We start from the raw sequence: 288358 nt of genomic DNA on the forward strand, positions 1-288358 counted from the left end.
AGACACAGCAGTGAGTGAACTCAGACAGAGCTGACGTAAAGTGCGTGCATCTGTGTGTGTCTGAGTTTGCCTGTCTGTGAAGCAGTAAGGAGAAAAAAAGATGCAAAGAAGGATGGAAGACTGAGAAAAAAGAGGGAAGAAAAAGCAGGATGAACGAGGGTTTTAATACATCTAACCCAGGGTCTCATTAGCGAGCCTAATTGCTGTTCGTTAAAAGGGATTAAATGAAACAGTCCCCCTTGCCTGGGTCTTTTACAAAGTAAAACAAATGTGCTCCATGCTCAGAAGCACCTGCTCAGTCTTAGATGTTCTTTGACTAAAACTTAATACAGCATAATAAACACAACTGCTCTCCATGCCGTGTCTCCAATGCTTGAGTTCAGCCGCTGATTGAACTGCATGGAAACCCGCTGATGACGCACACAGAAAGGTACCATGGCCCGGCCTCTTTACACATGGACATCATGATTGCATCCGTTCACAATGTGTCCAACCTCCACAACAGTCCATTAACACTCAGATTAAACATACACAAAGGCTGTGTGCATGAGTAACAAGAGTGATGAGGAGGAGGTAAGTCGACTACTGTTCCTGTTCCTGGTTTAAAAGGAGCTGGAGAGCGTATCTCCTGCATTTTCTTTCCAAAGAGCTTTCATGTTTTTACAGGCTTCGTGTCAAATCCAGTTCAGCTCAGCTCACGGCTGTGTGGTTAAAGCAGGAAAGGAAAAGGGTGACACTGGTCATTGTAATGAGTACCTGCGTGATTTGTCGCACTAATCCATGTGAATATCCAAAATAGAAAATAGTAAAAGAGACTCTAACAAGAGGCTGTGACCACATCCCCTGGTTGTAAAAAGCTCCAGAATCCTGTCTCTGTGTTTTTAGGCACGGAGAACAAGGGACAAGTGCTTTTAAATGGGATTTAGCATGGCTGACTTGTGATGGACAAGAAGCATGATGACCTGTCGTATAACTTTCTTCTGAGGAACAGTTTATGGCATACATGTAGTACTTTGAAAGATACCTTTACTCTGGGTCACTGCTTATGAGGTTATCTTTTTATCTCACAGAAAACTGTGAGATCATTCAGTTATTGTAAGTAATTGCCTGTTTCATTGACTGTTTGAAAAGGCACAAGTACAAGAAGCCCACGGAAAATACGTTAGGTCATCCTCGCTCTGTAAAGAAAAAAAAAAAACAGAAGCAAAGACAGCAGTGCCAAAGAAAAGTGAACATAATAAATCATTCATAGCCTGAAGACTATCCCCACATTAACTGATCATTGTGCGATGTTACCAGGCAGCAGATACGGCTGCCGATAAAATATGTCAAATTTATGTTATTATATATATCAAGTTAGATGTATAATTCTCACTACAGGCAGATGAAAATTAATTAAAACAACCCATGCATTTCTTCTAAATGAGTCTCAGCAAACAGAACCTGATACTGCTGATTTTTTTTTTTTTTTTTGAAACAATATCATCGCTTGAGCTTCTTATGGACATAAACCTGCAATTGTGGTTTTCAAATACTGTGTACAGTATGTATTTCAAGTGGCAATCACTTAGTGCCAGTGCTTTCTTTGGAGTGGATGGATGCCTGTCAAATATAGAAGTAACACAAGATTTATGGCCATAGGGCTTTTAGGGGGAAACCAATGACAACGTCTTCATCTACACGACTTAAAACACATTTTGTTTATTTTGGTTGCAGTTCTGCACGGCGACACTTGGCTCCTGCTGCTAAATCATTGAGAAACATTACAAGAGCTTTTATGTATTTCCAGAAATGCTGAATGAGTGCAAGTGACCACAAAACATATCTTTGAGAAAATCATATCATCATAAACTTGAATATTCCCAGGCCCTGTAACTGTGCTGATGTGCATATCGTGTTTTCTTTAAATCTGCAGGTTGTCATTTCATTTTAAAATAGAAAACAAAATATGAAGCCATGCTAACAGCATAGATGTGATGAGCAGATTTAACCCTGACCACTAACACTAACCCCAACACTAACCCCAACACTAACCCCAACACTAACCCTTAACGCCTACCAGCACCTAGAGTACTATTACTAGCCCTACAATTTTCCTATAGATCAATTCATTATCAACTTACAACAGTGTGACCTATTATGATCTCTATTGTTACTTATTAATTCTTTTTTGACTTATCATTATTATTACACTATTATTGCCTGACTTCTAGTGTATAAAAAACAAACGTAGACTGCCTTGGTCACAGCTGGAAGAACCTATTGGGGTGGGCCAGAGCAAGAATTTGTTGGTGAGCCCCTGTAGAAAAGGTTCCTTTGAACAAAGACCAACTGCTCTGCTTGTTGATTGGTACTATAGATGAGAAACACCTAAGATCATCACCAATTACAGGTAAAGGCTATACTAAGAAAGATCGGGGAGCCTTCAGTTGCATTCTGGTCCAGCTAAAATGACATTCCCCGAATGGACATTTGTGTGTTTTGGCATTTAGCTTGTTCTCGAAAAAATTGTTCAACTGTATTTGGAAGAATCTGTGTCCAAACATGCATTTAACATTTGCTACAGAAACCAAGAATTCAGTGCCCTGTCCATAACAGGTGTGATTACTGCTTAAATTGATCTAACTAGATCAATATAATTTACTCCACAAGAGCCCCTCCAAGTTCTCATCAAGTACAGTACACACAAAGACCAAAAACCAACCACTGCTTCTACGCTGGAATAATGCCGCCTGCTCCCACATTTTCTATGTGTCAATTAGTTTGAAGCAATTTGATTGGACAACTTTATTTTGGAATATCACAATAAATAATAAAATGATCACAATAAAAGCTCTTGAAACTAGATTTTGTCAAAGGGGCCCTCTGCAAGATGAGGCTATAAGATGGTTGACATCACCCTCATTGTTCAGAGTCTCACAAACAGGGGGCCCTGAGGCAGTTGCCCACCTTGCCTTGCTTGGTTGATATCCCAGCCCTCGTCCTGGTGGCCTACAGGGGTCAAAGACCCTAACATTTCCTGTCACCTCCACTGTCTGCTGTCAATTTAAAGGCAAGAACTCCCCCCAAAATTACTTTAAAAAGGCAACTGTTAAATCTGTCTTTTGTCTGGTTCATGTGAAGATATGTTGGCCCCACCTTGACCTGATTACCAGATAAAGGACTCTAAATACCCTTGAGCTGGCAAGATCCGTTCTACTAGACTGATCGCGTTGCCTCCCCCTTCGCCTCGCCCTGAAGATAGCAGCTGGTTCTACTCTTTCAAGACATTCAGCACACTTAAATAAAAAGCACAGATCTTCCCTGTATTTCTTTCCTCCTCCCTTCACTTCCTTGCTCCTCTGTCTCTCTCGCTTCATCTCTAACAGTGTAATTATTATTTTGAAAGTGCGGTCTGAGAGGCCGTCCACGTTTGGCACTGCCTCACTCGCTAACGCTCGGAGAGCTCTAATACGATTTGACTTTCGCTTTATAACGTCTCCAGGAAGACATCAGGGGCCCTTTGTTCCTTCGTTCCCCTGTCTAAGGATGAAGGGAGAGCTGAGGTAGCAGCTGAGAACAGGAGAGGAGAGAGTGGGCAAGGCAAGAGGTAATAAATAGCAAGGAGGAAGGGGTGAAGAGCGAGTGGTAGGCCTGTTTTTGTAAACGGGGTGAAGAAGAACACGCGGATGAAAAGAGTTGACTGAGATGGAGATAGATGTTGAGTGGAAGATGGCAATGGAAAAGGTGGGGATGGGAAAAGAGAGTGAGAACAGACGAAGAGCGCAACTTGTTAAGTGTAGTGACAGGTGAATGAGAGAGGAGGTTGGCTGGGATGCCCCTGTCCTCCCATCATTAGAGGAGGTGCTGCTTGAGACCTTTATGTTGGTGCAGCTCCAGCATTGGTGCCGCCAAACCAATCAGCAAGAGAACGAGAGAAGAATATTTCTCCTTGGAAATAATGAGACATCCTTGTGAAAGGCATGCAAGAAAAGGAGACTTCCCTGTGAACAGACAAATAGAATTTAGAAAGGATTTTGCCTAGAGACGACTCTGTTGTTCATCACGTAATTTATTTTGAGAACAGAACCTTTGTCATTTCCCTTTATATTCTTGGTTTTCCTTTTATTTTTTCATTTATGCAATCTAATTAAAGTTAGTTTAAAATTCCATTTCTTCACCTTATTTTTCAAATTAACATTAGCAGTAGTAGTAGTGCAATAGTAGCGATGGTGGTATTCACACCACTATTACATTGATCTAAGGCAGCGGTTTCCAAATTTTTTGCTTGGGACACCTTATTTCAACACAATATCTACTTACAACCCCTTTTCACAGGTTGTAGGCCATTTAAATTGTGAGCACTTCAATTAAAGAGAAACCATCCATCCTCAAATTAAGGTTAAGTTGAATCAAATTTAGAGGCCTGAATAGGAAAAATTATACAGCGATTCACAAGAAAAAAGGAAATGTGTACTTAAAGGAATAGTTCGATATTTTGGGAAATACTCAATTCTTTTTTCAGACAAAAAAGGTGTTCTTGCTGACAGTTAGATGAGAAGATCGATATCACTTTTAAACTATTGCTTTAATTTCATACAGTAGACTTTCAAACTTTCTTTTTCTAGTCTCTTACTCCTTGTGGGAGTCCTGACCCCCAGCTTGGGAACAACTGATCTAGAGCATGTTTTGCCAATTGAAGAAAACAACAGAAAACAAAGGGGAACAAAAGGACGGAGGAAATGTAATTGTAATGTTATTAAGTCATTCCGCACAGTGCTAATGTGTGTATGTTTATATAGAGTATATCTATTTTACAAGGTGGTAGAAAACAAAATTCTGACACCAATTTATGTCAACAGTAAATGTTTTGTTTTGAGACGTGCTATGAAACCTGTGAAAAGTTGAGCACCAGTTGCACCATGCTGGATTCTGTAACATGCCTGACCATCACTTGGCTTTTTTCTTATAATCCTCAACCAACCCCATACTGAGCAATAACAGGCAGCCTCAGCAGGAGTACAGGTATGCAGTGAGATCAGCATCAGCTGGCTGCCAGGGTGGCCTGCAGTGTCATTACACATGACTGATGGCTATCAATAGTTGGTTGACCTATGAGGCATTCATGGAGAGATAAGTTTAGAATAGGCCATACATATCAAATATTGTGTTTGTTTTAGTTCTTTGGAGCTGACTGTATTACTGCATAGGAAGAGTATTTTACTAGGAAAAGCAAAAAAAAATTACTGGCAAACAGGAAAATGCATTAAACTCTAAAATAGCTAAGGTGCTCTAGTGTAATTAATCAGAGTCAAATAAAGACTGATGAAGTCCATTGCGACATTTGTTTGGTTTGAGTTCTTGCCAAGGAACTGCTGATCTCAAGTTCAAGATAACAGTATTTAGTTATTTAACTGATTTGTATTTTTTACTCAAGTTATTGACAGTACTATTAGCAGATAAAGTATAGGTAATAGCAAAAAAAAGTAAATTAAAAGTCACATAGTCTACAAGCAATTTGAGAATTACTTACATTGACACCATATTTTCAGGACCATTAAAAGCCTCGTACAACTCAACATTTTGGTTGACATATTTCCTTTCAGGCTTTAAGCAACAAGCTATTGCAGAAGAAGGAAGGACTATTCAACTAGTATAGCTTGAGCATCAACTAATATCATTATAACTTTTGGGCGAGTGACAAAAAAAAAGGTTATTGTTCCCAAACAGTAGCCTAAACAGCGTTCAAAGAAAAGGACAGCTGCACTCTGGGAGTATCCACTAGCCACTAAGATTTTTGGAAATACAATATGTTTCTCAATAGGTTTTCAACAAGCCATGGAAAAGTAGTCAATGTCTGTGCTGTTCCAACGCTAACAATGTAGTCTAATCACAAAGCTCGGAGGACTAATCAGTCTGTCTGCGGCCTGCGTGTGAGATCCGCTGCACAGGCCGGGGTTTGGATTTGGTTGGGTTCGGCCTCACGGCGGGAGCCTCTCTAGAGGGCTGCAGAGCAGTCACAGTGCCAGGCTGCCAGACTCTGGACCGTGGGCATTTCCTCCTTTCAGATGGCTTCAGTTAAAGGAGAGCTCCATTCTCTCAACTTCTGGCTGGCTGAACCAGCCCCTGTGGAGCATCACTCATTAGGGCCCGTTGTCTGCAGCCAAAACCTTAACTGCTCCCCAAGCCGCTGCAGCACCACTCCCCGCCATCAACACCTGCTAACACATGACACACAGGCTCCGGCTGACTGCTGGGAAGAACTCCCTTCTGCTCTGCCGCCTCTGGTTTTTGACTAACAAGGCCCCAAGCATCTCTTTCTTTTCCTGATGCCTTGCTTGTCAGATGCCCCTTTTGGCTGACACTTCTTTTTGACCTCATGCTGCATTTCCGCAAAGACGCCTTAGAGTTCCGAAAGTCATCACACTTGAGTGTAAAGCTGACTGTTATTAGTCAGCAAAGGAGAACCATTTTACGGTTTGTTTGTCTTATGGCCTTGCCACATGGTTTCTTTCATGTGAGTCACGACTGCTTTGACAGTTTAACGTGTTGTGGAACAGACCTTTTCACAGATCTGTCCTCCGTCCACCAGGTCTAGTCTGGACAGGGCCTGGTAGTCCAGTCTCCTGTCTGCTCAACACATAATATACTGGCATCCTCACTGGACCTATGGTTCTTTATTGGAAATTACGTCACCTCGTAAAGGGACATGACCCATTACAAAATCACACTGCTTCTTGTTATTCTTCCTCTCCAAAGACGAAAGTCTCTCTCTCTACTCTCATTTAGTCCCTTTAAATAATTTCGCCTTGATTTTTGTTTGTTTTTCCCATCCTTTGGGTCACGTGAGTCCCCATCATAGCTCCCAGGTGGGCAGGCAGGTCGTCAAGGCTGGACAAGTGCTTGATTAGAAACACAAGCACATGGTGAGTGTGTATGCAGCCACCTTGTGCTCTTCCTCATACCTAGCCATCCAAGAAAAGAGGGTGACAACATGTCAAAACATGGTGTGTTGAGTGTGTAGGTTCAGGGACCAGGCCTTGGCTTTTAGGTTGTGGGAACAAGAGGAGGGATACATCTGTGGTTGTCATGATCAGGGTCTAGCCCCCGTCAACTCCACACTGTGTTGATACAGAGATGCCAAGAGCTCCTAACATGTCACCATGTTTCCCAGAACATGGCAATAACAACGTGATGTCTACATGTCTGTTACAAGGCCTTTGCGTGCAGTGAGAACCCACATCAGTGAAAAGATATACATTCTATCAACCTCCAGGGTTTCATGGTAGTGCTTGTTACAGTCTTGAACACGGCTCATTGAGTGTACCACTGTTTTCTTAAATGTATAGATTCATACTGTGATGATATGTAGCCTTGTGGAATTACAGTTTAAGAAATCAAACTTATGTCTTAACATTTCTATGGGGAATCCGACATTTTCCTCTTATTAGCTCACATATGTCATCCAAACCCTTAAGACCACATATGTATTTAATATTATATCTGGCAATCAAGGCTATTGTGTAGAAGCCATAAAGTCTGCACACCTACAAAAAGGTTACAACAGACATCTGTTATGATACCAGATATCAGATATAGAATAAATCACAAAAAAATATTGATTTATATGAGTGATTTGGCAGAAATTAGAGTAGGATTAAGTAGAGGTGATATGATCTCATGTAACTGTAACTTACTGCAGAAGACAAAGTGTCAGAACACCTATGCCACAATTAATCACCAGTTGTTACTCTGTACATGTGTTGTTCTGACATTGTTGACGGTCTATATTGGGATCATTTATGAGTTATATCCTTCAATATATGAATAGTGACCTTGTAAAATCAGAGCAGTAATTCAGAATAAAAGGGTTTTTTCATCAAAATGACAAATATGCATATCACACTTACCTCGAGTGGTATCCAGCTATGCTAGTTTTGGTTTTATTTGTCCAGGTTTTGCAGTAGTTGCCTCTGTGGATTCTGCCACAGCATGTTCTGTGAATTATTCTGAGTAAAGGCCTTCGCTGTGTCACTTTCTGGTGACACAGCGAAGTTCATCTGTGGATCCTAGTGAAATAGATTTGCAAAGTGGGAGGGACCACTGGTTCTGGAATTATGTTTTTTTTCCATCATTTTGGCTTGGCGGATGCTCATGAGCCTTGCCCACTGTTGCTATGAGGAAGAAGCCAGTTAGAGACACAAATCAGAGTGGTCATCTTTTGTCCCAGTGACTCAACTGGGACAGTCTCATGCCAGACCAAACCATAGAAGTGCTGCAACTGTGAGTCACCAGACATTGTCTGTGTAGAAAATGAATGGGACTTTTACTTCCGGAACCAGGGGCACCCGAAATAGCTATTCCCACTTCAAAGCGTGGTTTTGTAGGGACTATTCAGGGCTAGTTGGTGAAATACCGCAGCTGGTGAGCTAATGGCTAACACGCTAGCCAGCTGAAGACACACTAGTGCTATCCTGTCACAATCATGGTCACAAAAGCTCTCTAATATAGCTAGCTTACTCATTATCCATTAGCATGTTCAGTAGCTTGGTTGCTAATGCTAACAAGCTCACATAGTTTATTCAAAAGATGTATTTGAATAAACTGTCTAAAAACATTGACTCCTGTCTCAAAATTCTACAAAACTAAAAACATCTTAGCTAAAACGCTAAGATGTTCTTAGTTTTATGTTTTTAGTAGGCTTCCTACATTTTGTTCTCTCCAGCTCTCTCTTCCCTCAAAGGTCAACACTGTCAATATGGTTTGCTATTGGTCAAGAGTGTGAATTTGTGTGTCAAAGTTCACCAAAGTTATATTGGACATGAAGGATTTGCATGACTTTATTTCACCCCTGAAAGCCAATCCGCATCACAAAATGCCAAGATGACCTCAAATATTGGATCGATCATTGAAAAAAAACCATTAACTGACCTCTCTGATCTCCCTTGATCTTTCTGAGGTCCTTTTTAAAGCTTCCAGTTGCAGAAGGCTGTCAGCTCATCTGAGGCCCTGTACAGAGAAATGAGCTTCTCAGGTATCTTGGAGGTCCTGGGCTCAGTCCCTGTGGTGTAGCTGCTGCCACATGGAGGTAACTTTAGCAGACTCAATATTAATGACCAGTGGCCAGGGCCTCCTTGTAATCCACTTACCGTCATTACACAGGGTCAGCATGGCTACTGCTGCTGGGCTCTCATACCCCAGCTGGACGCACGGCTACATTCCATTTGAGTGGTGTATAGTTGGACGATGGAGAAACACTGTTTTGCTACTTACATTTGCATGTGTTGGATTTTACAAAGCTGCACGAGTTGTTCAAATGACAGCACAGCTGGAACTCTATCAGGGCAATAAAGAATATTTTAAAAATGCTACAAAGCAATCAAAACAGACACATTTGGAAAGCAAGTGATATTGTTGACTTTCTCTGGCACTCACACACCCTAACTAGGGGAAATCGTGCAATGTGGCTGACTTGTGGATGTGGAGACTTGCACTAATTTGTAGCACACACAAGGAAGGTCCTGACCTCCAGAGCACTCTAACTTTAAAGATGACAGTTGAGAGTCTGTGTAATTAAAACTGCTTCGATAGAGGCCAACAAGGCTCAGGGGAAGGCCACAGTGAAAGTTTAAGAAAATACAGGTGGACAGCTCCATACTCCCCTAACATAGTCAATGCCTTTGTACAACCTCAGCCCCTGTACCCTGCTTTAGCTCCACATGTGTCAGATGAATTTTCAGTGCTGTGGACCCTCCAGGTGAACTTTTACCCCTTGGTCTTATTTTCAAACACACACACAAAGTCAAGTTAACCTGTGCAGCCCCAGTATATACATACGCCACCATGCATTAATGACCAAATGTGCTACGGCTATTAGACTGAGCATGTTGTTATGATTGCCATACATTCTCATCAGGGTGAAAAGGTGTTCTCCGGCCAGAGAGGAATGAAGGGCATCCCCTGTTCTCTTCTCACTCCCCACCCTCCAGTTCTTCAAGTCCTGTAATTGAGAAATACAGCTCAAGGTAACATGCCCTGAAGACCTTTGCCTACAGACATGAGGTAATGGTGAGGCTAATTAGGCTGAGGAGACAGGGTGGGCGGAAGCTCCTGGCCCAAAGCCCCATTAGTCTACAGTAGAGTCTCCCTATGGTCAAGGGCATTTACCCGGGGATGAGGAAAACAGAGCGGCATCTCTGGCTGGCTCCTATGGTAAAGCCATGGTGATGGGCTGAGTCACCACATGAAAGGCTGGATAGTAGAACGCTGGAGGAAGAGAAGTGAGTGAAAGAGAGGCTCATTCAAGAAAAAGATGAGAAATCTCAGCAGGAGTCTGGGTCCCCCTCCTTCTTACCCTGCCCACCCTCTTCTGATGCTCATGATGTACAATTTGTCATGTTACAAAAGCAGGGCTTATCACATTGAGCTCCCTTCAGGATATTGGCCCTGATACTGTAATTTTAAGCTAGTAAATCAAAATGATTGCAGCATATATTGTAATGCGAGACAGAGACATTTTGTTTAATGGTTTCCGAAATGCGTAAGGGGGACGTTGTAGGAACCCCTATGACATGTCGCTGGGCCCGGGACAGGACAGGCTTTCTGACTTTTCCACAGCTTAATCCCCCCTGTTCATCTGTTTAGCCCACTTCTCTTCCTGCCTCCACCCTGCTTGTCTGGCTCTGGCCCTAACCTCCTAAACAATGGGTTTAGTTAATGCACGGATTTATGGACATGAAAATAAATACATCAAAAGGGCAAGAAAGAGAGCGATTCATGAGACCTTACAGCAATGCAACAGGGGCAACATTAATCTCTGGGATCTAAGATAAAAGCTGAATTTTACTTACTATAAATCCTCAGATTCCGAAGGCGTTCTGTTGAACTATTACAGTCAACAGAATGAAAGGGGAATATATAAAGACCTGCTCTTTGATTTGGTGAGTGCCAGTATCGATGTCTGAGCTGGGGAAGCCATCGCTGGGCCTTTACTCACACGGCAGCTGGTGTTTTAAGGGATGACAGAAAGAGATGAATAAAGAGGAAGAAGGAGATTTGTTATCTTAAATCAGTCAGGGACTGCAAGCAGACTTTTATAGAACTATATTGAGATTTATGAAGGCGTCTCTTTCTTTGCTACTACTTAGTGTAGGGCAATGCCATTTACTGTTCTGCCTCTTCATAGTATACACAGACCCTAATGCACACATGTAGTACCTTTCAGTGTTACATCATTACTCATCTAAAGTACCTTGGCATATGTGGTTGATTCCTGGCCCTTCATTATCTGTGTTGTGGGAATCTGGGAACACGTGTTTCTGTCCTCCTCAGTCAAAGCAAATAAAACACAGGATCCGGGCTGACGCAACATGCTTATCACTCCGACAGCAGCGTGGGCTACTCAAGGCGCAAGTTGATGACTCGTCAAAAAATGGAGACACAAAACCGTATGTCCGTCACCGCCTCTGATGATGCCTTGTTGGACTCTGGTCGTTTGTAACAGAAACATCCTTGGAGTTCAGGGAACATCACTCCCTTGCTGGGCAATTGGAGTGCTATCAAAACATAGCCCTACACCCTTGACACTTCCAGTCAGACACAGTCAAATAAACACATGGAAAAACCTACAACGAATGAGATAGTAGGTGAATAAAGACATGAACTCCGGTAAAATGAGTGGAACCGAAGAGTGAAATGAGAGCTCAGAGGGAAAAGATTCTATGATTCCGGATATGGAGAAGGTGGCACCAGCCATCTGGCTCCGTCAAGTCTGACATGGGGTCACCTTTACCCATGAGATTCTGGGGTATAAGGCCCTGAGCGTTGGTCAGCTGTGGGCATTATGATGTGAGAGGAAATGGGGTCAATTCACACTCACTTAGAACGTCTATCTACGTCTGTCACTGCCATTGAATTCCCACAACAGCAGAACACTCCGGGACAACGCAGGGTGGTGTTCATCTTGTGTTAAACATGGATCATTGAGCTTGATGGCTTTTGGAAGGAAAAACCTTGCTCACTCACCTACTCACTCACTCACTCAGCTTGCTTTAACTCAGAGGGCATAATGGGACAGTGCCATGTTTCTGTACGTAAAGCCAGCAGCCTTTGAGTCTCCCCCCGTCACTCTGTTATCCTAATTAGGAAGAAAGACAGAGTGACAGAAAGACATAAAGAGTGAGCTGTGGAATAGCTGGTTCCTCCCCTCAGCCTGAGTGCCATTACCTCCTCCTGACCTTCCCTGCCACCTCCTCCTCACTGCGTCCTTATCCGCCTTGGCTGTAAAACTCCCCTCCCCTGCTACACACAGCCATCAAAGTGAGCACTGTGGAAAAGAGGAAATGTGAAGGTTAGGCGACCTGATTTGGACCGGTGAGGGAATTTTTTGGAACTTCATCAAGCGGAGGCCTGCTGAATCCTCTGGTGGGTTGCTGGCTGGAGGCTGGACTTCTCAAGAGCCCCCTTTTACCACCCCCACTGACTCCACCCGTCCCCACAACCACTGTTTTCAAAGGTCCAGAGACATCTGAGTTAGTAATTTGGCCCGTTGCTGTAGCAGGACACTGGGGTTTAATTGGGCTGCACTGCTCTGGAGGTTTAAGCAGGCCAGTTCCTTAAATCTTGTTTTGATCCAAGGATTCTACAAAATCTGTTTTTAGGAGCTCAGAATCCACCTGGATGTCCAGGTAACAAGTAAGTACAGATTTAGTTCAGTCCTGTGGTGTACCTATGATGACAAATTGTTTGTGAACAAGGTTTCATGAACACGAAGTGTGTGAAAATTTGCATTGACAGTGCCAAAATTAATAGTTAACTTTTTTTTTGTAAGAATGCAGTTTTTAGGGATTTTTCTGACATTCAAACTTTATTGCAAAGGTTGAAAAGTCGGCTACTAGTTAGCTACTAGTAACCTAATACTACAACTTCAAATTCATTAATTGAGGTGGGAAATTATTTTGATATTGTCTAAATCAAATACATATGAATGGCTCATAGGTGAGAAAAACAGCCAGTGACTGGGATTTACTTCTCTCTAGTGCTGCCATTTACAAGATGAAAGGTGACAGCTCTGTTTACCCAACTGTGCACTCCAGAGTGAACCGCTGTGGGGCAGCTGAAAGATGTTTCTGGAAGGTTTTTCTCAAAAATTCAAACTGAGCAAAACTAGACGTGAATGGCACTCAAGGGCACGAATCCCAGAAACACTGGAATATTTTTCTCATACCGTTCCACCTCTCACATCACTGTTCTCAATCTTTGCCCAGTTGAAGACACGAATAACAGATGTAAATTAAATTAAATTCTACACAGTGGAAATACAAGTTTAGTTGTATTTTCTTTAATATAAAATGTAGCAGTTATCAAGAATATGTAAATTCATACAACTTGCCTAATAAACAGCGATTCATTTACAGCAAGAAATTAAAAATATTCTCTGGCGACTGTACAAATCTGAGTTTCATCAATAAAAGACATGGCAGAGGCATAAGATATGAAGAGCAGAACAAATAAAGTAATATATAAAAGGGGAACATAATGTGGTACTAAAATGAATAAAAATCTAGGGCAAAGTATAGGGGTGAGATTACAGTATGTGTCTTTAACAAGTGAGTTATCATTACTGAACAGCATAAAGCCTCAAATCCCCTTTTGCAAATGGAAAGGTAAAATAAATGCACAGGAAGAGTTTTTGGGCAATGCAACCTGAGCTGGACATGTAGCTAGTTTATGAGAGAATGACTACATTCATTCAGTTGATGATTTGTATGGTGACCAATTGTTTAGTAGCATAGTTAAAAGAATAATTAACATTTTTGGAAATATGCTTATTTGCTATCTTGTTAAGAGTTTGATGAGAAGATTGATACCACTTTAATATCTGTACAGTAAATATAAAGCTACCACCAGCAGTCGGTTAGCTTGGCTTAGCCAAGACTGGAAACAAGGGGAAACTAGCTAGCTGGATTTTGCTTCCATCAAAATCCATGCATTTAATGCATTTTAAATCCATTTTTATTCCACATATTCCTCTTCCTTGACAAAACCTGATGTCTGATTGCCCAAAATGAAACTTGACCTCCAACAGTCAAAAGCTTTGGGTGTCTTATACTAGTGGTGGCTAATGTTCACACCCCCAGATTTTTTCATTTTCAAACTCTTCAGCCCCGAGCAATGCTGACTCAAGTGACATCACTTGAGGCAACTTCTTTCTGGAGCCACAAAAGGCTTCATACAACTTATTTCATATAGGCAGTATTCCCCAACATAAACAGATTTTGATGTATAAAATCGGCGCAGTTCCCCTTTAAGCCTGAAGCTAGAGCCAGGGAATGATTAGCTTAGCTTAGTAGAAAGACTGGAAACTGGGACGAACACCTAGTCTGGCTCTCTCCAAAGTTCACACACCTACATGCACCTCTTAAGTTCATTAATTAACACATCATATTTTTATTTAATCCAACAGAAATGTAAAAATGACATGTTCATAAAACCGCTACTTAACATGTTCTGGTAGACGTATTTGTGAACTTTGGACAGAGCCAGGCTAGTTGTCTCCCACTGCTTCCAGTCAACTGTATGCTAAGCTGAGCAAAGCGAATCTCCTCCCTGCGCCAGCTCCATAATTAACATATAGATAGAGGATGGTATCGATCTTCTTTTCTAAATCTGATTCACTACATTAGCAGCAGAAAACCAATGATTCACAAGAGTTGCAATAATGTTAATGATAATCATGATTAATGACTAGCTGCTTTGAAAATTAATATATCGCTATAAATATCGCTATCATAGAAAAAAAAGTACTGAGTAAAAAATGAGCAAGTTAGACCAGGAACTGGAGACACTTAGCAATAAAGTCATGATGCTCATAAAGTCAGGAGCAACTACTTAGCATTTTCTCTTGACTTTAAATCCTGGAAGTGTGGTATGGACCCTCTATATTAGCAGCCTAGCTGAAGCCATTTTTATGTGAATAAAAATAAAGACTCCACCCTAATAAAACACAATTGTGAACATTTTCTTCTAGCGGACAGCCAAAAGTGTCTAGTTCTGGGACTTTAAATGGCAAAGCTGTTATGCTGGGCACCTTCGTATGAAGGGTGGCTTTTCAAAATGCTCCTAAATGGAATATATAACACCTAAATAAAATGGCTCTCTATGTGCTTTGTAGGGGGAAAACTAGACTAGGATGATGAAATCAAAACACTTGACTGCAAAAAGAAACGCATCTAGTGGAAAAATCTGTCAGAGGTGGCTACAGTTGAGATCAGGTTGCTCTGAAAGTTAAGATATGTATATAAAAGGTATGCAAAAAAACCAACTGGAAGATATTAGAAAATATATTAATTTCTTTTAAATAAAATTATACTTATTGCCCTTTCTTGAGAGTGTACCTGACAATGTTTTGTTTGGATGTTGGAGTAACAGTCATGGAAGCAATTTAGAAGCACAGAAATACAGTAAGACAGAAGGCAAATATGTTTTCTTTCCCCCCCTTTTCTCCTTAGAGGTTGTGTTCTTTTATAGACATGTGCATGTAAGTTGTCCACCAAGAAGAAATATGTAAATCCCTTTGGTTTCTAATGGTCTAATGTTATAAACACACTAAAGAGAGAGTTCTGGTTGGCGGGGTTGCTGATGTGCTGGCAGGGCTGCTGCTGCTGTGATGGTCCAGGCTCGTTCCACATTCTGGTTTGGACCAAAGAGCTCCAACTTATGACACAGAATAAGACCTAGATCAATGTCCAAGGGCCATATCCTGGACAGATGCCCTTAGCCTCAACGCAGAGTAGTGTCAGATCTGGTCAGACCTGGAAATCCATATCCAGATGGCAGCTGAGGTCTAAATTCAACCTGACTCCAGGCAAAAGCACATTTTTAGCTTTGTGCAGCTCAGGTATGGTGACATGGCAGTCTGGCGCAGCTTTGTTATATTCCCGTCATCCCCCCGACACCAGTCACAGCAGACATAGAAAGATAAAAACCTGCATATTTCGTCGAAGCCCTTCCCTTTTCTCCTTTTACAGTCTGTGTGGGTCTCAGGAGTGAGTCCAGCTGATGGGAACCCACTGAGTCTCCGTCTCTACTTTCTTTAGAGCCAACCGCAGCTCGCTGAAGGTCGCGGCAAGGTCATCGTTAACTATGACCCTCTCAAACAGATGACTATATTGAGTCTCCATCATCTGGGCAGTTCTCTCCATCTCCTGAAAGTCCTCCTCCTGCAGTGGAAGTGAAAACAGAGAGGAAAGAAGAGGATGGAGGTGAAAAAGGCGACGAGTGGTGAAACATAAACAAACCAAGAGAGGCAGAACAGTTCATTCCAGGCTGCCTATCTGCTGCAAAGAGAAAACACTGGCCACAGTAAACAAGAGGAGAGATAAATTCACATACTGTAAACACAAATTACATGGCATTGAACACGCAAATTAACATAGAGAGGCCTGTACAGAGCCCGTTATAACCTCCCAAAGACATGGTACCCACACATGAACCCGGGCACAGACCACACACTAAAACCTCCCCATACAAGAACTTGACCTCAAGGAATTTTCCATCATTTGCTCCACTGAATGCACACGGTTATCCAATTCACTAAAAAAATAAAATATCCTCAAAATAAGCAAAGGACAAAACAACCATAATTTACAAAAGACAGACATGTAAAACATTCATTTTCGCCAGTCTGGATTTTATATGTACGATGGGGAAATGACAGTTTGTGGACAGTACTGTTCCACTGAGAGCTAAGGCTGTGTGGACCTGCTTCACAGCCCACTAAATCTACTGTTGACAGTGAAGTGGCAAAAATGAACATAGTGCAGATTGAGTTTTTGGCCTGTGAACATTTCTCAAAGGCTCTCAAGGCAATCTTAAAGTTTCATGTGTACCTGCATGGGCAGAGCCTTGATTTTGACTTTAAGATCAATGACTCATGACTTAACTTGGACTTTAGGCTTTTGACTTGGAAAGATTTCATATCCTCACAAAACCCAAAGATTAAAATGTGTGTCATTTTCCTGACAGCATCTAATCACAATGCATTTTCATTAAAGACTCAGATTTAAAGGCTCGGTACAGATATTACAACTAATTCTAATTAGTCTTATCATTTACTTTTAAATGTTATAAAGCTTGTCTGACAATAATTCATACACATTTTAAAAATAATTTGTTGTTGTTTGTAATTTGTTATTATAATGGCATTAGATTTGATGAAGGGTGGATAATGGTGTGTTTTATGGCTTGAAACAAAGTTAAGCGCTTGGTCTTTACTCAGGGCTTCATGGTCAAGGAGACTTGTGACTCACTTGTCCCATATCTGAGCAGATCAGATTAGATCTGTTTTTATATAATATGAACAATTATACTGGCAAATCATCAATATATAAATAAAATAATATAAATATTAGTTTTTCATGGCTGCAGCATTTCTGATCTTACATGCTACAATTAGTGAATACAAAGAAAGCTACTAAGAGTCAACGTGGCTATAGTAACTAACCTAAATTACTTTGAACGGTTGGATTTTATTTTCATTTTCAGTCAGGCATAAGAGCACTAACCTTTAATGTATTAGTAACATTGTCTTAGGCATATATGAAGAAATCTAAGAACTCTTTGAAAACACTTCGCGTTACACATGATGATTTGCTGAATTTTGAATTGTGGCTCAGTTGTAATTATGTTTACATTAGTAGGCAAAGTGTAAAACTATACACTAGATGATTTATCAGATTATCCTGCTTGCTATTGGTACCTCATTGATATGTAAACCTTGCAGCTTGGAGATATGCAGAAACCTCTGCAAACTGGGCTTGAATTTGTTTTGGGGCCTTTTGTTTAAATTACATTATATTTGATCTATTAAGTGGTTGTGGTCATGAGTTAGCACACACCATACTATGGCAGTTCCTGTGCACTTTAGGTAGTGAGAATCTGTTAAAAAAAGAATGTTGTCCTTATCAGGACAAGCTGAGGGAACTACATAAAATCGTTGGATGCTGACTTGGAGTTTTGAACAGAGGTCTACCCGAGGGACACACAGTCTTTCCAAGTCACCATGCAAATTAGCTGTCCAGTGGAAAAAATAAAATCACGTGCTAACTGTGAGGAGCAACCAACTAACTTTTTACCAACTATTTTTTTATCAGGTTGGGAGTAAATATTACCTATGTGGGACTCCTGTATTCATAGATAGAGTATTCTCAAACAGTGCAGGTATCTCTCCATGGTGGTCTCTCTGAGGCTTTCTGGTCTCAGCTGTGTGGGTCCTGGCTCATACTGCCCTCTGTGCAACAACAGGGCTAAAGTAGCTGCACTGATTTAGCCTCATGTTTTTACTGGGAACACTCAACTTTAGATTTCTGGACAGATATGGTTTTATAGTGACCCCCTTTGCCAAACACACAATTATAAATACACACAGATGCACATTTATGCCCAGAAACTCAAACACACACACACACACACACATGCACACACATACACACACATGCTTCCACACCCACAAACATGCAGGATCAAGCTGAATGTGTGCATATGATGTGTACGCACATAAACACGGCCTCGTTAAAATTTAAAACTCCTAAACGGCTCCGTTTTTAGAGACGCTTCTTCCAGCCAGGAGTTACTTCAGAATGTTTCTGGTGGTTTTCCGCTTCATAATGGATTAGCTGCGCAGCTAAATATAAACACTCACTCGCTGTGACACTTAGAAAAAGCTCTGTCTGCTTTTTTTCTTTTCTTTTGCCTGTCTGTCTAGCGTGCATCTACCTTACAGGCGGTTACAGAAACCGACCCGCACCATCTCATGCTCTATTGTCTTTTATTGTGAGGGAGGAAGATGTGATGGTTTTATCAGCCCACGTCTCAGAGGATGACAGGAAGAGGATGGGGTGAGACTAAAAGACGACTCACGGAGGGCAGGTTTGTTAGCCTGTGAAGGAATCTGTTCCACTGTGGGACTATATTCTCTGATCTGGATGGAAACCCCCGCAGGACTTCCACTGTTGGACAAGGACTAACAGATGACCACTGTCTCAAACGCCAGGAAGACAACCTCTCTGACCTGTCCTGGCAACTAAATGAACCTGGGAGACTTTGTGCTGTTTTGTGGCTGTGTGATTTTTCCATGTCCACGGGCGAGTCTCTGAGTCTGTCTCTAGTTAGGCCATTCCAGGTAAAAGAACATTAATCACAGCAAGAGGCTGCTTAAGGGACAGCGAGCTGGGTAGAGAGATGGAAAGAAAATCAAAAAAACTGCAAGAGAAAATAATAAGATAGATGTATGATGAAATAAAAGGGGCAGAAAGATGAATATAATGAAGGTAAAAGAGGTAAATGGAAAGTTGGGCAGGGAGGAGTGAGCGGATACTCTCTGGCATCCAGTGATCCATGCTGGATCACTCTCCTCAGAGGGCAGTTTGAGCTGATGCCACTTGTGGAGGGCCAAACTCGAGGAGGAAAGCACTGGGGACTCATTTATCCCCACTGCCATTAGATTGGTTAATTTCCACATGAAATGATGTAGCGTCTTGTGCCTGTTTTAGTACTTTGTCCAAGCACAGATAAATGGCAGTTTTCATTGCACAATATTAGGCTATTGATTCACAGCCTGGTTTTACCACTGTTTGTCTATGCTTCATACACGGCATTTTTTCATCAATGTTATGTTCTTATGGCTTGTATTTTTATGGTTTTATTTATAGTGATTTAACTGTAAGTTTTACTGTAAACCCTGTCTAGAAGGTAGATTCCCCTTATGGGACAATAAATCTTTTCAACACTTTAGTGTCACAAAAAAGTAGCCTCAGCCTCAGGTATCATCACACACAATGTCCTCAGCAAATCTGCATTTATCTCTCTATATGAAGCAAGGAATCTCTGTCTATCTGTCTGTCTGTATGTATGTTTGTCCTTCGCATATTTCGAGAACCATTCATCTGATCTATTTCATACCTGGTAGGTATATCGCTGGGGACTCAAGGAAGTACAGTGTTGAGTGTGAAGTTGTTTGGATGAGTGGTTCTCAAGAAATATATAAAAATACATCATAAACCTCTGCCTCTTCTTCTGCACGTCAACAAGTGGAAATATGGACAGCACCACTCTGCCATTGCAACCCACATTGTGGTCAGAGGTGGGATTACATCTGTAGTGTTACTTAAGCTAGACTTACGCTCTGCTATTAAACTGTGTACTGTGAATGAAACTTGGCATGTACATTCAGGACTCAGGCACGTTCAGAAATATACAAAAATACCTCATAAACAACGATTTGCTTCTCTTCTGCCCGTGGAGTCAACGAGCGGAAATGTGGTCAGTGCCGTAACCCTGAAAACCAAGGGCTAAGCTCCACTATCGAACTGTGTATTGTGAACGAAACTTGGCAGGTACGTTCAAGACTTACTACAGGATGTCTCAGACACGTTTTGAACAGGCGCTGCAGTTGATCTAACTAAAAAGCAAGGAATCTCCGTCTGTCTGTATGTGTGAGTGTCCTTCACGAATCTGGAGAATCATTCGTCTGATCGACTTCACGCTCAGTGAGTGTATTGCTGGGGACCCAAGGATGTGCAGTATCAAATTTGGTGCAATTTAGACACACAACACGCCTAATATTAATAAACTTTGAGTGGGACAAAGGCATGTGCCCCACTCAGATAAACTGCCAGAGAGAGAAGAACGAGCGCAGACAGGAGAAAAAACAGAGGCAGAGGCATTAAAACTAGCCAATACGAGCACAGAAATGTTTGAGTGGCAGCAGAATCAACCAATGGAAGACCATGAACTGTTTCTACAGTTCAACCTCTGTTTAGTCTCACTGGTGAAGTTTCTGTCTGGATTTAAGCCATTTAATTCATTAGTTCATTATCGTTTTAATTGATACGTTTGTCAGTTGATACATAGAAATGCTGTTCTCAAGAAATAAGAAGCAATCGGGCTGTTCCGAACAGGCACATTTTGAATGGAGACTGCACTAGTTGATCCTACTTTAACACACCTGTCCTCTGTATTAAAACAAGCATAAATAACTGAACAGATATGGTCCAGCAAAAACTTTCATTAATCATGAGAAATGAAATCAGTTGTCAGAGATCAATTTTAGTCATCCTCTTGCACTATGATGATGTGTCTACATCTATTCTGAATCATTTCCAGCTTAAACAATGGGGCTAAAGTCAGACTGCTCTGCAGAAACAATGAGACGACTGTTCCTCAGCCTTTATCATTAGACCAGACATGTCTAAGAGAGAAATACAGCTGGTGGTGAATCCAATACGTCTGAGACAACTCACCCAACAACAGCTTCTATTTCAGAGCTTTTAACAGCAAACCTGCAGTGACTTACGTGCTGTCACTGTACATGAACATTTACACAGAACCTGGTTTGTTACCTGGCTGAAATATGCCTCCCTGTCACACTGTTTTATAGAGGTGTATTTGTTTTACTTGAGAGAATACCAGAAGCTAATAAAGGGATAGAGTAATAAAAGCAACAGCAATGGATTGTTAGCAATCATCCTGTTTCTGACAACTAAAGCTCATTGTTTTCAGGACCCCCACTGAGGAATTGAGGAGCAGGCAGAGGCAAAATTATATATCATTGGGCAAATAATGCAAGCTGACTTTGTGTCTGTCTAATGGCTTTAAAAGTTTGACTGGGAAGTAAAATATCCTCAGGATGTTCTGAGTTAGAGCCAACTTCAGCTGTGGCCTTGCTGCATGCTGTGTGTGAGGCTGAAACCAGGAATCAGCTTGTGCATGTAATAATAGGATGGTGATAAGATAGAGGAGATATAATTTTACGCAACACTTTAAGGGTAGCAGTGTTGCACTGCTGTTAGGGGTTGCCACAGAGGTTTTAGTGTCTCATTATGGTCTGTATAAAGGTTTATGCGCTGTTTTAATGTTCCGTGAAATCATATCAGTACTTCTTAGTGTAATACAATTACTGTTGAGGGATCAATCAACGAATAGAGATGCCTTGAGTAGAGTTTTTCATACATCCAGTCCACCCACATTCAGTTTCTAGTACCCCAGACTCCATCTAAGACCTGAGGTGGGTCCGGTCAGGTCCAAATTATATTCTGTCTAACTAGGTCAGAAAGGGTCCCATTGCATTGAAATGGGTCTTGATCTGTAGGGCATCATAATCACATGATTTAGGTTTATTTGACACAATGCAGAGTAAATGACATGCATTGCTGCTCTTTTTAAAGGTGGCTGCTTGTTAACTGGTGGAGCATCATGCTGCTCTCAGTGTCTCTCACTATTTGAGTTAAACCGCATTTTTGATCAGGTCTAACTATCTTTGGGTCTATTTGGATTGTGTCTCACTGTCGCATCCTTCAAAAAAATGTATCCACATCATTGCCAGAAACAGCAATCACAATGATACAGATCAGTGCAGGAGCTACTTTTGATTGGTTAATAAGCTCAAATTAATGTTTAATTACCGTAAATATACAGCTGATCAGGAGTGATTGGTTACTTCCTGGTTTTTTTCTACTAGCTCACCAAATTCCTGTTTGTTTCTGCTTGTAGGTATATACCAGTGGGGCTATTAGTTATGCAGTGAAAGGAAGATTTATTTCACAGGATGAGAGGAAAGGTTTGATGACGTTAATAGTTGGACATTTGGTGCAGCATGTCTTCACCGCTGAAGATGCACTATTTATCATCAAAGTTTTCTGGGAAATTCGTTTCATGGGGTCTTTAAGATGCTTACCATTCTGACAGTGATGAATCACTGAGGGAACTACTTTTTTTAAAATAGCAAAGCTTAAAAGGTTTAAATCATTGGACAGAGCATGCAACTTTACAACTTTATAAAATGTCAGTATTGTTATTACCACTGTCAAGTTATTCTCTTGTTTTTCAGGTATTTTTCACCTGATAAAACCTTGGTGGAAAGACAGGTAATGTCTTTATGTCAACTAAGATTATAAATGTGGCACATTTTGGCTAACGTTTTTAACCAGAGTTGGGGGTTTAAGGACAGTAGAGAGGCAAGTAGGCAGGAGATGTAAAAATATTAGGTAAATGTAGCATTTTAGTTGTCTATCCATGTTCTTTGCATATGTTCTCAATAAAGAAATATATAAAACAATATTGCCCATCATGAACCCATCGCCTCCTGCACAGCTCCCTTGACTGTTTTCAAGGCGCTAGCTTGTGATTAGTCTGTCTCCATCTCTTTCACAGCTCTGTCTTTTTCTCAGCTTCCCTCTCTACCTTTCACACCTCCTGGCTTCCTATCAGTCTGTGTTTCTGACCGGGAACTTGGCTTTCATGCTGCCAGTTGCGAGCGAGACACGCGAGCAAGTGAGCAAGCACCAGGCCTGATGGGGCTGGGAAAACCATCATGCAAGCCCCCCTCTTCCCCACTCGTCAAATTCACAGCGGCACCGAACACCGGCTAATTGGTTTCATCTGTATCCCCGCTGGGCCAGGATAAAGGTGTGTAAGGGATGACCTCATCACTCACACACACATACTGTACACACGGAGTCCAGATAGTGTTTCTGTTATTTCTTGTGCTGTTAATCTGTTAGGTGTAAAGCCATGTGTTTCGACAGCACAACACCATCCAAGTGTGTTCACAAGCTATATGCTTCAAAAGTGAGTGATCTTCCTGCAATATCCAAACAGTCATGGCATACATGGAAACATACTAAATAACTATATATCACTATGTTCGACTATGTTGGGACACCCTTTGTATCTGCTGTATGTTTAGGATACCTCTGTATCATTACTTGCTGTAAACCCTATTTGCTGTATCCTGTTATTTTCTACTGTAATGATCCAATTTCCTCACATGGATCATTAAGTTTTCATCTAACATAATCTAATCTGGATCAAATTTACAAATATCTAGTTTGGGAGCACTGGCTGGGGTTTCAGATGAGTGTTAGAGTGTTACTTACGCAAAGTATGTTAAATTGATTTCCTGTAATTGTCTAAATCAAGGCAAGCCTGACCCATCTGGTACTCAAAGCAATTTATCTCAAGTCTAAACAACATATTATGCTGGTCAATGTCTGATTTTGACTTTTGTATGAGAAAATAAAAGCCTTCCTTCCCCTCTAGGTGCACTCTTCACTCACCGTGAATGGCTTAGCGGATCCCTTGTCGTCCTTGCCTGATATGACTTTGGCGCCCCTTCTGGTCTCCCTCAGTCTCTCGATTGCTGGAGGCTTCACAAACACCACGAAGGGTTTAAACTCTGCCGTCCGCAGGTGCTTTAGCGTCTGAAGAAAGACAAAGGGGTGTTACCATCTAGCAACCAAAGAGCAACCAGAGCCACTGATTTAATGTATGGGTGGCCAATCCTGCCTGTATGGTAAATGTGCTTCTTTTGGAAGACACATTTCTGTCTACATCTGCATGGCTTCTTGTCTCTTCTTTATGTTGACAACTGCACAAGAAAACACCAATCTGGTCTCCCAGAGAGGTAGAACAGAGGTCAAAGTTGGTTAGTGGTGGCGTCAGGCCTCAGGCCCTCCTCTGGCTCTGGCACCGCGATCAAGGCTTCTCACTGTGTTAATAGGTAGTGAGTTTGAACCCACAACTGATAGGAAGGTGGATAAAAACCAAAAGGAGGGGCAGGAGAGGAACCACTGGAAACCATTCATTGCTGCTTTCATCAGCTGCTCAGCAGACAGTATCAGTCAGCAATAACATGCTTTGACACTGCCACTGATCTGATCCATGAGTCATGCTGGAGAATGGGCTCATGCTGGAGGTAGGGGGGATGACTATTAGCTTACACAACATCACAAAAGTATGCCAAAAACAAAAAAGCACATAAGTAAATGTACATTCATCCACATGAGCTTCCACAGACTCTTTCTCATACACTTGAGCCGAGGGCTCTATGGCTAGCTCCCACTGCTGCTCAGGCCAGGGTGGTTTGAGAACATGCCAGGCTAATCTACATAATGGTGTATTTGTGCCTCATGTGTGTCATTATCCACTGGGCAAAAACAAACAGAGAAGATCTCGTGGGGCAGAGGCTGGACGATACAGGCCTGGCCTTGGATAATGGGAAATCATGCTCAGAGGGTATGTTGGGGCTCAGCGACAAGCTGGCCATTTGTGTAGAGTCTGATCGACACCACCCAAGACACATAAGCCAAAGAGGAAATCTTCAAATAGAGGAAATTAGCGGTAATTGCTCCCTCAAAATGCCCCCTTTAAAACCCGCTTTGGTAACCCAGTAAGCAGCCAAGACCTCAGGAAAGCCAGAGAAGAGAGATCTTCCGAGATAGGTGGGGAGAGAGGTGCCAAAAGGCTTAAAATACAAGGAGATGACGACAAGAAAGAATGGGATGCCGAGGAAGGGTTTGTGTCACTCACATGAGGCTGGACATCCAATAGGCACACTTTGTTCTTGGAGAGGACAGAGCGTATTGAGTCTAGACTTGTCCCGTAGTAATTCCCTTTGTACTCGCCATACTCGATGAATCTGAGAGGTGAGATTGAAAGAGAGAAGTTGGGAGATGAGAAGATTGTTGAGAACACCTCAAAAATTATTCTGTGCAGAAATTAGCATCTAATACAAGACTGATATCCCCTGAGAGTAACATTAGAATCTCGCCCTAATCTGGTCAACTGTGTCAGCACACTCCTGAGATCCATTTTAGAAATAATGATATATAAAAACCCAACAAATCCACAGAGACAGGAGGATTACTCTGTCAACCACTGACAGATCTGAAGATAGCATTCTTTAGCAGAACTTAAAAACCAGACGTTTTGGCCGGGCTTGTTTTTATATAATCTCCTACGTTACCCTTTCAATCAGTAACACCTGTTTGTTCCAGAGAGACCACAAAGCCCCTGAATGCCAAAACCTTCCCTCCTTAATCCATGAGGATTTTAGCCCAGCAAGCAACTGGGTGCAAGCAAACAAACACTTTTCCACCAGATAATCTTCCCTCTTTCACACCAATCAGCTGTCACAAAAAAAAAAGAGAAAGCCACCAGTGTATTTTTAGCTGAAAACAAGGAGGGGAAAAAAGGCAGAGAGCGGAGTAACGACGTGGAAAGAATTTCAAGCTAATAGGACGGTGAGGTATGCTCACAGTCTGTTCATGACGAGTGTCGGACAGAATGACTGCCTCAGTGTGACTGATGCCATGTAAAAAGAAAGTTTTATGGTAATTGCCAATGTAAGAAAGTTTTACTCAGCTTTTTTTTTTTTTTTTTTTTTTAAAGGGAGGCTTAAGTCTCTAAAAAAACCCTCATATTCGGTTATGGGAAATTCATTTAAAAGCTTACAGTAGCCTGTGTTTAAAAACTCACACCTTGCAGCATTCTGTACTGTTTGTTGTTAAAGGGGAAGGTATATAGATTACAGTAAAGCATGCCAGTGGAGGTTTGGCTATATTGAGAGTATGGATTGTTGCCATTTTGACACAGAACAGGGCTTCCCTTGGGAAAGTTGTTCAAGCTAAACACATGTTGTTGTGGCCCCAATTCAGAGACCTTTTATTTAGCGTTTCTGTGCAGAGCGCATTGTTTCTGCTGCATGCAATGAGGCATAACGCAAACAAGTTCATCTCACTCCTCGTTTACTTTGCTGCCTTGTAATTTCAGCGTCGAGTGTCCCACGCATGCACCCCACATCACAGCTCTGTCACTCACCCCTCCGACTCCCTGAAAAACATTGCATGCCTTGACCTACACCACAACATGGCCTAAATATACAGCCCCCCTTTCCCTTCTCCTCTCTGCATGCTCTGACACTCTATATGCACTCACCGCCACAGGCTTCCCTCTATGTCATATGTGCTCTATGTGTGTGTTTGCGTGCGTAAATGTTTTGCATGTGCACCCTACAGTATATCTTTTTTCCCCCCTTCCAGCTCGTGTGAGACCAACAGAAAGGCATCAATCATTCTTATGACTATTACAACTTGCATTTCAATTTGTTGGCCACAAATGTCAAGGCGGGCCGCGGTGTGGCTGGATTCAGAGAGCGCGCCTAAGGAAAGGAGGAAGCAGAGACAGGAGACCTTGGGGCCACTGTCTGGAGATCTGTTACCAACGTAGGGCCCGGCCCTGTCAACACCAGCTCACAGTCGGTTACAGAGACACACAGACGACAGCAGGGAGGCTGTGTTTGAATAGTGGCAGCAAGTAGTGGAGCAGTCAGACTGCTGCTCTCACTGCTATGCTGCCTCTAGTGGTTTAGAGATATAGATAGATTCTGTTGTTTTCACCAGTGTGAGTGTTGTCAAATCTCAGTAGAGGTTTACACATAAAACTGAAATACCAGAAACTACATCATACTAATAAACATTGAATACATGTGGCTGGAATCATTTCATGTTTTGTAATATGATTAGTGCTGAAACAATTACTCCATTAAAAGATTAGTTGATCAACATTTCAACAACAGATCAACATGTCATAGTGCAAATGTGTTGTTTTACTCTATTTTTCTCTGTTGTAATTGGAATATCTTTTGTTTTTGGACTTTTGGTCAGAGGAAAAACATGTGCCCTTAGGCTCTAAGACATTATGATGCCCATTATTCACAATTTTCTGACATTTTCTAGACTAAACAAGTGCCTGATTCATCAGAAAAATGCAAACATTTTTTGTTGGGAGGAAGTGGGGCACAATGCCCCTTATTACTCCTTTGTATAAAAATGTGGGAGTTACATTACTAATAGATTATTTGCATTTAAAGAAACCAACCTCATGACCATGATGGAGGCAGTGTAGCTGACAATGTTTGCACTGCAAAAATATCTCTATCTCACCAAGTAACTTGTATCTATTATCGAGTCCTAAATGTTTGATTTCTTTGCAAAAGTGAAAAAAAAATTGCAAGTGCAGTTAGATTATTTCAACGTGTTTCAAAACTAACAAATTACATTTGAATCTAGATACCCCTAAAACAAGTTTATTTATTTTGGGAACAGACAGAAATGATCAGGCACTTGTTTTAAGTAAAAAAAACAAAGAAAGGAATCAATAATAGATACAGTAAAAATACTCAAGAAGATGGAGATTTTTGTAAAGTGGGAGAATAAACACAGCACTTGGAAGAAGAACTGTGCAACCCGATTTTCATTTATTTCAACTTCTTTCAACTCTGTGTCTTATTGGAAATGTATTGTTCATATAGTGTACCAAGATTTGGGGCTTTTAAAGATACATGTTCTTGTTAGGATTATCTGTAGTCCACTGTGAAGTTAGAAACTGAAGGTTGTACAGTGTGTTAGGTCTGTTTTCCTTCTCTATTTATACCAGATACAGTCGTGCCTACTTGTTGTTGTGGATATCCGTCTCAAAGAGATGTTTGGAGATGAAGTGGTACTCCACGCCGTCGCTCTCCTGGCTCCTCTTGGCCCGACTGGTGTCTGAGAAAGAGAGAGAGAGAGTGAAGACAGAGAGAGAAGGAGTGATTACCTCAAACCCAGACTGTCTGACTCACTGTTGGGGTAGAAACCATCTGAACTGAGCCCCTTATTAACATCGCTGGAAGTCTGAAACACAGCACGCTGGGCCATGCCAACCCTTGTATATATTATTGTGTAATTGCACTATAAAATACACAACCTGCAGCACTAAACTCAGACACTTAACTGACATGCAGCAGAGCTTTACTGTGTCTTATTAAATTTGTCTCTTGTAATGTGGCTGCAGTGCCCGTAGAAACAGAAGCCATAGCATTAGCCGCCAGTGTTAGCCGCTGCAAGGCAATTGAGTTTGGGAGCTCTAATTAACATGAAGTCCCTACATTTACTTGGCCATAAACCATAAAGCCTCTCTGTAAAGTGGGCGGTGGGGGCGGCACGTGGAGGGAACGTGAGCAGGCAGCAGTGGTGAATTTGTAAGGGTCAAAGGGTCGACTCACACTCTGACTCATCTCAGGAGTGCTTCAAAGGTCAGAGGGGAGAGGTATGCACCCATCAGACACTCTGAACAGCTCCAAAACAAACTATTAAACTTTTATCACCTGCGACTCAAAATTGTCAAGTTCTACTTTACTCTCCTCTGAGTTTTTCTTCTTTCGTCAGCATGTGTTGAGGCTGTGCCCTTGCAGTGGACCGGGGCCTTTCCTCTACATGGTCCACACTGATCTACAGGGTTCATGGAAAACCAATGGTGTGATTTATACAATGTGTCACTCGCTTGAGAAGAAAAGACAGCCGTAAATTCAACCACGTTGGAGAAGACACTGAAGAAGATCAATGACTTTCTGTCATCAGCCCCAGACAACAGTAGTAGGAAACACACAAGGAGAAGGCCAGAACAGCCTTGTCATAAGATAACATATACTTAGTATGCCTCATATTTAGAAATGTGTAAGACACATTGCCAAACAGCCTCTTGGTAATTTGACCATCGCCGTCCACCATGCGTTATTTTGGCATCTGTTTTGTGGCACAGAAAATAATTACAGTGCAACAAAAGAATGTGCATCCGTTCATTCCCCAATTCATGGAAAATATCAGTAAGCTTGGATTGGAATCAAAATGTTTAACCCCCAACTCTAATGGCCTATTGCAATGCTCCTTGTGTTCCTTAGACGGCTGGTTTACATTTTACAGCGACAAGCAGGAGGGAAAAAAAACCCTGAATCTTAACCGGGGCCACAAGCCGGTGGTCTCCCAAACTCCGGTTTTCAAATTAACAAAAAAGGGTAACGCTTTTGGGCTTAATCTGAAACAACAGCAAGTGTTAAACACATCCATGTGTCCATTGGCAGCAATCAAACATTCAGAAAGAGGGAGACTAGATCTCAATGAGAGCCAAGACTTGTGGCATATGTCTTCTATATGGGTCAGAATCTGACTGTCTGGCCTCTATTAAATACAGCATCACAGGTCACATTTGAAAACAATTAACAGGCCTTGTGGAAAAAAAGGCCCCACCGATGGGATTTTAATACCAGGGACATTTCAAGCGTCAGACTTCGGCTGGGACATATCCATTATGCCACAGGCCATGTAACAAACATGGCAATTAATATCAGCAGTCCTCATATTTCCTCAAACTCTTGTCGCAGTTTTCCTCCAAGCCCCAGATGGTAACTACGCAATTACTAGTGCCATTGCCCTGCTTAAATGTATAAATCAAAAAGATTTATTTGTCCCAACATGTTGGCTGTGGGACATTCCAGAACTGCAAAAAACTAAAAAATGCTGGCAAGGCTTGGAGAGCCAGTCGTTTGCAGCAGAGCTGGATGGTGTTCAGAATTATGGCAAGCTGTCATTTGGTCCTTAAAAGGAGAGAAAGGGAGGAGGCAGCACAGGAAAAAGACAGAAAGAAAGTGAGAAGTAAACTGAGAAAGAAAGGAGAGGTGGTAGCTTGGTGCCAACTTGTGAAGCAGTGGAATGGCATTTCTTCAGGAGGTAGAAAAACGCAGTTTCCTCCATCATTCAGAGCTTGTCAGGCAGACAGTGAAAAGCTGACAATTACACAGGAGGAGAACCAAGCGCATGGGCCTTGAGAGGACCAGCCACACTGCCTGAGAGCTGCCCTGGGTGTCACTCACTGCCACAGTTACTCTGTGTGTGTGTGTGTGTGTGTGTGTGTGTGTGTGTGTGTGTGTGTGTGTGTGTGTGTGTGTGTGTGTGTGTGTCTCCAGACGGGACTTTCATCACTCAAACAGTACAAGCACTCTAACACAATGTGAAAACTTAACTGAAACAAGTAAGGTAAACATCCTTCACCTAAAGTGATTACTTTGATTTGTTGCTAAGCAGTCACAGGGTGTACCAGGGAGCTCTGTACTCGCAATTTAATCTGGTATCTTAAGGCTTACATTTCTGCACTTCTTGGGTGTAAATGGATTCAGAAGAGTAAAGAGGGAGGCAATATGTCCCCATGACAACACAGTTTAGTAGTGTCAGTTAATTAATGTTTATGGAGGGTCCTTCCTCCAGAGATCAGCAGCTCATCAACAGGTGACTTAAACATATAAACTGAAAGTTCTGTAGATTTAGTTTATTAGTTATTATTCAAGATGTTTACAGCTCTTGGTACATCAGTTATACCGAGAGCTCATTTACAGTCAGAATTGTTCGTTTTTACCAAGAGAACAATTGCTCCACTTACGGAATACAGAACATAAAGCTTGTTTCTATACCAACATTTTTACCTTTTTCTTCAGCAAAAAGAAACCAGATTTAAAAATGTCTATAAAATTTAGAATAAAAGTATAAACTGGCAAATTGTAGTTTGGTGGTTTAATATCATTCCCTGACTAACTTTACATTATTTAAAAGTAGAAACTCTTCTTTTGTGCTGTAAATGTTATGCAAAATGTATCCCAAATAAATTTTGTAGGACAACCATGCAGTATAATTTAAAATCTTTTTCATTGTAGTTTAATATCTTGTTTTTCAGGATCACCATATTAGCTGGTGCAATTAAGCTGGTGCAAATGCAGCATGAGGGGGAAGCCGTGTGTCTTCATTCCCTTTAAAAGCTATTTGTCAATAAATAGCAGAACTGAAACAGTGGTCTGGTAAAAGGCTCACGGGGGACATGATGTATAAAACATACATTCACAAATACACACAGACAAACACACAGATAAGAAAGAAGAAAAACATAGAGAGGAAAGGTTTGAAAGACAAATTGAATCTACTGAGAGATGCTCAGTTAATGTTGGATTTGACCTGACCTCAGTAAGTAGAATAGAGTGAACTTACGTGGGATGGTGACGCTGAAGTGTTGGGGGTCAGAGATCAACAGTTTCCTCTTAAGCTCATTCAAACCAACTCCGGTGGGTCCTGCACAATCACAAAAGCATTATGAAAAGGATGTGATGTTGTTACTGGGAATGAAATTGTGCAGACATTTTGACATCAGAGTAAGAAAAGCATAGGTGTAATTAAAAAGAATTAGAGCAACACTTTTAACAGATCATGCAATATCAAAATCATCAATATTATCAATGAATTAAAAGGTGCACTCCATTGATTTAGTATTGCACTTTCATAAAGTTGGAGGACTCAAAAGAGTCAAAAAAGAGACTCAAAAAAGAAGAGAAAAAAATTAATTGAAGTTGCAGAGACCGGCATATTCTGACTTCTATCTTCTAGTACGGGTCAAGCTCCAAAAACACAGGATCCTACATGCAACTCGATAGTGCCTCTCAGTCTCTCCTTGTCTAGTAAATACCCACGGATTTTAAACTCCATGCTCCCAATTTATAATGCAGACTTTCAGTTTCAAATCTGAAGCCTTCAAGCCCAAGAGAATATGACATCATCAGAGTTTCAGACTTCAGAAAAGTTCAGAAGACATTACACAATTATTTATTTTCACAGACTGGGTCGTGCGCCTCGTAATGAGTAAATTTGAGTGAATTTGATGTGTTCAAACGCTGGAGTGCCCGTTTACACAAAATTAAATCATGCATTCAACTTTTCTCAGCTTTTCTGTTACAATGACCATGTTTAGATTACTTGTGTCGTTTGTTTGTTCTTGAAGAAAGTGAGAAATTCAGTGGTTATTTTTTTTCATAATATTATGAACCCAATTTACCACGGTGTGAAATTAATTTCATACACTATTAAAACACAATCAACCCAGTAGAAGCCTTTCAGGCACAGAGAATTGATTAAGGCTTTTAATGTGATGAAACAGCAGGAATTCTACAGTTACAGTCGTCTCTCATTGCAGTTTGGCAGAATAATAAAACTCTAATATATAGTAGGTATACAGTGAAGGTAAAGATGAGTGGGAGAGGAGAAGGCAGGAGAGACTAGTGACTATTAGTGCAACTGTGACTACAAAAGATGAGATTTAATAGCCAGCCAGCATTTGGAGATGTCAAATTTAATCAAACTGAGCAAATTAATTTAATTTTAATATTAAGAAAAACAAAAAATATGGCAGTTTGGAAACTATTTTGAACAGATATCACAAACATATATTCCTATTTTATTTTTTCAAATGCAGCTAGCACAGATTAAAAAAATGTATTTTTTATTCTTGGAACCTGACTTTGGTTTGGTGGAAGTATCTTTTACTTGGGAGACATTCTCCAGTGTTTTGGTGGTTGTTACCAGGGTGCTACATCATCCTAATTTGAACCAACTGGCATCAGTGTCTTCTAACAGACTGGTTTTGGAGTTACAAGTGCACGGCTGGGCCTTTCAGTGTTTTAGCACAGCTCTGCAGTGTGTGGACAGTTAGAGACAGAGCTTGATCTGGGCTCGAGATTCTTCGCATGCCTAACGTTCTGGGCAGGCACTACAATCGCATCAAATCCTATTGGAAATTCATTTCTCCAGGCAAATGTGTTTAGCAGGTCGCTCCTCTAAAACAAACGGACAATGAGTTCACTCAGCGATGCGGATTAGGTGGAAAGACAGGGAGAGGGATAAAGAGAGAGAGAAAAAAAAATGTTGAAAAACACAAGCTCTGTATTTTTTAGAGAAAGAGTGCCCCTGTTTCCTCTCATGCTATCTGCGCTGTTCGTCTACATTTCATGTGGTGTGAAGCAGGACAGATTTGTGATCCACAACCTGATAAATAGGTGTGGACAACAAGGCCCTTTTAAGCATAATCTCTGAACACTGGCAGCCTTTGCAGACAGACAAATTCACACCCCACGCTTTCCCTTTCCCTCTGCACCCAGCAACACATGGTTTGGGTCCTATTGTGCGACTGCTGTAAGTGATAAAACCTGTTTCCTCAGTGCACTCACACACTGTACTGTGAATTCAAAAAGTGAAAAAAAAAAAAAGAAAATAGAGAAAAATACCCCGATTCTCTTTGGGCCGTCGGCACGAGGCATTCTGTGGTTGCCGTCTCACATAAACAAGCACATGGCCAAGCAATGACAGCAATCAATCTTAACTGGGCAGAGTTTTTCAGTAAGGGGGAAAAAAAAGTCACAGAACCTGGGGGTTGAGGGCTCGGGTGATTTATTAAGATGAGGAAATGGAGTTCATTTTGAATTTGTTTCGGGAGCGCGCGAGGAATGCAGCTGTGCTGTTTGAACAAGGCTGTGGATCAATGTTGTTGTAGGTGCTGAAGGTGGCAGACCGTGGTAATAGAGGCTCTTTTATGAGCCCTATCACAGTGGTGCAGACAGGAACCTCCACACAAGCTTGTTTGCTTGAATCTGAGTGTGGATATCAGGGCCCGTGCACATGGGACCGACAGAGCCATTTGTGCTACTCTCGGTATGACTAACGGCCCCACTTCTGCATGCTCATAAAACCATTTTCACCTTGTACATCGCTCCCTTGCTTGCCACTTGCGATATCAATGATGCATGGCAGAAGGCCTTCTTCAGAATACCTCAGACGGCGATTAAAGCTCATTCCAGCTGTACCACCGCCTGCCAAGGGGGCCCAACAGGCCCACCACCAGGTCTTTTACAAGCAGAAGCAGTGCCCTGTGCTCCCGTTCCACCGTCTGACCTTAAATACGCCACCTCTTTGTGCATTGTTTGTTTTTAACAATGCCCTAATACAACAGCAACATTATAAATCTGAACACCACAATAAAAAGCGGCATAACTCTTCCAACTTTTCTGGACTAAGCTGCGTATTTACATTGTGTTTATGTGTTTTTCTCTCCCTCCGTCGGACTCTCTCGCTGGCCCTCTCGTGGTACTTCTGGCCTTGCAGATTGCTGTGCCAGTAAAAGTGTCAGACTTCATTACCACACTCATTAGATACGCCGCCTTTAATATCGCAAGCTTAATAACTTCCAGGCCAAAAGCAGAGCACATCGCATGCAGCTTGCGCCGAGAGGCTGAGGCCAGGCCCGACAAGGCCCGGCTCCGGGCCCCCGAGCCTCGACCCAACCTCAAACCTCCCAGCCTGCCACACATCCAGAGCAGGGAGTATTATAACACTACTCACAGCACTGGCTTCGCTGCTACCACATTTAAAAGACGACAGTGGTGCAATGTAGGAACCACAGATCATTTACAATGCACTGCTACTTCGTTTTCAACAGGGCAAAGTCTTAAAATAGAGTTCCAATTTTATATATTTGGATCACACATAAATATCCACTTAAGCATCAGTGTATTTGAAATATGTTAGGGCTAAACCTCAACATAAAAACTTTCAATTCATCAAAATCTTAGTTCAGTGTGTCAAGTTACAAGGAAATGTGGAAATCAACACACCATTTTGTCAGGTTAAATAATCAGATTTCTTTCAAAACCAGCAGCGGTTTAGTCAAACTATGCATACAGTATATAAAAATATATTTTCATTGGCTGTCTGATTTTAACTGTACAAAAACCCAGATAAGCATCTTGATCTTTGAAACGGATCTCAGACTCTGCACTCCATTTAAATGCAGGAGTTGAGCAGCGGGGTCATTCATTAGTGGGTACTGCTGACCTGAGTGACCACATGAATGAAAAAGTGCCTTGAGGCATTCCTAAAAAGCTTTTGGGAGAAGGGAGATGTTTGATATGAAAATAGTTGGGGGGGGGGGGGGGGGGGGGGGGGGGGGGTGTCGTGCTGGAGCAGAGTGGAAAAAGTGCAGGGCTGAGAGCAAGTCAGGGACGGAGGGTTGTGTCCGTTTGTGTCTGGAAGTCCTACATTACATGCCAACTTTACCTCTGCTTGGGGAAGTTGCATGAAAATTTGCAGCCAGGAATCTAAACAATACAAGCTGCTTTTATGGATTAAATAAAAGGGCAGATACTATAGCTAAAAAGCAATTTCCTCAAGTGATACATTAAGGAATGAAGTGTCTGACCCCTGACTAAAAGGAGTTAGAGAGAAAAGATTTCTAATAAGAAAAATCAAGAGTCTCTGGGGAGAAGAGGGAGCAGAGAAGCAGGCAGAGAAACATAAAGCAGATCTTTCCTTGGCCCTCCGCTTCATTACGTGTGAAATTGTCCATAGGTTGTCCTCCAAATTATGGAAGTTAATTGAAAATATTTACATTAGTATGACGGGTAGGAGAAGTTCAGAATCCTTTGTGTAAGGCTGTGACATGCTGGCAGCAAAATGGGTTTGCTAATTAGCAACATGCCTGATGAAGTCCATGCTCTGTGTGGTGTATTTAAGTGAGCCAAGGCCTAGTCAATCAGGCTTGGAGCACAACTCTGGAGAGAGCATGCGTAAGATTAAAAAAAAAAAAAAGAAAAGAAAAAGAGTGTACCCTTGTTGCCAGTGGTGTTCATTTCTAGATTAACCTCACGAATGTTTAAAAACTGCTGTCAGGACATCTAAAATAGAAGATGAAGACTGGAACAGATTTGAGTTCTCATTCCTTGAGTGCATCTCTTGCCTTGATGAATGGAAATCGATTGGAAGGAATCACACTGAAAATTTTGGGAATGTTTTGTTCCATCTGTGCCTGGGACATTCCTGTCATTTTTTGTTACAAGTAACAAACCTAAAAAGGAAAATGTGGAAAAGGCTAGAGCTCACTGATGGTACAGTTGGTCCTGAGAAAGATTTAAGTCTTTACTGTTGCACCTGGCTTAGAATATTGTTCCACTGGCAACACTCGTCCTCCAACCACAAATACAGAATGAGAAACCACTAAATTCATTTCAAGACCTTGGCACGTTATAAAGCTCTTTGGAGGGCTTTGTAACACCCGCTCCTCGAGGCAAGTGTTAACAATTCCATCGGCTAGAAAAATTGAAAGGACATTGAGAGTGAGGCGCCTTAAATGAAAGTATTAAATACGACTGATTAATATGAGGTCTGCTCTGTCGATTCCACTGAGTGCTAAAAGTCTAAATGAATGGCCCAGGATGACTGCGGGTGAGTCCCCGCTTTGGGAGGCTCATTTCTGGGCTGGGGGTCATGGGAGGGCAAGGCCAGGCCACCCGGGACTTCTGGAGCTGCAAAACTCTGAGTCACAGTCGTTTCTGTGAGCGGTATGTGTCACCATAAAGGGAGGAGAGGATTTTTATTAAAATCTATGGCGTCCATGGTGCCAAGTTTAACAGCACTTGACTCAAAAACAGTGCAATGTGTGAGGTAAGCAGTGATATCAGAGTGTCATTTTTTTGATAAAGTGTTCGGGCGTCCAGCTCGCTACTCACCCACTAGGATCACCAGCCTGTGTTTAGCTCCACTCTGCCTGCGGTACATGGTGACCTCTTCGTACGTGGGCACGTCAGCCATATCATACATTTCGCTCTTCTTACACTCGTACATGGACTTGTTGGTCTTCTTGTCTCTCCTGCTGAGACGGAAGCTTCTCCTGAACCCAGCTGGAGGTTCAGGATGAAACAAAAAAGGAAGGGAGAGGAGACAGAAAGAAAGAAACGCATTAATCTACAAGATACAAAAAGAAAAATATGTTTGTGTCTGTGTGTATGTCTATGAGGGTGTTGAAATTCCAATGCAACTGTATGTACATATAGGACCGCAGCTGTGCACTTCGATTTATGGTCATTTCAGTGTCTTGGCAAACACCTCCACAGCTCAATGTCCAATACCTCATATTGCATTGTGCAGTTCAGTTTTATGACAGCTATCTTTGCTGTAGGTGAAAAAACGACAACGCAGCACGCAGCCAAACAGTTTCCCTGAATATTGCACTAAAACGCTTGATTCAGATTTTCCCCTGGTGACATGTAATGGGTTTTAATTTTCTTCTCGTATGCATACACACATCTCTTGAAGACTGTGGTGAGGTTTTAGGGCTTTTTACATTTGTGAAAAGCTACACAAAACATTACTAGATGTTTTCTCAGCGGCTGTATTTCCTTTTTAATCAAGCTAAGAGTGACTCACCCTTGTTTTATATTTGTCTGGTACCTTTGGAATCTTGTGACTTCAGAAGCCAGATTTCTGCTGAGAGTTCATAATGAGAAGCGAAAGAAACAAGATATTCTTTCAATATAATTCACTGTTACAGCATGTGAATTTAGTGCTAGTTTGTTAACGATTGTTCACATAACTGTCAGGCTATGATTTGCAATTCATTCAGGTTACAATCTCAGATATTAGTGAGGTCTGTGTGTGCAACGCCTATGTATGTGTGTGTCATTTAGTGTTCTTTGGTTGGCTGGCTGCCTTGTCCTGTGCGTGTGGGTCACTTTACATCATCTCTGATTGGTTTATGGTGTGCGCTATGTCCTCAGATTGCCGCTACAAAGGCTTCTTAATATACCAATCCAAGAGTAAGTACGCCTTGATCTTATGATCTACAACAGTATCAAAAAGAATATTTTCCCCCTAATTTGAGGACCACAGTTTCATATTTATGACAGATGTTGCTTAAACCTAAAAAGTAGTAAATCTCCAGAACCCAGGATGTCCACTATTCTATTTCTGTGTTTGCTCATGGGTTGTTTTCAGCCTTCTCGTTCATTATTTCAGTTTTTAATCAATAATTAATGAACTCAGAAATATGATGCAAGAAGATGTAAGATTAAAGTAGCATGAAAATTATGGACTGAGAGGAAAATCAGGAGTTGAAACAATCCCTGATACCCACCCCCTTAATATTTTCCACAACATTTTCAAACCACTGTGGGGCTGTGCAGACATGCAGCAAAGAGAAAAGAGTCTGCATTCTTCTCGGCTTGTTCTTTTCCAAACAGTCCCTTAATAAGGGATGGAGCTATGGACCTATGCTGAGTAACAAATGAAACACACTGTAAGTCACTGGAGCAGAAGAATAATGTTTTTGCATGAGCCTGTGTATACGAGTATCCACACGCGCCAGTGTACTGAATATAGTATTACACTGAACATTTAGGGCAGACTTTGTTCCACTGTGGGCAAGTTGTGGCTAACGTTGTCTGTGCCATTTCTCCTGTGGTTAATCTACTCATTCAGCACCCCCCCTCCCCCCACCGAGGGAGCATTACCTCCGCCACACAGTGGAAAACATACACCGCTCATCTGCATTTCTCCTGTAGAGAAATCAAACTGCAACCAATATCCACAAGGTTTGACATCATTAGAATAAACATTAAGACTACAATCTTAATGATATCCTGTTGAAAACGAGCGGTCAATTTTCTGAAAGTTCATCCCCGAAAACCCCACTTTGGTCAGTCATTTATCCCAATGTAAACACACAACTGGCTAATTAGGCTTAACTAATACTATAAAAGTCATTAATTCTATCTGTCTTGGGGTCTGACAAGCTGCCACCTCATTGGCTCGGGGTAAGGCAAACCTCTAGGTAGACAGGTGCACAGGGTTTTGTTACAAGTCTCAACAGTTAATATAAATTGCCATCCCTCAGCTGAGGGGGGGGGGGCTAAGTAATCTTGTGCCCCTCAAAATCACTTAAACCCTCCTAGACAGCTCTATCCAAATAATGGAGAGAATTCTCTTCTTTTCCCTGAGCGCTGCCTGAGGGTAAATAAATTAAAGCCTCATGCAGTGGTGAGCAGTACCATCCCTCACCTTCAGTACTGATGGAGAATGACAGAAGGATGGAAATTAATTAGATCCAGAATTAAGAAATGATTCAGGCTCTGTTGAAACAAAGGAAGCTGGCCTGTTTGGCATAAAAAGCATCAGTTATGTTGGAAAACCAACATGTTTGTCACAAGATGATCCAAGTATAAAGGTTACTGTTAGAAAAGGAATGTATGATATGTGCAGCACAAAGATCCAATATCTTTTTAATAGTGTGACAGGTCAAATCAAATTTGTTGACAATAGTTCTGCTTTGAATTTGCCTGGAATGAGAACTGAGTAGTGGCAGTGTACTGATGTGTTTTTCTGCAAAAGAGCGTTGTGTGTCTTGGGGTATGGAGTTAAAGTTTCCTTGCTTAAGTCCCCGACCCACCCACACACGCACCTCCTAATGGTGTGCACCAGGCCGTGACTGGGTAATCGCCAGAACTGCAACTGAAAACTTGCGTGTACGCATGCGCACACTTTTTCACTTGCTCTCCCTCTCACACAAACACACACACAGACACTTCAATTGAAAGCTTTTTCAGTAAAACAGAAACATGAAAAAAGTGGAGGAAAAAAAGATGAGCATATTTGATGCAGTGTAAACACAAGCAGTGACTATGCACACACACACACATACACACACACACACACACACACACAGACATGAACACACAATTGCTTGGAAGTCGCCAGTAGTCCTGCAAGCCCATTTTCCAGTGTGATAATATCTTACAGCCACGTAGGAAATTCAGCATGTGCGTAAAGAAAGCGCCTGGAGGCCTCTGCAAACTGTGAATACAAACTGCCCACTCGGACACTAACATCCTGTGAAATGCTACTACCCCACACCTGTAAAAGAAATGGCCACAACTGTAAAAGAAAAAAAAAAAAAAAGGTCAGGGCAATAAGACAAATGTTCCTAGAAAAATTTAAAAAAAAAACAAAACAGATGACTCAAAAAGACTCAAGTCATGCATTTGCCAATGCGTGTCTGAAAGAGGAGAAGCCTGAGAACAATACAAGCATCAGGTCTTCCAGACGTCACGCGTAGGCGATCAGCGCGATGACAACACAGAGAAGAAAGAAAAAAGACTGCCATTTTCCCTCCAATCAAACTTCATTTTGTGTAGAGGGGGGAGAGAGAAAAGTGCAGTGAAGCTAAGAGGAAAAGGCTCATAGTGAAACCACCTGTTGCAAGGCCCCAGCGCAGTGAGGGCCGACGTGTAGGCCTAACTACAGGAGACTCTGCTGACAGCTCCAGTGCCATCCTGGCTCTGCCGCAGGGGGCCCTCTCTCCTCAAGACTAATGGAGACGACATCTATGGAATTAACCAGGCATGGCAGCTGGGGATTAAGTGAGCATTGCACTCTCGGCTCGATGCCGCACGCTGCGGTTTAACGCTGTAACACTTAGTCCCGTTCGTGGGCACCAAATGTGGGAAGCATTACCGGCTCTCTCGGCCTCATTATGCGTGCCCATTACTGGCTTGCTTGGAAGGGATGAGGAAGGCGCATGGTAGGCAACTAGCGAGGAGGAGTACGCTTTCCACACTGTCAGCCATTATTACCCCAACAGTGAATAAAAGGAAGTGTGTTGCTGGTCATAATGACAAAAATACAAAAGCCTGGGGTTGACGGAAGAACTGCTCTGCTTGATTTATCACCAATTTGCTTTTCTTGCATAATACAGGGAAACATGCTAGACTTTCATGGCCAAATATGCTTGGATTTCTGGAGTTTTGACATTACTGTGAAGACAGATGTCGAACGGTGTCACTGTGGGCCAACATCATGGACTGTAAAATGCAGCTGGAGGATTCAAGAAGGAAGAGGAGGATAGGAATCAGGAAAGGAGAGGAATCAGAAGAGGATTGGAATTAGGAGAGGAAAGGAATCTGAAGAGGACGGTAGAGGAATCCGGAAAGGAGAGGAATCAGGAGAGGAGAGTAATCAGGAAAAGACAGGAGAGGAGTCAGGAGAGGGATCACTAGAGGAGAGGAATCGGAAAAGCAATCGCGAGACGAATCGGAAGAGGAGAGGAGAGGAGAGGAGAGGAAAGAAGAGGAGGATGCTGGACGGATAGCAAGGGAAAAGAAGGAAGTTGACATATCCAGACTGAGAAGTGTGTGTCCTTCAAATACTCCCATCTCTCTCCTACAAATGCTAACAGGCATCTGTGAAAATGGTTATAGTTCAGTCATAAAGTGTGCTCCGTGGCTGATGTTAGGATATTTGATTGTATGAAGTGTCTAACTGTTTCTGGTACAAGATCTCAGCAGCATACACATATAGTATGTGACCCAACGTTTAGGGATGTTAACAAGCAAATATCAGTTTAACTGCAGCTGAACTGATGTACGTCACTCTTCTCCCAATGAAACACAATGGAAGGAAAAGAGAAAGTTTGTTGGTGTGACATTTGAAGTATGTACGTGTAACAGTCCACGGTGGTGAACTCATTAGAGTAATATCTGGGGAGAACACATTCTGGGAGTAGTTTCCACTGCCCCCGCACAAAGCATTTGGAAAGTGGTACCCAACCCAATTGTTACAGGCTTATACGGTGGAATAGTGCTCTAGACCTTTGGCTGCAAGAGGTCCATTTGTGTCGAGTGCTATTTGTTTTTCCCCTCCGTCTTATCCCACAGCTCTTTGGGCTCAGGAATGTCTCGTCTCAAAACGATGCCTGATGCCTTATGTGTTGGCAAAAAAAAAAAAAAAACACTCACACACGCACACAGAAGTACTTCTGCTTCTACTGGAGTCCTTGAAGCCGCTATCAACATGCCAAAAGGGGCCTCTAAGTGCCAAGAGTACTGAGGCTAAATGCCTGCTTTCCTGTTTGTCTCATCAGTCTGATGTTCAGACAGAGAAGATGCTCTACAACAAAGCCACGGTGAAGGAAATTCCATGTCTCTTTTCCAACTCTTTAAACAACTGGAATGGTTGGTTGCTAAAGCTGATAAAAGCACACCTGTCAAGCCAGTGCATATACCTTGCTCTGATTTTATCCAAATGTTGGATATCCATTAAAATGCATATCACTGCAATCTTATAAAGTGAAGTTCCTCTCTGTTTGGACTCAGATTGGGGAAAAACACACTAATCCAGTGTATTGGCTCCTCTATATCCACAACTATTGAACCTGCAACCTGATGAACTCATCTCATTTTGGAACTGGAGCGTTTTTTATTTCAGTTTATAACACTTCTCCACTTTTTTCCATAACTTGGATGTAATTGGATTGTGAGGGGCTGATGGATATCCCAGCCCCCATTTGTTCAGCTTTAACTGATTTGGAGCTTCATGCTTGCCCACCACCCATCCATCTTTCCTTCTGTATATTCAGAGTGTGACTTCTGGTATTTTTGGGGATTATGATAGAGATGTGAAACGTCACTGTGTCTTGGCTTCCATATGACAGTGCAGGTGTATAGAATGTCTGGTTAAAGAGCTCTAATGGATAGCAGGAAAGACATATAATCTCTGAGTGCATCTTCTTGAAATGCACACTGGGTGTCAAGCCCACTCTTTGTTGGACGCAAATTGAAGTCTCCAAGCAGTGCTTTCTAGAAAGGCCTGATGGGAAGGCACCATGGGACACAGTTTTCCTCCTCCTATGTTGGGCTTCATTCTCTGGTCTGCTGGCTCTAAAATCAAGCAGCATCTCTAGGCGCAGGAATCTGCTCGCCCCCGAGTAGTGCTCGAGGATCGCTTTTGGCAATGGTCGCTACAGACGTTGCATCACTGAGAGAGGCATGAAGAGAAAACAAACCAAAAACTAAGGACAACAACAGCCTACCCCCTCCCACCGCCTCCTTTATTTCCCCCATGCAACCTCAGTAGCATTGCAAAAGCATCTGTAAGTTCTAGGATTTCAAACTGTTAGGGACGGGCCAACTCTAAATCATACAACCACATCCAACAGGCTGAAAAGCCATGCAGCAAGTACTCTCATAGAGAAGATGTTATTATAACTCACAATTTTTTTCTCTCCTCCTCCTGAGGTTCTCTCATTTCAGTTAAACCTCGTTCTGGGCTGCTGGAGTCAAGAAATTCTGCTAACCCGCTAGAGTGCTGGATGTTGTTTGGGTACTGAGGAGGAAAAGGAGAGGCTGAGGTCATTGACCTCATGGAGGAGGCAGGGTGACAGTGAGGGCAAGCCTGAAGGGGACAGAGAGGAGTGGAAAAACGGACTGGTGTTTGGCATAGTTCAGCACTGGGAAGTGACCCTGATTGAGCTTGGCAGACATGGCTCAAACTTAGTATTTATAAACTTGCGTGTGCACTGGATATCCTGTGAAATCTGGAGTCTAAATGGTGTAGTGTGCAAGGAGATTTCTGAGGCCAGTTCACCTCTTGACCTTGACATCTGAATATAGACAGAAGGGGAGAGAGAAAGAGAAAGAGATGGACGTACAGAGGAGTTGTGTATGAGCCAGCTAGAACGGCCTGTGGTCCTGCAGAGGGACGATACCTTATGATTTGTCGGGAAAATGACAGTGGTAATAAAAACATGATGGGGGAACATTTTCTGTACAAGACAGAGAATTGGAAGCAGCTCTCTGGAAAGGGTTGCAGAACCAAAGCGGGCCACGGTAATTGTCATTAAGTCTGACCGGGACCACATCAACGAAGCCGGCCCTCGGCCGGACCTCCAGAACAAAGCATGGAAAACAAGCCGTCCTTTTAACCCAAATCCATCCAGAACCATTCTCAAAGATGTCTTCAGACCCACAGCAGAGACAGAACAGGATAACTACTACATTCTGCAAATCCATCACATGATCTGCCAATACACTCATGCTGTCAGCAAGGGAGCAGAAATAGCACGCTGTAGGCTAGTGTACCACTACAGAACTACTCTTTGTGTTTTAACATGGGAATCAAAGTTGAATCAGTTACACCAAAATCACTCTGGGCTTTAAAAAATATACCCAGTACATTATGAAAAACATGTAACTATTTCTCAGTGCAACAAAGCACAGACTATTAACAGATGGTCTATGAAGGAAGGGTTAAAGGTCAAGGAAGGATAAATGGAGAGGTAACATGTCTAACACAGTCTTGGCCACTGTCTTCACAGTTAATGCATCGATGAACCAGCCACGTCGGGAGGGAGGAGGACAAAAGGAGGAGAAGAAGACAACATCTCTCACCTAGGTGGAATCCGCTACTATAGTCAGCGTCCTCTGGTGATGAGAAGAGAAAGAAAGGAAAAGCCAGAAGAGAGGCACAACATCATGTTAAAAGAGAATAGTCAGAGATGAAAGCACAGGCACCTAACCCTCTAAACCGTATACTGGAAAGATGAAGCTAAATGTAAAAGGACAAATCTGTAGAAATACACATAAAACATACATATACAGTACAAAAGACAAATCAGATTTGTTTTTGGTGTTATTTGTGTTCATGGAGAATCAGTTAATTATATTTGACTTTGTCCAAAGTCATAGCCATTGATGTAGTGGCACTGATGTTAAAGAAAAGGCTTCCTTCTTTAATTTTCTCTGAACAAGTCCCATTGACTACTTAAAAACAACATCCTGCAAATAAAGATTAGAATACACTGAATTTAGTTTTACTCTCCACTACATCCTTGGCCATTGCTTTGGATGTTCTTTGGAAGTCCATTAATAATTCAGTATTATGAGTACATTTGGCAGACATAAGATTACTTGAGGTGTACATGTGAAAGGATGATTCTCCAGAAGATGTCCACTCTAATGAAAATGACAAGTCAGATGGTGAAAGATGAGGCTTTAGACAATGCAAGAGCCAATGATCTGCTAATTCTCTGCAGTTTTTAGAGGAGAAATTGACAATGACATCTGAAGTTCCCCTTTAAGATATATTAGCTTTGACATGAGAAGACAGGCCAGATGAAAACAGGAAGGGTGGAGAGCAGAGGAGAGAGGTAGACCTTCCCTTACACACAAATATTATGAGGGGGAACCAGTCACAAATGGTTTTACAGTTTGCGTGTTGCGTCACTATCAGCAAGTGACCCATCAGTAAAGTCCTATCCAATGGGGGATTTCAAACGAGAAGTACCTTCAATTTCCTCAGCTGTGAGAAGCAGCAAAAGCAGCAAGGAATGGAATCGAGTCAAAGTTAGAGAAAGTGTTGGATTACAAAAAAGGACGTTGAGAGATGAGATGAGACAATAAGAAGACACCTACCAAACTCTACAGCCACATCATCTTAGAAAAGCAAAAGAAAAGACAAACAAATGACAAAAAAAAGAGTTAAAATCTTAATTGCCAATATAAAACATCCTAAATTAAACTCTAGTCTAAGTTGCTTTGTGTTTCTGTTATACTGTACACTAGTACACAATATTATGACAATTAAAACATTGTGAGTTGAGTCATTTTTCACACAAAATTGAAACTATTTCATTTTGTAATGTTTGTGAAAAGTGCTCAGCTCCACTACTATGCAAATACATCTATCAGTCTACTTGTATCACTTTTGTCTAAGTAAAATTACTATATTAGTTTGAAAAAAAAGAAAAAAGGCTACACTTAGTAAGGTCCACTTACTAGCTTTTTCAAAACCTTTCACCTGCATCTCACTCTCTTCAGCAGCAGATCAAGTTCAGGGTTTTGATTGATCTCATCACATGTATGACCACCATTTATCAGGTAACCAAAGTTCTACATTTACAGTAGGTCAGGTGGTGGTAACGGAGCCATCTCAATGACAACTAAACACATTCCATCTGCTGGTGAAGACCATGAGATGCAGCCGAAAGCAGAAAAAAAAAAATCAGTAACTGCACCTTGAGTTAAGATTTTTTTTCTTTTTGTCAAACTGCTATTTCCACTTTCAAGAAGGAATTTTCACGCTCTATTAAATTCATGCTAAATGTTTCTACTGTTTCTGTTTTGATAGAGACATTTATAGACATCGTTACCTAGTGACACACAGTCTGTGGTACATGTCTGTGGTGCATCCACTGTGACTTCACAGAGAGAAAGATATTTAGATTCAAAAGCCTCAAAAGGGCTACGAAAAATTGGTTCATACCAAAATATTAAAGTGACGGGCATGTGTTATATATTGAAGCATTTCATTTTCATTTAAGCTAACTTTTGAAATGACTCCAGATGTTTAAAAGTACCATCCAAACAGCTTTAAGATGATAGTTTTAAAATGGTAGCTGAGGCAGAATCTGTGTGTATGTGTGTGTGTGTATGTTTAGTTTAAGATGCCCTGAACATTTGGAGTCACTTATAGATGCTTCCTCCCCTTCACGTGTTCCCATTTTGGCCAAACAGGGTTAAATAAAAACATAAAGAACACCATCTACCACAGTATGGGGCTTGCCTTACAGTACCGTGTTCATTTCCCAGAGCACACCGCAGCTCAGGGAGATGTTGCGTCACAGCCGGAGCTAATGACTAGCCAAAACAGCAGTCAGGACTGATCACTGCAAAGGTTGTTTCATGCTAGAAAAACGTCAGGCCTGAGAGCGGTGATTGTTTTGAAGTGTGGAGCCAAACGTGTCTGCCTTTATCTGACATCTTGTTTCACATGTTAGTGTTCACGGCAATGTTCCTACTGATGTTGCCCTCCTCCCATTTTAACGTGACATTATAAGTTGAACCAGCACCTAAAACACATTTTGGGAAGGATGAGAGGTAATTGGAGGGGGAAGACAGAGGGGAACATGAAAGAGGAAAAAACAAGGACAATATGAGAATGATAAAGGTATCTAAGATCCTTCCAAGTGCTGCCATTACTACACTCTGGAAGGCTTTCATCTGGTGCCTATCTGCCATAGGAATGGTTCGCGTTGCTTAATGGCCTCGTATTGCAGCCTTGTACACCAACATTCCTATTCTAATGAAACACCATGCGATAACACTGTAGAATGTAAATCGACAGGACTCGACCTATCTGAGAACCCTTAAAAGGTGGATGTGTACCCTTTGAGTTTCTCAGAGTGCATTTCACCCGCCTGCCCAAAGAAACATTTTGAGAGCAGTGAGAATAAGCTGAAGTCATGCTTCTGATGTGAGTATACTGTATGTGGACAGCCAGGCCTGCAGTGATGGTGGCAGCCAAGCCTATCATTTAGTGAGCACAGGGAGCCATGGCCGCCCGGATTGCGGCCACAGACTTTCTCAGACATTCTCAGCGTGCAGTCAACCAGTCTACCATCAGCCAGCTAACCAGCCTGACTGGATACATCATGGCCGACTCCCCCCCCGGTAAGGGATGCACGCTTAGGGGTATATCACATGTCGTCCACATACCAAAGAGTCACCACAGAGGATGACAGAAAGGGTGAGATGAGGGTAGTGCTGGAATGAAGGGAAAGGATAGATGGCAAACAGAGAATGATGAGTGGATAGTTTGTTAAAGGATAATTCCTGCTTATTTCAACTTGGTTTTATTTTCATAGTTTTGGCTGATGCGTTGTACTCATCAATGTAATTTTTAAGATTTGGAAACATGACAACATCTCAACTAAGTCTAAAGGGGAAAGAAACATGAGCAGTCTGACAATCAGACAGGTTGTAAACAAGTTAAAAGTTTAGCCAGATTATCTAAAGCAATTTATTTGAATGTAAAACCAAAAGAAAGTACACTCAAAATGTTGGTTATAATCCCTCATTGGACAAGAAAGTTGGTCTGTAAACTGTGATGGATGTTTACAAGAGACTGTTTCAGTAATAATTTTACCGCTTGTCCTCGTTTTCTCTTCCAAATAGGTTTGGCTAACCTGGGAGACGGTGACACTTATTGGTTGTTTGTTGGACTTTTAAGTTGGGAACTTGAGTGATTTTAGACAACCCTTTAGATAAGCATAAAATTGTTGATATCTTTGCTTTTTACATGCCGTATGGGGCTTTTTGGATTACACCTGGTTTTGGAGTTGCGTGGCTTATACTGTAAGCATGGTCGACCATCCAGCAGTTTGTCAGTGCTGCAAGACTGCTAGATAATCTCTAAGCTATCCCCTTACGAGGGAGGAAGAGACAAAGGAATGACCCCTAGTCAGCACCCTGTAAATAGGTCTGAGTTATGGGCTGATGTCACCCTCACAGCCAGCCAGCATACAGATGGCCTTCTCCTTGAACAAACTGGACGCTGTCACTTTCTCTCTTGTTCGCTATATCTCTCTCTTTTTTAAACAACCAACATGAGACCAGTGGAATTTTCCAGATGACACAGAATGAGATCTTTGTCATGCATCTTTTGGCCTTCAAACGTAGAGATGATTATTCAAAGTCCGGATAAGGAAGTGAATGAAAGACAGAGGAGAGCTGGTCTGCATTAGGAGGCTGACTTTATATATTATAAAATGTTAACAGTAACTCTGCGTTGCTATACTGACAATCAACCAATATGCAGGGACTTTTAAAGTGAGGGGAAAAAATAACAACTTGATCTATAAAACTTTAAGGGTGGTCTCTGAACAGGTTGTCTGGGCCTAACCTTTGAGAACATAATGGAACTTTTCCCCTGCACCCATTGCGCTTCCAAATCTACTCCCCTGCCTGTAAGCGTTTAAGTTGAAAAATGAAATGGACGGATAAATCGAACACAGGGCCGGGTTCAGGGCCACTTAAGACCAATCTCGGGCGCCATTTCGAAATGGTTCAGTCGTTCAACTGGAGAGGCAGTGGGAGAAAGAGGGATAGCTCTGTAATGCATAGGGAGAGATGTAGAAAGACCCCAAGGTGAGCGATAAGTGTGTCCACGTGTTTGGCAGACTGCAAACCAAACCAAACAATCAGACAGCAGAGAGGTTTGCATGTCAGACAGAGGAACAGACATGCTGTAAGAAAGCCCAGAGAGCCGTCAGGATGTTCAGAGAGAGCAGATGGGGAGGCTGGAGGAGAGCCAGCTATCAATGGAAGGGAGCTGGGGGGGTAAAAAAGAGAGGAGGCAGGTAGGCCATGTTGACACTATAAATGTAAAATAGCTGATCTAACCCCTGTAGCCGATTAATAATTGGCTTAAACAGGGCATCTGATGGCACTTAAAACATCAGTTTCATAACAGACGAATCCTTCTCAAAAAGAAGCAAGAGCAACAGTGAGGAAAGGGATTATTTATATCTTGCAAATGTTAGGCGTAAATGGACACGGTTAAGCAATGCGCGCCGCAGCCCCTCGCCAACACCAATATTGTTCCAGCCGACGGAGTTCCCGGACTGGAAAGAGAGAGAGAGAGAGAGAGAGAGAGAGAGAGAGAGAGAGAAAGAGAGAGAGAGAGAGAGAGAAAGGGACCCCCTCCTCAATCACCACCTCTGTCCTCCGCTTGGTAACAGTGGGGTCTCCACGGTATCCTTCAATTAGGTTGTAGTTTATGGCCCCGGGGCCCAGCCAGGCCGGCCTTGTGCGGGGCCAGGATCCAAGCTTTGTCTCCCTCCATCTCTCCTGACCCAGCCACCACTGCTCCACAGGGCCACATCTGCTACTGAATGTGACCCCTCCACTGTTTCCCTCTCCATCTATTCCTCCCTCCATCCATCCATAACCCCACTTTATATTTCTGCATCTCCTCTTTTCAGTTTGGAGTTTCTTTTACTCCCTTCACTTTTACTCATACAACTCATTTCTTACACTCCGACTGGATCCAACATTTTTCTCTAATTGAGTTTTTTTTTGTTGTTTTTTTTTTTTGAACGCCGGTAAAATGTGTGTGTGTGTGTGCGTCTCACAGTGAACAGAGAGTGAACTGTTATCATTCCCCAGTTATTCATCAAGTCCTGAGAGGGCCATGTCAAGGGACTTCCTACTACTGCTGCTGCACACACAAGGCAAGTGCACACACACAACTAATCCTTACGGTATGTATGACATTAGGAAGAAAGCATTGCTCGAGCTCAAAAGGAGACTTATGTTCCTTTGGTAGGGGCCGCAAAGGACTCTACAACATTTTACACCTGCCCTCTGTGCATAGACAGGGGGGTTACAAATCCCATAAGTCATAAGAGGAACTGGGCCATTAAAATGAAATAGTAAGGGAACAGTACAGCACTGTCTGTCGAAAACTTTTTAGCAGGCTATTTTTGGCCATCCTGCACCATGTATGCCAGTATGTGGTTGAACATAACCAGGAAATGACAACATCCATAATTCACCCGAGGGCTTGAATCTGAAGTAAAAGAGCCTAATGCTAAGTTTAGAGGTGGTCAGCGTAGCTCTGTTGGTTATTTCAGAGCTACATATTGAAAGAGTCACATTACATTAAGGGCTCACCGCCATGTTGAGGGAAACAAGTAGTCAAATGGACATGTCCGTCTCAAAGTGGTAATCTACAGTGAAAAATATGGGCAATAAGAACTAGGTTTAGGTTCAGCAGGGTCGTTGTGAGACCAGAGCAAACCTATAAAACCATTTCTGCTGAGAGTTCATGTGTTTGGTATATGCAGAATGCATGGAGGGAGTCAATCTGTGCATTGCAGAGGACAACCTGTGTGCACTCATTAGGGTAAAAAATCTGGCTATGCACATGAGGATAAGTGTGACTGACAGGAGGCAGAGAGATAAAGCAAAGTGAGTAAGTCCTGCAGGGAGGCAGTAATAGCTCTTCTGAGCGACCACACTTGAAGGGAGAGACATGATAATTGTTTAATATGGGGATAACAGTGCACATTTTCCGAAAGTTTCTCCAGGAGGGTATTCATAGATTTACACTCGTTCGTACACATGAAAAGTGACAGAAATAGTTGTGTAACAAATGAAAAGAACTTGAGAGAGAAGTTCAAACCCTGCTTACTTTCTCAACTCTGCACACCTGGCGTGAATGTCGGATTGTGGGTTTTGGAAAGTACAGAAATTGTTGGATGCCCTGATGCAGACATCGGCACTTCTATTAGGAGTACATAGAGCCTTAAGTGTTCACTTTTTTTAAGACATTTGTTGTCCATCAAATAAGTGATGTCAGTAAACTGCAGACAAAAGTCTATGTGGGTCCAGCTGGCCCAGATTTTCTATAAGACCTGCAGCAGTTATTGGCAGTGTGGGTTCTTCTTCCATGCTTACAGGGAGGCACACACAGTCATATTGCAAGTTATTATGCAAGCTGGATAGCCTTCTGTTAGTGCACTGGAGCTCACCATATACAAACCAAATTGCTATGTGGCAGCTGTTTGTAAATCATAATTTATGTATTTGTCATTCTGAAGCATCATGCCAGTGAATTTCTTACAGAGCTTTCTAGTCAGGTGCGGCAGAGAGTCCAAACAGTTGTGGTGTACACAGCAGCCAGAGCAGGTGGGAGCTAATGTCAAGAGGCCAGGGTTGTATAGACTTCTACTGCTCACTTCACAAACCTACATCTCTTACTGGTGAGAGTGAAGAAGGTGAAGGCTGAAGGTTGTTAAATGCTGTTCCTGTTCCCGTGGATCAGTTGCTGGCTTCTTTTTGAGAGCAGTTTCATATTTGATTTGAATGATTAATCACTTCTTAAGTGTTGACAACAGTTCGTATCAGTGACCATAAAAGACACAAGCAAATCCGAGGTCCCGAATTTTCAACTTTCAATTTGGCATTTCAATTTAATCTTTTTAAATGTAATCTGTAACCAGTAGCATCATAAATCATAAAACAGTGGCCTTGGTCATTCTAATCTTGACAATAAAGTCCATTGACCCTTACTGACACCATTAGATCACCTACTGTTTGGAATTGCCTTTTACTATAGAGATGTCTTTCATTTTCACTGTATTGGTGCGAATATAAACCCATTTTCTTTTCCTCAGCCTAAAACCAAAGTATATATGCCATCCCTAATAATATTTGCAGCAGCGTTTTTCTTGTATAATCTGGTTTATGTCTTTTGTATTAATTATGAGGCACACAGCAATCTTTGATTTATAAGGGCAATTTAGCTATAATCCCCCCCATTTCCTGATCGCCTGCAACCGGGCTTGTCATAGCACATTTCTGCTATGGCCTGGCAAGATTGGCCAGGGTTAGGGTTAGGGTTGGGGTTACTTTACAGGCTCACAAATTAAGGTACATAAATGTGTTCCACAGAGCAGCACTGAGCCTCTATCACATCTGTGAGTCTAGTATCAGATCATTAATCTATCATTAGACTCTCTGAGATGTGGAGAGGTGAGTAGGAAGGGTAGGCTGGCTGGTGTTTTGGCTGGAAGGTGTGAAGGCTCGGAGAGTTTTTCCAGAGGGCAAACCTCCTCTTTCCTCCCATTAAAGCCCCTGCATGACTTAGACCACATCAACACATGGAAAGACAGAGGGGGACAGAGGCAAGAGAATCTGGCAAGAGAAGGAAAGAGAGACTGAGAGAGTGAAACATGGAGCAGACGGGAAAATAAGGAGGAAGGTAAATCCAGACACAACACTTCCTCTGATGACAGGCGTGAAGCAGTGCAACCGTACAGCAGCGAGCGGTGGCCTCAGAATGCAGAGATGAGTATGAATCATTCAGCAGTTGTCCTGGTTAAGATCTTTGACTTTCACTGTTTGTTAGCTACTATGTCTTCGCCTGTATCACCTTTCCCAAGCCCACACACCTGTTGCACTGGGTTGTTGTGTCCTGGTTTGTAAGGACCTATTACAGCTGATAATATGTGCTTACATGATCGTCGGCTAGATGCCCTCTGGATTGGGAGAGTTGCAACAGGTCGTCGCAGTGCGAATCTCCTGGATGAAGAGAGAGGAGAATAAAGAAAGAGAGGAAAAGAGAAAGGTACAATAAAACCATCAGTTTTCATGACCGCATGGGGAATAATAAACACTCCCTGCAAAGCTAGAGAGAAACCACTCTTCAATATCCACCAGCTTCATTCTTTCAGAGTGCGGTGAAAGAAAAGAAGGGAGATGAAGGAGTGCAGAAGTGAAGGAAAAACATAACACTTGCTGTTGACACAACTTAAGGTTTAAATCTGAATGTTTGTGAAATGAGTGCTGTTCTCTTCTTTTGCTCTCCTCCCTCCCTCTTTTATGTGTGTCTATTTTTCCTCCTCGGGTGCTCTTGGATGATGCCAAGAAACTGCCCCAGCCTCCCGAGCTCTGTGTTGCACATCAAGTGCGGCCGTCCGAGCGCACACTGATGTGCGATTTTCCATCCACTTGCCGTCCAAAGTGGATCGGTACCAGCGCTATCATTTTCTGTCATTACTCATTTCGGGCCAGACATTGTGCGGAAATCCAGACTATTTTGGCAGTGTGGAGTAAGAAAAAAAATTAGAAAGGGGGGGGAGAGAAAGAGAAAAAGAGGGTGAAACTTCTGTGACTGTGACAACTGTAAAGACAGTTGGGCAAGCATTGGTAAGAAGCAAAGGTAGACAGGAAAGGTTGTTCTAGTTGGGGTTGTGCCTTACCTCTCCTGGAACTGTTTGGACGGGATTAAGCCGGCACGGGGATTGGCTTCCCCCTCATGTTTGGCTTGCCACCAGGTTGCATCATCTTGGCTCATGATCTGAAGAATGGAGCCCTTCTTGAAGGCCAGTCCAGCCTCCTTACACGGGATGGCTTTGTCGTCTTTTGGATCGTAGTCAAAGAGTGCCCTCACAAACACCTGGACATAGAGGAGAGGAGGGGATGGGAAGAAAACAAAGAGCTGGTTTGAGGGCACAGCAGGACAAAGCAACAGTTCACTGTAAATTACCTTTCCCTCCATTGCATGGAGTGTGAACTCTAAATCATTGTTATCACGGCAAACACGGAAAGTGCATCACCAGCGCTCAGGGTGATTATTCTAGAAAGGTCAGCGCAATCACAAATTGAAACCTGCGACTTCTGGCCAAGTTAGTATCTCCATGTTGCTCCATCAACACTTAAGATGGACTAAGCCTTGTCACAGTCTTCCAAGTGTGGTGAGATTTAACATCTCGTGAGTCAGACTCCAGCTGGAAGTGCTTTGTTCCACCCGCTGACTTTCTCTAATTCTTAACAAAAACTAATATCAGTAATCTTTCCACACTATGGAACAAACCAATGCCGAAAAAAAAAAAGGTTGTTTTCTTTCTTTAAGGAGTTGCTCTAATTCGCTTTGGCATTGGGGGTGGGACACACCTCATCAACACAAAGGAGGTTGGACCTTGTAGTGGAAAAATCTCTGACATCTTTTCCTGTTGGGGGCGGCAAGCTGCAACCTAAAGCACCTTGCTGCGTCTTCTGTCCAAATTGAGTGCTGTCATGATGAGTTATCACTCCTGAGATACCTCAGTACATGTGGAAAAAGAGAGAGGGAAGAAAAGTGTACATGTGTGAGAGAGAGAAAACGTTGGAGAGGGAGGGAGAGATTAAATTTTTCGATGTCTTACTGATTTAAGGAGTGCTTTGTGCCATGTAGTGAAATTATGTTTCAGACAGAGATGTTTTGTTTGGGTCATAACTGCTGCTTTGGCTGCTAAACTCACCATCAGAACACACTCATACATCTACATGCTAAGATCTCCTGGTTTTTTTTTCCCCTTGGATACAATTTTTGGCCCTTATATGTTCAGCCACTTAGCTGCCCTTTGATGCATCTACACTACCTGATGTAAGCGTGTAGGCTATTATCATGAAGGAGTGGCTGAGTGTTTGGCACTTGCAGACAATTTTTTAGATGGATTCCTTAAACAGCCTGACAGATTCAACCATTACATGATGACGAAGGATGTAAGTGGCCCACCCTGTCCTGTGCGCCTCTGTTACACATGCAGGGTGGGCTGAATTGTGAGTAATGATAAACCACCTTCGACCCTGGAGCTTAAAACTGGGGACTGAATCCAGCCTCTGTCTGCTACTGATAGATGAGCCTGTGAGAAATGGTGTATCAACACCCCAGTGGGTGAGAATGATGGTATGCTGGTTGGAGTGACAGTTAAACCACCCTCAAAATGGATGGCTACAACTGCTGCAATGCACATGAATGAAGATAATCTTGTCCAACACATGGCTAAGTATCAAACCTTAATACTTTTTTGGTACCAACAGAAATGTGTCAGCAGTGCAGAGTAAACTGTCAAATACAGTAAGCTAGCTGAATGTATGATCAGATTTGTAGTCTTTTTTACTCACTATTTGATCAGACAGTTTCGGATTGGAATCATAGTTCTTTCCAATTTTATATTGTATTTAATTTAAGGGAAGTTCTTGTACAGCTGCTTGTGTAAAGACAAGATTTAAAGAGTAATTTAACACTAAATCCACTTTTGTGTGTTAGTGAATTATATGTGCAGTTGCTTTTATTATACTATGATTCTGGTCCCAGTTTCTGGCGTTCATGGTAACAGGTGATACAGTATTTGCCTTTTTCCAAAGAAAATGAATTGAGTAATGATGTCCTGTAGACCACAAAAAATTAGGGTTGAGTACCAAACTCAGTACTTTCAAGGCTATTACCAAGTACTACCAAGTACATTACGTATTAGATCATGTTAGATCAATCGGTGCCAAATTTCGGTACCTTGAGAGCGGGTTGTGTTGTGAATTAAAATAAATATTGATACGATTCCTTATGAGCCTTTTGAAAAATCCCTCCAAGTTTGCCCCTAAAATTGATCTCCCGTGTTCCTGTTTGTACTTTCAGATAGCAGCCTCAGTGTTTCCCCTACCATTCCCTTGTAGGGGCAGCCCGCCCTGCCAATGAGACCCCCTGTCCCTCCTGAAAGATAAAAATTGGCTACTATTGTTTATGTTATTTACCTAATTTATGTGCACTTGTTTCATTTCAGCTCAGTGTACAAAATACACCGATACGAAGAAGTGCCTTACTGCGCACGTCTATGACAACAATCTTTTTCACAGCTCACAGTGCCTTAGCTGAACGAACAAAACAAAACTATGCTGAGAGTTTCTACTGCATTTGGTGTAACTTATGGTCGCACTAGCTTCTCTGTGTTTGTGTTTGACTGAGGGCGGGCCTCAGTTCCTACACAGACACAGGCACAGGCACAGACACAGACACGGACACGGACACAGACACGGACACGGAGCGGAGCAGAGGAGAGACAGCCAGCAGTGGACACAGTGAACCAAGTGAAGTGAAGATAACAAGTTATTCAAGTCGACGACAAGTAAAAAGCCAATAAGAGTAATCTATCTAACCACCTGTTCAACAAGCATAAACATGTGGAAAAGCAATATTTTCATCTGCTTTGTCCACAGTCTCCTGGTATGTTTTACACAGCCACGGCACACTGGTCAGGCTAACAGCTAATTGTAATGAATAAGCTAAAACCAAAGCTGTCTGTGTGTAGTTTAACTCTTTATCTTAGTTTGTCATGTATATTAAAACTAGCCAAATTCTCATAAAATTAACAACTGGCTGATACAGCAGCCCCCCCTCCCTCTACCAGCAGTACCTGCAGCAGTAAATCACATTAGCAGCAGAGGGAGGGAGGACAGAGGACAGGATGATTGACTGATACTGACTGATGTCTGTGTTCTTCATTCTTTCTAAACTTCACTCAGTATTTTGATGTCAGGAATATTATTTATTTTACTGACATGTTAGATTTCTTCCCAGTGAGATATTATTGAGTTTATATAGTGACTTTGCTGTTGTAAACATTACTGTTGCTGCTCTAATCCTGTTCTTAATTTATTCTTTTTTTAAATAATAATTTAAAAAAACAATTCTTAAGTAAGATAGAGTTAAAATTCTAACAATACCCACCCCTACAGCTGGCTATTGGCTACATCCTGACTATGGGAGAAAATCGCTGTTCAAAGCCCTTCACTCTGAGCCTTGTTTTACCAATGCTATTTTGTTGCTATTATTTTTCAAGGTGCACAGTGCGATCCCTCACAGAAATGCAAAGGATAACTTCAGGTCAGGATATACTTCATCAGTGAGCATATTTGTTTCACGTTTCTTCTTGCTAATTTCTGAAAAAAAAGTACAACCTGTGTTGTTGTTTTAATAAATATTGTAATGATAATAGTCAAAAATTATGTGAAAATGCTGACCCGTGACAACACAGTAGTTTCATGGGGGCCTACCTCGCCCCCCCCCGAAAAAAAAACCCTGGGGAAACACTGAGCCTTATTTTACTGTTTCCTGATTGCTGTCAGCTGTATCGGAGCTGAGTTGAGTAACTCCTGATGAAAACGTTCCTTGCTGCTGCTTCATATTAAAAGCTTTCCACTGACAAACTAACAGAAGGCTTTTATTGTGAAGAACTTAAAGGAAATGAAATGTGTTTATTGCTGAGTTAGTGGAGCTTATTTAGCGGTGCTATTCTTCAATAAAAACCAGTTGACGCAACAAGGTCTGGGGATATTTGGAGCTTTCAGTTCAGCAGATCAGTTTGAATTGCTGCAGTGTGGACAGTACAAGCAACAACCACAGTGAGATGTTTGATTAATAGATGGTTGAGCTGCAGATGACAGGCTCCTAGTGCAATTTCGGCAAACAGCACATCTCCAACAGGTAGCCTAAACAACTTATTTTACCTCGTTATTATGTTAATATTATTTTATTTTTTATTATTGTTTATTTTACCTTATGCAACAAAATGTTCTAAACAAATAACAAAGTTGAGAAGTTTGGACTTATTTTTTACAACTGAAATTACATTTTTGTTATTACAGAGAGAGTTAAGTACTGAAAAAAGGTACCATTGGGTACCAGTATCAGGTCAAATGTGAATGCTACCCAACCCTACAAAAAATCTGAGCTCTTCACCCCTAAAGCATAAGGTAATGTCACATTCAGTGGTAGTAATACCGGTTTTGGGCAGGTTACTTGAAAAATCATCAATTACTCATTACATATTACTAACAGAGAAAGGAATTACATGTCTTTACTTAATACTCATCAGCAAAAGTTCAATCCCTTGCTCTTCATGTCCACATGCTGATGTGTCCTTAAGCAAGACTATTAACCTAAATTTTCACTCAGTGGTTACACCAGTGCATAGCATTGTAGCTCAGTCATTGGTATGTAAGTGTATGTGAATGGTTGAATGAGAGGCATCTTGTAAAATACTGTAAAGAACCAACCTCTTCCACTCCCCGAGGACGCCAGTAACATTACTTTCTTTCAGAGGCAGGCTCAGTTTTAAAGCTACAGTGAAGATACAAGTATCATATGAAACTAAATGACCTAAGGAATCTATTGGTACCAACTAGGGCTGGGTGATGAAACGATCTTGATGCAGGGTCGTAATAAAAAATTATGTTGATTACGATGATAAACTTGGGACATTTTTAACTCAGTATGGATAGATCTAACAGCCTATCACACAGCAGAAATATACGTGACAACAGCCAGTCAGTCTGCAGTTTTTGGCATGCATGTCAAAGTGCATGCCCATTTCCTACCGCAAAGCTTGTTTGAGCTACTGGTGAAGAAAGTGAATGTCCTCTGGAAAAGAGGGAAAAATGAATGCAACCGAGGGGCATGAAAGCCATATGATACTGTAGGACCCTCAGATTAGCCTCTATGTCTGAGTCTGTCCCCAGGTAAACATTGAACCCAGGCTGGCGAGGAGGGAGAAATCCTGCCACATCTGCCGATGAGGCTACACTAGTGCTAACATTAGCAGGGCTACAGCTGCACTTCTGGTTACGTCTAAAATAACTCTAGTCGATGAAGCTCACACTTCTCTCTAGTAGAGACATTCTGTCTGCAACGGCGGAACAGTGATTGCTTTCACAAGGCTGCTTTTGACTGTGGATTCACAAAGCTAATTGCTAAGCTAAGCTAAGCACAGAGCTAAGTAAACAGAGTAGCAACATAAGGCTACCCACTAACACTAGTGTAATTTCATAAAGAAAACTAGCGAATCTATGTGAACTAAGCAAGGAAAATAAAGTTATCAGGAAGATAAATGAAGAGGTTTTATATATATACACAGTAGTGTCCAAAAGTCTGAGACCACCAAAGTCCTTTCCCATTCACTTGAATGGGACAGTGATAAGTAATATAAATAAAGATGTAGCATAATGGCTGGTTTATAATTTTGCACTTTTTACTCAAATTTCTACCTCTAAAACTGAGAGAAAGGAATTTGATGTGATAGTAGTCACAGCTTTTAGTTTTATTTGGGGGGGTAAATAATGCTCCAAAGTAAGGCAAACTAGAGACTCAGGGCATTCAAAGGAAGCGTCAGTATTTGATGACCTGGGAACGAGAATGATGTGGAGCCTTCATGGTGCATTCATGTGCACCTCATAAACTCTGAAATCTACACTGGTTTGCCATACAAAGTGTGAGCCTTCATGGCACATTCAAGCGCACCTCATAAACTCGGAAATCTATATTCGAATGGCCACAAGTGTTGTTTAAAACAGGAAAAGTGTTTTAATAATCTCATAGCAAAGAAAAACTATAGATTCCATAAATTCCAATCTTCAAAATTCCTTGAAATAATCAAATCAAATTGTTAGCAGCAGTTGTTATCAGCAAACCACAGTATATTCGTGTGCAAGTCTCAAGGTATCTCTGTGATGATTCTCCATGTTGTTTTACTGCTTCACACGATTTGACAGAAAAAGGTGTCCATAAATTTTTAATTTTATGGACCAATCATATATATGTATACCAAGATGAAAAACAAAAATTGAGACAAATGACGGTGTTTATTTTGTAGGCCTGGGATGACATGCTTATCTCCTGATTCGATACTATCATGATACTTGGGTGCCGATTCGATTCGGAATCTATTCTTGATTGAATGAAGGGGGCATTAGTTTCAGTATCTTGCTCCAGTATACTGTGTGCCAAACTACTGAGTACTGGTGTCCTTAGTACACTGGAATACAATATGAAACATAACTGGAAGATAATATAAATGGTTCGCAGCCTTTTTATATTTTAAAAAGTTAACTGCATTAATTAATAAATTGATTAATTTGAAAGCATCTTACAGTCTCCTGCCTGTATGAGAATAACAAACTGAGGGGGAGGCGGAGTGCTCCACTGTGTTGTTATTAATGTCATGTGTCCAGCAGTGGGGAGCAGCCTCTCTGCTGCACCGTTAGCTCCAGGGAAAGCCATCGTTATACAAGACTGTGAGCGGGCGCAGGGTTTTTGAGGTGAAACAGACTGAGCACTGAGTTATTTTCCTCACCTCGGAGTTGGTTTAAGTTGTTTAAGCCCTGCAGTGTGTGTTGGTCAGCGGGTCTTGTTTGTTACTGCTGATCGCTGCTCTGCTAATGTTAGTCTCTGAGTGATGGCATAGAACGTATTCACAATATACTTTACCTTCGTCTCACATAGGTAATTATTTAGTCATTAAATCAAAAAATGCTTGCAACCGCTGCCTTTTTTGAAGAATTACAAGATTTTGTATACTCTAGCGTGTTGAGTTCCGCCTTTTTCATTCTGTCAACATCATATGCCGGAATTTTCAACAAAGGCAGTGGCCAGTAATGTAAAAGCCTTTGAGTTAGATAGGCAGAGAAAACCCTGCAAATGTATTATTTATGAATTAAGATGGCTAAAACGCATCTAGTGTAGGCAGTCAGGGGAAAAGAAAGCAGGATATGATATGACAGAGCTTTGATGGCCCAGGGGACGATAGTGTCAGTAGCTGTAGGGTGACCAGGAGGTCAAGGGTGTGTGTTATGGTTTGAATATGTATTTTAAATATGTGAAGGGAGCCTGTTCAAGCTAAAACTAGGTTTTAAGTTGGTTCTAAGATTATCATTTTGGTATTATACTGAAACTTAGGGAATGCATCTGCACTCGTACTTATTTTCAAATGATTACATGCCCTAGTCTTACAAAGGGCCATTTTTATAGCTACCCCTTTTCCTTGTAAATACATCATTTCCTCACCGCAGCTCAAAAACAATGTTCTGCATCCAACAAAAAGGTATCATGCTGGACCAGAGAAGCTTTCTCTGTTTTTTAAGTCGATGAGTGTAACACAATCAACATAACGTTTAAGCCAGGATAGGATCTACCTTTGGCTCCTTGGTTGCCGCCTCCTCCTTGATGCCGGGAACAACTTTAAAGGTAATGGCCCCTTGTGACTGAGCCTGAATATGGGGAGAGACAAGATAGATATTATAGGTTAGGTACAGATGGAGAAGGTGGAAACAGCAGTCATCTGCTCTGCAAATATCTCACAAAGCACCTAATCCAATGAAAGTCTCATAATGCAAAGCACTGTTTGATTTTTCAACAATGGAAGGGTTATTAGGATTGGATGACTCTGTTTGGCAGGGACAGAGTGTGTGTGAGGGGGGAAAAAGGAGGAGTGTTGAGAGCAATCATCTGTTCCGGAGGCCTTTGTGTCTAAGAAGGCCTCCAGAGTTTAAGAGACTCTCTCTTTCCTCTCAAGTCGTCTCCCCTGGCAGAGTGCAGGCCCATGACAGAACTCATTTGAGGCCTGTGGCGGAGCCTGCTTGGATGAACTACATAGCATCAATCTCATCCAGGGGGGACGGTGTGGCTCAATGCATGTGGTCTAAAGGCCAGGAAAGACTTGTAGAGAAAGGCCAGTGTTCGGTTTTCAGCGCAAGGATGGGAGGCACTGGGTCCTGGATGAGTTAGGGATAGTTTTTGCCATCACAAACAAGGAATGTTATTTTTGCCAAGGGAGTGGAGCTGAAACACGGGAGAGAACCTTGGACAGCACACACACACACACACACACACACACACACACACACACACACACACACACACACACACACACACAAACAGATGAGGCTTACCAGAATACGAATGATTTCCTCTGGTTTCTTGTCATCCACAGGGATTCCATTAACCTCTTTCAGTTCATCCCCAACATGAATCAGTCCTACCACACAAAAAAACACACACACATACACACACACACAAAGTTTGCATATCTAAAATCAATCTCTATTTAAAAAATATTAAAATTTTAAAATGTTGTAATAATAATTTTCTTGTGATATAACCTGAAAGTCCTAATATAAGTGAGCTACTGTGTAAAAGTCCAGCGCTCACAAAGCCTGAAGATGTGTACAGTACACCAGATTAATGTTTATCGTCATGGTGGCATTTGAGATTGGAAAAGAATCAAAACATTATTGTCGACACATGTGGAAATTTGCCTTTGGCTTCACTGTGGAAGAGCTGAAAAACAGACTGGACACAATGAATACAAAATCAAACAGAAAACATGTGGACAACATTGCATTGCTTCTCAGTGAACTTGTCATTCGTGGTCATATTTAAAAAGTGGAAAGGTATAATTTATGGCAGAGAACTGGTAGATGCCTTCTTTGACACCATGCATACATGGTTGAATCCACGTAAGACAGAAAAAAAAGAGGTGGAACTGACCGCTTCTGTCCGCTGCCCCTCCTCTCATGATCCGGGCCACAAGGATGGCTCCTGTGTGTTCGTCACGCCTTATTGTTGCTCCCTACAAAAGGAATCAAAGAGGAGAATTACCAATTGGTTGTATTGCACTATATTCCCAGTCTGCTTAAAGTTGCACTGTTCAAATGTATAATGGAACAAAATGACAGTAGGAGGCATCTGATCAAATTTCACCTCTGAAAATAGAAATCATGCATGGGGAGTCCTTAAAGGCATACATGATGTTCAGTGTTACCAAAATGGCTGATTTATTGTGAATACCTGAATACGTCTTCTTCTGACATTAACTGATAGTGAAATTTTTCTTTGAATGGCAAATAGAGCAAATCTATGATGTCTTGTTAAGGGTAATGGACAGTTATTTTTACATACAAAATGACTGCATAGTGTAGCTAAAAACACTCAGTTCAGTTTAAACACTATACATTTAATTCAAAATAGGGAATTAGGACCTTTCTTCTGTGATCTGAGAGGCTGGGTAGATTTGTTTGTTATTTATAGTCTGAATCACTCAGTCACTGCAGAAGTAGATACTTTATAAAAAAAAAACTACCCTAAAACAGAGAGGGATGAGGGGCAAGGTACTGTAGAGGGTAATAGACAAACACACAATACACAATCACACAAAGTCATTCAAGCTCTCCCTACCCTCCTTTATGGGCTTGGTGTTCAGTCAGAAAGGCACATGGAGAAGAGTGTAGTGTTTCAATATTTATTTGAAATGATAGTGTTCAGCAGTGATACATTTACCAGTAAACCCAAATTGCCTTTTCCCTTTACGATAAAGCAATGTGCTCAATGGATGCCAACCTGTCACAGCCCCCCCCAACAAACACCATTTAAGCAGCAGCCTAGCTGGGATTTAGGATCAAGGAGGACAGAACACTGCAACCCAATGTGCGATGTCATCCTCACTTGGGCTGGACAACCTGAACCAGACGGATGCGCAGTCTAGTCGACACATAGTTTGATGCGGCTGCAACTCATCCTTCCACCCATTCCTACCTGCTATTCCCATCATCCCCAAAAACTGTTTTTATTTCTGGTACAAAAAAAGGAATGGGCTTGGAGCCTTCCTCACCCCGCTCAGCAGCCGTGCTTTATTTCAACTGTCCTTAGCCATTGCCGCCCAGGTTGACCGCTGATGTGCAACAACAGCTCACCATGTGTCACGCCTCTCCGGTTTATATCATTCTCTGGCTTACCTTCCTCCAACAGGCCCAAAGTAGTTCTGGCTGCTTCCATCAATGAGAAGCGCAGGAGGAGATATCAAAAAACCCTGCTCTTTAAAGACCAAAGGAGCCTCTGTTTTGTGCCACTTTGGCGATGCCATTAGCATGTCATCTTGGTTGTTTTCATGACCTATTCACACCTAATGGTTTTCCTCCTAGATAATGGTTTCCTCAAGGTCTTTGGGGTAGGTGTGGAGATGAAAACGGGGAAAGACATCAGGATAAGACAGTGGTAGGGTCTGCAGAGAGTTGTGGACCTAATAGAATAATTGGACTAATTAAAGAAACTTGAGAGGTTGTAGTAGGAGAGAAATCAGTGGAGCAGGTCAGCAAGAGGGGAAAGCATTGTCAGACCCTGGTATCAGGGTTACATATAACCCCTCAGTGTGACTTAAAGCAGCTGTCTGTGATGCAATGGCCCCCAGACAGACAGAGAGGCCTTTTTGTGTGTGTGTCTGAAAGAATAGAGCGCTACAGGGAAAGAGACGGACTGTGACAGACAACAGGGTGAGATGAGAAGTCTGCAGGAAATCTCACAGGAGTATTCAGACATGTGGTCATTAACTTTTTCTTTCTACTTCTTTTTCTTTCTGTCTATCCTTCTTTTGCGAACTGGCTGATGGCCAGTGGTATGATGGATGTTTTTATTGTGTCCCCTGGGGTCTCTGGTGGCTGGTGGCAGTCTAAAGGCTAACTAAACAGCAGAGAGGCAGCCTTGGACTCAGAGTCTGTAACGACAATAGGCTGTCTGCACAAACTCCACAGACGTACTCTACACCACACGTCTATAGCCATCTATGGAATCTGCTCCCATATGGTGTGTGGATATACAGTGGGTTCCAAACGCCTGAGACCAAATTGAAAATCAACTTATCAGAGGCTCATTCAAGTAACTCAACTTGCAGCCACTATTCACCTGTTATAAATATGGCTGTGCCTTTAGTTTCCAGCAGATCATTGCTTATTAAGTAGCATTGTGATAGTGGGAAACATGGCATCAGAACTAAGTTAAAGTGTCAAAAGTCAAATTGTTATTTTAAGCAAAGAGGGACTTTCTCAGCATCAAATCATGGCTAGACTAAAGGTTTCTAAGGGGCAGTGTATAGAACTCTAAAACGCTTTGCAGGAACTGGATCAGTTTTATCCAAAGCACAATCAAGCAGACCAAAAGTATCCACATCATCATGGATCAATACATCAAGCTTAGTTCCCTGAGAGATAAAAAAGCAACTTCATCACAGATACAGAATTTGCTAAATAAAGAACACAAGACTCCAATCAGCAAAAGTATTGTCAAAGAAGCAGTGTTGTAGTACTCGAGTCAAGGACTCGACTCAGGTAATGGGGACTTGATTCGGACTCCACTCGGACTCTTCTTTGCTAACTCCAACACTGGGGACTCGACTACAACACTGCAAAGAAGACTGTGTTGTAGTGGTCTCAGAGGACGAGTAGCAGTTTCTAAACCACTTCTCAGGAGGGGAAACAAGGCCAAACGCATGGGGTGGGCTAAGAAATACCAGCATTTCACAGTGGATGACTGGAAAAAATCCCATCCACTGGTGAATCCAAGTTTGAGATTTATGGCAGTAACAGAAGGGTGTATGTAAGGAGACAAACAGGAGAGAGAATGATATCGCCCTGTATCAAACTGACACTGAAACATAGTGGTCAGAATATTCAAGTCTGCGGGTTTTTTGCTTACTCTGGAGTTGGACACCTGCACTAAATTGACTACATCCTGACCAAGGAGAAGTACCATGCCACTCTTCAGAGACACCCTCTGGCTTGCATCTTTGTGGAGAAGGATTCATACTACAGCATGATAATGACCCCAAACAGACCTCAAAGCTTGCAAGAACTACTTGAAGACCAAAGAAGTCAAAGGAGTCCTGACTGTCATGGACTTTCCTCCACAGTCACCTGACCTCAACCCCATTGAACATTTATGGGAGCACTTGAAGACTAAGAAAGACAAGCACTTGACATCACAAGAAGCTCTGTCAAACATTGTCAAGTCATGCTGGGATAACATGGGTGTTAATGGTCTTTGGGTGACAGCTCCCTGTACCATTATGTTTTGCTGTAGGGTAGTCTCCTCTATCAATTAGGGCTGGTCAACACGTCATCCATCTCCTCTGGAGGGATTCCCCTCTGGTCAACGCCTCTGGACCGCCGACCTGTGTTTGTGCCGCAGCTTTCCCCGTCTTCGGCTAGTCCTTTTCTTTTCGTTGCTGGTTCCAGCAACCAATCACCAGCCTGTCCGGACTGTCACCCAAGATGATAAACTCGTTTCGTGCAAATACCAGGGGCTGCTGTGATTTAGACTGAGCAGTCTGCCTCTGTGCCTCTCTGTTGTGATGTTAACCTGTGTGATAGTCAACCCTGCAGCTAACTTAGGTTTTCCGTGTGTGTAATTTGGTAGGCTATGTTAACTAGTTTGAAGCACTTGTTTAGCGGCCTTGGGATCTGAGCAGTAAGTTTACCCTTGTTTGTTTTTTTCCACACATTTATTATTTCGGCACCATACCTACAAGTCTGTCACAGACAAGACTGTCTACTGGAACACTAGGCCCTAGGGGTGGTTGCTAGTCTGTGTTTTTATTTCCGCAGGTAGAAGCAGTGCAGCCGGACAGGTTTTTATTTTGTTTCTTTCAGCTGTTTTCAGGAGTAGTGAGTCAGTGGGGATCTGTTGGGTTAGGAAGCATATGTTTGCTTCTGTTTGTTTCGCTGACTTGGCGCCATCCGCAGCCATCTTCCTTTGTTGCTCGCCTCTGTTGTTTCAGGTGTTCAATGCTCGACTCCATTTCTGTTAATTGTTTTGTCTTTAACTATTTAGCAATAAGCTTTTAATTTTTATTGCTGGTACACTAAACAATAAATGGCAGTGCTTGCCTGATCGCATCAGTGTTGTGTTGCTTCCGTTATCCCAAGACACCTGCAGGGTTGTAACATGGGTCATCAGGTTTTGCACAAACTTGTGGAGTCCGTGCCAGCTCAAGTGCATGCTGTCAAAAAGCAAAAGGGGACATACCGAATACTAAGATATTCTGAAATTCATGTACATTTTTCAAAGATTCAACTTTTCAGTTAAATTGCTAAGCTGATATTATCATTTGTAATGAAAAAATAGTATCAGATTTTTGGACCCCACTGTATATGTTTTTTTGACACATATGGCTTAAATCACATGTTGAAACCCTGATGCCATTTAGAAACACCGCTTTTACGACTTTTATTGCAAGTGGCAATGGTGATTATAGAGCTGCACATTTAGCATGCAAACACGACCAGTTTGGGTCATGAACCCAATTCTCCAGGCAGTGAGTAGACCATTTTATCCCCATTCAAACCATCATACTTTATGTGTTTTTACACTAGTACAGAAACAAACTTGGGTATCAGTGGACAAATTTAACAACTCATTTTCTTTTTACATCTCACTGACTCTCTACAAGGAGCTATTTGAAGCTGCAGTCATTTTACAGCCTGCTGTCATTTTAAAGCCTTTATACTTGCGATTTTCATCTGACCCACTGCCCTCCAACGTGATGGGATCACATAGGCCAGCCAAGCCAGCAGCAAGGGAGTTGAGGATTTATGAAGGGAGGGGGAACCTCCCTTCATAATCTGGCAAGCCCCAGTCTGAACTCAGAACTAGTACGGTAGCCAAATGAGCTCTGTCTGATAAGGAAAGCTGAGAGAAGCCAAAACGCTCCAGTGGCAACACGATCTAGCCAGCCTGGAGGATAAGTGAAAGACCAGAGGACTCAGGACTGAGAAGTTGACTGAAAGGGAGGTGAAGGAGGCAGAGAGTAGGTGAACGAGTGGGGGTTGGGGTTGACAATAAGTGTGGGTGTGAGTGAGTGACTTAATGAGTGAATGAGTAAGAAGGAAATATAAATGAAAGGGATATGATGAGAGATCAAGAGAGAAGGTAAGAATTAAAGACTGTGAGAGGGACTGAGAGCCACAAAGAAACAGAAAGGGATACCTTTCCTCCCTGTAACTACTATTCAACTCCTTAACCATCACATTATGTAGAATAAAATACAGTTTTACCTATAACAAGTTAAATTCCTGGCTATTACACTCAGTTTTCAAATGCTAGAAACAAAAAAACGTAAAAGTGTACTGAAGACTAGGAAAATTATTTCACCCCATTGGCAGATTTATACCACCTTCTTATAAGAAGAAATATATGACACACAATACCAGTCAAAGGTTTGGACACACCCTCCCATTCTCTTGAATGAGAAAGCATGCCCAAACTTTTGACTGGTACTCTACCTCATAACAACACTAAGATTTTTGTATTCTTTGCATCTTGTAATCTTTGCTATTTGAGGTAGAAAACGGAAGAGTAATACAAAAGTAGAAGCAGAAAGGGATGGGACAATCCAATAACTGCTCAGTACTGAAACAAACACACCTGAGGAAAGCAGGGTTTCAGTTCACAGCAGCGAAGGTACTCCGGCCGTCTGCAGGTAGCAAATGGTGAGATGGCAAAATGTAATCAACAACCCCTCACATATTTCTGTTTTTCTCTCGCCATTTCCAAGCTCTCTACGACCCCAATTTTTCCCGATCCTTGATTATGTCCGAGCGCACTAAACTTCCCCCTCCACCTCATTACAAGCTACAGTCAGCCTTCATTCTCTCAATCCCCCAGGGGTACATCAGCCTCTCCTGGAGGCCTGACGAATGCCTTGGAAGCACTGAGAGGCAGCTGGAATGAAGGGGGCAAATCCAACCTCTTGAACTCAGCATCAACTTCCCCTGCGCCTCGATACCCTGTGGGTGCTATCATCAGCATCCAGCCATGCATGGCTACTAATGAGGAGTCCCTGCTCTGTTAAACAAATACATAAACAGTCAGGCTAGAACCTAAATAAGCTGCAAGATGTGCGTGTGGGGGCATATATAAGGAAGAAACAAGGCAGGTAAAGACTCTTGAGCACCAAGATGGGCTTCCTGGTATAGCAGCTAAACATTAGCATGAACTGATGGCTAGGTTTACACTGAGCCTTCAACGCCTGTTGGCACATGGAAGCCATTTCAGGCTATTCCTTGTGCATGGAAACAGTGCAGGAAGTCAGAAGGGGAATGTCTACGTCTGTCAAAGCACATGCACGCATGAGTGACAGCATGTGTAGGTGTGTTTTTGTGTGCATGCAAGCGTGTCTGCGTGTGTGTTTCTGAGAGCGCTGCCGTGGGTTTCTACCTGAAGTCAGGCCAAACATGCCCAAGAGAAACCTCAAAAGACTGGATGATTGATGCTGGACAGTCACTAAGCCTGATGAATGGGCTACGCTATGTTAGCAATTAGAGACAAGGCGCCACTTAACCATCAAGTGGCTCGACTCTGCTATTTGCATGGAAAAAGATAGCATGGTGTGCACACAAGATGGTGAAAACACTTTTTTTAACGTTGTTAGGGACTGATTCTCCCTTCCTGTTGTCAACCATTGCTGCAGTTTGCCCGTTAGATGAGCATAAAAATAGACTCCAAAGAGCAAGTCTCTCCAGAAATTAAATGTTGGAGGACAGAAAGAGAAATGCCCAGAAATCCACAGTCAAAAATAGAGATGAGAGGGGGGTCATCTTGGACTGAGGAGGGCCTTCTAGCTGTGGTCAATTAGTCATCAGTAAGGCGATCCAAAGCCTCCACTCCTAACGTGATCAGCTCCATATGCAGCTGCTGGTCCCAGCTCTATTCCTCCATTTCTAACACATAAATGCCTCTGACTGTTATTGTTGGGCTGGCTTGAACACAACGGCTTAGTCTTCACTGTGTGATGAGGAGAACTGGAGCGACGCTTGTCCATATCAAGCCATCACCCCTCCCAGCGCATGCACTGGAACACACATGCTGACATGGCAGCCACATTAAGTATGTGATGACAAATGGCTCACACCTCATACAGTGCAGACAAAAAAAATCGAATAGGGACTGAACTTTGGATCTGCTCATGTATGAGAGTGTATGTTTATTAGAGGGAATGGAATGGAGGCAATATTGTCCAGGGAACTGTCAGTGCACGGTAGTGCCCTGAAACTACAGCAGATAAGAGGAGTAAGACAAGCTGAATTTTGGATGTCTCGTTAGGTTAGCTTGGCTGGGATTGGACAAAATGAACGTCTGGCAAGCTAAATCTTTACAGGGCAATTAGAGTGCCCTCTGGCTGATAGACTGGATGGATGGCTGGATGACATGATGGAAGCTGGCTTGTACTCCGGTTGTATGGATGACGAGAGGGCTGGCCAGTTGTCTTGGCCTGGCTCATCACACGTCTCAGGGTCTGGGGCAGGCTATGTGTGGCCTGTCTAGAAAGTACCACAGTGGAACAGAAGGATCCTAGGATCTTCTTACCTCAGCCACGGCCACAACCAAAGCCACTCCACAATTCCTAACCCGCCAGGGAAAACAAGCACGGGGCTCCATTTCAAACCCACGGCCCTCGGTCCGTAACGACCACTCAAAACATCGCCCTGTGAACCGAACCGAACGCCGTGGCATTTGACAAACATTATTTCTCCCTCCAAATTGAGAGCGACAAGGGAAAACAAACGAGAGCAGCCTGGGCAAAGAGGCCGACGTGTTTTGACATGATGTCACTTAACAGCAAAAGTGTAACGGCGACAATAAACTCCTGCTGACTGCTGTGTTGACTGCTATGTTTAGAGGTATAAATACAAGTGTAGTGGAAACACATGCTGGTGTTCTTCACACCAGATGTTGACCATGGAAAAACCAAATACAAAGTGGGAATGGGCCTCCTGGACATTAAAATACAATTACCTCCAATCATATCTGGTGTTGGAGTGTGTCACTTCATCTTACCTCACTGAGATGGCATAGTGCCCCCCACACATAACACACATGACTGCTCCACACACTGAGCCAAGCATATTTATGAGTTCTTACATACTTCCTCAAATGCTACAGACTCCAGTTCTGCTCAGAAAAAGTAAAATCATGTAATATTAGTGTATTTGGTCATGATCAGAAAATCCATTTACTGTTATGGTCACCTATAAAGATTAATACAGTGCTGTAAAGAATTAGCAGGAGCACAGATGAAAACCTACATTATTGTTGCAAAAGAGGGAGAAAAGAGAAAGAAGCTGGAAAGCAGTGAAAGGTACTTGAGGTTTTATGTCAAATGATTTTTCTAGTTGATACAACAGAGCTGCCGCTGCAGGGCCAATCCCCTCTGGGTGACCTGTTGCATGCCTTTCCACCTGTTTTATTAAATCACTTGTGATTGCAACTAATAAAAGCTACTCACCCCCACCCTACCTCTCTCATACCTAGTCTCCCTCTTGCACTAAACCAGGCTCTGGTTTCCCTTTTTATTTCCTTAACCCTGGTCTTGACCTCCCGGTCGTAATTAACAAGTATACTGAGAAAAAGGAAAATTGCGGGTCATTATTATGATAATTATGGGGAGCACGATGGATTCCAGGAGAAGCTGCCAGGTAATGTAATGCAGAGGGCCTTGTGACGGGACGGCTTACCTTCATTTGTCTTCCTCCACCCCCTCTTTAAACCTTAATGTTAGAGCAAGTCATTACCCAGTTGCTATGAAAACATACTTAGCAGCCCACCTCAGTATTTCAGACAGGTGCTGGTGAATTTGAGTGTGTGAATCTATGTGAATCACCAAGTGTGTCTATTTGTTTCCATACTGTCCCCATGAATCACCATGTAGACTGAGCGGAATCGCCATCTCTTTGCTAGAAGCTGGACAGTGCCAGATATTTAGTCATTATGTACCGTATGTGTGTGTGTGTGTGTGTGTATGTCTGTCTTGTCTGAGAGCCCTGCATGAGCTGTATGAGCGCATACAAAGAGACAGTTGTGTAGCGGAGAGAGGTCCATCTCTGCTCTGGGATTGTTTAGTGTTTTCTCTGCCGTTATCCCTGGTAAAGAAAACAGCACTTTCACATGTCACTTCTCATTTCCAAAGTGGGCTGGGAAGTGAGGCCGCTAAGGAGCGCCCGGCCTGACGGGCAACAATGCCCACATTCAGCCGCCGAGCTTTCTGGCTCTCGGAATGGCAAGCGGAAAAGAGCAAGAGCGCCGGGATGTGTGTCTACGTTTATGATTACACATGATGGGAGGAAGACGTTTTATTTAAGAGGGCCGTGAGATTAGGATCTGGGAAATGCCTCAGATGTGGCTTTGGAAGCCGTGCATGTTTTCACATTCACAACTCAACAGGCTGCAAGGGTGGTGTAATAGCCTCTGGACTGAGTGTAGTACAAGCACACATACGACCCAACACAGAGGAGGCTTTCCCAGGTCTGCTTTATGCAATATTGGATTTTTTAAATAATGTGTGCATGAATGTGATGATATACCTTAATCTATAAGGTATGTTATTACTGGATTAGCCAAAAGCACACATTCCTATCTAGTTATGTATACAAAAACTGTTTCTCAATTGATTTTCCCCAAAAAATATATTATACATTTAATATTACATTTATATAAACTATTTTGAATAGAAAGATTCCCCATGATAATCTGTTATAGACTTGATAATGATAGAAATGATAAATGCAATTTTAGTCTCAATATGTTTCTAGTTTTTGGCATTTTGCCTTTATTAGGTCATGACAGTAGAGATACGGACAGGAATCATAACCTGACGTGCAAGATGGTTTGTTACACAGAACCATCTGAGAAGTCGTCCATGGAAACTTGGCAAATGATTGGCTGAACCATCTGTCTATCATCGTCTATCACTGTCTTACCTTGCGAGGCAGCTGGATTCACGATGCTGATTGGTCCGAACCACCGGTGGTTCGGACACAAGTGCAATTCTCGCATGATCTTGTGATGTCATGATCTCACATATCCAGCTGCCTCTCAAGGTAACAGGAAACATGGGGATAGAGAGAGCTCTGACATGCCACACAGGTCCCCAGCTGGAATCAAAATGGCTATTTTGCAAGTATATGGTATGTGTCTAAACCACGAACCCCATCCACTTGTTACTTTTTAAACTTTTTTTTATAAAAGGCATTTTACTCTGAGTGTCAAATAAAATGCTGTCAATCTCCTGCATTTATAGGATATACCAAATATCAGTGCATTTTAAAACACATTCATACGGAAACATACAAAGTAAAGTAGTGTTTTTGATTATACTGTATAAAACTAAGGAAATATACAATATTAAGGGAACTGAGGCCCTTTTATGTTCACACATTCAGCACATGTAGATGGACACACACTCTACTACACCCACACATAAAGCACACATAAATAAGCTTCACACACACACAAGTGAGCCAGTCAACACCAGCAGTGCTCTCCACTTGTCCTCATGTTTTCGAGTATAGTGCTCCATCTTCCTTTGCAGTGCTCCCAAGACACTGTGGCCTAATCCATCAAGTGAAAGATGTATTGCTTTTAAAGCACATGGGTCTATCTGTAAAACACTAACATGTGTGCTGTCTGCTCTAATCTCATTAGCTGCTCCATTAATTCCCAGCCAGTGTCATTACTTTCCCCTTGCTTTCCACATTCTGATGTAAACAGACAATAGAAAAGTCACTTTTTAAAAAAAAACACATAGATCTATTCAGTCTCCTCCTTTGATAACTGTCTCAATCAAGAGATTCTCTCCATGGTTTTCAGCAATGTTGGGGTTTATTCACTGTGTAAATCCGCCTTTGTATACATTCACACCGGCACAGTTTAAATACGTAATGATGTGGATGGTATTTAGACTCGATTGAGAAGGACACTGTCTGCAAATTTGAATGAATGTGTTTGTGAGGGCTTCCAGACAAATGGAATCAGAGTAGCCGCAATCCGACCGTCCTAATTGTGTCAGAGAGGAGTGGAGGCCCACTCGCTGCAGATGAGAAAAGCATGGCATGTCAAATTGCCAATAGCTCATTCCAGTGACTGCCATTCACGGAAAACTAAGTCCGTCACAAACCGAATCGATCACAAGACTTTCCTGTCTCGTCGCAATGATCAACTCCCTTATTAAGTAAAGAAAATCCACCGACATCAATCATGTACTTGGAGCTTTTACAATAATAATGTTGGACATGTCATCTACATCTGTATGTGCAGCGACTACTATAGCTCTGAAGTCAAACCGGTGCTATTTGTGGGTCTATAATGAGAAGTCCAGCCGATCCACTGGTATCCAGTGGCTGAGGCGGCTGGGTGGCCGGGCCCAGTAGTGGTATAGCTGTATTGATTGGTGCTAGCTGGTGCCAGGCAGGATGCTATGTAGGTTGGCATATGCAATGGATGGCACAGACCCTGCAGTCTACAGTTTCCATTTAGTTGCACCCAATGACACCCAGTCATAATGGGAAAACCAATCCTCTGTATGCAACAACACAGAGCAAGGAGGAAAAAGGAAGAAGAAGAAGAGGAGGAGGAGAGCGATAGAGCCTGACATTGATCCTGTCACATTCCTGGCAACAGGGGTTTTATGGCTGCTAATGATGCCTAACAACCTGGGATGGAAGAATCAAGGGAGAGAAGGATGGATGGAGTGTCAACTTTGTACTGGTAATGATAATTTTGCGCAAATGCACAACAGGAATGTGATATAATCTACAACTCTGAACAACAGGTGTCCACATAGACATGACAGAGAAGAGGAGAAGGTACAACTCTTCACTTGAAGGACAGTGGCATGTATTATATGTAAGTAGAAATCTCATAAAAGCATTAATACCGTAACACATAAAATGTGTTACCGAAAGCTTAAATAAATAAGAATGACAAGAGAAAGTGGACCTGATAGCAAAACCAGATGAAAGAAATGAATTAAAGAGTGGGAGCGAGCGAGACACTGAGAAAGGGAAAGATGGTGTGCTAGCAGGAAAACAATTTAAGATGAACTGAGTGGGAGAAATGAATGAACGGCATTCCGACAGCGATGAGAACAGGCACCGACTGAGTGCCACAGAGAGAGCCGGCAAGTGATGTATAAAACGAACGCGAAAACAGCGGGGCATACGCAGCGAGCATCTCCAAGTCTGCTATTTACATCTGCGTCACAGGGCTTCGAGAACATCCAAATGAGAGGAACAGAGCCGGCCACAGCAGGCTTGTCAGCCTCTAATGTTCTCACATCATACCGATGGTCACCCTGAGCAGCTGTGGTGTGCCCGCCTGTGGGCGTTCAAAGTCCTCTTTTGCTACTTAACATATTTTGTGTGTGTGAGAATTTGAATTTTCCAGGATGCTTTGGGGTGACACTGTGGCGCTTGCAGTACAAATAAATGTCAATTAGCAAGTTCTTTAGCCTGTAATTCTTACAATAATCATTAAAAATAGTCAGAATATGTAGTAAAAATACAGCAGTGTCAAGGAAATTACACTTAATTAAAGGAAATGGCTGATTTGAGATTTCAACAACAACAACAACAAAAACAAAAAAACACTATATGACTTTTTAAGGTGGATTTTTGCAGTGCATGTTTTATGCCTCTCTAGAGCCTCCAAGCTCCAGGGTCTTTTTGTTTTTGGCTGGGGGACGTGAATTGTGTAACACCAGTGCATTCTGGCTTCTTCCAGCTTTTGTCTACAGTTCTCCTATTAGTCAGTCTGCACTCAAGCCCTTTATCACTAGAGGCAAACTACACCAGTATATCAGCAACACCCGCCACATACTCAGCCCTGACGCAATCCCCGTAACACTCAAATTTAGACCCCCACCAAAACTGTTCTGAAACCTTATCCAAAATAACACATTCTTTCAATAAAGAGACATGGCCGAGCTAATGTTTCTGTATGCGCGCACATGTTTATGCCGCTCTCCAAAACCAATTATTTCATTGTCCCGGCACTCGAGCTAATAAATCAGCCGGTTTGGGAGAGCAGCGGGAGAGCAGGGAGTACAACACAGAAAGGGGGAAGAAGAAGAAGAAGAAGAGGGAGGCTGAACTGGAAGATAGTTTCACTGAAATGTGGCATGAAGTCACGCTCTGAGAAATGATAGCAATAAATCAGAGCTACTGAATACAATCCACTCAACTAATCACAATTAACTTAATGGATGAGTCATAAGGAAAGGGGGTCTGCGTGCTAACTACAGCCCAGTACGGAACTATAGATTGAGACAAAGGCAGATGGTGAAAGAGAGAGAAAACGAGAAAGAAAATAAAAGAGAGCAAAGTAAGGAGAGACGAAAAGGAAATTAGATATGTACAGCCCTGTTGTTATGATGTCAAGTTTGAGAATTTCAGGCTGATTATATGAAATTGTGAGTTAAAGGGCACATCCAAATCAATTTGGTGCGGCAGTGAATGAGGATCCTGCACAATTAGAGGGTTTTTTTTATTGGTTGGGGGAATGGCCGTGACTTCACCATGAGCATCTGACCTGCTGTCTGTTTCCTTAATGTACGATCGAACCGTTCATTAGGGTCAGTTTCCCTTTAAAGACATATAGGATGACAATTCCTGCCATGTCCAAGGGCCAGATGTGGAGATGGGTAAAAGCAGAACCGTAACATTTACTGTCAAATTAGAGGGTCACAAAAACAGGGCAGCTTCACCTTCACAAATGACGAGTAACAGAACCGTTTAGTAAGGACTATTAGGGCCATTTCATAAAAAGTACAACATTTTAACATATATCAATGCCATGTCAGCAAATTCATACAAATTAAAGAACTGTTTTTCTGACAATTTGATTTCAACATTGTTGTTGTGTTAAAACTCATAATAACCAAGAGACGTCTGTATTAATTTTTTTATTGCTGCTATTCATGCACAGTATTGTGTTCAAAACAAACAACTGTGTCAAAGAGTTGTATTAGAAGCAGGAAAGTGGGCACAGAGAAGAACATTAGGGCGGAAGGTTATCGACAGCCTGAAGAGTGTCACGGTGGGCATGCACATTATTGATCTCTGTTGGTGCTCACGCAACCCTTAAAGTTAAAATGCTATTCAAACCATGTTTGCAGTGGAGGAGGGGACCTCGAAAAAGAGAAATACACGATGCAAAAAGGCAGGCAGGAGAAAAGACAAAAAACGTGAAAGCGTTGTGGAGTCCCTGGCCCCGCTCACATAACACACAGAGAGAGATATGCTCACAGGTTTCACTTCTTTCTGCTGCAGTCTTATTTGAAGAAAAATGGTGCTGACTTGGTGTGAAAGGTTACTGTGAGTAAAAATGACAAATTACCGACCATAAATTATTTTCAGACTTGACTTACAGACTGTGAAAAAGCCTTTAGCTACACAGTAGTACATGTATATAGTATCTGTTGTAGAAGTCCTACTTTTTTCCGTAAAGTTAGTCCCACAGGAACTATTTGATAAATTCAGATCTTACTCTCTTGGTGGACTGTATACTATATAGGCTGGACGTTCTAATTTTTCAGTGTCGTCGACAGAGAACAGCTATAGGCTCTGATCAAAAGGTGTGTGACTGTAAATGAGAAGATAGAAGATGAAGGCATAGAGTCAGTTATTTAAGGCAAGTACAGTTCCAAGAACTAGGCTGCTAGGAGGCCAGGGTTGAGTCTCTTGCACTAACATCTGTGCTGACTGAAGGTGCTCTTTTGTTTATGCTGTCGTACAAATATAGCACCGATGCACATGTCATTTAGTCCTTTAGTATTCATTGTTCTGTCATCGCACACACAGAAAAAGAAAAAATATACAACCGGCTGTCCCACAGAATCATCCTACTGTTGTCCACACCACGGTCAAGCCTTAAATTATAGCCACAGGAGATTATGGGCAGAGGTTGTGCCCTGTGGGTCCTTTGGACAGTGAGAGGGCAGTTAAGATTTAGAGGAGTGAAACCGCTTCTCAGCAATGAGTTGAAATGAGCTTCCTATTATTCCTACATGTAAGACGTTATTGTATGGTTTTCTCACCAAAATGTAGCTATACATTTGCAACCAATCATCACCGCTATGGGATTGACAGATTCGGTGGCTGTTGCTATTACCTTTACGAATGAAATGTTATTTTTGGAAGTTATCATGACTTGATTCCCAGCTACAACTCTAAATTTGTAGCCTTTTGTCCATCAAAGCATGATGTGGGGAGTGAATATACGTAATTAAGTGGTAAAAAACAATTCTCAAAGGGCTGCCAGTGCAAAAATATTGTGGGTATACTGATCACACATTGTATTTTTAGAAAAACAATAAATGATACTTTCTCTCTAATTTTTTTTTTATAAAACTGACCTAGTGGTGACCCATAACTGAACACTGGAGGAACAGCAACTTCTCTATTTAGATATAGTCACTTTGAATCACACAATGACCAGTTTGTACCCTTAACCTATAAACTACAACTGAGCCACTTGAGCACTACAAAAATATATTCTACATAATTAGCACCTTCAATATTGTGCAATAATACACAATACCACACATCATAAATGTGTGTTTCAGGTGTTCTCAGGAGCCAAATCACTTAGACAAAAAAGAATAAAGTCGCGTAATGGAATAACACCAGCTAGATGATTAAGCTGACCGGGACGGGTGTAAATCACATTATGGTTTCAGGGAATGTGATCCAACATCAGACTCAGGAGAGGCCGGAGCAGGAAGCACCCGCGACAATGTGTGTTGTGAGAGAGAGCGAGAATTCCTCCAAGCCACATTATTACGTTCAGCAGCTCTACGGAATATGCAACAGGCAGGAACCCAAAAATGGCTTAGGTGTGTTCTGCTTTCCCCAGGGTGTGGTGAGAGGAGTGCGCCGGCCTGGAGCCAAGATGGTGGTCAGGGTGAAAACCACAAAGTGAAAATAGAGGCGGCCCGGGCCAGGCCATGTCCGGCACAGATCAAAGAGAGGCGGGGCCTCAGCACACAACAAAGTGCTATGATGACAGATGGAGGTCTCTGACAGGCCATCGAGGACTTGAGTAGTGGAGTGTTTATGTGTCGCAGGACACTGAGGTCAGTCAAGAGAATCAAGGGATCACAACAAAAGCAAAACAGAGATAATCATACAAGAGAGTTGAAAAATTAAAAGGTATGAAACCAGCACCAATTAGGTTTGGTGGGGTTGCAGAGGCCCATTCCCAAATGTGCCTGACCAGCTGACATAGGCAGGGGAATGCAAGGAATGGCAGTTATCGGATAATGCAGACAGACACCCAGGATGTCGAGGGGTGGAGTGAAAATGAGAAGGCTGGCCAAGATGTCGCTGCTGTACAGTTGGGGCCCGAGGTTGAGACAGACAGAGTGGTTGTTGACGTCTGAGACAATGTCTGAAGAGCACGGACATGAGAGGCATGTTACAATGAGAGAGCAACACTGACCAGGATAGAAAAGGAAGCCGTTCGCAGACACCGAGCCTAGACTGGCTGAAAATACCCATGGCCAAGAGCAGGGTAATTGTGGTTGGTTTTGGTGTGCTTACAACTTCAAGGTTGTGGGTTGGATTCCCACAGGCAAGTACCTCGAAAGCATGTATGGTATTGGCTTGACTCGTGGTGCGGATACTGCTTTAATAAAAAAAGGGATTCAGAAATGCAGAGATTAGTGAGCAAAACCTAGATAACAGGATTTTCTTGACATAAAGATCGTAGCCATAAATAAAAAAGAACCTGATGATAAATTTATGTAGGGGAGAAATGTTTTTCTTTACTTCCAAAACCACATCTTGCAATCTTCTGGGAGTTTCTGAAAACCATTATGTACAAATTAATCAAATACATAATTTCTTAAGATTAGGACTTACAAGAGGCTCCTTGTTTTTAACCAGTCTTATGATCTTCACTGAATCCTCGTCGTCGTCAATGTCTTCTGGCAGTGGAGGTAGTTCAGGGTCATAATTTTTCTGGGCAACTGTGTCGTGGACCGACAGGAGGCTCTAGAAAAAGGAGAGAGATATAAAGAGGGGAGGAAAGAAACAATAAGCAAGGGTTATCAGTCAAACCAAAAAAGGCCTTAACCTTACCGTAGTCTAATTAGAAAAATAATGCATGCTATTAAGAGTTCAATCTATCATTTTTCCTTTATGCAGGAAAGAGAAAAGGCAGAGACTGTAGGGAGGATGGTTATGAATTGGGGTGTCTCCCTGAAATGCTGGCTGATGGATTTGAAAGCATTCAGGCCAGTAACTCGTAGCTACATGCGTTAATTGTCATTAGGTCCGTGCTCTCCCTCCATACATCTCTCTGATTAAAGGCAACCAGCCCCCGCCCTGGACCATTGCTCACAAGGGATAGTGAGCAGAAGTGGGGGGGGGGGGGGGCAACTTTGGCCAATGTTTCCAGTACTGATGCTTTCCAGTTCAAGGTGGTGAACATTCGGAGAAGCAATGTTTTGCGATGTTCGGCGGTAGGCTCAAAGTAATGAAGTTCTCAGCCGCCTCAGATATTTCACACATTCACGAGCAGACATAAAAAAGGAGATGGGACGCAGACAAGAATGATGCCATTGAGACATTCATTTTTCAAACTATTTAACGACTCCATGTCCGGACCAAGATGCAGCTGGACGCGTGCTGCTTTTTCCGTGGTTGAGGAGGGGAGAGAAAGTGAGAAAAACATCTTCCACCCCATGTGCCAGACAAAAGTAGAGAGAGAGAAGGAGAGAGACAGAGAGAAGGATATGGTGAGAAGAGGAGCAGTGTGTTTTATGACATGGGAGCATGCTGCAGTACAGCGTTCAAGATGTTGCTAACTGGGAGCAGATGAGAGGAGGAGACACAACTGAAGCTCTGTGGCTGGGATCCACTGAGAGACAAGCTGACCAGCATACATGCGCACACACACTTTATTTTGTTTACTAGTGAGGACTTGGCTCTATTTATTCCCTTTGTTCTGACTGTAACCTTAAAGGATCATTCCAGTTTATTACTTAGGCCTTATTCTTATAGTTTTCACCATCATTACTCTTGTGACTTAGGGGTTTAGGGTGCTGACCGCGACCTGCAAGGACCCCGGTTCGAGTCCGGCCAGGGATCTTTGTCGCATGTCATTAACCATCCCCTGATTTCCTGTCATTTTTCTACTGTCCAATCTGTAACAAAGGCAAAAATTGCCTTTATCTGCTACTCATGTAGTTAATTGCTTAGATCTGAGAACATGGTAACATCATTAAAAAAAAAAAAAAAAAATCAGTTGAGGCAAGAAATACGGGCAGTCAGACATTCATATAGGTTTTTCTTGTAGTGTTGGACTTTGTTATAGTAATATCGCAGTGTTCCCAGAACTCAGCAGTTAACGTGAACACAATGTTATCATATCCGATAGAAGCGATAGCCAAAGCTACAAAAGTAAGATCCAAGGTGCAATAAAACAGATAAAAAAAACCACAAACCTTAAGCCTAATTCCAACTCGTACCCTAAACCTACAGTAGATACTAATCCTAAATAAAGTTCTAACTCTAAACTAATTAACTGAAGAAATGCAGACAAGACAATTGACTCTAATTCCTATATATCTCACATTTAATTCTGCATTTTTCTCTTTCTCTTCTCCCCAAATTTCCTGTTTTCGTGGTCCTCCTGTCCAACCTCCTCTCAAATACCATTAATCCTCTCTATTCTTGTTTGCTCTTCAGTTTTATCTTTCATGCATTTTCCCCAAAATCTGCCCAGCATCAGTTTGTTCATTTTCTAAGAACAGACCCAACAGTGTGCTTCAGGCTTTCATCTGCACAGTACATAAACACACAAGTTGTGTTGTATTGTATGTCTGGGGATGCTGTCATTATGGTATTGAAATATTCTCTTGGAACACAGTGGAAACCAAAACTGTTTGCAGATGAGAACGATAAAAGCACACTGAATAGGACTGGGATCCCAAACCTGTGCTTGATATAACATATAAATTGTGTTCATAGCGCCGTGTCAAGGCATGGATGAAGAGTTTGCAGTTGCAGTTTCCACAATGTTGTGATGTGATCAGTAATGTTACATTTCTAAGACTCTGAGCACCACATGTGAACATACATGACTTTATATCAGAGCTATAGCTGGTGAATGGAAACAGCGCTCCATTCAAAGCTGAGTAAAATATCACAGGACAAGTATTTACAGAAGAATGACTTTGTAGCCACTATTTCTTTTTCTGTTTCTGTTTCTGTCTTTCCCTTCTTCTTCTCTGTTTTTTCACCCTCAGGGGGTATGAGAAAACCAATTCTAATTTGGCGTTGTATCGGATTCCCAGAGTTTTCTGAAAACATCCTTTGGTGAAAGCTGGCCAGTGCCGTAACAGCGAACCTGGAGGAGAGGGAAGCATTTTGAGTTTGAGGTTGGATACATGTGGTGTTGTGGCTCTCTTAATGGTGTTTGACTGTCAGTCATAGCACCTGATCTGTGTCATGACAACATGTGGGTCTGCCAGGCATCCATCACCCCCTCAGCAGGGTAGGACACCCATGAAGTCCTGGTGCCCGAGAAGCAGAATTACAGTGCTCCGCTGCTGCTGTGCAGCCTTACAGATTAGAAGAGTGCTGAAACAATTAGTCGAATAATCGGTTAGTTATTCCACAGAAAATTACATAGATAATTTTGATAATCAAATCAATTTTTGCTTTTGATAAACAAAAATGCCTCTTAAATGTGAGGATTTACATTTCTTTATTTTGTGTCATATTAAAATTATAGTAACATTATTAAAATGTTGGATTTTGTACCGTTAGTTTAGAAATTTGAACATTACTTGGAATCTGGAAAACTGTGTCGGGCATATTTTCCTATTTTCTGGCATTTAATAGATGTTTAATTACAATTATGTGAAATTTGAATAATCTCATTGGGAAATCTGGATGTTGCAGAAGTTAATAATAGGATACAACAAAGAAAAAAAATTCCAGTGCTCTGTCTCCATGAACACATTCCCTTTTCATGCTCACCTCAACCTTTCCTCCACTAACCTGCCAGTTGCCGTTTCCTCTAAACTCTATCCATCCTGACCTGTTAGTGTCCTTTCATCGATGGCACTTCCTTAAATCTGGCATTGCTCCCCACTGCCACATCCTCCCCCATGGCCGTGCCTAACAACCCGTAACAGAGCCACAGCTAATTCCTTGTAAAAACGTTCTAGGAAGTAGCAGTAACAGCTGTATGCTAATAGATAGCACATGGTACATGGCCTGGCTGGTGACCATTGACATGGGAGCACAACTACACAGGTACAGATATGTTTAACACACACACAGAGGGGTCTCTGTATGGAAGCTTTCTTCCTGGGTTTATATGAGTCAGTGGGTCTTGTTATGCCTCGGTGTTGGTGGATTAGCTGCTTAATCAAATCTAGAGTTATATCCTTGTGTAAGCTCGGCCCTGCAGCTGAGGCCTGAAGAGAGACGCAGGGAGAGAAAGAGTGAGAGACGGAAAGAAAGATGAAGGGAAGCGAAACCACCCTTGTTTTCCAGGCATCCCGTCCTTTCTCGGTTCGTGTGTTTGTGTTCATTAGGCATAATAGGGATCCTAGAAAAACAGATCACTGAGCTTGACTAAATAAACCTGCTCCTACATTCCTGGCATTGGCCTCTCATTAAAGCCCCCGGCCCTGTCACCGGCCTGCTCGTTTTTCAGCTGGCGGCGCTGGATCGGTGCTGGGTAGCTGCTTTCCCCGGGGCGGGAGGGACCCTGCCGTGAGCGTTCTGCCCCGGAGGTGCTGCTGTAGGCGAGCTCAGATACGACACTAACGCCCACCCTCTCTGAGCCTTGAATCTCAGCATGCACCGCTCGGAGTCAAACACACTCTTGCATGAGTGCATACACACGCCTACCTCCACACACACACACACACACACCGGCGGAAACAGGCGGCCATCATAATTGGCACTTTCATCACTGTCAATATTAGTCTTTCTGAGGGGGGTTAATATGGGTGAAAGTTGTTTTTTCATGTGCAAATCGTAAAAAAGAAAGTTGAAGGCGGAGAAGGAAAGCAAGAAAGAGAAAGGAAGAGAAAGAGAGTGGGGAGTTTTAAAGAGCCTGATTTATATCCCCACCCTAGGAATGGATCATTTCAGCCATAATTAAGAGTGATACAATTACTATCGTACAGAGACGCCATTCAAAGGCAGCAGCCATCTGCTTGTGTTTTACACCCCCGGCCCTGTGATTTACACTGGGGCTGGCTGGTACGGTATCAAGTGCCCTGGAGGACAGATGGAGACAGAAAGAGAGCAATGTTTTAATACTTCATTCTTGAAGCCCACATGCTGCCTATGGTTTGAGACGCAATGTCAGGAAAATGCCAAAAGCCTCCATGCCTCAGTATGTTACAGTTAAAGCTCTCCCTCCAAACCAAGATGCTGGAACTAATCTATTGTTGACCAAGTGTTCCCAATGAAGCCAGCAGGAGCGCTTAGCCTGGTGGTTTTAAGCCCAGACGCTTGAAACCTGCTGATAGACTCAACACTCGAGAGTAGAGGTCATCATGCTGAGGGGTGGAGAGGGATGGTGGGAAACGGTGTATGTGCGTGTGAACACATATAGATGTCAATCACTCAACTTGACAGCACCAGGTATGATACTTTCCTTCTTAACCTGATGGGAACTTACAGATATCCGAGAGAGTTGTTTCCTTTTTTCTTACTTATTTCAAAAGGATCTCACAGGTCAACACAAAACACAGAATGCAGCTCAACCCAGCCACTTTCATTTTATATCAAAAAAATGGTGAGTGCAGCTTTTATTGCCTGAGACAATCCCTGATGAAGATATAAGTGTCAAACAAATGAAGACATGTTTGTTGTAGCCCTTATTCAGAGATAAGATCTCCTTCCTTGGCTTCAGCTCTTGTGCTCTTGACATTGCTGTCTGCTGAGGTGCACTGGCCAGTAGTAGAGGAAGCAGTAGCTGAATATTTTCCATTGTTTGGTGTGGAATTATTTGGCTGACCTTGTTCTGCACTCAGCTGAGGTCGACAGAGCGGCGTGTGGAGGTGGTGGGAAAACAGAGAGATAGCAGTGAATGGAGAAAGCAAATAGACAAAGGGTGAAAACAAGTTAATATTGGTGAGGGTCTTCCACAGTAGACAAAACTGAAGTTAGAGAGAGGAATTTGTACCGATGTGGAGGTGATATTGTTTTCACTGGACTAGTCAAATAGCCACAACAGCTTATTTAGAGCTTATAACCTCACACACCCTCGAGCACACTTCTGCATCGCTGCAGCGAGGTGAGAAGTTAAAGCACTGGAGGTCAGCAAAAACAAGCTGCTGTTTCTGTCAGTTTTTAATTTCAATAAGTATGATCAGCTGGGGTTGGAATAAGGACTTTCAGATTGACTCTGGGGCTGGAGAGTTGCCGGTGGTAGTTGCAGGGGCCGTAACATTTGTTAGGTGAGAACAGAAAAAGTGCAGACACTCCACGAAAATGGCAGTGACCTAAATATTCCAATCTGGTTGTTTACATCAAAGACATTTTGGCAAATATCTGATTCTTATTAGATTTATTTCCACATTTGAAAGTGAAAACATCACTCTATTCTATAAACTTAGCGGGAATAGGAGAATTTTTCACACTTTTTAACACTTTCACCTTACTATGATGTACAGTAAACATTGGAATTTAAGCTACGCAGCCCTTACCTTCCACCAGATCCATCTCTAAAAGCACATAGATGAGAGGGCAGGATATTTTATTGGAGCATGTGTATGAATGTGTGTGTGTGTGTACACCTGGCCCTCAGTCCTGTCTCTTGCCTTCACCTCTTCTCACCTCATCCGTTGAAGGTGCTGAGCTTCCTGATCGATGACTTTCACGAGCTCTGTGTTTTGATGGATCGACCTTTGCCACGCCAAATACCTTCACTGTAAGCGTAATTAAAATAATAAACGCGGCATTTCTGACACAGGCATGCTTCATGGCGAGCGCGGCGATCGTTTGCCGGTGCATTTCACTTCGGGGTTGACAGAGACAAAGGAGATTACATCGTAAACAAAGCTGTGATAGATTTCCATCATTTGTCTTTGGGCTGAGTGGCTGCGTGAGTGCGTGCTGGAGTGTGTATCCACCTTCGTGTGTCTATGTGAGATTGTGTGTGCTGTTTAAGTGTGTGGACTCAATTATACGTGACCCCATTTTCTCATGACTTTCTGTATGTGAGTGACTGTATTATGTGTAGTTCTTTAAATCATTACATCACTAGTATAGACAACCAAATATATACACAATGATCTGACTTCTTACCCTGATCCTTTTGGGAACCACTGTTTCTTCACACTTGACACTGAGAGGTATTGAATATTTGTGTGCACTGTAAGTGTGTGTGTGTGTGTGTGTGTGTGTGTGTATTGTGCCGGGGGAGGACTTCATACTGAGCTGTTGTTTCTGGCAGAGCCCAAATAAGCATGACAACAGTGCATTAAGAAAGGAGGCTGTCCAGCTCTCCTTCCATTCCACCATCATACAGGCAGTACTGTCTGGCTGAGACACCTGGAGGGCCTGATGGATGGCCCCAGTTAGCTCTTGAAAATAAAAATGTGTAAATTTATTCTGTAGCTGTCTGTGTCTGGCTAACAAGGCCAGTGGCCGCAGCCAAGAGGACAAGAAAGAAGAAGAAAAAAAAAAAAAAAAAAAGCAAGGTCTGGATCTGACCGCCTTGTTATTTTGTGTACAGCATGATACTCGCGCCACTTCAATGCCAGAACTGCACACACGGCAAAGATCTGTGCTATTTGTGGGATGACATGATGAGGATTTTTTCACAAATAGTGTGGTCCACTACAAATAGGATACGGGGTTGTAGATCAACACTTACAGAATAAAAAAATAAGCCTGTATTGAATAAAATCTTTTAATAGGAACCAAACTCACCTTCACGTGGGCTTTGGCCAGTATTTTGAGAAGTTCTTTGATTTCTCCGTTGGCTGATTTCCCTTGTAGCTCCTCAGACAACTAAAGAGGGGAAGAAACAGAGACACTATGAATGCCTTCAAAGCCACTCAAAAAGAGTGCGCTGTTATCCGCTTTTAAACGATTATGGCGTCTCGCCCCTCTCTATGACGACCTTGAATGTGGCCAGTTGGAACAACTATAAAAGATCATACATAACCTGCTCTTAAGGGCCTTCCTTACTCAAGGGCACCTCAGTGGTTGTAATGAATGAAGGGCAAGTGCTGCTGTTCCACTTTCCCCAAGATTTACTTTGCCAGGGGACTGAATCACCACCACTGCATAAAGGTTATCAAAAAGTCAAATTCATTCTTCTGTTCTACAAAACCTGCACAAAATGTTAATTTTCAGTCATTTAGTAGCTGGTACAGTCAAGGCAATTGGAATAAATTTGCTACTAAATTCAAATAAATTAATTTGTAATGCAATAAAAATCATCTTGTGCAGTAACTGACATGTTTTCCAAGCCTTATTTTAAACTATTGGACAAATTTTATATCTTGTGATGATCAACAGTACTAATCTAATCAAAAGTACTGTACCCAGTAGGGGAGTGTGTAACATCAGAGTAACCCATCAAAGCTTGTGGAAAAGTACAGTTGTATACCCAAAGGCACACACTGTGCTTGTACTCTCAGGTGGCCTCAAGCAAACTGATATTATGCTAAATTGGGTGCATCTTCGTGGGAGGCAAGGTCACACCTTGTCATGGGGCCTAAAATTCGCAGTTTTTGACACCTTTGTTTCGATTAAATTTACTGTTCAGTAGGATCATTTTTCAATGAAAATCTCAGGAACAAAAGAAAACAGTCCACTCCTCTTGGAAACAGTGGGGGCTCTGAGAGCATGTCGGAGCATTAGGACTGAGCTGGGCTGAATTCATGATAAATGTGTGGTAGCTCTGAGACAAGTGACTCTGCTTCTAAAGCCCAGGCCACGCTCCTCTGGCTGCCCCCTGATTTATGGATGATCCTCCTGGACGGGGTGTGAGTGTGGAGAGGCGAGCCGTCGCACACAAAGACCTGCCTGTACTGAGCTGGGATCAGGAGCTGATGTCGAGAACACAACCAGCACCAGAGGAAATCACAGACTGGGGTGTCTAGATGTGTGTATAGGTAGTATAGAGGGTATGTACGTGAACTGTATCACAGGTGCAGCAGTTTCGCCTTTGACAATTCTTACAAAGTATAAAGCAGAGAATCCTCTTAACTTCTTTGTTATATGTGAACAATGTCAACACCATAATGATCCATGTGTCCTTAAATAGCTCCGTTCAGTTATCATCACTTTAATATAAGCTTTATTCCAAGAATATTGTGAAAATATTAGAAAATGAGAAATTGAAGGAACATAATTTATGCTTAATAACCATGAACTATGTAAAGTCTGGTAGTTATTTTATAAAATACAGATAACATTTTAAATTTTTTTGGCTAGAAATGGCAAAAATAATGATAAAAAAAACCTTGACATGAAAAATGAGGGAAAATAAGTTAACATTGTTTTGGACTACCAGGCTTTACTTTCTTTCTTTCTCTTTCCCTCTTCTGTTCCTTACCCTTAGTTTCTCCTTTTGCTTCTACCTGTAAAATCAAGTGTCTAAGGATAGAAGGTGTTGTTTTTCACACAGATTGTAAAGCCCCCTGGGAGAAATTTTTGATTCTGTTGCTTGACTTGATAAGATAAGAAAAAGAAAAAACAATATAAAACAATAGAAAATCAGATGGATACAGACAGACAGACAGATATAAATCACTTCACAGTGGTTGAAAATAGACCAGGTTACCTGGAACATTTCCTATAGTGAGCCAAGACTGATAAATCTACAAATCAAATAATAAGAATATCCAAACATTTTTAACAAAAAGGTGAATTCTCTAATTCTCTTCTCAGGGCGCAACTTAACCCTTAAACATCCACTGTGTTTGTTAAAACTCTATGAAGCAGCAGCAAAGAAGAATAAAGAGACACATGTAACTTTTTTGGTGCCTCTGTTGTCATCACATAACAGATAAGCTGAACAGGGAAATCTCCCCAAAATGCAGTGTTCTCCTGTGTGTGTGATGCTCAGGCAGATGATGACAGAGGTTGGAAAAACATATAGTTTGTTTGACTAACGACTCCTGGGGTGCGGGAATAAGGCACCAGAGGTGAGGCGGAGGTAAAGGCAGGGGGCTGAGGGTTATATTGGGGTTAGGGAGGATGCTATGTCACTTTACCCAAAGACAGGAACATGTGCTTTTGGCTGGGGGGGGGGGGTCTTTTCATTATTTCCATTAGTTTTGACCCCCCAAAGGGAGACAGACCACACTAATGAATAGCCATAGTGGTCAAGGTTACTCCAGCTGAACCTCATTCAACCCTGCATTACTTCACTTTATCAAATATACAACAAATCCAATCTGAAAGAGAAAGGTCAGAGGGAGACGGAGGAAGTAAGAAAAGGAGAAGGTGGAGAGGAGATGAAGACAGAAAAACAAAGAGAGCACACATGATCAAAGAAAAGTAAAGGGGAGAAAAACAGAGGAAGTTGAGAAAGGTAGAGATGGAAGAGGAGTCGGGGTCAGGGTCTTTAGTGAGGGAACATCTCCAGCTCTGATACAGCGTCATCCATCATTTCATCGCTAAGCTGTTTACAGCGAGGGAGGGAAGAAAAGCGAGACAAAGAACTGTAAATTTCCAGTCCCTCATATTGTCCTATTAAAGCACCTTGTCCCATAACTCAGCGTGGAGGACAGATGGGACATGTCTGACAATGCGCTCGGCTCTCTACCTTCATGCTGCCCCGTTCGAATCACATTTTCCATCCTCAGACCTTCAGAGAAAGTGAGGGAGGGGGCAAAAAATGATGCTGGTCTCCTCTGAGACCGAGCGTATTTCATTTGTTAAATGTCATGGCAGGCACGCCAGTGTTTAGATAAGTTTGATCCCAGCATGTCAGTTTATAGCTCACTGCTGGGCTCACTACTTTGATATATAGCTGCCAATACATCAAGCTGACCTCTTTCTTTTTTTTTGTTTTGTTTTTTTTTTATAAAAGAGTTTATTAAAAATGGTATTAAAAATACAGATTTTTTATTAAAAAAATCTGGTTTCAGCCAGTCAGCGTCATCTATTTCATATGATGGATGAAATGTTCTTTGGCTTGATTTGTTGTGTAAGTGATCATTAATACACTGGTTGCCTACAGTAAGCGTTAAACCTGAATTCATTCCCACAGAGCATTTTGATTAGATTTTACACAGTTATGCATGAAGATGTTTTCCTATTATTATATTTTTATGGGTTGCAATAAAAGTTTTAAAGTCTTATGGTCTAAATACTGGCTTTCACACCATTACAAAAAAAAATCAAATTTAAAAAAAGGAAATAATGAATGCATGAAATCTTCTCATGCAAATAATCAATTCAAAGAGTTATCAGGAGGAAATAGTTTCTAAAAGTGACTTAAATCCAGATGTATTTATTTATGAGTTCACTTTATGGGTTCGTTCTTAAAAAAAAATGTATGTTTGGAGCTAAAATGTAACATGTAAATGCTGAAGTTATCGTATTTTAAGTATTTACTGCATCAGCTTTTCCAACAGTTCACAGAGACATTCTAGCCAAGGTTTACAGGTCACTTATTGAATCAATACTCTGATAAGTTGTGTATATACATGTAATATATGTGAGCCCTATGTAAAGTCATGTAAAAACCATGTATATATAAACGATGGACAAATGAAGTTAGACGATAGGAAACAAAAGCTGCACAAGACCTCTAAATCTGTGACTAACAATGTTAAAAGTTCACATTCTTTCAAGAGTTTTACTTTAATAGGTGATATATCGGTGGCTGATATATTAGCTACTGATAAACGATAAAATTAAATGATTGATAGTGTTTCTGAATGCTGATACTGCAATTTTAGATATTAATTACACCAGACTGTGGAGTCTTTTCTTCCTCTCTCATTGTGAAATAACACTGCATCAATTGAAAAAGTTTGTCTCCTTCATTTTGGCATTTGCAAGATTAATGTTCTCAATATCAGCCACAACAAACAGACAATTATCAGTTGTTATTATTGGCCCCGAAATTTCATATAGGTGCATCTTTATTCAATAGAGTATCTATCCTGTATGAACTTATTATTATTATCTCTGTCCAACTGCAACTATGTCCTGTTTTGTCTCATTTACATTATGAAGACACTGAATGTAGCAAATACTTGTGGAACCACAACGTGCTGTAAATAAAAATTAACAATGAAGAGACACCTGACATGACTTGACAAGCCAGCTCTCTCTCTCTCTCTCTCTCTCTCTCTCTCTCTGTTTGTCTGACTCTTTCACATTAGCAGTTGTAGATGTACTTGTGGACCAGTGCTCTCTGATGGCACCAAGTGGTCTTTCCATGTAACGGCAGGTCTATGGGTGAGAATAAAGGTGTTGGGAAGTTGGCCAGAGGAGGAGAAGGGCACAAGTCTGCCACCAGGACATAGAGTTAAAGTTCAAACACTGGACACTGATGTGGAACAGTGAGCTGGCATTCCACATATGATGTGGTGTGTTTATGTTTTTCGACAGGATTGATCCAGACTGATCGGATCGACAGACTGGAACTTACACTGAGCCAGTTCACGTGTGAGGCTGTTTTGTCCATTTTGATTAATGTAATGTGGTATTTTACAATGAGGCAAGACTGCTTCTATTTCAGTCTTAATGAGCGCTGGAGAGAAACTGTGTGTGTGCAGTAAAGAACGTGTATGTCCATCCATAAAAGTGTGTGTGCAGTCACCCACCGACATGTCTTTATATGCATCGATTGTGTTTCAGGTTGGCGGTGCAGGTTTGCTTGAGCAGTGGCAGTCACCTGCTGTGTGTGCTAGACAGTGCAGCCAGGGGCAGACAGAGGTTAAAGTGTCATTTTATGTTAGGCAATAAATTAAGCCTCCATTACCCGAAACCTAAGCCCGAAATGAATTTCATCTAACTGTAGATCTCTCTCCCCTTGCACTTCAGTCCTAAGCTACCACTTCAATAGTGTTCATTTGGAGTGGCGACACGGGTGAAAAACAATCCACTTTAAAAATACACTGCAACGCTCCGAGTTGGGAGTTTTTCCTTTTTTTTTCCCCAGCCAAGGAAAGGAGACTCAAGATTGCGGTGTGCTGTGAGACGCTTTGATACACCATCTCTGGGCTTTATCCCGATACTTGATAATCCCGGAGAGACGCTTTGCGGGGCATTTACCAGGAAGCATAAATTTGAAAGTCTGTAATTTAACAAGAAGAATAAGAAAGAAAATCTGTAAGGGGGAGGGAAGATGAAGGCTGATAGTTGGGTGTCTCTCGAACAGACTATGGCTTCTTGCCACAAACCTGGGGAGGCAGAGCACAGACTACAGAAAGAGAAACAGAAGCGATCTCTCCCACTCTGTTGGCTGCTTGAATTTGTTGGTATTCTTGTTATAGTGTTATCTGGTTAGGTGTTCCTTGCCAGGAGTAAAAGTAGGGTAAGACAAACACACAGACAAAAAAGGAGCAATAAAATTTTTATTTGAGAATATTGTCCCTACAGATGCATGGCACGGCCATCGTAGGTTGGTTGAGGGTTTGGGACTACTGTCATCTATACTGGTGTGTGGATGGAATATTCTGGCTCCCACACCGAAACTTGTGGCTTGTAAGGTCAGGAAAACCGCTCTAGACCACAAGACGGCCCTTTCATTCGTGACAGTCTCAGGACACTCTGGACTCCTTCTTCCGTGGTCCTTACCCCGACCGACTGTAAGAATTTCAGCCCCTCTTTCTCTCGTCTTTCCTTTGACTCAGTACTAATTAGGATGATGTATGGCTGCGGGCTCTTTAGAAGGGGTGGAATAGTCGGAGGCACTTTGATTACAATAAACAGAGCTGGGGATTTCAAACAAAACCACACACCAGTAAAAGGGCTTTTCCTCCTCTCAGTTCACCGTGCCAGGCTGGTTCTTGGGTTTACACAGGTGTGTGTGTTTGTGTGTGTGTGTGTGTGTGTGTGTACACGCACATGTGAATGTGAGCGGGGCATGCTTTTGTGCGCACGTCGCTTTCAATAAATATTGCAAATGAACAAAACGGTAACAAATGTCAGGACACTGGACATTTACTCAGTAAATCAGACTAAATATCTTTCACAGCTTGACGAGAGCGGCAGGGCCAGTGGAAGAAAATCATCATCATCAGTGCAGTCATCAGTGGTCCTGATGGTGCCATTATTGTCTGCATAGCGGCAGACGTGACGTGTTATTAACAGGTTAACTACTGAGAAGGAACTTCACGCCACACATGACGCTGCTATGATGCTTCCTGAATCTAAATATTTCATGTGTTTGCAGTTGGTCTGCTGCTGTCATCTGTCAAAGCGTGACCATCTGTCTTCAGCTTTCCCTTTTGAATTGGTGGCCTTTTTCTATCCGGTTTCTGCCTTAAGAAAATGATCGGTCTCCGTCCTTGCAGAGCTGGGTTTTCGATTTCGTGGTGTATGGCTAGACGTTTGGGGCAGAAAGCGGGCAGCAGGGTTGGCGGTGTATAGTAGGGACAGTGTAGTGTTACTGTAACAGAGAGAGAGTATAGAAAACCAAACCGAGAAACAGACAGTTCAGAGTTCGTTCCAGGGCAAGAGGTGAAAGAGGACAAACATTGTCAAGGCTACTGCACGCTACTGGAAAGTGTGTGGACTGCATGTATCAATGACTGTGTTTATGTGTGTGTTATAGACATAATAAAAAGTGATGAAGAGACATTTGGCACTTGTGATCTGAAGATCTGATCTGCGAAATCAACCTACCGGCTTACACTAAGTCTCTCTGGATTTGAGTCAAATCAATCACATTGCTTGGTTTTCAAATACAAACACAGAGAAAAGACAACGTGTGCGTAGGTGGGTGACAAATTGAAGGAAAAACCTGAATAAATGAGCGGAGAGACATAACGAATGCAAATGCTTCCTTGATGAATGGTTTAATAATGTGAATCATATGCTATGGCCTTCACAAGTCACCATATCAACCTAACTGAACACCTATGAGAGACTGAAGTGTTAGACAGCACCATCATCAACACCAAATGAGGAAATATCTTTTAGAAGAATGCTGTTCATCGCTTCGGTATTCTCTGCCAAGAAGCACTGAAGCTGTTTTGGAGGTGCAAGGAGGCCCAACATCTTACTATGACACTTTGGATTGTTTTTTCCTTTGGCCTGTCAGTCATCAGTACGTGCAACAAAATAAGAACTTACTTCATGCGCCAGAGCTGCTGTGTTGTCCAACACGGGGACGGGTTTGCTCTCTTCATAGTGCTGCAGCCGTTCGTGGATCTGAAAGGACAGATTGTGTTCATCAGCGAGTGAAGAGAGAGAAAGAGGGTCAAACGTATGGCTGCGGGGGCCACGGTAGTGAGGCCTCCCTGAGCAAACACACACGTGTGAGTGAGAACATACACAAAGTGTGGACAAATGAGCTCACATGCACGGCAACACGCAGACATGTATGAAAACATGTACAAGCTCCGTCCGCACCGTCTTAAGACTCGTACACACTCGGAGTAGATCAAAAAGACAAGCAATCACACTTGCAAACACCCACAGGACACACACACACACACTCACATAACTTCACACAAGACTCATTCGACTGAGCACAACAGAGGGCTTCTAAGTATTTCAGCTCGCTCAGCCACTGTACAAACAATCCAGTTTTCCACTATGCATTTGATATGCCCTAGTGGTCTGGTGAGGATTCCAAATCATTTCAACAGTCTACTTAAATTGGCTAAACATTTCCTTATCAGCCTCAACACTGCCACTGCACAATGTAGAGAGACAAAGCTGTATCTCTGGAGAGTTACTAAAATGGAAAGTAGGGCGGCTCATGTGTAACGTTTACTCATTTACACGCACAAAAACACATCATCACTCAAAAACTGATATGTGGAGCAGAGATGGAATAATTTATACACACTGGCGCACGCTTGCGCCCACGCACACGCAGTTATATACACAGTCACACACTCATACTCCAGCACACGCACACACACAGAAACACAAAAAAACACTACAGCCATCCCGTTTGTGATTTAAGAGCAGCTGTGCAGGAATGCGTTGACAGCCTACAGGCTGCTGTCAGGTCCCATCAGAGAACAGGCAGGGACGACTATCCTCCCATCAGCCACTATTGAGTCTCTCCGCAGCCCAGCATGGCGAAGGGGAGCTAGGCCATGGATCTGACTGATAGCTGGGCCCTGGGCCTGGAGCTCCAGCTGGATGTCCCAGAAAGCATTCCAGCACGATGGTGGAACAGAAGGCCCTCTGGCTGAAGAGAGAGTGACAGAGAAGCCTGTGGGCCAGCTCAGTATCTGCAGGGCCAAATCCACACATGTGGGTGCATACACACACACACACACGCACGCACATACACATACACACACACACACACAGATGGAGCAGTGACAATTTGCGACATAAAATTCCTCAGTAGGACAGAAAGCAACAAGAAAAGCAGTTTGTTTGCTGTCACATTATGAGCAGCTACAGATGCTGTATACAATTAAAACATCTGTTTGAAGATAGTTAAACATATTTTTTTCTCCTGACAGCACAACTTTTTTTTTTTTGTAGCTAGACAACATTCTACAGTAGCAGCATTTACTGCTGAGTGTTAGTCAGGCTGAGGTGAATGCTGCGAGATGACACAATCACATGGTGGAATGTGAAGTTGGAATCATGACATTCCCATTGGAAATGAAATTTTGAGAGGTTTGATTAGCAAAAACACATATAACATATGTGGATGAGTTCATTTGAATCTTTTGAAGTTGTCATCTGTCTTCTATAATCACCAGAGAAAACTGGAATCTGATACCCAAAACATCAGACCATTAACAACACAATACAAATGCACTAATGTCAGCATTCCGAAGGCACTAAAACGACTTTCTGTTGAGAAAAATGCAACACAACTATGTGTTAAATATCTTTGCATATGTATGCCCCTTCTCAGCCAATCAAAACTCTAGTTTGACTGTTGGCCTTAAACAGGTACAACCATTACAACTCAACTTATCCACATGTCTCCCCTGATAAATCATGGCCTGTTAGGACTGTGTGTTGGCCAAAAGAGCAGCCATGTTTCAAGGTCAGCTTAGAGGTTCAAATCCCTGTGTAAAGCCTACATTACTCGGCTATAAAACATGGTGCATTAGGCGTGTCGTGGAGGTAATCTGTTGAAGGCCTAATGGAGGCAGATGGTTGCTCAACTCAGCTGTAGAGCAAAAAAAAAAATCTGGGACTTGAGGACCCCAGAACAGGACGGCTGGGATGTTAAGTTAGACAAATGGTGGCAAAAAGAGGACGCAGTAGATTTTCAATGGCCTGGAGTGGAGCAGGAACTAGTAATGAGGCTACAGACAGAGATAAAAATTAGTACAAGCTTGGAGCAGCGCTAACATAAGCCTGAGCGGACTCCGATGTTTAAGTGGTGCTGAGCTAAACTGCTGTCACTGTGTTCCATGTTTCATGGCATCAAATTTAAGACTGCCACTGTAGGGCAATTCCCGGAAATTTTTATCCTCATCTGTTTAATTTCACATAGCCATGTCATATTTGAACAGTTACTCTCCACTGTTCATGAAGTCCCAACAACTCCACCCTGTGCTCTGACTCCTCTGTCTGTTCTTCTACAGTATACGGCCGTAAAAGGACAGGCAGGCAGCTCCGGTTACTTCATCTGTCCTGATCATCTTTGTAAGAAAACAGATGAAATAAATGAGGGAGGTTGCCAGTGTCTTCAGCGCTCCAACATACCACAGTCCTAGTGACATCTGCTTAGGTAGTTGTTGCTCCACCACCTCGGCTTACTTAGTTACTGTGGAATTTTTCTCCACTGCTCTGTGAGCAAACGCGAGATTGAAATGCTTTTATTTACAGTTCAGGACACTTTCCAAGTGCCTGTCCATGACGCAGTAATGTATTTTAAAGCCATTACCCCGCTTTTTGCATAGCACGTTCTCTGTCCCCTTGGTGAGGCAGCAGTGCTCCTGGCAAAGGGCAGAAGTGGCCTGGTGGAATTAAAAAAAAAACAAAAAACAGTGAGAGACAGTGTGCTACAGCCAAAGAGGGCTTAGCTCAAACCAGAACACCACTACAGGACACACAACCGAATCAAAGACGGGGATTCTGAAGCTCCTCCAATTAGGCTTGCTGCAGTAGTCGGAGTTACCGGTATTACATGGTGTTAGGGCATACACGATTATATTACTTGGCCACTGTCGTTTTGCTTTTTTTTTTTATAGAAATAAAACCCATTCAGTTCATTTTCATGTATCAGCACCCACGTTCATCAACTAAAAAAACTCTAATTTGTAAAATACGAAGTGTGTTATCAATACTTAGATGGACGCTACAATTATAAACTTTAAGTCTCTACTCAGTGACCATCTGCAGCAGCAGCAGAGTCACAGCACAGAGTAGCGGAGTGAGACGTCTGTCCTCCCTCCTGCTCTCTGATGTAAACACACGTGGCTGTTAGCGAGCAGCTGCCCTCATGTCTCCCCAGGTCTCGGTGCTCGTTTTCGGCAGAAACGCTCCTGCTCTCTGTCTGCTCAGCCTGCTCTCGGTGTGTCTCTCTCCAGATGGCAGGCATGCCATCTGGATGCTCCGGTTCTGGTTCTAAGTGGGGTTTGTCCTCTGGCTCGTGCCTGTGTCTGAAGCCCACCGTCACTAACTTCTCAGTAAGGGGAAGATCTAAAGATCTAAAGATCTAAAAATCGTTGAAGATCAAAGTAAGCGCTCTACAGATATTGAGCGTCATCAACAAATATCTTATTTTGTAAAATGTCCGGCATAACTGTAACACCAGTGTTGTCACAAGTTTATTAACTGGTGGGAAAATTTGCTCACCGTGGCATCCCTACCTCCAATGAGAAATGTAGTGGTACTTCTATGTAAAATAAGGCTGAAGAGTCGGGATCAAATGCTCCAAACTCAGGGAGGAAAGCTCCCCAAAGTACAGGCTCAGGAAAGATGAATGAATATGCACCTTCACTGAAAGCTTCAAGAAAACATGCCACAAAGAAGCAGTGTGTGTCTCCTCTCCACACAGGCCTCAGACTAAGTTATGTTTGCTTCCAGAAATACCCCGCGGGCTTAAAATACACACAACACACGAGGAGAAAAAAATATGAGGAAAAACACTAACACGAGTATGAACTGATATGAAAAATTTCCAATGAGAATGGACTGGAACAAAAACATAACATCCATCTTCATCTTCTCTAGACAAGAGCTCGAACCACTGTGAAGGATCACTGTTAAGGTTAAGGGTCAGACCACTCAGAGACCTTTCCAGGAACCTTTAGTGATTAAATTCAGTAGTTTTTTATATTCTCTTCATGATAAAAGTGCATGCAACAGTAAGAAGAACAATGACAGTCTTGAGTATTGATTGTCATTGTGTAAGTATAGAGGAGGGAAAAAAAGCCTGACTACAAACACTAATCCAGACACACTTGAGCAAGCAAAGTCTGGCACAGAAAGGAGGAGAGAGCGTGCAAGAGACTGAAAGCTTGATAGATGGAGAGGTGTGCTGATGGAAGGAGAAAGAGAGGTCTGGAGATCACAGGGCTGGATAGTGTTTCTGTTTCTGAGTCCTGCAAGGAGGCTCAAGGCCTCTGGTTAATGTCCACTGCCCAGAAAACTTCATGTCAGATGGGTTAGGGTTGACAATCTTTCTCCCGCTCCTGTTTCTATATCTACCCACCGGAGCGGATCCAGTATCAGGCCTCCGTTAATCCACCCGGGTCCGATCTCTTGTTCTGATCCAGAACACCTTGTCAAGGCACTGTGGCCTGGTAGACTAGACCAGGTTGGGGAGACAGGGAAGGAGGATTACAGACGTACATGCAGGGTTGTAACTGAAATAGCTGTGAGATGATATGTTTACTCAAGAAGCAGAAGGAGGAAAAGTTGAGATTTTGCTTTTTCTCCTGTCACAGTGGGTCAGTTTACAAAGTTTGGGGTTTGGCCCTGGCATAATGACATCAGGTCCTGGACATTGTGCTGTGGTTGGTGAAAAATCCTGCAGATGACAGTACCATTCTCCATCCGTCTTTTGAGGGTACAATAGGCCAGTGTTGCTAAATAAACTTACAAAAAAATTGATTCAACCCCCCTGTCATCACGGAGCAGATACTGCATTAGAATGACAGTATCCAGTCAACATCGCCCCTGCTGGTTACAATAAATACCAGAGACTGGTTTTATAGCTCTCAAACAGCTGTGCCAATCATAATGAAGCATGACAACAATCTGCATAAATGGATTAAAATAGTTTATTTTACATTTTAAGCATTATTCCATCATTCCTGTGCATTTGCTCGAAGTAAGACGCCAGCAAAGTGACGTGCCAGAAACAGACGTGGTTCTGAGGCGTCCGTCATCAGCATAACGTCTACGATCCAATTACCACCAAAATACTTTCAACATCTTTTTCACAGCCTCATTTGAATGAGCCTCCCATCTTATTGTGCCTCTTCTCTGTGCACCATGCACGCTGCGCTCAGCCCCAAAATACCACACAGATGGGAAAAGTGAATTACAAGGTCACAAAAATATTTGCACTGGTTGTTGCACTGCCACAAAATAGGGCCCTGAGACTGTGACAAAACTCTTCACTCTTCTGTAATCCTTCATTGTCCAGGCCAGTTAAATCTCGTCCTGGACTGGGATCCTGACCCACAAAAGTGCATTGAGGGACTTGATGACATTATCATCAATTGTCATCAACTGCTTAATGGACCAACATGCAAAATAATTTGTTTGGTGTATACTCATGTTGTTGAGCAAATACTTCAAACACACACATTACCCTCACCTTTCCTTGACCAAGACCCCATACGGAGGGGTCTGGTGCCTGAGTTTCTCTGTCGTTTACTGTGGAAAAGGCCTGGAGAATGTGACAGCTAATTAAGAACTAGCAATAGATCCAATGGACGGGAGTGAGAGGGAGACCAGGGCAGCTGGCCAAGTGTTGAAGACAGCCATATCATTTAGACACGGGATACAATTCCTCCAGGAGCTCTTGGGAAAAGGAGCAGAGAGGCCCCCGATACAACTTCATAGATGCCATGTATTCTGTAAAGCCAGGACAGTGCACGACACGACACACTTGTGTACACATCTTGAGACAAAGTTTGTGTTTAAGCCTCGAAATGCACACAGACCAAAGACATCACCAGCAAATAACAAAGGGGAGTGACATATATTAATCAACAAACTCATTCATGTGATATATAGCTGCTTTAGGGTTAGGAAGCAGGGTTATGAACAACTGAGGGCATTAAGCCAGGACAAATGCATCTGACTTACTGAATTAGATTGATTTGAGTACTTTTGAGGCAGTCAATTCAACATATAAATTTGTTCAGACTATCTTTAAAAGCTCCAGGTGAGCCCATGATGTCTTCAGGCAGTTCTTGAGTCATAGGGGAGCCATAAATACACTATATGGCACAGTGAACCTAATTTTCCATATTCTGTGTATTGCTCCTATGCTCCTATTAAGATTGGCTTTGTATCGCGTAGACCTTCTGGTTTCACTTTGAGTCCTTTTTTTCCTAAGCAATACAAAATCGGGGTCAACCAAAGTGACCTGGAATAATGGTTGTGGGATCATAGAGAATTTCCTTGATTACCAATACAGACGTTTGACTGATAGAATGGGGACTGGTGGATCTGTAGGCCTCTCCTCATTTTCACTGTCGCCCCAGTGCTCTAGACATGGTTCAAGCAATGAGTTTTAAGGTTATTGAGTAGTCAACAGGACAGTCTGCAGCTCATCTGCTCTACTACACTAAGTACAGTAAGACTTTCTCTCCACCTTTCTCCTGTCCCTGTTACAACCTTTGGCTTCATCCACGTCGTCTAGCTCTTCTGGCTGAATTTGGAGGCACTTGCTTGTGGACATTGAGCATGATCTTTAGACTTCGTGCTGTAGTCAACTATTAAACTCCTATGAAAATATTTGGAAGGTAGCCTAAGTGCAGAGTATTGCATTGCAAGGAAGGGGATTTATTTTGGATTCAAGTGAAGTTTTTAAACCATAAATAACCACCCGGCTTGTGTCAGAAAGAATATTTTCATGCAACAAATGGCAAGTTGATTCGCTGTAACCAAAGCCTGTAAGTATGAATAAAGTTTTTTTAATTTACAATCACTACAATACCAAAGTGCCAAGCTTCCTCGAAGGGAATACAAGAATCAACAGTTAAAAAACTCAGCTGCTCATGAAGGATGGAGGCTTCCTTCTCCAAAGCAGCCTGTAGGTATTTGCTTAACTCCCAACGAGGGATCCTGTACCCCCAAAATAATTAATACAGACCTCAAGTGCAACCAGTGTACAGGACGTGCTGACCACAGACAGTTCGAATGGATCTCTGAGGTAGTATAGGTTTTCAGGCTGAGTCCTTCACCAGAGACGATTAGCCAGGTTTTATTGCTGTGTACAGGGTGTGGGGCTTAAACAACTCACTGAGAGCTATTGCAGCTGGGTGAGAGGTCCTTTGTGTGATCTTCCCTGGTAATGGGGATGGTGGCGGGGGGGGCAAGGTATGTTCTGAGGTGTGGAAAGGATAAGTGTCAGTACAAGTCTATGGTTGCTGTCATGGAGTACTGTTGATGGGCATTACAGGGTGAGTCATAAAACTTGGAGGGCTACCTAGAGCCTGATCCAGTAATTCATTGGATACCAAGTCTCAACTAATACAGTCCAGTCTGTCTGAAAATGAGCTCATTCATCAAAAATAGCTGAAACTTTCCACTTGGGTACAAGTGTCAGCTGCAGCACCTTTACATGTCATTAAAAGGACTGTAGCACCGAAGAACAAACTGGCAAGCCCACATCAATATTGCTGTGTAACAACGACGCAAGTGCCAAGCCTATTAGCAACTTACAGGAGCAGAATTTAAAGGAAAACTGACTGACCACAAAATGAGGGATCTCGGGGCCTGGCTAAAGTCCTGCTGACAGAAACTTGGTCTTAAAGGAGAGCCCCACCTGAGGCAGGTGGAAATTGAATATTGTATTATATTTCCTGTGGCTTTTTGCGGAGCGGGAACTTGGCAGCGGAACAGTGAGTGTGGTGGAATTTATAGAAAGCACACTTGATTAACTCCCTTTAATTGAAAAGAGGGGAACTGTCTGCGTCGTTTTAGCCATGCTAGCTATACACGCCAGCGTTCACATTTCATGTCAGCTCCGATGTTGCACCGATGAAAAGTCTGCAAAATGAGACAAACTTGTGAGCTCCGAGCCCTGCTGAAAGATTATATTAGAAAATATTTGTTTCATCTCTGTGACATAATCGGATTAGGAGGGACATGAGAGACTGTCCCAACCATCTGATGAGGGCAGGTGAGGAAAGACAGAAAGAAAATAAGTCTGGTTTAAGTCTTCATGTAGGTCTGAATGCTCTCCTCTTTCTTGTCTCTCTTTCTGTCTCTGACACCTCCTCCTCTGGTCCTTCTCTCTTTCTCCAGACAGATTGACCAGTAACTGATGATCTATAATTACCCAGGTGAGGCCTGAGCATTTCCATATGAGCAACCTGGGTTTCCGAGTCTGTCAGATTAACATGATGTGTGTGTTTTCTTTCTGCTGTTTAGCTTTTCCCAAAGTATCCCATTCACAGCCTTGCGAAATAAAAGGTGGAATCTGTTGAGCTTCGGTGGTAGGGCTTTAGAGGAGGGGGACAATTAAGGTTTTATTAATGGTGTGCCACTGACGTTAGCCATGTTCACCTGAATGTTGCGTCTGAATGCCGGACGCTGCTGTAAGCTGAGATGGTTGTTCTGTACTTCTGTGTGTTTTAAATTCTGCCCGTCTGTCCACTTGGCTCACTAGCTGACAGGCTGGCTCACGTCTCAGTACCAAGTAGAAAGCAGAGGAAACACACAGTTCTGCTTGTCTGGAGTGGGACTCTCCACTTACGCCTCCATGCTAACGATAAGAGACGCTAAAAGCAGCTCAGTTTCTCTCAGTTGAATAAAAAATGAAAATGAGAGAATAGGTAGAAGAGGCTTGTTTTGGTGTAAAGACAACATGCTTTGATGTTACACTAATGTATTTGATCATTTCTCGGCTGCAAGGACAGCATCTTACCTTTGGTTTAGTACTGGTGGTATACATTCTGCTACAGAAGCTGTACTGAATTGGGTCACATTAGCGCAAAGACCTTGACTGATGCTTATGGAATTGCACTGACATGGGCCCCAAAGTGAGAGCCACTCAGTATCTTGCTGGCTCATGAACAAAGTAAGGTATTTACATTTCGTAACAGGATTTAGGGAGTTGATTTTACCATTTAACCCTTCTTTCATGCATAGACACACACATCTGACATGTCAGATTTTGACAATCACGAGGCTCAATAAGTTCAGCTCAGTTAAACTCAGTAAGCATTCTTTTGCAAGCAGTTTGAAAAAAAGAAAGGATGGAGAAGGGGAAAACTAAAGAAATATCCTCCTTTTTACCATTGGTACAGTTGGTATTGCAGAAACACCCTGTTCCTGTTTATCCATCCATCCATTCATCCATCCATCTTTCACGGGTACGAGGCTAAACAAAGTAACCCTATCACTCCTTCTCCTTTGCTACTTTCTCATCTCGGGGGATCTCAAGGTGTTCCTAGGTCAGACGGGAGATATAATCCCTAGTGTTCTGGGTCTGCCCCGAGGTGTCCTCCTGGTTGGACGTGCCTAAAATACCCTTACAAATAGGCATCTGATCAAGATGATTCAAAATCAACTGGCTCCTCTCAATGCAAAGGATCAGTGGCCCTAGTTCATCACATTATCTCTAGAGGTGAGCGCAAACACACTGCAAGGAACTTTTGCTTGCTTGTATCAGCAAACTAATTATTTGGGTCACTACCCAAAGCTCAAAGATTGATAGGTAAATTTAGAACTTCCCTTTCCCACCTAGGCAGTCCAGTACAATGCCCAATTTTCTGCCAACACTGCAACTATCTGCTTGCTGAGCTTGTGGTCCATCTTACGCTCAATGTTTTTCGACATGGCTTTTTGACTTTTCTTTTCAGAGGCAAATTATCTTGTTAATTATATAAAGCTACATTTTTCTTGGTGCAAAGCTTTTTCTACTCCTAGTAAATACCCTGTGAGGAAATGGCATCCTTGACTGAACAGCACTGACATTTTCTCCCCATTGAGTTCCTCTTGAAAGATTAGCTAGGTATAATCATGGGTGGTTAGAGGGCTAGGTGAAGTCTGGGAGCTCCACCCATATGCATGGCAATGTATAACAGAAACATAATGCCACCTTCATTAGCATCATTCTATCTGTCCTACATTATGCAGTGTTTTCTTTGGGGCCGGCGAGAATGAGAGCCCGAACATGCACAGGCTCTGCCCATCATTATCCATGTTCAAGATGCCTTATTCTTTGGCCATCCATAACAACCCAGGCATCAAATGAAACCCTTCTGGTTTCCTCCAGTCCCGACATCAGGGTTCTACTTCAGCGTCTGAGGTATGCCATAATTCAGCCACTTTAACACGCTCACATTAGCGCGTTACAACCCTGGATCCTGAACAAACATGCTTACACAGAAAAGATTTCTTTAAAGGGAGGGGATGAAAATTATGTCGATTTTTCTCTCTCAATCGTCTCTGTGACATAATGATTCTGGCTGGAGAGAAAGAGAGACCACCAAAGGGGGGAAATATATCATGCCAGCACATGAAAACAGTGTTGGGCATTCTTTCAAAATGGAGATAATATACAGATGATACGGAGGAAGAAGTTTACTCAGTAAATTGACTTATGAAGCATTCTCACTTACACCAATAAACAGGAGGAAGAAGTAAAGCAGGTGTCACATATATTTACTGGTTGAATGGTGACTGATGGAAAGCTGATTTACAGTACAAAAAACCCTCCTGTTTCCTTTCAAATAACAGGAGATGGAGAAGAGGATTGGCTGCAGATTGAAGAGAATCCTGAGTGAAGATGAGGTTAGGGCAGACAGACTGAATGTGTTACATTCATTACCTCTGTCTGTCTGCTAGCATATAAAGATATCAAGTTTGCTCATCTTCTCCTCAAACTCCGCAGCTATCTGGTTTAATAGGCAGCGAGCGGACCGCAGGCCCATTCACACTGGCAGGGGGGGGGGGGAGTTAGAAGATCTGGGTGGGTAGACTGTTGGAATGACAATAAACTTAGTGATGTATGAATGAGACTGGAAGGAAGGAGGTTGAATAAAGTTGTACTGAACAAAGGTGCAAGTGTGTGTTTTTATGTGAACTGTAGTCGGCGCAGAGGTGGGGGTCGGGGGAGAGAGGGTTCAGATTCTGTCTCGTCCCAGAAGAGGAAGGATTTTACTGTTCAGGATATTTCAGATCGAGTGTTAAAACCTGATAACTTTCTGTTATTCTTTCATATATTATTTTCCTTTATTATGAAGATTTAAAAATCATAACGACTTGATATCCTCTATGACCACCTAAATGTTCCTTTACTTTCCTCCCATGTCGGAATTTAATTTCTCTAAACACATGAAGAAGACTTTGCGGCTATTGTGGTGAGATTGCTAGTAGTTAAATTTTAATATTTATGATTATAGAACTGTCACTCCTTCAATTACATGATGTGACTTTAACTGCATACTGTTTAAAGAACACAAGATTTACAAAAACATGATCTTCTACAGTGCAGGAAATAAAAATTGCTAACTGAAATGCCTTAACTCTGATGGATATGAATTTGCACTTTAACAACCACAGTGCTCTGGCAATAGAGCCATAAGCATGAAAAATCCATCTAAACAAAACTTCAAAACGCAACTATGAGAAAAGAAAGATGTGGGGGGTTTTTTTGTCTTACCTTGACCAGTGAGTGGAGGCTCCTCTCCCCAAACATGTCCTGGAGGAAGGTGTTGTCCTCAGGGCGGCTGACATGGGGCTGCAGCTGGGAGGGCAGAGCCGCCAGCAGCTCATACAGACCTACATAGGGGGAAAGGGAAACAAAGGGTCAGCGTGGGAGTGGGAGGTATAAGTGTATGTATGCACCATCACATATGAATGTACATACATACCACTTTAAAAATATATAAATGCACTGACGTTCTGTACGTGTGCAGGCGTACATACTGTATATGTATGTTGTTTTTATGTATGGCTGCTCTTATTGTTTCTTTCTCTCCCTCAGATGTGCCAATCCACACAAACATATACACGCAAACTAGCACTGGCAGCAAGAGGAAACATTAAGGCAATAAAGCATTTCCCCTCAGCCTCTACTTCCTGCGTTTGTTCCAGCCTTTCCTGTTGTTGGAGAAGCACTGTTGTCCCAAATCAGGAACAACCTTAAAAACTCAATGTCAGTTCCACTTTTTCATCAGTTGAAAAGTTCAATATGAACTTTCTTTCTTTCTTTTTTTTTTTTTTTTTTTTTTTGACTAAACAGATGGCACACATGCCTCGGGAGGCTTTCCATCCACACATCATCCCTGCCTATAAACAATCAACTTCTGGAGTAAAGTGCACATGTGTTTGCTAAACAGAAGTTTTCGAAAGATGACAGACTCAGGATAAATTGCCTATGTGGCTGCTGTGTTGGGTATGTCAGTATTTTCTTTTTTTTTTTTTTTTTACTATCGTGAACCTAAAATGAAACTGAACTGTTCTGAAATGACCTTATGCGCTGGGTTGATGTATCTCCAGGGCGCATGCAGAGTGAGAGTTTGGGGTCCTCATGTTGGTGTTTCATACTTTATTTAAATGTTTTTACATGTCCTTTCCTTTCTTAAATTAATTGTTTGAGTGTCATTATGACTGAGTGATCTTAGTGCTGATAATAACGAAAAATGGATCTTCTTCATTCTGCCGCTTTGTGGATTTTGTTCAATATACTGCTTGCCTGCAATATCAAAGGGGCTGTCTAACAGGCTAGGACACAGTACACCAGAGATGTGCTGCTGCAACTGAACTTTGCGAGTTTAGCTCGTGTGACAGATATCACATTACAGTTACCGAACTTTATTCTGAAAGATTCACATGAAACCAGTGCTACAACAAGGGACAAGAAGAGGAAGCTGGGTAAGCGAGGAGGCGTCAGACTATGCTTGAGGAAACAGCAGCTAACCCGGATTCATCTGCCCTCGCTGATCAAGGGGAACATCCAGTTCCTGAGGAACAGAGTGGATGAACTCCAAGGAAATGTTCGTTTTCAGAAGGACTTCAGAGACTGCTGCGTCATGGCCTTCACTGAGACATGGCTCACTGAGCGCAACCACGACGTCGGCCAGTTCATTGATAATTTTGGAGCTCCGTTCTGTCAGCACGGAAACGCTGAAGTGACGAGGAAAACTCAAGGTGGCGGGGTATGTTTATATTTTAACAAGCGATACTGTAGCTCTATGACTGTCAGTGAACACCTTTGTACGCCAGATATCGAACTTTTATCTGTATTATTGCGTCCTTTCTACCTGCCCCGCGAGTTACCACAACTTTTTATAACAACAGTGTATATCCACCTGAAGAAAAACGCCACCTCTGCCTCCAGCATTGATGTAGTGCAAAAACTAAAATCGATTTCACCTGATGCACCAAACATCATGTTGGCTGTTTTTAAGCATGTCTCTCTTAAATACACTTACAAACTTTTACTAATGTCTGTCCAACCAGACGGGATAAGACATTAGATCTTTGATATGGGTCAGTAAAAGATGCTTATAAATCACTCCCACGACCCCCACTGGGCTCTGCGGATCATAACTGTGTGCATCTACTGCCCATATATAAAACAGTTTTAAAGAGAGAGAGAAAGCACAGACAAAGGACATAAAAGACTGGACAGAAGAATCTGTGCTCTGCCTGCAGGAATGTTATGACTGCACTGACTGGGACATGTTTAAACAGTCTTGTGGTGATTATTTGGACAAACTTGTTGATGTAACATGCTCATATGCTGCCTTTTGTAGGGACATGATCATTCCTTGTAAGCCAGTTAAAATTCACCCTAACAACAAATCATAGGTGACCAAATCCGTTAAGTCTAGCATACAGAAAAAGAAACTTGTTTTTAAGCAGGGAGTAGCCTCTGATCTGCATATAGCTACCTAGGAGCTGAAAATAGAAACTTTAAAAGAAAAACAGAATTATAAATCTGAACTAGAGAACAAGATGGCTGCAAACAAGCTTGGCTCAGCCTGGTCTAGCACGCAAACTATAGCAGGCCTCCGGAATCCAAAGAACAGCAGTCATGTCACTTTGGATGGCTTCAATTCAGATACTGAGTTTGCTAATGTTCTTGATCGTTTTTATATTAATTTTGACACTTTCGATTTTAGTAATGAAATTCAGGAACTGAGTCACAAACTTGAAGACAGTCAGCACTTAAATAGAGCGAAAGGATGTTGAAGAGGCATTCCTTTAGGTAAGAGTGAGTAAGAGTCATGAATCTGACAACATCTGTGGTCGTTTGCTTAAATCCTGTGCAAAAGAATGAGTCCTGTATTCCACTACATTTTTTTTAATGTCTTTACAGGCACAGCATGTACTTACAGTCTGGAAGGATGCTGCGGTGTGATGCTGTTTCCAAATCCAGTTGGGACTCTTAATTATTTTAGACCGGTTGCTCTCACATCAATTTTAATGAAAACCTTTGGAAAGGTTAGAAATCTTAAGGAAAAGTGAGCATGCACTTGATCCCATGCAGTTTGCTTACAGGCCACACAGAAGTGTAGAGGATGCCTCAGTCACTTTGTTTAACTTACTTTTTAAACACTTGGGGGGAAATGGGTCTCGTGCTAGACTTTTATTTGTTGATCGTTCCTCTGCTTTTTAACACACTTCAACCCCATATTTTAACCAGAAGGCTTTTAGAAACTATTTGACTTAAGTAACAATCTTGTGGACTGGATTCTTGACTTTCTAACTAATAAGACACAAAGAGTGAGGGGAAATGGAATTCTGTCTGAGCAAGTTTGCTCCTCCACTGCTTCCCCTAAAGGATGTGTGCTTTCACACCCACTATTTATCCTCTACACAAATATGTGTCAGAGCAAGTGTGACCATTTAAAGTATGCAGATGAATCTGTTATTGTTAGTCTGCTCCAAGACAATGAGACTAGCGACAGCCCAGTGATCGACGACTTCGCCAAATGATGTGAGGTGTCCTAATTTCAGCTAAACATAAAACCAAAGACATAATCATTGATTTTTGAAGACATGCCCATTCACATGAAGTCATATCCGTTAAGGGCCAGACAGTGGAATGTGTGCAATCCTACAAATATCTTGGGACAACTACTGACTCCAAACTGAACTTGGAAGCAAATCGTTAAGCCGTGTGCAAAAAGGGGCACCAGCGTTTGCTTTGTTTGAGGAAACTGTCCTATTTCCACATTGACGTAACTATGATGACCTTATTCTATCATGCTTTTATTGAATTGATTTTATCTTTTTTCTTTGCTGTCATGGTTTGGAAACCTATCTTTAATGAGCAGAAGTTCTCTAAATCAAGTTGTTAATGGTTTAGTAGACTGATTGGTGAGTCACAGCGTCCCTGTAAACCAGACAGTTATAGCAGATAACCAGCTTGATTTTAAAAGGATGACTCCCACCCTTTGCACAGTGAATTTCAGCTTCTTCCTTCTGGATGGAGGTTTATAGTCCCAAGGTGTAGAACACAGCATTATAAAAATAGCTTTGTTCCAGCAGCCATCACTTAGATGAACAAGACGTAGCAACACTGCACAGATGCATTTTACTTCATTTATTCTAGTGGCTATTTATTTTAGTGGTTTTTATTATTATTTTTCTCTTTTTAAGTCCTAATTATTGGAGCCTTGAGCACTTTTATCATGTCTGTCTATTGTCTCTGTTTGTAAAATGTGTGTCAAGATGGACGCCTTGTGTGTGAACTAAATCGACCAACGGGCACAAATAAAGTAACCTGAACTTGAACCTAAAAGAACTGAATTTAAAGGTAAGTGAAGTGAACAGGCTTGGCTGTGTACCAGGTGATGTCATGAGCTCACAAGGACAGCGGACTTTTGCATTTATCCAGGCCTGTATGGCCCAAATACAGGCCATCTCCATAGCATAACCACAATTTGTTGGTGACAGTGAGTGAAACAGGGCGCGTGGATCGGCGGTCCCATAGCTGAATCTGAATCCTCTCAGAACGACGCATTCTGAAATCCGTAAGGCCTTTCGGGGTTTACTAACCCTGCTTATAAAAGTAATGAATATTTCAAATTCAATTTAAAGAGAACCAGACTGGGGAGCTGATGGTTTCAAGATTAAGCAGAGGGGAGGTGAAGCACTCAGTGACAGAGCACAAAACCAGCGAGTGAGTGGGGTTCCTTCCAAACACAACAGAGTCTTGGAGCACAACTGATGGCGAGTAGTAGCAGATACTTGTTTGTTGCTCAGTTCTGGTATTCAGCGTGGCCATCGTCCACTAAACTGGGGGATACATTGAAGGTCAGGTCCATACAGAGTGTAGTCATTCTAGCTGGGTTATATGCATCAAAGACCTCTTCACTAATGCACCAGAAAAAGGCCCCCCCAGATTCAAGCTCCTCAAACACAACCACACAGTGCTTGAAACCCTTTGAACTAACACTGATCATGTGAAGGAACTCTAAACACATTCACAGCGGAGCCATCGAAACGTCAAAACAAACTGGAGCAGCTTGGCTACCTCTCTGAGAGTGTCTTTCATCAGAAGACAGAGCGAAAGAGAGGAAGGAGGGAGAAAAAAAAAAAAAAAAGCACACCCGATGCAAGAGTAATTCATAGCTGAAAATGATTGATTTAAAACAATAGTTGACGGCGCTGGCTGGATGAATGACTGACTGACTGAGCTGGCGGGCTGGCCGACTGGGTTAAAGCAAGTGTGTGCTGGCAGCTAAGGCCATTTGGCGGAAGAGCCATAGCTGACTAACTCAGCTCATGTCATGCGCTGCTGCTGCTGCTGCTGCTGCTGCTGCTGCTGGGCAGTCAGATAGATGGAGTGTCATCTGCCACTCTCAAACCTCTGCTTTCCATTTGGAGGTGATTTGGGGGTCGGGTCTCAGAGATCTTTGAGCAGACACACAGGATATATCAAGATGATATCCCTGTTCTTCAGCTCACGACACAGATTCTGTGTAGTGTTGGCGCCTCATACCTCACTGTTACAAAAGGTTCTGTGGTAAAGAAAGGAGTACAACAAAGGAGAGGAAAGGCCACTGAACAAGAGAGGTTTTACACACAACACATGTGCGCCAGCCACCCCCGTGGTTTTACTCAAGCTTGGTGTGTGATATTGTCCCTGGTATGTGATCATCTGATGCCTGGTTCTGGGGTCCTCATCACCAGAATCCTTGCTTTCTAGCTAACACAGGCCTGCCTGAGGGCAGCTGGCCCCCTCAGTCATACGCAACTTGGAACTCCCAACTGAACATCTCACATAATATATTAAAAAAAAGATTTAAAGGAACATGGGATTAGGTGGAGGGGTGTAGGAAGGGCAGGGAGAGTGGGGGGGAAGAGATATGGTAATGTCATTACTATTGGCAGTGAAATGCTGATAGAGGGGAATGAGGGGAATGAGGAAAATAAGGAGAGAGTCCCAAAGCATTATTCTCCCCATGTGTGAAGTCTCCCCTCCTGTCTACACTCCCAGTTATTCAAGACTTTATTCCTTCTGACAACAATTCCTCCCTGTCCTTGCTGAGAGAACCTAAATAGGCTGTGCGGTATGTGCCAATGGCACATTATGGGAAACATATCAACTGCATTAGCTGATCAGAAATAATAACAATGTGGGACAAGAAGATAAAAGACACGCTGCCACTGTGTTCACCTTCTGGGGTCACTGTGTCAGGCTGAACCCTGTGACCTTGAGAAAACCCAGTTTCAAACAACAACAGAAAGAGCTGTGGAGGAGCCAAGAGCTAAACAAGGACTTTGCAAAGCTGAAATTAAATATAAGAATGTATGGGTGGACAAGCAATGAGAAGAAATGGATACAGAAAGAGAGAGGGGGGAAATGAGCCAAAAAACAACCGCAGTGGTGGTAAAAATCACTGTATGTGGACACTATAAAAAGTGGAGAGACAAATAAATCCAGGGCCAGATGTATAGACACACGTATAGATGTGCAACATCAGAGACCATGTCCTGCACAGACAGAGAGAGACAAAATGAGAGAGGGGGGACAAAGAAGAAAGAAAGCAAGGTTGCGCCAACTCTTCACCACTAAAGGGTGGACACACTTGTTTCTTGCAGGGCTGGTCTGGGTTCATTTGATTTGTTTTGGCTAGACTATTCTGGACCCTCTCGTGTGGCGGCTGTGTGTAGCGGACCTGGCAATGTCTTGTAGTGGACCACTACGTTCTGTTGTGGCTAGCGCTGGACCAGCCTAGCCCAGAGGTCCTGAAGACCAGCGTGATGTTGCACAGGATGGCCGAAAGAGTTTTCAGAGAAATTGGAGAGGCCAGGGCCTCCGAAACTTCCCGTACAGAGGAAGTGACCACTTTAAGTGCCAAACAGCACTTCCCCTCTCACGCCCACACCTCCACAGCGGTTAGAGAAAATAACAGTGTTTTTCACAGATCCCTTTTATGTAAAACACACAAAAAAAAATCCCAGACAATGAAATGCATTAAACATGATACGCATCAAATTGCTAGTCGCATAGGTCAATGACCTCAGGGGTTTTTCTAGAGCACTGACGAGGAAATTACAGGGACTAATCTAACAACACAGAGTTTGCATGGTTGTAAAATAACTCTCACCATGACATTGTAACTTTAACTGTGTTTACTTACACACCACACTAGGGGTATACTGACTGCTGGGAGACAAATTTATCAGTCTGTCCATAACTTTACATGTTGGACCGTGCAGCATGGGTGCTGACGGACGCTACGTCCATCTTGTAACTAAAGTACATACAGAAAGACAAACTGTCTGTCTGTCTGGTGAAAATGAACTTGTTCGAATACAGGAAATGAACACTGGGTTTGGACTCCATTTCCTCCCCCTGCATTTTCTCCCAGGTGCTGAATGAGTTATTGACCTCCCTCATATATCTTTCAGGAATATATAGAGAGCACGATGTTCGTGAGGATCGCCAGACAGCAGAGGGAGAGAAATGTGACAACATATGGGAGTTTGCTAAGCAGTTCAGTATTTCAAACATTGCCTTGTGATCATGCTTGAGGGCCATCTGTGGAGAAAAAATGGTGGCAGACACGGGTGGCAGCAAGAGAAGCAGCTGCAGACTGTGTATCCTACTTCAATGTGTATTTACTGTTCCCGTGCAATGCCTGGATAACCTGCAGCTGTAACACAGGAATTTCCCAATTTGCTCTCTGTCTGTTTGCCTGCCTGCCTGCCTGCCTGCCTGCCTGCCTGCCTGCCTATCTCTTATTCACTCAAGGCCTGATTTTCCTCCTTATTCTCCGTCCGAGAGAGAATGAAAGTATGCTTCAAGAATTGCAAAGGAAGACAGGAAGACAGGGAGCAAAGAGGAGAATGCAAGAATCTGTGACACAACATCTGAGTTTAGACATGAATCACATCTGATGTCAGCATATGCGCAGACAGAAGAAGAATGATGACACTAAAGACAAAGATGAGAGGGAACAGAATGAAAGGACAGAAGACTAATGGCTCTCTGCAACAACAAGAAATAACAGTTACAGTCATAATGATTCCTGCACTTATGCAAACACATTTTTGTCCGAGGGGAGAAACTCTAGACAGACAGTGGGTGGGAAGATGGATTTAACGAGAGTCAGGTGCCAAACAAAAGGAGAAGTGGTTTAGGCCGCTTGTTCACAGCCATCGCAGGACAGGACAGAATATGTCATCTGCTCACTGTCCCGAGCAGTTTCTGTTCTGTCCTGGAGACTGCCAATGCCTGACTTTCCTTTTAATAGCTCGCAGGAGCATGGAATAGCAGGGGCTGCATTGGTTGTCTGGATTAAGTGACCATTTGACCTTTGTGGCTTCACCTACCAGACATACAATTATATAATATTACACGATATATCAGATGAGCAGAAGCTTTGATCTTCAAACATAACTTACAATGAGTCCAGCAGTGTTCTACTTGGGGATATGACAGTGGTAGACCGTGGAGAGAGGTAATATATAATGCTGGCCCAACAACCTAACAGCGGGGGTCTGTGCTCCGTTCAAGCCCACAAGCCTCCCATTACTAGCTCCAAAGACCAAACCACTTCTCCACATTAAAAAAAGGTCAGGGGACTGAGCCCTCCAATATAATCTTCAATGATATTTCGATGTCACGGTCTCTGAATAGCTCCATCGTTTGGGGTGGAAAAAAAAAGGGTGAGTGGCTTTTGCAAAATGTTAGTTAGGGCTCCACAGCATGGAAAAATGACTTCAGCAAGTACAGTGGGCCAGTCCAGGTGCAATCAACCGTCACTCCAATCATATATCGACTGTTTCACTACCGCAGGCTGAACTCTGGATGGATGTCATTTCAGGGCCTACAAAGAATCTGTGGCCCTTGCTGAGATCATGCTTAATTCAGGCGAGCGAAAAGAATCCAGGTTGCGAGACCTTATCAAAGCTGAATTTCAGAGCCAGGACGGGACAAGCTTTTCAGAAGGGATTTACTTTATTTCACCTAATTTTCAACCTCGCCAGTGAATATCACGTAGTAAGTGCCTCACTCTTCCTCTGCTCTATGCTTCGTCACACCTTTACTCTTCAAAGGGCTGTCAGCACATTGAAAACAGAGCTCAGGACAAAAGTACAAGTCTAATCAACATAATTGAAGGCATATATTCTGCAGGATCCGTCAGCCACCTGTAGAGCCAGTGGTGTTTTGCAACTTCAGCAGTTTTAAAAAGTCACAAGTGAGGCTTGAGAAGAGGCACCTGCAACAGCGCTGGAATGAAGCAACTGAAAGGGAACTTGGTATCTTGTCCAAGTCTGAGCAGTTAAACTGTCCTCCTACCCCACTTCCCGAAAACTCGCAAATGATATATAATGTAAGGAAAGATCGAGAGGGAGAGAAATTAAACATGGAGAAAAGATGAAAGGTTAGAAGTATCTGGGAAGAGAATAAGATGATGACAGAGACGGTATCATGGATAAAGACAGATATATGAGATGTGGAGGATGGAGAATATAGCGCAGTGCCAGTCAAGTGTTTGTTGGATGCCGGGATGGAAGGTCCTGGAGTCTGTGGGAAGGCTGCGTTTGGCAGCGGCCATCCAGAACTTCTCTTTCCCCAGATGGAGATGAAAGGCTGCTGTTTGGCCCAGTCCGAGCCGGCTGAGTTTAGATTCACTCTAACATGGTAGACAAAACACAGAAGCCACAACAAGCCGGCCAGATCCAAATGACCTGCCACCTCTGCTTACTGTGGCAATGGAACAGCAGCAGACTTTCTGGCAGAGGCCGGCATGTTCTATCCAAAGCTGTGGCCAGCTCTTTATTTCGAGCAAATCTTCCAGGGATATCAGAGGCGCACAAGCCAACACCACCTGAAATGGTTTCATTTTGATCATACATTAATAGCAGCACTTATGAAAATTTGTGCTATAAATTTACACTCTAAATCTTTCCCTGTCTCAGTCTCAAAGTTGCAAGCGATTACTCAACATCCCATTGCCTGGTTGTCAAACAGAGCACATGGTCTGTAAAGCTGTTTTCAGGTTCTTTCTAATGCAAGTGAGCATGTCCTACCAGCCAATGACCGATTTAGTACCCTGTGTGCTTTGGCAGGAAACAGTGGAGGATGTCATCCTACCTCAACAAAAAGAGAAAGAATTCTTCGTATTCAAACAAATAAGTCATCATTCCTCTCTCTCAGTCGCACTTACTCGATTTCTTTCTTTTACATCTGCTTCCTTTGACTGTGTTTTTATTTTTTTATTTTTTGCTAAAATGATGTGGAAATTTTAGTTCTGATGTAACTGGAAACAGGGAGCGTTTCCAGTGGCAACAAATCCTTGTGTTTCGGTACTGTATCACTGCAGCACGGAGCCGGCTATCGGCCAGGGACCACGACAAATGGCTGCAAGCTCCCAAAGGAACCGCCACCCCCACCCCCCTAGCACCGGTGAAGTCCTCCCCCAACCTTCCCCAGCATCTCCCACGAGTCAAAACCGGCCAAGGCCAGATGCTCAGGATTCTTGACATCAGGATGGAAAAATTTACTGTTAACCTTGACAGAGAAAAAAACAATATGGCCATATTCTTATCATATCACTCATATTATTCAGAGACGTGTGCTTCTGTGTATGCATTTGTCCTATACAAGAGTACGTGTATGTGGAAGCAATATTGCAGTGAAGTCACAGAGTGTTTCACCATAGGAATATCTGCATCTCATTACTCAGTATCATTAAAGAGCCATCACTTTCTCCAAAAGGGGGTGATTGGAGAGAATAAGATGGCTGGAATCGCTCATGTATCGCTCATGCACAAACATGCACACAAGCACACATGCAGTCCAGTAAGTTATTAGTGGATCTGGTAAAAGCGTTGTCCCATCGAAAGATTTCCATGTGTAGTCTTTCATGCGAGTGTCGCCCACCTCCTCCACAGCTGTGCAGGGCTGAACCACCCTTATCTTTTAATGCTGTGCGGGGGCTGTAAACCTTGATAGAACATGCAGGTACAGCTTGGAATAACATAGTTAACTTTAATAGGGTTAATAAAAGGGCATCGGGTCTTTAGAAGTGCCTGTTTGAGAGTGTGCGTGCACGGTCTTGAGCTGGTCTCGGGTGTACAGTTTAAGGGGCACCATGCAGTGACAGTAACTGCACACTGGAGAGGGCTTGTCAGCAAGCTGTTGACCTGGCAGTGGTATTGGGCAGGGCAGTCAGTTAACACCACCTGATTTCTATAGCGCACCATGATCACGTCAGCTTCCACACCAATTAGTGTCTCCTTTGCTGAATCAAGCAGATGGAGCAAGAGAGGTACCTGCCACGTTTCTATATACTTTATTAAATTCATCACGTAAACATCTGCTATGTTCTGGGAGAGTTTAGTTCATTAAAATGAATATAAGCTTTCTGAGGAAATTAGCCAGTCATAAGCAGAAATTATAGCCCCATTGAAACAGGATTTTTGAAGTTGCTAACGAGCTAGCTATCTGAGCTAAATATTTTTGATAAGTGTTCGTTTTATTTTTTATGATTTATGACCAGAGTACATACTGAGCAGGACATATTTCCAGTTGAAAAATAAACTTGTAAGAGCTCTCTGGTGGACGACTTACGCATTGGCGTAACTTTAAATTACCTAGAACATATCTTATGTCTATGTATATGTGGATACCAATATATCTACAATAAACTACCATCGGTCGATATATCAACCCAGCCAGTTTGTCAGTCGGGCTCGACTCATCTGAAACATTTAAAACTAGAGATAGCAAGGCATCGCCTACTACTGTGAGGAAAATTTAAGTCAGGCTGTTCATTCCGAAGTCTCCAGCTCTCAATCACAAATATCGCTCCGTTCTACCTCTCCCCCACAACTGAGCCACTCTACCACGAAAGCTCAATCACATAACTCCAAAAGCAGGGAGGAAATGGGGCTACAAGGAGCAAACACCCACTCTCGCTCCAGGAGGCTCACTGACCTCTGAATGGTATAAACCAGATGCTGCGTGTCTGATGCTGTTTTCTGATGGGAGATCAGAGACATTAGGAGCAACAGGGAGCTCCTCATCTGCAGAATGTGAGCTGCTTTTACTGTACAACTCTGATCAAGTGATGAGGGAGAGTTATTAACTGACTCAGAGAGAGAGAGAGAAATGTTCATATACAGTTTGTGGTACTGAATGCAGCGGACAGTAAATTTAATTCTCACTGATTTAAAAAAAAGAGAGTAATGACAAACTTTGCTATGGGAAAATCATATTCTATGCGTTTTATTTTTAAATGAAGTTAAATTGAATTTTTTAAATTTCAATTCAATTTAACCTCATTTTTATACCAGTGCTAGTGTGTCTCTGTACAAGTTAATGAATTTCTTTGGCATGGAGGCAGCAGTTTGACATTGACGCTGACTGGACATCCTATGACGATTTAAGGGTTGGAAGAGATTCTTGGTAAGCCACAATATAAATGCAGCAAAACAGGCACCCACACAGTGTAAAAAAAAAAAAAAAAACCTACTTACTTAACCTTGCAGCTAATGGAGTTCTGTAAGGAGATAAATGGTGTGTAGCAGACAGAGCAGTGGGCTGGGTTTGTCTGCCTGATGATCCCTGAGTGGGAGCTGAAATAAACTGGGATGAGGCGAGCCAAACTGAGCGGAGGCGGAGCAGTTATCTGTCCCTGACTGAGCCCACAACAAAACTCCATCACGGCTGAGCAGGAGGAGAAATGACTAAACAGCAGCTGTCTGGAGGAGAGACGAGACCTGGAGAGCAGCTGCATAGCTTTGTTGGGGTGCAGGGGGGTTACAGGGGAGTTTTCAGGTTAATCTAAGCAGAGGTTTGACTTATTGCCTTATCGTCCCTGCGGAGCATGCTGCCCATTATATGAAAAGTGAAGTGTTTGCACAATTAAAAGCTAATTCTCTGTCTCTTCTTGGCCACCTTGTTAGAATGTGAATTAATGTGTGTTTGCATATTAGATCCCAAGAATAGCAGCCAGCAAAATGTCACATAACAGTGTCCTAGAGCGTTGGGCAGGAGTGGGATACATTAAGATAAAATGTTTCAAACATAAATTGCTATCAGCTAAAACCCTGTCATTAATCTGCTTCTAAAGCATTTATGAAAAACCGAAAAGTCGCACAGCGAAATGAGCCCACCGTAACTCAATCACCAGGACAGCTTCTCCAGCACTCCCCATGGCCACATTCTAAGGCCAGTTTTCCAACATTTTATTGTTTTTCAAGTTTATTTTCTCACTATCTGGTTTCATTTATTAGCCTCTAATTCATACAGAGGCCGGTTGTTTATTTGGGCTGAGACTGAGAGACAGAGAGAGAGAGACAGAGAGAGTGAGAGAAAGAGAGGAGAGAGAGAGAGAGAGGTGGTATGATCTTACATGCACCCTCCATTTGTCTGCCCACGTGTTTGCTCTCCAAACACTCCGATAATGAACATTTTAATAATGTCTACATACACACACATACACAGTTACACATTCTCCTGCCCAAATGTGGTGATGAAATAAGAGAGCTGCTACAAAAGAATAGTTATATTAATGATAATATTTTCCCCATTATGTTAAAAGCCTAAGCACGGTACTTCATCTTGTCTGTGTTTGTGTGTGTGGTGAGGCTGGTGTTGAAGGGTCTGCAGATGGCAGGGCTGCTAAAGAAAAGAAGCTAAGGTACTGGCAAGATGCTGCAATGTCTCTGTAATTATTGGCAGCCACTTCATGTGGAGGAGGTATTATTCATCTCTGTGGATTTATGCTAGCCTGTCGAGGTGTCGCTACCTACATGCCAAATCTCCAGAACTACGTAGAGGATCCCGCTGGGGTTGATGTGCACGTCCTTTCAAATGAAACTACATGTAAAGCCGTTTCAAATTCAAATCCTCTTCTGTAAATAAAGAATGCAAAAATGATAACTTTAAGATTCAAGAGTCACAGACTGTCTTAGGTTAGAGGCTCACAAACAACATAAAAAAATACACCCGTGAAAGACTCATAAAATTACACACACACAAACAGTTCCATAAATTAATAAGAGCAGGTGTACACATGCATTAAAAAGTAGTGACAGTCTGTTTGGTTTTGTTTAAGATGAATATTGCAGTGGGAATGAAAGTAAGTTGTTTTTTTGGTCTGAGGTGCTCTGAAGTGGCTGTCTGACGGGAGTAGCTGAAAGGAGTGGTGAAGGGGGTACGAAGGGTCCTTCGTGATGGAGTCTGCTTTTCTTTTTACTGCGTGACTGTATAAGGTCTGAGAGTTGGGTTTGAGTGGTGCCGGTGATTTTGGCTGCGTGCTCGATGATTCTTGTGAGTTTTTTTCTTGCTTTTCTCTGTGAGGAAGTTTTACCAGGATGCGATGTTGAATGTGATGACTGATTTGATGAGGGACTGGTAAACTGCTGTTAAAATGTCCTGTCTGACATTAAAACCCGTTGGACGTTCTTGAAGACCCTGTCCACATGCTGTGTGAAGGACAGGTGGGGGTTGATCTCAGTCCCCAGGTACTTATAGATCTCGACCTGTTCCACCACCTGCCCCTCCAGCCTGAGTGGTCCAGAGAGAGGATGAGGGGTGTCAGGTGCCCGGCGCCCCCCGCAACACAGCTCTTTGGTCTTACTGATGTTCCAGTTATATAATGAACCTATCACCAGCCTTCAATATTCAGTAGATAACTGGTGGAAATAATGGCAGATTTTTTTCTTTTCGAGTCTGTAATTTAGATGATTTTGGAACTTGGATCCCCTCAAAAGACAGGGAGACCCTACTGTCCCCAATACAAAGTAGTTTAATAATGTGGTACTTTCTTTATGGGTTGTTGTTCATCTACTGTAAGCTGCTCAACATGGAAAATAATGAATTTAATTAAGCATTCGTCATTTTCAACATAACTCCTGTATTTAATCAATAATTATCTAATGTCCTGTTCGTAATTACTACTGATCCTATGTTTTATGTGTCACTTTGTTTTGCTGACGTCTCTTCAGATGTTCACGATTCCTTGATTTGGGGTTTTTTTTCAGCTTCGACATGTATTCCAATCTTTAGGTTATACAACACAGCCACAGTGACAAAATCAAATATTATTATCACAATACTTTTGATCAAATATGTTATTTTAAGTGTGATGGATGACTGTTGGTGCTTTCAGAAGACATCAGAAACTTTTGAGAAATGGTGTATAATGTGTATATGGGGGCAAAACATGTTGCCACCTTAATGTTCACTTATTTCATTGAACTAGAACACTCAAAATTAAGAAAATTGTTTCACTTAACTATAATACAAATTTCAAAATGACACTGACAAATCATCCAATTTTATTCCAGTATTAAAATAGTTCAATAATAGTATTAGACTATATATCAGTCTGCAATTATATATTCTATTTATTATATTATTCAAAGCTGTAGTCTCAAGCGCCATCTGATCTGAACGAGGACAGATGTAACTAAGAGTATTAACTGTGAATATAAATGTGACAAATTTTCCGTAATCCTAACAGGGGTTTATCCCTTAAATCTACAGCATTACAATGCTACCAAGTGGAATACTGCCACTAGTATTCTCTGTAAACTCTGGTACGCTGCCGGGTAGTCCCAGTGCCAGGCCAGCCACAAGTATTAGTGACTTCACCAGGCCTGGAGATCAGCGACCTGAAGTTTATCCATAATGTTCATCATGTTTCACCTGCACACACAACTTCACAGGACCATCAAGGAGGAAGCAGAGGAGATGGGCCGGAGGAGTCTTTACGTGTTTTATTTGGAAACCTGAGTCTGTGCCGGTAATTGCCCAAAATGACTCTAATCGTAATTGACGGTCTGGCTTTCTACTTTGTCTGCACAAATTTCCAGTACGACGGGGGCTACAGTAACTCTGTTAAAAGTCTGGACGCAGAAACGCACACACTCTTTATCCATCAGAGCGGGACTTAATGTCTGTCCTTCTTTTGTCCTTTTGCTATCCTGTGCATGTTGGGTTAAGGTCCTCCGCATGTGTCTGAGAGATGATGTAGCTGGCCATTAAGCCAGACTGAGAGGAGGATAGTGTTCCTGAGGGGAGAGGTGATGATTTCTGGCAGCTGTGTCAGCGTTGACAAGCTTGACATGTTCCTCACTCTGACATCACACACTCATCCACACATACACACACACACACTCCTCATAACAGGAGAGAAGGAAAGGCGGAGAGGGGGAGTACATTATATGTAATTTTTACGCTATTTTACACTGTACTGAACTGTAAATTTGCAATAGTGTGTTTTTCATTTTGCAGGGCACAAAATTAAGTGAAAATGGACTTTGGTTTATTTTCCAAACAGTTTTAGACGGTCCACTCCACTGAAGAAAAAGCAACCTTTGACGAGTTAAGAGTGACTCATTTCCAATCTGAAATTTAATTTAGGTACCACTTATAGTGGTTGGCACACCATCAGCCTATGCTAGCACTTAGTGAAATATATATATATATATATATTCATTTCAAGGCTGGGATCACATAAGTGCTTCTGTTTGTGAACTGATTATGGACAGAAAAATGTGAATCAAAGCCGTGAAATAATTTTGTAATTATGGTTGCATTTCCGAGGTTTCGTCTCATTATGTATTGCAGGAAACAGATTATGCTCCTGGCCAAGGGGTCTGTACCTGGCTCGTGGCCGGCTCCGGTGGCCAGGGCAGGCATGGCTCCTGCCGGCTGTTTCCTGGTTCCCCTCAGGCTGTGGAAAATGGCAGCGGGGCGTCAGAGTAGTGAGCTCCTCAGCAGCTCTCCCCAGGGTCCAGCTGAATCTGAGGACGGGTTTTATGCCATGGAGCCCTGCAGGAGAACAAGATTTTAGAGCCTACTTGTCAGATGGCAGAATGGCCGCATGCACGTGTGTGTGTCTGTTTGAGTGTGTGTTATAGGATCTCATAGCTATCCGTTGCCATGGATATGCATATCTACCATACTAGAGTTTAATTTTAGGGGTGATATGGCTCTTCTTTTTCCAAGAATTTAATAAAATCTTGAAAAATCTTTATTTGATATATTGCCTGGCCCCACTAGCAAACATATGGATTTGTGTGTATGTGAGCCAACGATTGACAGTGAACGACTCACTGAGTGTGTGTGCTTATGTGTGTGTGTTGACAGTACGTTCACAGTTGACTCTGGGGGTTTTCCACCCAACACTCCTTTCCTAAGCTGCTGAGCATCCTGCTTTGTACGTGAGCCAACGTCACCTCGACTGGCGCCCATAAATACAGGTACACAAATGCAATACACACACATACACACACACACACACACACACACACACAACTATCCCACACTTTGCTCAGCATCCAGCGGAAACAAGGGAAACTTTATCCACTGAGGAGAAAGTAAGCAAGCAACTGCAACAGACCTGTGAAAAATCAAACAGGCGTGGAAAAGCATCGCTTCGTAAATAATGGCGCTCAACTGGAAAGCCAGATAGAGCAGGAACAGGAAGAAAGAGGACGTAGAAGACAAATAAAAAGTCAGTGGCTCATTGAAATCTACATCTGCAGTGGATGAACATGTGCGGACACACACAGTAGCATGCAATAAACTCCTGAACCACAACGGTGGGAAAACAGGTAGCATGTATTAATTTAGACGAGAAAGCCTGGTAGACGCAAGTGTAAAGCAGAGCTGTAGACTTGAGACTCGAGTCAGACTTAAGGCATAAAAGGAAGACTTGAGATTTAATTTAAACTTGACTGGATTTGAGACATGACTTGCCTTGACTCTGTATAAACCTGATTTTGAAACTTTTATCAAGTCTTTAGTTAAGTTATGAGTCCCAAGAGATGTAAAAAATGTAAAAGAAACAACCCCAAAACTGGATTATGTCTGCTGTGATGTAGCCTGCAAAGTAAGTGTGAGGTTTTGTGAATGAATGCATCTTTGCGTTTGTTTCATCCTCCAAGGGGATCATGTACTGGTCTTGTTGAACACCCTAGCAGGTGCTGTTACTGCAGTGCATAAAGTGAGATGAAATCTGTGTATGAGTAGTTGAGGGATCTCAGTGGACGCCTCAGTGCTCAACCACCCTTCCTTGGCTTTGACTCAGTCACAGACAATCTCATTGAACCTTAAACAGCCTCCCACCTCTTCCGCATGTATTCTACATTTATCACAACATGTTTCAAAAGGCCACAAGAAACATAAACAGGTCCCTGGGTCCAGCTAGTTCACTGCCAGCAGCATGAATGCTTCATCGAAAAAAGGGAGAATGGAAAACACTTAGGTGTGAGCCTTCGAATCATTACAGCATGCAGTTTAATGATCCATTGTATGTCAGCTCCCATGTGTCATGGCCCAATCAAACTCAGTTACCTAAATTGTAGGGCCTTGGGGTTCTATTAGAAGTTCACGTCACTGGAAGAAAATGCTCAAAATAAACACCAGCAGTGAGATAAGCTTCATTATGTGTCTCCCATGTTGATAACTGTTGTAAAACTGTCTCGATGAACTCCAGAAAATGTCTGGAGAATTAGGTCTGGACATTTCAGACATGTGGCAGACATCAAGAGACTGTCCGCATCAGACGCGTTCTCACTTACTGGAAACACTATGTTTGGTTTAGGCTAGGGGTGGCATCTGGGTAGAGTGAGCAGGAGGCAGGACATGACGCAAAAAGTATGCATGGTCACATAGCTGTATTGTAATTTGGTCATAAACAAGTGAGTCTTTTTCCATTGAATTTGTCTGATGATTTCAGCGTTGGCCCATACCGACGGAAGTTCCCGAATCTTGTCATCTTTCCAGTTAGACATTTTCGTTGTTGTCTTCATGTAAATGACCCTTCTTCTTCACCCTTAGATGTTTGTATTCTTCCGGTTTCGTGGCATTTGCATGATAGAAACGTCGTCAACACGCCCACTCGCTCGTTGCGAATTCTCCGGAAGATGACCTGCTGTATTCACACATGGGCTCAATCGGACACGGACTTCGTAGTGGGGAGCTGGCGGGGTAAAGTCTGTTTAATGTCCGGATCAACTGATTTGGACATTTGCATTCTTACACACAACTCCTCCGGGTAATGTCAAGAGAACTTCAGAGTTGCAGTGCATGTGTGAAAGGGGCTTGGGTCACAGTGTGCTATAGCTGACTCAGAACTACTTGGCCGGAAATGGGGACAGCCAAGACACCTGCTCCCTTCCAGCTCATTGGGACCCCCGTCAATGGTTAGGCGGTTGTCGGCCACACACATACACTTGAAGTCACACATTTGAAATGCAGAGAGGCTGAAAAACTGGACCGGAAATTCATTACAAATGTGTTTTCTGTAAAGAATCGCTCACTCAGCCCCCGCAGTGACAGCTGCACAGGACTGACTATATCCTGGCGTTTGGCCCTGTGTGTGTGTACAAACACACGCAGAGGTCGAGGCTCAATCAGCCAAGACGACAGCCCACGTAGCAAAATGCTACCACGCCTGTCTGACATACTGTGATGTGAACTCACCTCAGGGCCCAGCAGACCCCAGGTGGAGGCTTGTGGAAAAAACATCTAGACAATACAGTCCAGAAGATGCCTGAGTGAGCAGGTAAGCAAGACACTGAGAGCATATCAGCACAAGAATATTTTTCTTCTGGATTGAGATGTACAAAATATGGTGCATTCATCAAAACGCACTTAAGAAAGGATCGATTTTCCAACAAGAGGAGATCTGGGAGATGAATTCAAATCCCTGCCACTGTGTCACGCCAGCACCAATTTGTAGGCCAGATTTGTTGGTCGTTTGCATGAGCATAAAGTACAGACCAAAAACCTGATGAAATTGGAGTTCAGCGCTGTTCAACCCTGTGTATACTTCCATAAAATAGGTTAAAAGGACCAGCAGAGAAGGGTAGTGGCGCCTCAAGCCATGACCACAAAATCTCTCCAGCAGGCCCATTTGAACAGGGGACTGAACCTAACAGCCACTGAGCTCACGCCAAGGGAACTGACCCATGCTAAATCAGTTCAGTGTTTCACAGAGCACGGTTTTGTCATAAGGCTTTGTGATTGGAACGACAGACTTAAGAAAAGACAAGGGAAGGAGGAATGAAGGGGGGGGTTGCATTACTCTGAAGGTATGCCCTAATATCAGTCGTTTGCCTTTTGTTGCATCCAAAGGGGAATGACCACATATTCCCCAATCTGAGGAAGCGTCCATCTTTCCATTCAGGGAGCTTTCAGAGGCCCAGGAAGCATGTCGCAGAGCCGGGAACACCTGGGACTTTTTACAAGGCCCAAAAGGACCATAATAGACAGAGTTAAAGAAACATTCTCCACTGTCAGATGCTCTAACCGTTTCTGTTCAGATCACACAATATCAGTTAGTCATGAGGGTAGTAAAGGGACACTTCGCCATGTGGACAAGAGATGGAATACACTTAATTGCAATGAGATGTTCCCCCCTCTACCCTTGTGCAGTCTGACATCTTTAAATGGTTCTACCACCATCTAGTGGGAACTTTCACTACTGCAGGGAGAAGTCAACCTGAAAACCCAGCTGGGACACAAACTAAAGCATGTCTCCCTAACAAAGACCTGTATGTATGTATGTATGTCAGGAGACCCTGTCTGTGTCTGCTTAGTCTTGTTCAGTGTGTGAAATTTAAGGTCCGATCAGTATTTAAAGAGAAAATAACTCAGGGTGATGGATGGATGGATAGATGGAAGGATGGAAAGAAGGAGGTATAGAAAACCATTATTCTTCTTCTCTTTTCAAAAACAAGCCTGTCCGTCCAGCCAAGGGGGAGCACGGGTGGAACTGTCTGACTCTCAGCTGGATGTTGATGAAGTTAGTGAGAAGAATAACAAAGTCAGGAGATGAATGACTGACAGTGAAAAACACTGCAAAACGTGTCATTTGTATGAGTCTGTCAACAGTTTGAAAGTATGCTATGAGCTTATAACTTTGTATCAGTTTTACTATTCAATCTTTTGTTCTTGCTTTCCTCCCGAGAGTGGATTGGACTGTGGAAAGATCACCGTTCAAAGGAATCAGCCAAAAGGCAACAAGATCCTCATCGGGCAAGGAAACGAGGAGAATAACATGTCATGCTCCGAAGCATTCACTGGGTTCACGGGGTGGAATGGTTCTGTATTCGTACTGAGTCCATCTGGGCCAGGACAGAAGTGCTACAACAGGACAAAGCAGAGGTCAGCTCTGCCATTCAACTGCAGTAAAACCTCCCCAGGGTGCTGTTGGATTTTTCTGTCCTGATTCGTCCCACATCAAATGACGGGAAGGCCAGCCACTGGCCAAGGATTTTACCGGGCCACCATGAATTATATTGATTCTCTTCATCACATGACAGACGCCCATCCAAAGGCACCCCTGTCACACCTGCTCTGGTTACAGCTCAAAGGACCAGTTTGCTGCAAAGCTATCCACCAGCTTCGACGTCTGCAGAGTCGATCCATTCTGATCAGTTTATCTATGCTGACCCTTGGTCAGATGATAGATGATCTATTTGGCAGGCCGTGTGACACCTGCTCAGGTTACCAAATCTGTCCAGTCTGCTTCAACATTGTGAGGCTTTGTTCCCGCACTTATCTCAGTCTTGGGTAAAATAAAGGAGATCAGGTTTTATCATCTACTGTGCTGCTGCTTTTGTCTTCATGAATCTCTCCTATCTTGACCTGTTGCAAGAAGCTACTTTGCTCTCTCAATTTGTCAGAGGTCACACTCAGGGTAGGGTACTGTTTGGTCCAAAAACAACTTTATTTTAACTTTCATCCATCACTGCCGCTAATCCCTCTGTTCATCCCATTAACAAGCACCTGTATTAAAAGTGTATACTTGAGGCACAAAACTGGTCACACCAGGCCAACTACTGAGCCGAGGCACCGGTCCTGAGTAGTGCTGGGGATCATTTGGAATACAATACCTGAGTTTCAGAACAGATACCCACACAACATATTTTTCAGATACCTTACCCTGACAAATATTAACGCATTTTTATCAAAACATTATTTCATTGCACAAAGTACAAGTCTGACCAGAAATTCAATGTCAGATTTCGGTACTTGACAGTTTTCTATCCTTGTGCTATAGACACATTCTAGTCAGTACCAAAAATGTACTGACTACACTTGGTGCCATGTAATGATTTACTTCACCAAAATACTAATAATAATAGTTAGTGGCACCTTGCTAAATAGATGGCCAAAAATAGATTTTAAGTCTAAAACTAAAACCCAGCTTGCATTTGTTTAATGTCTTTCCCCTCTCTCTGCATTCTTTTTAGTTTCTTAAACTATGAGGCGTCTAAATTCCAAAAAGAAAAGAAAAAAATCAACACCCCTGGCCCCAATAGCTCAAAGGCCCATCTTCAAATCTGAGCGAACTGCCTACTACTTCAAAATCCTTCAGCATCCAAGGCCTCAGGCCTGTGTTATTAAATGCATAATATATCATTAACAGCTGCACATGTTTTAATGGGTACATTATCTTGTTTTCACATGTTCTTCTGTGCTTCCATAAAGCTCAGCGATGGTAGCAGGAAGCACACAATCTTCTCGTCCATAAAAGAGGCATCCAAATATTTGTGCTGTGATGCTGTTCAGAAAAATGGAGAAAGAGTTTGAGATAGCTGATGAGTCACAAGAAGAGAGATGCACTACCATGAATTTTAAAGAACGAATAAAATTGCTCCTTTTATGGAAAACTATGTCCTTTTACTTTAAGCCTCACTGGTTAGCTTCTGCTATGGGGTGTTGGTATGGGGTAGCTGTGAAGACAGATTGGATGTAAAATCAATTTGTATTTCAGCTACTTTACATCATATTGGCTTGTAGGAACCACAAAGTGCAAAGTCAGACAGACAGAAGTAGATAGAGTTACAGCCACATGCACACAACCATACATGACACAATCATAAGAGTATAATTGCAGTGTATCCAACTGTGGTAAAGGGGAACATTCATTTACACACAGGCACACAGTGGAACTACATTTCAATGGGCTGTGCATAATTGCAGTGTATTAAAGCATGGTCGAGGGGAATGTTCATCCACATGACATTTTGAAATGGAAATACCGTTTCAAGAAAAAAGAAAAGAAAATCGAAAATCCTCCCAATGCCAGCGCTGCATAGGCAGCCCTTTGCCTTTTCTGTTTCTTCTGTGGAAAAACACATTGTTGAATAATGTCTTTCTCCTGCTTCGGCTCAGCGCTGCCAAAATGTCACCACGTCGATTCCTATTAAGCGTGAGGCGCGTGACGCTGGCGGGACAGGGTTGTGTTTTCAGGCGCGTGCCATACGACTTCTCGTTAATAGCCGTTAGCTTTACGAGGGATTGGGGCTGCTTAAATCAAGACTCAGCAGTACCTGGCAAGGCTGATGTTCCTGGAATGACTGACGGGAGGAGGAGGCGGGGCTAGCGTTGGATAGTTAAGGGGTGATGTGCAAGGGCAGTAAAAACAATAAGAAATAAGAAGAAATATATGCACACAGCTAAAAAGCAAATGGAAACAGATTAGGTGAGCAAATGTGGAATATCAATGAATCCTGTTAACCCGTGACGATGAAAAGTGCATATCAACCAGAGTGGCTTCATCCAATGTGAGAGGTTAACAGAGAAATGGGAAAAGTGAGTTCTCGTCTCTTGGTCTCAGGTGGGATTTTTTGACAGCTCAGAATCAGCACTCTGCCACGTGTTGCTCATAAGCGTCCAGTCTTTCCACATAAAATACATCTGCTTATGTGTATGTACATGTGTGTTGTTAGCACACACAGACACACACACAGACACACACACACATATACACACAGATATAAATCTGACCTAAATAAATTAGGTCAACCTGTCTTTCCAGGGGCCTTAAAACATCTGAATTCATTCTAAGCTCCCTCAATACACAACTGCATTTCATTGTACCTTAAAAAAAAATCTGCATTTAAGAGAGATTCATTTAATTTACAAGAGAAATGGAAAGATGGATTTCAGGAACTCAGAGCTCAATGATATGGAAGAATATGAGTCAGGTCCCTCTAAGAAAATCAAAGGTGACGCATTATGAGTACATATTTATTGCAGAGTATTCCAATGACTGTTTTGTGAGTCTCTCAAAAAAGCTTTAAGGCTTTACAACTGTGATTCTCACACCTCCAGGTTAGCTGTCTGGTTTTCACTTCAGAGATAATCAATGGTTTATTTTGGTATTTTTACATATATTATGTTTTAAGAGAATCCCAATCACCTTAAACTAAGTACATAACTAACAATACCCAGTAAGAAGTGACATTGTCCTTACAAGACTGCTGTGACCACAGAAAGAATTGTGCTACAATAATAAACAAGAACTTCATCTGTTTAAGCACAATTAAAATATGTATGAATGCTGGTAGTAAAAACAACCAGGAAAAAGGCTCCGAGTGGTACAGAAGTCGTACAGGGACTTACCAGATCACTTTCTTCCTGCGACAGAGGCACAGCTTCACACTATTACAGTGCTTGCAAACAAAATCCTCCCATACGGGAAGACACCTGCCCACCAGGTGTATCGGCTCACCTGATCAGACCTGAAACTCAAGTTTCCTCCCCTGCCTAAAGGCTCACGATGCTCCGCCCTCTTTTCCTTCACATTATACTACTACACACCTCTATCGTAAACAGAGAGAGAGAGTGTAAACCAATGTCATTCTGGGAAAAAAAAACTACTGTGACTTCTCCATGACTCTGCAGGAAACTTGAAGAATGCTGATTTCATCATGTTGTTTTCAAAAATAGTTGTTGCATTGGTTTGGTTAAACAATGTGGTGCATTCAAATTTCCTACTGGAATAGATCTGTAACAAATCCAAGCCAATCCAGGAATTTTCACAGGGGGAGGAAGCCTAAATTAACAGAATAAGATTCCCAAATTCATTAATTCCATTTTTAAACACAACGCATTTAATCTCATGATATCACATTTCTCACGATTAAGTAAATACAGTATCCATTCAATGTGTAGTGACAACAGTTGACCACTAGATGGAGCAATCTGCTCATTAACGTTCTCTATCCTCCACATTGTGCAGAAACATTGTATTTATAGCAGACAGTGTCAGTCTGCATGGCTGCGTTTGTTTATATTTGTCTCTGTCCTCATCATGACCTCGGATGTGCCCCAGGGTGCCAGTAAAGATGGTCACCAGTAATCTCATCCACTGGCCGCCAGGGCCCCATTATTACTAAAACTAAGGAGGGGCCGCGCAGACTGGCAGCAGTTTATCACATTAACACACAGCAGCTTGTTTTGTTATTAGTGGTAATGTAGTTCAGGCTATGCACAGACACAGAAAACGATTATGAAAAGCTATTATGAAATCATGTCACAATACAGTTTGAGGAACAAAACTATTTTGCAGCACCTTTCTGTCATATCAACACCTTGACTATTCTCAATTCCAGCTGCTTTAATAAGCACAATGCCACATTAACTTTTTAGGGGATGATTTATCAATATTTCATGCTGCTGAGCTTACTGCTGGATGCAATGAGAATTTCTTTTTTTTTAAGAAAAGGTATTTGCCTACTGAAGAATCAACTGTTTTGGTACATCTGGCATACAGTACAGTAAATAGTGATAGCATGCTGGGACACTTGAATAGAGCAGAGCCATAGTTAATGTTATTTGTAACATATGTGCTTTTCCTAGTGGTCAAAGTGCCTGCTGTGAAAAGAGTCTATGGAAACTTCAATAACAAACACATTTTTAAACTGTTATCATATGTCCATACTCTCCCATACTAAACACACAATAAAGACGTCACATATACTATGGATGCTGCATATCTACATAATAATACAAGCCAAGTCCTGGTTGGACAAAAACAAGCAATCTGAAGGTGTTACCTTGGAAATTGCGATGTGTTTTATAGAATCAAAGATTACTCATGAAAAGAATGAGTCCATAATGAAGACAATGATGAGTTGCAGCCCTACACTGTACTCTCCTCCTTGTCTTAACACCTCCTCCACCTCCTCCCACCTTTCCTATCTGGTTCCCATGCAGACACAGCAGCCCTTTGTCTCTCCGTGACCCATTAACAGGGAGAGGAGGCCACAGTCACTACTATCAGTCACCACTCACACATTCCACTTTCTCTCTCTCTCACACACACACACACACACACACACACACACACACACACACACACAGCGATTCACAGCATGCAGGGTCGTCATAGAATTGTTAATGACCAATTCAATTAATCCTAGACATGAAATGGGAGAATTCATTTTTCCATAAAGTCAACAGGAGGACAGAAAGACAGAGGAAGGAAGGACTGGGGGTGGTGGAGGGAACGGAGGAGTAGAACACATTTCCCTTAATCAAAAAATATAATTGACGTGAGTGCTTACTGCTTTACTTAAGCCCTGCAGCACCCGACGTACTGTGCCTGAATCAAATTATATTTATTTATAGGGGGGGGAGAGGCCAATGCCGTAATCCCCTATATGAACAATATATGTCCTCTGTCGCTCCACCTTCCGCTGACATTAATTAGATGATGATGGATTTGCAGATGAGCGACTTGGGCAGCAAATAGCAGCGAGACAGAGAGAGAACAGCAGGTAGCCATAAGCCTCACTAATCTGGAAGTCCGTCTAAACGCCAGTGTTGCTGGGTAACCTACATCCTGAGCAGCGGAGTGAATTACGCTACCTGGAATGCTTGAGTGGAGGGAGGAGGGGGTGGGGGGGGGAAACACACACATAGGAACAGAGAGACAGCTGCTTTGACAGACGGACAGACGGACAGATTGGAACGAAACAGATAAGAAAGCAGTGACGCAACAGACACATAGGCCGACAGGATAAAGCCGGATCTACACACTTCTCCTGTGCACGTTTACACACACACACACACGCACACATGCTGTGTGTGTTTACAGAACGAGTTAACAGAGCTGCAGCGGGAAGTGGAAGTGAGCCCATTAATAGATGCATAATTGATAGAGCTGGTGGAAGGATTGAGGGTAAGAGAGGAGGGAAAGAATAAGATAAAGGGGATGATGGAAAGAAACAAAAGCAAAGAAAGAAATAAAGGAAAGTCAAGGGGCTAAATATAGAAAAATAAAGAAAGAGTGAGAAAGAAAAAAAGAAGTGTGGATATCACAAACTTCCATCAGTCCATCTGGAAGCTGCGTACCACCCTACTGCCAGAAATAACTCTATTTTAACCTTCACTCATAACTGCCTCTAAAAATAATCCCTTATACTATCAACATGCAGTTGTGTTAAAATTGTAGGCATGAGGCACGAAACTGGTCACATCAGGCTAACTTCTGAAGTGAGAAATCTCTTCTGAGCAGGGATGGGTATCGCTTTAAAAATTTTTGATACTAGCATAGATATACTCCTTGAATTTCAGTATCAATACCAAAACAATGATACCTTTAAGGAATAAAAAGACGTTTTTCTGCCTTTTGTTCATTCAGCAAAAGTTAAAGCTGAAGTTCTCAAATAGTACATTCCTATCAGCACAAGGAGCCCTTACAGGAGCTCGTCTTTAATTGGCAAAAGTAAATATTTGATCAAAGGAAAGTAAGGAACACTACAAATATGACCAGACATTCAATGCCAGCTCTCACTTCCTGACAGTTTTTCATACTCTGTGCTACAGACACGCTTTAGTTTGGAGTTCAAACACCAAAAATGTCAAACATTCGATAGCTCCAACTTCTTCAATGTGTGATGATTTGAAAGATTTCTTGTCATATATGACGGAAAACTGGTTATCTTTGGGTTTTGGACTGTTGGTCCAAATATGTCACCTTAGGCTCTGCAAATTTAAAATGATTTTCTATTATTGTTGTAAGCAGTTAATCGAGAGAATAATCAGCAGGTTCATTGATAATGAAAATGATCGTTAGTTGCCGTCCTATTTTAGTTGGTACAAAAAAAGTATGAAGGTTTTGATATCTAGCTACATATCTGAGTCAGGGGGGGTCAGTTGGAGTTCAGATAGCAAAATTAGCATCTCTGAAGAGCCACGGACAAAGTGGAGAGGGTCAAAGTCGGACACTCGATTAGGTTACACTAATAAAGACACAAATACACATGCAATCATGCTCAGAAGATGGAACGATAAACATTTAACTGAGTCTGAGACGTGAGCTACTTACACAGCCACTCACCTACTCAGTGACTTATATTAAATGTAAAACTGAAAGTGCAAAAGCAAATGTGTGTCAGTCAGCATTCGCATGAACTGCTGAAGTGGATGTGTACCTGTTCAGCCACTGTGCGCAGGTAGAATTGAATTCATCGGCATCAGCTACAAGTCTAACATCTAACTATGAGAGAGCTATCTAAAAATAGGGCTTTTATTTAGTTAATCCTCAGAGAGGTGGCTTTTTGGATATGCTGTTTTCACTTGACAGTTCTGCTGTACTGTGTTGCAAAAAATATCCAGAGTTTTTCAGGCTTGAAGGTAAGTATAAGGAGATCATTTGCTATTAAGGATTATTCTCTTACCTACAGTCATTTAACGATTAATCTGAGAAAATTGTGAAAACGTCAGCCACAATTTTTAAAGCCCAAGATGACATGTAAGTGTTTTAAGAGCACTGACAAAAGGCGTTCCTTGGTTCTTTTGTGTTTACACTAATTTAGAGCTTGAGTCACACCCAGCTCCGAAGGGACAGTAACACCTGGGACTGGGAGGGAGTGATGACTTCATCTTCATGTTTTGACTTGGCAAATAAGACACAAGCCATCCCTCCTGCTTTGAAACAAAAACATCACTTGTAGTAACTGATAATCCTGGTGCTAAGCTGCTTATGATAGAAAACAAACAATTACTAGATGCCACCCAGCTGGTACTGTGGCATCATCTTTGCCACAGACGGGACTTCACAGTGATAAATAGATGCACTGAAGTGAGATGGTGTCCACTCAAAAACAGGAGAAATACTTGAGATGTGTGATGAGAGTGTTGCCTTACTCCCCTCACTCATAATATTTGTATTATTTGTGAATGTTAGCAAAGCCATTATGGAAAAATACATCAGAGAGAAGAGGGGCAGGATGCAGTCATGTAGCCACATTTGTGGCTTTAAAGTGGAAAGTGGCTTTCCTCACAAACAAAAACACAATCTCCTCAAAAACAGGATGAAAATTGTTTTCAGCCAACACACAAAGACAATTACAGCCATTTTTATACCACATTCAAAATCCAGTAGTTAGATCCTGCCATTATCTCAGACTTTTGTCTCTCTAGGAGCCACTATGCCACCCACTGGAATCACTTCTTCCTTTAAAGTGCCACACACTGGGCACAGTCCCACCCTCTACCTCCTTCCTGCTGCCCAGGACACAAACACAGGTGTAAATCAGCCAGCGTGACAGCTCTGCCATCCGCACTGTTACTCACTCTGGCAGGAGGATTCCAAACTGCTGAGCATCCTCAATGCTGCCCCGTCCTCAATCACCCTCCTTCAGCCTCCCACACACTGCCCAAAGACAGCCGAGGCCTCTTAAGAAGCACTTATGAAAGAAGCAGGTTTAAATTATGTCTGTGCCTGTGAGTTAGGAAGCAGTTATAGAAACAAAACGTTGGCCCACTGAGATTCCACAAAGTGAAAAACAGGTCCAGTACTGCATGCTGGAAAGCGGTCACACCACTCGGTGAGAAACGTTTCTCAGGACGGACAAAGATACTCTGTTCAGAGAAGGATACACAGAGCTGATATGTAATGTTACTGCTGCAATTTTAATCAGTGGGGAAATTGCTGAAGAAAGTCAAGGTTTTTACACAGATGCTGCTTTGTTCTCTTTGAAATTGATTCTCAACCTGCGGTGGGGATGTTCAACGAGGTTGCTTGTATTGTATGGCATGAAATGACTAAGAATGACAACAGCTGATTTTGCAGAAGGTAAAAAATAAACCGCAGTTCCTGACAATACCAATTGTTTCCCAAGGATATTCAATACATACTTTATGCTGGATACAAATGGTCCTCAGATCACATCTTGTATGAAATAATTACGATAACAATATTCAATCGTATATCATTATTGGTGTTTAAAAAAAAACGTCCAGTTTAAAATGTATTCAAATCAACACATTTGGAACACAATGAGTGGTGTCTATGAAGGAGTACTTGAGCTCATCTGATAGGGCTGTGGGGGTAAATCAGATGAAAAACACTGGTAACCACTGTGTTAGAGAGAACTGTCTGCCTAAAACTTAGATAATATTGAATGCTTCAACTGAGCAGCCTACCTGCGGACCAAGAAAATGCACCCAAGTCCTCCTGAGTTTGGTTTTAATCATATGAAGAACGCAAGCCATACTTGCACAGGAAGTAAATTCATAAATGCACGTCATGACAACACTATAAGTGGCATTCTTGCATGTGTTGGGGGAGGGAGGCTTGTTTTTTTACTTCCTTATGGCCCGCACCTAGGTTGTGCAATCTTCAGTTGTGCACACATGGTTCTGCCTGCCCATACACTGGAAGAGAACATGGTTTCCTATAATGAAAAACAACCAAATTGTGTGGTAAAAGGAAGCTTACTGCACATCAGACCAACAGTACACAACAAAGCCACAGTGAATGCTTTAATCAACCCAGAGTCTTCTCCACAAACACAGACCAAGGTTTTGATTTGTGGCTCCTCCATAGTTAAAAAACACCAATGCATCTCTTTCTTTCCCCCTCCACCCCTACCACTCTTCTCCCTATTCTTCACTCGTCCATTCCCCCCTCTACGTGGACATATGATCCACTAGAGAGTAATGAAACACGTCTTCAAAATGACCCAGACCTGACCCTCACCAAGGCACACCGACACAAAGACAGATGGGCTGCAGCAACCAACAGCTGAGCCCCACACATGTACAGCTTAATTCACACAGGAAGCTCAAGCGTGTGTGTGAGTGCAACATACACTACCCTAAATAGTAAGCAAGAATCACATGAATAATACTTCTTCATGACATTAGGGAAGCTGGAAAACCCGGCATCTTATCTTATGAGATAACTGCTGGCATTGTTGTAGAGCATTTTTTGAATTTCAGTGATGTAATGAGCAATTTTAAGACCTTAAGCTTCAAAATAGTCCCATATTAGTAAATGTAAGTTTGAGCAAAGTAACAAAAATTTTAACAAGCTGTTATATAAACTTACTGTGTTAACCAGAGAGTACACCAGACATGTGAACAGACCACAATATCATCGAGTATCCACTATAGTAGAGTCAGCCCATGTAATTTCCTTAAAAGTCCTGTGATACATGCAATTATGTAACACCCGGTGCAGCATGCACTCAGTAAAAGCTCATGGGTGGAATAGTAAAGACGATGATGATGCAAATCCTTTTAGACATTTACATGAGCTTTTATATGATGATTGTTGACATGGAAACTATCAGGTTAGCATGCATGAATAAGCATTCGCGCTTTGCAGGCTAAGCTCGGCTGTGTGCTATTGTTTGGTGGGCATTACCTCATCGCATGAAACTCTATACTGCTCTGACAGTCTGCAGTGAAACATAAGAGGGTCTGTGGAGTATGTGTGCTTGCGCATGTGTATCTAACGACATCATTATCAATTTATACTGACTAGTGCATGAGAAGAGACGGCTTGTGAACATCAGTCTACTGAGAGATTGAGATCATCAATGACAAGCAAGAGCACTGGAAGCATGTATTTATGAAGTTAGAGTGCTCAACATGCTGCATTCACATGTACAGTATGTATACTATACAACTTGACTGTATAGCCTGGAATGCTTTCTCCCCTCACATTCATCACTCAACATGAAGCAAATGTGTATAATGCTGCTTTTCTAAATATTTATCCCAGAATGTGGAGACTTTGCACATTGCATATTTGCACTTGATCAGACTATGGCTCTTAGGGGTGAACAATATATATTGTAAGACGATATAAATTTGTCAACCATCAGAGATTTTGCTATGCCATTTATACCAAAGTAGCTATCTCTTTTTATGTATCCCAGATTGTATTAGGCCACTGAAAATGATGTTGCAAATCTGTTTTATTGCAATATGGCACTTTTATATGATTTCTGTTGCCTTGATCTGTTATTTCATTTGCTGGACACGAGCCAAAACAGGTATTTCTGTCCAGTTACATTTCCTATAAAGAGTTTTGCAATTGATTTTCAAGCAAAATGTACATCATCATGTATATTCACATTGTTATATAAAATTACATTTACCGTGATACAGGTTTGGTCCATATTGGCTGTTCCTAATCACTCTTATGCCAGGTTCAGACTACACAATATTTTTGTCTGGTAAGATGTTATTGTGTCAAATTAGGTGATTACAGAGTTATAAATTCTTGCTGTGACTTGGCTGTGAGACATGACAGACTACACGCTGGTACTCGACCAATCCTTGCTTGCCGTCTTCCACAACCTGCGTGACGTTATGAGAAGAAGGTACCGGGGACCGACTTCCAGGAACAAGAATGGAAACAAACTATGGTGTCCGGTCCAAAGCAATGTGTATGATACTGGATGTTGCGTTGCCATAGCGCCACAAACCTTCCCTCTGTTTCACAGTTCCACCTAGAAGCATAAGCAGCAGTAACATCATTCCTCTTTTGCTTCGGCATGTTTACAGTTGTGTGTCGAAGAGCAGTCTGTGCATCTACTGGTCAACGTCACGGACACCGTGTGGAAGTTCTCATACTAGGCGGCAGTAACGGTGTTAATGTTGACACTTTATGTCCTAACAGATGGAGTAAGTCTGACGGAGCAGATGAAGAAAGGTGGTTAAATAGTGTGTTGGCAGTTTTGCTGGTAGCAGAAGCTCCACTAAAGCTGTTCCTCTGGGTACAACAAGGCAACTGTCAGCCAGGGTCAGCAAAGCACCAGACAATCTCATGTATTTACCCAAAAATCAGACTTTGATGATTAAGTCCAGGACTGATTTCAATCACTGTCAAGTGTGTGTGACAGAGTGTGTGAGTACTTCTGAATAATCCTTTCAGCAAATCACATTGTGAAGATTTTATTTCCCCCCAGAGAGTGGACACACACACACACACACACACACGCCTTTGAGCAGATGAGATGGATCCACAAAATCAATCATGACAATTCAGTGTCATATACTATATATATATATACACAGATTGACAGCGTGACCTTGAAGACTGCAAATGAAGCATTTTCCACGACAGAGCAACATGACACGCACATACGCACACACACACACACACAAACACACACAGGGTGTCAGGACAGAAGTATCATCATAGCTGTCGCCTGGCACAGTGACAGCAGCCATAATGGAGTGTCAGCGATCAGCACCTCCCAAATTACCAACACACTCAGGTCAACCTGCAGCTTAATACTCTGAATCTGCAGCTTAGGAGAGAAGGGGAGAAGTGTGGGTGTGAGGATGTGTGTGTGTGTGTGTATGGGGTAGATGGGGGGGGGGGATGCATGTGTGTGCCAAGCCTTAGGTCTTACAGACCTTCACAGCAGAGCCATTAACCTCTTTGGGATTTTTCCTGTGATTAGACAAGTGATGTTCTCTCAAGATGCAAACTGCGATGGGAGTTCAAGCTTATAATTTTTGCTCGTCTTCTATTCTGCTGCCTCAACTTCAGGTTGATTTTTTTCCCCTTTGGAAATGGAAGAGAGAGGCAGATCTCAAATGTGTCCTGTAGCACAGCGTAATGACTCCCAGGTCATCTCCTTTCAATTAAAGGGATTGACGCTGTAATAAGTGGGGTTCTGTGGTAAGACTCTGGGGCTGTTTTTAGAGCCAGAGGAGCTTTAGAGTCGGGTTGCTGGGTAAAGGGGGTGAGCGTAAAGTGATGACTGGGCTGTTAGTGGTGGTGGGATAGTGTAAGTGTGTCCCTGTGCGCCTGTCTAGCCACAGATTCCTGGCTCTTGATTAGATAAGTGTTGAGCAGTAACTCTAGATGGTAGGGGGGCTTGGCAGAGCCTGTCTGGGCAAAGAAAAAGGGACTACAATGTGATCTCAACATCTATTTGGCTCCACGGCACATTCGATGCTGCTGATTTCTTAAAAACTGACTCAAGATCAGACAAGAGCTGTAGGCTGATGTTAAGACACATCAGCAAGTCTGTTTGTGCATGTCTTATGTGGTAGATGAAAATCAATTCATAATCTTTTTTGGAAGGCGGGTGGCATAGTTCAGATAATGGCTTGTAAAAACAGGCCTGTGTGCAGCAGCTTTTAATGGCCACTAACATGTTTTAGCTGTAATTTGCATTTATTGCATGGCTCTGATGTGCATACGGCATGCAAGGATACTTATCATGCATGTTATATACCTACTTTGGTGTGACTGTGCAGTTGTTTCTCCAAGCACATTGCTGAATTGAATACATCATCTAGTAGAATCGGCTCTCTGAGGCAGCTGAGTGTGTTTACTCATAATTGCTGGACCCCCAAGAGCCTTTATTAATCTCAGAGTTGCTGTGTGTTTCAGCATACTGTGAGTCTTTCTATCCTGTCTTTGCACACTCGCTGCTGGTAATTCAGCAGAGTGAAAGCATTAGCAAGACGAGTTATTACATGCGATTAGCAGTTAGACTGTGAGACACTGTAAGGTTTGGGGGGAGAGAGACAAACAGAAGTGTTTACAGAGAGATCAGTGCAGGTTCATGTGCAGTCAAGTAGCTCTGCAGCTTAATGCTGCTGGGAAAGTGTGTGTGTCTGAGGGGGGAAGAGAACTGGATGATCCAGCAACACAAAAGGCAGGAAATGAATTCTGTGTCAGCTGAATTATTCTATCAGAAGGCCTCCTTTATCTCTCCGTTAGTTCCACCAATTAACACATACCTCCACCACGCCATGCAGTTTGCAGACATATTAGACTGAAGTGAAAACAAGGGTGTGTGTAACCTCATTTCCCGCTACTCCAAATGGGTTTTGGTTGCTAGGAAGAAGAGAGTAGGCATGAAGTGGGGGGCATGAAGAACAATGCTTCAATTGAGTCACAAAGTGGCACCCCAAAACTCTACATGACTCACCTCATTTAAATACCATAAGTCTTTAAGTGAATAACAGTGTTCTGAAAAGGGTCATCAAGGGACTTTACACCGCAGTGGATGAATGCGTCACTAATGTGAGCGATTCAGTTTGAATTAAAGATTCAGACTCCGTCACATCCATCAGATGTTGGTGTGCTGCTGAGCTGAAAGACACTCTGTCCAGCCAATAACGAGCCCTATTGTCTACGACAGCCTTTCTAAGTGGCTAAGCAGCACCTGTCAGCAGCCTGATAATCACATACACACACACACACACTGAGGAAGAGATTCCAACACACACAAATGCACTCACACACAAACACACACACACATTATATATGCACTCAAACGCCACTCACCTCCATTAAATCTCCCTGCCTCCGCGCCTTCTTCATCACTCACTCTGAAGCGCTCTCATCTCCTCTCTCCTCCACATTACACACACACACACACACACACACACACAATGACATACATCCAGCACTTCCTCCTCCACTCGAGCGGAGTGGTATCGCTTTCTGCCACAGCCTGCCTCTCATCTCAGTGCTGCTTTGTCAGTGAAACCAGAGACATGATGCAGCAGTTTATAAAGCCTGGGGTTAAATTTTTTTTTAAAAGTCTCTAAAAGATAAACAACAATAAGAGGATTATTGGAGGAAGTGTTTTATGACCAATGTTACATGTAACAGCACAGTAAGGCAAGAAGAGCATTGTGGGATTAGGTGTGGGTAAGTGTTTGATCATGTTAAATTATGGGATTAGAAGGTGAAGTTCTGTGGAAGTGATAAAGGTTTTAATGAACAAAGAACAGGTCCAACCTTTGACTTGTTTTTTGCCATCTAAAAAATCTGGGTTCAAAAGTGCAACCATTTTGGTGAAAAATGCTGTTGTGTTATTGTTTTTCTCTCTTTTCTTGATACCAAGGCCTTATATTACAGAAACCACTTTAGGTCCCAACTGGAAAGCTAGTGACTCTGCACAAATCCGTCACGAACCACCTGGTTCATGAACTCTGCAGATTCTACATAAATAACTAAAAACACTTTCATTACTGGACTGGAACTGATATAAACTCAGCAACACGGGAGACAGGACGAGCCCTTGATCAAGACTAAACTTTGCTACCCTGTAAATACTAACTACATTCCAGACCTTTCAACCACAAATCTGCAATGCACGCTTCCCAGGACTCCAAGTACAAACAGGGAGTAGCCATCACTGCAACTCACTGACACTTCTTAACTTTTCTCGATAACATTTTCTTGTAAATCACGTCATCTTTGGCTGAGAAATCCCTGATGACTCTTACTGAGTCAGTGGAGGAGTGCTTGGCTGCTATCAGCAGTGTGAGTTAGATAATGCCAGTACTGAGAAATGATGCCTGAGCAGTAAGCAGCAGAACTACACTGTGACCGATGTCTAAAATTATTATTTTGACATTTAAAACTGTGATATATATTATACACAAGCAAAAACTGATGCATTAACACACACAGGACAGGTGACTGGGATGGCAAGCACGACTAGTGATAATCCTTATTTCTGTGAATGTAGCCCACACTGAAATTCTGTATTACCTCATTACACAACAACTCTTTCACTGGTAGACTTCACACTTGCAAGCAGCTGTCTAAATCACTCAGAACTACTGATGCATTTTCCGCGCCTTATAAGGCCTGACTTCTTTAAAACAACGTTTAGGGATGAACAAGAATTTTGTGTGTATCATTATTTATGGAGCCTCTATTGCTCCATTGTGGCTGGAGAAACTATTTCTTGCTCAGAACAAGGCTTTTCAATAAACAGAGCACACAATGCTGCCACTGATGTGACTGACAGGTGAGAGCAAACTGATGAGTGATCTTTAACACACACTCTGTGTAAATACACTCAGGTGTACACAATACACAGAGCTGTACATACACACACACACATACACACACAAGCAGCAAGCTTTCTATCACCGTTGCTTGGATACATCCATTTGTTGAGAACTTTTGTGTTTGCATTCCTCCAGTCTAAATGTCTGAAAGTCTGGCATAGCTTTGAGATGACATTGTTGAGTAAAGTAGGATCTTTCTTTCTATAATTATGTGCTACCCAGTCCTATTTATAATTTATAGTTTTCTTTGTTTCTTTAAACACCATAGTCTTTTTGAGAAAGAAGAAAACTGGATTTAGTTTAGTATTTTCTAGATGAGATTTTGAATTAGAAAATTCAAATGGAAGGCATTTCATGTAACCTTTTAGCAGTTTTTAATTCCCTGCAAGGCATCGCTGCTGCTATCAAATGGAGATTCTTACACAAAGCAGCTCTTTGTATCACACATTCTCCTGCAAGATACAGATGTTTTAAATTATGATATACGGTATGTGCATTTATACGCTCATGCAGGAATGTTATTGGAAGATAATGCAAATTACACAACAGCCATGAAGATTTACAATTTCTCCTCCGGGTTTCAATATAAACTCACTCTGGGCTGCTGTGTGAAATTTGGGGAGGATAAACATACAATAACAAAGAAACTAAACAGTACTATAAAATAGAGGTATTTTGTCAATGAGTACAGCTGATTATGTACACCTGCCTGGGGCTATATTGCATGTCAATGAATGAAGAGATAAGAGAAGACCACCCATTCACCTCTCCCCATTTAGGATCTGATCATTTCTGCGACACCTTTGCTTTGAAGATTACAATTTAATATGACTCACTGCTAACTGACACACGTTTCTGCCTTTATGTGCAAGAGTACAAAATGTAACTTGAGGATTCAAATGAGCGTGAGACACTTGTACACCTCAGTCGCACAACAGGAATAATGTCCACAATGTGTTGTGCTAGACATGTTATTTTTATATCTCTCCTCTGCCAGCATCCTTTGTTTTCTCTTTTACACTCTGCGGGTATCCTTTCAAATCACAACTGTCAGGATCTACGTAAGGAGAACTTTACACACTCTTAACTAATGCAAGGAGTTTGCCAGTTGTCCTTTCCTTTGACTAGTTTTACAGACACGTTAGTTGTATTAAGCTAGGCTTACCCATTTATGTGACACCCAAACAAGTCTCTTCATCTGTGAGAGTACTAGGCTCTAATCCTCACAGTGTTCATTTAAAACCAGATTAACACCAATCAATCTAAGGTGACACTGGGGCACTCTTTACACCATCACCTCTGTCTCACTAGTCTCTTCTTTGGAGATGATTCCCTGTTTTACCTGGATGCTAGCTGGATCATAGTTGTATGTTAGTTGCATTATATTTAATATGGTTTAATGAAAGGCTAGGCTGATGGTGGAGCGCGAAGGCTGTCGAATCAAGCTTTTCAAGTTAACCATAAGTGAACCAATGACATCCTGCAGATTAAGAACTATTCATACCATGCATAATAACATACAGATGATGACTCCTAGCAGGCTATGATGTGAAAGAGCCTGCATGTTTTTATTCTAAACCCTACAGAAGCTGATCTCACTGTTTAATAGTTCCTCCTTCAACCTGAAGTTGCATTTCTCAGCAAATTCAGCTTCTGCATTGTTTATTTGGAATGCAATATGCACTGTCTTGGGTCATGATAGTTAAGAACACAATGACATGGTTTGAAACCCAAGCCTAAAATAGCTAGCTGACCTCTTAGCTTTACCTTTGACCCCTACTTAACCTCTTCCTCTGTCAGCTGATGAGGCAAAATGAGTTATCCTATTACTGTGAGTGGTGTCCAACAATAACATCTAAAACCGACAACTTCACCTATTCTGAAGAGATTAAAGATTTTAAAGATTAAAGTAGCATGTAGCGATATTCTTCTTGACAAATTACATTCTAGGCAGAAACATGACATTTATGTGTAATAAAGTTATACCGTACAGGGTCGTGCAAGGGATCTTATGTTTATGCTTTCATGCAGTATTTCACCACCACTGATATTTGTGAGATTTATTGTGCACACAGACCTATCTGATGCTGTAGCACTCCTTGTCTCTGCTAAAGACAATATTGATGCCTTGGCTTAGGCCTTCAATGGGTGTAACCCATGTGCGCTTTTCCAATAATAGCAAATTATCTGCCAACAATAATTTCTAAGTAATCAGGTAAAAAGAGGAGTTTCAACTTTTATTACACTGTTCTTGAAATTTCAAAGACAGTCCAGGAAGAATCCAAGTAATTTGAGACTCATTGCTTTGGAACTTGGATCTATTTACTCTTTTTGAAAGCTTTATGTGCACACTCCCTCCTTCTCATGTAACCTAGGCCTTTACAGGACACAGACAAAGAGGAGGAAATTACAGAGACACATTGTAAGAAGATCTTTAACACATTCCAAGTCAAAGATCTCAACTCCAAAATGATATTGACTAATTTAGAGATTGAATTTGTTAGTCAAAATGCACATGATGGGAATATTCTGGCTAAATTTTGTTATCTTTCTGAAGGAAGCGTCTTGCCTTCCTCACACTGTCCTTAAATCTATAACTTTGCTGACTTTGTAACCGGTGTTACTATATAAAGCCAGCTCTCAGCATGATCTTGTGTCAGACTTATAATGACACTTTATGTGAGACAAACTGTGAAAAAATGTTTTCTTTTTGTATTTTATTTGCAGTTGTCTGGTAGGCGATTCAGTCTCAAGTGGATGGCTGGTGAATGCGTCTCTGGCAGATCTCCGCCACAAGATTTGTTCAACTTTAACACCAGTTTCATCCTGTAAAAAAAGCAGTCTGTTCCACAGTGGCCCACTGGCACACAATACTCCTCTGTTCACCGGATGCCAAATGATCCAGTCATCACCCTCCATGCCACCCTGCCCCCAACCCCCCCTCACCCCTCCTTTGCTATCTGTCTCAGCCTTTTCTCTCTGTATGTGTTTGTCCCTGACCATGACAGAAGCCGCTGATGGTCAGTGAGATTAGTGGCCAGCCGCTGAAGGGATGACTTCAAAATGGACAAAGAAAGAGCTGCTTTGTCTCTGTCTGGTGCCAATGACCCCGGAAGAAAGAGGGGAAACCGGAAGGACAGAAAAAGCATTACAAGAGCCATTGTAATGACCAACTGTGAGAGGTTTGGAGGAGAGCTGAGAAGATTGCAGTATCTTGGTAGTCACATCACATTATGTCAGATCCCCTCAAACAACATCAGATTGATGTTATTAAGACATTAGTGGCCTTCAAATTACTCCAACAGTAATTTGAGTTTTATAAAGTATGCTCTGCAACTCTTGTTACTATCCACTTCTCATTGTCTCATATCTGTAGTAGGTTTTGGGTTATCCAATAACATGTCAGTCTAGACAAGCTGTAGTCCTTTAACATGTTGTACTATGCTCCATAAACAAACCCTGTGTCCCAGTGAATGTACAAACCAAACCCCAACTCAACCCTGCGGAGTATGTCTATTCAAACTCTATTCAAATCAAAACTAACTTTACAAACTGCATGATGATGCAGTCACCGTCATTGCAGACAAAGTAAAGTACTCCTACACACACTGCTATATGAAAACCATATGCCTTCAGTTATCATGGTTTGACAAACTATAAATATCACACTTAAATATCACCAGAGCCAAAAAGATCCACTCAAAGGCATTTCCATAAGGTTACTTAGCAATTAGTGGTGAGTGAAGAGCTAAGTTGACAGAGACGAATGTCCTTTGATATGAGGGCCCCATATGATAGGCAGCAGAGAATGATTACAGCTGTTTTAGGATGGTTCTTAAATAAAAGGCGAACACTAAATTACATCTGTTGTAAAGCTATGCTGTTGGGTAAATAATAAAACCAGGGAAAAAATGACTGGGTTTTATTAAATCTACCCCAATTTGGACTATCAAGAAGACTAAAAAACACTATTAAAGTAACTTCACATAAATTAACTAAGTAAACAAAAATAAATACATAAATTAAAAAAAATACTTCAGTCTTCGTATTAACTAAGTAAACAAAATTACTGTATTACTTCTAATAGTAATAATATATGGTAATATAATAACTAATAATCTTTATTTACGTCAACTGTAAAGAGTACCAGGCCTTTATTAAAAGCAGGCTTATATTAGAGGGAGGCCTTTATTTCTGTTTTAGAAATAATTTCTTCTATTTCTTCCTTTATTTCCCTCTGTTTGAGAAGTATATTTGTTCGTATTTTAGTATGAAGCCTCTTTGTTTTCTGATCTGCTTCTATTTGCTCTGTTAATTTTTTTTTTTGAACATTACCGGTAATTATGGTAATCAGCACCAGAGACTTCCGCCGGCCAAGCCAGTTGACTTCCAGTTAGTTCCCTGTTAATTGAATTGGGATAAAATAATTTAATTGTGCAGTTCTTCTATACTTTCCAAATGTTAACGGACCAAATGGATCAAATTCTGATAATGAAACGCAGGGGTTGTGTGAGTTTCATTACATTTGTCACATAATGAGAGCTCAACAGGCTGCGGGGTTCTGAGCAAAACGTGTTGCCCTGTGTAAAGGTGCTACCAGTGATACACGGTGTTCAGACATACACTGATAACATTACTTGCCCGCCATCCCCACCATTGTTTTGCTTTTTTTACAGAAATAAAACCCATAGTAATGGAGTGAGATGTCTGTCCTCCCTCCTGCTCTCTGCTGTAAACACACGTAGCTGTTAGTGAGCAGCTGCTGTCATGTCTCCCCAGGTCTCAGTACTTGTTTTCGGCAGAAACTCTCCTGCTCTCTGCCTGAGCCTGCTCTCGGATGGTAGGCGGGTTGCTCTGGTAGCTGCAACCTCATCGTCACACACAAGCTCTCTCTCTCTTGACCACACACACTCGCTAGGCACTAAGCTATTCCTTAGAGGAGCTACGCTACTTGTATAACCCATGTAAATCTCCGATGCTTAGGCCCAGCGGGGGGTCAACTCAGGCCTGGTGGCCCAGCGGGCTTGCAGTAAACTGGTGGAAACCCTGATGTTTGTGTCGTGTTTTCGGTCTCGGTTTCAGAACCATTACACCTCTACAACCACATTAGGCTTATTCTTTCCACCAGATGTGACAAAACCTTAATAATCAGTCACTTGTAATGCTTGAGTAATAGTCCTAGTTAAATTACTTCGACACTAGAACTGCCCGTTTGAGGACATACACACTAAGTAATGGCTTGCATGTAGGAAGATAATAGGCTACGTGACATACAGGACACAGAGTATTGCATACTGAGTCTTGTTGGTTTAGATGGCTCACAATACTGTCCCCTTCTCTTTTATCTTCCAGATTGAATACTTTTAATCACATGGCCAAAACTATCAAAGAGTGAAGATTGCATAGCTAATGGTTCTAATAGGCCATTGTGAAGGGGTATTCACAGTTAAACTGCTCTAATTGCACTCAATGAGCAGCAAGGGAATAGACACATAATGGGCCTAGAGGTCTAAAGATGAATGACTCCCTGTCCAACGCATGCACACACAAACATACACACACATACAAAAGCTTGAGAACATTCTTTCAAGTTCACAGACAAAAGCGTGCATTCACACACACATGCAAACAAACCTCCTCTTGCCGATCAAACATTTACGTGTTGTAGAGAGGAAAATATGGGGGCTGGGATGTTAACAGGCAAATGAAAATGCAGCCTCAGGGGATCTGTACCCAGAAGGAGGTGGCAGGAGACACAGCAACAAGTGTACAGAGCTACAGCTGACACTACTTGAGACGCCCCACACACAAAGGGGGGATTTAGCCCATGAAAACCAGTGTTGCTGTCTGGAAAGAGCCCCTGACAACTGACAGAAAACAGGCAGCTAGAGAAAACCCTCTCAGGCTAATCAGCATTATTCTGAAAGGCTCAAGGCCCCCACAAGACCCCACCCAGACTCACAAAGAACCCTGCATACCAAGTTATTCCCCTATTTCTATTCCCCCCGTCTCCTGTCAGTCACCAAATAAACACTTATACTTCATCAAGGTCAAGGGTGGAATAGATATCTTGAGTGGCACCAGGAAATCACACGTGGTTTAATGGAATGCAGGGAGACAAGCAACACTGGAACATCTGTGTTGTCTCTGCTTATTGCATTTGATATCAATCATTACTGCAGTCGGGAAGCCAAGAGGAGTCATGTAGTGGAAGTAGGATCCCTTACCTGCCTGGAGGCAATCTCAAAGAGCTTAGGCTATATGGTTCAAACAAGCAAAATAACCTCCAATATTAGGACGTGTTCATACCAAATCCAGCAATGTGTGAAAAACAGCAGCCTATTCATTTGAATATGGGCAGTGCATTTACACTGCGGGGGTGGGGACTGCATAGGGCTCAGCAAAAAAGTGCAGCGGTCATCCGGCAAAAAGTTGAACCCGAATCAACTTTTGCCGAAACACAATCCAACGTCATGCTGCATTGGGAAATCACGTAAGCTGGCGATGAAGACACCCACGGGAAGAAGAACTTTGTTTACCTGTGGTATTCCGCTGTTTTCCGAGGAACTGTGAAAATGGAAGAGAGACACATTGCTGCTGTGATGACCTTTCCACAGCTGTACAACACTGCCATGAGGGAGTACAAAGATGTAAATCGCCGTGCACTTGCTTGGCGTTGGATCAGGCTGCAAGTTGGACTTTCTGGTTAGTATTTATACTTGTGCTATGATCAGATACGTCACACAAATGGTCCATGTAGTGACAAGCCTACACCTCCACAGAACCCTGCATGGTAGAGCTGCATTGCCGGATTTGGTCTGAACATGGCCTTAGGTTCAGTTTCTCTCCTGAACGTTACTTTTCATGTGATCTTACCCTCTAAAGATGGTGGAACACATAAGGTTGTTACAGACCTATGACCATTATGCGATTTAAAAGGCTTTCACAGCAACAAGCAAGGAGTAGCTGGTAGTTACATCAGTGTATAATGTGTGTATTACATATCTTTACTCTCATTAGTCTTAGATTAATTACATTCAATATCTTATATGGCATGATCAAGTTGCTGTCACTGTCATCTTTAGAGATCAAGGCAAGGAAGGAAAACATCAGTGACAGGACTGGTGTATGGTAACCAAGCTTCCAAGCCCTGTAAACATCAACACAAGCTACATGAATATTACAATCTCATAGTCCATTAATACAGCACTGGATACTCATCACTGACAGGCAGTGCTGGGCAAGCTAAGTGGAAAGTGTAGTGAGCTAAGCTATCAGTTACTCTACATTAAATAAAGGTCCACTACATTGAAGCTTTCAGCCAGAGAAATGTAGCAAGCCAAACTACAACATGGCAAAAGTAGTTTACTACATTGAAGCTACTTCTATATTTTTTATTCTATTATTCTTATTGTTGTATTTTATATGATTGGAAGTTTAAAAAGTGGTATTTTTACTAGGCCCACTCTGTACTAGTAGCTACATCTCACAATAAATTTAAATAATAATTTTGACTTACCACCTTTGGTTTTGTAGAGACTTGCACTTTTGTTGTACCCTCTGCTGGTCAGTATTAAAAACTAGAAAAGTAATATTTCAGAGTAGTCTAAACCTTTCCTCTGCTCCCTCATTTTTAATCAAGTGGCTATTGTGTGACATATTTTCTGTCACAGTAAGTGTTAAGACTGCAAGAGTGTGGAGGTTTATCAGAGCGCACTGGGTCACCATTGATTAATAAGGTGGGTGTTGGGATGCACCCCTCACTCCCCTGCACCAGAGACGTAGTAGGCATCAGCTCAAGGATTGGTACGTGATGTCAGCGTCATATGGAGGTTCTTCCGTTGGCTACATATTTATGCGTGTATGTTGGTGGCCTCACATACTGATCCTTAGTTTTATTTCAGACTGCAACAGAAAGCTCCACTGCGCTTGAGCTTCAGAAATGCTTGGTAAAATGTAGCTTGTGTGGACACTACAACACTACTTTATCAATAAAAGCTTCACTACTGAAATGCTATTTGATTCAGAAAACAACAACGCTACCACCATACTGCTGAGAAATGTAGTTAAACTAGTAAGTCGCTACTTGTAGTGACGCTACTCCCCCACACTGCTGACAGGTGACATGGATCCTCTCATACTGACGGTGTAAACTTGAAGCTGTGAGGTCAGATTATTTGTTCAGTGCCTTGCCTTCAAATCCTTTGCATTTGTGTACATATGTGACATTAATTTGGAGATGCCTTGAGTCGATTTTCCATTAAAGTGAGCATTCAATACTAACATATGTACAAACTAGAACTACACAAATCCTCTGTGGTTGCTGTGATTTACTGGACAGAGCCACAAACAAGTGTACAGTTTGGCCTATTTTGGTTCCGTTTGCTCCAAGTATGTTGAATTATTCACGGGGAAGCCATAAGGGGAATAGGCGTAGTAATGCTAGGCAGGGTCCATGCATGGAAAACCCTCATAAATAAAACAACATTTGACAAAAAAGCTTGACGTCAGTCAAGTGAGCCCACTACTTCGCTATGTAAGGCTATAGCCTTCACTGCCTACTGACAAATTGTTTACAAGCTGCTACAGACTCCCAGTATGTCTCTACTTGATTATGCAACAATTCCTTTTCAAGCAACTCCTTCTAAACAATGTTTTGGCTTTAAACAATGGGCTTAGAAAACCTTACAAACCTCTAATTTGCAAGATTGTGATCATGCCATTTTGTGCTTACAGTATTGCCACAGTAAAAACTTATAGTCCCAGTTCCTGTTAGCCCAAAGGCTATAAATGCAAACCAATGGGTTACACACATAGCTGAATAAGACTACTGTACTTTGCAACTGGACCTTTCCACTTCTTAATAGTGTATATCTTCAATCAGGATTGGATCAGTGTTCCATGACAAAACACCTCACTTTAGGACCACTCATGTCTAGACCTATATGCAGTAGCACATTACAGCTTAATCTTCTCCTTGGGGGTTCAGGACCTGACTTGCCTTCCCACACCCACTGGCAGTAGAATTAATAAAGTGTTGTTAATTCTATTGCCATTCCCTCAGTCTCTCTGCTCTCTCCATCAAAAAGATGACCTGCATGGAGTTGGGAGGGAAGCATGCTTGAAGGGTGAGCATCAGGGTCAGCATTTTATGTACATGAGCTAAAATATAACGAAGCCAATGTCGGTGTCTGATGGCTGGTATCTGCTGGGTGGGTTCATTCTGGCGCAGCACAGCAGAGACTTAGAGGGTCACTGAGAGAAACTCTACACTCCTGCAGGACAAGCAGGGGCAAAACAAAACAGCACCACTACTGGTGATGCTCATCAACTGTGACCCTACCAGATACCCTGTCAAGTACATCACTTTAATCTCTTCGACTGGGATCAGCTGAGCGGCAGTAGGCTCACAAGTCCATTGCGGACTCGCAACAGAGATTAGTGATACCATGGAGTAAGATGGTGATTATGCATAGAGAACAGGATGGATGGATAAATAGATGGATAAATGGAATGAGGGACAACTGGATAGGTGGTTGGGTGAGTAAAAGAATGAATGAAAGAGAAATGGAAGAGCGTGTGGATGGAAAGACAGATGTGTCTGTGGGTATACGGATGGTTACACGGACAGATGAATTTCCTGTCCTCTCTATATATGCTGCTCAATTCAAAAGAACCATAATGATAAGTTTTTCAGTTAGTGGTAAGCCAAGGCAGATTGACTCAAAGATGATCTCTTCCACTGACAGCAGATTTTTTTCATCTAGTTCCTAGAAGTTTGCTTTCATAATCTTATCACCTTTTAGCTGTCAATTTCACAACACAGAACGCCACACTCTATTCAAGTGTAATCACAGAAAAATTGGACATATGGAGAGCTCAGGAAAAAAAAAATACATATGTGGGATGATAATATTTTCATCAGTCCAGCTTCAGACTGTATAACTGGATTAAGCTGCTGCAACAACATATGTACTTGTATTCATATTTCGTATGTTGCCAAGTTCAGCTATTGCTGGTAGTAAAGTATAGTTCACCTCAATACATCAAGAGGCAGCACTAAGAGGCCTGAGCTGAGAAACCACTCATAACTTAAAGAGGTGGAGAACTCACTACAAGCTAATGCTGCTGAAACACAGTCACTATTGAGAGAAGCCAAAACAATCTGACAACCCCTCTTTACATGCTCTGGCTACTTTAGTCGTTTGCTTCACTGCAGTACAAGAATGACTGCATTCCTGCAAGAGCTGAAATAGCAATTTGTCCAGAGTTGTATTCAAGGCAGTCACAATGAGTCAAACCATTGCTTAATTCTCGTCAGACCTTGAATTAGTATTATTTTAGTCCCTGTGTGACAGTTAACATAAATTATCAGTGGAGTTGTTTGGGTAAGAAGAAAAGGTCAGTGAAATTAAGGATGAATAGTGACATGAAAACGTTTGTCCTCAGACGAGGCAATTTCCTGTGATTCTGAGTGAGCTGATAGTGATCCAAACTAATACTTGGATTAAGAGTCTTAAACCACTGTATCCTACCCACCCTTAAGCCCCAAGAAAATAACCTTGCTGCTGACAAGCAGTTATGGAAGCAAACTCTCAGCATTGTGCCTCGCCAATGGGCTGCTGACAGGTTTCTCATCAACACAAGCCAGGCTGTTGCAATGACAGGAACCGTTTGTCTCAATCAGCAGGTTGCTTGGATGAATTCTGGGAGTCGAGCCCTGCGCACATAGCATTCTCAGTTCCCACACCACCCTCCCCCTACTCTGTGACCCTCCACGCCAGGAACAAAACCTTGGGAATGTGAACTATGTGGAGCTGCAGCTCCGAGACACCTGTTCAGACAACCAACACAGGGCAAACCCTCCTGCGCTGGGCCTCGTCTAAGCCTCTGCATCCGACCCCACCCTGACCTTGCCAGCTTCCATATACATACTCCATCACTGTGTGCATCAAAACCAAGAAAACAAACATCTGTGTCAGCCCAGCCATGAATATTTCCAGGAGGCAAGCCATTGCAGCTATTAACAACTTGTATGACACCTTAAATTGCCAGTGAAGAGTGTGTGAGCCCATTTTTAATGTAGCATCACTCACTTGTCATGACACCAAGGAGTGTGACCTAATAACGGTACACGCCAGAGTAATGAAATGGACTAAAATACTTATAATCAAAGTCTCCTGGGAGTCTCCCCGCCCAGCTGGAATGCAGACTAAAGGCCTCCCACCTTTTTCAGGACAAGATTTAAAAGAGGAACTAGGCTATTCCCAGTGAGAGCAAAAGGAGCTGGCCAAAACTGCAGAGAAACCATTGAGGTTTTGGAGTTTACACAGGGAAATGTCTCTTCTCTAGAGATTACCCTCAGTGGCATTCAAATACAAGGAAAAGAAGTTCATCCTCTTACTGTCGTCCTCTTTTTTCTCACAGCCAGAGCACCATAACAGTGAGGAGGAGATCAACTCCAAAATTAACATTTAGAAAGCAATATATACTGACATACAGCGTTGCATTGTCTTGATTAATTCATTTTGCCTGTAAAGATGCTACTTTAACCATACTTATACAAACCAATTAACAAGTGAATTAACTTTTTTCAAGCACTACACTTTCTCTGCTAAATGATAGCCATGTGTGCATTCAAGAAATATGCAGACTGTAGCTGTCAAAGGGAACAAATGACTCAATGGAATTAGAAATAATGGCATTTCCATTTTCAAGAAATTATTACTGACGTCTTAGAATTTTTACCACATCAAGAAACTGATATTACAGCTTTAGAGAGAGTTATTGGGCACTTTAATGGCAAAGTGAAGATACATAATGGTCTTAATTGATCCTATGTGCTCCTTCATATCTTGCTGTACTCTTTGGCAATAACGGTTTTAAAGGATTGGTGGAAGAAAAAAACACATGGTGCGCTGTGTCATTATTCTGTACAAATTAAAAGTATGAAAAACAAATGGCCGAGATGGGATGTAATGGAAGTTGGCCAAGTGCTGAGTCAGCTCAGAGGCTTGGCACTAACAGCCAGTGACAAGCTCCGTGTCACCATACTTGACTTTGCAAGGCACAAGGGCTCTGTATTCCCTCCGGCCAAGTGACAAGGCACACTGTACACACACTAGAGAGCAGGAACTGTGCGTTTTGGGTGTGGACATGTGTGAGTGTGTGTGTGTGTTTTGTGGAAGTTGAGGGTTGTGTCACGAGGAAATTTTGTCATTATACACATGTATATGTATGCTAGCATACCTAGACTATTATTCATTTTGTTTTATAGTCTAAGCTATGACATCACTGGAGGGTCCACTGTAGCTTCTGTAGCTTCTTGTGTTACTACCACTATAATTCAATTTAATTCAATTCAATTCTTATTGTCATTACACATTGTGCAGGCACATATGCAACGAAAGGAGGGCTACGGCACATAAAAAAACACTAAAAAAAATGTCAACATAGGTACAAACATGCATTATATATGAGGTAGTATCTATCTGAAAGTATTTGTAATAGAGCTGTGCAGATAGCATTGTAAACATATGGCAGTAGTGCAAACAGAAAGTCATTAAAGTGCAGAGACGGTGCACTTTCCCACGAAAACAATGAACAAGCAGATATCAGATGAATTCCCATTGAAAATAAAAACACTACAAGCCATATTGGTTAAGAAAAGCACCTTTGGGTGTGTAGAAACTCTCAGGGAGTCTGAGGTTAGCTTGTTTATTAGCTTTAACTATGTTTTAGCATGTAAACTATACGTTACAACCTGCTATGCTACCAACTGGTTTATATCATGCACCTAGCTATAGATTAACGTCAACAGAAGGTCTCACACACACCAACACATAATACACATACACACCAAGTGACATTGCTAGCTACATCCTCTGTATTCCTCATAAAACAATTACGCCATTTCCGACTTTCATTTCGAAAATTCCCACTGGACCCGCATTTTTGTTTCCACTGGCGTTTGACAATTGAGAAGACAAGTTTTATGCAATATGTTGATACTCACTTTGCATCGGAGGTCGGAGCTGAATGGTTTCTTCCTGGTCACAGTGTACTCCAACCGTTGCTTCGAAGAACAAAACTTTTCACTTGTTTTATTTCCCACTTTGGAAACCGTGATTTGATCCTCTATCTCCCAAACTCTCCCTCGCTCTCTGCGTATATCTGCTGAACACAACCTTTCAAAATGTTACGCCTCGGCTGTGCCACTCTCCGAGACGGATAAAGGGGTCTGTTAAGGTGCTGATTTGGAAACGGTTTGTTTCTTTAACACGCAACTTTAACAAGTGGACACGGGACAATAAAGAGCTGTTCTGAGATCTGTATCGGACAGGGCCGCCCAATCTGTTCTCTCATTGGTTAGTTATATTTTAAGGCGTGCTCAGAAGTTCAGTGCTGTATTTTCATTGGCTTGCTGTATTTTCAATCATCAGCTAACGCCTCCGCCGTAAATACGACAGTCCGCCGACAGAAGAAAACAAAACAGTAGCGCTTAGACAACCTAATTCTTGAATAGGAGGATTTACACAAATATATGTCAATATTCTTAAGAAATTGCAATTTCCAGAACAAAACAGAGTGACGCATGTGGGATGGTATTTTTTTTCTCCCAAGTTTATCTAATTTTATCGCATTTCAAAGTTAGGCAATTTCATTCCAACATTTTTTAGATTTATGTCAAAATAATATGATTTATTAATGTTATACCTGCAACACCATATGTCATTCAGAACTTCTAATTGCACATAAGCTATGTATATATCCATCCAGTACTGACCTGCTATATCCTATACCTGCACCTCAGTTGTAAAACCATTGACATCTACTCAGATATTTAATGCACTCAGGTTTTTATGTATCCATGCACCCTGAATGTTTTTAAGTTTGCTCTTGTTGTTATCAAATGTGATTTATCTGATGATTTGTCAGTTTTTATATCCTGGTCTTGACAGAAATGATATTTAATTTCATTTTGCAGTATTCTTTTTAAATGAATGACAATCTTGAACTTCACTATTATTAAAAAAAAAAAAATTATAAGCAGTCAGATAATGCAAGTTAGTGTTAGATATGTTAGTTGTGTTACCAAAGTTATAAAAGTGGTTTGATACCTCCCCCTACAGGTCATGTTTGGACAATAATGCAACAAGTAGTCAGGACCCAGACAAGGCATTTTCTAAATGAGGATGTGAGCTGATTCTGCCTAAATATTTTTGTAAACTAAATGGGTTTTAAAAAGTGTCTTAAATCTGGGGAGTTGACATTAGACCAGTGTTTCTATTTAGGTACACTGAAGTATACATTATGTCCTCTGACCATTGATCATCAATCTGTGACTAATCTTTCAATGTGTAACCATTTTTATTAAATGCAGCAAATAAATAAATAAACACCAAAAGACAGAGAACATCCTACATCGAGGATACAGATTCATAAAAACCTATGCGTGTGTGTGTGTGTGTGTCTGTCCGTGTGTGAACAAGTTCCAGAAATGTGCTAACAATAGCAGCACCCCCTTTTGTGCCCCCTTGTCCCCACATTAAAGTTCGCTGTGTGCCAAAACGCTGAACCACAGCTTCTTTTGTCCTCAGCCTGGGATATGATGTGGGATATATTGTCTGGGAACAATGGAGCCCAGCAGCTCTCTGCTTACAGCTCTTCACTCTGAACCATCAATACAACCTGGTCAAAGCCACTGCTTTGCATGCACTCTCTGTTTCATTTCAAAGGCCTAAATATAGACTTGTAAATGATCATTATACTCCCAAGAAACTTGTAGTCTACATATTTGTGGTACTTTGCATTGATTATTCTTAGATATATTTATATTATTTGGTATAATATTTTTACAATCTTACTGTTGTCTTTAAACATAGTGGAGTACAGAACTTTTTCCCAGCTAAAAACAGTGAATAAATAAATAAATAAAACCTAGCCATTTATAATTTGACAATGGAAATTGTGCACTCTAGAAAATAACTACAATAGTCATTTTGGTGGATACTATCTACATACAAAGATATCACAACGTTGTCACTGGTGTATTTGTAGGGATTCATTGTTATGGTGAAATCCAGATAAGCTTGCTTGCGATGTCAAAGTATAACCACTAGATGTCAGGAGAGAACAAGTCATTGCTCAATTTAAGCCATATAATTGAACTCTTCATTGAAAACGGACTTCATTGTTAAATTGTTTCAAACGTGAAAATGCAATTGTGGAATAAGAATGACAATTTACCCGTCCAAACAGCGCAAATAAAAGGGTTTTCAAGTCTCTGAGACTGTGTGTCCCGTATGTTGCCATCGGAGGGGGGAGGTGGAAACGGGTTTGCAGGCAAGGTTGCCAGGTCTGCACAGTTATACCCACCTTTGTCGATTATATTTGATAGGTGTTATGGAAACACTATATGTTGTGGAATCGTTGTCAGCTAAATCACAACCCTGACACATGAGCAGATTCTTCCTTTAGCACATTTGCTTTGAGTTGAGTAGAACAGTTGTTTGATGTCGATGTGAATTCCCTCCAAGCTTGAAAGAAAATTGAGATTTCATTTTTTGGTCAATATCGCCCAGCCTTACCTTTACCTATCTGATGCATAATATCAGCTATCAATTACAAAGTGTTGCTCTCAAACTGAAATCTAACTCATGACAACCATAAATCATTGACAGTGTCAGGGGAAGAAAAGAAAAATGCAAGTGTAAACAATGTTAATATGATAATAATCGGTAAAACACAGGCCATATTGGATGATCCTGGCATTTTTGAACAGTCTGTTTTTTTGTTTTCTGACTAAATTCAAGACAACCCAAAGTCCAATTTGAGCTGAGTCTCACATTTTAATACAGCGGACTCCATGACTTTATATCAGTATTTGCATCGATATTCACGACTCACATATCCTATACATACATGCTAAACTATATTTACATATAAACCAGCAAGTAACAGCACCTCAAGTTGATATTGTCAATAACACAGATATTGATACTTTTATTGGGTGTCGTGATTTTATAGAGGCTTTTCCCCACACTGGCGAAGGTTTGATATCTGGCAACCCTGCGATCAGCTCTACTGCACGACGCTGAAGTCAGCTTCTGATTCGTAGTTAAGGGAGCGTTAAGTAAAACATAAATAATGATATTTAGCGGCTGATTCTCCGTTTTTTTCACCACTTATACGTATAAAAAAGTGTTACACGTCGTAGCAAAAAGCTTTAACGCTGTTTACACCCACTTTCAGGTTTGCAAAACCTTTATTTTGCTTATGAAAACAGAAAAAGGGCGATTTCACTGTTTTTTTCCCCCATCCAGACCACATTGGACCAGGTCCAGATCAAAAATCACTATACTTAGACCTGTCAAATATGGACTAGATTAGAGTCAATAAAACAAAGTCTCAGATTTGTGAAACATTTATTCCATTTGTGAAAACACAAAAAGGGCGATTTCACTGATCTTGAAATTCACAGCACGATTCCACATGACATGTAGAGGTCCTCTCTCTCACTTAACAACAAATATATAAAAGTTATTTTTACCTTTTGAAATATTATCACAAAATATCTTTATAGAGTAAAATTTCCAATCTGTTTAATGGGATCTAGATGGGAAAACCAATGAAATTGCCCCTTTTTTCATTTTCCACATATATAATAAAGGTTGCACAAATATGAAACTGTGTTTTAATGAGTCTCTGGAGTCTCCTTGTTAATCTAGACTAAATTTGACAGGTCTAAATATAGTGATTACATAGTGACTTTTTGTGTTTTCGTGAACAAAATAAAGATTTCACTAACCTGAAAGTGGGTTTAAACCGTGTTAACACTTTTTGTGTTAGACATAGTGTAAGTGTAAGTGGTGAAAAAAGGAGAATCCGCTGCTAAATATCACTATTTATGTTTCCCTTAACTTTTCCCTTACCAACGACTGTGAAGCTGACTTCAGCTGGGTGTTGTGTGCAGACGGAGCCGCGGCGGTGCGTCTGAGTGGGAGATGGACTGAGGACTGAGTGAGGGCGCTCTTTCGACCACTGCTGCCGACAGCTTTTCAAACACCAACAAGCTAGGCTGAAATAAATTGACGATTTCAGGTCGCTGAATCAACAAGAAAAAAACATAGCACCGTAATCAATCTTTCACATCCCACTCCAAACACACTAACACGGCATTGATGGTAATGTATGCAAGGAAACAACCGAGACTCGGCGATGGGTAAACATCTTTTTTTAACGTTACTTATACTCAGATTTTCCTTTTCCTCGTAGCTACGCTTTGACAATCCGCCATTTTTTTTACTGAAACCAAAATAAGTGTCTGGAAACTTCAGCTGTTGCAGCACTTTCAAGTCAGCTTTGTCATTTTGATGCTTCGTGTTCACAACTGTTTTCTTTTTTATTTGCAGGTGCGACCGAAGAGAATCTCAGCCCTATCAGGTACTTGTTAGCTAAACGTAGCCTGCTAATAAGATTAAAATGGACACTCTAGTTCAGGCTTCTGGAGACACAACAGGCCTCAGTCAGTGCGGAAAATACAGGGAAAAGTACACGATTTTGTTTGAAATTGTAGTCTGAGCTTTACAAATGTTTCCTAACGTAAATATTGTCAAGTAAACACAAAGTAGATTGAATGCATTCGTCGAAGTCGGTGGTTTTGGGGAAGATAGAGGCGAGTTTAAATGCAGCTCAAAGCTAATGATAGCCTGTTACTGTTAGCTTGCTTGCTAGCCAGTCCCGATTAGGGCCTGACCGCAGTCTGTCATTTTAAGTATATAGCTAGCTGAGCTCTATTTACATTAAATTGCTCCAAACATACATTACAAACCAATGTATTAACGAGAAGTTAAATTCAAAGTGTAGTGAAAAGGTAATAATAAAGGCTAATACTTGCTTGTCTAATAAATGTTTTGTTTTCTTCGCTAATATCAGAAATTATAGATGTGTTAGTATACATTAATATATTACCAAGTGAGAAACTATGTTTATTTAGTCATGTTGTACTGGAAAGACTCGACAGAGATACATCTGCTGCTCTCAAATCATAAATCACAAACTACATGCATAGAGACTAGCTCTGCAGATTAATTCCTGAAATAAGTTTGATGCATAGTTGCATTGTTTTGAACATTGTGTTAAACATGAGGCTGACACTGTTTTGAGAAGCCTTTCAATGGTGATGATAAAAGAATGAAATCATTGTGTATAATTGGTACATGCAAGAGAGTAGTGAGGTGTTTGATTTGTGTCCACAGACTCTCAAATACTCATCCAAGAGCCATCCTGGAGGGGACCACCGACATGAAAAGATGCGAGACTCCTCAGATGTCACTCCTCCCTGCAAAATGCTCAGGAGGTCTGACAGCCCTGAAAACAAACACATGGACAGCACGGGACACAGCAGAGCAAAGGCTGTCCACACACACCGGGCCAGAGACAGGGATGGAGGTGAGACACTATGATAAACGAGAATAAAATGGGTTTAGATTCAAAACAAATAGGTTAGTTTCATAGGTACAGATAATGCTGTCACATAAGCAAGAAACAGAGGGGATGTTTTCTACTAGTGTGCTGTTTTTTATAACCCAGAACTTTAACACTGAAACTCTGCAGCTGTATAATTTATTTTTTTATTCTCAGGCATAAGTACAGCCTGCCTCGTGCTTATTTATGTTGTAGAATGAAGTAGTAGGTATTCCAGCTGTTATCGTTTTGGAGCATAAAATACCGGCACTGCTACTTAAGTAGCAAGCAACTATATTTTCATTTTATTTTAACAAGTTGAGTAAACCTCAGCTGTTAGCTGCTGATTTGATAATCATTGTGGTTTCAGAAACAACCACAATGAGCATTTAAATTCTGCTACTGCCGTGGAGTGAAAAGTAAGGACCAGACACGTCGTCCAAGCGTTCGAGTGTTGCAGGGTGGAATAAATGTCTTTAATGTTAAAGTTTATATCAGAATGTGTTGAGTAGCCTGCTAATTTTATATGACACTGGGGTTTTTTTTGTTTGTTTGTTTGGAAAAAGTGGATTTTCAGTGATAGAAAGTGGAATTTCATATTTGTGCTTTAGATCTTGATGTGCAGAAAGTTCCTAGCTTTTTTTCTCTCCAAGATAACATAAGCATAAGAAAACAAAATGTCTTCCACTTCTGAAAATGTGATTCATGGAATCAAGCGGTTTCATTCATGCATGCGGCATAAATGTGGTGAATGAGGTAGTATTAATGTGGTGTGGGGTTTAATCTTAGTTTTACATGACTGCTGCGTTGGGTTGCTAAAGTTGAGTTTGCAGGCACAGCGTTTTTGTGTTGCATTCATGAAATATTTTATAGGACTAATCTTGGACTGCAGCAGTCACTGCTCTGTGTGCAACACCTCGTGTTTACAGATAACAATATAAAATACTACTGAAAGTATCAAATGGCTGAGGGTATACAGTAGTAGAGGATTTCCCTCGCTAAGCCTGGTGGGGATGTTGCTGGTGGGTGGGTTACTTTGTAAATCAAACCCTGAGGAACACGCATAACATTATAGGACTTTGTTAACAGATTTTAAAAGACACTGGATGGCTGTGCTGTTCTTAATTGAAGCTTGTGGTACTGATAGTCTAAAGCTGTATATGGTAATGTATTTTTTGAATATGCATCATAACGATGACAACTTTTATTATTCTTGCAACTATCTTCAACTATCTTGCAAATCAAAACCTAAAAAATGATGTTTCAATCGTAAATTAGTCTTCCTGCCATTTGAATTGTCTGCAGGCTTGGGGGAAAAACAAAAAAGAGATTTCACTTTTTGGCCAAAATTGCCCAGCCTTACCTTTACCTAGCTGATACACAATATCAGCTATCAGTTGCAAAGTGCTGTTCTTAAACTGAAAGTTAACTCATGACAACCAACAATCATTGACTGTGTTGGGGGAAAAAGAATAACGTAAGTGTAAACAATGTTAATATGATAATAATTGTATGTAGTGTAGTGTACTGGATGATCCTGGTGTTTTTGAACAGTCTGTATTTTCGTTTTCTGACTAAATTCAAGACAACCCAAAGTCCAATTTGAGCTGAGTCCCAAATTTTAATACAACTGACTCCCTGACTTTATATCAGTATTTGCATCCATATTTATGACTCAATCTTATAGTTTCCAAACCTTAAATGTTAAATGGGAATCAGATTTAAGGTGTGAAGAACTGGCTGGTTTGTAACTTGTAGCTGCACTAATTATACGTTATCTGAACAATGGGTTGAATGACTTTGCGCACTGTGATAGATGTTGCTTGTAGTGACGAACAACAAGGAATTAATTCCAACTGTGGTTCTCTCTTAGCTCTTCAGAATGTTTTAGCATCTTTTAGCTAATTGTTTTGGTTTTCTTTGCCCACTTTAATCAGCCCTGTTTCCAAATGCAGCAGGCAGCTGTTCTCAGCGAAAAGCTCTGATTAACCTACAGTACACTACCTGCCCAGTACAGAACGGCACACAGGAAAGGTTAGCAACATACATACATACATACATACATACATATGAACGTATTGGAGCATCTAGCAGCTAAAGATCCAGTGAATATTTCTCAGGAACTGGCGGAGGCCAAAACAGAGCTGAAAGGAGAGTGAATGTTGACTCAGGTGGACAGAAATAAAACTCCAAATGAATCCCAAGGTTGCTCTGAGCCTGCAGGATGTGTAAATGGGCAATTGTTTATGTTATTCATAACAACTCACAAGGCCAGAATATGTAAAAATTGTGAGATATTCAGCTTGCTGAGGTGTTCAGCTCTAATGCATCTTAAACCAATGTAGCTGATCACGTCATATCAGTTTCAGTAGTCGGATTCTGTACAGCTTTTATGCATATCATATCAATAATTATCAACTTAATGGTTTTCCATCGGGACCTTCTGTATGAAGAGCAAGTGACTCATGGAAAATGAGGTGTGCAAAGTAAGTAGGCTACACCTGTTATTTCAAGGAGTCAAATACATTTAATCAGCATTTCATTTTATATATAATATTAGGCTGCCACTCTAAAATAATATGTCTTTGGCCTCAGCTAACAAAAGGTGAACATGGATCTCAACTGAATCTTTTTATATTTAGTTATTTATAACTTTATTTACTTTGAAATATTGAGAGCTAAACTAAATTAGATTCAGTAAGTGGTTTTAAAGGGTGTGGATCCAATAGTGAGATAGTCCTGACCAAGCCAGTGGCCTTAGGGTGCTTCCACACCCAACTTGTTTGGTTTGGTTTTGATGTGTTTGTTTGTGTGATTTGGTTCGTTTAGGCTGGTGTGAAAACTGTCAATCACACTGTGCTCTGGAAGGGGGGGCTCTCAGTCTGCTTCCAAGTGGACTCTGGTGTGGTTTGTTTCTGGCAGAAGCAATGTGGACCAGCCACAGTCATTTGTGATTCTAGATGTATAATTTTAGCATGAATTCAAAAACTAAACCACTGTTACATCCATCCACTGATTGTGAACTATTAAGGAAGCTGTACACTAATGCGTGTCACCACGGGAGTGCAGAAAGTTGTCATCAGTAATCAGAGTGAAAAATAGTTCAAACAGATGTATGTATGTATTTGTACATTTCCATCATTAATATGTTTTCCCACAGTGACTACCCCATGTGAGTTCATGTTCATTATGCTGATGATGCAGGCTGATCATTACCTAAACTGTCAAATTAATGAGTTATCTGTCAGTCCATACAACTCTGTTTACACCCATTGGTTTTGGATAAAAATTCTATACTATATGAATCCAAAAAAGACTAGAACTTAACAGCAACTATATATAATCCCCCACCCCCCTTGATCTGGACCAAATGAACCAGATGCAGGGGTGAGTGCGACCTTAGACTAGGGAGAGGCTAAAGAGGAGGTCTGCACACTAGCAGGCTCAGCAGGGGAACTGCACAACTTGGCACGATGGTCAGCAGGGCTAACAATCACGCTGGGTCGTTAGTGTTCATTTTCCCTCCCCTACACCAGTAGTAATTACAGTTACTTCAGGGTTTTGACAGCGCTTGTTGTTGCTCTGATCCTGAAGTCTTGTTAGAAATCTGAGAGCACTTTGTTTTAAGGTGAATCTGTCTTTTAAGGGTCGCTGATTAACTCCACTCTAACGTGCAAAACACATTAGCAGCATCATGTAGCATGACATTATTTGATGTGAATCAGTTGACACCCATCGCGCACCCCAGACGTGCCATACAGACAGAAAAGGTAATCAGAGTGTTTAGCCAGGATGTGCCGATCTGTGGAACACAAATATGAAAAACTGGCTGCTTATCAGGGAGGGTTGACGCATGTCGAGGCGGGGAAAGAGGACAGCGGCAGATCCTGACATGATGACATGTGTCAAGACTCTGCCTTTGTGTGGGCTCACATAGACAACAATGGGTTCGGTGGGTGCTCTGACGCATCTCATACGCTGCTGGTGCGTGTTGCCCTTCAGAGCTCCGCTTCATGTTATTGACTTTGCGCATGCTGAATACTGTGAGGTTTAGAAAAAATATTGCACAGCTGCTAAGAAAGCCAGACCATGCACTCATTAAATGGCCTGTTGTAATTTCAGCTACAGGTCAGCATATTACATAGACTTCAGGCTTTCTTAATACAAATGATTGTAAATGTGGGTTGGGAATTTGTGGTCTGTTAGAAACCATCTTTTGTAATTCTGCACTGGCAAAGATATCGTGTGTGTGGTTGTTGATTAGAATGAGTACTGTTCAGTCACTCACAACCCCATGAAAACTTATTTATGTCTGAAGGGGATTTCAAGTATTTTATGATACAACTTAAGGAAATCCTTTAGATTTTCTTCTAAATGTCATGTTTTGTATGTAATACGGAGAGAGCTGTGTCAGTATGGATCTGTTGTGGCTGGAAGGTTTGTGCCTCTTTGTGAACAATTTTTTAAAGTTGAATAATGCTGATAAACAGGTATTTCCTCCACCTGATGATGCTCTGCCTGTATCACTTGTTGACACACACATTATTAATAATAGGAAAGTTTCCTTCCAAATGTAGTACAACTTTTAACAGAATTTTCAGAAAATCAAAAAGAAAATCTGAATTAATGCACATTTTCATCCTCTGTCATTACACGAGTATCAGGAGTTAAGTCGACCTTGATTTTGCGTTTTATGCATACACACCAACTTTTCCATCTCTGCTAAGCATACGAACTTTTTGGTGATGTTTTTATTTTAAACATACAGGTGTTGCAGCCCGTTGGTGTCATGTAGGTAGTTATGTGTAGCACTTTTCTTACTCTGTGTTAGGACAGCAGTTTACAGGAAACGGTGAACAAGCCTTGGGTTTAAAATAGATATTTCATATAACACTATGTACCTATATGACCTGTTGAACCTGCAGTTAAAAATAACAATTATAAATAGGATCAAATGTAACAAAGAGATGACAGCATGAATCAGTAAAGAAAGGAAAAAATCTCCAGAGCACAACAGCACCATCTCAGCAATGACTTCCAGAGTTAAGAAACATGTTTTGCTGCATGTTTGATTTCTTTAGGTGCCTTTTGGGAATGTTAGTTAGGTTAGGGCTGATCAATTAATTAAATGGACAGGAAACCGACATTATGTCTCTCTAACCAACCTAATTTTAGTCATATTGACATGTTAGATAAATTAATGCCTTCATACAGGCTGCCTTCATTCATGTACCACTTGAGGGGATAACATATCTAACTCTGTAGCTACACAATCAGCCAGTTTGCTGTGTGGATTTATTTCACAAGTCAGATTAGCATTGTTTCACCTGTAGTTTAAAGCGATGTTATTAATCATACGTGTCCAGTGTAGACAAAATGAGTTTATTTTGATATTGATTTCAGGTGGTATTGCCTTGCTATAAATGAAGTCATCAGTGATTACTTATCAATACACAGCGGTGAGAATCATTAGGTGTTATCATTAGGTAATGTTTTTTAATGTGATGTTAAATGGATTTGTCTGTTAGCTGGTGTTTTTTTTTAGCAGCAGTCTGGCTAAGGCCGTATTCAGACCAAACTAGGCGGTGTGGTGAAAACGCCAGTCTTCCATTCACTTGAATGGGGGTAGTGCATTTCGGCTGCAGACATTTTTGCTGCAGCAGCACCACACCGGCCTATGGCTGGAAAGTTGAGCCAGAGTCAACTTTTGGAGAAACGCAACCCGACGTCACTGCGGCTGAAGGCTGCGGTGGCCAATCACAGCTGGAGATCAGACTGATCAGAGCCGTAAACTCTGCCATGAGGGAGGACAAAGACGTTACTAGGAGGAAGGGAGGACATTTCTCTTTGTTTGATGACGTCAAAAGTAATGTTAGGCTTAGCTGAATGCTTCCCCGACTCATTTTTAAAAAGACGAGAGGAAAAGAGAGAGAGAGAGCAGCTGTGGTCATGGAAGCTAAAGAGTGAATGAAGAGAGGGAGCACTGGTAGTGAGAAAGCTGGTGAATCAGATCAATAAAACATTATTTTTTTATTGTTTTACACCGGTTACATTCTAGAGCACAAATAAACACACCCACACCACCGCACACCTCCGCTCAACCCTGCAGCTGTATGCTGCACCACCTGATTTGGTCTGAATACAGCCTTAAACAGTTACGATCACAATCAGTTTCTTTTTCATCAGCTCCTGTTTTCTGCTTTTAGTGTTGCCACAAAATTGTCTTTTTTCTTCTCTAACAGTGATACCAATCAGCTTTTGTCTGTCGTATGTTGTTTTTCATTGCCCAGCTGCTGGTAGATTACAGTAAAACACTCTTATTGAATGCCATAGTTTACAAGCTGAAGGTTTTATTTTGCGCCTCCTGACTTGCTACAGATTGTTGACAAACCTGTATGTCCACAGATTGCTATACACTTCTTCCTATGGCCACAGATGCCACAGTGCATCCTTCTTCTCTCCCTGCTGTATGTGAGAAAACCTTATCACCAGAGGCCTTTCATTCAAGCACGCCTCCCCTACCTTGGTCTGCCTTACTGACATATAATTATATCCCCGTAGCAATTTTAAAATGTTATAAATGTCAAAATATTCTGACGTCGTCGACACTTGTAGCATCTAATAATAGCTCGATAGAGCTGAGGTTATTAAATGTGCAAAACGGGTTTAGTCTTGCCTTCTGATTGCTGCACTTATTCTTTGACTTGTGATGGTGTTTGTTTTGTTCTCAGTGTAAGAAGAGGGCAGCTGAGGACTGGGACAGAGGTTAGACAGGATGCTTTGTTAACCAAACGGGTTTAGCAGCAATTTCAACTAATGCTGTTACATTAATGGATTTGTTAAAAATCTATCTTGATCTTGATATTACACTGCAGTTTTCTGTAAAAAACAACAACAAAAAAACAAAAAAAAAACACACACACACATATGGGAAACATGTTGGCAGCACACTTTTTTTGAAATTGACCGCACTGTAAATTTCTGTGAGAATCCTATAAAACATACTGTTGTGCGAAGGCCCCTTGACACTGTGTGGTACTGGGCTGTCCCAGGCGAAGGTTGACGATTATGCGAGAAACATGATGAAATATTTGGTAATCGTTTTACTACGGTGGTCCTGGATCTCACTGTGAGACTCCACAGACTGCCGATTTAGAGCTTTGGAGACTAAAGAAGGTCTGCATCAGAATCCGAAATCCTACAATGTGACTGCTGCTACAACCCACGTTTACAACCTAGCAAATCCAGAATAGGGCATAAAATTTCCCGGAATACACAGGCAAGCCAGTGAACGTTTTGTGCTAAAAACATACTTACCTCAAACTCACTTTTCAGAAACAGCATTGCACGTTGCCCTCTTTTACCCGGCCGCAGCCAGCTTTACAATCTCCTCCTCCTACTTGTGGTTTTTCAAAGCATAAAAGTGCCAGCGTTGTGGCCAAAACTTGTTTATTGTTTTACATTTACAAAACATGAGGGCGGTGAAGACGGATGATGCAAGTTGATGACATGTTTCTGCCTGCATCCTTATAGCCATGCTAGCAGCAGGGCTCGTGGGAATGGCGACCGGTTGGTCAGTTTGTCCATTCACCACTTTGGTCCAGACTGAAATATCTCAAAGAGTGGATCGGCACAAAATTTCGTACAGACATTCATGGCAACCAGATGATGTATCCTAATGACTTTGGTGATCGCCTCCCTTTTTCTCTCACCCCATCAGGTGGTTGGCATGTGGTTTTGATTAAAAGTGTTAATTGTAATCACTTAGGTGGTCCTGACTTTTTCCTCTACTTACATCTTTGTGCTGTGATTCACCAGGCTTTCATGGCACCAGCTGACATGCCTCAAAATGTGTATTTTACAGTCTGACACAGATTGCAACTATGACTTTAATAGACCAATCTTGCACAGTGTGACATAGTTGGACAGTTACACATCTTTTGTTTCTCAGGCTCTGTGCTTCAATTTGAAACAAAGTCATGGATACTGGATTAAAGTGCCATGTCTCAGCTTTGAGTAGGTTTACATCAATATTGAAAGAACTATGTGGGAGATATAGCTAATTTTAACACAAAGTGCCCAAAGTAATTGGACAGATAAGTCAAACAAAATCATCATGGTTTAATATTTATTGGATGGTGTGCAGTCAATGATTGCCTGAAGTCTTGGACACTTTGTATCTTCCCTAGTGATGCTCTCCCAGGCCTTCACTGCTGACACCTTCAGCTCTTGCTTGTGGGCTCGCTCTGCCTTTAATCTGGTCTTCAGCAGGTGGAACGCAGCTCAGTCTGGTTGAGATCAGGTGACTGACTCGGCCAGTCGAGGATATACCGCCTCTTCACCCTGAAAAAATGTCTTTGGTCGGTTTGGTTGTATGTTTAGGATGGTTGTCCTGCTGAATGATGACATGTCATCCAATGTGTCTTTATGCATTTGTCTGAATGTGAGCACACAGATTGCTCCTGTATATCTCTGAATTCATCCTGTTGCTTCAGTCAGCAGTGAAAATCATAAGTAAGCACCAGTCTGCAGTTCCATTGGCAGCCATACATGCCCAAGCCATAATATAACTACCAAGTCTGGCAGATAAGCTGCTATGCTTTGGGTCATGAGCTGTTCCTTTTTTCGCTCCACACTTTCCTCTTTCTGTCATTTTGATAGGAGGTTGATTTTTGTTTCATCAGACTCTACCACTTTCTTTGTGTATGTTTCTGTGAAGTGCAACCTGCCTTTCTGTTTTTGAGGCTTACCACAGGTTTGCATCTTTGTGGTGAATCTTCTGAGCCTATGGTCATGAAGTCTTCTCTCGATTGTTGACAAGCAAACATGTCAACAATCTCCACCTACATCCTGGAGAGTATTCTTGACTTGCTCTGCAGTCATAAGGGGCTTTTTCTTCACCATGCAAATGATTTTCCGCTCATCGACAGGGCTTGTGGTCCTCGGTTTACCAGGTTGTTTGCCATTTTCTAGTTTTCCTTCATGTACCTGTGTTAAAAGGGCTGTATCTCCCACGGAGTTCTGTCTGTGTTGACGTCAAACTACTGAGATTACTTTCATGTAGTATCTGTTACTTTATATCAAATTGAATATGCTGAAGCACAGAGCCTGAAGAACAAAAAGTATGACTGTCCAAATACTGTCAGTATATAGATCTTCAAGATAGGTGTTATTCCACAGCTTTTAAGCACCATTATATGGTTTTGCGATTCTGCATTTGGGTTTACAGTGTTGCTTTGGTAGCTTTTACCAACAGGAATATTTATTCAGAGTAGAGGTCAACTGATAGGCCGATATAATAATGATCGTTTGGAGCAGGATAAAGCCGATAGCCGATTAATTGTCTGATATCTCACACTCCTGCCCCTGTGAAAAAAATTTGACACTGTTGGAAATGAACAGTCTTAGACTTTATGAGAAACTGGATAACTGTTGAACTGAACATCTAAGTCAAAGTAATAAATACCTTAAACCTGCTCTTCCTCCCAAACTCCAGGCAAAGCCAATAACCAGGGATGTTAGGATTTTATCTTTCTTATCCATACTCGTCGGCCCGGTTCTTTATCAGTACTCTTACTGGTTCATTTCCATTACTAAAGAACTGAGATTTTTAAAAGAGAATAAATTTAGAGCAGGATTAGAATTGATTTATATTTTAAAGACAACTAAATATTGTTTCTAGAGCAGCAACAGTAATGTTTACAACAGCAAAGTCACTATATAAACTCAACATCTCACTGGAAACAAAAATAACATTTCAATAAAATAAATAATATTCCTGACATCAAAATACCGAGTAAAGTTTTGAAAGAATGAAGAACACAGACATCAGTCAGTATCAGTCATTCATCCTGTCCTCTGATGCTGGTAGAGGGAGGAGGGGCTGGTTTGAAGAGGGGGGGCCGCCGTCTCAGCCAGCAGCTAAGTTTACAAGAGTTTGTCACATTTTAAGATTTGTAGCAAAGATAAACAGTTAGACTCCATAGAGACTGCTTTCATTTTAGCTTGTTTATAACAATTCACCTTTAGCTTAACAAGCGTACAGTGGTTGTGTAAAACATACCGGGAGCAGGTGGAAATATGGCTTTCCTGCATGTTTATGCTTGTTGAACAAGTGGTTTGATAAGTACTTACTGGCTTTTCATTCAAGGAGGTTTTATTGCGCTTAGAGTAACGGGTGTAGTTGTCGTCAACTCGAGTAATCTTCAAGTTATCTTCACTTCACTGTGTCCACCGCACTGCAGCCTCTCGGCCCTGCTGTTTGCTGTGTGTGTGTGTGTGTGTGTGTGTGTGTGTGTGTGTGTGTGTGTGTGTGTGTGTGTGTGTGTGTGTGTGTGTGTGTGTGTGTGTGTGTGTGTGTGTGTGTGTGTGTGTGTGTGTGTGTGTGAAACACTGAGGACAGAGGAGAGGACAGAGAAGCAGCACGACCATGAATGATAGCAAAACGTGATAGAGACTCAGCATAGTTTTTTCTGTTCGTCCTGCTTAGGCGCTGTGAAAAAACACTTAGGCGTCTCAGTCTTATAATGGTGGGAAAACACTGATTACCTTGACTTTATGTATGGAGCCTCAATGCAAAATGTTTATGTGATTATGTACGTCCCTGCATGACCGGTAGATGCTACACAACCATCGGCCACTATTGGAGCCAAGTTCCGCTGATTCCAATAGGTTGTAAAATGTCCTATTGCTGCTGATTAATCGGTCAACCTCTAATTCAAACATGGCATCAAATATTTGAGCACCTTTTTTCTTTAATTTTTCTGAGGCAACAGTGAAGATGTAGTTCTCAACCAGGCTTTTCACAGTTCCGTCTATGAACATGGCATGTTAATGTTAATAGCTGTTACTGATGCATTTTCCTCTTTTGTGTTTTGTTGCAGGGACCAGTTATTCTCCACAAGAAAATTCTCACAACCACAGTTCCCTTCATAGCTCCAACTCACATTCTAACCCCAGCAAGACCTCAGACACAGTAAGTGATGCCTCTGCCATAGCATGGAGGGCTAAACATTGTTTATCAAGTACAATGGGCTTATTGTTTCTTTGCTGTAGCTGCTTTCCAGTAAGTTTACCGTCCAACGTTGATGTTAGATTTTGCTTTGACTTCTTATCATTTAAACACAATACTACTTAGCTTTGATAACAATAACGGGTTTTCCATCAGGTTATTGTGATAAGTATCCAGTAAACTGGACACGCATATTAAGGCAAACTTTATTTAATGGCTGCAGTTAGCACAGAAAATCAATAGTTATACTATTAGTTGGTGTCTGCTAAAGAATACGAGAAGCTTCCTGGCATTGTGCTCTTATAGTTGTCTCCCATATTAAGGAAACTGCTGCTAACTTAAGTGACTGTTCTTGCATGATGGAAGTTTCCTGCTTGTTATTTTTGTTTTTTAACACCATAGGGGAAATAAAATGTGTGAATGAATGTGTTAAGAAGGCAGGTAGTGAGAAGTGTAACACCAGTCTTAATACTATAGTCCTGAGGAGAGCAAAAACTGTTCCAGTTTGGTCACCTCAACAGTCTTTATCTGTCTCTGAAATAAGCCTTCCCTCCCACTTAAAAAGCATCTCTGTAAACCGCCCAGCTGTAGCTATCTGCCTTCGACCCAAATATCGCATGTACATTTCAGATTACATTACAAGCTCTTGCATCAGACCTTCCCAACACACATACATGCACACAGTTTGCTTTCTGTCTGCTTCTGTTCCTAAATATTTTTCTCCGTTTCTCAGCCTTACGAACCTGGCGACGACTGGTCAGAGCACATCAGCTCGTCTGGAAAGAAATACTATTACAACTGTAGGACAGAGGTGTCCCAGTGGGAGAAGCCCAAAGAATGGCTGGAGAGGTAGCTACAATCCCTTTACCCAAACCACTTGATAGTACGCACTTTATTTTAATTGTCACATACAGGTTGGATACATCGCAGTGTCTACATACTTGTATCTGTGTTTCACAGAGAACAGAGGCAAAAAGAGGCAACAAAGACGGTCGTCAACAGTTTCCCCAAAGACAGGGACTACAGAAGGGAGGCTATGCAAGCATCGGCTGCTCCTGGCTTTACTGGTGCTAGTAAGTGCTACATACATTGTTATAATACATGCTCTCCTTACCTGTTCACTGTGACTGATCTTAAATGAATCATATACGCTTTGTTTACATATCTGTATACTTAGTTTCTTGGCTTGGCTGGTCCTTAATATCAAGGATGAGAGTTCTCCCATCTTTGTCGCCATCTTTATGCAAATCTACCTGAAATCCTTTCGCTTAAGCATTGCTGTTGTTGTTTAGTCTATGATGACTGTTGTTGAGCTGATCTTTTGCTGATGGATGTTAAAGAATTGCTTACCAAAAGACTGAGACTACAAATATCTTAACCACGCATGCTGATGTGGCTTTAAGCAGCATACTGTAGCTGTGAGTACTGTGAATGTGTGATCCAGCTGATCAGGCCATGATGGACTGAATCCATTACAGTCTGGGCCAGTTAGTGTTGACAAGTGTGATGTTGAATGATTCTAAATGATTGTGCACTGATCAAGTTGCTGCTGTTTTGTTCTTATGAAAGTATGGATTCACATTTTTTTTCAAGTCTGTCGTAATACAATACTCATATTTTCATATGTACATTCAAAGAATTATCCCCTGTAATTAGGGATGTCAGTTTCAGTTAATTTTGCTTTCGATAGACCGACACCCATTAACTGGTAACTAACCGGTTCATTTTTAAGAAAAGTTGTGATGTAGCTTTCGTTTGTTAGAGCTGTCCAGCAGTCAGTCCGAGCTAGCCTGTCTGCCCTGGTTAGTTTGACCTTTAGCTCATCCTTCTTCACCTCAAAGTGTTTTCAGTACGTTTAGTCACAGTAGCTCTCGATGGCATGACGTACTCAGGCTTGAGGTACCGAACTAGCTCTTTCAGTCCCTCGCCTTCCACCGCACTGATTAGCAGCATATCTGTCTCAGTCCTTCGGCACAGCAACTGGGTACGATAAAGTAACACCTATGTTGTTATTGCAGATAGACTGTAGGATTAGCATGCTAGGCTAACAGTCCGTCAGCTGTGTGAATTTATATCTGCGCTGTGAAGTCTTGAACACTGTAAACACACCTGTCACCTCCCATCACGGTACTGTCAAACCAGAGACACCACATCTACACCTTTCGCTCGGTAAATGTGTGTTTTTAAAACTTATTTCAGGGCTGCGCTCACTCTCAGTGTGCAAGGTATTGAAATTTGGCACCGATCAATCTAATGTACCTAGTATGTACATTAGCCCGACATTCGTAACCGATTAATGGGTAACCGTTGACATCTCTAGTTGTAATCGTTCCTTTCTCCAAACTGCCCATGAAGAGATCCCGTCCTAACATGCCTCCAATGTGAGAGATGGGGGGACAGATTCTACAGTCCTCGTTCTAAAGTTCAACAGCCACATATGAGCTTCAGCTGAACTTTTGAATACATTTTTGCAAAACAACAGAATTGTCTGGCTTGTCTCTTCCATTGGAATCACATCAGGATTTCTTCACAGCCAGTAGACAGGAGGAACAATTACAGCAACCAATATCCCTTGGAATGTTCATATAGGCATGTGAGTATTGTATCAAGGAAGATTTGATAAATGTGATCCTGTCCTTTTTAAGATCATTTAAAACATGATGTTTTTATGGCTTTATCACTGATTGAAAACAGTGCTATGTGTGAGAATTGAAATATAATCCAGTTCATGAGGTTTCTGTGATGTTAACCTCACTATTCTATTGGAGTTCACTCACCTCCAGATCTCTTCTGCAGAGTTCTTTGTTGCCCATGGCTTTTCATGCACTATTTTATCCACATTTTTGTGTTTTTCCCTCTGTTCTCTTTGCCCTTTTCATTTAAATTGCATCATAAATTAGCCTGGCATGTAATTGTAGTCCTTGCCTGTCATCCAGTGTGTTATTCTGTTTTGCTGAGTTCAGTATGTCCTTTCTGACTTTTAAGGACTACAAAGAAATCTGTTTATGTTGGAAGTAGTTGTCATGTGTTGAATGGTCTCTGTAGGTTTCAACAGTCTTAAAGTCTGTTCCCAGCTTTAACCCAAATGTAGACTGCAAGACTTTTGAAATCAGAGTTTCTGTGCTGCTCACACCACAAGACATTGTTTGTTGCAGACTGTTGTCATCTTGACATGAGGGTGCAAAAGCTACACAACAGACCTCAGATGAGGTCCACTGATTACAGGATTAATCCCCTTGGGGAAAATTAAGACTGGATCAGACTTCAGTAGTATTCAACAAAAACGTGCGAGTAGTCATTGTGGGATAGAATGTGCCAGTTTTTCAGCTACAGATGACACACATCTTGTCCGAAATACATGTGGTGTATGTATCAATCAAAAGAGTAGGCATAAGAACGGCACATATGGGATTTAAACCAGTCACGAGGAAGATGGTGGTGGTGGGGAAAAGATATGTAAATGAACCTTTTAATCTACAGAAACCTCACTGGTATCCGACATACAGTGAGCACTCCACAGAAATGTTTGAACATAGTTAATTAAAAATGAATAAAGTTATAAAAGATCTTGGAAAGATCTACAGCAAAATACAGTATGTCCTGTATCAGCTTATAAAAGCAAACAGAGGGCAGGGAGTTGTGGTTAAGTAATAAACTAGGATTTGAACTAGACATTCAAATAATTGTAAAATCACAACAGGCTGAAATGGCTCTTTGATATTTTGTTCCTGCGTCAGTATTCTACGAAGACATCAGCTGTATCAACACCATGTCCACCTCCTCTGCTCAGACACGCTAGACGACCTGCTCTGTCTCTCTCTGCTCAGTCTATCCATGTCCTTTTCATTCCCTATGAAGCTCCATTAATGACTCCTATTACATTAATGATATAATTAGGCTGTGGGCAGCTCTGTGTGTGTATTCACTGCCTCCCTCCTGTGCGTTCTCATTGGATACTGCTCTTACCCTGTCTCAGACTACCCCAACTACAAGCAAATTCTCTTGTTAGCTAGGAGAATGTTTGAAAACTGTCATAGCCTCTGGGACAGCTCGAGACATGGTGTCTCTGAACAACTTAAACTAGAGGACTTTAGGGTTTTTGTCTCAGATCTGAGTAGTGTGTCTGACTCAGGCAAATTGTGGCAAAAGTCTGTTGTAGTCTGCACTATCCTTAGTTGTACTGATGCATATCATAGTGGTGTATGCTCTTTTGCTAAACAGAAAGCACTCAGCATTGTATCACAGTAGCCACCAAATATTAATGATTCCCTTAAGTGAAGATGTCTTACATTGTTACATGGAAATCATCAAGGCTGCTACAAAGCAGTTTAAGGCAAAATGTTGGAGAATATTTCTACAACTCTGTGGCACTCCTCTATAAAGAACGATTCCTGCACAGTCCGTGATGCAAATGTATCCTATGCTTTTTGAGCTCTCATAGAATAGATGTCATTGATCATCTGAATACCTATTAAACACTCCTGAAAACACTTCCTCTTCAGTTGTGTTCATGAATGGATGCTGTTGAAAGCTTGATACATAGACAGCGTACAAAGACTAAAAACAACTATATAGTTTAGTGTTGTTGCAGCATTAATTCAGGTGTGGTGACCAGCCATCACCACAGCAATCCCCCGTCCCTGTCCCGTCCATAACATTAGATAATACAGTCACAGGATATTGTCACAGTGGGAGTCTGTGCTCATTTGCTGTGGAAAGCTAATGTTGATACTAGAACGACACTTCTCTTTAAAGCGCTTTAAAGTAAGTGATATAAAGGCATTGACAGGCTTTTTCTAGGTTAGGCAAACCTTAAATTTTCAGCATATAATAAAGACTTAAGATCAGACTAAGGGGAACATGCATGTAGCTCTGATCAGAACTAATAGCAGCTCAGCGCTGTTTGTAGCTGCACCAGCAAGCCCACATCAGGAACTGTGTGTGTGTCACATGTATTTGACGAGGCTGACATGATAGTTCCTGCCCTCGAGTCAAGATGTGTTAAAAATGTAACTGAAACTGACGTGAAGCTCCGCAGTGGTTGTTTACAGGGGTCCGCTCACATAAAGCAACTCATTTTTCTTTTACGTGTATCTACATGCCCAGTTTTAAATTACATATACGATATCAGGCTGTGATTGCAATCCTGAACAGAGCTGCTGTTTTGTGCAGGGCCGATCGTCTCGTTCCTTTCCTAGGCCAGTATGAATGAATTTACAAGCTTATCAAGAAGGAACTATCTTACCAGTTGGAGACGGTAGATTTCTGAGCGTGCCTGAGATGTAATGTAATGACATCGTCCTTTCTGCTGCCCTCACAGAGTCAGCCCAGGTGGAGAAGCCCACAGCTACCCAGTCCCAGTCATCATCCTCAGGCTCAGGGAGCTTGAACCCCTCATCAGGACCCCCTGGATCGTCTGCCTCCACAGTTCCTGTGTCCCCAGTCCTTCAGTCCCCCGCCCCTCCACTACTCCAGGACCCCACCCTGCTTCGCCAGCTTCTCCCAGCACTTCAAACTGCCCTGCAGCTCAATAATGCCAGTGTGGACATGGCAAAAATCAACGAAGGTAAGAAAAATTGCTGATTTTACATGCACATGATGCAGTTATGTACATTCAGCCACTGACTATATTCATCTGCCTGCAGTAACTGATCATTATTATTATATGCTGTGTTGCTATCAGCTGCTGGTCTGACTGCCCACTGTCAGAGGTTTTGACATTACGTGATAATCTGTCCCCACATCTGAGGATGCCTGCTCTTGGTCTGAGTCCATTATCGAGTCCTGTCTTACTTGTCATTCCTATAGTCCTAGCCTGTTTGTATTTCAGTCTGAATGTTTGGACTACCTATGCTTTAGACCTTACTGCTTGCTGTGAGCCCCCTGAAATCAGCAGCCATATGAATGACTGCCCAATAGACAGTGTTGTGCCAACAGTGGAAAACTTGGCTGACATTGTAGAGGGCACCTCATGGCTTGTCTGAGTCTTGCTTTTATAGGGGTGAGAGAAAAAAGCAAGTTACATAAGAATCATAATTCTTAAACATCAATTCACATTTTGCAAAAATAGATTTTTTTGTTTGTTGTTAAAACGTTATGTTGATAGACGTTGAAAAAGGCAGAACTCAATTACAAGAACACAATTCTGCACCCTCACAGTGCTTTTTTTTTTTTTTTTTTTATAGTTCACCTTCAAAGAAGGCAAACGCTCGGGCATATTTTGTATTGCAAGACAAAACTGAAGTATTTTTTAACTTCATACATCTCCCAGAGACTGACATGAGCAGAGCAGAGTGCTGAACTGCAGCACTAGCAAACGAGAACACCAACCAACACACACTGCAAAACTTTTAAGCCAACTCTGGTTGGGTGAAGGAAATAACTTTGTCCACAGTCTGTCTAATCTCCAAAGCCGTGTGTGTGTGTGTGTGTGTGTGTGTGTGTGTGTGTGTGTGTGTGTGTGTGTGTGTGTGTGTGTGTGTGTGTGTGTGTGTGTGTGTGTGTGTGTGTGTGTGTGTGTGTTCAGAGTTGAGGATAACGATGGCTGTTCTCCACTGCTGGAGTTGTAACATCAGTGACAGCACCGCAGAGCGCTTCACTCTTTCTCCTCTTTGCTTCCCCTTATATTTAGTCTTTGACGTTGGTCAGTAAACTGCAGGCAAAAGACTGCAGCCTGCTTCCAAATTAATGCAGTTAACTTTATTTTAATAAAAAAGCTGCAAACTTTGAAACACTTTTCTCTGCTTGTGAGAAAAGAGACAGCGAGTGGGATGTTGAACTGGACTAATAGCCTGAAACTAGAACGCCCTTTTTTATTTATTGTAACAAGAATCTGTTTTGAATCGAGAATCAATTGTGAGTTTAGGAGAGGAATCAAATTGTGAGATTGCCAAAGACTCCCACCCCTCCTGCTTTATGATCCAAACTAAAAGTGGTAGAGAGAGAAGTCTGTCTCATAGTTGATGTCGACTTTGAAAAGGCTCTGAAATTACATATTGGTCACTGCATTGTCAGGCAGTGTTATTTCATTAACTGTTTTTTTTATTTTAGAATATAGCAAATTCCTTTTGGACAACATTTTTTCTGAGCAGGTCTTGTCTTACTTAAGATGGTGTATCTTTCACCGCTGAGGTTTAAGATTGACAGCTCACCAAGCTGCATGCAGCTACAGTTTGTCTAGCAGGTGAATATAGACGGTCAGTGCTCTACTGTTGGGCTGCAACTAATCATTTTCTTCATTTAATTCAAGTAAAGATCTGGTATCTGTTTGGACTATAAACGAGCAGAAAACAGTAAAAAGTGTCCATTACAATGTTGTAGAGCTTACTGTGGCGTCTTCAAATGTTTTATTATGTCAAACTAACAGTCCAAAACTCAAAGAGGTTCAGAATCATTGAACTGCCAGCCATACCATCAAAGCTCTGCATCCTGCAGAAACAGGCAAGTTGAAGTGTGATCTCACTATAACTCATTCAAGCAAAATGAGTGATGATGAGGAAATATTTCTACGGGGTGCATTAAAGTATTTGCTTGGCAAATTGACTGATGCAGTGCAGAAACCTTTCTAGTTGTAGGACTTAATTCCTCAGTGCAGGGAGGTAACAAAGTGTGTTTGCCTCTCTACAGTTCTCACAGCTGCCGTCACACAAGCTTCATTACAGTCGATGCTCCATAAGATCCTTACTGCTGGACCATCAGCTTTCAATATCACTACTATCCTCTCTCAAGCTGCTCAACTCTCCAACCAAGGTAAGTGCACAAGTGTTTTTTGTAACACCACTATGTACTGTTGCAAATGTAGTCACTTACATACAGCATGTTGTATAATGACTACTTTAGCTAATGAAAAGAACTACCTGGCATTTCTGTGTGTTTCCCCTTTCACTGAATTGTCAGTTAAGTAGTTCTAATGAAGACGATAACATCAGCCAACAGAAAATTGATTTCCTGACTTGTATTTATGACAATTGCTATCTTTTAAGATCTCACATATTATGTATTTACTCATACAGACATTTTCCTGCTGGGTACTGAATTTAGTAGATTGTGTTGATGTCTTAGATCTTCTTCTTTCTGTTCGTCTAGCAGCTCAGCAATCAAACCAGTCACCAATGTCATTAACATCGGACGCCTCGTCGCCCAGGTCCTACGTTTCTCCGAGGATCAGCACACCACAGACCAATGCTGGTCCTCTTAAACCCCTCCTCAGCACGCAGCCTGTCATCTCACAGCCAAAAGTAAGACAAACATTTACATTGTGTCCAATAAGCATTTAGAGTATCCAGTTGGGTGAATTTTTCTTGGGAATATAACCATCGCCAAGGATGAAAAAAATACTTTGCCTTTCTTTGATTTCTTCGGGCCTGATAAATCTGTTGGATTTCTTAAATGGGCACCACTGAGTTGCCGTTATCATACAGTCTTTTAACTCACATTGCAAAAATGTAAGTGCTTTACGTTCAAGGTTGGTTTGGGCATTTGTCACAGTGTAGAGAGACAAGAAACATGGGGAGAGAGAGGCCTGTATGACATGTAAAACAGATCCCCTGCCCTAGCTGGAACTTATTCTGACCACTTAGTTATATTGCACAACACTGACCAGTATAGACAAAAGGTCATACACTGGGACACACTGATAGTATCATGTGAAAGCTGTTTTGATGGCATGGGTCTTCAGTGTCCTCCCAGTTGAATGAAATGTTGCATTTGCAAGAGAATAGATTCATGCAAATTGATTGCAAATAGAGTTAAATGCATCCGATATTAAAAACAGTATTGTAATGTGGAACACGCTGAGTCACATGGCATCCCAACCAGACAAATATGAAAAATGAGAGATTTATTCAAACGGGGAGGCATGTCTGGTCTCATTTATATGCTTCCTGAAGCATGCTGTGGATGAATGAAACAGACTCTTTATATTCGGCTGGGCAAAATATGCTGTTCACATTTGTACGTTTGTATCTTAATCATATGAACAGGAGATGTTCTGATGTAGTATTTCTATTTTGCGTACAGGTGAGCACGCCAGCAGTTAAGCAGGCATCTCATCCCCAGCCAACATCCCAGCAGCCCCTCTCCAGCGATAAGCAGCACAGTCATGATGCCACCACCGCCTCCCCGCGCACGCTCCAGCGCCAAGGGTGAGTCCAGCCACACAACACCTTCACAGACAGCTTTAGACACTAATTGATGGCACTTTGTAGAATGTGTGTTCATTATTTGTTGGTCATGAAACATCCAACCTCTGATGCCATGCAGTATATTACTGACTCTACACAGTTCATGTTTTAGTTTTAATAGTTATCAGTAAAGCTTAGTCAATCAATCAATCAATTTTTATTTATATAGCGCCAAATCACAACAAAAGTCATCTCAGGGCTCTTTTCACATAGAGCAGGTCTAGACTGTACTCTTTAATTTACAGAGACCCAATAATTCCCCCATGAGCAAGCACTTAGCGACGGCGGTAAGGAAAAACTCCCCTTAGTCTGTTTTCCATTAATGCTGACGTCTTTTGAAAAGCTCTTGTTCCACCAGTGTTTGATAACTGCAGAAAAACATGACTTGTTAAAACCATAGACACCCACTTTGGAATGAATGAAAACAAATGATGTGGAAAATATATCTTCCTTAAATTTCACCGGTGTTAAATTCTTTGTTAGTACATAACAACTAAAAGGGTTCCTACTGTAAATTCTTTGTGAAGCTTCTCGCTATCATCCTCTATACTCCAAGCCAAGTAGCAGGGAAGTAGTGAAAAGCAGCCAAACAGTAGGACAGCCCATTCCCATCTTCTCATGAATGAGTTTTTACCACCACACAAGAATCTGCTTCCTGACTGCAGTCGGTCTTTATTGTGTAGTGTTGCGTTGCCATCTGCTGGTCATTGACGGAACACTGAATGGTTGTTTCATTCATTGAAGTCATTCATGTCTGTGATACAGTTTCAAAAAAAGTGTCCACTGAATATTCAACATCAGCGCTCATTGGCACGATTTACTCCTGTCAGTTTATGCAGTCAGTCTTGCTTGGCCACATTTTGACTCCTTGACACCAAACGTCCCCCCTACACAAACCCACTGGGTTTGTGGCAACAGACATTTGGCTGTCTAGACCTATGAAGCCTAACACCATGTCAGTGTTACGTGCACAAACTGTGAGCCGTGATACATCTGATGTGTGACCTATGTAGCCGAACTGTTACTCAAAGTGTCTTTTGGTTTTCAAATCCAATCTCTTCTTCACACTGCCGCTGAGAATGAGTTGATTGGTCTTGTTTGTGAAAGGTCAGCATGTTCAGAAAGCTCAGTTTCTCCATCAACATGACATTTTAATGCTTACATCCTCCCTCACATTGTGTTAACTGCAGCAGTCAGAGGAGTCCCTCCCCGGGTCCCAACCATGTCTCCTCCGGCAGCAGCAACGCCCCCAACTCTGCCTCCGCTCCCCCAACCTCCTCAGCATCCCGGCCCTCCTGCACCTTCACCCCCACCCTTGCCGCCCACTTCAACGAGAATCTTATCAAACATGTCCAGGGTTGGCCTGCTGAGCACGCAGAGAAACAGGTTCGTACCTCCTACATTTCACTGTAATTTATCTTCATTGGAAGACAAATAGCTTCATGGCTGACTGTGGTTATTCACAGCTACACGCAATAAAACACTTCTACTTTCAGTATAAGTATGGAAGAATGTAACCGTGCAGTGAGTTAATGAACTAGAGTCATCAGTATGTTTTTGCTCTTTTTTTTTTTGTGTGCGACATATAATTTTAAAGGCATCAAGACTACGTGAAGAGGCTCACACCATGGGGAGCATCTGCATGTCTGAGAACTGCACCGAGCTCAAAAACCTCCGTTCTTTGGTCAGAGTCTGTGAAATACAAGCGACATTGCGTGAGCAGAGGTAAGAATACAGCGAGTTTAACAACACGCACCAGTTGACATGTAAAGTAAACCTCAATCCAAGAACACACCCAACTCATTCGTCTTCTCTCTCTCTCTCCCACAGGATACTGTTTCTGAGACAGCAAATCAAAGAACTTGAAAAGTTGAAGAATCAGAATTCTTTCATGGTCTGAGAACTTCTGGTTGCGAGTTGGAAAGTGGGAGTTGGGGAGGGGTGGGGAAAGAGGGGGGGGAAGACCCATTGCACATAGTTGGAGGCTGGAGGGAGAGCAGTTGTTCAGTTCCTCTTGAACCCAGTCTTAACACACACAGGAGCTGCAGTCGGTTTGGCTTTGGACCGTTTGGGCTGGGAGAACCAAGAGGGAGGAAACGAAGAGCTGGGAGGAGGAGGAGGAGGAGGAGGAGGAGGAGGAGGAGGGGGTGATTTACAAGACTCTGTTTTGTAAAAACCCACGGTGGGAAAAAAATGTAGATTTCTTGTAGATGTTATTATCTATGTTGTAAATATGTTTTGTAGATTGAAGCCATGGAAAGCCATGCCTATCAAAGCTTTTGACATCCAAACTAATCAGCGCCTAGGCGGCTACATTCATTAGCTAGCCTTTCCTTCATGTTAACTCGTCTGCAGACTTAAAAAGCTTCATTTTGTCAATTCATAGATCATTGAACCATTGAGCATGTATGTGCGTGACCCGCATGTATACAGAGAGGGATGTTTGAAGCCATTTATTTACACAGAAGCCTAGCATAAAGCAGAACAACACTGGTGTCAGTGTAGTCTTCTTTCCTCAAATATTGGTTAAATGATTACTGTCTGGATTCTCTTCTTCCCTCCGCCCTCCGGGGTGAACTGTAACGTTTGTTCTCAGGCACGGTAAACATCCCCTCACAGGCAGGTCTAGCATAACTGCTCCCAATGGTTCAGTGATCTGTTCGCAGCTTCTGGTGGCCCTGCATTTCCCCAGTCTGAAAAAAACAGTGCCTGGTGGTGTGGTGGAGTGAGTGATTTAAAAAAAGAAAAAATTAGAGATGCGATGGTGTGCTGCTTTGGACCATTCCCACTACCCTCCCCTGGCCTCAGCCCTGCCCTGCCACATCTTCTCCTCAGACAACAACAACTCACACCCTCCTTGTAGTTTTTTTTTTTTTTTTTTTTTTTCCTTTTACTTTGTGATCCAACAGTTTTTTGTTCCTTCTTTTTTTTCCCCCCTCTGAATTTGTAATGAGCTGTACTTTTCAAGCTGAGGTGGTACCACTGGTTCATTCCTTTGTACAGTTGCTACCATTACAGTGGAGTTTTAAGAAGAGGAAGCCAAATAAAAAGGTTTTATTTATAAGAGTTGTAGTGATGAGCGGTAAATATGTTCTGAATGATATCCACACAGTTTCATTTGCACTCAGTGGTGTTACCATAAAGCAAGCGACAGGTTTGGGCAGAGGTATGCTGATCACCTCTCAGTCAGAGCAGGGCAACGAGGTCACAAGGTCAAAATGTGAAATGTACGTATTGTAATAAACATGTTAAACTAAAGTGAGCACTGGTTATTTTATTGGAGTGTTAGGTTTGGTTCATACGCTAGTGCCTTGTTGAAAGTCTTAAGTGTCACAGCCTCATTCGCCTACACGTCCCACACCTGTTGACTTTCTTTTATCCTGTTTGACCAACAAGATCTTCAACAAGCATGTCATACATAGGGTTGTTTTTCTAGCACGTACCATCCCTGTTTGTTTGTTCCCCACTGTTGAAGAGCAGGGTCCTAAGCTGCAAAGGCCTGTTTTTTTTCCACCATACTATCTGTTGAGTCTATAACTGAACTGCACCACACATTCAGTAAAGGTGACCACATCATTGCTTTGTATATTGTTTCCTGAAGTATACTGACAAATGAAATAAAATATGCCTCTCCAGGGCCGTGTTGTTCTTGGGTTTTTGACGGTCCCATTTGAGGGCAAGCAGTATGTTATGTAGAGCAGTGGTCCCATAATCCCACAGCCCCCCTTCATCATGAATGTAGTATAAACTGGATATAATTTAATACTATTAATTAGATAATAGTGGATATTGCTACATGGCTTCATACAATTGAATTGTCAATGTTTGGGTTGCTTTGGTCAGGTTTGCTACTTTAAGTGCCAACCATTTATCCAGTAACTGTTTATCTACAAATAATGTATGTTTTCACTGTTATATTGGCTTAACTATTTCGACTATTAATACATTACCTTAAGCTATCTATTTCAACTTTTCACATTAGCAAACATTACTTTGAACTTGACCATTTCCACTGTTAATATCCATTACTGCAAGCTAACTGTTGATCCATTACTTTAAGGCAACTATTTCAGCTTTGCATTACCTTCAGCTACTTCAACTGTCTTATTTTTAGCAAAACTGTTTCTTCCACCTTTACATTATTTCAGCTGTTTCAACCAAACCATCTATCTACTTTTCGAAAACAATTTCAACTCTGCTTGCTTGCTAAATGGTTTTCATACACTTTCCATTGCAACATGATGACCAGTGCCTCGGGTTGATTGGCAGCAAGGATCAGCATCACATCAGTTTTTTAGTTCTGTTTGGGCTGTTTATTTTCCTCCTTAACACAATTATGTGGATATGTTATTTTAATCAAATCTGAATTTGTATTTTTTTAGTTTAGAGTTGGCAACTGCAGGACTTAATACCCCCTGAGGTGCAAGCACCCCTAGTTGGGAATCACTGATCTAAGACTGACCCTGGAAAAAATGTTGTGGGAGAAAAAGTATGACAATTGACAAAACATGAGTCAGAACGTTGCAAGATTCAACCTGCATCACTGAGCAATGAATGAAATATATTTTCAGAGGAAAAACAATCCAATCTCTTAGTTTTTCTCAGCTGCTTTGAACTTTCAAATGAAAATGAAAATCTCAAATCTACAGTTCATTTCCTCACAATAGTTTACACATTTCAATGTACAAATAGTCATGCACTGTGAAAGCCTCTGTGACTAAAACAGATTACTGCTTCTCACCGTGCTCATTTTGTAAATCCTCACATGCAAAATATTAAAACTGTCACAACCTTTCAAACATAAATGTATCGATAAGAATTAATTGCAGATGAATCTTTAATTTAATGTAGTAACATGTGCATGCTTAAACTTTTGTGCAACTTGTCAAATTTAATTTACAGGTGCAACTTCTCAGCAATTTCTGTTTTATATCACATCACTGTCACATAAAAAGTATGTGAGTAAGGGAAATACCACAAAGGCGGTTTTGCAGGACAAATGAAGTGTTGATTGCACTTAATATTTGAGAACTGCAACAGTGTTTCAAAACGTTGTGCTTCAGCAATTGAGAAAATGTTTGTATTTCTTCAATGTCCATCAACAGTTTACCTCTAGATCTCTACTGACCCCTGCTGGTGGTTTCATGTGTTGCGCTGCAGACTGTGGGAAGTCTGACCTCTGTTTAGTAGATTATTGTTATCAGATCAAAGATAACTGCTTCATCTTCCTGGTATGTCCTGCTCTAGTCTCAACTTGCAAAGCCACTTTTTCATGAGCATTCACAACAAGACATTTTGGACGTGCCTGAACTATAAGCCTCCAAGTTTTTGTTTTTTAGAGATTACATGGTTGGTTAGTATGTGAATGATCCTATCTGAAGGTGGAATGTATTTAAACTTCAGCACCTATTGTCAAAAAAGTGTCTGCTGTCAAGGCCCAAGGAGAGAGGGAAAAAGGCTTTTATCCTCTAACTGATCTAATTCAGACGATGGAGACAGCCAGTGAAACCCACTTACATTTTTTCTCAATTACTCAATCACATTTTACAGTTCTTAGAACATTAAGTGATACTATCACATCATTTAATACTGAGCAACACTTTCTAATCATGCAGGACAACACTTTTATTCTGCACACTCCCCTCATCCACTCTAAAACTTTAACTTCTGTCAAATGTAAATAAATTCGTCAGTCAGTGCATCACTGCCATCATGACATTTCCCTTTATCATTGCTGAAACCAAGAGAGTCAAATGTCAAAAGAATTGTGTCAAAATGATAAGAGTTCACTGTGTCTCTGTATTTCATTTCTTACTGGGACACAGTAATCCAGTTAAAGTTCATCTGCAGTTTTTGCCACACAGCCTGATTTCTGAAATGTATGAATCCTTTCTGTCTGAAAGGTTGACAGTTGCCTTCAGTTACTGGTCGTACCGTCACTGACCTGCAGAGGTCGGTAGCTGCATTAGCTTTTCTCTCTGAGGCTGTAGAGACTGCCTGCCTAAAACAATCTTGACACAAGGTCCTCTTACTAACTTTTTCTGGAGCGTTCAACTGCATCTCACAGTTGAGAGGCATTTGGTCACACTCCATCTGCTGACAAAGACTGTAAGATGTGGGTGAAATAGTGAAACCTTGATTTAAGATTATTTTGTCAAATTCATTTTTCCAAGGTAAAAAAAAGAACTTAAAACAAAGCTTGTTTATGCTGTTCCTTCCTCCAGAACTGTATTCTGTATTTGAAAACCCCTTGAAACTGCATTTAAGTGACTCTCAGTAAAACTGGACCTGCAGAATAAGAATAATCAGTTTATACTCTGCCATGTTGTCACTTAAGTTACAAGTTCACATCACAGAAGCAGGGCTTAATCAGCTGCTGTGCAACACTCCTGATGATCAAACACAGATTATCTACAAAGTCTTATGTGGATAAGAGAACAGAGTGCTACTGAATTAATTCACAACATAAAACAAGTGGAAACACAAAGGCGGATGCCATCGGTTTCCTCTCTCAGAGCACTCAAGATAAAGTCTGCTTGAGCACTTTTGAATGCAGAGCCTGTAACCCAATCTTTAACATCAAAGCTGCTGTGAGCCATCTCCCTGCATGTCGGCTCTATGTATCCACATAATTGTTGAATCCCCAGCTCTGATGCAGAGAATATTTCTCCCATTATCTCCAGCAGAATAAAATAGATCACAGAGGACGGAGACAGCCTGCCTGTCTCTGGCTTCTTCACAGAGAAATCTCCAACCTTGATATGGCTCACATCAAAGAGAGGAGAGGAAGCCGGGAGGTGTTGGAGGAAGTCTGTCTGCCCTGGTGTGTGTCTTCATGTATCACGGAGAGTGCCAGTTTGAGGTTCAGATCTTCAAAGTGGGGATATTTGCACAAGGTACGGTCACTTTTGGTCTGTTAGGAGTGCTTCAAAAAGTTGGTTTGGAGCTGTTGGGTTAAATTTAGATTTCAGACTTGGTTTGAGTTGTCTACTATTTCAGGTAGACTTGACCTCCACTCCTCCCCTGCTTCTATCTCTATCGTCTTCCAAAGTTGTCGTTGCCACAGCAGCAGGGGGGGCTTTTGTTAAGCAAAGCTCCTACTGTCTGTACCAGGTCACACCTACAAGTGTTGCCTAATGTGTGAAAGCAGACACGAGCTGTAGGGTGTAATCACTCTCTAAAAAGAGCACTTACATGAAACCCCTCCTGTGCTGAAAGCTTGTTGACGCTCATCCACTCAGCATGAAAAGACACACAGTTTTGTTTTCTTACTAGAAATATGCTTCCCAGTCTGGTAGCTTTGGCTCTGGAGGAGATTTCAACAAGTTTTCAGTGTGAGACGAAGTCATCATGTGAAATAAAATGCTTGTTACCACTTATGACCACTAGATGGTAATATTTGCCTATCATTTAAAAGCAATGCACACTTTAAAGTGGAAATGTGCATTTCTGATCATATTTGGATTAACAAACAAAATCTACTTTCACACTTGTGTCAAATATCTTAATGCGCTGATAATAGGAGCCACAGTCTGCTCTGTGTTGAATAGTGGTTCCCAGTTGTATCTGTGCTTTCACTGACACTTTACATAGATACAGAATAACAACCAGTATCACAGAAACTGATAAAGACCATAGGAAGTCATTTCTCATGAGAATGACCAATGATCCTCCAGCTTGTAAAACTAGTATTTCTCTCGACTTCAGCCCTTTTCATGCAGTATAGATAAACGATGTAACGCCAGTCCCGGACTGGCGCCTCTGTGGAATTGCAGATAATTACGGTAATTGCAGTGTGTAGTTTTCTGTGTTCCCTAAAGCAGTATCCTCATCCTGTTGTCTGTTAGGCACAATTAAGCCTGTGGATGCTTCATTTCTGCAGACATGAAGGTCTAAATGTAGTCAGACCGGGTCTTTCCTAATGACCCCCCAACCACCCCCTTCCCCCACCAGGATATATTATACTTAATTTATACTTTAACACTATTTTTCTCCCGCAGGTTTATATTTACTGTAAAAATAAGATCAAAAAATGATTGAGCAAACATGCAGAGTATAAAGTATTATGTTCTGGAAAGATTTTATGTTTTGAACCTGCAAAAAAAAAAACAGTTGGCGCTGATAGAGATCGCGCGCGCACGTGTGTTTTGCATTGCGGATTGTTAAAGGGCAATTGTGTCAGTGCGCGCGCGCTGTGTGTGTGTGTGTGTGTGTGTGTGTGTGTGTGTGTGTGTGTGTGTGTGTGTGTGTGTGTGTGTGTGTGTGTGTGTGTGTCGCCTCTGTGGCGCCATGCGCCTTTTTGGATTGTTAATTTCTCTAAGCGGCTGTCCGCTCCTCCCTGCAGCAGCAGCAGCAGCAGCAGTCTGCAGCCTGGAGGAAGACGCGGCGTCAACCTGGCTGCCAGCAGAGATGACACTGCAGGTAGCTGCTACTGGCCACACTGCCCACACTTCATATAACAGTTACAGTATCACTTCAGTCAAATGTGATTAATGCACTCAAGGATGACGCATATAACTATATTTCAATGCAATTAATTATCCTGCCTGAATTCTTTCTATTTAGAAAATTATCTACATTCTGGGAAACTATTTTTTAGATGGCTTTGCATAATCCTCCTAGTTCAACATTTATTTCATAAAGCTATGCAATGCACAAAGTTACTAAAACAGAATAAGAGAAATTAGTGTTTTTTGTGCTGAGGACGTGCACTTCTTTCATTTTTGTCTGTAAAATAACTTTCTGAAGGATTTAAATTCACTGATTCTGTCTTTTCTATATATTTTTAAAACATCTATATATGTTTTTTTTTTTCAAAAAAATATATTTAGCTATATATGTTTTATTGCTTTTTTATATTTTGTTATTATATTTTATATGTCTTTTATACATATATTTATTGACTGTTTTTACTGTAAGGGAGTCTCCCACCCAAAGTATTTCACACTATTGTACTTGCAGCTTATAAACAGGGTTATGTATTTAAAACATGAGGGTGTAAATTACACATATGTTAGTACACAAGTTAAAATTTCTTCATTTTGGATATTTCAATATGAAAACACTGAACTAACATTAATGTTAAAGTCCAGACTTTGTAACAGTGTAGTCAGGCGACAGTCTCAGGAACACAGTAGATATGTTAACCTGGTGGAGTGACTGCTGCTCGGACCAATGGCATCCAGTGCTGACATATGGAATATGGTATTATGGAAAAGAAGGGATTGGACTAACCTGAAGCATCAAACCAGAGAGTGACAGGCAGGGTAAGACCGGAACATGGACGACTTGGCCTAAAAGAATAAAAGCATGAAGTTGGTCACTTCGGGGTAAAATGAACAATAAATGATCAGAATGAGTGGAATCGTCACAGAAATATTAAGTGAAACTACAGCAGTGACTTAAAGAGGTTAAAAGGTTAGTGACGCGAGCTTGTGGTGGTGAGGTGGTGAAAGTGAAGAAGCAGCGCTTGTCCCTCCCTTATTACCACCACTAAGGTGCCCTTAACCCCTAACAGCTCCAGTGGAGCTGCTCAGTGGCTGTCAGATCAGACTGTGGTTTTACTGGTGTGAATGTGTATAACTGTGTGAATGTGATCAGGGTGTTCTCCCTCTAAGTGAAACGTCCCTGAATAAATAAATAAATAAATAATAAAAACGACTTGAAAACACCAAAACAATAGTCTACATTTCAAACAATATGTGAAAAGAGTAGCTGCTGTTTTACTGAGTTTTAATTTCATTTATTTTCTCTTTTGCTGTGTTTTGTAAAGCAGTGGTTCTCAATCTTTTTCACCACCTAGGACCTCTAAAGTGACACAAATCAACCCTACTTTGAGAACCACTGCTGTAAAGGACTTCCAGTTGCCTCTGTGGAAACCTGAAAACCTTATTTTGAAAAGCAGTACCGGATACTGTGCCTAACTGGTCTCTTGGAGATCTGACCAATCAGCTGTGAGTGGGCGGAGCGCTGACAGACCACAGCTATTTCTGCTGCTAAATCTCATCTGTCCGGAGTCTGTCTGCAGTCTTTGGAGAAGCGGGATTGTCCGACTTTTTCTAACATTTCTCCGTCCAGGAATACAAAAGTGATGCTTCTCCGTAGCCGGCAGCAAAGAGAAACAGAAGAGGACCAGCGGTGACAACTTTATCTTCTGTTTTACTCTCTTCCAAGGAGTGTATTTGTCTTTTTTTCTCTTTCGGCTTGAAGAAGAAGACGCTGTGTTTTTGCGTCTCCGCTAATGTCGGACCGCTTTTAGAAACAAATTCGCTAACTTTTCTGTCTCCATGCCGGATAGGAAACATTTCGGAGCTATTTTTTGTTACTTTTTGTTTCAGAAAGGATTGTGAGCTGTCGTTTTTCAGCACAGGAATGCCTCATTTTTAGCTCCATGTAAATCTCTTTTGTCGTCCAGCTCTTTGCCCAGCGGACTGTGCTGCTGCTGCTACTGGATATAAGAGGACTTTTTGCGCATTAATTTGGTGTAAATGGATCGCCAGTCCAGTTTCATTTCCATTTGGCTACAACTGGAACTCTGTGCCATGGCTGTTCTTCTTACTAAAGGTATAGACTTTGCTCTGCGTTCAGGTCTGCTTCAAATCAGGCAAAACAATATTTGGAAGTGATAAAACAAGCCCTGACTTCACCAGCACACTCCAGCGCCAGTGTTTCTCAAAACATAACTTTCAGCAAGAAAACAATGTAGCATTTAGCCCTTAAAATCGTATTTTTAGCAAATAAGGTAATAAATAGGGTTTAGATAATTCTTATTTCTATTAAAAACTGACTTGTTCAACAATATTTCTTGAATCAAAATCACCTTTAGTGACTCAGTGTTTGTTTAATTTCTCCTTGATTTCAACATGTTTTGTTTTCAAATCTAATTTTTAAATAACTGCATTATGAACTATTAAAATTATCTTAACCTTAATTATTCACCTTTTTAAAGAAACATTCTTCTTTGTTGTAGTCATATAGCCAAATTAATATCCCAGCTCAGTGAAACATTCTTATTAATTCTCCTCCACACAATAATAGACAGACCTTATCTCATTTTGGTTGGTATGTTTTACTTGGATAACTCATGTTTAACTCAAGTTTTCAAGCTGCCATTCATACAAGACTGAGCAGGGCCAAAAAGCTTCAGTGCTGGGCCTGTTTCTGCCCCCCTCAGCCCACAGAGGGGCCTCTCCTTTCTAATGAAATATTCTCCAAATGACCTGCCTGGGCCCTGCAGCTCCAATCATTCACAGGGAAAACACTGATCTGATGAATGTGCTCCTGCACCCGAAAGTTGGTGCATTCAAAGAGACACCGGCACTGAGTTTGTCACAGTGACATGCAGTTACAGTCGTCTTTGACTGTAGCTGATGGAAACAAAAGCAAGTCTTTCTGTTTACTTTTTATTGCTTTATTCCTGGAGCTGTTTTTCATATTTCCCCTTTAGGAATATATGCAAAATAGTCACCAACCCAATAAAGAACAGTACAGTAATCCCAAATATTACAATAAGTCTTCTGAAGAAAAAAAAAGTCATCACAGGACTTAAAAACATGAATCACTCATAGCTCATAAATATGAGCTCTGAAGTTATGTTTTTGTTTTCTTTGGACAGGTCATTGGTCCAGATTTTCCTGCCATTTATGTTTTTGAAAAGTTTTTTTAAAAACAGGCCTCGGATGAGGTAATGAGTGGGCCCGTGTAGAAGCAGGCAGCCGTAATGATAAGGTTGCTGGAAGCTCTTTAGATGGGACCTCAGTGCACCCTGCCCCCCCAGGCAGTCCTGACCACAAGTAAAGCTTTGCGTGCAAACGGGGAAAAGGAGGCTCCTGCGCCGCGCTCCGGCCCCCCTCTTTACGAGTTTCCATTTGGGTTGAAAGAAATTGACTTTGGCAAACAAACCACTAATTATAAGCTACACGGTTCCTGTTTTGTAATACAGACAAAAGGGCCATTTGGCACAAGAAGCTCTTAAAATGAAGGCATATTTGCTGGATTGATGCAAAAAGTGGAATATTCCCATGATGTCTTTTAATGGCAGACTCAGAGGACACTCTGAGAACAAGACCTTCAAATGAATGTGCATTAGACCTCAGACTGCAAGATTAAGCCTGAGAACACCATCTGATAAGTGTTCTTGTTGTTGGAAATGCTTCCACAGTGTATCTAAGAAGATGACAAACACTGAGTCAAAGTGCCAAGAGTAAGAGAGCAGAGTAATAGTAACATCTTGATATTAATGACCCTGTCCCTGCCAAACATTCTGATTAACATGTTTAACTGCTAAGCTCAGCTTCAGGCCATGTTAAAGTCATCATATCAGCCAAAATGATGTATGTGTCAGGAAGAAAGTGTTGTTTCCAGGCTATAATCTCATTTTCACACTCTCTTTTCTGCCTCTGTGTACTTCCAGGAGAAATAAGGTGTTACTGTGACGCGCCGCACTGCGTTGCCACCGGATACATGTGCAAATCAGAACTGAACGCCTGCTTCACCAAGGTCCTGGACCCGCTCAACGCTAACTCTCCCCTGACCCACGGGTGTTTAGACCCCATCACCAACGCCGGCGACATCTGTAGCAGCCAGAGGGGCGCGGACGCCCTCAGCGGGGCCTCGCCCACAACGCTGGAGTGCTGCCACGATGACATGTGCAACTACAGAGGCCTGCACGACCTGGCACACACCAGGGACTCAACAGGTAAGAAGAAACATCACCGGCCTGATTCACTGGCTGTCAGGATATTTGTTTATTCACTGAAATTGAAATATGAAATTCTCTTTAGCTGGTTTTTAAAAATGATTGGACTCTCTGGGGGGATTTTTTACGACTCCTCCTCAGTAAATATTCAATATTTTCCTCTTTCCTGTTCCAGAAGCAATACATTGAGCTGTATGGTTCTTCAAACACTCTGCTGTTTATGGACATGTAGGCCACCCTTGCCCCCTCCTATTTTTTTTTTTTTTACTTCCCAGCTTTACAGAACTTCAATTTGACTTTTAATGGGCTCCAGCTCTGTGCCTGGGAAGGCAGGGAGCAGCCAGTTTACCTTAAGCACTTGGAAAGAGATCAGATATATTCTTTTTTTTTTTTTTTTATTATGTGTGCACCATATAATTTCCCACTGAGTAGGAATCGGCCTTGTAGAATGAATATTCCCTGACATGCTGGGCAGGAACACTGGCTGTGGAGTTATGAAAAGGTGCATAGAGAGACAGAGAGGAAGGGGACTTTGTGTTGTGACCCTGTCCAGTGCAGACTATAGTTTATTAGCTCAAATTAATTTCTGGCTCTCAGTTGGGACAAGGTGACTCATTTGTTTTTGGCCCTGCTGCCCTCTTTCACTTCCTCACTCTCGCCTGTCTGTCTTATTTTTTCTCTGTGTGGTTACTTTACTGGCATGATGAGAGCAGAGGCAGCTCTGTGAAAGCTTTTCATTAAGCTACAAACAGCAGTCAGAGATAATAACTCGTTTAAGAATATATACAATGGTACATAAATCTGTGTTTAATAATGTGGAGCAGTGGAAAACATCTGAGCGTGCAGTTAAACAGATGATTATCTCTCTGTGTGTGCAGATCATAGCCGGTACCCTCCGGAGAGCAACAACAGGAACCTGGTGACCCGGGTTCAGGAGCTGGCCTCAGCCAAGGAGGTGTGGTTCCGGGCGGCAGTGATCGCCGTGCCCATCGCCGGCGGCCTCATACTGGTGCTGCTCATCATGCTGGCGTTGCGAATGCTGCGCAGCGAGAACAAGCGGCTGCAGGACCAGCGGCAACAGATGCTGTCGAGGCTCCACTACAGCTTCCACGGCCACCACACCAAGAAGGGCCACGTGGCCAAGCTGGACCTGGAGTGCATGGTGCCCGTCACGGGCCACGAGAACTGCTGTCTGACCTGCGACAAGATGAGGCAGGCTGACCTGGGCAACGACAAGATCCTGTCTCTGGTGCACTGGGGGATGTACAGCGGCCACGGCAAGCTGGAGTTTGTATGACTTCCTGCTGGGAACTACGTGACTGTCACCTCCCCACAAACAGCCAGGACTGCGTCTCAATCGTTGGCCTTCGCTTTTTTACTTTAAAAGACATTCCCACATTTTGATCTGTTGGACTGTTGGGTTTGTGTTTTCAGTTTTTGTTTTTTTTTGTTTTTTTCTTACCAGTGGCGAAAAAATACGAGACTGATCTCATGCCGTGTGGTTTTTGCTAGAGGAGCACTTTACTTGAAAATGAAAGGCAAGGCAACGAGGAGCTGTATTTAAACTTGAGAGGGCAGGCCTGAGGTGGAGTGAGAGCTCTGTCACTGCTCCTAAAGGATCCTGGACTTTTACACTGAGCGCTGAAGGATTCCAAATCTGTCTTATTTGCACATTTGTAAAAAAAAAAAAAAAAAAAAAAAAGTTGTCGTTGCTTAAAACAAGAATTTTACACTGACACCAGGGTACAAAAAAGGACTTGTTTGAGGAGTAAAAAAAAAAAAATCAGTGTTTGACTGTAGGTGTGCACACTCCTCTGTGTACGTTTCATGATTCAAGCTTATTGTAAAGATTTTAAATATATATATTTTTGTCTGACAAAACTGACCGGTGTGTGTGTCTTGTTCTGGGTGAATGTTCAACATCTCTCTCTGTGATCAGACTATAAGCTTGATTGTGAGTGTGAAAGAAAAACTTCCATTAAAAGTGACTTTTTATTTATTTGATGATTCACTTTTGTGTTTTTACTGTATATTTTTGCCTTTTTTAAAACACCGAACAAGTGAAAATGTCCACTCCATGTGTTTTACAGCTGTCAGTGTTCAATGTTGTTAAAAACAGGGATACAGAGGTGTGAGACTGCCATTCTGCTTTAGCAGTGTGATGTTTCAAAGCTAGGTAGTGTGGCCTTGGCTAACTGTAAGTGTGTGTGTGTGTGTGTGTGTGTGTGTGTGTGTGTGTGTGGTGAACCTGACAGTAAGGCCTTGTTTTACAGTAGAGCTGCTACATCTGTCAGTCGTTCTTGAGCTCTCTCCAGAGGTCAGGGTTTCAGCTTCAAATAACATTTTTTTTCTCTCTCTCCCTCTCTCTTCCCCCTCCTCACTGCTTGGATTTATTCTGGAATTAGTAGCAATATTTATTTTACACTCACTCTAATGCCAGTAAGCACCTCCCTTATTCTGTGTTTCTGGATGTGAGTGAAAACACTGGCCCTCCTTTGTTAGGCAGCGTGTCTGAGGAGAGTTTTAATACCATTATGCTGTTAAGTCAGCGCTTTGGGGATAAACGCCTCTGTGTCTAGTGTACTAATTAGGAGTAGTAACACTTCTTGTTTTTGACGCTTTAAAAGATATGTTTAGCAATAATATATATGCCTCTTATTGTCAACAAATCCCACGCAAATACCAAAACCAATATGCTAATGTTTATTACTGGTGTATACAAAGTCTGATGTGTCATATTCCTTTGTGCCAGAGCTCAGTTGTTGTCACTATCACCTTGAACATGGCCAATGAGTCAGTCCCACATAGCCGCTATAGTAAATACTCACTAGTGCACCGAATGTGTATTCATCCACAAATGAAAATAGTAGTGTTTGAGTAACGGTTGTGAAAAACTACAGTTCCCAGCTGTTCAAGGAAATTACTGAGCCTTTTTTTTTTTTTTTTTTTTTTAATTTTGTGAGCCCTTTTTTAAAAGATGAACGTCTTCAGGAGGAACCAATAGGCTTCAGGCCTATAGTGGGGGAGTGGCAAAAGTATTGAGAGACATACTAACACGTTTATTTTGACAAAAATAAAATACCAGCTTTATCCTTTCACAAGCTTGCTTGTTTTTAAAGGGTTTATTTGCTCAGATTACTAAGTGGTATCAAGCCAAGCAGACACTTATTTGTCCAGGTTTTGAGATATCTGTCTCTGAGGTTTTGGCTTCCTCTCCAATACAGTGGAAGTAAACAGAATTCTTTTTGTGGAGTTATATTTGAAAATGACTCATCACACTCATCAAATCACATCACTGTAAGCAGTTTACTTTGGGACTATTTCTTTTGTAGAAAATAGTTCCAATCAACACTGCTGACAATGTTATTTTGATCTTAGAGAAATGACCCTTCAAGGATAAATGTTCTGCTGAAAAACTTCTTTTGCAAAACAATTTCTGTGCAATAATATCACAAGTAGTGCACTGCCACCAATTATGGGAACAAAATACTACAAGCTTTCTGGGGGAGACAGATACTTTCTGGCTGAATTCTTGCAAAATGTGTATGCAAACAGCAATAAGTAGAACGGTAAAAGCTTGATTTTGACAGTTTGTTTGGAGGTTGAGGTTAGGTTTCTGAGTTTCTCAACTCCAGCTGAATATTTACATTTCACAGAGTCCAAAAGTCAAAGTAATCATGACAGGGCTGCAACAGTCAGTGTTTTCTGGACCATGTGCGTCACACAAAGAGAGATGGGGACGCCCGGGTTGAAAAGTTCACACCCTACTGTCTCCTCAGTCACCATGGTAACACAAGTAAGTAGTTTAAAGTTGAGGTGCGCCTCACTGAAGAGTGTGTCTCTGTGCTGAGCGCTGACCCTTGTTTCTTTCCATTAGGAGGACAGGAAAACACTATTAGCAGCTAACCACTTAACGGCAGCTTGCATTAGCGAGGCTCAGCCAACGCTCAGGGCCTCCCCCAGGACTATTACCCTTGTAATAATAACAATGTCCTCTGCCTGGCCTGCCTAATGTGACTGCTGTTTTCTTTAGCCTGATTCCACTTTGCCGGCTCACCACTGGGTGTCAGGTGGCAGCCTGAAGGTGAGGAAATCATCTTTTAGCCCTAAAAAGTGAGTCCATGTTTTTATCTTAACGTGAGGAGAAATCAGTGATATGTTTGCAAGGAGACACACTCCTCCTTTGTTCTGCGTCCGGCTGCTTTGCGCCTTAATTACATGCACACACCACCATCTAGACCACCACACACACACACACACACACACACAAACACACACACCACACCAGAGTCTTCTGCCGCAGCCAGGCCTACTCCCGACATCCAGCAGTCACAGTTCAGCTTCCACAATAGATGGAGCCAGCAGCGGCGGCACGGTCATTAGCATCGGCCATTTTGTGCAGCACTAGGCGGTCAAGCTGTTTGTATTCACATGCAAATTTAATGAGGTGGCCGACCGACCGCCATCAAAAGAACTCCAATTTGTTTTGAAACGACTTCATGCTGCCCCCCCCCCTCCCCCCCCATCCCCCCCCATCCCCACCACCACCACAGTTTGCAAGTGGATTTGAAATCTCACTGACCACCACCTCCACCACCACAGCCTCCAACCTGCAGGCCCCAGTGTTCTCCAACCTCAGGTGGGTGACACTTCTGATGCTGGGTTAACAACGTGCAGCGATTTTTAAGAGCAGGGGTGCCTCTGTTTCTCCCCTGCTAGTCTCACTATGATGCAGTAACAGTCCAGAGAGGCCTTGTACCCGCTATGGCTGCAGCGCCATGTGGAACAATATATGAAGTGTAAACACACATGGAACCTGTTAACACCTGCACACAGTAATGGATGCACACCTCCCACGGTAGTAACAGGCCTTTCTAAATCCTTGTATGTTTTTCTTGGTTTGCTTCCCTCCATGTCCTCACATTCACCTGAGCCAATGAAGGATTTTGCTTTGCTTTGATTTGATATAGTGCTGAAATGTTTAGTCGGTTAATCAATTTGTTGATCTTTTCATTGACATTTATCAAGCAAAAATGCCAAATCTCCAGCTTCTCATATGAGGATCGGCTGTTTTTCCTGTTTTCTAACATCATAAAGGCCTTAGAATGCTTCAGACAAAGTAGTTCATGTGTGTTGTGACCACTTGTAAAGGCAAAAAGGATCTACACCTTTTTTGAAAGGCCACACTTGAAATGTCTTTGTTGTCTCAACACAATAATTGGACGGGGATGGTGGGGATAACAGAGCGCACTTGACAACAGTCTTCAAAGGCATTCATGGCATTGTGCTCAGTTGTATGCACACAAAAAGTGATGGAAATAGTTGTGTGGAGAATGAATAAAAGAGAGCTAGCTTGAGAGAAAAGTTCAAACCCTGCCTGCTTTCAACCCTCCACACACCTGACCAGTTTCTGCACAATCAAAACCCCACATTACCTTATACCTAATTACCTACCTAATTTTTATATCCAATGCCAGCACCTTAAAAAATTCTCACTATCTACAATTTCTGTGCATGACAGTTACAGTATTAACAATACAATTAAACAATACAGATAATTATTGTTACATAGAGAGAAACAATGCAGCAGTTGTATTGTTTATACTACGTGTAGCTGAATCTAATTCATTCATGGCCTTGCTTTTAAATACAGGTACAAACCAACTAAACAAGCAAACCTTAGGGAGAGATCCTGGTACAGGTCCTGGTGTAATGTATGATTACAATCAGGCAACAAAACTGAAAGTCTCCTGCATGAAAGTCAGACTTGCTACACGTCCATCCACCATCTGAACCGCCACACCCTTGTTTCCTGCGTCACTGCATACAGGTCACACTACCGCCTGCACTGACACTGAACGTTGGCGTTGGATTTAAATCGTGAGGTTCGGAATCGTCCAATTTGGATGTGATTCCTGTTGGCGTGATTTGTCGGATTGTCTGTTTTGAAAAGTTCCCTAAGTTGTCTAATGCAGCCTCCTCTGATTCTGTTATTGTAAGGAGTTTCAAATGCCAACAAGAACTTCATTTCTTTTGTTTTGGCTTGTTGGTTGGACAAAACAAGCAATTTGAAGTTGTCACATTGAGGTCTGGGAAATTGTGATGGGAACTTTTTAAAAGACTATTTTTTTGCATTTTATAGACTAAACAGGGAATTGACCAATCGAAGGATAAGAATAAGAATTAGAATTTTGACACACTATCGCACTATCAGGACCCCTGTGTGAAGCAGTTGTGGCCAAAATCATATCACTGATGCTTGAAGGCTGTTTACCAGTTCCCAACCACAAACAAATAGAGACATTCTAGAAAATAAACACAACTTGTGACAAAAAGACAAAAAAAAAAATTAGGATTTTTAATTGATAAATCTGCATGACTGCAGAGACTAATCATCCTCTGTGGTGACAGACATCCGCTGGAATAAGACGTGATCTAAATATTTAGCCAATTCATTTCCTTCCAGTGGATAAAACTACAGCTTCAGTGCATGTCCTCATTTCCCCCCACCCCCCATCTAAACATTTACCCCAGTGTGCTGTTAACATTTAGATTTAAATCTGCCCCAAAAGAAAAATAATAATGTTGGGAATGTTTACAGGACGGACCGGGACTCTTTAAGCTAGATGTCACTGTCTGTAAATAGCAGAAAAGTTTTGTTATGTTCCAAAAAGAGAGATTTCCAGCAAAGACTAGCAAAAGTGCAAACAAAACAGCTCATATGCACACACTTGTATGCATGTGTACAGGCCTCTAGGCATCACATGCACACAGTGTTGGTCCTCAGTGATGAGCTGTCAATGAAAGAGGACCTGTCAGGTGCAGGTCCACTTTCTCAGGAGCTTCATGGATGACGTGGTGATGCATGTTGTCCTCCTCTTGCAGCTAAGGGCACTTACTGGCCCCTATCTGTCAGGTGAGGCCTATGGGGCCCCTGAGGACAGATGGCAGAACAATTTGGCCCCCCTTCACTCCCCTAAGAAGCTGACACTTTCTCCAACCGCTCAGCCACTCACACATGACATGAATAGGATCATGTACTGTACATGGGTGGTAGAATTCCTTGTGTGTATGTGTTTGTGTTTGAACTTGAAGTTGCTCATTAATACTACAGTAGTCCTTTAATCAAAGGATAATCCTGTTTATTTTCAACTTCCTTTTATTTCCTCAACCTTTCCTTCCTATTATGGTTTGCCACCATGTTGAGTCATTGACTATTTACCAAGTGAAATAATGTGGTATTTGATTTCAGACAGTGGTAGACAGGAGTAGCTAGCTTGCTAATTAAGCTAACCTTGCCTTCTTTAGTCGGTTGGAAACGTTGTCTCAGGCTGACTTTTTAATGTTTCTAGACTGACTTATTTTAAAATGAGAATCCTGTAAAAGGGTGTTAAATATACAATTGAGGGCTACATACATGATGTACTAAAAGACTGAGGTTAAAGCTGCATGTCCTCACCAGTTGATGATCAATAGACAAGCAAATAAAGAAACATCATTGTTCTTGTATTCCAGAGTAGAGCTAGTCCTAGTTATTTAAGTATGATAAGGAAAAATATAAGAACACATAGTAAGGAATACATGAACTAAAGCTACCATGGTAACATGAATGAACACTTAATAAACATATATTAGCAGCAGGAGGATGGGCACCCAGAGGTGTGGCGACCTAAAGCTTGCGTGCATACTGAAGTCTGATGATAATGGCTCCCACAAAGCCATTTGGCTTGGCAGCAGGCCAGACCCGTCTACCTAACAGAGATGTGCACCTTGAGCTGGCAGCGTAGCCTCAGGACTTGATGCTAGCTGGCTGGCTCTGATGTGTGCTCATTGTGAATGTATATCCCAGGGATTACCGGGCTGAAAGCAGAGAGGCCTGTGTTTTTCTGACAATGTCTCTGTATGAACGAGGCTAAAACCACTATCTGAGTTTAGGAAGTGGTCTAAAATAACATGCGGTTGGTGAAACAGATTCTTCCAGACTTTACATTAGAGCTGCTGTTACAGCTGAAAGGTTTAACTCCATAATTCCATACTGATACATAAAGTTACACTGCCAGAGTCAAGTCAAACATTTAGTTGTTACATTTGCATTAATATAGGAAAAATAAGTCAAAATAAGACAACAATCTGAGGCAGTTAACAAGAACTTTTTGTTAAAGATCGACTCCATTTAAACCCAAGTAAATATTTATTCATTATTTAATTATTATTGGAAACTTTATTCTCTTTATATGTTGAATTCTGTGCTTGCCTGTAGACAAATTTCACATTTTTGCATTTTAGGTTGTCCTACTCTGTACTGAATAAAACACTCTTTTGGTTATGATAGCAATTAATTGGAATTGATTAATTGTAGGTGTGAAAATTGAACTGCACTTTACCCATAAATAGTCCCAAATTACATACATTCCTTTTCAGGAACCTTTGTATGAGTTTACAGTTATATAGCATTCCTTCTTGAAGATATTATAGTCAACTATATGATCTGTAAAATCAAGTATTGCCATTTTTTTCTGGTATTTCAAGGTGAGACACACATTCCTTTGATTGAGCTTGAAAAGAAACCTGGCTATCATCTGATTTAAAATCTCAGGAATATTGAGAACCAATTAAAAAGACTCCATTGTCCTGGAGCTGGTAGGGATTCAATGTCTGGCTCAAGGACTATTAAGCGGGGTAGTAACACAAGTTTGACTCCTAGTTTTCTGGTTGGTGGACAGTCTCTTAATCATCTGCTCCACTCGTGTTAGGATTTAGGATTTGCATATCTCATGTTCTCTTTAAGGAGAGGTGGTGAAGTTTTTTGGCTGTTGCCAACTTTACAGACATGAAGAAAAGTTTATCTACTCTAGTGCTACTCTAGTAAATTTAATTACAAGAATCCCACAGACTAAATACTTTGGGCTGACTGTATATCTATAGATATTTTATTGCTCCCTCTTCATCTAATGTTTATTCTGGCTTTTTCAAGTGAAGCCATACAACATGTGTCTGCGAGTGATAAAAGCAAGTGGAGCGCTAAAATCCCCTCCAACTGATAAAATGAATTTATCTATTTGTTTATGTTTGAGCGCTCGCTAACTGACACAACTACCACATGTTGAGTGTAGTGCCTCAGGCATGTAAAATACTGACATTTAGGAGCTGCTTCACACTGGTGAACACTGGATAATTATTATCTTGCTGGAGCACTTTGTGACATTTCCTTGGGAATGTTTAAATACTGGAATTTGTTTTGGGGAAAATGCGTATATTAACCATGAGAAATCAGGAAAGACCAGTTCATAGTATGGTGCTGAGTGAGGCACCAGTACAGCAGAATGCATGAAAAATAAACATAGGCAGGTTTTGTTATGCACAAGTGAATTTTTAAAATGAAATGTGTGCTTCTGTTGACGGTTTGTGAATTTCAGTGGGAAATTACACAGAAACATCACCACCACCTCTCTGACCGGACAAGCCTTGTTCCCTTGGGGAATGACCGGATACTTATTAGCCAGTGATCCAGCACATGAGGCCCTTAACCTGCCCCCTGTAGCACAGACACTTAAGGGTCAACGCCTCCCCCATCAAGTCATCTCCTTCCCCCAAAACATGCATACAGTACACCATATCAGACCAGAGAAATACTGTCAGTTTGAAAGGTTGATCTAAGAGGGTCAAACTTTTAAGTTGTTTCATTTTTGGCAAATCATGTTAAACACAGAATGTAAACTCATCTGCTTTCAATGATTAGATGAGCCTCCATCTTCACTGTGAAAGCATAGATGACTGAGGCTGGACTGGCATGTTGGAGCTTTGATATGAGCAGATGTCATGGTTCTTCTCCAAAATAATGGAAGATCCTGTCACACCATCCAGTTACTTCCACTGCTGTTGATAGTATTTCACTGGCAGATGTTTGTAAAAACCTGCCTCATGGATTGTATTTAGTATTCCTACAGAAGTATTCAAGTAAAAGAGGCAATGCCACACTGGAAAAATACTCCATCACAATTAAAACATTTATTCTGCTATAGCCATTAAATGTATTTACAGAAGCTTCAGAACATTAGCAAAAAGCAACATTTTGACTTTAAAGTTTATTTAAAGAAAAATAAAAACATGCTGATGTTATTGGAACAAATAATGAATATCCAATGTGAGACAGGTGCACTCCAACTCTTACGCTGACGTGTTTTAGCAAACAAGCCTCAAACAGAGCTTTTCACCTTGGTTGCCAAAATGCCTTAGCAGATGAAATAAAACAAAAAACTGAGGCCATAGTATTGAGATTTACTTTTGTTTTTGAGGAGTTCCGCTATCACAGTTCACACATTAATACTCTGCAGTTACATGCAACAATGTGTGTCACATGACAAAATCCTTTTTTGCTCAAACACAACACTTAACATTTATCAATCAAACGTCTTCGTCAACCAAGATCCTATCCATCCACTAAGTTTACTTAGTGCATCCGTTGAGCCTAGACCTCATTATGCCCCAGGTCTCTCTGCACAGAGATAAACAGCAGTGCCTGTGCTGTTCTGGCCTGTCTGTCTCTGTATCTGGCAGTATGAGGCAGCTTACCTAAAGCCCTCCAGGGTCAAACTGGCATCCAAAAGGAAAACTGGTGAGGCAGGACAGGTTGTTTCTTTACTCTGTGGTACTGTGGGTGTTTTCCTAGGCAGGTTTGGTGTGGCCGGCGGTTTTAGTGTGAAGTGACCTCATCATAACATCAGTGTTTTAGGCTCTCAGCAGGATGCCTCTCTAAGCGCTGTAGCTTAAGACAATTTTAATACACAATTCAAATATGTGGATCTATTAGGTTATGGTAACACTGACAACAGCTCACTTGCATTCCTTCCAGCCAGTGTGATGCCTGCTCCACAGGCATCACACTGGCTTTGCAGGAAAATAGTTCCCTCATGGTGAAACAATAAATATAAAAAATAGCTGTTGACGTCTTCCCTAATAGGACAGAAGGGGGAAATTGACTTCCAGACATAAATATGGTGAGGCATGGGCTTGTCTCTGGGGATTGACTCTGAACAGGTCAAGCAAAACAAACAGGGGGCTTCCTCTGTCCGCTCCTTGCAGACTCTTTGCTGTGGCCTCTGCAAACTGGGAATCTGGAGGTTCCTTGTAGCTAATAGAGCCTTAAAAACACTGGACTCCATTAGTCAAGAGCACTTGAGTGTTTGTGCTCTTGAAAGAAAAGAATACAGATCAGACTACACAATATTGTCACCTTTTGAGGTACTCATTGTCAGATAAGGTGATTACAGAGTCAGAAATTCGTGCTGTGATTTGGTCTAGAGACATGGCAGACTACATTTATGATACCAGCCAATCATAGCTTGCCGTCTTTCATAGGTGACCAGAAAGGAGGTGCTAGGGTCGAATTTCACGGTTTCACCTGACAGCACAGACAAGGTCATTCCTCCTGTGCTTTGCCATGTTTACAGTTCAGTCGGTCAACTCAAATAGAAAGTTTTTTTTTTTTTTTTTTTACATGTGATTACAGCACAGCAATATAGTTCATGTTTGGCATCTTGACTCTGACCTCATCACTCCCCATAGCATACACATTTGGGATCCTTCCTCTTAACTACAGTCAGAGCCTGCAGATGGATGCTGCTGTGGTGGTGAGACTGAATAAAACAAAGTATCAGATACAAAACACAGAAGTTGTCAAACTAGGTGAGAGAAAAGAAAGAATTCTGAGGCACTAGTCTTTTAGTCAGGATGTCATGAGGCGTCCCAGATGTGTGTTTTCTTGAACTATAACACACTTCACCGGATTCAAACTTGATAAATTTGTTGCACATGAAGCTTATTTTTGTTCCTGATGTTCCATGTCTGTCATTCGGGCGCATATTGTGTAGTCTGAACCCGATATGAGGCTTATTACATATTTTCCAACCCTTTCCTACCCTGTCTGTGGCACTGAGCCTCAAGCTCATTGGTTTCTACTGAAGAAATAATCTTTAAAAATAGGCCACAAATATATTGTTTCATTTTTTTAAATAGCAAGATCATTGTGTTATTCAAAACAGGAGTAAATGAGGCATTTGTTGTTTCTGTTCTCAGCGGCGGATTAATACACATTTTGTTCTCTAGTAAGTATTTACAGCAACAGGACAGTGTATGTGGGACTGTTGCAAATTAAACTATTTCCTTGTGAAGGAACATGTAACCCAGAGCAAAGGTGTGGCTCACTGATGTATTTTTAATAGTTTAACAGAGGAATAAGATATATCAGGCTTTTTGTTAGTAGGATCAATTCATTGTTGGTTTTGGTCTTTTCATGGGATTTGTCAACAGTGAAAAAGAAATACAATATTCCCTGTTCTATCATTTATTACAAAGGCTTAAGCTGAAGTGAGCTCTGTTCTTGTGTATGAGTATGGAAGGAGAAGCAGGGAGCAACAGGCCTCTCCTCTGCGCCGTGCCCAGCTCTGCTATTCATCATCAGGTGGAAAGACTGTTTACTGCCGGGGTCAAGGTCCCAGGCACATGTTTACGGTCTCTCTCAGAAGAGCCATTGTTGTTAAAGCACACCCCGTGCATGCAACGGCCACACTGAAGATCATATCTAACAGGGCCCCTCTGCCCTAAGGCCAAAAGAAGCCCATTTTAACCAGATTCATAAGTTCAAGCCACAAAAGGACATTTAAAACCCATTTAGAGTTTCAGGATAAGACATCTGCCATGCTTGGTTATCTTTCTCCTGTGGCTGTTTCCCTTCTTGACCGTTATTTATTCTTCCACATTAATGTAAATGTTACTTTATTTGCCCTGAGACATACTGAATTAAACATAACATTACATTTCCATGGCAACTTTTTATAATTCCATAACCTGTGAGCTGGAAGCAGGAGCTCTGTCTTTCATTTGCTCTCTTTTTTCAGTGTGGGAGGTTACGTGACCACTCTAACCTTTTTAACATTAAAGTTTTTCCCCCTCTCAAAAGATCTTTGTGATAATCCTCTCCTTCTCCCCCCTCTTTGCTCCTTTGATTCCCCTGTGGGGCATACAGGAAAATGCTTTTACTGCAGTCTCACATCTTTTCTCTACCAGTCACGTCTCTGCTCTCCTCTCCAGACTGGCAACACCAAACTTCTTTTTCTAGCCCAGAGCTGCTCAGTCCAGGAGCCAGGAACGTCCTGTGTGGTTATGGCGACGGTGGCGTCCTTCATCTGTGGAGCATTAAGAGTGAGAACCAGATTAAGGTTGTCTCCCCAACACTGGGCAGACCTCTGTAGTCTGCAGCCACAGTCAGAGGGGGGGATGAGGCCACGGTGGAAGTAACTAAATTTACACTCCTCTCTTGACTGAGGAGATTTTTTTGCAGTCTACGTATATGCTGTACCTTTCATATGTTTAAGTTAGAAATTTGACTCCAGAAGTATTACCTTTCAATTTCAAATAGTTTCAATTTTGAACTATATTGTCACAAAATACAGATTTGGTGGACTCTCCGTAGCATTGATCATTGCAGGAGAAAAGGCCAACAATAAACTTACACAACTACTACAACTAACCAATCGATTAGCATACATATCAATGGAAAGATGCAAATGGGTGCAATTTGATGCAAATTCAGCAGGACGTCACAAAGTGAGGTAAAGACGTGTCAAATTTCTCAAAGGTTAGTCAAAATTTGTGCGTATCGTGGGGCTTTGTGAATATACAGTACCAGTCAAAAGTTTGGACACACTTTCTCATTCAGGTGAATGGAAAGTGTGTCCAAACTTTTGACTGGTACTGTACTTCATATATGTACAGAGACTAGAGGAAAAAATAGACTGGAGGGAAATAGCACGGGAGTTCCTAATGAGTTCTGCAAAGAGTCAGACCGAGCCGCCACACAGACACGGAACAGACACAGAACAGACACGCTCTACACACACATGGTCGTGCATACGTTGCTAGCTAGCTTACAGCTAACCTTTATACAGTCTGTATATTGGCTGTTTGGGGCGAATAAACACAGACTACACAAACACTTCATGGGTCACATTTGCAAGAAATTACACAAGGTGAAAATTAGCTTCAGATGGTTGAAGCCTCACATTAGCTTTGGCTGAACAGAACAAGAACTGTGGATTTTGTCCCATATGTCTTGGAACTACAGTGTAGTTGCTCTTTGAATGCATTGGCACTGCCAGTATGGAGTCCCATAATTTATTCAACTTACATATAGCGTGTGAGTATTGTATTAAATTGTGTTGTATTAAGATAGAGTTGGAAAAAAAATCAAATTTTCTAATGCTGTAATTTTGTTCCAGCAGGTCTATGTTTCTATGTGAGCAGGGTATCTGGTAGTCTTTTAAACTCTGCTTTGGGGGAGTAGTGACAGGGGGAGAGGGATGTGGGCATGGGGATGATGGCGGTGTGGGGAGGAGGGTGAGAGGGTGAGGGTTAGTGTGGCAGTCCGGGACAGACAGACATAATTTAGACCAGAGGTGGAACCTGAGAGCCCTGCAGTCTGACAGGAAGCACTGGCTTCACTCCTGTCCCGTTTAGATGACAGGAGGCCCGGCCTAGCCTGGAACTGGTTGGCTTTGATGGGACCTGGGATAGCCTTTGCTCAAACCAAAAATATATATTTGTACCTCATTGTAAGTATTTGTGTGTAATGTATTTAGACAATAAAAATAAAGAAACAAAAAAGTAAGAATGAAAATATGCATTTTTGGCAGTGGTTAATTTGTGACTTGAAGGGATAAAATATAGTTGATGTATAGTTAAAGGAACAGTTTGACATTTTGGGAAATATGCTTATTAGCTTTCATGCCAAGAGTTAGATGAAAAGATTGATACCACTTGCTAAATCCACAGCTAGAGCCAGAAAGCAATTAGCTTAGCATAGCATAAAGACTGGAGGCAGTGGGAAACAGCTAGCCTGGCTCTCTCCAAAGTTCAAAAATATGCCTTTTAGCAGCTGTAAATCTTAGCAATTAACACATTGTCTCTTGTTGGTTTAATTTGTACATAAACATGAATGTAAAAATTATACGTTGTGGTTTTAGGGGAAGGTACATGCTGTTTCTAGGCCACCAGCGGCAAGGTAAGGTGACTTTTTGGTCTTTAGGCTTGGCTAGCTAATTTCCTGCTGGCTCTAGCTTTATGTTTAGTGCACAGACACAAGAACAGTATCAATTGAACTCTCTAGGAATAAGCAAATTGAGTAAAGTGCTGAATTGTTGAATATTGTATGAATGCTGAATATTTCAAAACGAGAATAAACATCTGGCTGTTGTCTACACTCTCTTTCACTCTTTTTCACGCGAGGTGAATCCGACTTCAGCCCAGACTTTACCCGTCACAGGTGGGGTGGCAGAACTGTCTCATGTACCGCGTCTGAGAAAAAATATACATAAAAAATGTAACCCACAGTGTTGGGAGCCAGTCACTGCCTCTCTATGAAACACAGAGTGATTGACACCGTCACTGATGTTCTTGTTAATAAGTCCATAAACACTGTGAGGTGGATGACTAACAGACTGGTGCCGTGTTAGAGCCCCTGTCTGGCACAGTGGAAAAAAAAAACAACCATGAAGCCTATTTAACTGCCTCTGCTTTTAATATGGCATTGCAGGGAGAATCTGCCCCTATTAAAATAAAATGCTGCATTTAAAGTCGAGCTGTGTTGAGTCTAAAGAATCTACAGTCTAGTCTGGCAGCTTCAGGGACACTGGAGCCATGTAAAATCTGGTTTGTGAATATAGGCAGAGCTTTGTAAATGTTAGCAGTTCATATATATGTTTCCCATGTGTATATGAAAGAGCCTTTACCATAATGTGACGTTTCCTCCAGTTCTCAAAGGCAAGTCTCTTATTTCATCATCTGTGTACCCAAGTATGATGTTTGATTTTATGTTTAATCATGAAAATGTTAAAAACATGCAGAGGCATGTGAAAAAACACATATATGCACATGCAAAAACATGCAAATATCACCTCAAGTCGGCAGAACTCCACTGCCAACTTCCAGACTTACATAACGTCAGAATAGTGAGTGTCACAGAGGAGGTCTGCTGTGTATGTGTGAATGAGACAAAGACACTGTGCCCCTACGTGTGGATTAGTGTGTGTGAGAGACATATCCGCTGTTGGCAGGACTTTTCCGTTCTCACAGCGGCGTCCAGGAATTTTTCATCATCCGTTTCCCTGTTTTCGTGACCAAGAGTGTGTGATGTCATGTCCATGAATTTCAAACACTATGACGGTTATTCTTCTGATTTCCCCCTTTTGCATATAACCGTCATGTAAAAATCAAATTAAACTTTTGCAGCAGCACGGTTGGGTGGGACTTAATCTCCATATACGCTGCTTTTATAATATTGTGTTGAAGTTGCAGCTGATAATATTAGTCTAATGTTGGCTGTGTAGCCTCTTTTTGCTCCACTCGTTTGTTTATATCTTGTTTTTATCCCGGCTGTGTGTCCAATTACGTGCAGCTGCAACAATCCAGCTTCACCGCAAGGATCATTAAAGTTTCATCTAATCTCATCTAAACTCAATGAAGACCACATTGTCACAGGAGGTTTTGTTTGTGTGTTTGTTTTGGCTGCAGGATGGCGGAAAGGTTTAACTCCCTGGGTCGTGATGTAGCGTCCTTGAGAAAAACTCCAGTTAACAAGTGTGCATGTTTGTGCAGGCAAATGAATATGCAAGTGGGGGTGGCAGTGGTGGTGGTGGTGCTGGGAACCTTGAGCAGGCTGAGTGGGACATGGCAGCAGCCCTGTAAAACTGCAAACAGGAACCAGATGAGGTGCGATTAGCGCTGACAGGCTGACAGGCAGGCTTCCCCCTCTGCGCTGCTGAGGAGAGAAGCGCTGTTCGGTCTGACCACAGACCCCAAACTGTCCCGGCAAGAAGGTAACTCTACATCAGATCTCCCCAGTGAGGATCATATTCTCTAAAATGGGTTGATTATGAGGTTAAATTGCATAAGGTCAACTTTATCAAAAGCGAGATCTTGTTATTGGAGCACGGTGTCTTAAACTGCAGGTCAGGATGTGACATAGCAAGGTCCTGTAGGTTGCTAGTGGTCTGTTAATGAAGCAGCATTCAAAGGCCAAACTGTGGGATCCCAGATGAATTATGGCTTGTAGGAGCAATTTGTCTCTCATTCGTAAGCATCTGCAGCATCACTTCTGGTCCAAGAGTTTTTTTCTCCTGCTGCATTCATTTGTGCTGAATATCAACATGAATTCGTGACCACATTCTGGATCGATTTCCACATTTTCTCTCAGTTCCCATGGCCTGCTTGTGGTGAGGTTTCTGAACTCTCCTACTGAATGGTGCAGCAGTTACACAATAAGAAGAGCTGCAGTGTTGTCCAAGACGTTGGGCTCAGGTCTGCGAGAGCTCCCTCACAGTTTCTAATTAATTAGATTTGAGAGGCAGACACTGACACGACCAGGATAGGACGGTTCTCACGACCTGCAGAGAACTCCTCAGCGACATGATCTGCTGGTGTATAATCAAATTTGGGATGTTATTACCCCTTCAAGAGTAGACGATGTGATTGGCATCAATGAGCTGCAGAGGGCTTTCACTCCCAAGTATAACAGGACTGGAGGTGAAGTTCAGCAAGTGCTGACAAGTAACTTATCTGCATTTTTGCTGTGATATCTTGGACTAATTCTGGCCAAATGTGATCCTTACATGGGATTTAAAGCATTATAACGGCTATACAATTACGTAACTTTTTAGCCTAGCTAGCAGCATGGATCGAGGGATGTAGAGTACTGAAATTTCTTGATAAGTATTGGATGGATTTTCATGACATCCAATAATAACTTTAGTGGCAGTCAACTATAGGAGCACTGATCTTATTCTTGCATTAGCTGATTGGCATCAGCTGATTTCATTCATGCTTGACTGGTTAATTCATCAGCTGTTTGGCTGATCAATCAATCATATTGATGCAGGTGTGCAGTTCAGACATTATAACATGTCTCACAATTGACAACAACACTGCTAATATGTTCATGCTAATGCTGTTTTCTGCCTCCCTCCACCACTCCAACCTCCTCCTGATGTGCTACATTTTTGTTGTTGTTTATTTGACGAAGATCTAATGATCATGTGCAGTTTATTTGTTAAGGGAGATTAGTTTCCCTGTATAATTGTTTTGTTGCGAGGTCACTCAAGAGTTTTTTTCTGCTAAATCTAACTGTGTTACAATTTGCTATATATGAGCAATTCCTTCACATAAGTGTGTCTGACTGAGCTGAAGGTGGAGGGTGATTTTCTATATTTAGTTGTTTCCTTTGAAGTTTGTTTTTCTTGTCATGTTGTTGATTAGACTCCCTCTTACTTTGCTGTTCAGTGTTGTTCTGCTCCAGCAGCAGAGTGAGTGACAGGGGCCTGCTGAGTGCTCTGCTAATGAAACTCATTCCCCTGCATGTCTATCTCCACAGTAGCTTTACCCCCTTCCTCCCCCAACCTGCTCCCCATGGCTACAACACACATCACAGCTCCAATCAGCTCCTACCTGCTTCTCATAAAGCAGAGGAGCCCCCCCCTTCTCTTTTTTCTACAATGTATATTCTCCTGTTTCTTCCCTATCTCCAACTTCAGGAAGAAGAAGAGGAGGGAAAACTCCAGTAGGAGCAGAGGGAGCTGTCAAAGTTGACAAGCAGTAAAGTCTGCTGGGTGGGTGGGCGCCATGCAGAAGGTCATAGAAACGACAACATAACACAGTCACTACAAAAATACAGATCCTGACAAGTTGTTTGATCTAGAATTGTGTATTCAGTTCCTACATTTCCTAAAACCTTTTGGAGAAAAAAAAAATCTGCATTAGAAATGCAAATGAAAAGTCAAGTGTAATTTTCTTACTATATATTACTGGAATAATTTTACTCTTGCCACCAATTCTACAGATTACCCACCCATGAAAGCTATTTATTTAAGTTATTTCATGATCTCATAAGTTTTTTTAAAATGACAAAATGATTAATTAATGATTGCAAGGAAACAGTTTGTATGTGACTCCATGATCTCATAAAAACCAGCTGTTGCACCGCTGTCTCATGATCACTGCATAAATATTCAGGTCAACATGATGTTGGAACCTTTTCTGGTGCTCTTATAATAATTATGTTGTGATCACAGCAAAGTAAAGCTTGTTATGTCAATATCATAAAGTTAGAATTCTGTGATCTTGACAAATTACTTCTGTGATCACAAGAAAACAGAGAAACAATGACCCACATACCTTCAATAATTAATTTTTGAAGCTCTTTATCCCTGCGAATTATGTCCAAATTGGATGTTTCTGCACCTTACCAGTTATGTCCAATGCTAACGTTCAGTGCCAGAGCTGTATCTTTTATTTAGCAGGGCAGAAAGTCAGGGTGAGGAGGAGAGTGTGAATGAAAGTACAGCATCTGACTTTTCAGAGTTTGTGTCCCGTCACTAACTTGTAAATAATGTTAGCTTTAAACAGTAACAATGATGTTTCCCTAACCTTAACCATACTGTAGTTGCCATGTGCAGACATTGTGGAAAGCAAGAGTATTGTCTATCTTTTCTGACAATGGGGTTGTTTTTATGTTATACAAAATTAGAGGTTCTCAAGGAAGGACTCTGGCAAGGATTTTCTATGTCTAATGTTGGCCAGGAATTAATTGGCTTAGATCTGCTCCGTAGAGGCGGTGGCAGTATGGCTGATCCTCCATGTGCACTTACATTGCAGCTCCTTATCTGTGCCTACACTATGTCATAAAGCAAATATAGCATACCATTAGGCTGATAAATCAGGTATGTTTTCACATAAGAATCACCTTTACCTGCTGTGACTTTCATACGATGCATGAATTCACTTGTTAAACATGTTTTGCAGAAAACTTGAAAACACTCAAAAGGAATAGATTTTCAATGACGAACATTTGATGAAAAAAATAGAAGAAAATGGAATAAAAAACAAAGACAGAAGCAAATATTTAAGCAAAGTGAGAGGAAGGCCGACAGCGTACTTTCCTTCAGGTAGACTGTCTCAGGCAGAGCAGAGACAGGAAGAGATGCCCAGCGGGAGGGCCGACTCATTATGATATCCTGTTACAGCCTGGAGCAGCCTACCAGCTACAATTTAGTAGACTTTACAGACTCCCACCTTCCCTCTCCTTTCTCTCTGTCTGTCCCTATCCTTCCACATAGGACATGTTCAGACTCACAAGCATTCATGCAAATTAGAAAGAGACAAAGATGCAGAGGTCTTGTTTTGTTTATTAAAACTCAGCTTCTTTTTCAGGAGAGTTTCATCCTTTTTTTTGGTGTTTTCCAGCAACAGCAAACTCCCCCCTCCTCTCTCCTGACTTGTGTTCCTTCTCTGTTTTTATTGCGCTCTATGATTATACGTCATTGAGGCTGCCCTACCTTTTCATTTCCATGGAACCAACTCCCAACTACACTCATCAAAGATGGGGGATGGAGAGGAGAGGATTGGGTGAAGGGGAGGTGGGGAGTGGGGGGTTAACACAGGCTTGGTTACAGTTTCAAATGCCACCAGACTTCCTGGTGCAGAGAAAAGGAGCTACAGGAAAGCTGAAGGGATGTGTGTGTGTGTGTGTGTGTGTTTTTTTTGCTCTCCGAATGATAAAAGCCAGCGTTTTCCAGACATGACATGCATCTCCAAAATGGCTGTTCAAAGAATGCAGTAAAAGTCTGAAACAGATGCATCGCAGTGTGCTGAATGCTGGGTTATTTTGACAGAGACGCATCAAGGCTTGTTTGAAAAAACATTGCAACATCGCTTCATAGACACCACCTTCTTTAGGATCTCAGACAAATGTCAACTTCAGACAAGAACCTAATCGGATCCAAATACAATATTCACACACCAATAACTTTTAATTATGAAGCATTGAAGTTCCTGTCCTCCATACAGACCAGCAGCGATGACTCACCAGCACTGAAGCATCACTCCTTTCTTTATCTTTGAGTCAGTAATCCCATTGTCAACTACTTCTGCCCCTCCAGAACAGTTGTAATTTTATGTTTGCCATTAGCAGAGGTGCTGAGAGGCTCGAAAATGTAACGAGTTCTTCAACAAAGCCGCAACTTTATGGGTTTTCAAGAGAAGACGTGCCACACAGTGAGATGCTGGGGGAAGCAGAGACGGTAGTTAGAAATTAAAAAAAATTATTCATTAGTGTGTGCGTGTAGCTCTGTGCATTTAGTGAATTTGTATAAATTCCATTCCCACTGCCCTGATTTGTTACCACAGACGCCAAACCAAACTGTAATTACATGCTAGTTTATGAGATCCATTTGGCATAGTGGGTGACTTGGCAAAATTTATTTTATGTAATGTGTGTGCGTGTCTCAGTGTGGGTATGGTATAGATTTTCCTTTTCACATACACACACTCCCTCAGACACATGAAATGAATTGTCTTTAGTTCAATAAAGGTTACATGGGAGGCGTCAGAGCAGAGCCAGATTATGTCTGCCCTGTCTGTGTTTTCCCTCATTTACTACCTAATTATATGTAATAGTTCAGGGTTTAATTGAATCAGTCATTATTTTGGTTTTCAGTAAATGCCATCCAAAAGTCAGGAGGGCGAGAGCAGGGAAACCAGTCCACAACCAGGCAGTCAGACCTCTTTAAATTTTTGCCTAATGCTTGTGTATGTAATAATTTTGGATCTAATAAAGATGCATCACCGTGGTAACTGCTTGTACCTACAATACTAAGATACAAAATATTACATACAATACTTTTTTTCCTCCCTTACCCCCAGTGGTATTTATCTATGATTCAGAAAGTTCAATTTGAGTAACAGATCTATGAGTTTGAAGACACATCAACTGCTAAAACACTACACAGTGGTTTACTATACTATGAGGTCATTTTATCTTATGCCTTTACGATTGTGAGGTAAATGTTCACATTAGAAAGTAATCTACCAGGAATCAGCACTTGCACGTATTTGATTGGCCAATGCAGCACCTTCCTGGATGATGTTTGAAATGCAATTTTCACACACAGTAAAAAAAAACAACCTCAAAGTCATGTGTTATATTTAGTGTTGTGTGACTCTGATGTTCGAATAGACATGAATGGCTGCGAAGGAAACATGAAAAAGTGGAAAAGGAGAGTGAAAACTCTAGAGTACCAAGCAGTGACGATCTGCTGAGTGTTTTACGGTTATTTCATGCTGCTTCAGTGTGTAATCTTGATCACCGCCCTCACTGTCTGCTGTTTGTGCACATTCTTTTTATCCCACTCTTTTTAGACTTATTGGGATGTGGAACTATATATACTTTTTATTGTTTTTAATTTTAATAGACATTCATATGATGATACTAACGATATATTTAAGAATTTCTAAAATTTCTGCTTGTATGGATTGATGGTCTTGATGTTGAAGCCCTGTTCTTCAGGTTGCCACCCTGCCTTAATGTTATTCCTCTGACATCTTCCTCTCTGAGTTACTCATTGACTATCTGGAAACATTACAAGGTACTCTGAGCTTGTAAAAGGCCCAATCAAACATCTACTTTCTGACACCACCGTTCGGACGCATTTCTCTCCCTGGCGTTGTGTTGGTGGTGCACTGCCAGAGGCACTTGTCATGATAATGTGTACCTCGCTCTGGCCTGGGAATGGTTTACCACGGTAATTAGTGTTTGTAAGCATCGCTGCAGAAATAAGAAGAAGCACCTGGTGACAAGCGCTGCATTCACACACTCACACACGCACGCATGCACACACACACACACACACACACACACACACACACACACACACACACACACCTGGGAAGCCGAGGGAGGAACAGCTGTTTTTCTGTGCTGAGTTCAAAGTTTCGGCTGCATTTTTCCCTCTCTTCACAAACACAGAGGCGTGAGAACACAAACACGGGTGACCACTGGCTTGTTTGGGACGTTCCCTCCGGATATTAAACTGGGATGAGAAGGACCTGAGGAAGTATTTGCTCCACGCACCCACCACACCTTCCAAAACATGTAGGCGTTTCAACAATGACAGTTCATTTCTGCCATAATTTTCCTGGAACAGAAGCTTTCTACCAAACTGTGTAATTCCAGCAGCTCTAGACCTGTCATTTAACCTCCGAAACTGGTTTCAACCAGCTGAACGGGACTTTCTGACTACTGACAGAAAACGAAGAAATGCTGACTTTAAGCTCTGCCTTTGGGGCTCTGTTGTGGTTGAATTGGGATATGAATATCTCAAACCTGCTTACACTATCAGGAGGGTTGACATCAAAGCCTTTAAAGCTGAACTGATATTTTTTGTTCAGAAATAAAAACTATTGTGATAATGCAGCTATTGTTCATATTCTTCCGTTTTTCCAAAGAAAACAGATTTTGGAAATATTTGTGAGAAAAACAGCATCTAAGCCTCAGGTGTGTGGGTGACACTGGGTCGTACTGTATATCTTCTTATAGTAAGAAACCTCATTCAAATTCCTGTTGACATTGATGGTAATGTAAATATCTAACAATATGGCCTTGGAACAAAATATAATAGTGTTATTTATTCAATATTTCATAATATTTTTTGTGGCCTTTGACGAACAGCATTTCCCATAAGTCCAAGACCATCCCGGTTAACAATCACAGTGGTGAGTCAATGGGTTGCGGTTAGTTCAGACATGTCTGTAAGCTGGACACAGAGAACTGAACGGTGTATACATTTTTGGAAAACAGGAATTACTGCAAGAAAACTTGAAAAACTGACATCAGAATATAGTTTTGGTGAATTTTACAGACATGGATGAAGCCAACTTACATGACTACATTACGACTCATGCTGCTGAGCTGGTAGGTTTTCATGGGAGCTATAGTTTTTTGTATGCTCACATAGGAATTGTTTAACTTCTTCTGATAGCAAGTGCTGCAGTAGATGCAGTTCTTCTTAGAATGTTAAGTTCACCACAGGAAGGTGCTTCATTTTTTCAGAAAGACCAATGAAAGAAATGCTGAATGAGAGATTGCACTGAGTTACAGAAGCTAGTAGAACAGACGCTAACCTGGACATGATGTCATGAATTTGACTCTCTGTATTAATGATCATAAAGAGTTAGCGATTCAAAACATCTGTCCCTTTAAACATTAAATGTTTCAGAGTACCCATTGTGTTGGTAAATGTATATTTTACAGGGAAGGTAGAAACAAAACTAGTTAGCCTACCTAGCTACTGGTTGCTCTGATTCCCACCCAGACTTTTTGTTCATATTTTTTCAACACCTGCTGATGCAGCTCCAACACATTCAGAGCTGTTTTCCTTACACATAATATAACTGGAGATTGTTGAAGATAGGTTAGATGTATTTTAACCAAAAAAGTAAACGTCTAAACAAACACTTTGACTTTAAGACATGCAGAGGAAGGAAAACACAGTAGGTGGAGGAGATTCCTCTCGCCTTAGTATCCAGCATTACCACTAACACGATGACATTTTAAAATCATTTACAGAACTGTGGACAAACTTTTATCCTCTGCCACTACTCAGACTTTTCGAGTGTCTGGGACAGCTTTTGTAGGTCACATCACCCTGTTATTTGAGCTGTTCTTACCTCTGCAAACCTCTCATCTTCCCTCAGTTTCTCCATTCATTTTATCCAAAGGTCTGCATCCCAGCGCCAGCTTATAATGTCTGTGCCACTAAACATAGATTCCTGACGTTTACAGAAACAGAGACAGGGGTTAACATTTGCATGTGGTGAATATGTGGTATAAGGAGGGAAAGTCTGAGAGTAGCCTGCAGGCTGTTTGCGATGTAAAATGAAAAATGTCCTGCATCATTTCATTTGTTGAGGCCTTATTTAAGGTTTAAGAAGTGCCATTACTTGACATTATAAATCATTATGGGATTTGGGACTCCTTGAAGGCCAAGATCCACAGAAAGGGCTCTGTTCATCATGTGCTGTAATGAACAGATACAGTTGGCAATGTCTGCTGTCTGATTTAGCTACAGACCTGTAGCTTTGTTTTTTTTCAAGCCATGATCCCACTTTGGCATGTACTGTGTCTAAGCATTAATAGCATATTAAAGAATGAAATACTGTACATGCCAGTAATTCACCCTGTAGGAAGCTTTAGCATGTAGCGAGCAGTGACGTCGTTGTTCATAAGCTCACAGTTTCCATTCCTGCAGAGCAGGATGATGTCAAAGACCAAGGTGCCAAACGTGAACATTACAGGGTTTAAGTCTATTAAATCTATTATACTCTGAAACAGTTGTTGGCTCAGACTCTTAAACTTACATTACATACATTAACACCAAGTCAGGTTTCTGATGACTGGAATAAACATGTGGCCAACACACTATATGGCATTCATAATGACTGATTCACGGCCATAGAGAGTGAATAATATGTATGTATGAATGTTTCTCTGTGAGAATAGGTACATGCTTTTGAAGGTCAAACCGACAGTGATGGACAAAAATACTCAAAATATTTACTTATGTAATAGAAACAATGCCACAATGTAAATATACTTGATTACAAGTGAAATAAATGAATTCAAAGTTTTACTTAAAGCTGCACTTATACATTTTTTTATATGAACAATAGGAAAAAGGCTTTGTGTGAAAAGTGCTGCTCTTGGTGACAAACCCAACAGAGAATTATAACCTCTGCAGTTCCCTTCAACTCTACAGAGAATTTTAGCGTCTTCCAGCTCATTGTTTTGGTTCAGTCTTACCACTCTCATAGTGTTGTTTTCAGATGCAACAGGCAATTTTTTTCAACGAAAAACCTCTTCTATACCCACTATATGCTACCTGCTCAGTACCAAACACACAAAAGACAAAGCAGTGGCTAGCTGGTGACCATAGTGGAGCATTTAGTGGCTAAAGAGCCAGATATTTCTGTCAGGAGATGGTGGATACTAAATATTAGACCAGCATTTGTCAGGTGATTGCAAACATGACCCCAAATGAATGATAATGTTCCTCTGTAACTAAGCTACTGTTGGCTAACAAGTTAGTCATATCAACCTTATAAGGTGATGTCAATATTTTGTTTAACGCTTAAAAACAAACAAAATTGCCATTTTGGAAGAAACCACTGCAGCTTAAAGGATGATACATTTGTAAAACCTCAATATCAGGCATTTCAGGGTAGGACTTTTGTTGCAAGGCTGCTTTAATGGGGATTGGAGAAGTTATCTACAGTACAGTACATATGTGGTATATGAAGTACATATGTTTGTCTTCAGTACAGAAACACACAAGTGCACACATGCTAAAAATCTCAATTCCCAGGTTTCAACCCTGAAAAAAATTACTCAGATTTTATAAACTTCTAAAATATTTTTCCAGTAAAACATTAACCTGCAGTAACTAGAAACTAAAGCTGTCAAATAAATGTAGTGGAGTAGAAGTATCAGTTAACCTATAGAAATACTCAAGTAAAATACAAGTACCTCTAAATTTTACTCTGGTGCAGTACTACAAGTCTTTAGTTACTTTCCATCACTCTTTGATTTTTTTGTTTCAGCCTCAAGGAAGTTCTTTGTGTTTTGCCCTGTAAAACCAGTCAAAAAAATGTATATGTCTAGCTAAAAAGTGTGTGGGCTCAACATTTTCATCTGACAACAGCAGGGCATTTACATGTTTAAAGAAACCTTTAAAGTCGCTGAAAATAAATCAGTGTCTACATGATGTAAATAAGTGTGGCGTACACTACATTTTAGTGCAGCTGTTCCGGTCACAATGTTCCGTATGTGTGTGTCTGTGTGTGCACCTCACCGACAGTTCATCGGTGTGCATGACATGTGTTTAAGCTTAACAAGCAGCTCTTTGAATGTTTACCTTCAGCGTTGTGTTTGTCCTGCCGGCTCCTCGCTTTCATTCTCTGTTTGCAGAAGAAGAGCGAGAGAAGGGAAGCAAAAAGGAGAAGAAGAAAGGGAAGGACTGGAAATGGACTGGGAGGGGGGCGGGGGGGGGGGGGGCGTAGCAACAAATACTCATGTCAGCAGAGGAGGAGAGACATACAGAGGGCAAATATTTACCGTGCTGTCCGGTCGACTCCCCAGGAGTCCTGCTTAATGAAAGACGAGGGGTGTTTAGAGGAGGGCGAGGCCGTTCAATTACCAGCTCCCACCAGCAGACAGTAGTTTGTGTACAAACACTCAGCTACTGTGGAAGGAGGGGGGTTGTATGTGAGCTTAAGATGTGAACGTAGGTGTGTATGTGTGTGTTAATTAAAGCATCTTGCACGTTCTGTTATTTTAGTGTGAATCTGTGAGTGGGGTTTTTCAGGGTGGGGCTGTGGTAGTAGGCACTGCTGGGTTGGGGGAGGTATGTGGTGAAGTGTGTGTGTGTGTGTGTGTGTGTGTGTGTGTGTGTGTGATGAGGAGGGGGGGGGGGTTGAGGGTCTTTCCAGCTCTTCATTATGTAAACAGTGTTTATGTTGTCCACTGAGAACCCCCAGAGGAATGTTTAGACAGAGGCCTTCATCAACTAACACTGAAGCCATTAGCACCACACACACACACACACACACACACACACACACATGCTTCAGTACATACAGTAAACACACCGGTGCGAGCACACAAACACACTGTCATTCTCTTTTTTTGTCTTTCCTTTCTTTAGGGAGTATGTGATCAACTGTTTAAGGGAGTAACAGGAAGATAAAGGAAGGAGCCACACTCGCTTGACCACACACACACACACCTAACACACACTACTGCGCAACTTAAGATAACCCTTATATCAGCATGTGTGTGTCAGATTGTGTGTTGCATGGAGGGAGGTGTTAAGCTACAAATGCTTCACCCTACATTTCTGAAAAAAAAACAACTCTGCGTCATCGTGAAAACTAGCCGCAAGGCCGAGTGGTTTCCACCCAACAAACACAATACCATTCTCGTTATGTCACTGTGTACACTGCGTCAGCCAGCACTGTATCCAACACTCATTACCTTAAATTTAATCAAAATCATACTCACACAGCCAGAGTCATCACAACTCGCAGCCGACACAACATATATGTACAGTATGGTCTACTGTAATCGAATGAATGCTGCGGCTGTACAGATGGCTAATTGGAACTGGCAGCAAATGAGTGAATGCAAGCCAATGTTTGAGAAAATAAGAATAAAGAGATTGGAAGAGGCACGTAATTGCCCTAGGGCGCTTTCAGACATCAGAGCGCAATTTTTTTCTTATTTTTCCTCTGATGGTTTTGTAGCTGTTATACGTTTAGCTGTGGCTGCTCCCGTCTTAGGCAGAGCAGGTGACACAGAGCAGTGATATGAAGGAAGTTCTAATTTACAGCATGGCAGCATGAAAACACAAAAACAGTAAAGCAATAGAAGACAATAAAAAGTTAAAGTTCCCCTTTGCTTTTTCTTCTTGTTCCAACAGAGCTTCACTTTACAGAATGATGTATGTGCAGAGTTTGTTTTACATTCATCTGCTGTAAGTGGGAATTTTCTGTGTGCTCATTAAAAAAATCTGATTTTAAGGGAGCGGACCTATGAGCATGATTTGTGACAACTAGTTTGGAAGCCAATCCTGGTCCAGTATTCAACTTACACAAGTGTAATGTGGAAACTTGAAGCCTCCAGTGCACAAACACTGAGAATGGACTTTACAGTGAAGTAGGAGACATCAATTAAACTTCTGAAATGAAATATATTTGCATTATCAGACATTCTGTAATGGGGGAGAATGAATGTAATTTTAAGGTTTAAAGTGATAATTGTACTTTTTTTGTGTGTAAAAACCATATCGGACACAAATTATTGTTCCAAGCAGAGTATTTTTATGTCTTAATGAAGCTTAGCGAAAGTTCGATCAGGAGGACTATCTTTTGCATAAACAGGTCTGTAGTATTATTTCTCAAACCATCTGTCATTCCCATCCTGAATGCATGCTCACTTCTAATTTCCTTGCTGTCATTCCCCTGGGTGTCAATTAAGGCTGTTTACATCACCTGGGCACATATAACTAATAGCATGGTGAGACACCTTCATTGTCATATTGTGGCTGTCTTTTAAAATATGTTTTCTCCCTCTCTGCTTTAGTGCTTTCATGGTGCCGTTTTGTGCACGTTTCCCACCTATTGCTCACATGCTTGCTGCTGTATTTGCTGCTGCTCACATAATAGTATTGCTCAAGACTGATGTCCCTCAATTCAAAACCTCCCTGTAGAGTCTAAACACCAAAGACTTTTGAGAACACCTAATCATCAGTATCATCTGTATGATAAACATTTCTTTTTGCGTCATTCACTTGACTCTCCTGATTGAAATACATGTCTGGAGGGGATAAACTACACAATATAAAATACGATAATGATTCAATGTTAAAAACAAACAAAAAAAACAACAAACAACATTTAAAATAGCATAGAATGCAATGCTGTGCATGGAACCAAGTTATCTCTCACCTGAGGGAAGGCTGTAAACCTCTCTGATGAGTGCATTGAGCTAAATGCTAACATCTGCATGCTAACATGCTCACAATGATGTTACATGCTGATGTTTGGAAAGTATAATTTTACCATGTTGGTTTAGCGTAGTAGGATGCTAGCATTTGCTAATTATCACTAAACACAAAGTGCAGCTGAGGCTGATGGGAATGCCGTCTGACTGACATCGTAAAAAAGTATTGGACAAACTGAAATTTTGACCTGACAATGATTTATGGCAGGTCGCTTGACACTGTTGTATCGCTTGACGTATTTTTGACAGAAAAAAGTGTCACTCGTCACTTTCCTGTCATGTTGTGCACCTGGAGAATTTTGTTAAGTCACAGACACCATATATTTTGTTGCACAATGTGTTTGGGTAGTGTTATTAACCTCCCCATGGAGATTACAGTTTTCACTGAGCTTCCTTATTGATATTTTGGTCTGTAACTTCTGATGTCATTGTTCAATTAGTTAGTTAGTCAATTATTTTAGCTAGCTTTCCAAAGCATAAATTGAAAATGTTTTGCTTGACTCTTTAATTTTTGTTGAACCACTGGAGCGACGCTTATCAAGAGTGTCGAGCATGAACATCGCCATCCCTGGAACCATTAGCTTCCCAATGATTTGACAATGTTGCAATGTTGACAGTCTATTCTACTTTTGGAACTTCCTGTTAATGTTTAAAAAAAATATTTAACATCAATGTTAAAGTTAATGTTAAAAAACATTTAACTTCCTGTTAACATTAAAAACATTTAACCTCTTGAATATACAGTCTCTGTTGCTCTTTCTTACATATTGCTTCAGTGTTCTTGCCAAAATAGAGTAAACATCCACTTTTAGGGATCATTATCTTCTGCTTTTGAATCTGGGAATTTTTTGATGTTTGTGTTCAGAACATTTTTTTTTTTTTTTAAAAAGTGAGTGAAAACCAAGAGGCACTCTGTTGCATAATTACAGCTTGCATGAATACCCTTAGCATTCTTCTCGACTGTATATTTCTGCAAGCATTGTCTGACCTTGTTTACTGTAAACTGTGGTGATCCACATCTGCTGACGGCATGAAAAAGACTATTTTTGAAAGAGTCAGTTACATAAAATCTGAGTGAAAATTGATTGAAATCAATCTGCCCTGTCTTTTAAAAAAAAATCCTGGTATTTTTCAGTTAAAGTTGGTTAAAACAAAAAAACAGCGAGCCTCAGAAATAAATAAGTCAAGTCAATACAAACAATTTGTCCCTCAAGAGAACCCCGTCTTTTATAGTTTAATGTATGTTACTGTTACTTCTGACTTTGTACTCTATATTATGATTACATCTTGACAATGTTATAGGGAAAAAAAAGTTGAAAGTGTGGGTGGGTTTATCTTCTACTATATCCTGCTCAGCACAAACCGCAACTCTGCACTATGTGTGTGTGTGCGTGCCTACAGCATCAGTCAAAAGTTTGGACACACTTTTTTATTCAAGTGAATGGGAAGGTGCGTCCAAACTTTTGACTGGTACTGTATGTCCCATTTGGAACCAACTAGCAACCAACCAACAAGCTTCACTCATCGGGAATATATGGATGGGCTTTACAGATACATGAGGCTGGATGTTTCGGACATGGCAGCAGGTTGCGTGCCATGCCTACGATGATGCATGAGATCACTGTACGGCTTGCGTGATGCTGTCGTGGCTTTTGCATGCATGAACTGCAGTTACATAAGGTCCTGTCTGACTCAGATGCAGCACCTGTAGATGAGAAGCGAACTGGATGTTATGGGAGCGGATAGTGTTTGAAGTGATGAGATATGATTGGAAGAACAAACCTAATCAAGCACTTAGTAATGACTCCTCGCTTTCTCTTGTTGTGGTTTCTGCTGCTCCTTGGATTGTGTAAAGCCTTAAAGACTTTTGGAGTCTCTGTCACCGGATCAGCCTGCAAGTGTTTATCGTATTGTTATCAGGAAGTCTTCCTCTTTCTTTCCTCTAGTGTACCACTTGACCTAGGATGCCCACCGCACTATGTTTAGAAAGGGGGTCTTACAAGTGAGGCGACTGACTCATCGGACCACAGACTGATTTACTCACACAGAACACACAATGTTAAAGTGTGCAATCTGCAGCCCTCAGGTACTCTAAACACACACATGCCATGTTGCGTGCTCTCCCTGTGTTTAGTCTTTAAAAGTCCAGGAAACGCCCCTCCTTTGAAGCTCCTAAGAAGCCCAAGCATGCCTTCCAGCGTCTCCCCTGTTCTGGGTTTAGAGCCGCTGTGGCCTATATGGATCCAGTTAGAGCCTCACTATAGGAACGTTCACATTTTGTCTTTATGGGCATGTAAAACATTCTGTTTATATTATAATGCACCACAGAACAGTCTATTAGCCATAATAGGCTCCCTGGCAAACCTCCAAATAATGAATAAAATAAACAATGTGTGTATTCATCCCCGTCACAGCCAGAACTGCTAAATGGAGTAACAGAAACGTTGAGACACAGGCGATAAAAGCGGTTGAAAGAATAATTCAGTGTCTTGAATTGAATTAGCTGTATAGCCCCAAGCAGCGCACAGAGAACACATAAAACATGAGATTTGTCAAATGCATTTACTTTGCTGCTGGGACTGCTCGGGTTCCTTCAACCACTTCTCTCTGGGATTTCGAAGACAAAAGTAGCATTCTGTTTTTAACAAGACATTTTAATTGCGTTATAGTATTTTTTATTGCTGTGCTCACTGGTTCAGAGGAGAAGAGATTGATTCTGCTTTGACCACAGGGCAGGAATGATCTTTTCTTGGCTATTAAACATCTCAGACATCTCAGTGCCACAGATACATGTGTGTAAGCAGGATGGAGTAATTTGGCTTCTGGCTATACAGGTTTGGCTCTTTGATGATGATTAGCTTTTTGTTGATTTTTATATTCAGCATTATTATATGTACTTTATATTCGGGACCATAAATTACAGAAAATTTAACTGCCTCATTCAAGCAAAAACTGTAACTATTCGATGAGGGCTAAAAGTTTCTAAAATTAAACTTTTCCAGGAACCTTTTTAGGAACTTGACAACTATCTGGTTTCTGGGACTACTTAAATATAAAAGAAAAAAAATGTGGAGGTTTATGTGGAAAATACACAAAACATATGCTGACAGTGAACATTTTGCATATGTTCAATGAAAAATGTTGATAAAATGTAATCTGGGCTGCATTGTGTTTGCTAATGCAAATTAGTTGTATACGAACACATATATGAACTTTTTTATGAACAAGACTGGATGGAATTTGGACACTAACCATTTGTTGGATCTTGAAGGTTCCCAAATGCAACATTGAAAACCAGAACCAAACCTCACCAACCAACAAGTTGTGTCACTGGGACTGGCTCCATATCTCTGGCAGATTTGCAAGGCTGGACCCAGATTCCAGAAGCTGTAGTGATCAAAACCAATGCTGTGATTCCTGCTTCTTCACTGAATATTGTTATACACATTACAGTAAAGCAGATATTTGCATGGTAGGCATGATGTCTTCACGTGAAGGACGATTCCTCAAATGTCTCACCAGCTGCTCCATTTTCAAAGCAGACTCACATACATAAAGGCAAACATTACACACTGTTATCCCATAATTAGAGCTGGTATAAAGAGTATCCACACCCATTGATTCAGTGTTTGGACCACACCCATCAAACCTTCAGGTGTGTTGTGCTGGGTCTTTATTACGTACGGTATAATTAAGTCATTGTCTCTATGTGTGGCTCCACTTCTGAAACTGAAACAGCAGAGAATCTCACTCAATGCACAATCTTTAATGGAGTCTTTTTCCCATTAGCATCAGGACAAAGAAAACCTCAGTGGTATGTTACTTCTGATTATGATATACTGAGGGCATACAGAGCCACCAGTGTGACCTCTCTGATGACAGATAAGGCTTCTTGTAGTGAGACAGATAGAGATATAAGAAGACAAACCCTAGAGGAAGACACAGAAATAAACCGGAGGAGAGAACACTTTGCACCATCAGATAAGCACAAAACACATAAACAACAAAAGCAAAAATCCCCCTTTTTCTTTCTCTTCAAAGTACATGGATGCATGTGAATATACTTATGCAGGCAGTCATGTGAGTGCACGCACACACACTCAATCTAAGACACACACACACTCACACGTACACACACATCAGTGCTGGGTCGTGTGGATATCTTAGGTCAGTGTATATGAGGCGGGCGGATAGGAGTGGCTGAGGCTCATCCCTTGGGGAGCCAGCCGTTCTCTCTCTCAGATAAGACCTTGGACACTCCTCTGAAAATCCCCCATTTCTCTTCCTTCATCTCACACTTTGTCCTTTGCTCTATCTTCTCCCACCTCAGTACCTCCTTTACGTCCTGTAGTCAGCACCGCCAGCAGTCCAGGGTCCACTTTTTTTTTTTTTTAAATTAATCTCAGCATTGTTATTTCAGACTAAAAACACACCTACTTTGCAGCAGGACTCAGCAAGGTGAAGAGCCACTCCTAGGCGAGACACTCACAACCGCAAAGTAGAAGTTATGATGACGTGTTGTACTTCTCTGGTTCTGCAGGTAATATAGGTGACTAAGGTATCAAAGTTATAGTTGCAAAAATACAATGCCAAAATAAAGAGCTTAAATCTCATAATGATACCAATAAGCCATTTGCAATAGGCTGCAAGTAAGTGCTGGCAAGCCGCCTCCATTGCTTAATCTATATACAATTTAAAACAGTAGATAGTTTGACTCAGCTGTGCAACATACTATACTAATCTGCCCTAACCACTGCATTGTTTCACAATGCCTGTCATAGTGCTTGTATGTATTGTACAATGCTGCACATGTAACACGGTAATCTTAAGATAAGACTTTATTGCTCCAGAAGGAAATTTGCCTTTGAGACACAATGCAGCTGCTGTACAGTCCAAATAATTCAACATTACTACACATATGTGTCATAAATACCATGACAAAAAAGTACAATAAATAACTCAGGATAAAAACTAAAAATCAATAAATACTCCAAACTTCTGAGATCCTCAAAATAAAATGTAAAACACTGAAGAATCTCATCTACTGCAGTAACCCATGATGTTATCACTTATTGCACATTCCCACATTGACCACACAGAACAGTACACAAACATCATTATCAACAACAACAACAACAATCAAACCTTGTTGCTGTCAGCCACTGGGGTGTTTGTTAATGGCTTTAATGGACTGAGGGATGAAGGAGTGTTCGTATCTGTTTAGAGTGCACTGAAGAACTCTGTAACGCCTGGCTGAGGGGAGGAGCTGGTAATCACTGTGAAGGATATGAGTCGGGTCAGAAATAATTTTTCTGGCCTGAGGGATGATGTTTTCCAGATCTGGGTGTTGTTTGACTCCCATAATCTTCATGGCCCTTTGTATGAGGCGGCTGATCTTTGCCTTTAACTGCACTGACAGGTTGCCAAACTAGCTGAAATTTCTCTATTACTGTGATTTTTTGACTCTCACTGAGCACATGAAGCCTGCACAGAAAGTATGGTCTTTGTTGGATACGTGTGCACACCTGTTCTACATGGACTGTCCAGGTTAGAGTGTTATCTATGTGAACCCCCAAGTACTTACAGCTTGCGATTTTCTCTGTGGGGCACAAACTGATTCAAATGATTCATTTTTATAAGGTCTCCATAATACACCATAACAATGTGAACATATTACTTATATGGTTCTGCCATCTGTCATTTTAAACGAATAAATGAATGAATAAATAAACCCATAATTTTCATGAATGCAACTTGTTTTTCCATAACTTCCATAAGTTTGACTTATGACTGCCCAAATTATCAGTTGTCACAGAACCGAATCATTTTGCAATAAAACAACATTTTTGCTGTATCTGTAATGTTCTGAAGACCTTGTTTTTTTTTGCAGAGGCAGTATGTGTTCTCTTTTGCATCCTGCACAAGGCCTGTCAAATGTTTTTTTGCCCTAATGGTACCTTTTGATACACTTATTGTCATCAATGAATAAACTCTCTCTTCCTACAAAATGTGCACTTATGTCTCTGCCTGAACACCATCTCTTGTCAACTCTTAACAGGTTAGAACACCTCTGCAGCTCCCCTAAATATCAGCCCAGATAGGAGGGATTTCCTAAGTTAAGAAAGGGTATAAAACACTTTTCCTCCTTGTTCTAAAAGGAATTATAAATGAGTCACTCTGAGAACTTGTGATATCTTGATAAATACAGGCCCAGCTGCCATGAGAACATCAGTTTTTAATTTTTCATTTTAACACAGTGCTTGGAATTGTATGTCTTGGCAATGTGCAAAACATTCCACAAAACATTTCATTTTTGGTATTGTCTATATTGTAGGTTAAATCCAATTCAGCCATTTAAAAATCTTTTTTTCCTCTTTTTTTTTTGCAGGAGATGTCAACAAGAAGGAAAGAGTCCAGATCAAAAAGCCAGTGGAAACACTCAATGTGAAGAATTTCATCCCAAAAAGTTGAACTGTTTAACTGATATAAAAAGATCATTTCCCCTCTGTTCTGAGTGAAGTAGTCCAGCTTGACAGTGGCTGAGTTTATGCACCGTGGCGGCATGACAAATTCCTCCATGTTTTGTCGGTTAGCGTGGGGCCTTCAGAACGATGACCCCAGACTCAACTCTGTGCGCAACGCTGGGCCCAGGGAACCCACTCAGCCCCAATAATGAGATCATTACCAACAGTTAATTAAAAGCGATGCGTCTTCTAAAGCTTTGCCCCATATCGCATTGTGTCCAAACAATTGCGTCCCTTGTGGACGTCCGAGGATGAAAGGGTGAGCCAAATGGAGGAGAACGCCCATTGTCCTTCTCCTGAGAAACTGTCTTCCCTCGCTTTTTGCCTTTCAATGAATTCTTTGTGTGCGCACCGGGGTCCGGGGCGGTCCTCTTGGGTTCAGAGTGACAGAGCTGTGCCGAGCCGAGCTGTACCCGGCCCCAATGTCAGCGGGCTGGAGCCTGGGGATGGACAGAGGCCTCTTGAGTGTGGACACAGTGAGAGAGAGCACAGGGGCAGCCACAAACTGTCAGGGAAAGATTAATCCAGACCAGCGATTTTCTGGACAGACTCAGTGTTTATTGGTCAGTCAAAATGATCACCTTCATTAGGACTATGACGCACAGTATAGCTTTGTTTTCAGCACTGTTAAGACTATACAGTACATTCAAAAACACCATTTGAAAGACCATAGAACAACAAGCATTTAGCGTTTAAACCAGAATCTAATTTCCGACACAATGAAAAATCAGAGAAAACAGCTTTTATACATGACACTGAAACTGTTTATTGAAAATAATGAAATAGCAGATAATCCTATGCACTTTTGGAACAGTTGGTGAACTCTTGAATTAGGTCTTTACCTAAACTATGGTTAGGATTAGCCAACTGCGAACTTGGTTAAAATAAGGGAAAGTTTGTGGCAATGCTTTATATAAAAGCTAAGGCTTAAAAAAATACATATTTTTTTACAGTAATATATTAAAAAATCCATTATCGATTTTGATGAGGATTAAACACATTTTCTGTAGGGGATTGTGCAGGTAGAGGATGAGCTCTGAGTGTCTTGAACTTGATGAACTCTGTGTATTGTCTGCATATCCAACTCTTGATATTTGTCTGCGGGAATACATACTTGCTGTGTGAGTATGTTTCCTCTCCAGACTCCCTTGTAGAAAATAACCCACCAATCATTTTTCCTTCTCTCTCTATCTGTCTGCATGATAACACTGGCGGACACATGTTCCACAGTCGGAGGCTCTCAGTCCTTATCTGCTGTTTGCTCGCTGCTGCTCACCAAGAGAACCTTGGAAGAGGAACGAAGCTTCCAGACAAGTATGTGAAGGATATCTCCTGGTCCGGTGCCACCTACCCTATCTCTGAAACCTTGTCTGTATGACCTTGAGAGGACCCTTAAAAGACACCATCTATGCTAAGAGAATTCGGGAGAGAGACCTTCATTTTCAGGCGATAAGCTCCAGAAAATGGATGAAATAATAAAGTTGCTGTGATGAAACAGTGCTTTATTATTGGACAAATCCTGTAGTGAAGTGATTCTTGATCAAAGACTGTACTGTGCAAGTCTGTTTGAAGTGGTCCAGGGTTTGAGGCTTTATTTGTACAAGCCTTAGATTAGGGGTCGGGGTATGTTACAACTCATATCACACAAACATAACCTCCTTTCTGTCTTGTCACTCATTGCACATAAGGCCAATGTCAAGATATTGGTGCTGTGGAGGGGGAATTGATATGATAAAGGCACCAAACTCTACCTAAACATGTGAGTCTACACAGAGAAAAACCTGACGTAGTCTAAAAATGTCATGCTAGGCAGGAGGGTGCAGAACAGTGGACATGAAGGATCCACACTGTTTGATTTGTGGCCTGGTGACAGGCACAAACAACACTTTAGGGTTGTTTCAGTGTCCGAGAAACTTCACACAACCTGTTCCAGTGGCCTGATACTTGATGGGGAGCAATGTGTGGAATGGTGGAGTTTCCTTCTACCTACCTCTTAACCTCTGTGAAAAGCGTCTGTCGGCCCTGTGTCTGTCACAGGCCTCGTGTCATTCCTCGCATTCTCCTTCGTTACATAAACGTGCTGGAAGCTCACCTTGGCGCCTCTTCACCTTGAGCCGCCCTGCAGCTGTGTAATTAGGCCTAACCTCTCCTGTTCAAACAATGTAATGACATGATTTACACGTATTGCAGAGGCCCTGTAATATTGCGGCATCACAACAATGTGCATGATGTGTATTTCTGGTAGAGACGTGACAATAAGGATCAAAAGTGTTCAATATCAAAATAAATAAAAGGATATTAAATAAATATTAAATACATGAAGTGAAAATATATATAAATAAACCAACAGGCCAACCAACAACCAGCTCTGGCTAACAGGCTAGGCTAGGTTGTTAGTTTGGATTATTACTCAGCATCAAAGCACTGTTAGCAGCAGCTTGCTGGAGTTACTTTCACTCCAGTTTTTGTGCTTGTTTCATGGCTTATGGAGGCGGGGTTGCATGTGACTGGCTAAAATTTATTTTAGGCCATGTATAATTATGCAGTTTTTCCTCCATTGTGTCTCCATGGGATGAGGCCCTCTCCTCAAGACTTTACCTGCCTTTCACCTCTTTGTCACCGGGCAAAGGGATGACGTAAACTGCTGTACATGTTATTTGGAGGTGTATTTCCAGGTGGGGAGTGGCAGCTAGAAATGGTCTTTCAACGTGCCTCAAGCTAGTTGTTGAAAGCTGAGAAACTCCCAAACCCCATATTTAGAGAAGAAAGACGGAGAAGTGAAAGAAGCTATTTGTGGCGGTTAGAACACAGTAACTATAGTGTAGTTTTTAAGGGATTTAAATCAAAAGCTGGTGTTTGATCACAGCCAGAGTTTCAAAATACCAAAATGACACTCAGCATCTGATTACTATCTGTTATCTGCAAGAAAAGTTATAAAGCACTGTATCTAAACCACGATGGAAGAAAAATAACTGCTCCATGTTGGTTGGTATTTCAAAGGCGCATCGTTGCCTTCTCCCCAATGAAAATGTCAGAGGCTTTGAATAACTTCCAGTGAATCCTATTAAAAGAACTATCATATAATTCAATTCATTTTTTTTCGATACCAGAGGGGCCCATGTGAACAAAAGTGCTCCAAACATCTTCGTGCAACATCTGTTTGTAATGCTGTCCAATTCTGGGCACCGGGCAACCAAGAGAAGGAAAAGGAACACAATGCTTTTCGTCATCTGATACAATTTGATTTGCACACAACAAAGAAAGAGGACATAAATTTTTATTTCTAGACACTGATGGATTTTTAAATATATATACTGTATTTCCATCAAGATGACATAAGTGATGTCACTTGAGGGTATTAACCTTCAGGCCTTTCATACATTGGCTTTGTTAAAACCCAGAAAGTTTCTCTTTTGTTTTTGCATGGTTTTGTTTCACTCAATAGTCCCTGGTCTCGATTGAAAACTCTCTTTTCAAAGAGGCCACAGAGATTTACTGAACTATTTTGTTTAACTTTCCAATTAAGCCATTCCTTTTTGTTGTTTTTTTTTTTCTTTTTTAGAGGACACATCCGTTTTCCATTACCTTACTCCACAACATCCCTAATTGGACAAAGGACAGTGTGCCCGCGAGTCAGGAATATGATGTCACATGGCTCTATAACATCCTAAACATGACAAGATGGCATTCTTTACTGGCGAACACATGTTTGCGAAGAACTCCTTCATTTGTTTTGTCTTCGGCCTGTTTTCACAGCTCTAATCATTAAAAGACATTAGGGCTCAGCCATGTAAACAGACAGCGAGATGTTGTATAAATGTTATGCTCTCTGTGACTCACCTCACACCATGTGTTGTGTTATTAGATCCAAATTAATTACAGTAAGAGCCTATGAAGCATAAACTCCCTTTGTTGCAATGACAGAGCAGTTTGTTTTCATTTGGACGGTGAATTATCCGCCACTAAGAAATGTCCAATATTGGTTACAGTGCAGGGGACTTTGAAGTTAAACTGTAACCCTTTTCTCAGTATCTGGGAGGCCGCCTGTCTGTCTGCCAGTGGGAAAAATGATAAATAGAGTCAGACAGCAAGACTGCTGACTGCACACTGCAGCGGAGGAAAACAGGTATGAGTAGAAGGGGACATGCTGGGTTGTGTGCAGCAGGAGTGGGGTTAATAGGTGAACACACAACCCACTTTTACCTCTAGCCCAGAAAACCTTTCGGTTGAACTCTTAATGTGCAGTTTAGGCTACAAGATGGCTGACTACAGTTACAGTATGACGATACTGATGGCTAAGCAAATCTCGTGTCGGCGTGATTGATCTGGAGAGGCACGGCAGACAGCTCCAGCTGGAGATCAAAGGAAAGCCTCTCCTGTGCAGAAGAAGAGAGGGGAGGAGGGAGGGAGGTTGGAGGTGCGTCCCGCCCCCATCCACCAGTGCCAGATGTTCTCCTCTCTCCGTGTCCCATCATGCTTGATAATTGCACGGCGCACCATAGGCTCCGTCCATGCCCCCTTGACATTAAAGTGCAGCGCCTGGCGGGGCGCTGGGCTCAGCAGAGCTTTGAATTAGTCCTGGATACAGCCGTTACACAGGCTTCAGGAGCACGGAAACCTCATACGCACACACAAGCACACACATCTCCACCTACATCCATAACCTCAGAGAGGCCCTGAGTGGCCTGCAGGTCCCCAGGCTAAGGGGCACGATCCTCAGCCAATTATGGACCAGTGGCGGCTGGTGGGATTGGACAAGGAGTTGGTGGTTTGCGTGTTTACATGCATGTTTATGCCACCTCTCATTTCCCGGTATGCTTTGCATCTCAAAGTCCAGCTAGGTTGCGTGCTCATTTCTCCCTTGTTATAGTGTGAGTCACCACCACCGCTGGCCCCGGGGCCTGTTCCACTGGCACCAGACCTCCTCTCTGCCATCATTATAGGTACGCCATGTCCCAGGGAGCCGTGGGGGCTGAAATTAGGGCATGCAGGGACAGATAATGACAAGGTAGAGAGGTTGCAGACATGACACTAGCTTTTAGTGAGGCAAACTGGCTCCATGTGTCCAGAGTCAGTCCCACTGTCTCCTCCCTCTGTCCCTTGACCCCCCCCCCCCCCCCCCCCCCCCCCCCTCACCTCCCTGGTCAGCACGCCCCAGTGAGAGGCTCCCGTCGCTGGGCTGTCTGGGTGAGTCAGGTGCCTCCTCCGTCTGTCCTCCAGGGGCCAGATGGGAGATGATAAGAAACTGCAGGCTGCAGGTGGTGCACGGCTGCACACACTCAGCTGTTACTATCTCTGTCCACACACACACACACACACACACACACACACTAGCTGGTCCATCATCACCAGCCAGACATCCAGACAGTGGTCCTATCTCCCTCTCCCTCAACCTTAACCTCAGTGCACCTGTACTGCTGAGGATACACCCAGAGATAGACATGGCCTTGCTTTTATTTGTCCATTCATTAAAGCCCTGGTTTGTCTCAGATAGGGGGGGGGGGGATGTTGCTGTGTGAACAGTAAGACCATTGAAATGTTTTGGTGAATGGATCCAGATGTGAGTGGATGGGAGAGCAGCTGCTCAGGGTGCACTGGGGTGAACAAGTTTTTTGTTGGCCTTGTTTTCTTTTTGTAATTCATCTTACAAAAAAAAAGTAGTTAATTTTTAACATTATGAAGCACAAATATTACACTTTCATAACCCACATTTCTGAGCTGTAGCCAACTACTAGCCGACATAGTGCAACTTCTGCAGCTAAACCATGTGCTCACCTACAACCACATAACCATTACCCAACTGTCGATAAATTACACCAACAGTGTGAGCAGGATGTGTTTACATAACCTACAGTGTTACTCCACTGGAGTTATGTTTTGATTTTTCCCATATTGCCCCACATTGTTTCCAAAAAGCTGTTTCCCCAAGGTCGCGTACCCTGTTAAATCACTAACAGAGGCCATAAACACAGCCTGTCTCCTATCCAGAGAGAGAGAGAGAGAGAGAGAGAGAGGGGTGAATGGAAGCTAGTTGAACAGTTTTCTGCCAGCTCTTGGCACGTTCCTCCCTTCCGACTCATGAATGAACACTAATATAATATAAAGACTCCCACCCACCTCCGTCTTTTCCTCGCTACATGTGTTGCTCTGCGGCGTTCGCCCCGGAGCTCGTTTGACACGCAGAGGTGTGAGGGAGCGAAGCGGGGGCCCCGGCGGCTGGAGTTGCACCGTAAAGCTCCCCCGTCTCCTTAGAGATCCTTCTGAAGCTTTGATGGCATTTCAACGTTAATGCCCCTCTGCTCGGGGCACAGTGAGCAGGCAGGCACTGTAAATGGGGGTCATTGTGCAGGGATAGTGTGCCTGAGTGTGTGTGTGTGTGTGTGTGTGTGTGTGTGTGGTGGAATGCAGGAAGGACGTAAATGATCAGGAGCGTGTCCCTGTGGTTAACATGCGAGATTAAATAATATACAGTCGTAAAACATTGTAAGGAAATTCTAAACGTATTACGTACACTGTATGGAAGGCAAGTGTGAGAAAAAATGAGGAACATAGTCAGATACAATAACATTTCTGTAACACTTCTACAACTTCCATCGCATTAACAGAAAGGCCAGAGCACGCACACGTTTACATAGATATGAAATGTTTCACCCTCTTGAAGCACAGGTTTAGATTTTTTATGTCTATCATGATGAAACACATGTACATTAATGATTAAGTCCTTCACTATAAGAAGGAGAAGAATAATACTTAAAAAATGGAAACCTATCTTTTCAGAGCAATGTAGTGACTTTGTCATTAAATTATCATCTCAAGGAATCAATGGTTCAGTTTATTCTTTGGCTGTGGGTTGTCCACTAATCACAGAGTTGGCAGTTTCTTCCTGTTCCTGTCCATTTATTCATCCATAGAAACATGGAAATTATGCTGCTCCCATCCTAATCAACCAGTGCTGATTACCATGATGCAGGAAATGAATTTCCACAGAATAAAGACATAAAATAAGAAAGATAAAAACAAAGTAAAACTATTCCATACTAAAACTGTTTAAAACAACTAATGCACTAACATCTCTAAAGTACAAATCAAATCAAATCTGAGAAGTCACAAAAAGTTGTATCATTCGACCTCCATGAATGTTCAAACTTCAAATATTCAACTTTCATTCATGTGAAACAACATTTCTCACAAACAGCTTGTGTGTTGTCCGTGTTAGGGCTATTCATAGAAAAGGAAAATATTATAAATAATTCATATGTTGTATTATTTTAACTTACAAAAGATAGTTCCTGAGTTTCAGTGTAGAATACTTAATAAGGACCTGATAACAACCTCAGCCAGCCCTCGTTTCTGATTGGTTAATATTTAAAAGAAGTTGTTTGTGCTTGTTAGTTTAGATGAAGCTATTGAGCCTGGAGAGCATGCTAGTCTTTGACCATGTTTTGTCATGTTTATTGTGTTAATTGTGTTTTTCTGTGATGCTCCGTTATTATTTTTCAGTGAAAGGTTGAACAGAAGACCATAGCCTGGTTTTTATTTTACTGAAGCACAACAAATCAACTATATGCTTGGACAGTACAGCTTAAGTGGGGATTTTCCAGATATAGACGGACCCTCACTAACAGGTATACTATATAAAATAGGCATTCTGTACAATAAAATGAGAAAATTGATAATAAAATTTAGCAGGGGATCAATTGTGTCTCATTTATTACTAATTTGCAACAATACATATATTTTGAAAGACACTTGCAGCAATTATGTTTCCTCTAAAGGACGACAGGGTTGCTAATGAGAAGCGGGTGTTGAGTGTCCCTGATGTTAACCTGCAACTGAAAGATACGTTTCAAAGCCATCACTGATGCAGCCTATGAGAGGCATCATTACTTTACAACTCCCCAACTGTGCCACAGCTACAGTCAAATATTGTGTTTTTCTTCTTTTGTACATCACACATCACGTTCAAGCTGCCTTCTTTTTGATCCAGTCAGCAGGCAGTGGCCCTCCTGTTCCTAGCTGTTAGTGTTCCATACACCGCGGCGTCTGACGCTCGGCTGTCATATGTGAGGGGTGGCTTGCAGAGTTTGTGGTGCGACTCTGTGTTTTTGAAGCGAGGGGAGTGATAGGATCTACGCTCTGATCTCACCATAATCACATTAGTGGTGTTTGAACTTTGTTTTCCTTCTCTTCACAGGGACTCGCTCTGAGCAAATAAGAAGATCACAAACTGATGGACAGCAGATAGAAAACATGGAAGATTTGTTTCATGTCATCCGCCCACCAACACCACCTTTGTCTCTTTCCTTCCTCTTTTTCATGTTAGTTTTTATCCCTCTCGTTCCTCCACCACCACGCCTCTCCTATCTGTCTGCCTCTGTCTTTCCTCTCTTTGCTGTTTGCAGGCTTTTCTCTGCAGGTTATCAGGTCAAAGTGAAGGGCATGCCTGTGACTGCACTGGCCTTTCCCTGGGAGACAGGACAGATCATTCACCTAATGAAAAATGGAAGGAAGAAGAGACTGACTTTACTTCTTCTTTCTATTATTATTATTTTTACTTCTTTTTATCTGTTGCTTTCACTTTTTACAAATGTCAATGCTCAATACATTTTGTTTTTCATTCTTATTATTTGCACTTCACACAGTTACTGTATTTTATAAGGAAAACTTAAAAATGTGAAATTCAGAAGCAGACATAGACAAACACTTATATATCTATTAGCTGTGACACAACTGTTTTAAATATTTATATAGACCAGTATCCAACAATATTGAATTGATTGGGTGTTTTATTAACAACCCAGGAATTAGCCTTGGTCAGCTTGTGCTAACAGATACTTTTATAATTTTACTGAAACACAAAATACATGATCACAGGGCAAAAGTTTTTTTTTCCTCACTTATACTACAACTCACATGCCTCACCCATTCTGAAATATCTCAGTCTCTTCAATCTGATTTATAAATAACATGACTTTACACTTTCGAATTGTGTGCAGTGCATACGCCAAAAGCCAATTTTGTGTGCAGGTGATACACCAATCCTTCCCAAGGAAGCCACATCAATATAATGCCACTTTCTGTCACTTTCTAAGTTGATATTTGGCTTGTTAGGAGGAGGCAGGTTGGGTGGATGGCTGGTTAATTAATACTGTTAGTACTAGCACTGTTCGACCACACCAACTGGACATCCTCAACATCATGTCGGGCATCTTAATCGTAGCATCACATTGGGACATTTTTTCTGCATTTTACTGTTTTAACCAAAACCATGATCTTTCCCTAAACCCTAAACAATTGGTTTTTGTGCCTAAACCTAACCAACAGTGTTAAATGAAATGCAAAAGGGTTAAAAATGTGCAATTAAAGTGGTGTATCACCTGCATGCAAAATTGGACTTTAGCATATGCATTGCATGCAGTTTGAAATTTGTATTGCAGATTTGTGATAATGGGTTGGAAATATATGACCTGCCTAGGAAAGACATGTGGTAATTATGGTATAAGCCTGTAAATAACAGGAGAGCAAACTGAGCAAAAACAGCCTATAGGGCTCAAAGGGTTAGAGATTTTATGAGCTGGACACTATAGTTGGAACAATTTTGTGGTAAGGAGTTGTTCAGTTGTCAAGCAGTGCTTGAGTATTCATTGTCAAAAAGTAAAGCATAACTCAGTTTTTTTAACATGTCAAGGTTTAAACTGAATGACAAATTGCTTCAGAGCTCGGAAAAGTCTACTTGAGAGATGGAACCCACATTTCTCCCCCCTTATAATGTCAACCCATCTTTTTTTATAAGGCGCTCGAAATAGTGCAAGATAAAATATCAAAAGGCGACTCAGCGAAAGAGGAACGTCTGCACAGTTATAATTTAGCCCTCAGAACAAGCCCGAATGGAGCTTCTCTCCTACTTTATTTAAGAAGCAGAGGAGGGAAAAAAATAAAGCAGTCAGGAAGCCAAAACCATCTCTGAATGATTTAGAAGCCGCTCCGCTTGGTGTGGCCATAATTATGGCTGCACAAGATTGAAGGGTAGGAGGAGATGCTGGAGCCTGGGCCAAGATTATAGTCTGTTCTGTAGAGGCTGAAAGAGGGACAGAGGGAGCAAGAGTAGGGTTCAGGATAGATAGAGAAAGGGGGAACAAGGGATTAAAATAAGAAAGAATGAATTAGAGGAGTCGAAAGACAGATGAAGGAGAAAGGAGGCTGGTAACAAGAAACAAGCATAGACAGGCGTAAGAATAGACAGAAAAAAGGATTTAAATAACAGCCTGCTCTGAACTCCCTACTTTACAGGCTACAATCTCGGCCCTCCTTCTGCATCATCCAGTCAGGGGACATCCATCACGATCCCACCACACACTCAGATCCACCAGTGCGGGAGGCACAGAGGCAGGGAGGGAATAAAAAAAAAAAAAAGAAGAATCCGGTCAGAAATAGCTGGAAACAGGCAGCACATCAGGCTGCGGCATAAGAACGACTCCCCCCGCAAATGATTTCTCCATATTGGATAGAAATGAAACAGTATATTTTGCCAAACCAGAGCCGTCAGGGAATGCTGGAGGGATGTTAGCTTTCTGAGGGCACTCTGTCTCTGTATCTGCGTATTCTTCTTCTAAAATTATGCTTACAGCAACGTTACATCAATTAAAGAGAAAATTGTATGAATGAAGGAAAGCACAACATCCACATGTTACTCCAAAAAGTAGAGCCTACACACACATGCTGATTAAAACCAGTTCTCTCCAGGGTCATGTTGTGATTGGTCGGGCGGAGAGCAGGATTTTTTGGTCAAAGGGGGAAACTACACTCTGATATGGCCTCCTAATGAGTCCGGAGAATGGATACAGGCAACACACACACACACACACACACCTCCCACACTCCCTTTTAAGGAGGACAAACATAATTTATGAAACCCTAGAACCTCGTTTCCCTGCCTCACCAGAGTTTCCTGCGACGGGAGGACGCAGTGACTTTGATGGAAACCAGGGAGGCCACTTGACTCGGAGGGGTCTGGCGTTGTTTAGGCTTGGTTTTGCTGGAAGACAGTGAGTAATTGAACTTATGGAGCGGTCAAACGCTGGGGAAAGGATCCAGGGAGGGCATGCACCAGCAAGCTGAGGGGGGAGACTTTGAGAAATGTGAGAGGAGCTTCCAGAAGATTATCCTCAGATAACACGCTTCCCACTAGAGTCAATGCTAAATGTATGTATGAATTCACGTGACTGGTTTGCATTAATATGAAAGAAGTATTGTTTACTGGTTTGATCAGCAAAAATACAAACGTGCTGCTTCATCAAATAGATTGGTAATACTTCATTTTTATAACTTCCTATATAACTATATAATTTGGCACTAATTATATGTAAAATGTGTTCAGCTGTAGAGTATTTTAGTCAGTGAAGAGGAAGCTGAACATGCAAAAAGATGACATCTGTCTTCAGGGAAGAATTCAACTTATATGTCGAACAACATTTTAAAAATAAATGCACAATAGAGTCAGAATCAAATATGTTGACAAATGAGGAATTTGACTCTGGCTGTCTGTAATTACTGTTATCCACAATGAATGATTATTTACTGTACTTATATTGAGTTGTTCTTTCAAGGAAATTCCTCCTGGGAAATTATTAACTAATTCTACCAACCTTGTATTCCTAGGAATTACGCCCATATTTGACACTGCTGCACCTCATGTTGCACATCCAGTGCCAACAGTCAGTGTCACAGCATTGAAGTATTGTATCTCACTTTGATTTAGGAGACTGGAGTTTGCATTTTAGTTGCCTAACCTCCACTATTACATTGTAATCAAATGTAATCTTGGGTTTCAGAAAATTGTCCAGTATTGGCTTTCTGTCTGGTGATAGGGTTGGATCATAAACTCAACTAGACTTAAATCTAAATGACTGAAATTTCAGAATTCTGTCTCTATTTTCTCTATAATTAGCACCAAATTCGATAATTCTTTCCAGGAAACTTCCTTGGAAATTATTAGGGAATCACAGACCTTAAAATAAAATTACTATACTTTAATTATCTGATATAGAAAAGAATTTGGATGTGGTCTATGATCATTTATCACAACACTGTACAAATTACAAGGTTCTGTCCAGGAAACTTTCTGGGAAATTATTTAGGAAACAGTAGATCCATCAAATAAACTGTAACCAATAGCTCTGATAACCATATAATAAAAAATCCAGTGACTCTGTGTAAAGAAATGAATGAATGAACCTGCTTACCATTTTTTACAATATGCCTGATATTCTGAAAAATGTGCATGAAACTGATTATGTTGTGTCACTTTTGTGCAAATCTGAACATTAACCTGTGTCATCAAAGTACATCAAGGTGAGTGTCAACAATAAAAAATGGAGAAAGGTGAGAGCAGACATAAATATACCTGCCCACACACACACACACACACACACACACACACACACACACACACATACATATTGCATCACCCAGCAGCAGAGGTCAGTGGGTGTCTAGGTGACACCATATCTGAATGACAGTTTGACGCCTGTTTGTCTATGGACGCATCATCCACATTGTTTTCTCCAAATCGCTGTCTCCTTCAACACAATGGTGGATAACATTTCCCTCTAGCCTGACACTCTAACTCCCATACTGCTTGGCTGCAGAAGCCAATCATTTGGTGGGTGGCAGTTTCTGGCAGCTTTTCTTAGATGACTAAGTCAGTAACTTCATGATAATATTACGCTTGGAAGAGAAGACGGATGTAGGTGTGAGTTACCCATATATGATAAAGGATGTGTCAGACTGTCTAACTGTGTCAGTGATAATCATATACTCATGTAGTAAATGAAACAGTTAACTATGAGTCATCTGGTGATAAACAAGATGTTAAAGTCAACTGAAATGATTTTGAATTTAGAATAATATTCATTTAAAGTTGTAATCCTTAAGATTAACATAACAGCAGGAAGTGAAGCTGGTTATCTTGCTGAGGAGTTGGATGTGTGCCCTCTTGTCCCATTACTTCCTTGAAAAAATAAAAAATGTGACAAACACATTGTGTTTAGTGTTTCGCCAGTTTGACTCTTTGAATGTGAAGCAGCAGCAGGACGTTGCATCAACAAGGAACTTAACACAACTCTCACATGGTGTGAAGAGAATGAACAGCAAGCAGTGAGATTGTTATTAATTAGATAAGATTGAGATGGATTACACGTTGCATCATTTCCCTGTGGATCTTTTGCACGTAGGTAGACAATCTGAATCCAGCACTAGAATAGTGGACTCCACCACAACCAATAAGAATGACTATATAGAGAAATAATTACTGAATGTAAATACAATGATTTGCTGTTGTAGAACAAATGTGATTGTAAATAGTCATAAAAATTGAGTTTGATTTCATGAAAATCTCAAGGATGATAACTTCAAACCTTATTTTATCTTAAAAGACATTCTGAGGTGTTTTAATGCCAAGCATTAATTTACCATTCCAGTGTTTTTTCATGGTATATTATTACTTTACAGGTATTTTTACTTTGCAGAAAGCTAAAAGAGTTAGATCATCATAATCACTTCACTTTTATTATTATATAATTATATTATATTATTGTCAGTTAAGCGAAGATGGATTTGAAAGGTATGCATTACTAGTATTATGTAAATATGGCAACAAAGTATTGCCAAACTTACCTCTAACTTGTATCTCCAGCTTGATATTTATAATGTACTGAAATAAACTGAACTAAGGTTTATGTGGACGTTGGGAAAAACTATTCAAAAATCTATGACACTATTATATACTTTAGAAAATGGGCTGACCTTGGCAACGACAAAACAAAATTCTTTTTATGAAACAAAAATTAAATCTCCATGTAATATTGGTTGCAAAAAAAGACTAATAATAATAGACTAAAATGGTCATACTTCTCGACTAAAATTAGACTAAAATGTTCACTCACTTTTTCTGCATTGCAGGCCAGAGATGTTCAGACATTTCACTGAATAAAAACTAACAACTTTTGATCTCAGGACTAAGACCATCTTTTACATTTGATGCGGGCCTGTATCACCCAAACACACACACGACAATAAAAGCAAAATCCTCTGCACGACTGAGACTGGAGCAAACTGTATTTCAAGGGAGGTCAAGAACAAACACACCTTGCAAAGCCTCCTCTACTTGTGCAGCCCTCGCCACACCCGCATTGTGCCGCTGAATGGCTGCTATGGATAATAAACTGTTCAGGTTACTGAAGGAGAAAAGCTCTTAAGTCAATAGAAAGGCCAACAAAAGGAGTTGTTGTCAAAAGGCCCTCGGCTGTGGAGGTGCTGCCACTCTGCTCGGTGTTTTACATCGGATGACAGTGACAGATTCATTGTGAACACACACACACACACACACACACCTTCACACTCCTATATAAATGTATGTGCTTACACCCCCTTGATAAAACCCCACACAGACACAGACGCAGCCACCTGATGTGTACAGGTAAACTAACACACACCCACAAAGATGCTCTGACACATCCACACACACTAGAGGAATCCGTTAAGGGGGGGGGGGTCAGCAGGTCCCAAAACGAAGCTTCAGTCAGACACAAGTACTCAGCCAACCATGGAATCAACTATTGCTGACAGACCTGCCCAACACCAGCAGAGACACACAGAGAGTGAATAAGATCAGAGGAATGAGAGAGAAGGAGAATATTCCTGAGAAGAAGAAAAGGGCTTGAGGAGGGAAAAAGAGGAGGAAGGAAGACGGAGAGAGATAAAGAGAGATAGAGGGTGAATGGGTCCGGGAGTGAGCCAGGCTGAGACAGTGGAATTAGCAGATTGTGAAAAGCCAGAGAGCCCCTGCAGGTTGTTCCATGTGTTTTTGTCAGCCATAATGGCCCATTAGTGCTGTGTGTGGCTCTAGTTTCTGGCTGAGATTAAAGTCTTAGCTGAGGGATACCTGAGAGACAGCGCTAAGCTCTCCCAAGACAGAGAGCCATCACAGCACAGAGGGGAATGGGCCTGAAGGGTGGGGGGGGGGGCTACCAACTGTATGAAGGGGTGTGTACTGCCAAGATATCTCTCTTCCTTACATTATGTCTCAATATTTAATTTTAAAGTCCCATTTTATCTTTAAACATGTGGCCCATTGAAGTTTCAGTTGTGGTGGAAAACCATCTAGTTTTAGTATCTTGAAACCAGGACAAAGTCTGATCACTTGAAAACTGATACAAGATTCAATATCATTCTTGAAAACGAACATCCTACTCAATATGGAAATCGAATAGAAATACATCTTATATGCAGTTAATGGATCGATTTGTTTAAAGCTGCGTGAATCAAAACTTTTACATTAACAATGTAGCAAATGACTGTGTGTATGTAGAAGGTGTCGATTGTACTGACGAACCTACAAAGTATTATCACCAAACTGTGCAGTTCACTTCAGCTCTACGGAGTGTTTTAGTCTTTGAGCTTGTTGTTTTAGTTGCAGCTCTTTTGGTTCAGTCAAAACGTTCACATCAGCGTCATTTTCAGACACAGCTGGAAGCTGATAATTGAACACTACCTGTCCAGCACCAAATAGCAGATAAAAAATATTAATTAGCTGGTGAACACAAGCATATTGCAGCTAACAAGCTATATATATATAATACTTTTTTCTCAGAAGCTGGTGGAGACCAAAACAAAGCTAAAACTAGAGTGAATATTAGAGACACATTCATCAGGTGGACAGAAACATGACTTTAAATGAATGCTAATGTTTCTCTGTGTCTGCTGGATATGTTAATAAATCACTGTTTGCTAACATGTTTGCCATATTAACTTAAAAGGTAAAGTTTGTCAGTGTTCTGTTCACAGGTTAAAAAAAATGCTGGTTAAAAGTGATGGTAACCAAAACAAAGTGACTAAAACTCTCAAAGTGTGTGTGATTGTTCATTTCAAACAAACTGGAGGTGACAGAGGGTGTTTTTGTTGTGCTTGACTTCATGTTTCTGTATGGATGTGTGTATTTTCATGGCCATTAACAATTTTCCAATCATATACAATGACTGATTGTCCTATTATTGCCTCCATTATTATATATTTTAGGTACCGCAACACCTATATATACATATATTTTGGTTCAAAAAAAGGTTCAAATCTCAGGTTACATTATTTTGGTTTAGTTTGAGGCAAAGCTTTCCTTTCTGTACTGGTTGAATCCACAAAGTCTGCTCCTTTTCACCATCTGAATGAAAAAAAACCCCAACAACTTCCATATATTTATATGAGTAAAATTTCCTGTGATGTCAGGCTAGCGTGTGTATGTGTGTGTACTGTGTACATGGGTGTGTCGGGTCTGGGCACATGTGACTTCACAATATATGTCAATTTATATGTAATAAACACATAGATTAGATTTTGCAGTGGACAGAAGAAACATGGACACACACACACATACAGAGAGAGAGAGAGAGAGAGAGAGAGAGTATAAATGCGTGTGTAGATGTATGAGTGTGTAAACAGTGTGGCTGGTGAAATGGGAGTAAAGGTCTATATGTTGAGGTAGTCCAGATGGCCTGTTAGTGGTCATTAGATATGGCTGGGCGGACGACATAGACAGATGACAGTGAGAGAGAGAGAGAGAGAGATGACAATGGCTGATAGGCTGGTGACTGATATATAAACATGCATGTAAACCCTCTACACACACACACACGAACACGTAATGTTTTCAATTCACGTGTGGAAGGACGGAGGTGGAATTTGAGAAGTGGCACACACACACATACATACTCATATATATATATATATATATATACTGTATAGTCACATGCTTTCATAAATGCAACAATCACACACTGACACACACACATACGCAGTGCATAAAGCAGCACAAACACAGGTTCAGCTGAACAAAAGATTATATCGACCTGACTTTATCTGCATCTTTTTACATCACATCTCTCTCTTTTTCTGTCATACACACACACCTACACCTACACACACTCACCCCTGCATACACACACAAAGAAGCCCTTCATCTCTGCTAACCCTACAGTAAGACAGTAGCTTGGTGTGGTGCAGAGGTGTAATTAGACTGTCTGCCTACACTCTGCCACGAGAAAGAGAGGCTTCTGTTAGACTACAAACACTCATCTGGAGACCTCCCCTCTAACTCCATCATTATGTGTGTGTGTCTCCGTGTGAGCAGACAACACTGACATTTTGTGTTTATGCATGTCATTCAGCTGAAACAGACAGAAATATATACATTTATCTGCTTCAGTATGTGATAGTAGTGCTAGTAGAGACATTTTAAACTTTTTGTTGACTTATCTCAACCAAATGGTAGAATTTTGCATTTTTTGTTTTAAGTATGGTCTTCTTCTGGGTTGTGTCCCTTTCTCTCTTCAACCACAACCTCCAACACACACACACACACACACACACACACACACATTGCCATTCCCTAACACCCCATCTACCATCCAGCATGGCTGTAGGGAGACCCGGGCTCGTCACTGGCAGCTCCTTTGTCTTGAGCGACCAGATGAAAGCTAACTCTCTCTGGCTCCCCCACATCCTGCTCCTGCTCCTGCACGGTAATCTTCCATAATCCTACGCCTGCAATTTTCACCCTCCAGCTCTCCAACCCCTCTTTCCTATTTTGCTGCCTCCCTCCTGATCCTCCTTTTTTTCTCAGACACTCTCTCTCTGTCTATCTGTCTGTCTGTCTGTCTTGTGGCCTTTAAAAAAAAAACGACAAGGGAGCTTTACTGTCTCATCTTCTACACACACATACAAAAACAATACAATAAATGAAAAAACCTAATTCAAAGTCAAACAAAATCATGGTCTTGAATAATATGTTATGGCTTCTCTAACTATTGAAGTTGGGGGATTTAAAATTATTCAGGAGGAAACTTGATCATGTGAACTGCATGATTTGGGATAAGTGGAAAGTGAGTTCAATTTCCTTCTGTATTGCACATACTTTGATGACTTAGTTGGTTTTCATGAAATGAATCCCTAAAATATTCTGGTTTTAAAGATTATAAAAAATTGAAATGGTTGTCTAACTTTGATATCTTTAAGTTGGCTAATGCCTAAAAAGGTTTAAAGTCTACAGCCATGCTAGCGCCTTTTGAGGTTGTACTTTGGCACAGTGGTGCTTTCAACTAAATGTTAACACCAGCATGGCAACATACTCACAGTGACATTGCTAACATGCTGATGTTAAACAGGTATAATATTTACCGTTGTCAACAACATTTGCTGATTAGCACTAAATACAAGGTACAGCTGATGCTGATGGGAATATCATAAATCAAAATATCAGACAAATTGAAATTTTGACCAGATGATGGCACCTGATGGAAATTCATGTTATCAAGAAAGTGATTATAATTCATCCTGAGGGGACTTAAACCAAATTTCATAGCAATCTATTTAATATTTGGTGAGAGATTTCACTAAAAAAAATCTTGGTGACACGAAAATGAAAATGTCAGGGGATCTCTAAAGTCTTTGGGATTCATCCTCTGGGAACCATGAATGTCTGTACAAAATGTTGTGGCACTCAATATATTTTCAAGGATAAGAAAAAAACTTTACTTTGAGTCAGTGGATCATGAAAGTCTGTAAGATTCATCCTCTTGGCACCATGAATATCTGTACCAAATTTCATAGCAATCCATCCAATAGCTGTTGAGATATTTGACTGACCAAAACACTGATATTGTCATTCATAGAGCCATGCCATTAGCATGGCTAGAAATGTAGAAAAAAAGCAAGATGAAGTAATTAATGAGTCTTTTTTCATTTGTCTAATACTTTTTATTTATTTATTTTGACTCCTTGTGGTATTGTTTGCTATATACATGTGTTTCATTCTGGATGTGGGCTGTATTCATTTGTCTTGTAAGCCCATGCAGACACAGATAGTAACGATAAGAACTTCATCATCCTCCTCCTACACACATAAGTACACATTTAAACATCATAACTCATAACAAGTGTATGTTTGAGTGCTTTTATAGCCACATAAGATGTCTAATTTTGTTTAGATTTACAGTTTTTCAGTTCCACAGAAAGCTAATGCACACATAAGCTTTCTGTCGCTCCCGTCTCTCTCTACAGTAGGGGAGGTTCATTTAATCCTCTCAGTCTCTTCTGGGGCCCCATGAAATCCGCACACCATTACCAATGGGACAGGTATGAAAATTACCCCCACTACCCTGTGATGCCGTCCTTCTTCTCCCCTGGGCTTCCGAATGGGGCTCATCCCTTTTTTTGTTTTCAAACACACACACACACACACACACACACACACACACACACACACACACACACACTGGTTTTTACAATACTTGTGAGGACGCTCATTGACTAAATGCATTCCCTAGCCCCTTACCCTAACTTTAACTGTCAGAACTAAATGCCTAACCCCAACGCTTACCCTAAACTGAACCGTAAAACCACCTGCCCCTTGAACGTCTGTCCAAAGTGAGGACCAGCCGAAATGTCCTCACTTTCCAAAAATGTCCTCACTCAGCAGGTTGAAAACTCAAATTAGTCCTCACAGAGATGTACATACGGGTAACAAATTAAAGGAAAAACTGGTACAGGTCTGAATGCTTGACCCCTACAGTGAGGGGATCGTCTGGCTCTGTTATGCTGTAGGAAGAATGGTTGGTGTTCCTCAGCCTTGGCAGTGATTCTACAGTCTCTGGAACTCTACTGGAGGGATGAACTACATTTATCAAAAAGATATTCCCTCATTTGGTGTTTTGATGACGGTGGTGGAGAGCGCTGTCTAACATGTCAGTCCAAAATCTCCCATAGGTGTTCAATTGGGTTGAGATCTGGTGACTGTGAAGGTCATAACATATGATTCATATCATTTTCATACTCATCAAACCATTCAATGACCCCTCGTGCCCTGTGAATTGGGACACTGTCATCATGGAAGAGACCATTCCCATCAGGATAGAAATGTTTCATAATAGGATAAAAGTGATCACCCAGAACAACTTTGTGTTGATTTGCAGTGATCCTTGCCTCTAAGGGGACAAGTGGACCCAAACCATGCCAGCAAAATGCCCCCCAAAAGCATAACAGAGCCACCAGATCCCCTCACTGTAGGGGTCAAACATTCAGACCTGTACCATTTTTTACTTTAATTTGTCACCCATCTGTATGTACTAGAACACACACAAACACACACACACATGCAGGCACACACACATGCACGCGCACACGCACACGCACGCACACACACACACACACACACACACACACACACACACACACACACACACACAGACACACACAGAGATGTCATTAGAATGTGAGGTAATAAAGGCAGAACCAGCTGTCATGGAACCCAATGATGTAATAAAGGCAGAACCAGCTGTCATGGAATCCAATGATGTAATAAAGGCTGCTTTGATATATGCTTGAAGTAAGCTAGATACACAGCATCTGGCATTGCATATCAGACAAACGTCCTGACAACCTGCAACTGCGAACAAAGTATTTTCGTTCACATCTCGTTAACGGTTTGAAGTACACTTGAAGAAAACCAATCAACACGACAATGTACAACACATCTAGTGAGAACTTGCAGATTTTTAAAGGGAGCACACTGGGCAGGTGCCACAAAGTTGAGGCTTTCCTCGGCGAGGGCGGCTTTGGGTTTGTCACCAAATGCCGCAACATTGACACCGACAGGGTGGTGGCCATTAAGGTCAATAAGAACCACCCTGAAATCGTGCAACAGGCAAGAGAGGAGATTGCCATTCTAAAAAGCCTCAAGTGTCTGGATCCAGACACATCTAATATTGTGAGGTGGAATGGTTTTTTCTTCGACAAAGACCATATTTGCCTCAATTTTGAACTTTTGGACCAAAGCCTGTATGACTACATGGAAGAGAGACATCACCAAGGTCTTTCCATACAAGAGCTGAGTCCAGTGGTACATCAGTTGGCCACAGCCCTGTCACATCTGAGGTCCATGAGAATTATACATGCGGACCTCAAACCTGATAATATCATGGTCGTGAACCGCCACCAGCAGCCACTGAAGGTCAAAATCATTGACTTTGGCCTCGCCTGTCACGCGTCTGCTGCTGAGCCTGGAGTCTGTCTGCAGACAATCTGGTACAGGGCACCAGAAATAATCCTGCAGACCCCTTTCAACGAGGCCATCGACATGTGGTCTCTCGGCCTGGTAGCTGCAGAGCTGGCTACAGGCTACCCGCTGTATCCTGGAGACACGGACTACGAAATGCTGTCCTTCATCATGCAGGCCCAGGGTCAGCCAGAGGACCATGTGCTGGATCGTGGAAGGGGAACTGATTACTACTTCTACAAGAAGCCCAACAGTCAGAGGATGTGGACATTCAAGACACCAGAAGAGTTCAGTTATGAGACGGGAATGTACACTGGAGAACCCAGATACCTTGAGCTCGGCTCTCTGGATGATCTTGAGCAGATCATGGTTATGAACAGGGGACCTCAAAGAGACCAGCGTCTATTATTAGACCTGGTCAAGAAGATGCTGCAGCTGGACGCAGACATGCGCATTAAACCCCTGGAGGTTCTGCAGCACCCTCTTTTCAACCATACCGACCATCAGATCTCCTGCCCCAACACCTTCACTATAATGGACACTGAGGAGGATGAGCCACAAGTCAACTGGCAGTCTTCCTCATTCCAAACATCAGGGCCAGGGAGGCATCTTAAACATTGCAGGACCACAACTGTAACTGCCTCCCGTGCTCCAGGAACTGCCCTGACACAGAATGAACCTGCCAAAATGGAGGAGAATGATCTGGAAGAGGCCGTCGTCCAGCCTGACACTGCTAGGAATGACAGATGGTTTAGACGCCTCTTCAGATGGATCACAGGGCCGTTCCGCCGTTTCTTCTCTGGTGATGGAGAAGACAACAATTTCAACAGTTGATCAAACAACAACTTTCATCACCTCTCCTTACAGACGGCCACATTGTGGCCTCTGTTTCATCTTTTCATATTTTTCACTAATTTGTTCTAAAAAAAATATTTTGAACAAATTTTCTGTAAATTGATCATTTATTTTCTACAATTTTTCTGTAAATTAATATATTATATTTTTCTAATATGCTGTAAATTAATATATTATATTTTTCTAATATGCTGTAAATAAATATATTATATTTTTCTAATATGCTGTAAATAAATATATTATATTTTTCTAATATGCTGTAAATAAATATATTATCTTCTACCAAAATGTTCAATATCCATTTGTGGGAGCCTTCTTCAGGGATCAAACATATTTTTATTTTTCATATCATTTTTAAAGGAATTGATTTTTTATTAATAAAGAATTGATTAATATTTGAGTCTGATTGCTGTGTTCAGATCTGCCCAAACAAATCGTACCACGAAGGAAAATAAACCAGAGTTCAGTTCAACCAGACTAAATAACTTGGGTTTGAAAACACCCTTAGTCACATTATTTGCAGTTGTTATTTGCAACTCATAGAAAATATGCAAATTGCACTAAAGACATTTTATGGCAGAAACATGACACTACGATGGGGTTTGAGGTTGACATCTGATGCCAGAAGACATTCCTAAATATAATTACAGCTGCATTAATTAATATTCTTGTATTTACAATGGAAAAAAGCACTTTTTGTAATGTGAAAGGTGTTGCTTGTAGTGACAAACCCACAGACATCACACACAAGAAAAAGACAGACTTGATTGACCTTTGTAAAAAAGTATGATTTCACATCACTCTGCCCACACATATTCACATGCGACACACACACAAACCTGTACACAATCACACCTGTAACGTCGCACTGAAAGAACTTTCACATATGTGCCATCCATACACGCACAAAGGCCTATTGATTCATTTGATGTCTGTTCATGAACGCTCCCTCCTATTCCTCCTATTAATGGAAAATGTCTCTCTGTTAACCAGGAGGCCAGATTTATTTTTCCACCGAATGATCTTTAGCTGTGGATTCAGTTACATCCATGGTTAGCATGCGGTTTTAATTGGACTCCCACTTGGATTTGCTGTTTGATGGCTTACATAAGGAGAGCTGTAGAAAATTGGTGTTGACATTTTCAAGGAACACAAGGTGGTGAAACATCTCCCTGGGAAAATCCTGGTAAAGGAATAATTAGAAATCATACATCCTTCTTGTAGTATTGAAGAGATGATTTGGGGAAACATTTACCTGTCAGTACTTTTAATGAGCTCATGTCTTTTGAGGTTTAGATGAGATATAGGTGTCAAAAAACAAACAAACAAAAAAACCCATACACACAAGATGGTATCATATCAGGTAAAGTTTGGTGTATTTCAGCCTGGATTCAAGCCTGTCCTTCTGAAGCATCATTAAAGGAATACTCCAGGGATTTTGTATGTCACTTACATAATATTATAGGATTTATGAGAGGCAGATTAAAAAGAAGAAAAAAACAGCTGTTCTTTTCAAGTCTATGCAGCCACCTGTTTTGAGAAATGTTTTTTTGTCTGATGACAGTGTGTGTGATGTATTTGCCCCAGTGACCCTGGTGAGGCCCTGTGTGTGTAATTTTCACAAACAATAGAATTGTATGGAGGACAGTATGGGGCTGTACTGACCACTGTGACCTGAAGCTGTGGCACATCAGACTGTGAGCCAAGAAACTGCTGCCAGTGTTGGATGGAGCCTTCACTTACTCTCTTCCAGTGCTGAGAGTGAACCTGACAGAATTCTCACCATCATCATGGTTGTCCATTCAGAGGACTTTGCTCCCTTGTAATTAGCCAAAACAAATAAAGTGCAGATACCATTAGCAGTTTCCTTGTTGTGTTAATAAATCAGCAACATCTGCTCCCCCTCCGCTCCTTCGTTTGAAGTGCACACAGCTTTACAGCGGCGGCTAATAGACCCAGTCTGCTCCACATTAATCTCTGGCATTAACAGACGCTGCAGCTCCCTACATGTATTTATTTTTAGCTGTGACTTGGTTTAAGGGGATGGGGATGGGGATCTAGCTGGAGTATGTTTTAAGAATTTCAAACCCACAATGAGGTTATGGTTACCTTTGAGGCCACAAATGATCCTGAGGAATTTTATGTTATGGGGAGAGAGGATTTGCCAAAATGTTGCTCCATGCCTAACTAGATGTGGGTTTGGGGATAGCATTGGTGTTGCACTGGGAAAGGCTTTTTGGATGTTGGTGGGTATATGAGTGTTGGTGGGTGTCAGGCAAAGTTGGTAGCTGGGAAGCAGATCAGTTTCAGATGTTGTACATTAATTTTTTCCTCCCGCTTTTTTGTGGTCTACTACCACTCAAGGTTGTCAGACTTAAAGACGTCATCCTGCTGCTTGATCTGTGTGCAGATTGTTTGAAATTGCTTCCTACTTTTATTATCTGCTGTATCCTGTCCTAATCAGCTAATGCTAGATGAGTTGGATTTAGCCTCTTAAATGTTGTTCTATTTGCTGTGATGTGTGTAAACACATATATAGTCAGACAGTCTGTCTGCTCATTTATTCACAAATCCAAGTGTTTGCAGCCACATTCAAGGAATTTCAATGTGGTCTGTCAGTCCGCCACTTTGGTTTATACTGAAATATCTAGTTAAATGTTGAATAAATTGCCATGAAATTTGGTGCAGTATTAAAGGTCCTCAGAAGGACTCCTTGGTGAACATCTGCTGGACAAACAGACATTCACAATTCCTACACAATTTATCTTAATGACTTTGGTGATTCCAAGATTTTTGTCTGGTGAAATGAGGAGAAATTTAATGTTACAGACTGAAAGGTCTCAACTGCCACTGAGGGTTGACACGGGGCAAAGTCATAGTTTTGCAAGTCACATGTAAGTCTCAAGTACTGGCTATTAAATTCAGTCAAGTTGTCAGTCTTTTTTGATTTAGTCAAAATAAGTGAATCACTGATCTGACACAAAACACAATCCCCAAATCATAAAATATTTTACATTTACATTTCATAACACTTTCAGTGGGAAATGTCTTCCTGCACAAGAAATGATGCATTTTACATTTTTAGAAGCAGTAACAGGAGTCTGTCCACAGTAAGAAGAGAGGACCTAGGTAGTTAACGTAAGTGGCACTACACAGTATGAGAAAGACATTACAGGACTGGACATATTGACCGACAAATGATCAGCATTGCAGCAATACATGCTCAGGCCTCTAGTTTCATGGTGGTGTGGTACAGCAGTGTTCCTGGCGTAAAGACCAGCTGTGTTGCATGATGAAGTGGGAGTAATTAAAAACACTGAGCTGTGTAGGTTGTTCCTGTATCAGCATGTCCACTATTAATATCTTCAGCCACATCACAGTCTGATAGAACTTTTCTGAGATGAATCAGCCACCACATAAACAAATCACAAGAGAAACACTTGTTCAGTTATCTTAAACGTAAGGGAATACCTCTTCTACTCTGTCACATGTTTTCTGTAGTGTTCTATCTCCTTAACAACCCATAACTATTGATCTACTAAATTGAAACACTAGTTCACTCACTACTATTATTCCAGGTCCTGGATAACTGACCACAAGTTTTTGTTTCCAAGAATAAAACATCAAGTTCAACATTCCTCATGATTTCTCATCAATATTGTGTCAATACCTTGTGACTTTAAAGAGGGCATAACATGCTTGTAATTTTCTGTCATTTATATACTGTTAATGTCAGATGTTCCAAATGCTGCCTTTAAGTTGAAAGCCCAGGCTTCAGCCTGCAAAGTTACCTCTACTTCCCTGTCGAACTTAAATCAGATTTTTCATGCATGCCCACAAACGGCCATCTGTTCCATAGTCTTTGTTGCTAAGGTTGTTGTTTTTCCATGGGTTATCCACATTGTCCACTCGCATATTGTGGATTGGATTCAGTCTCAAACATGTATGGATGTATTTGAGAAGTTTATATTTCAAGTAAAGAATGGGAAAAAGAAGCAAAATCTCACTATTATTGTTTGTGTACGTCGCCTCCAGAGCTGGTGGCAGACTGCAGTGGAACAGTTTCTGGAAGGTAACCAGTCAGAACAGAGTGGGCAAAAAAAGAAAAAAAAGAAAGAAAGAAAAAAAAGGCAAATCTTAATCTTGAGGAGTGTCACTTTAATCACAAACACATGAAGCTCATATAGTACATACTGTACTTATGAAACCTTATCAGCAGTAGTGACGCTCCCTCCAGCTCTCTAATGGAGGTGGACTTGGACCAGCAGGCTTTATTTCTTTCTTGATTAGATCAAACCTCCAGTACATATCTCTCTCTTTAAACTCTCCTATGTCACGTCACTCTGTTTTCTACCTTATCTAAATGATAATATCAGACGACGACACACACACACACACACACACACACACAAACACACACACACACCTAGAGTTTCCTATCCATACCTTCCTGTCAATGCAGCATTCCTCTCCCAGACTTTTCGCCTTGCCAGGTATTCCAGCCTGCAAGTCCCACATTCCCAGCTGTACGTCTGCCCAGAGTGAAGCCATAACACTGCTGTCTCCGCTGCCAGTTAGTGGTGGGAATACTGCCTGTGTGTGGCTGGGTTCAATTCTGTGTGTGTGTATATGTGTGTGGGAATGTGTGTGCATCCATATCCAAACTCGTTCATGTGTGTTGATGACTTCATCCTCACCCTGGTCCCTGGCGTCAGAGCATATTTTTAACAGCGCATACACGTGTGTGTGTATGTGTGTGTGAGAGACTTGTGAATGAGAATTGCTGTTATGGAGCCCAATGCTGTTTCACATTACAGGGAAGCTGGGGTTAATTTCCTGTTGATGGACGCGGCCGGCTCACAGATAGAAACAGGTTTAACGGGGGGATTAGGCAGCCGCTGTAGCACTCAGCTGTTTAGGAGGTGAGACTGGTAGGGTAAGTGTAGCATTAAATCTGAGGTATTAGGCCAATACATACAGGTAGTGCAGGGAGGTGTTGAGAGGAATTTTATATTATAACTTTGTGGTTTAGATTGCAATTGCCTGGAGGAAGGTTTACTTAAAGCAAAGTTACTTGAAGCTCAAGAGGCAAAACATAAAGTTAGTTTTGTCACTCTTAGACCAAGGCTATTAAAAATACTGCTCACTCAGTTGGGAATAGAGCTAAAATGTATATACAGTAACTTTCAAACTCTTACTCATAAGATTTTGCACTGCTGAAATGGCAGGAATATCTCAGTTTAGCAAGCAGTACATTTATATGCAAATATGAAGTCAGATTAATCTGAGAAATCAGGTGACACAGGGGATTGGAAAACATGTTAACATGCACTGTAGGAATCTGATTACTGTAAACCTGTATTCTGTACATGCAGCAGGTCAGTGATCAGATGTCATCTCTAGCCCTGCATCAAAGTAATGCAAGAGTAGTGCACGAAGCTGTAAACACTGACATTTAATCAAATGTGTTAGCAAACTGTTGCTCATTTACACATCCTGCAGATACAGAGCAACAATAGCATTGATTTGGAGTCATGTTTCTGACCAGTTGATGAATGACAATTTAATAGTCACTTTCCATTTAGCCCTGAAGAAATAAAATCTGGCTGTTTGGCTAATTAGTGGCTAAATAATCCACTGTGTTCAATAGCTAGTTGCTAACTGTCTGCTGTGTAGGAGGTAGTGTATAGTGGGTTTATCAGAGCTTTCTCGCTGAGAACAGCTGCCTGCTGCTCCTGGAAACATGGTTGATGAGAGCCATGAGACTGAACCAAAACAGTTAAGTTGCAGGACGTAAAACCAAAACAATGAACTGAAAGACACTAAAAATGCTCGGCAGAGCTGAGGGTAACGGCAGAGTTGGGTGATAATTCTCAGTGGATTTGTCACTATAAGCAACAACTTTCATATTACACTTAGTCACTTGACCAGTTGTTGATATAAAAATATTGATTATTGAGTTTAAGTGCATGTAAATGCACTGAGTGAAGATAACTGGCTGCTTTCCTCTTTTTTACATCATTCTCAAATTACACCTTTGGTGTTTTGGACTGTTGGCCAGGCCAAACAAGCAAAGATATAACCATGGATTTTTCTCCTTTTTTAACAGCTTATAGACTAAATTGACATAACTGATCCATCTGCAAAATAATCAACAGATTAACTGATTCGAAAAATAGTTGCAATCATTAGTTGGAGCCCCGGTGGCAGCATCTGTTTTGCAGACTAATACTTCAATATTAGACGGTAAAAGTACGTTTAATTTGGCCTGGTATCCACACTGAAGGTTTGCAGCTAATCTCAGCTCACTTGTGTGAGCCTAGAATAACCCCGTCTCATGTAATGAATGTAGGCCGTGCTCAGAGGCTGCTGTAGCGGGGGCTGATTCTAAAGCAAACACTACCAAATCAGCAAACAAACATAGAGGCACACATGTGTGTGTGGTTTGTGTCTGCACATCATTCATGGGAGTCACTGAGAATTCACAAGAAAGGTCCAAGAGACAGACTGATAGGTACAGTATAAGTATATATTAGCAGTCCCACTCCCCACCCCCACATCCCTCCACGTCACGCTCCACAGAGCCCCTCAAGGGACCCTAGAGGAAACCCATCCCTCATTTTCCCCTCTTAATAAGGGGCAGCATTTTATATGGCTGTGACAGAAGGTTTGTGTTAGCGTCGTTAGCGATAGCCACGGTCCTAACCACCGTCTCCACAACCATCCCACCCCTCCTCTGAGGGACACCTGGGACTCATTCTGACCCAGCAGGCCACGCCCTTACTGGGGCTGTACCTGGCCAAAGACTGGGGCCCCAATCTGGTCCTCTGAAAGTTCCTTCATGAAGCTGTGGATCTCAGCCTCCATAAATTCAGAGTGGCTAAGTGGGAGTACAGGCAGTAACCACTGTGTCTGAATGCTGACTCATGTGTTTACATGTTGGAAGCTCCGGCAGTATGGACAGATGCCTGATTGGATTTAGATGGATGCTTTTGTCCACTGGGATGGATGGAGGAGGAAGTGGGATGAACGAGAGAAGTCTGAGGGAAAGTTTGAATACCATGAGGGAAATGAATGTGTAATGTACTACATGTGTGCTGTATAATGATGATATGAAAGCATACACACACAAACATACATATACACAGAGACAGAGACGCTTTCACAGCATCTGAGTGATCTTCTGTTTTCTTTACAGTGTGTTCCAGTGACCATCAATCTCCCTCTGTCTCAGCTCATTAATACATCTTTTTTAGGGGCTTTTTACTGTGGTGTTGGATGTGTGTGTGCGTGTGTGTTTGTATGTGTGTGTTCTCATTTCCATATGTGTGCCTCTGTATATTTTTTTTTCCTCGTTTTTTTTTTTTGAATCCCCAGCAGTTTCCACAAAGCAGTTGCTAGTCTTCCCGGGGTCTACACAAAATAATAAAATTTAACTGAAATTTAAAATTTTTAAAAGTATAAATGAACTGATCACAGACAACAGAAAAAAGTTGAATGAACAGTTGAATGAAAGAGTTTATAGTTTTATAAACAAGTAGCTTTGTTAATTGTCAATAAATCATTTACTAAAGCTTTATAGATTAGTTATAAGCCATTGATAAGGTTGTGGATGACCTTCCGGAAAAGGATCTGGACCAAAATCAATCAATAAACTCCTTAAGTATTTATTAATGGATTACCAGTATTTGCAATTACACTATTACCAAATAAACACCAGCCAAAGGGATTTTTCACAACCTGTCAACATAGAATTTGTTTTTATCAATGGCTTAGCTATAAAGGATTGGTAAATAATTTATTCACTGTTTATATAGTAGCTAGAGTATTGCGCATTGTATCTTTACAAGTGTATCTGTATCTTTTTGTATCAGCTCATTGCCCATCTATTTAGATACCAAATCATCCAAGACTTAAACTGAATGTAATTGCCTGTTTCTCTGTGTCTCTGTATTCATGACTTTGATGGTCCACAAAGGATGTTCATGCATTCATGTGGCTATGTGTAAGTGTGTGAGCATGTCTTTGTATGACGGAGTACGTGTGAAGCTCCTGTCTCCATCCCACTAGTAAGGTCAACCCACAGTCTCCACCACAGTTGGCCCAAAGTCTACCAGCCCCTCTCCTCATATTTATCCCATCGTCACACTCCCCCCTCCCCTCTCAAAAGTCTCCTACCCGCTCCCCTTCCTCTACTTCCCCCTGCATTCCTGCATTTCACTGCCATAAACAACTATTAACTTAATGGTTACAAAAATCATTAAAGAAGGAACATCTGTGCACCCGTCGTGGCCAATCAGGGGAGGCAAAGAGCAGCCCGACCTGGGAAGGAAGACTGTGGTTGGCTGCCTGAAGTGCTTGCACCTTGTTGAGTCCCTCCCACTACCATGCATGCTCTTTATAGTCTGTTTAGCAAGGGGAAGAAGCAGCGGGACACAGCCGGGAAAAAAAGAGAAGGCGGGGTGGGGGATTTAGCAAAGACACAGAGACACATGGAAATGGTTAGCATCTCGGTGGTGGCAGGCAGCAGCCCGCTCTCTCTCTCTCTGTTCTTTTTCTTTTTCATTTTCAATCTTTTACATCCCAAAATAGGAACCAGATTGCCACTGCGGCTGCTTAATTTGAGCTCTTTCACTGTTTAAGGATGTAACTGGAAATTGAGGTGGAAAAATTTTACGAAAATTAAAAAAAATACCAATAGGTAGTGGTGGGGTATAAATCTCATAATTGCAGGCATAAAAGCAGCTTTAGCTTTTTGAATTAAGTCTCGGACCGCACAGTTACCACTTTAATAATGCCATTTTGAGCTAGAAGAGTATGCTGTAGGACTGTTGTGTGGCAGACTGTAGAAATCTTATTAATCAAGCAGATGCAAGCACTGTTAGATCTAAGTGAAGTGATAAAATTTAAAAGTCTCGGAAGGAAGGAAGCTAACACAGTCCAACGGACACGGAAAGTTTTGTGTGTACAGTAAGTAACTGCCAGTTTAACCCCATTGTTTCCCCTATAACTGTAAAGGCCTGGTGGGCTGCCAGGCCAATGAGAACCCCCGCCAGGCCAAATCTATTTTTTAAACCATTTGGGAACCTCTGTACAACACTGTTCCGAAACATGAATCAACCTCTTTGTCATTGCCTGGGAAACTCTTGGTAGCGTAGCTTCTTTAAGGAATAGGGCCATGCGTAATGTGTGTGCGTAACGAGTGTGTGGTTGAGCAAGCCGCAGAAAAGTGCGAGTGAAGGAAAAGATTAGCAGTAAGTTGTCAGTCTGACAGTAAATTTACAGTACAGGCTATACAGTGTGTCAGTTAATAAATGCTGCAGCTTCTCATGACCAAGAAAAGTCTTGTCTGTTCCAACTGCTGGAAAAATGAAGGAGGTTAGCTCTGAAGTTTGTGACAATGGATTAGTCTAACCTGACCAGGCTCACTTAAGGTGGACTGACCTTTAAGGTGGACTAGCTATTCTCATTTTAGTGTCAATCTCAGCTGCTCTTAAACAGAGAACAGAGAAAAGTCTGGCTGCTGAGTCTCTGCCGAGTTTTGCTCAGCACAACCCCCCGACCCCCCACAACCCCAAAGCAATCAACCTAACCTCTTGAGCTCTTGAGAGATCAGGGAATAAAAAAGGGTGGAAACATAAAATAAAATGAACGGAAAGCTCAGGCAGGGCTGGGATGGGGTTTCCAGTGCAGAGCGCCTGCGGCCACCACTGCTTTCCCTCAGCCCAGATTGAGTGTGACTTGTGTCAGGCGCAGACCTTCGTCTCCACTCTGCGCGTCTCCACGTCCGAGAGGGCAGCAGCACTGCGAAACCCTGCCCTGAGATGAAAGCATTTTCCAATGTGCATAATGTGCATGAAAATAATACTCGCATTGTGTAATCACAGCGCCAAAAGGCAAGAAATACACACGACGTGTACAAAGAAACTGTTATGCTGTTTGGTTTAGTGTGCGGAGCCAAGTGCAAGAGACATGGTGACAGCTGGAGTCAGCTAGTGAGCAGTCTGCAGTCCCGTGAATAAAGGTGTTTCCACGCACGCTACCTCAAGCCCAAGGTGGATGTGGAAATAGTATTCATTTTAGCGACTGTTTTTTTATGACGTGACAAAGTTATTGCTGCAGGTGAGGACAGCGCGGGGAGACGTGGGGCAGAAGAAAGGTGGTGTGAGTATTTGTGTCTGACTGCATGAACATGGGTGCACCCATATGTGTGTGTTTGTGTGCGTATGTGAGGCCAGGGGGACAATTTTTCCGGCACCCCTGCCTTGTTTCTGTGTTCCCACGCTGGTGGATCAAGAGTTTCCTGATCTGTCCGATGGGAGGGGGTACAGAAGACGAAACTGAAAGGGGAGGGCTGGAAAATGGCTGCTGCTTTGACTAACATAAACAGATCATTAAAAAGGCTCTTCAGTCTGACTGTGGGAGCCGAGTGTAGTTCAAGACTCCCGGTTTATAGATTTGGGTTGGAGCAGGCATCACTTTGGCTGTGTCTCCTCTTATTTGGGTCACATCCAAGAGTTCGAGAGCCGTGTTTCAGCCTGTTTGGACGTTACAGGTCTGCAGTCACTTTATAAAACCTACATTCACTCACATTTGATATACCGTGCAGAAACCACAGCATAACTTAATTGAACGTAAGGAAATTCGCCAGGTCACTGCACAGGGTTCCCGTGGATCCTTAAAAAGATTTTCTGAATCAAATTTTCAGAAGAGTCATAAAACGTCTTAAAAAGTCTTTTTTTAAATTATGGTAGGTCTTACATTTTGAGTTGATGCCGAGTTGTGTGAGAAATATTTCCCCACAGGATTCACTAATTTAAATGTGGTTTGGTCTTCGGTTGCGACTCAGTCTAGCTCTTTCTTTTTCTTGTAATTTTTCAATTGGCTCTCCACAGACCACTTGCTCTCACCAAGGTAACAGGATTAAGTACAGATGATGCTCAGCAAAAGACAGTTAGCCAGGGGGGATTCAGAGGAGAGACAAAGCTCTTTGTTATTTCTGATAATAATAATGTTTTTAGTGTGGAGCCACAATGTCCAACATGTGACATGGAGGAGAACAGTGGACTTTTAATTTCATGACCGCTTAGCTGGAGTTTACAGATTTAATGGACTGTTAAAGTGGATGAAAGGTAGATATATTGTAAGGTGTATTTGTCTTAATGGGGAGAATTAACTACAGCTGACCTGTGGGTGTGAGAATGACCAGAAAAGCCTTGTTGTTTTACACAATGTTGTCAAAATGAGCAATTCCAAGCAAATTGTAATTTTTTTTTTTTTTTTTTAATTTTAAAAATGCTTTTTAACAGAGTTTTATCTAATGTGAAGCATAACAGTGGGACACAGTTCATTGCATTTGCCATTAATTTGATTACTTCATGCGATTTTACATATGATTATTCTATGGAGATACAAAATTATCCAGAAAAATATCCCTACTAATACTGTCAAATTGATTTTAAACATGAAGCTCAGCCCTAATGTAGATGTGTTTTGCTGTGGAAAGAGTATTAAATTTGATTTAAAAAGTGTGCAGCAACTCTGGTGCAACAAGCAGGCCTTCCAGGACACATGACATCAGTTTAGGTGTCACAGTTTTCTGTATTTAAGTCTTACATGTCGAGTTAGAAATGTTGGCTGTTCTCAAAAAGTTGCCACTTTCTCTCCACCCTGCTTGGCAGAAGTGTTGGCAGCGGTGCCGCGAGCTCGGCGACAGGTCTCCAGCTGACCTTGGTCTTGCCTCGCAAAAATATTGTGAAGGTCTGTCTTCTTAATAAACTAATTCTACAGAGATGTTGTGAGTTCACAGTGTGCGTCCTGGAAGTGAGTGCAGTGTGGTTTGGAGGCCTCGACTATTGACGCTGGCACAGTGAGGTGTTAAAGTTATGCAGTCACACCACAAAATCGTATTCACTTGGGATTTTCATAGAACTTCCTTGTTCAGTGTGCCACTGTTTTCTGAGCTTGTGTGTGAAATAAGGCATTTTGGCAATGTGCGTGCACTTATGGGAATTACTGGGGGGCTCACAAAATAACATGAACACTGGAAAAGGACATTAAAGCAAGGCTGTCATATTTGAAAGAAGAAGTAACTTTACCTCCTTTTCACAAATGAAAAGTTGATTTATAAGCAATAAAACAGCCTTGCTCAATTCAATACACTCTGGGGTTTTGCTGCTATAGCCTTACTTGGTATGGTATGACCTGTAGCATCTGGTGGCTGATGTTAGTTAATCTTTAGATAGATACTGATGTGTACTGAATCAGTTTACTGACTTGATGACTTTTCTCTACTTGTGCTACTGCTACATTATGTTTATTTGCATTTATAGCGGTCCCCTAATTATCACTACAGTGGCCGCTATTTGGCAAATGTTACATTCGTCTCGCTTTAACTTAATTACTCTAACATACCCTGCCTTAAAGGTCACACTAGATTGCAAGAGAGTTAAAGGCGCACTCTGCGGATTTTACACATGACGTTCAGTTTATTAAGAGAAGTACTGCTAGTCTGTGAAAACTGTTGTGTAATATCTTCTGTGTCTCTGGAGGATCTTTCTAAGATGTCTGAGAAAATAAGTCTGATGATGTCATCAGTATGACCTCAGATTGGGTTTAGACTACAAATTTATAACACAGCCTGCGTTATAAACTGAGAGTGTGGTGTTTCAAAGACATGGGCAGGGAAGGTCTAACGAAAGATGCTACTGAGATTAATTATGGGCAATGTAGGATCCAGTGTTTTTTGAGCTTGACTCAGTCTAGGGACCAAATGTCAGGATATTTCTTTACCATTATTTGTCAAACCCCTATACATTATTCTTTATATGACCTTTATATCCACATTAGTGAGTTTCAACGTTCTCTCTGTTGATGCACTTTATCGGTGTTGCATATTTTCCCATGAAATTTTAAACTGATTTAAAATCCTTCTGCAGTTTTTTGCAGATCCACTGGCGCAAATAAATTTACTCTTTTGAGCTTGGATGATTGTTTCATGCCCCTTTGAAAATATCTCAAGTGCTGATTGCCAGATCTCTTTTATAGCTGATGAATGCTATATAATCACTTATAAATATAACATAACTTTTCTCCATAGCAGTGTTTGTAATTGTGAAATGTGTTACTTAAGAGTTAAGTCTGACAATATTTTTTTACCCCTGTAAATTCTATATGGTTGACAGCCATTGCAGCTTTGTGTATTATATGAGGAAGTGGCTGTCTGGTAAACAGACAGAGCGGGCTGGTTTATAATTATTAGTTTAAGGCCCCGGCCCGCCATGTTCTGCCATCTCCACTGGGCAGTGAGGGTCAGAGGAGCCATAAAACATGATTAAGTGAAGGGGCTGTGGCTGTAAAGTTCGTTCCAGCCGCTCATGGATGAAAAATGACAGTGAAATCAGTCACAGCATGGGAACATGTCTGGACTCTGTAATGATTAAACCCCTGGTTTGGATAACCGGTAGCAGACAGACACATAGAGCTATGATAACTAGGAGAACAGAAACATCTGCCGTATACTCTGTATCACATAATGGGCTCCACAGTGAATGATTTAGGATATGTGAGTTGTATGCCAATTATCTACAGAGCTACACTAACATAACATTACAGCATATGGAGCTATTATAAGATCACAAATCCATGACATGTTGTGAATTTAATAATCAATGAAATAAACTAGTTATAGTCTGAAACAGGAAGTGAAAATGCATATGTTAGCTCTTATTGGTTTTCATAATAACTAACTGCACCATTTTCTAATAAGGTACCCTTCATAAGCTGTAATTAATGTATTTAAAAAAATGCAGATTTAAAACATGATTTCAAAGCTGAGGTATTTATCACTACCATTGAATATTCAGGACTAAAAAAGCAAAAAGTAACAACTACGGACTCAAAGGATTACTAGAAGAACCTTTTTTATAATGATTAAAATAATGAATGAAAACATTTATGATTGCAGAATTGACGGTTCATTACAAAGTTAGAGCCATTTTTCTAAAAGTGGTACCAATAATTCAAATACTTCAGCTTCATCCTTTTTCTCTGCCATTCTTGTGACATGGTTGTATTTTGCAATGAAGAAAAGTGCTTGTGTTTCCTTTCCCTTGCTCTTAAAAGTCCATCTTGTTTTATTTTACTTGAATGTTTGCTGAAACCAAAAAAAAGTCTTCCAACAGGTATGCCTCATTTTCAACTGAGTTATTGTTTAATCTGTGTTAGGTTTGGCATTTTCACCCATGTTTGCTCTGACTGTCCCCAGTAACAAAAGCATGTTTGTCTTGAATGAAGCACATAGCCTGGACAAGGCAGACGAAGTCCTACACAGACTACTCCTTGCTCTCTTCTGTAAGCGGGACCTGCTACAGTACACTGCTTTTTCACCAAAACTGCACTGTGAGAGCAGAAAAGAAAGCCTTTTAGTCTTAAACTTTCAGAATAACACATGGGCTTACATGAGACTGACCTTTAAAACAGATCATTAGCATGCTCTTCCTCTCTATGAATTTACACTGCAACATCTGCAGCTTCCACGATCAAACAGGCAGGAAGGTAGTGTCTTTTGTTAGTGCCGCTGACGTTACAAGGAGTAATTATGGGTAATTGGTGGGACAATAAGGCGATGACAGCTGTGGAACCATTGCAACATAAGGGCAAGGCTCGGCCCAACCCGTGATCCGGGCAGCACCCTTACCTCACTCCCCACCACCGTCACAATCCACTGGGCGCAATTAAACCACACAATAACCTTTTTGTGGAACCCTGTCCAGCACATATCAACATCACATCTAGAGCGGGGAGTTGAATTTTTTTCCCTATGTCTTTCCGACCCGTCTCGCCCTAGAGAAGCATTTATTTTAATCAAAGAAAATAAAGACAGAAATAAATGCATGAGCAAGAGGGTCGATAGGTCTGCATGAACCTAAATCCAAATAAACAGTGGTTTAAGAGGTGTAAGAAAATACTTGAAGGATAGTGGCTGGGTAAATCAGTGGGTTATAATGATGATAACCAGAATGAGGAAGTATTGCATGGCTCTTAAGCACTTGTATGACTTATACCTTTCATTTTGTATGACAGCTTGTTTCTGTGGCAGCACAGGTAAAAAACCTGAAACCATCAGTTAATTCACTTGTCGGTTTTGGCAGTGGGACTTTTTCCTTCCTCTCTCCTCCCTCAAGTCAAATGAGGGATTTGGTGGTTAAGAAAAAAAAATGGAATTGATCGTCACTGGGAATTTCCTTTCAAAATTGCTGAGACTGCTGCTTTTGCTCAACAACACATTAACCTCTGTTTGCTTGTGTGAACTACTGAAGTGAAGGACCCCAGCACAATGGTGTGGGTTATGAAACAGAGGGCCTTGAGCACTTTTTACAAGGTTCTATTCAATCAGTCATACTGTACATGTATCATGGTGATCTCATGCCTGCTATACTTAAACCACACAACAAAATGCTGGCTGTCAGTACGAGGAATCTACTTTATGCTCTGGATGATATAGATGATATAGAGAGGAGTGCTTATTTATTTCTTGTCTTTTTATTTCAGTACTTCTTTTATAGTAAATAGTTGAAGGAAAACATATTACAAGTTGTTTTTCTATCAGTTATGATCTGGGATCTGGAAACATGGTGACATCGCTATAACAAAGTCCAACAAGGCAAGAAACTGTCTTGCCAGATGATCTAATCCAATTCATTTGGAGACAAAACTGAACATTAATGCACCCAAAATGTTTGTAATAATCCTTTATTGCACAGAAAAAGTTGATAAATGGTAGGTCAAAACTGAACTAGGAGGTTGGTCTGTAAAATGAGATTAATGTTTACAATGGACAGTTTAGGTAATCATTTTAAGCCTTTGTTTTCTTTTTCAAATATGTTAAATTAACCTGGGTAGTGTTGGCATAAAATGAATGAAGAAATCCAAAGTGCTGGTCCTTTTGCAGGTTTGATAGGTATCAGGTCTGTACTGGTATGTACTGCCTCCAGGGAGTAGCCATATACTTGTACTCTAAAGTCCGGCACCAACAAAAGCCCTTGCTTTCTCCCGCATACTCTGCTTTATATGTTACCGGACTAGCTGCCAGTGATTAAAATTGAAGCATTAGGCCTCATTCAGACCAAAACAGGCAGTGCGGCACTATGATGCAGGGGTCTATGGTGGTGGGGGCATTTTGTTTGTGGTCCAGTGAAGTATGATCCAGGAAGTTGAGTTGGAGTTACAGATTAATGCATTTAAGGAATTATCAGAGGCCAAAACACAGCAAAGCAGCAAAAGACAGGATTTAACAACTCTGGATATTCTGGTCCAATAGGAATGTGCGTTCGCTTGTATTTGACTGACCAACACAGTGCCTTGCTTGATGACGTTGGGGTGAGTTTCGGCAACAGTTGAGTCTGGTTCAACTTTTTGCTGGACGACCACTGTGTTTTTTGCTGAGTCCTGCACGTTTTTTTCACGCAAACCTAAAAGATTACTTGAATATGTTTAGCTGCTTTAAGCAGTACAAGTGGTGACTGACTGACACGTCTGACTTGCTGTCTTTGACACATCCCGTACATGCTGATCTGCTGCCCGTATGCTGAAGAATACTGAAGAGACCACCAGACGTGGGACCTTGGGCTCACCAGATTTGTTCATGTCCCAGAGTCAGACACTGTTTGTTAGCCTGTTAGCTTGTTAGCCTGTAGACAGCAGACTCAGTGTTTTTTAGCCTGCAGATACTTTGCTGTTTCAGACTTTGGAGATACTCTGCTGCAGTTTGGTTGATACAATAGTTAGAATACTATTAGTGTCGTTTTGCATTTTGATTGAAATATCTTTATTTTATAAATTTTGTCATTTCTTATTCTGTCATGAAACAACATAAATACGAGTCTGTATATTTCTTTATTTACTGCAAAAATAATACACGTTACATCAACACAATTATCACAGTAAGTAAATAAAAAAATGAATTTATTTAATAAAATGTCAGCTGCATTTAGCATACAGCCTATATTTTAGGAGGATAAAATGTAAAAACACCCAGTACTGGGCTTGAGCATACTGAGACAACTCAAACACTCAAACACACTTCCCAGCACTAAACCTGCAAGTTTGTTTAAAACCTGTCAGACTTCTTTTTAGTGATATTACCGCATTCCCAGAGCTCAGAATTGAACTCGGTTAGTACAATGTTATCATCAATAACTCATGGTGATGACAAGATGTAAGGAAGTCACTAAGCTCAGAGAAAAATAGTTGTGGCAAGTAACTCCCTATGAAACCAAAACTTTCCCAGTTTCCTGGCAGTGGCATTATATGTAGCCTACAGAGATGATTATTGATGTTCTCATCTCACTCTTGGAAAACAGTAGGTATATTTCCCAAAATGTGCTAACAAACATACTTGTAATTAGAAATAACTCAGAAAAGGTTAGGTCATCGGAATACATGCTCTGGGAATGTACCCTGTACTTTCAGGCATGTTTTTGAACAGCATTTGAAAAAGGAACACAAGAAAGATTTCTAAAAAGCAAGTCTCCTCTCTAGTAAGGAAACAGTTACAGTTAAACAGTATACTAACCATAAAGAAAAAATAAATAATAAAATAATTTCTAAACAGAACTATACTACAGACAAGAAAACTAACATGTTATTTGCTAGTTACCATTAAAATGGCATTCTGAATATTGTAATGCACTGAAGAGTAACTCTGGACCAAGAATGACTAGTTTTGGCAGAAAAGTATTGACCTGACCTCGGAGAGACACTGAACGACTGAGCATTAGGAGAAAGAGAAAGAAAGAGCCATAGAGATAAAGAGTCATGAGACGCGAAACCGACTGAAACTAATCCACACTAAATGGTTTGGCTTCATATGTACACAATGGTAATATAACTTCCACTTATTATTCTTGTTTTGAATCCAATAGAACTGCATATTTCTAATCTCCACGGTTTATTGGGGGTCTGCCTATTAGCCAATGGCTTGGCAATGAACTTTGGTCAGACAAATGCACAAAGCCCCCATTGAACTTTTCCCTCACAGATAAAACATAATGCTGATCAGTGGTACCAAGACAGATAGTGAGAAAGAAAGAAAGTTTTTTTCCCTTTTTATCTTCTCAAAGTTTAACAAAGTTTGAAGGCTGTTGTTTGCAGAAGGGAAACCCCCCACTGTGATATCAAATGATAAAATACCTTATGAAGAAAACATTTAGCAAATGAAATTACTTTTCCCTGGCAGCGGGGTCATACTGACAAAAAAAAAAAAAAAAAGACTTGATAGAGACAATTGGAAAGAAAGATGAGTGGAGGCCATAAATCTTTAATATTGCCATTACATTGCTAACACCTACATACTAAACCAGGCTTCACATGGCACTTTGGTGCTAAAGAGCTAACATGACATCACGGAGCCTCTTTAAGTGACCCCTGTCTGTTTGTAACCTACCCAGGTAAGATGACATTTCTACTTAAGGGTGTTGAATTATAAGTCAGTAACAGCAGCAGTTTTAGGTTGTAAACGACATTGTTAGTAGTGGTAATTAGATTAGTCCAATATCTGTGTGGGTTGATGTTTCGTAATATTACTTCAATTCCAAAGGCCACAGTTAACAAGCTGGAGGGATAAAAGTTTTTAGCTATTGCTTATCCCTATGTTCTCCCTATGTTAATCCATGGCTCCGTGCCTTACTCCGTGTTGTAGCTCAAAAGAGAGATGGCTAACGTTAGCTGGACCTCCTCCTTTGAATAGTGTGAACACAACACAGTGTGTAGAAGCTGCCAATGAGTAAGCAGGTGTTGAAATAGCATAAACAAAAAGTAATGTCTATTGTGGGAACGTTAGCAAGCCAAGCTAAGTAGCTTCAACTTTCAGAGTGAAGGCTAGTTAGCCTACCTTGCTAGCTTACACTTTCTGAGTGGATTAAACTTAACAGTACAGTGTTCTCCCAAATGTTGAGTGCTGTAAAGGGACAGACAGCTTAAATCACTGGTTGATGCTAATGCTATGTGGACTATGAGGAAAAAAGCCTTATATGACTGTTAGGATATAAAGGGTAGTGCATCACAGACATTGTCAGCTGCTACCATGGGAAATGCTTAGACTCAATTTCCACATATATAAACCCAAAAACTTTTTTTTACCCTCTTTTGAAAAATGGAAAAATATGCACAATGGCTGTGGTATCATTATAGTTTATATTTCCTTACATGCTGTAAAGGAAAAATGATTTAACTCCACATTTTACAAAGTGAAAAAAGTCAGTCAGTTTGAGAAAATCTGAATAAGTGTGAGCACATTCGCAGCTTTTGCTGATTTGACCGTCAACCTTCATGGCACTGGCAATGGATCACTGCAACCATGGAGACAGACAGACGAGGAGACATCGCTGCCATCAGTGTTTGCTCTTTAGCGTCCCATATAAACACACACACACAGAGTCCAATCTCTACTATCTCTGCTGGCCCTGCAGCATGCGTCCCCTCAGTGCAGGACATGGAGCTGAAAGGTCACAGCCTGTTGCTGCTGTCGCCAGTGAAATGTCACCAGGCCACTCCTGCTCTGTCCAGCCTGTTTGTCTCTCATGTTATGTCTCTCTGAACAATAAGCTACAGTCTCACCGCAGAGGTGCATTAAAGCATCAAACATCCAACAGACAGAGGTGAACAGATCTTGAACAAAGCTCCTGCTTATATAATGTCATATATCGCAGCATGTGAGGGAATTTAAAATTGCTGTGACTCAGCAAATAAAAAGCACTGCAACTGAGCTCTTTTATTATCTAGCTTTGTTTGCTGAATAATACACAAAAAGCTCTCTTGTTTGAGGCCTCTTTTTTCTCTCTTTGCAGCAAACAATATGCATTTTTGGGGTGAAGGAGAATGAAAACAGGGAATGAATGGGGGGCCTGTGGAGAGTTGTGTCAGAATGTGCTGATGATAAGCTTGGCATGGCTAATATTGAACACATCAAGACAGAGCACAGCTATCTCTGCGTATTTGGAGTCGTCTGTGGGAAAGAGACAGGCCTCAGTGTGGGAAACGGCCTTCTTTTGATACACAGCTGAAGATCAGCAGTCTGCTATTATCTGCGATGGAAAAGTTCAGCGTGGTTTAAAGAGGGCAAATGCAGAAAGAGGGTTTTTGTCCATCGCTCTGACCCTATGTCATCCCCATGGGCTGAGCTAATAAGCAGAGCCTTTGAGGACGCTTGATAAATTGTGCAGATAAGTGGTTTGATACAAATCTCCAACCACCAAATTTGGTTCTATTAGAGTGAAAATGAAATTGATAAATGTGAGCAATGTTGCTGCTCATGAAATCAAGCCTCTCTCTGTCTGTCTCTCCCCTTTCTCTCTCCCCTCCCGTCTGTCTGTCTCTCGTCCTCTTGGCTCCAGGCCTGAGTCACATGGTTGAGTGATCAAGTCGGGGTGTTGAGGCGAGCTCAGTGGGTGAAGCGCAGGAGCTCCGTCGGGTTGCTGCTGGGGCTGAAATCAGTCTAAGTAGGCCAGGCCTCCTCTGAGGCTCAAAGTGGAACACAAACACACCTCACCTCCCTCCATCGGTCTGTCCTTCCACCATCCTCCCATTTTTCTCTGACCTCCATCATGGCTCGGCTCGGCCACAGGGTTCACCGTGTCCACAGATTCACCTCTCCACTCTCACACCAGCATGGGTGGATGGACAGACGGACAAGGGGATAGATGAGTAGAAGCTACAAACTGGACTGGTTCCATTCTCAGAAATTAACTCAAATGTACATTGACACCTTCATTTTTTCTTCATAAGAAGGGATTTTACAGTATAAAAATATGAGGCTTTGAAATTTCAAATTAATTTTTGGAAGACAGCTAATGCTGGCTGGATCCCTTCCTTTGTATAATGTGGAATAATGAACACAGCACCAAGTGTGCAGGAGGTGCCAAAAAGTCAAAAAGAAAGTGTTGAAATAATTATGAAGAAATTGTGATGTTGTGTGTGATGTTAGCAAGCTAGGCTAGTTTCCATTGGAAAGTGGAATCTGGCTAGCTTGCTAGCTTTAATTATTAGCATACACTTTCCAAGTGGTATAATATTGCAACCTAACCCTATGGGTCAGACAGACGTCTTAAATTGCTAACCTTAACCAACACTATTTGTGCTCTTTGAAAAAGGGGAAAGAATGTCTTGTATCAATGTTCATAGGCTATACAGGATTATGACACCAAGGAGTTTGACAGTACGTCTCCTAACAATGCCGGCTCTCAAATGTTGACCACTGCCATGGGAAACACCCACCTAGAAGTGCAAAGTTGAGAAACTTGCCAGGTTTCCTGAAATTGGCACAAGAAAATGCAGATGCGAGTTTCCATTCACTCCTTCTATGTGAATGTGATCATGTAATTAAAAGAACAGCAGTGAAACCTTAAACGGTGGAAACCATGTAGAAGACACGATGAAAATATACATTTAAGGCTGTTTCATGTGTTTGAGAAACATTACATTTTCCTCATGAGTCCACACAGATCAAATGTTTTCAGTGGAAGCTTGAGTGACAGAAAACCAACTATTCCCAGCCAGACAAACATAAAAAGATTTTCGACTTTTTTTTCTGAATTTCCAGTAATTTGCACCTAAAAACAGGTGGATGGAAACGCATTCGCTGTTTTCACAAATCTAAATGTGAAAATATGCACAATAGCTTCAGTATCATTAAAATGTATATTGCCTTACACAAAAGGTGGGTAGAATTCAAATTTCAGTTTGGCTGAAAACATTATTTAAAAAAAAAATCTTAGTTATTATATTCATTCCATGGATGTGTAAAGAGAACTGGCTACAGTGTTGGAGGCAGGGCCCTATTCTTTCCTATGAAAGTTGCTCAGTGGCAACTTTTCAATAAAGTTCAACTTCTGGGTATAAAATTACCAGGATCTTCTGCATCAGTGTGGCCCATAGAGCAAGCGCACAAGCGTTTCCTTTAACCCTGCCTCCCAACCGCATACACACCAGAGACTTCTGCCGGCCGAGCCAGCTAACTTCCAGTTTAGCCCTCTGCTAACTTGAATGGGATAAAATAATTAAATTGTGCGTCTCTTCTAGACTTTCCAAATGTTATCGGACCGAATGGATCAAATTCTGATAGTGAAACGAATCATTTCACGGGGTTTCTGATGCTCAAAAAAATGTATGCACTATTTTACAGCTGCTCCTTTCCCCATAACTCTGTGCGGGAAAAATGCTTTTTGGGCCAGTGTGCATCATGTGACGGACCAGGAAGTTGTAATTACACGGTTTGGCCACTATATCAAATTGGCTTCAAACCCCGACGCGGTTCCTGGAGGCTTGATTGATTCTCTATTCACTTGTCCTTTCTCTCAAAGGGTCAGAGGTCAGAACCAGTTACAGTAAAGCAGCCACAAAGTTGTTAGGGATCTGAGAGAAGCGTTGAGTACATCACTTTACAATCACCTCTGAAGAATCTGACATTTTATACTTATAACAACAGGAATCCATCACTGGGAATCAGCACACTTTGAAAACACCTGCCGGAGATTTTTTTTTTTATTGCCAGGGAAGTAAGAGAGGAAGGGTGGAAGAAGGAAATATAAGGGGGGGAGAGGGTGAATTCTCAGGCTGCCCCTGCCCCATCCACCCCTACCCCAATCCAGGCTCATTAACTCAATTCATAATCGTCCCTTTTTGCCCCCCTCCTCTCGCCCCTACTGACTGGGTAGGTAGGTGGGGGAGTGTGTGTGTGTGTTTGGGGGTGACTCATTAGGCCAAGGACTATCGCTCACTTCACTCTTAAAATTGCAATGTAAAAACCTCATCGCTGTGAGAAGGTTCAAGTTTCCACAGTTTCATGTTGACAAAATGGTTCGGCGACCGACAGACATATTTCTCTCCTCTGCCTCATCTTCTTTTTGACGTCTTTCTTTTTTCCTTTGCTTCCTCCTTTTTTCCCCTCTTCCCCGTCCAGGCAGCTTGAAGCAGAACCACTAAATGGGGATAATTGGGGGGAAAGTGGCCGGCCCTTGTCTGACCAATCTTCTCACACAACAATCAGCAGATTGTTCCTGGGACCCGGTGACACAACAACCTCCTAGTGTAGATTTGGGCTGTAATTAGCAAGCAGCTACCGACACGCATGTCAGATGCAGTTATATGTAGCGAATCGATTGAAAATTCCCTCCCCTGCCTGTTTTCTCAACAACCCAGCCCTTTCATTCCTCTGACCCGTCTTTTCGGATTGTTTTGAGCTGCAGCGGGTGTTCTCATGGAGCGCTGGATCGATGCTGCTGGGAGGTTTGTTTGCTGTCTCTGGAGATGAGACGGATGGTCAGTTGGAGGGGCCCATTTTTTGTGTGCCTGACTGGACACTGGTTAACCATCTAATGAGGGCAGAGGGAACGTGTCCACAGAGCGAGAGCAACAGGACTTCGCTCTGTCTGTTCCTCCCTCCTCACATACTGTCTTCTCACACACACACACATGCATAAAGATGAACTTTTTTTGACACGTGTATACTCAAACATGCCCAGCGTCGGGGAATGTTTGTCTTCCCTTTAAATTCTTAATCCTCTCCTTCTTTTGTTTACTTACGTGTGCATAATCTTCTGTGTGATCTCTGATTACACACACACACACACACACACACACACACAAACGCAGCCTGAAGGGTTCACAGAGTGCTCACAGTTGCTGGTTGCTGTGTTTGTTTGCTTTACAGGCAACATCCAGCATGGTGAACCAGATAACAAGTTGTTCTTTCTCATCTCTCTCTAACTAGTCGTTTAAAGTGATGTTTTCAATTAAGAATTGGTGGAAAGAATTGTGAAACCTGAAATGTACGGAATTTGTTGGAAAGAAAATAGCAAAGGTTTGAAATCGACATACTTACACATTAAGCACATTGATTAAGAAAAGATCTCAATTCACACTGAAACACCTGAAAAATAGGAAAATGATAGAATCTCCTCTCTAGTGTATAAACAGATAATGAATGACAATATGGTAAAGTACAGTACAGGTGTAATAATATAAAATGTATCTAACACAGTGTGATTTTCAAATCACAGAGAAAGTTAAAGGCTACACAATGTCTTGTTAAAGCTGCTATAATCAATATTGTGATATAGAAATATGACTATATGTAATGTGAAAGGTGTCATGACAAGCTCACATAGAATTATCACCTGACTCTGCAGGTCCTCACAACTCTACAGAGAGTTTTAGTGACTTTCAGCTTATTGTTTTGGTTTTAATGCCTGCAGCTTTACTGTTTTGTTTCACTCAGCTCTCATCAGCATTGTTTTCAGATGCAGCAGACTGTCTTCAGTGGAAAAGCTCTGAAACCCACTGTACGCTACCTTCTCAGCATCAAACAGCACACTGACAGAGGTAGCTACTATGAACATACTGGAGCATTTAGCAGCTAAACAAAGATATTTCTCTCAAGAGTTAGCGGAGACCAAAGCAGAGCTGAAAGGAGGGTGAATATTGGACTTAAATTTTTCAGGTAGCTGCAAACATGACTCCAACTGAATGTTTGACTGTGTTTGCTGAATGTGTAAATAAGCAATTGTTTGCTAACACGTTCGCCATATCAACTTAAAAGGTTATAATATGTCAATATTGTGTCTATAGCTTGTTTCAACTGCCCCAAAATAGCCCTCTTCTGCACTTTAAGATTCATGTTCTGAACTCAGTGTGGACAGTGGGCCAAAACAAAGAAAAAAAAAAGGTATTATTTGTTTATGCGCTCTCAGGTTTGACCACTGTCCTAATCTGACCTGAAGCCTTACCCTTACCTACTGTTACCTTCTGATAATAAGCAAACATTCCATGCTTTCAAGTCACATAATCCAGTTTGTGTGATTTGTAGAGACTGTAACACGCTTGTTTTGAAGAGAAGCTATTCTGAATCACATCAATGAATTTTTCTCTTGTGGAAAAATGGTGAGAATTATAACCTTTGTATGGATATGGCAGGCCCTTTATCATTTAATAACTTGACTATCTCTAATTACATTTTGTATATCTACAAATGCATTTTGACATTTTGAGTCATAAATTGAAGGTATCTGTAATTGCATTCTGTTGAATCAGATCAGGATTTGCATTTGTGCGAATACTTTTAATCTTAATTATCTTTCTGGATATCACAAATCAAAACCCCATCAATTTTCCTTCCCACATGATTGCATATCATTAATGGTCACAAGCCATTTTCCATGTATCCAATGTATTTACTATCCATTCCCCACAACCCTTACTTTTGTTATCAATAAAGACACCAACAATCACGCTTGTGCGTGCCATCACTATGCTGCTGGTGCCACTATTTACGCTAATTATTTTAGCCATTTTTAGAGGAAACAGAGGGCCATTCAAACAGAGCTAAAGACATAAATAGTGGTTGTTTTGTGACACGGAAACATTTCGCATTAGCGGTTCTTTACACAAAACATTCCAGCAGACTGGATACGTCAGAGAGGTCACACTGGGCCATAACCTGGAGTCATCACTTCGAGAGAATTAAAAGACGTCTTTTATCATCATATGTCACAGAGATAGAGAGCAGACATGGCTGACTGCTAGATAGCCATCAGTGGGTGTAAGTGATACTGCAGAGCTGAGAGTATCATGTCTCTCGGGTAGGTCATCCTCATGGCCTGTAAGTGATGACAAATAAGATGTCTGATGGTCTTGGAGTGAAACCTGAAATGAAAGCTTCTCCCACTTAAAAGTATTTTACGCACTTTAAGGGGAAACTATGGAAATAATTGCCCTAAAAGTAAGAGCTGACGACCACTGTGTATATTTTGGCTCTGTCCTCTGTGCTTATGGTTGAGTAAATTAAATTAGTAATGTGTGTTGCAGGTGATGTGAGGTCAGCGTCATGTTTGTGTATTTATATATGTGTGAATATGTGTGTGTGTTTGTTTTGAGTTTTGAGAAGTGAGTAGGGGAAGTCAAAATATCAAAGGGCTAAAAGTCGAGCATTGGCCATGCAGGAAGTCTGACGTGGAAATCAAACATCCCATTAAGTTGTCAGAGGCAGCCAAAGGCAATAACACAGCAGCTGCACCTCGTCCGTCCACAGATAGGAAGACAGACAGAAAGACAGACAGGCAGACACAGGGCATACAAACACAGCTCTCCTTGTAGATCTGGTTGTGTAGAAGTCCACAGCATTAAAACTCACGAGTGTCACTGTCCAATCTGTGACCCCATTAGTTTCAGACCAGACTGTGGAAATTTTCCATGAGCAACCAAAGGAAACACATTTAAAAACGTCACTTTTAAAAATGTCTTAAATCAGCCACTTTTTGATTGAAGTTCATGCAGCTGACCACAGCTTCAGTTTAGGAGGTGTTTTCCAAAAGCATTGTAACTTTAGACGCACTTAGAAAGGATCGGAGACTAACAAGTTCCCCCTGCAAGCTCGAAGAAGGCTAAGAGCGTCTTAAAAACAAGAACTGCAGAAGGAGCTGAAGATGACATGTTTAACTGAAGTTGTACATGTGTTATGACCCCTGATGCTCTGTAGAATTTGGTGTAAAATGAGTGAGAACTTAAGTCACACAGATGTCACACCACAGACATCAGTTGAAGTTTACTTTCTTAAATTGACTTCCACCCAGTAGCATTCACCATAAAAGGCTTCAAGCAGAAAGCTGTCAACTGTTTACTGAACATTAAGTATAAACCAGTTGTATTAGCAGTGTAATAACATTTACGCTTAATGATTTATGTACCATGGAAATAACATTAAGAATCTCTTAATGGCATACACATGAGCTCGCTCTTAATGGGAAATATGTGCAAAAATGTTGCATGTCTAACTACATCATTTCTAAGATAGATCATTATAAGGAAGCTGGGCCCTGATCTGCACTTGTACATAAACAAAAAAATTGCTGTTTTTGGCTCTGTTAAGGGGATATTTCCTAAAAGGCCTCTTGTATGATGGGGGTAAACTGGCGTAAAACTCCATCTAATCCGCTGTTTTAAAAAAACCAACCTCCTCCCCTCTCCATACCTGACACCTCTGGGGCTTCGGTCGCTCCTCACCGGGGGGGCTGATGGGAGTCAAGCCCGGTGGACGGACAGGGTGACCCAGAACACTTGCGGGGTCAATTTCGCATGTGACCGGGGTTTCGCATTTAATGAGAGCTGCTGTCACTTCGACTCAGGGCAGCAGGCGGAGAGAGGGAGGAGAGGAGGAGCTGAGGAGAGGGAAAGAGGAGGAGAAGGAAAGAGAATGAAGAGTGGAAATACAGACTGATAGAGATTTTGGGAGAAGGGATACATTTATGGCAACTATATGGTTATAAATTAATGACACCAGATCTCAAAACGTCCTCACAAGTTAAACAAGACTAGGTCAAAACATAGTATATGACTGGACTGAAATGCTACAGGGCTTTTAATTTTAAATGACGGATACAGGAAGTGGCGACATGTGGAGACACCAGGTCAAGGTGAGTGATGAAGTTATACCATTGGTCAGTAGCCGTCAAAGGCCGACCAATAGTGTAACTTCATCACTCAGTCGGTGACTCAATCAGTCAATCATTCATGGACATTTACGTTTATAGGGCTGGTCCCTGTGGTCCAGCCAAAAACACCAACGTGACATAATACCAATAAAGCCCACCCCTTCCACTGCGCATCTCTCTCCACCACCTCCCATCCACATTCCCTTGAGCCTCCAAAACCTCCCGCCCCGCCCCCCTCCTGTAAGCCTGGCCCATGCTGGACCCTCATTAGGTCATGTGTACTCAATCCTGTTGTTCCTGCGTCCCTTAATTTCCACTGTTATGGGGACAAAGGGAAGCACAAAGCGCATTGCGGCCCCAGGTCCTTGCACTCGACCTCATTCGCTCATTACTGTCTCCATAGAAACTCACTCCCCTCATCACCTCCAGGCGACCCCTCCCACAGGGTGCAGAGTTGGCCATTTGTACATAAATGGAATTTTTATAGCAGTTAATGGGTGATGGGAGCAATAGCTAGGTGTGTGTGTATGTGTGTGTCAGTGTGTGTGGGCGTGCAGCTGAATCTTCTGATAACAGAAACTACTGTGCGACTTTATAATCACTCTAGCGTTTGTGGCCAGCAGCCACCCCTCTGTGTGTGTTTGTGTGTGTGTGTGTGTGTGTGTGTGTGTGTGTGTGTGTGAGCAGGAGCGTGTGATATTAAGTGTGACGTTCCAAGACCTTTTCCTCTCTGAACTCTTGGGAACAGGTCGTTTCTGGCGGACGCAGAAATGCGAGGGTGTGGGTCAGGTTTCTTGACTCTGGAACAGCTCCAGACTGCAATAGTGGAGCAAAAAAACAAGATCTTTATGATTTTTATGAAGCAGAAAAGCCTTACTCAGTGGATCAGCAAACACACCAAGTCCATTATTTTTGATTAATTTGGCCACTGGTATTTGCCATGTCCAAGACTTTTGATGAGTGTGTATGTTTTACATATTAAGCGCAGGGTTGGCCAAAGGTTCCTTCTTTGTAGCGTCTGAGATAGATGTTTTTTTTTCTCAGGCATCACTGAGGTCGTGGTTTTAGAACATGGAACCATGCAGCTGAGAAGCTGTGTCTCCTGAAAGCTCAATTTTCCTTCTTCAGGAGGCTTTAGTGGCTTTATTTTCACACAGTTTGAAGATTGAACATGGTGAAAGAAATTCATTACTGACTGCTTACAGGTGTCGTCTTCCCTGAACACACCCTTGACCTTAAGCTGTCTATAGGTATGGATGGATACACACACATTCACATATAAACACATACACACACACACACACTCACAGAAGTAAGGGCTCCCTCTGCTGAGCTTAAAGTCCATAGCTCCCTCCAACCCCCTCTCCTCCCATTTGATCATCTTATCACCTAAAGCATTAAGCACTGTACTGTTAACTCTATTCATGATCAATTATTAGGTCATTTCCACTTTATTCACAAACAGCCAAATGAGTGTAGGTAAAATCTGTACCACTCTGAAAATCAGTAAATATAAACAAAACTTGCTGATATTTTAGATATACATACATCATTTTATTCCAATGTGAATACTCTAGAGAATAACTGAAAGCATTTATACATTCTGAATCTGATCAGTGTCAAAAGTGAATCACTTTGGTCTGGATCTTGGCAAACTGTATCTTCAATCCACATTTCACAGAGATCTGTTGACATATTAATTCAGACATTATGTTAACTAACAAACAAGGTGAAAAAAAACTATCCTTGCTTTTTAAAATACTTATAATAGTATACAAGGACCCAAAGTCGACCTCTTAGAAACCTTTGGCCAGACATTGAAAAGCTCTCTATATTTTTTAATTATTGAGATTTTATTAAACACAGTTAATTTAATTTAGTTAACTGCTCAGTTCTATTTTCGGTAAATGTTATTTTCCAAAATGTTGACGTTACAAGGCTTTTGACAAAACATCTTCTGGTGGAGACATTTTGAATCCTTTACTTATTTATTGGCCTAATAGTCAAATTAAAAAAAGCAAAAGGGACACTGTCATTGGATGGATGCAAGATGCAATTTTGCCCTTGAAAATGTACACCTCTGCATAAGAAGCAGTTCTAATTTAATATAAGAAAACACAACATAACAATTGCACCATAGCAGATAATACAAAGGACGTATTTGGATTCTTAAAAGTTGTTAATGGTTTGATGCTGAATCAAGAAAAATGACTGGGTTTTCCGTGAGCTTGAGTCATCAGTCCCGCTTAAATCTGCAAAAACATAAGAGGAATCCCCACATTTTTGTCTGAGTGATAACCTTGGGTCAGGCTTACCTGGAGCACAGAGGATAAAGGTGGGATTAGGGGAGAGCTCAGGTTGTTAGGATTGTGTGTTGTTTTTTTTTTTCTTCCTTCCTTCAAACATCTTATGCAATGAGAACGCAGTTCTCTCAGACTTATTGTATTCCTCCAGGGCTAGTGTACTTAACTCATTTATGTGAGAACCCATTTAAGGACTGTCAGCAAATTAAATTTTAAAACCACTGAAATAAACTTTGACATTATCATCCCCTTTAAAGGTAAAAGAAAATATTAACTGTCTTTGTTAAAAGCTCAAAAATGCTGATGAGAAACTGAAAAAAACAAACCAGAAAAGCAGCACATAACACATTTTAAAGTTTGAAGTTAAAAAGGTTTTAAAGCCATATGGTAGAATTTTCTCAATCCACAGAGCACCATGTAATCAAGAAAATCTGAAAATCACCTAAATTTGAGTTATATTACAAGATTGATTTTGTCTTTTGAGCTCATAATTTAAAAACATTTCCACAGACTTGACATAAAAAACAAACAAAAAATAATGTAATATTTCTCTTCTTCATATCTCTGTTTCATCTTAAAGGGGATATATTGTAGAGATTTCCATTTCTGTTTTGATTATAAAGCAGGTTCAGGTGATATACTGTATAAATACTGTGAAAGTATCAAAATGCTCAGTCCATGGAGAAATGCACACAGCCTGTATTCAGAAACTATGCCTTTAAACGAGCCATTTGGACTTCTGTAAGGTTGTGATGTCACAACTATACGCTCAGCGTTTCCCCTACCATTGCCCCCCCACCCCTCCTGAAAGAAAACAAAATATGTGTATTTATGTTATTTACCTAATTTATGTGCACTCTTTTAATTTGAGCTCGGTGTGAGAGTCTCTACTGCGTTTTGCTGTTATTTATGGTCACTCTAGTTTCTCTCCTCTCCTCTGTGCTCTGTGTGCTACAATCCCGTGGTTGGCCTGGGGATGTGTCACTCAGAAAACAGTCAATCAGAAGAGAGGGGCATTGCTCAGGCACAAAACAGCCCATTTCAGGCTGAGGGAGACAGAGAGGCTGCATCCATGGCTTGTACAACTGTAACTAGATGCTTTTTGACCATAAGAACATGCAAATGTTAGAAATAGACCACAAAAATGAAAAACAGGGAAAGGAGCATAATATGACCTCTTTAAAGGCCAGGTCAAACCAGAAAGTGACAAAGCAAAATTCATCCGTTTCTTTCGAAATATGTGGTTTTACAAACATGGTGGCATAGGGACTACTTTCTATGGCTAGTTGGTAACTATTGTGGCTGACCAGCCAACACACTAGTCAGCTGGAAACATGCTAGTGCTAGTCAGTCACAACAGCTGTCCAAGCTTCTTTGTATTTTTGTATGATTGTACAACATTTTATTCAATAAAAATATTGAACATGGACAAAAAGCTTTAGTTGACAAGCTTGCTAACCGAATGTAATTTAGCAAACTCGGAATAAGTACACACTGTTAATTTAAAAGTGGTACTATTGACACCTGTCTCAAAGATGTCAGAAAACCATTCATTGCTTGTGGAACAATTTATAGACAGAGCGCAATTAAGTCCCGCCTACACCTGGAGGGGAAAACAATTCATCGCTCTCTATTGACTTTGTATTGCGTGAAGGCGCCACTTTGTCACTTCCGTCTGCTAGCAAACAACAGAAAAATTCCTTAAAGCTGCCTTGTGGTGGGATGTACTACCAACAGGGTAATTAACTCAAAACCAAGTTTTCATAAGCTGCCGAACCAAAAAAACTGAGCCTTCAAGAAGATGAATGTGGATACAGGCAATAAGATGTGAAGCATCAGCAGGGAGAATGGGAAAACTGTTCAGACATGTCAGACAAATGTCTACCACTGCCATTCCTCTGAGAAGAGCTGTGGAGGAGGACAAAGCCCTCGTAGAGGGTACGCAGATACCCAGTGGGGGGTCTACCCCCGTTGCAACATATGCCTGTGTGATAGTGTCACACAGCCAGTGGGCCAAACACTGTTTCATCAGGGCTTCCCCTGCGAATGCTCTCTGTAATGCACAATATTGAGTTTGTCAATATACCTTTTCCTCTCTGGTAGACATAGGGTGCTGAAATAATCCCTTAACATGCTGAAATCTAATGTTTTTAGCCAGATACGGGCATTTTGTTAGCGTTTCAGCCCTTGGTTGCATATTATGGAGCCTGTGGTTTTCCCCTCCAGTGGGCGTGGTTTTCAGAGTATGTTGTTCTCTGTCTCTATACTCAATGTTAAATAAAACTTGGCGCAACACAGCTAAGGTAAAGGTCAGAATGGCTTGTGCTGCAAATTTGAAGAGTTGAGTTGAATTCACAGAGATGAGGGATGAATTGATTTTATCATCAAATTTTAAACACTGGTGTGACCAGCTGTACAATTGTAAGGGAGTGTAACTGTAGAATAAATAAGGAAGACAGTACAGTAGATGGGCCTATGCGTGCAGCGGAGAGAGCAGGCTGGACAGGCTGAGTATCAGCACATCACACAGTGAGGTTGGTCTGCCTGCTGTCTGCTGTGATAGAGACGAGAGGCCTGTACAGACTCGCCCTACAATCCCCAGGTGAGCTGGCGGCCCTCAGCTAGACTCATTATTATCTCCCAGAGGAATGCCACCCAAATCAGATGGAGGAACTGCAGCAGAAAACATTCAAAGAAGTATAGCGTATGATATGAAAACAGACAAATTCAGCTTGATTTGCAGGTAGAAACAGAGGTGAAAATCCCACAGACATCATCTTAAAGGAAAACATGAGGAGCATCTAGGTGCATCCTGGCATTGTGCCTCTTTGAGCATTTTTGCCAATTGCAAATTAATAATTAAATGTTTTCCTTCATTAAGGCCCCTTTGACATGGCAGGTGTAGCTGTAGAAAAAATAAATAATGCACATGCACATAGAGGACAAAAAAAATAGAGGTTGTATACTGATTCAGAGGAAGAGACCTCTTCTATTCTTCATCATGACACAGCAGAATAGGAGAACAAGGGAAGGTGGGGGGGATTCAGTGAAAGTAAATGAAAAGAGTAAAAGAGATCAATGTAATTTGGATGTGATGTATTTTTAATGAGGCTCCTGTCATGCAGGGGTTAGAGAGCAGGCTGATCTGAAGAGCAGCGAATGGGGGAGAGCGGAGACAAGGCAGTCGGGCCGCTATTGATCAAAGGGCTGGTGGAGGTAGGCTGGCACCATGACTGGGCCAGGGGGACCTGCCCTGCTGTACAGTATGGAGGCTCAGACAGGGAAGCAAGAAGTATTAGCTGAGCTGAGGTTCAGCTAGCACAGCAGCCTAACTTTCATGGAACATAAGCTTATACCATTGGTGCTCCTGTAGTTTTAGGAAAACAGACTTGTTATAGTAGGAAAAGCATGATGTTACTGATAACATTAACAATGGCTCTGTTCTATTGAAGTGTCCCTCTGAGCCATCACAGTGTGACAGAGCCAGCATGCACAATACCAGGAACCTGAGACTGAAGCAGCTAAATGGAATTCAACCATCATTAATTTTATTATTTACACCTGTGTGTTTCCTACTGTGACATGTCAAAATATCTTATGTGAGAAATGTCTATTGAAAGAGAGGATCTAAACGTGCTCTACTCACATTAAATGTGGTGAACAATTGAAAAAGGGTGATTTGTAGTGACAAAAAATGTACTATACTTGATCATCAATAAATAATTAGTTATCTTAAAATAAATGCATGAATACACTTGAAAAAGTTGTTTGGCGACTTTGGTCAGTGTCAGGTAAGCACTAGTGATGTGCGAGTCATAAACAAATCGCTCGAAACCCACAACTCTTTTTACTGACTCAGGAGTGTCAAGTCCTCATCTCCACTAACTTGTTCACTGACTTGCCCCTCCTACCTGCTAGTTAGCTAGCATGAGCTGCAGACAAGGTAAGACAAGCTGTCACTATAGTGCAACTCTTATATTAACTGTATTTGTGGAGTTGCATCAAGTTAATTACTGTATTAACCAGCCCTGTGAGGAAAGCAACCACTTTGGCACTTGTTTCAACTCAGTACTCGTTCTCCCAGCCTGGAACTGAAGGTCTAACTCGGGCTGCATGAATCAATCACTCACCCAAAAGTTCCACACCAGAGTCAGTAACTGTCCATGAATTTTAATTTGTCATTTTAAGTAGTTTACTACTACTCAATGTTGATTGATCAATCATGAAATTCAACAGTATGTAATTTCTGATTAGCAGACTGCGTTGCTATGGATACTGTTCTGATCACAGAGGGGAATGACTTCTGTTCACATCTTTTAAGCAGAATGACGAACTTTTATTTAAACAGAAACAATAAAATCATTTTAAATCAATACAATTATTTCAGTTATTTTTTATTACCAATATTTTGTATACAATAATTTAGTATCATGTATCAAACAGCCATGTATTTAGTGAGCTTAAGTACAGCGTGGTGTTAAGTAACATTAATCTAACAAACGTTTTTTAATGGAAGCAATACAATCATTTTAAATCCATATTTTGTGTTTGTGTATTTCTATTGAAGCAATTACATTAAGGCAAACACAACAGCATCAAATCCGCCTGTTTATTCAAATATTGCACCATCAAACACCTCTATTCAACATTCTCCAAGAGAAATAATTCATGAGATTTATTTATTTGTACTAGTCAGGGCCCGAGTTGTAGGCTGTAATCAGTAGACGAGTGTTCGTTTACCAGTGGGGGATTCCCCAGACTGTGGGTGACTGACTCTCTTTAGTGAGTGACTCATAAGAACTTGAGTCAGTAAAAACACCCAAAACTCCCATCTCTAGTAAGCACGATCAAAATAAAAGCACTGTCTATGGAGAACCAAAGTAAAAGCAGAACCTCTGTGCCAGAAAAAAAACCAAAACAAACCTCACTGAAATTCACCATGATTTAAACACTTATACACCACATAATGATTGGTAATTATAAATGTGTCATACTTTAAAATGTCTTCATTTTTGTATAGATTGGGAACTACACAACACTGTGCACCTTGGCGTGTTAGTGATTGTTTACTTTAGCGGAGTGATATGCCATAGGATATTTGATGTGATGTATCATGTTTGTCTTTCAAGTGTTGCAACAGACATTAAAGCGGTGCTGTCTCCGTGCCCTCACTTAACCCATGACCCAAAAGTAGTTTTAATGCAGCAGCCATCAAGTTAACAGTTAACACTAAGAGTAACCAGCATCACATTATCTTTTTTAAAAGACAATCACAAAAAAATGCTGGAAAACCTTCATGGGATCTGTAGTTCTTTGAATGCTAAGAGACTAACTGTATATTAAAATCACTTTTTCAGAAAGGCCAATACTAGAAACCCCCAAAGAGAGACAGCATTGAGTTACAGAAGCCAGAACAGTGGCTCATATAGGTTTCTGGAGCCTTAGCCAAAAGCCAAAAGCTGTGATAACGGGCAGATACAAGCTAGACAAGCGTCTCTTCAGGTGTGATCAAGACTTTCATCAAGGCTCCATTGGAGAAGTCTTACAGCATATCAGTACAGTGCCAACGGTGGGTGTAACGAGGACAGTAGCAGTAAAGCGCCTCAGGGTGGATTCTTGGCTTGTGTGACTCCAGGGAGGGTGTCACATCCTCCTTTAATCATTAAAGAAGTAGGAAGAGCCCCCTTCCAACCCGACCCCCACCTATCAACCACTATTACCATTTAACCCCCCTGGCCCGTCTCTCTCTGTAGCCCCTAGCCATTGAAGCTCTTCAGTCCCATGCAGCAAACCAGCCCAGCCTTCCTCCCACCAGTGGAGACAGACCAGTGTCTCCACAGTGCCTGACAATCGATGTCTGCCCCTCCAACACCCCGAGGCCCAGGCCTGCCTCTTCAGCTCCTCTAAAGATGCCCGATACATTCACACACCAGCACAATCACGGACATAAAATATGCATCCATGTGTATGTGCACTTGAGTATGCATAGAATAAGTACATTTAAACACACACACACAGTGGTCCTCTGACCCCAGTAAGAGGGGTGCATTAATGCTGCCCGCTCCCTGTGTGTCTCCATCCCTCCCTCCGCTGTGCAGACACAGACATTGACTGCTAGATCACAACCCCTTTACCTGAGTCAATAAAGTCCCTGCACAGAATTGATTTGGCAGGGGAGGAGAGTGGAAGTGGGGACAGGGGGGGAGCTGAGCAACAGGACTCTGAAATCCATAGATGGATTTTTGACTCTCCGTGCCTGGCGTTGTCAGTCATTTTCTTTTGTGTGCTGAGAAACCAGAGGGAAAAACTGACTTGACATGAGACGGAGCAGACGGCGTTATCTATCGCAGACTGATTGTACAGGATGTCTGGCTTTTGTGCATTAAAAGTATAGATGAAGAAGTGGAAACAGTACAAACAGGAAAGACAGATAAAGATTTTTCTCTATTATGCATAACCAAATGAAGGCTTTTCTACTTTCTGTTACATGTCCTCTATAAAACTTTCACTCTGACTTAATGTTATAGTTTGCTGTAATTTAAAAGTCATCTGATACAGAGCGCATTTTTCTAGTCTCTCCATGAGCATTGCAACGGAAACAGGGCCCAATGAGAGTGATGAGTGAGGGAAACAAGGTAAGGGAAAGTTAGTCGTCAGATGTAAACCACCTCCTCACCCCTCACACATGGCCTCGGCCTCTTTTACAGCTCTGAAAACATTTTTGCAGTGTCTTGGGAAATAAGTGAATGGTGGTCTGCAAACCAAAACTAACATGCCCCTTAATTACTGTTGATTAATGCATTGAGCATTTAGTCCTGTTTATACGTTTCATATTGTAGAAATAATGTTTAAGGTAATTCAATAGTACTTTTTAAAAGTAGCAACTTGATTTGCATGAAGAACTACCATGTGAAATTTTTTTCAGCAGTACAATTTGTCCAAGACATGTCCAATTTCTGCTAAGAAACAAATTCTGTAACTACTTGAGCTGGAAACACCAGTATTCTTCATACCCTTGACCTCTACTGATTTTAGTATTGTAATTTAAGCGAAAAATTTGCATTCCTCTATCTCTTCTTAAATAATAAGACGAAAATCCCATGAACTGACCA

At 41.5% G+C, this 288358-nt stretch overlaps 3 protein-coding genes and 2 long non-coding RNA genes across 9 annotated transcripts; 3 read left to right on the forward strand and 2 right to left on the reverse strand.

Moving 5' to 3' along the window:
* Positions 1 to 13296: 13296 nt before the first annotated feature.
* On the reverse strand, positions 13297 to 155492 carry mpp7a (MAGUK p55 scaffold protein 7a). 2 transcript variants are annotated; one of them, XM_044339411.1, is made up of 17 exons: positions 155203 to 155492; positions 121967 to 122135; positions 105540 to 105658; positions 93884 to 93961; positions 86543 to 86623; positions 79496 to 79627; positions 62523 to 62604; positions 61925 to 62010; positions 61169 to 61243; positions 53644 to 53840; positions 52899 to 52963; positions 37001 to 37171; positions 31665 to 31745; positions 28268 to 28361; positions 25345 to 25453; positions 24093 to 24236; positions 13297 to 16199 (listed from the first exon to the last, which is right to left on the reverse strand). In XM_044339411.1, exons 2-17 carry the CDS (start codon positions 122001 to 122003, stop codon positions 16020 to 16022), a joined length of 1731 nt encoding a protein of 576 aa, XP_044195346.1. In that variant the 5' UTR covers positions 122004 to 122135; positions 155203 to 155492; the 3' UTR covers positions 13297 to 16019. The 2 variants fall into 2 exon arrangements, with proteins under 2 accessions (XP_044195346.1, XP_044195347.1); XM_044339412.1 differs by lacking the exon at positions 155203 to 155492 and adding an exon at positions 134691 to 134954.
* A 3650-nt stretch (positions 155493 to 159142) lies between these two features.
* waca (WW domain containing adaptor with coiled-coil a) lies at positions 159143 to 182801 on the forward strand. Of its 2 annotated transcripts, none has more exons than XM_044339850.1 (13): positions 159143 to 159411; positions 159602 to 159632; positions 160448 to 160640; positions 171539 to 171630; positions 172400 to 172515; positions 172627 to 172739; positions 176987 to 177232; positions 179293 to 179415; positions 179752 to 179903; positions 180685 to 180809; positions 182039 to 182234; positions 182446 to 182573; positions 182679 to 182801. In XM_044339850.1, the coding sequence occupies exons 1-13, from the start codon at positions 159371 to 159373 to the stop codon at positions 182746 to 182748; spliced, it is 1626 nt and encodes a 541-aa protein (XP_044195785.1). In that variant the 5' UTR covers positions 159143 to 159370; the 3' UTR covers positions 182749 to 182801. The 2 variants fall into 2 exon arrangements, with proteins under 2 accessions (XP_044195785.1, XP_044195786.1); XM_044339851.1 differs by having other exon boundaries at positions 179755 to 179903; positions 182679 to 182800.
* Positions 182802 to 190824: 8023 nt separating this feature from the next.
* Positions 190825 to 195544, forward strand: bambia (BMP and activin membrane-bound inhibitor (Xenopus laevis) homolog a). Its single transcript, XM_044340150.1, has 3 exons — positions 190825 to 191411; positions 193261 to 193545; positions 194424 to 195544. The coding sequence occupies exons 1-3, from the start codon at positions 191336 to 191338 to the stop codon at positions 194840 to 194842; spliced, it is 780 nt and encodes a 259-aa protein (XP_044196085.1). The 5' UTR covers positions 190825 to 191335; the 3' UTR covers positions 194843 to 195544.
* A 10758-nt stretch (positions 195545 to 206302) lies between these two features.
* Positions 206303 to 209651, reverse strand: LOC122972813. Its single transcript, XR_006399856.1, has 2 exons — positions 209496 to 209651; positions 206303 to 206729 (listed from the first exon to the last, which is right to left on the reverse strand). It is a non-coding gene; the product is annotated as an uncharacterized LOC122972813 (long non-coding RNA).
* Positions 209652 to 226163: 16512 nt separating this feature from the next.
* On the forward strand, positions 226164 to 232571 carry LOC122972639. Of its 3 annotated transcripts, XR_006399797.1 has the most exons (4): positions 227578 to 228935; positions 229041 to 229108; positions 229371 to 230069; positions 230737 to 232571. It is a non-coding gene; the product is annotated as an uncharacterized LOC122972639 (long non-coding RNA). The 3 variants fall into 3 exon arrangements; XR_006399798.1 differs by lacking the exon at positions 227578 to 228935 and adding an exon at positions 226164 to 227522 and having other exon boundaries at positions 229371 to 232571; XR_006399796.1 differs by having other exon boundaries at positions 229371 to 232571.
* The last annotated feature ends 55787 nt before the right edge of the window (positions 232572 to 288358 follow it).

The sequence above is a fragment of the Thunnus albacares genome, chromosome 21 (genome assembly GCF_914725855.1).
Source record: "Thunnus albacares chromosome 21, fThuAlb1.1, whole genome shotgun sequence".
Classification (NCBI taxonomy): Eukaryota; Metazoa; Chordata; class Actinopteri; order Scombriformes; family Scombridae; genus Thunnus; species Thunnus albacares.

Excerpts from the sequence above, each read along its gene's own strand:
- mpp7a (XM_044339411.1), bottom strand. The coding sequence starts at position 122,003 with ATGCCTGCCCTGGCCACCGGAGCCGGCCACGAGCCAG. Across the intron at positions 62,605-79,495 it reads TTAAAAACAAGGAGCCTCTT|GGAGCAACAATAAGGCGTGA; the intron begins GTAAGTCCTAAT and ends TTCCTTTTGTAG. Across the intron at positions 16,200-24,092 it reads GATCCGCTAAGCCATTCACG|GAGGAGGACTTTCAGGAGAT; the intron begins GTGAGTGAAGAG and ends CTTCCACTGCAG.
- waca (XM_044339850.1), top strand. The coding sequence starts at position 159,371 with ATGGTAATGTATGCAAGGAAACAACCGAGACTCGGCGATGG. Across the intron at positions 172,740-176,986 it reads TCCTGGCTTTACTGGTGCTA|AGTCAGCCCAGGTGGAGAAG; the intron begins GTAAGTGCTACA and ends CTGCCCTCACAG. Across the intron at positions 182,574-182,678 it reads GCGACATTGCGTGAGCAGAG|GATACTGTTTCTGAGACAGC; the intron begins GTAAGAATACAG and ends TCTCTCCCACAG.
- bambia (XM_044340150.1), top strand. The coding sequence starts at position 191,336 with ATGGATCGCCAGTCCAGTTTCATTTCCATTTGGCTACAACTGGAACTC. Across the intron at positions 191,412-193,260 it reads GGCTGTTCTTCTTACTAAAG|GAGAAATAAGGTGTTACTGT; the intron begins GTATAGACTTTG and ends GTGTACTTCCAG. Across the intron at positions 193,546-194,423 it reads ACACACCAGGGACTCAACAG|ATCATAGCCGGTACCCTCCG; the intron begins GTAAGAAGAAAC and ends CTGTGTGTGCAG.